The following is a 288,358-nucleotide window of genomic DNA, read 5'->3' as shown; positions in this document are numbered from 1 at the left end:
GTGAAATTAAAACTGTAGTGATAGAACCTATCCCTGTTGAGGGATTTTTTTATTTAATATATTTGAGAAGTTTGCTTTTCTTGTCAAGCTCTGTATCGTGGTAAACCTGTGACGAAAAAACAGGTCTTAGCAGTGAAAGGTGTAGGAAATTTAACGCTCTACAAAAGATCAAAGTGCTGTTGTTGCCAGATGTTACTATTGTAGGATACAAGGAAAACTCAATACAGAGAAAAAACTGAAGAAATTTTCAAAATTTCGATGTTTTTTGGCTCTCCAAGTTAGAACAGAATTATCGACGTCGAAAACTTGGATTCTACACTACAGATCACCTAAGCAGATCACACTTAAAATTAATGAAGTTCTGAATCTTTATAGGATGCAAAGTACCTACAGCCGTGATTAAGAATCAAATAGGACACATTTTAGTTCTATTGGACCATTAACAATAAAAATAAAAATTAAATCTATTCTCCCACTATTTGACGTTTTAACGATGCGAGGTTTCACATTCGCAGTCCTGTCGAAAGTCTTTGACGCACTTTGAAAATTGCCTTGATGTGCCAGCACTACCTGCTGGAGTCATCTACTGTGGTGACATCCTTCAAAAGATGCGTCTGAGAGACGTCCACTACCAATTAATTCAGTATTGTGAAGCTTTATCAACATACTCCACATCCAAGTCTGATGACGAATTTGCCAATCGGAAACGTCTAACGGCTATAATGGAGTAAGGTGGCTGAAAATGAATGAATGTGTGTGTGTGTGTGTGTGTGTATGGGTCTGTGTGATTCTTGGGGTTTCCTTGACGGATAGAATATTCCATCGCTTTTAAGGTATGTGCATCCTTAACAGCAAAATTTATTCTTTCGATATTTCTGTTAGGAACTTTTACAGCGATCTTTATGCTTTCTTATACGGTAAATTTCTCTCTTTCTCCTACCACACAGGCCATGAAGGCCCAAAGGTACCGACTGGCCGCCGTGTCATCCTCAGCCCACAGGCGTCACTGGATGCGGAATGGAGCGGCACGTGGTCAGCTTACCGCTCACCCGGCCGTATGTCAGTTTACGAGACCGGAGCCGCTACTTTTCAATCAAGTAGCTCCTCAGTTTGCCTGACAAGGGCTGAGTGCACCCCGCTTGCCAACAGCGCTCGGCAGACCGGATGGTCACTGATCCAAGTGGTAGCCCAGACCGACCCCGGTGATCTGACGGGAACCGGTGTTAACCGCTGCGGTAAGGCCGTTGGCATGCTAAACTTCTGGGCAGCCTATAAAGAGGCACGCTTGGATACTGGGAACACAGTCCCCACATTGGTTTGACGACTGCTATAAAGGTTCGCAACTGAAATATAGGAAGAAGAAACGTTGCTGTCAAGGATGCATGCCGGAAAGTCCACATATATTACAAAAATGGATGGATATATATGTTCAAAAAAGTGTCGAATGCTTTGAGAGGTGGTAGTATTCATCGAAACAAGTAATATAAGTCCAGTAAAAATGGGTCCGGAAATGCATGTCCGCAGCTCGTGGTCGTGCGGTAGCGTTCTCGCTTCCCGCGTCCGAGTTCCCGGGTTCGATTCCTGGCGGGGTCAGGGATTTTCTCTGCCTCGTGATGACTGGGTGTTGTGTGATGTCCTTAGGTTAGTTAGGCTTAAGTAGTTCTAAGTTCTAGGGGACTGATGACCATTGATGTTAAGTCCCATAGTGCTCAGAGGCGAACATAAGAAAATGCATACTTTCTGCTATAAACACGTGTTTACAGGAAGCAATCAACGTGGGGCCTATTCATGACAATGTACCCCTCTGGCTTCTGGCGAAGGAATGACGCGCGCTTTGAAGTATACCCAGTTTTTGTTACACTTGCTGGCACATATTGAAGACGCGACCCCGTTCTGTCCGCACGTCGTTGATTGGCGTGGTGTAGACCAGTTCCGTCAAGTGTCTACATAACCAAATGTCTAGAGGATTAAGGTCAGGTGACCGAGCAGATCAAGGTGTGTCCCGCCTGTTCCCGACCAATCCAGCGGTCCTGAAATGTCTGCGGCAGTTCACGCACATTGTGACGAAAGTGTGCTGGTGCGCCATCTTGCGTGAATCACATTCGTATTCGTTGCTGCAATGACACAGCTCCCAGCAAGTTAGGCAATTCATTAATGAGAAAGTCTAGATAATGCATAACAGCTAACCTTTGTGGTAGCACATATGGCCCTATTAATCTATCGCCAAGTACGCCTAACTGCACGTTGACTGAGAATCGGTGTTGATACCCTCTTTCCTGAATTGCTTGAGGATTTACATCTACCCTACATTCTGGTTTTGGAAATTCACAACACCATCTCTTGTGAACCCTGCCTCATCGGTAAATAAAATCTTGAATGTGAACAGTGGATCTGCGCACACTTCTGCAACAGCCGTTGACAGAACCGCCGTCTGCCATGATGATTCCGTGGCCTTAGGCCTGTAGATTACGTTTGTACAGCAATTGTTTGTGAAGTGCCTTCCAGATAAGGGAGTTAGACAAGTCTTCTGCCGCTGCTAATAGTCGCACACTGGTCCCAGGGGTTTCTTCGTCGAACATAGCACGTGCTCGTCCATGCCAGGCGTGCGGACTGTTCGGGACCTTCCACTGCCAGTCTTCACGTGCACAAGGGTATGTGTGTCCCTCAGAAGCTGTAACAGTCCACCGAGCAGTTTGTCAGAGGGCACTCTTCGCTCTGGCTACTCAGAATGTCATATCCGCAATTTCACTGGTCGAGTAGAAGGCTTCCGTTACTAAAATGTAGTGGAAGAGAGAAAATGTAGATGTTCTACATCGTTTGTACATAGAAACAGCGCAATAGCAGGAAACACATAAGTGAATCCACTGTTGGAAGAAAGTAAAACACCATGATACGTACCCACGATTGACAGAACTTGCAATAAGGCACACAAACACGACCTAAAGTAGCGTAGCCTACATGACACGAACCACCTCACTGACTGCAGACCACCTAATGCTAGTTAGAGTACTGTGAGTAAGACACGATAACACCCTGCCGACACATTTGACGGAGCGTAACCACTGTGCTGATACCCGCAACCAAGCATTGTGCAGCTGTTCCTATAAACAAGTGTTCATCTCGCAACGTATGCATTTTCGAACCCATGTCTGTTGGACTGATTTTCTTTACCTCTCCAAGTAGTCGACACTTCTTTTTTAACACCCCGTGTATGTATGTATGTTCCTCATTTCCTCCTAAACCACTGCAGTGATTTCACCCTAACTTGTTACAAATATCACTTACTGTCTGTAAATTATGGCTGTAAAAACCACCGGCCTATTAAACGGATGAGGGTGGGGCTTAAAAATCAGTGTAGTCCATGAATTGCGAATACCTGTACTTTAGACATCTATTATTTGAGAATGAGAACACTTAGAGACGTACGAAAAACTTCGCACATTATTGCAAAATTTTATGAAACATTTTTGAGATGAGACCCCACAAAATGATGACAGGGAAAAAGTTTGCCTCTTAGTATCTTTTCGCTCTTCATGCAGTAAAACTACCGCATGAAGCATGACGTTTTAATTTATTGCCTCTTTACTATGAACTGTATTCGGGACACATTTTGCAGACAGTGTTCACATATACCACTGGACGTACCAAAAACTGTATCACTCTACGACACATAGTTCAGGAGATATAACGTCATAAACATTGAGATGCTTGAAAACTGCTGCATTATGCATGACTTTTAATTTATTATTTCTTTTCTACTAACACTATTCAGAACAGATTTCGCACACAATAGCCACACATACCACTTTATATACTTGTGAAATTAAAACATTATGTAGCGCACTGTTAACGAGAAATGACATAATGAATATTGAGCTGTGTGGAAATGAAACTGCAGAGCGAAATTCGCTACAGATACAGGTTTGATGATGATGTTTGGTTTGTAGGACGCTCAACTGCGTGGTCATCAGCACCCGTACCAAGAACAAATTTTTACACAGTTCTGTCTAGCCACTGTCACAAATAATGATGATGAAATGATGAGCACAACACAAACACCCAGTCCCCGGGCAGAGAGAAATCCCCAACTCGGCCGGGAATCGAACCCGTGACCCGTGATCCAGAAACAGCAACACTAGCCACTTTTTTTCCCCCAGCCACTAGACCTCGAGCTGCGGACACTGATACAGATGAAACAAGTGTACAAATACGTGTGAAATATGTTCAGTACATGTGGAATATATTTGAAATATGCGTACACAGGAAAAGCGATGAATAAAATGCTCATTTAAACCCATAAAACTATCTCGCCTAATTTGGTACACATACTAGTTACGATCTGTAAAGAAATGCTGTGGGCGTGAGAACTACCAGTCTTCTATTGGAGTGACTGTGATAACTTGGAAAGAGAAGGGGGAGAAGCAGATGAACAGGAAGAGAGATGGGATGAAGGAGATGGACACAGATAGGGTGATGGGGAGATAACCGAGAGAGGAGGAGGGGGAAATGGGAAGAGGGGTGGGAGAGGAAGAGATGGACAGATAAAGGAAAGAGAAAGACACGGAAAAAGACATAGGGAGAAGAAGAGAATCAGACAGGTAGGAGAAGAAGATAAACAGGTGGAGGGAGGAAAGGGAAATGCACAGAGAAAAAGAAGAGGAGTAGATGGACAAGATAGGAGAGGGAGAAATGGTCAAAGAATGGATAGAGGAAGAGGTGAAGAGGGAAAGGGGGGAGGGGGAGGAGAGAAAGAGAGATGGACTAACAGAATTTTGAAATAAGTATATACCTGGGCAATGGTAGGTACTCAGCTCGTGATAGAATAAAGGTATTTTTGGTTATTGACTTATAGAACGCACATGATTTTGAAGCAACGTCGTTATCTGACAAAATAGTGTGCTTCGAAATCCGTTTCGGTGTAGTGGTGAATCACGGTTTTAAACCTAAACTTCAATAACAGGAAAGTTCCTTGCGGTCTATCTCTCCCAATAGTAAAGTGTTACAGGGCAGCTACGAGGGGTCAAGGGATTCGATAAGCGGCAGAGTGGCTGCGTGACCGTGACCCCGCAGCCTATCCTCGGGGTAAAAGCAGTGGCGCGCGTACAAAGCGTGAGTCAGTCAGTGCAGGCATGCCGGCCGCGGCGTCGTTGCTGTACTTGCTGGCGATCTCGGCCGCGTCGCTGCTGCTGGCCCTCTTGCAGGGCGGCGAGCGCCTCCAGCTAGTGGTGCCGACGCGTCAGGGCCTCGTCAGGGGTTCCACCGAGACGACGAGGGGCGGCAGGCAGTACCTGGCCTTCTACAATCTGCCGTTCGCCAAGCCGCCCGTGGGGAAACTCCGCTTCAGGGTTAGTGAACCGCAGCTTAGACCAGGGAAACGTCTTATCCCTTCTGCCAATACCATTGTAAGAAAGAACGACGCAGGCTTTACGAATGGGGCGGAAGTCGGTAGATGTGATGAACATATGCTAACAAACAAATGATTACACTTCAGATTCAAGGGAAAGGGTCTCACGGATCGAGGAAGTCAACAATGCGTTGGTCCACCTGTGACCCTTATGCAAGCAGTTATTCGGCTTGAAACTTTCTGGCAGATTGAAACTGTGTACCCGACCGAGACTCGAACTCGGGACCTTTGCCTTTCGCGGGCAACTGCTCTACCATCTGAGCTACCCAAGCACGACTCACGCTCCGTCCTTACAGCTGTACTTCCGTCAGTACCTCGTCACCTACCTTCCAAACTTCACAGATGCTCTCCTGCGAACCTTGCAGAACTAGCACTCCTGAAAGAAAGGATACTGCATAGACATGGCTTAGCCACAGCCTGGGGGATGTTTCCAGAATTAGATTTTTCACTCTGCAGCGGAGTGTGCGCTGATATGAAACTTTCTGGCAGATTAAAACTGTGTGCCCGACCGAGACTCGAACTCGGGACCTTTGCCTTTCGCGGGCAACTGCTCTACCATCTGAGCTACCGAAGCACGACTCACGCCCGGTCCACAGTTTTAATCTGCCAGGAAGTTTCATATCAGCGCACACTCCGCTGCGGAGTGAAAATCTCATTCCCAGTTATTCGGCTTGACACTGATTGATATCTTCCTAGGGATAACGTGCCAAATCCTGTCCAACTGGCGCGTTATATCGTCAAAATCCCGTGTTGGTTGTTGGGCTTTGCCCATAACAGTACAGATGTCCTCAGTGTAGGAGAGATCCGTCGACCTTGCTTGTCAAGGTAGGGTTTGACAAGGGCGAAGGCAAGCCGCAGAAACTCTCACAGTACGCGGTCGGGCATTATCTTCCTGAAATCTAAGCATATAATGGCTTGCCGTCAAGAGCAACAAAACGGTGCTTAGAATATTGTCAACGTACCACCGTCCTGTAAGGTTCCCACGGATGACAAACTGAAGGGTCCCGGTACTAGATGGAATGGCACCCTAGACTACCATTCCTGGTTGTTGGGCTGTACGGCAGTGACAGTCATCCTGGTATCCCACCACTGTCTGGGAAATCACCAGACAAGTCTTCGAAGTGCAACCTCATTGACTGCAGTAGAATTGTCTTAAGTAGGAGTTCCGCTTCGAACTTAGTCTGAATTACCATAAAAGACCTACCTGGAGACGGCCTGGACAGTGGTGGGACACCAAACTGACTGTCCCGCTCCATACGGCCCAAGGAAAGAGTGATTATTTGGGTTACCATTTCTTTCATAGCAAGAGCCCTTTGGATGTCATCTGCTGCACCCTTACAGTAGAGCGGTACGTGAGCGGTACGTGACGATATTGTATTCCCAGTTTTGTTATCCTTCATTGCAAGCCATCCTCTGCTTACGTTTCAATAAGATAAGGCCCGCCCTCACACGGCTAGAGTTTCTACTGCTTGTCTTCGTGCTTGCCAAAACCGTGCCTTGTCCAGCGAGGTCGCAGTTGAGAACGTTTGGGGCATTATGAGCAGGGATCGAGATTTTGAGTACCTAACATGCCAACTGGATAGAATTTGAACGGTATCGCTCAGGAGGACATCCAGCAACAAGCCGGGTAGCTGCTTACATTAGGGCCAGAGATGAAGCAGTGCGTTATTCAAAATTCAAATGGCTCTGAGCGCTATGGAACTTAACATCTATGGTCATCAGTCCCCTAGAACTTAGAACTACTTAAACCTAACTAACCTAAGGACAGCACACAAGACCCAGTCATCACGAGGCAGAGAAAAGCGTTATTCACTTGCTCAGTTTGTGAAGCTGTTTCTCTTGAATAAACCATCCAATTTTTCTGAAATTTTAATTATGTTTTTGTGTTTGCATTTTCAGCACGTCTACCGATTTCCGCACCATTCGTATAATTTCCTCGTAGTGTGTAGCTTCCTTTATCGTTGAGTGTGCTAACTTGGAACGATTTGTTCACAATGTGAAGAAATTGCCTCACTGCGCTGTTGAGATATACCAGCAGTAAGTATCAGTGTTTTCTCCAGGGAATACAGGACTTGCGACCTCCGTTACACACATAAATTAGACACACTGAGAGCGGGACTTGACTTCACGATTGGAATTTAAATATTGTCTTTGGCTTGAAAGTAGACTAACTACCCAGCGGCCATAAGACTTCCTAGCAGTGGTTGTTAATGGCAGCATAAAATGAGTGTAAGCAGATGGACGCAGTTTGACTCATAAAAGAAAACGACACTGAATGTTATAATTGTAGATAAAAAAGTTTATTTCTCTGAAAAAAATAGAGCATTTTGCGGCGTAAAACTGTTTAGCTATAAACGAAAGCTGGCAGGTAATGCACAGAGTGTGTCAGTATCTCATTACATGGAGAATTAAGTTCATTTCCTACGCCTATTATTCCCTTCGTAACGATGCCTGATCAAAGCTTCATTCACAACCTAAAGTATAAGGAGTGATCAATAAGTTTCCGTTAGAAGGCCGTACAGTCCAGAATCGGTATGCCGATCAGGCAGAATGGCCGTGAGCGTTGAGGCAGTCGTCCCAACGACGCACCACGTTGAAGATACCCGTTTGGTAAAATACTGTGTTCTTCTGCGTGGAGAACTCCTTAACTGCCTCCTGCACATCCTGTCCTGCACACACGTCCGGAAGACACGAATGCCACACTAATCCCTTACCTATGTGTCGGCGATTGTATTCGAGTATTGGACTCGTGCTATGTTGCATGTGTGTGTGCACATCGCAGTATGGCCCTCAAAAGGAAATTTTTTGGCTTCCCCTTACAGTTCACAAAAACACGCGACTGTCATAATCATCTGCCTCGCAAACTTGCGACTGCGTGGCTGTAAACCGTCCACATAGTTGTGAAACCCAATTTGTGCGTGTAGAAAAATCGGTGTCGCAACAAACTGTGAGGCTGTTCCGCCTTTAAGCAACAGTACTGGATTAAATATGTACAACTGACTGAATTAACGATTTAGAAATTGTCGGTCTAGTAGTGAGATTTAACACTTTCGGTGTATTTTTCCATCGTAGTGTACTATTTTATTTTCGGTCGATATACGCGTCTGTAACCGTTGTATGGAACCAGGCATAGCATGCTTTGTAGTGAACATTATCTTCTACAAGTCTAAATTCCAGTGCCATCTGTTTATCAACTTTTGAACTTTGAAGGCATGTACAAAGTGTCGGCTGTGAAATACTGTGGCTGCGATTACTTAGCCTTTATAATTGTATAATTTGTTTCCCAAATAATCAATAGTTCTGGCACTTTTTCCTGTTGATGAAGGTTTCCATAATTTCAAAACCAGTTGCAATCGTAAGTTAGCGGAACTACAGTTGCCAAGGCAACTTCAAAAAATCGTGAACGATAATGAACAAAGTGTCCTTAGCGATCCTTATCTTTGGTTTCCTGCAACAATCCTCGTTTTACATGTATGCTGGTTCTAAGTGCTTGGTCTTGTCTTCTCTTGTCTTGTTGTTAATTAGTTGGAATTATTCCAATAATAATGAGGAGTTAAAAAAAGCCCACTGTGTAAGAGATAGTAGAAATTCAGGAAAACAGTGACAGTCGATATCTGCTACTGAAGAACTTGAAGGTGATATTTTTTTCTTCAGTGACCGACAGCAATAATAAACTTTCGCAGACAATAGAGGATCTAGAGGAGGAAGATGTAGCCGAAGCTAATCATGATGTTGAGTCTGCTTCTGATATACTATCTAACAAGCACATTTTCGAAAAACATGTTTCTGACTCAAGTCTTGGATAGAGTGCCTCTGTAGAGAAAATGTACTGCAGATAGTAGATTATGGCACGAAAACGGACTATAAACTAGAGAGGCAGACCATCGGGTGAAGCTAGCGCAGTACATGTGACAGCAAAGGGCAGAAATGGACTGAAGCCGGTAGACGATATCAGATATGATTCTGTGGACCATTTACGATATTATGATCGGCAGGAATCGGTATCTAATTGTAAAAACTCAGGCTGCAAAGCTGAAACTCATATGCAACGTACCAAACGCAAGCTCCATGTTTGAACAGGTGGAGGGCACAACTGCTTTCTACAATTCTACACAAAATAAATATTACTTCAAAATCATCCCACTTTTTAAAGCTTTCTCTAATAAATTTTCATAACTATTTTACGAGCGTGTTATTTAAGTGTTCCATTACTTTAAAAACAAACGTCACAATAATTTTAGAGATGCAAAGCAAAGAAAAATTTCTGAAAAGTATGAAAAATTATACCGCTACGTCACAGTGTCCACCGCAGTGGACAGCCCATAACTTGGATATTACGATTTTGCTTTCTGCTACATGAAAACGTTTCTAAAAAAAGTTTTCTTGAATACAAAATTACGAAATTTTCATCCCAGGAAATGAACAGAATGACAGAAAGGGATAATTTGGGGCGTTCACAATTATTTTATGCAAAAATACTGATCTCGATTCTTGTGATTCTGAATTTATTCCAAAATTTTTATGCGTAAAATGTGAAAAAGAAATGCCTTGAAATTGTTTGATGCACATTTCAACCCTCAATAAAGAACGAAGATAAATAATTAACGCCTGACCAAGTTAATTAATTTGGGATGGGGTATGCTAAACATTGTCTTCCTTTCCTAAAAAAATTATCGTAGTTCGTTTAAGCATTGATAACAGTGATTGTATGGATTGAATGAGAAGCTGAAGCTATCCATACGGCTGTGACTGTACTGTCGAACATGGAAAGACTAAACCGTAAACGATGTTCAGTCCCGAAGCTCCCATTGATCCAACGTGCTGGTGCTGCAGGCTACTCTTGTCATACTAGTCAATGTAATGCGAGCAGACCGCTGGTGCGTGATCGGTTGCCATCAAAAGCGCACCGAGCAGTGCGCTGCTGTGAACTCGAACATAGGACAATGCCAGCCACCACTGCTGTGGAGAGCTGCCTTCCAAATCTGCCACTTCGGACCTGCAAAGTAAGTTCCAAAGTTGAGTTATCAAGAGCCGGAAGCCGAGAGTCGATCACAAGTGACCAAGAGCTAACCGACAAGTCCCTCATTTCTAGAAGCTAGAAAATGCCTCTCTGCATGTTTTTCCAAGAGAATTTCGCCACCAAACCTTAAAAAGTTACGTTTTCTGTGCCAGTGGCGTCCTGTTTGCCTTTTCTAAAATGCACCAAATCAGGATTCCTAAAAATTGTAGGTTCCACGTGGCCGACATACTGTCACCAAGTAATGAAGTTATTTTTTTTTCTGTTCCCTCGCATAGAGAAAATCATACGAACTGGTAGAATATATCACTGATGTTATTAGACATATTTCATATCCTGTCATATTAACTGACAAGTATGTCATTACTATAAAAGGGCGTAAGTAGACTTTTATTACTGCTACTATATGTATTACCATTTTTTAGAAATCTATATACTCATAGTTGTTTGCTCCTCTGTATCAGATGCCACTGAGGATGGGTTACAAACCCGAAAACCAGTTTTAGCAAATAAAATAATTATAGTGCAGCTGATGGTGTGTAGAATATGTCCTTCAACAAATTTCCGTAAGCTGCAGAGCACGAAGCATAACATCGTCTCCAAACCCTCCAAAAAGTACTCGACAAATTTACTTCAAATTTTTATACATTTTTTAACAAACGTTTGGACTCATTGAATAGTACAGAATCTGAATTTGAAATGAGAATAAACGAGATTAAATGTCAGAGAGGGTGGGGAAGAGAAGATTGGCGAAGAGAGGGGAGGAAGTGATCGATAGACGGAGGGGGAAGGAGGAGCATATGGAGAAAGAGAGGTGGAGGAGGAGGCGGAAAGAGGCAGGGGGAGAAGGAGATTCTAGCCTATATCCATTCTCCACGCATAATTCAAACACGTGCTTCCTATTTTCTTTCTTTTCCTCTTAACCAGACAGCCACGCCGACGCTAGCAGGGAACAGGTAAGCTTCAATAAAGCATCTCGTCTTTTCTCAAATATGATATTTTCTGACCAGAGCACAGATAATGTAGCGATAATAGTTGTTTTGTGCTAATCTGGTATACAATCACTGCTATAAAGTTATCACTTTCATTAATGTATTTGCCTAACTTAGTTATGTACGTCTGAAGAATTTTTCCGCCGTTGTACTGCGCGCACTTCTTTATTTTATATTACTGTCATGATTTCGGCCTTAAGTGGTTATCACATACAACAGAGTTGCGTATAATTAGACTTTGTTAATGGAAGTCATCGTCAGGAACTATTAACCTGGGTGTACTGGCTTGTAGATAAGTACAAAATCGCAAAATTTGTGGCGGACAGTTAGCAAACATTTTTTCCAATCATAGAACAATTGAGCCACAGAATGAACATCATGTGCAGTGAACACGGTTTGAAAATATACTATATCCCGTTCACTGCACGTAAAATGACTGTACTGATGTTTTCCGTGGCTCAACTGTTCTATGGTTGAAAAACATGTTTTTCATCTGTCTGCCATACATTTTGTGATTTTGTGCTTATTTACAGGCTGCGACACACAGTTCAGTAGATTCTGACGACGACATAACTTGACAAAGTCTAATTATACTCGACATTGTTGCACTTAAGGCCGAAATATTGATGGCACTATAAAATATATACGTTTGTACATTCGAACGGTGGAAATACCTTTCAAACACTATAAACATGACAATGGCACAAAAATATGGGAATATTGGTTATGTATATTTCGTCGTATTGCCGATACGACCAACATTTTATGTATTGTTGCACCAAATACATGCTACGTGGTTTATATTGCTAAAATAATATTACTTCCTCAGGATAAATTTCTATGGTTGACATCAACCAAGAAACATTCATTAAATATGTGATTCTTCAGTTTCTCACGGCGTATTTCTTGCTCGAACAGTCCAAGGATGTACTGCCAGTTCATAGTGTCCAACGGGCACTATATTTCGGCGATCAGACATGTCGCCATCGTCAGCTGCGCTGATGGTTACATGTCTGATCGCCGAAATACTGTGCCCGTTGGACACTACGGACCGACTCATTAAATAGTACATAATTTGGGACGTTAAACCTGCCACTAAGTTAATTTATTTTGTGACAGGAATACCTAGAAACTACCTGTCACTCCATAGTCCCAATATTTACATTTCGATATTATCAAATGGCTAACACTGTTTAACTGCTCAAATACTCCGTACATTTGGAGAAACTACTGCAGAAATGTGACGTACTTTAATATGCGCTCAAGGTGTTTCTTATGTAATTCCTCAGTTCGTTTCGTTTTGTTACAGAGCCCTCAACCTCCTGACTCTTGGCTGAACATCCGCGATGCCACCGTCCCGGGCCCAGTATGCCCGCAGAATAAAGTGCTGGGGCCTGACGAGAGAGAGGACTGCCTATACCTAAATGTCTTCACGCCAGAGGTATGCTCGTACTTTATTGTTTAGTTCATCCTGTGTAGGGTTGTAACGACATTTAGACGTTGTACCTATCTATTGACGATAATATTGTAGTCTGAGTTATTAGCTTCGTGAAAGGTTCGTATCGTGTCTCTTATAAAAATTTATCAACAATGGGACGCATACGATGCCGCCACGAGATGAGATATCAGCAACATTGGGAAGAGGTGTAACGTCCTCAGTAACCCACAGAACTACTTCTGTTATCGTTTACTTTCAAGTCATATTAGGGAAAGTGCTCTCAAGACATATTTAACGATTCAGAATACAATATTAATTAATGTTAGAGTTATAAAAGCTCCCATACTTCGAATTTACGTGATGTTAGAAGTGGTACTGTAATGTAATAAAATAAAATATGAGCCGTAACTTATACAGAAAAGAAACACACATTAGTGCAATGGCTCAGCATAAAAGAGAAATAACTAATGTATGAATATTATTAACAGTGTAATACGTTGTTTAATTTAGCCCGCCGTGTATAAGCACTCAGTAAACTAGCTCAGTTCTCAGGGTAGTTACGTAATCGTCGATAGATCGTGGCTTCGTCTCGATTTCCCAATATAAGATAACAAGAGTAGCATCTACAAATGAAATCCTGTAATGGAACTGGAATCTTTTGACCAGACCTTTTCTACCTGGAATGTTATCTCGTGATATAAAGAAAATCTGTAAATAAAATTGTTAAATTATTAGTAGCTGCCTCCAGTCTCGTGGGATCTGAAATAAAGTTAATTGTTCCAACCGACGGCACGTCTCGAAGATGAGCTGAAAGAAAATGTTAAAGATTTTTCTAAGATGGCGCCTAACAACGAATATTCTTTTTTAAGGCCCATATCTACTTAAGGCAATAAAGGTATCAGATTTACAATAGATTGACCACATGCACAAATTTTTTTGACAAAATAACCATTATATTTTTAGGGTTTTCAGTACAACTTACATTATCAGCTGGTACAGCAAGATGAGCTTTACACAAGAACGTCCTCTTAGGTCCGAATCCAAGCAGATAAGATAAACGAATGACAAAGGAAAGATATTTCATGCATAGAAGCGCAAGAGTCCATGGAATAACATGTCCATTGTAGTTCTATCTCTTCTTCTTTGGCGTACTTGTCGATTATTTATAAAATCTGTCATAATATTTAGTTTACTTTTTTTTAACCCAATTCCACCCAGGAGAAACAGTACAGTACGAGGGAATCACTCAGCAGAAGAGTATGCTGCGGTGTGGAAGTGGTTTGCAATCAACTTTATTATCCAATCTGAAGAATTACCAACAAAACTGGCTTATAAACAAGAAAGAAATCTGGTGTGGATAAACGAAATAAAAATAAAATACTCCTAAAGGCTTATACAAGGGACGGACAAAAATAACGAAACACCAAAACCACAAGATATTACCATGCCTAGTACGGGATATGCCAACCGTTCGTATTCAAATCAGCTTCCAGTCTTCACGTAATGGATAAATGGAGGTGTCGTATGGTTTTCATGGGAATCTCATACCATTCGTCGACCAAAATAGCGGCAAGTTCAGGTAACGATGTAGGAAGTGAATAGCAATGATGCACTCTTCTATCCAATGCAGACCGCAATAGTTCAATACTACTGAGACCTGATAATTTTAGTGACCAGGGGACATGTGACAGTTCATCCTAGCTCTTATAAAACAAGTCATGGACTATGCGAGTTGTGTGAACAGCGGTCGTGTAGTCTTGAACCGAAGCGTTACCATTGGTGCACAAATATTCTACCATAGGATCGATTTGATCAGCTAGAACGGTCACTTAATGCTCGGCAGTAATGTGAAATTGCTTTCTAACCACGAGGCCTATTGAATACCACGCTATGGCTGCTCAAATCATCACCGAACCCCGCTGTATTTCACTCTTGGGACGAAAACTCTGCCAGAAATTGGAAACAGTTTGAAACTAGACTCATCCGATCAAATGATATTCTTCCATTGCTCCATATTTCACGTTTTATGGCTTCGACAACCCGTTTTCCTGTTATGGGCATCTGCATCACTGGCGTGTGGTTTTGGAAATCCAGGTCCCCCTGTAATTCCTACCTTATGGAGCTCCCTTTTTTGGTATTGGTAGGGTTCACGAATGCGACATTCACTTCTGGAGTGACTTTTACAGCTATCTCTTATTTTCTGTCACAGTCCTGTCCAATGACCATCCTTTACCATCACATAGTTTCTTCCGCGTTAGGACTTAAGGGATTATTTTTATCCCCTTTCCCTGAATGCGGTAACAATCTTCGATGCGCTACCACTCGAAACACGAAACACTTCTGCTACTTTGGTTACAGCACCACCCGCAAACGACCACTAACACTTTGCCCACATTCGAATTCAGTTAGTTTCGATACAATGCCACACAGAACACTGTTATGACCACGAATGACACTTGCACATGTGTCATTCATGATCAAATACAACAGAGTAGGGAAAAGTTGGGAAAGAGTACGCACTTAGCATTTAACCGCTCAGACCCAGTAGATAAGTTTAAAACAAACTTTTCTTATAATAAATTATTGCTGGCTTCATTGGGAACAACGTATAACGGTTGCAGCTGCCTAGCTTTTAACATAAACCTCAGATGTCTACATATGTAAGACATTGCTCGTTCGTACTCTTAGCCGCATAGTCTTGTGATGGTGCACGACATGTATTCAAAAAGTATGCACTAAAATAAATCACAAGAAAATTCAACATGTCCTTCATAACCTGTGCTTTCTTCGTAGCACTATTGGGAGCAATTATCACATTAATCCAGCGTTCAGTGATAGGCTGCTTGTAGACTTCACCACACCCTGGACAGTTTAAAACATGGGAGCGCTCCTTGGATTTGGATCTGGTTGTTCCTGAAGATGATTGCACGGATAAGTCCAGATTAGCCATAGAGATTCTGCGTTGTTGATACCGGTATTTTGTCTCTTCTTGGTTTTGCCTGATTTAGGTTGTTTGTTTAAGAATGCATTTTGTCAGATTTTCTTCTTTGTTATGTGTCGATCATATTTTGGCAGTGGATAAATACTCGACAGGCCTACGGCTGTTCGTATATCAGCTCTCTGAACTTAGTTTGTGTTACGCTCTTGGTTTTTTCCTGCTGACTGCACAGACAAATCATGTGTCACTGAGAAGCAGCACTTGTCCGTGGCCTCCTGTTATACTCCTCTGCCATCTTGAGTAGTTGGAAATTCAACTCTCTCAGTTATTTCTGATGGAGCAAAATCTTCTGATGCGAAGACATCCGGATTAAACCTGAACATTCCGTTTCACAAGGAGGATTTCTCAGCTGTTTAGATTGCGGCTACTCTAGAACATGAAGCTCGAGCAAAGCACTCACTTATGTCTGCCCAATGGGCCTTCCTGGATTAATAACCGTTAGAACCGAAGACGGTGGAGCGGGGAAGGGGGGAAGAGTTAGAGTAGGCACGTAATCTTTTCCGCTGTCTTACAGTGTACTCTTAACCGATTGGCCACACAGTTCAAGAAAATATCACAAATGGCAGTTTCTGCTTGGTTCCGCAGTTTTGCTGTGGTTTGTTGCTTAAAGAACGGTGATTCATTTGGCAAGTAGTTTAATTTCCTAGCGGACACCTAGACAGCGCTTACTGTTTGGATGTACAAGTAAAAGATTACTTAATCTAAAACAAAAGCTTATATTTAGCTGCTACAGCCCGTAAACCTGGAGGAGCTCTTCAAGATTACACGTGATGGCGTCAATATAGAACCAACAACTAAATGCAGTTTTCCGGTTTCGGTCAGCGTTGCCAACGAAGAGAAGATGCCACTGCGAACTCTAACCTGACGTGTACTCTTACTCTACCTTACCCTAACCTGCAGGCTTGGCCAGCAGCTGCAGTTTTGTTCAAGTACACATTTCTCGCGTTGTTACCATATTTGCGCCCGGTACCTGTAAACAGGGCATGTGTCCAGTAACACGGAACGATAATAAAATAGTAGTAACGTAGGTTCAAAGGCCTATGCGCAAGATGTACTATAAAGAAACAATAATAGAATAAAAATATAGTGTGCACCAAGGATAAATTTCAGGGAAAGAATTGTTTAAAAGAAACTAATGGAAGTAGCGTGTTTAGTAACCTCAGTGGGACTATACCACGAATGTACTACATTAAATGTATTAAGGTCCATAATGTACAACATGGAATGGCAGATAGCACATTCAGAAAATTCAGTTCAACTTCAGTAGCACAGAGCATCGTTCCTCTTAGGGAATCGAGTAAACGGCACACAGTAGAAAGCGCAGGTACTGCCTGTGCCCTCGAACAAGAGCAGTGTTAGGAGTCAGATGGAACGGCACGCTTTCTACGGTACTGCTCGGTGCAGTCGGCGCCATTATCTCTGATGTTGTGCTCCCAGGTGGACGGCCACTGTGCTGCCCCTTCTCTGGCTCGTTCACCGGCTAAGCCACAAGCAGCTAAGCGTTCTCCCCTTGCCGCCGCCTAGAAAAGACCCTCTCGTTACGCTGTTCCCGGCCAGAGGCAGAAGGTCGCTCCGTGTCTGCATACTTGAATCACCAGAAGGCATACAGCATGAAACTTTCTGGGAGATTAAAACTGTGTGCCGAACCGGGACTCGAACCCGAGTTCGACTCTCAGTCCGACACACAGTTTTAATCTGTCAGGAAGTTTCATATCAGCGCACAATCCGCTGCAGAGTGAAAATCTCATTCTGGACGCATACAGCAATCAGCCATTATTTATACAGGTCGATTTATTCCAGGACACGGAAATGCCAAGGGGCGGAGAAGTGTGCGGTCCGTCACTGGAGGCCAGGCACTGGCGCGGGGACCGAGCTTGTTCGGTATCGACGGGGCTGCAGCAAGGTGTTCCGTGTTCAGAACGGAGGAAGGGCATCCACTGATCCGCGTGAGGCCACCGCGGAGGTGAAAGCGAACAGCTACGGAAGGAAGCTCGACAGTGGCGCCTGGAGTGGGGGCGGTTAGCGTGGAGGCGGCAGCACAGTGGCGTTGCCGACCGTCGACACCGAGTGTCGCCTGCCGTTAATGTGCGGCGTAGTTTTGCTGGAGCAGCAGACGGCGTTCGCCTCCACGTGTTTAGAGCAGTGGTCGTTAAACTGCAGCCGGTGGGCCGCATGCACCCCGAATCATGTGTTCGCGCTGCCCAAGGGTCTCAGCCGTATTTTATAAAATTTGCTTCTCGCAACTGACCGCAAAAACTTCAACTAACATTAACAGCTTCTTAACACTTTGCCGTCCGCACGTCTCGTACAAATTTATTCGCTTGGCGCCGGCAGCGCTAGTTCGATTTACTTGGCTTGTCGCCGGCCGCTTGTCACCTTTCCGTTGATGACAGGCTTCAAACACATTGACTTTTGCGCGTTTTTATGTTCCTGAAATCCTCTATTTTGCCGTATCGTTCCAAAACCTCGTATTTTCTTTTCAAGTAACTTGTCTGCAAGTTCTACACTGTTATTATAATGATCCATGCAGAGGTGATGCCACTTTCCATCACAAGGTGTCAATACCTCCATCACTGTTTTCGCTGGAGGCTGTCCAGCGCCGGAATATTTCTGAATGAGGAAAGTATCCCGTACTCGAACCACACAGCATCCGAATGAATCTGCAGAATTTCATAATTTTCGACGAATTGTAAACTTCAAAATTTAACCGTCCACGCCACAGTACCATTCCTTCATCAGTTGAGATATTTTGACTTAGATTCAACCCTTTCTTTAAACTTTTTGGAAAAATAATCACTTACGAATTGCACTTTGAGAAGCTGGTCGCCATTATCCGGTTTCTTGTTGCTGTAGGAAAAATGTAAAAATGATAATATTTGTCTGAATCTGTTTCGGGACATCGTTTTGCGAAATATCGGTGTGTCTATCAACGGATTCGTTGACTAAAACCATCGATCCACGCTTTTCTTATAATTCCCATAAGGATAAAAAGCCCAAACCATTTTTTACGTTCGGGTCCCGTAACGTCGGTAAATTTGGCATTTTCAGTTTCCTTCTATCGCAATTTTGCCTGTAGTACTTGTTGGTTTCGTTGCTAATATATTCAATTAGATCGCTCCCAATATATAATTCTACGATATCCTCGACGCTCTGTGTATCTTTAGGAAATATATTTTGACCCGGGGATCCATCAAATTTATTACTGGTCCTCGGTAAATCAAAGTATGACCACTGTGCACTGTCTTCTTTGTCTGATTCAGCCGAATCAGTTGGCAACCGTAGCGTTCGCCGAATTCTTCTTGGTAGTATTTCACTATCTTCCTACGTTTCTGCTTCACTTTCATTTTTTTTTATATTCAGTGTCTTCTTCCCAATCGGCCAAATCGTCCGAATCGTCACACAAGACTTCCGCGCATTCATTGTAAATAATCCTACTGTCTCATTCGTCCGCAATGATGAAAGGGCACAAGTACTTATAAAAGCAAAAAACTTGTTGACGTGTGTAACTTCTGTTACCTAAACAAAATACCAACAGAATGCAGAAGATACTAAAGTGCTGTCGCCGGCCACTGCGCTTTACTATGCTCTCGACACCACCGTGGTATCGCCGGCCACTGAACGGTACTATGCACACGAACCCACTGTGGTGTCGCCGGCCGTTGACCGCTATTTCACGCGCGACACCACTGTGGTGTCGCCGGACGGCATAGTGTTAACAGCGTATTTTTCTTGCTCGGTAATAAATAAATATGCTTACGGAGATACAAATATTTTAAAATGAGCTTACTATTAATCGACGTTGGTGAATTTGGTCGTGATTTAATTGAAGTTTGCCGCTTACCTCAGGCAAGAGTGGTGATTAGCACGCCGGGTTTGGAGTTACTAGCAGTGAGAAGGGGCATAACACATTTCTTGTCTTCCAATGACCACAACTTCCGTGCATTCTCAACTAGTACCAGTCAACAGCTATACCATAGATGTCAAACGGAAGTAACGTGGATTCGTGAATACTCATTAGACACGATCATCTTAAAATGTGGCACATGATTACATGTTCGTAGCAAGTAGTATGAAAACAGATGAAAGCTGTTGAAATAAAATGGAATGAGTGGAAGAAAAATGACATCCAAAATTGTTAGCAAACATTTAAGATCGTGTCCCGTATTACCGTTATTAATTAACATAACATACTAATTTATGTAGAGTTCCAATTAATTGTTAGATCGTTAGGGGAAAGCGTGGTAAAACCGCCAGGGTGGGAAAAGTGGCTATTGTATACTTTTTTATCCTGAACAGCGCTACTGCCTGTCAAGAAGTGGTCACACTAGTTCTAATATACATCGCTAACGTTGTCAATGAGAATGACAGAAGAAACTTTCTCTGTCACTTTTTAGTAAAAACTTTTTTTGATTTTGAATCGTGTGATACAAAGTAAGTCATTTAGACACACATCAAAAAAGGTTTTTCATCACCTCGGTTCCGAGAGTTCCGGAACCTGTGTAGGAAATTGGAACAAAGATCAACGTAAACATCTTTTCCGCCCTTTTTATTGCTCATGAAAACCACACATTGCATGTTGTACCACCATACAGCGAGACATTCAGAGGTGGTGGTCCAGACTGCTGTACACACCGGTACCTCTAATACCCAGTAACACGTCTTCTTGCATTGATGCATGCCTGTATTCGTCGTGGCATACTATCCACAAGTTCATCAAGCCACTGTTCGTCTTGATAGTCCAACTCTTCAACGGCGATTTGGCGTTGATCACTCAGAGTGGTTGGTGGGTCACGTCGTCCATAAACAGCCCTTTTCAATCTGTCCCAGGCATGTTCGACAGAATTCATGTCTGGAGAACATGCTGGCCACTCTAGTCGATTTATTTATTTTATTTTGCGTTCGATATGCCAAATGTCTTACAGTACTATACACATTCAGCATGGGAAACTTAATTACCATGCAAATGTAACAAAACATTATTCATTTTAAATGTAGTTGTACGTATTACAGCATTTATAAACCTACAGGGCGTACATGTTGTAATCTATCAAAATATTTACACTTAAGCAGAAACACTTAAATTACAAAGCCAAGAAATGGCGCAGTCTGTGAGTCTATGCAGATTCTCTAGTGAACCGTCTCGAAGACCATGAATTTCACGCTCGATTATGTGCTGCATCGTCTGTATTTTGCCGCAGTCACAATGAGGATCGTCCACGTAGCCCCACTTGACCATCAGCTCGTTGCACCGTCCAACAGCAGTTCTCATTCTGTTTAGTGCCACCCAGGTTCTTCGAAGGATGTTGAGGCCAGGAACATGATCAGCCGGGTTCTTAAGGAGGTGTCCATTTTTAACATTTGCTTGTTGTCGTAGGTGTTTCCATTCTGCTATGGTGTCCCGATTGTTCGAGGGGTGGTTCCAGAAGGGATTTCTTGATTTTGATCGTGTCGGACCATGCAGATCAGCGAGTATTGGGAGTGTGATGTAAGCAACATTTTTTTTGCATTTCTCTTTGGATTACGTGTTGTCTACGGAGTGAGGGAGTTTCAGTGTTTGCCAGCACAGAGAGCCATGGTGTTGGGATAGGTCTCACTGTTCGAGTCATTGTTCGCAAGGTGTCATTTAGGCGAACATCTACATTACTGACGCGCGTACTGTTGGCCCATAAAGGTGCACAGTATTCTGGAACGCTGTAGACTAGAGCCAAGCAGGAAGTGCGAAGTGTCGTAGCATTACTTCCCCAGGTAGAAGCTGCGAGTTTCTGGATGGTATTGACTCTGCCTCTGAGTTTTTGGCTGACATCCTCGCTTATGTTCTTTGAATGTTAGGCTGCGGTCCAGTTTAATACCCAGGTATTTTTGGCGTTCTGTCATGTCTTATATTCTGGCCTGCTATATTCAAGGGCAGCTTCCTGTCTGCTTGCTTGTTTTTCAGATGCGTAACTGTGCTTAGTGTTTTTGATGCATTATGGTTCAGTTGCCAGGCCCTGTAGTAATTATAAAGCTGCACCAAGTCAGAATTTAGGCCTGATTCCAATTGTTCGAATGACTCTCTATGCAAAGCAGTAGCCAGATCATCGGCATATGCGAACTTCCGTGATTTTAAGTCCAGAATATCGGAGATATGCCCCTCTAGTCGAGCGATTTCGTTATCCTGAACGAAGTCATTCACAAGATGTGCACGATGGGGGCGTGAATTGTCCACGAAGACGAATACCTCGCCAATATGCTGCCAATATGGTTGCACTATCGGTCGGAGGATGGCGTTCACGCATCGTACAGCCGTTACAGCGCCTCCCATGACTACCAGCGGCGTACGTCGGCCCCACATAATGCCATCCCAAAACATCAGGGAACTTCCACCTAGCTGCACTCGCTGGACAGTATGTCTAAGGCGTTCAGCATGACCGGGTTGTCTTCAAACACGTTTCCCACGATTGTCTGGTTGAAGGCATATGCGACACTCATCGGTGAAGAGAACGTGATGACAATCCTGAGCAGTCCATTCGGCATGTTGTTGGGCCCATCTGTACCGTACTGCATGGAGTCGTGGTTGCAAAGATGGACCTCGCCCTGGACGTCGTGCAGTCTATTAGGCACAGTTTGCGTCGTAAAACGACGTGCTATGGCTGCACGAAAAGTATTCTTCAACATGGTGACATTGGCTCACAGTGTTCCTCCGAGCCATAATCCGTAGGTAGCGGTCATCCACTGCAGTAGTAGCCGTAGGGTGGCCTGAGCAAGGCATGTCATAGACAGTTCCTGTCTCTCTGCATCTCTTCCATGTCCGAACAACATCGCTTTGGTTCACTCCGAGACGCCTGGACACTTCCCTTGATGAGAGACATTCCTGGCACAAAGTAACAATGCGGACGCGATCGAACCGCAGTAGTGACCGTCTAGGCATTGTTGAATGAACTACAGACAACACGAGCCGTCTACGTCCTTCCTTCTGGAATGACTTGAACTGATCGGCTGTCGGACCCCCTCCGTCTAGTAGGCGCTGCACATGCGTGGTTGCTTACATCTTTGGGCGGGTTTAGTGTCATCTCTGAACAGTCAAAGGGACTGTGTCTGTGATACAATATTCACAGTCACCGTCTGTCTGCAGGAGTTCTGGGAACTGGGTTGACGCAAAATTTCTTTTGAAGTGTGATCATTCTTGTTATTTTACTAGTATATACCTAAATTGTATATCAATGTTTAAATGACATTTTTGGCCTACAAATGTATTTCTTTGATATCTCCTTCAGTTTGTTAGTAGCTTCGATGCATCACTAATGCCGACCTGGCTTCCAATCGGAAGAACTGACCAGACTCTTCCTCGCGGATAGTGGTTCAAACGGCTCTGAGCACTATGGGACTTAACATCTTAGGTCATCAGTGCCCTAGCCTTAGAACTATTTAATCCTAACTAACCTAAGGACATCACACACATCCATGCCCGAGGCAGGATTCGAACCTGCGACCGTAGCAGTCCCGCGGTTCCGGACTGCAGCGCCTAGAACCGCGGATAGTGGCCAAGGTGTTTAACCAAATAAGAGTTATCTACTTCCAAAAAACACGCATAATACAACAGATAACATTGACTTCTAAAAGTTTTCTATATTCACCATTTTATCTCTTTGGGACAATTTTGAATTAAGTATCTCATATTACTTAAAACCGTCTCTGTTCTGGTCTAATACAAACGTCCGATTGAAACGGTCTGCTGTAGCGGCTTGGTAATTTTCCAGATACTAAGACATGAAGATGCCTAGAACATATGCCCAGAAATAAAAAAGAAAGAGAAAACAAATACGGAGTCGTGCTGCAATGGCACTGGCCACGTTATCCACTTTGACATGGAATATTGGTCACTATGTAACCGTTCAAAAATAAATAAATAACTAAATAAAATCTAGTTCGTGTGTATAGTTCCATTTATCATTTAAAATATTTGATTTGATACCTTGTAAAACTTAGAATTAAAATATGTAAGTGGTAACTTTCTAACCATGGTGTCGTGAAATTCCCTTTGAGTGACCACTTCACCCCCCACCCCCCAACCACCTCCCTACGCTCATGTGGCCCGAGATGTCTTCCGACAACGCAAATATTTGCTCTAGAGCTAAAAAGTTTGACGACCTTTTGTCTAGAGGATACGGCAGCTGGGAGCCAGCAAGCAATTGCGAAAGAGAGATTTCCTTTGCAACGAATCGAATGCCATGCATAAAACTGATCCTCGAGACAAGTGTACCTACTGCAGCGCCTTGGCGTTTTATTCTGAGTATCATCTGTTTAGCATGGTTATTTTCGTGTACATCTAAGGGCCAAAACTGTATGTGCTGTGAACAACTGTCGGTTGTGTAGTCTGTCATCTGAATGGTGAAGGCGAGGTTATGAGGGACTACCCGTTTTGAGAAAAAATCGAAATATAGTAACAAAATGTAGGAACAGGCAATGATAACAACGCTTATTAATAACCAAAGCACAGTTCACGGCGGTAGTTCTTGTTACAGGTCGCGTTGTAAATTACTTACACTCCTGAGAACTGAAAGAATAGGAAAATATCACGCAAACGTTTCAGAACATACGCATTTATTTGCTGGAGGAAATATAAACGTGCAAACACATGCAACATCATGTCTACAACACAGTAAAAAGCTGCTTCTTCTTTCCCCTTTCTGTCTTCCTTCCTTGCTCAGTACTAAATAACATCGAAAATTATTTTTCTCGTCATATAATTCTGACATTTCCACTGTTGAAATAATTTTCATTAAAACACGTGTATTTATTTACGTTTTTGTTTATGCATAGTGTAGCTTTTTCTCTGTAAAACGTAAATACGTTTCTACTTCCTCATATTTTTTTCTCTCCTGTAAGAGAACACTATTAGGAAGTATTACCAGGACTTTGGATAAGATTTCAGCGACTCATAAAAAGAAAGCAAACAACGGAATAAAGATTAAGAAGACGCGACAGCATAATATCCATTTCTGTAATAGGAATGAGCTCCCCCAGAATAGGTTAAAATCCGGTGTCATCAGACGCCGTTGTACTCCCCTGTTTCTACGCATGCTCAGGCGCACCTTAACATGGAAATTTAGAAGACAATCGCACCATCCATAGATTATTGACTTTATAGACACTCTTACATCATGACGGGTTCGAATTTACACGCAGGCACAAAAGGCACCGGAACTTCGAGAAGTCGATATTGACCAGAAAGTCGCTCGTATGAAACAGGTTTAAGAGTTACTTGTGTCATTCTGTTGTATAGACCCTTGGGTCCGTGTTAAATTAGAGTATTGTCAAGATTATGAACTGATGAAACGGTGTGGCCACTAATTGGCCTGTAATTTGAGGAGCAGTGTCTTCTGTAAGTCAGTTATATCTCGATGTAAAATTTAAGGCCGTGTGAGACCTGAACACTGTAAAGCAGTGATTTATCTGGGCAACAGTATTTTGGTGATACGCTTTCAGTGGTTCAAGTTGTCTGTTTACGTGCCTTGTTAATTGATTTACGTTTTTTTATTCTTTCGCTGTAGGGCCTGCTTCGTGTCCGTGCTGTCGCTTGGTATTTGCTTAGGTGTGGGTCGCAATGGAGTGTCCTCGTGCGAACTTGTTGACAAGTGCAAGTTGTTTCAAGTAACGTCCACTGGCCGTTTCGTAAAGTATCTATATTGGATGAGATATGTTTATTAGGTTAAGATTTTCTGATTATGTATTCATTTGTGCATCCCTAAAGCTTTTCTTTATACTGTGGGCTGATAGCTTATTTTCATGAAATTTTATGTTGTAAAATTGGGTGTACAGTCAGTTGGATAGTTAAGTTTAAACTAACGGTTCATTTTGTGCTATGTATGCGCTCAGATATTTGCGTGGTTCATACTGTTTGTAAAATTAAATTACAGTTGGTTGAGAGTCCACGCTCGCGCAACCCTCAGCCAAACTTCAGTCCCACAGAAACCCCGCGTCACAATTTTCATGTCAAAACTACATACTCCCCTAAAAGTAGTACGCGAACTGAAGATTGGTGAAAATACGAAACGAATCTTGGCATAAATGAAGCTACATAAAAAGTCACCGCTTGCTATGTTTCCTAAATCCTAGAACACTATAGAGGGAAATCGTTACATCGCTACTAAACCATCGTAAATTTTACTGCTCCAAATTTTATTCAAAGAAAGTCTTCATTTACATCTTATGCACTAGTTAATTACGGTTATTTTATTTACAAGTATATGTTATATGCGAAATAAATACGATACGTTCTGTTTTATCCCCTATAATATTAATGTCACTGCTCAAAACTTTATTAGAAAACAATTCATAATTTGTGTTATGCGTTAACTCCAGGAGTATAAGGTGTACAACTTTGCTTCCGCCGTTTGCCGATAGGTGGCGACAACGGTAAGTAGCGGTCGAAAGAAACAGATCGCAGACGTCAGACAGTTAGCTTGGACCTCGGTCAACATTACCTCATTCAAACATTAGTCGATTTGTGTCTGCATCATAAAGTTGTTTTTGATTCAAAATGTCAGTTTACGAGCCTAATTCTCATCATTTGCGGGAGGCATTACTGCTTTGTTTCAATACGAAGAAAACAGCAGCTGAGTCTCATCGAATGCTCTCAAGTACGTATGGTAAGGGCGCTATTAGTGAAAGAACGTGTTGTGAGTGGTTTCAACGATTCAAGAACGGTGATTTTAACGTCGTAGACCGGCATAGTGGTAGAAGAGATAATGTTTTCGAAGACGCAGAATTGGAGACATTGCTGAGCGAAGACTCGCGCGATACTCAAGATGGATTGGCACGATTAGTGGGAATGACACAGCAAGCCATTTCAAAACTTCTCAAGGCTATGGACATGATTCAGAAGGACGGAACTTGGGTTCCGTGTGAGCTGAAACCAAGAGACATTGAACGCCGTTTTTGTGTTTGTGAACAGTTGCTTAAGAGGCAAAAACGGAAGGGATTTCTGCATCACATTGTGACCGGGTACGAAAAATGGTTTCATTACGGTAACCGTAAACCCAAAAAATCATGGGGATATCCCGGTCATGCTTCCACGTCGACAGCCAAACCGAATATTCACGGCTCCAAGATCATGCTCTGCATCTGGTGGCACCAGCTCCGCGTCGTGTACTATGAGGTGTTAAAACCAAGTGAAACAATCACAGGTGGTCGTTATCGAACTCAATTAATGGGTTTGAGCAGACCATTGAAAGACAAACGGCCGCAATACAGTGAGAAGGCACGAAAAAGTGATTTTGCAGCACGACAACGCTCGACCCCACGTTGCTAAAGGAGTCAAAACGTACTTGGAAACGTTAAAATGGGATGTCCTACCCACCCGACGTATTCTCCAGACATTTCTCCCTCTGACTATCACCTGTTTAGATCAATGTCGCATGACCTGGCTGACCAACACTTCCGATCTCATGAAGAAGTCACAAATTGGATCGATTCGTGGATCACTTCAAAAGATGAACAATTTTTTCGATGCGTGATTCATACACTGCCCGAAATATGGGAGAAAGTAGTGGCTAGCGATGGAAAATACTTTGAATGATACATGTGTAACCAATTTGTTTCATTAAAGCCTCAAATGTTGGCGAAAAAACGGCGGAAGCGAAGTTGTACACCTTGTAATATACATACAAAACGAGAGTCTTCGGCTGTAGACACTACTATTACAATCCAAGCAAGACCTATATCGGTGTTCTGCTCACATTACTCTTCAGAAGTGGTTACAAAATGTCGTCGTCATTCTTCGTTTAATCGAAGGACAAAATTAGCATTCTTTCCTCCCTTGGCATTTTTGTTGTCTTCAGTTAATTCTCCATCTTCTGTGTCTTTATCAGCTTCTTCAAGGAAATCATCTTATATCTTGGTATATCAGCACCATCCATATTGCGCTAATTTTAGTAGCAGAAGACGAGATTAGCACTGGAGAGGGCCAATATGATTAAACTAACATTCATCTAATCGTGACTGCTTGGTAGTTCACCTAAGATGCCACACTAATTTGAATTCTAACGAATATGCCTACTATTAGAAAACAAGCACACCATTACAAAACATTCCTAATATTTACGACAAAAATATCAATGTCAGCAAACCGTGTAGTGTAACGACGCAAGTTTTGTATAAATGATTTTCTTTTGACATATGACCATGTGCAGACTTCGTCACCTAAGTCAGTTACAACACACTTCAAAAATTATTTAAATTCTTTTTAAATTGTCTCTGAATGGTTCTTGAACGAAACTGTAAAACATCATCATTTGAGTCGTATGCGCAGAATTTCGTCACTCAGTCCAATTTGTTTGTGCAAACCTTTTCAATTTAGATGTCGTTTTGTTTCTTCTCAGAAATTATATTAATGCAAGTTATCTGATTCAGAAAATATTAGAACCACACTGAATAAACTTTCCAGATTCAAACTCGCGATGAACGTTGTCAAAATTAATAATCAATTCATTCACATAATTCTTCATAAATAAATTCTCGGAACACGTATTTGAGCTTTAGCAGTATCCACTAGTTTATTATCTTCCTACATATAGACGTGAACCTGAGCCTTGACAAGATAGGACCGAACATTTACAACATGATTAAACTTTCTATGACATCGTTGTTGTAGAAAATTACAAAATCTAGTTTATTATCTTCCTACATATAGACGTGAACCTGAGCCTTGACAAGATAGGACCGAACATTTACAACATGATTAAACTTTCTATGACATCGTTGTTGTGGAAAATTACAAAATCTTATTTTTTCAGTTTTTAGAAGCACGACGCAACAACTCGGTTTCAGGATCTTCCGTTGCTCTCTGGCTGTCGACCCGCGACGTATAGTGGCCAGCAATTTTCTCTCTGGCCCCGGCAGTGAAGATGCTGTCTCCGTTCGTTGCGCCGCCCTCTCAGTACATGAAACATAAAAAAATAAGTACAAAACTTTAGATAATTCACAACAATTACAAAGATTACAAAAATACATAAACAAAACACTAAATTAAATTTATATTCACCTGCAAACTGGGCTGACAATGGTAGATGGGTGACGCTTCAATTTCGCGTCCCACTACAACCGCTGGAATCAGACAATAAATAATCCAGTCTTTCTTAACAACGATGTTCATTGTTAAGGTACTCAAGAGTATGTGTCGCTAATGAGTCCAGAATGGCGGGAACCGCAAAGAGATATCAACTGCAATCGTAAATTTTACGGAGGTTTAGTAAAATAGGGTTAAGTAATTGAGCTTTCACCTTATGCTCAATGGCAATGGAGAAGCCGTTTACTAAAAATTGTTCTTCGGCACCGCCAGTAAACAAACACTGACGAAAAAGGAACGGGACCAACTGTACAAATTTCTTTAGTTAGTTGTGTTCGGCTTCAATTTAGGACAAAAAATTTTATATTCATCCTTTCCATTGCCTAAAAGAATTCTGACTGTCGTTCTCCATGAGACTGGGATCCAGTTCCACCTTACGTGCTTGCGATGGAGCACAAGTTGACGTCTGCAATAAACTGTCCGTGAACTGCTAGGGAGAGACCAATTGCTTGCGATGGAGCACAAGTTGACGTCTGCAGTAAACTGTTCGTGAACTGCTAGGGTGAGACCAATTTTGATATTTAAGGTCATAAATACAGTTCACAGTACAAACAAACAAAGCACTAATACGCCTAGACAAATTATAGCACTTCATAAATAATGCGAGCACCCTCATTCCTTTTGAGTCTACCAATTATACCGCTGAGTTTGTGATAAGAAGATAGCTGTTAACGTAACTTTTCTGTCCCTCTATCTTCTCATTTTTGCTCCTTTCTTCTTTCTCTTATTTTCTTTTAAATGGAAAGCTAGTCATCTCTTTCTGATTACGGAGATGTTGCGTAGCTTCTGCCAGCTGATTTGTACTTTAACGCCATCCGTTACAAAAATATAATATCAAAAGTAACCATTAGAGTCCGATGGTGAAAATTCTGTAGAGAATGTGCGTGCGACTGAGTGAAATATTCAACAAATTTTTTTGACTTATTAATTTTCATGTTTTCTCATTTCAGCCAGTTGCCTCTTAAGGTGAATGCCACGTTGTGCATTTTCGTAAGAATTTCATATTTGCTGGTATTGTGAAACTACATTCTGGATAGTTAATTCAGAACTGTTTGTAACGCATACAGGTGTAATTTAAATGTTTTTCAGTTAAAACCTGCTGTCCCTCTTCCGGTAATGTTTTTCATTCATGGAGGCGGTTGGATAGGAGGCACTGCAAAAGGGTACGAGGCGGGCTATCTCCTTGATCACGACATCGTTCTCGTCACCATCAACTACCGTATCGGTGTTCTAGGTAAGCAAATGTGTTCAAAGTGATCTGATTTGAAATTAACCAGATAATATGAAAACGCTGCATTGTACACGGAACACGATTACAAATACAAGTAGACAATTTTCATGCTATTAATCTGCTTGCTGTGAAAGGGTTCCCAATTACACTGTTGTTCAAAATTTAATCTCCAAAGAAGGAAACCAACATATTTTTCTGATTAATTCTCATTTGCTTTGCTTTCTTCAGTTGTTATGTGAAAGACCACCACTGGTTTGACTGTTGTTTCGTCTGCGTGTCTTCCCTCGTATCATGATGTCCCGGTGCCCCTAGCAATTTCTGACAAAAACTTAACGCTGCCACGTTGCTCACAACTGGAGAACCGCCGAACACGTGAAACAGAGCTCATGACAACAAACACTGCAAACTAAGACTTTCGGAGGGATGACAGGTTTCCAAATAATACAACACGCTGTTTGGCAGGAGCGCTGTCTGGAGCAGCAGTTATGGTTGTGGTTTGTTGATTCCCTATTCGTGTTTCGTAAGAAAGTACCCTTAAAAATGATGGGTGGAGGCGTTGCAGCCGTTCAAGTGGAACACTTTATTTAAGACTATAAATTTATTGAGTAAAGTAATCCCTATAGTAATCTCTGTTAGAATAGTGTTTTGATTTCTAGTTCCTTGTAAATGTGTTGAGTATATGAGTATATGGTTGTGCTATATTGTATATGAAGCACCTCTGACTTCAGTATGCGCTACGGGACGAGGAAATGGGGTTATGTGTGTGGTTTCAATGTTTAAGGTTGTGCTTGGTGTTTTGTGTGTGTCTGGTATCGGTCTCTAAAGTGGCGCGTAGCGGTTGTTTTGGGCGTTTGGGAGAAGCCTCTGGTGGTTCTTGTCCTAAACTTAGAATGAGGATGTGGGGCGCTATTTGTATTGTTTCGTAAAATTTTGTGGATTTGTCCTCAATAAATGAGTAGATTGTGGGATGCCCTAAAAGATCTCTCATATATGTGTCGGGGACGTACCTACCAGCGCCTGAGAAGATACGGAAAACTTTGCTTTGCAGACACTTCAGTCTTGTTATTATAGTGTCTTGTGCCATAGACCACACTTCTGAGCAATACTGTATGACCTGACGTACGTACTGGCGCCAGAGGAGTAGTCTGCACTCTACGGTTAGTAAGTCACCTTTCACGAGTGGATACAACCTACAGAAAAGTGTGAAGCATTTGTTTGCTGCAGTAGTGAGATGCTTGTTCCGTGTTAGGCGTCGATCTATCTCAAGGCCCAGTTATGTTACAGAATTTCTCCAAATCAATTCCCTGCCGTCATTGATGGTCAGGGAGCTTGATTTTGGGGGTGAAGTAGATCGCCTGGCACTTTGTGAGGTTGATCCTGATGTTCCATCAATTACACAACTGCGTAATCTTGTCCAGGTGTTGCTGCAGGTTGCGATGTATTTGGAGGAGACTGCCTTTACTTTTTCAGACGGTGGTGTCATGGGCATAGAGAGCAATCTCTTCACCGATTTGCTTAGGAATGTCATTTGTGTATGTGGTATAAAGGACCGGACCTAAAACCGAACCTTTCTGGATGCCTGATGCAATTTTCCGTGTCTAGCGGCACTTGTCTCCGTTCCTTACGAAAAACTGTCGCCCTGTAAGGAAGGAGTGAACGATCTATATTATGTGACCTGGGCACTCAATTTGATCTACTTTGTAAACTAGGCCATCGCGCCCGACACTATCAAGTGCCTTCTCTATGCCCAGGAACACTGTTCGTGTTGTTCCTCTCCTTGCCCTGGCCAGGCAAGCAGAGGGATTGCTGGAAAATGGAATGCTCGGTGCGCAATCCAAACAGTTCCAGAACAATGATATTGTTTTCAGTCAGAAACTGACAAAGGGGTAAAAGGATGATTAACTCTAGGGTTTTTGTGAGGCCAGTTGGGAGGAAAGTGTGTCTGTTGACTTCGGGAAGGAGTAAATTCTTGTTAGGTTTGGGTAGGGTGATGATCTTCGCAGCTTTCCTCGCTGTGAGAATGTATGCTAGCTACAGGCAGGCGCTATAAACGCTTGCGAGGAATGCTATGGCCGGACGAGTTTAAAGAAACTGACCAAAGAACATTAATTTTACTCCATTTACACCTGGTCAGTGATCATTCATGGAAGCTTGATAAACAATTTTTATTTTTTTACAGGTTTCCTAAGCACGGACGATGAAGTTTGTCCGGGTAATTACGGTCTCAAGGACCAAGTGGCAGCGTTGAAGTGGGTTCAGCAGAACATCGAGGCGTTCGGCGGTGACCCTGGCAACGTGACGATCTTCGGCCAGAGTGCGGGAGGAGCTAGTGTGAACTACCATATGTTGTCCCCTCTTTCTAAAGGTACGTTCTGATAGCTAAACACACATATTTAGACTAGGGACATATTTCTAATATACAGGGTGATCCATTGATCGTGACTGGGCCAAATATCTCAAGAAATAAACATCAAACGAAAAAACTACAAAGAACGAAACTTGTCTAGCTTGAAGGGGGAAACCAGATAGCGCTATGGTTGGTCCGCTAGATGACGCTGCCAGAGGTCAAAAGGATATCAACTGCGTTTTTTTAAATAGGAACTCCCATTTTGTATTACATATTCGTGTAGTACGTAAAGATATATTAATGTTTTATTTTGACCACTTTTTTCGCTTTGTGGTAGATGGTGCTGTAATAGTCACAAACACATGGCTCACAATTTTAGACGAACAGCTGGTAACAGGTAGGTTTTTTTAAATTAAAATACAGAACGTAGGTACGTTTGAACATTTTATTTCGGTTGTTCCAATGTGATACATATACCTTTGTGAACTTACCATTTCTGAGCGTGATTACCTATAAATACCACATTAATGCAATAAATGCTCAAAATAATGTCCATCAACCTCAATGCATTTGACAATACGTGTAACAACATTCCTCTCAACAGCGAGTAGTTCGCCTTCTGTAATGATCGCACATGCATTGACAATGCGCTGACGCATGTTGTCAGGCGTTGTCGGTGGATCACGATAGCAAATATCCTTAAACGTTCCCCACAGAAAGAAACTCGGGGATGTCAGATCCGATGAACGTGCGGGCCATGGTATGGTGCTTCGACGACCAATCCACTTGTCATGAAATATGCTATTCAATATCGCTTCAACCGCACGTGAGATATGTGCCAGACATCCATCATGTTGGAAGTACATCGCCATTCTGTCATGCAGTGAAACATCTTGTAGTAACATCGGTAGAACATTACGTAAGAAATCAGCATACATTGCACCATTTAGACTGCCATCGATAAAATGGGGGCCAATTATCCTTCCTCCCATAATGTCGCACCATACATTAGCCCGGCAACGTCGCTGATGTTCCACTTGTCGCATCCATTGTGGATTTTCCGTTGCCCAATAGTGCATATTATGCCGGTTTACGTTACCGCTGTTGGTGAATGACGCTTCGTCGCTAAATAGAACGCGTGCAAAAAATCTGTCATCGTCCCGTAATCTGTCTTGTGCCCAGTGGCAGAACTGTACACGACGTTCAAAGTCGTCGCCACGCAATTCCTGGTGCACAGAAATATGGTACGGGTGCAATCGATGTTGATGTAGCATTCTCAACACCGACGTTTTTGAGATTCCCGATTCTCGCGCAATTTGTCTGCTACTGATTGCGGATTAGCCGCGACTGCAGCTAAAACACCTAGTTAGGTATCACCATTTGTTGCAGGTCGTGGTTGACGTTTCACATGTGGCTGAACACTTCCTGCCGGCGGGAGTGGCCTAGTGGTTCTAGGCGCTTCAGTCTGGAACCGCGCGACCGTTACGGTCGCAGGTTCGAATCCTGCCTCGGATATGGATGTGTGTGATGTTCTTAGGTTAGTTAAGTTTAATTAGTTCTAAGTTCTAGGGGACTGATGACCACAGATTTTAAGTCCCATAGTCCTCAGAGCCATTTGAACTATTTGAACCTATGGCAGCGCCATCTAGCGGGCCATCTGATTTCCCCCTTCAGGCTAGACGAGTTCCGTTCTTTGTAGTGTTTTCGTTTGATTCTTATTTCGTGAGATATTTTGCCCGGTCTCTATCAATGGATCACCCTGTATAATTTAGCTATTGTTGTGATTGCTCGAGAGGAATAAAATAATTAGAATGCTTAAAATTTACGCTTTGGTTAACAAAATTGGTTAAACAGGGTCAGTTATATGAAGCAAGAGACAAATGTTTAAAAAATAGCTTTATTTGTATGTAGGATGATGACCTCCTCAGTTTTCCTCTCTGTATGTGGGACAGATGAAGCGATAAGATGTATGCAATTTCTCCGTATACTTTCTATTTGATAGCGTTGCTAGAACCGGAGGCATTAATTGTTCTCTTTTTTTACATTTTTAAATGCAACTCCGTTGATAATACTAAATGAACTTAATATATTCTTTATCTTCTCATACATTACAAATAAAAGGTAAATCTCTAATAAATCTCATCGAACATAAATGGTGAGAACGTGAGCTGTTTACAGCTTCTCCTCTGTTATGAAAGTGACTAATGTACAGCTGGAACCAAAGAAGCTTCCAGTACAAGACTCCCATGTAATTATACTGTCCATAAAAACTCTAATGATATGGTTACTGCATAGAAGATAGAAATTAAAATGTAGCATCAGTTCTGCATGTGCCAAAAGTTTAATCCCTCTATAGCGTACAACACTGAGATTGGCTTCCAGCAGTACGCCGTTCGCTTCTTCTGCCAGCCTTCCTCATCAGTTCCGCGCATGTAGTGCATCCCACGTCATTCACAAATTGCTACAAGTATAACATCCTTGGTTGTTCCTGGCGATTCCTCCCATTAATAGCTCCTTCTGCTATTGTTCCCGTGACGTTAGTGCGCCTTGATAAGTGACCTGCTAGTTTGTGTCTTCTTCTTTGGATGTGCCTCCACAGAGATCTGGTTTCTTATACTCTTCTCAGCATCTCTTCGTTGGTAGTTCTGTCACTCCAGCTGATCTTCGTCATCCTTCTGCAGCACCAAATCTCCAGGGCCTCTAGACGCCTTCCCTCTTGCCTTCCTCCTGTCCAAATTTAACTCCCGTGTAAGACCACACTCCAAACAAATGCTATCATGATTCGTTTCCGTATTTCCAGACTGGTTGTCTTTCTCTTGAGTAAGTTCTTTCTGACATTAATTTCAGTTTCGGTCTGCTGTATCTGCTTACTATTTATTCCCGACTTCTACCATCCTCTGTGATCCTGCTTGACAAATACGAGAATTCCCCTATAATTTCTAGCTCCTCTCTTCCTCTCTTTTAATTCTTATTCTTAAAGCTTCGTACTCTTCTTCAGCATTGCATACCACCACTTTAGTCTTTCGCTTGTTTGTTCTCATACCATGCTGATTACATTGAATGCTTTCCATTGTGCTGAAGACCTTCTGTTGATCTTTTTTTTGTCTCTGTGACCACAGAAATATCATCTGCGTAGAGCAGCACGTCTGTCTTCTGCCACAATTTGTTTAGCTACCATTGCTGTACGAGAAACGATGTAGTTATCTGAAACACTCTGGAATCACTGGCAACTCTTCATATTGTGCGAAGCATAATATAACTCAGTAGCCATTAGCCATCACTTTTAATTGTTACTGGAATTACAGCTCGTTTCTGAAATGACTGTTGTATTATTGAAACAGCACAGTAAGGTGTACGTAAATCAAAACATAGTTAAACAACTCAGGCAAGCGGCAGTATTAACTGCAAACACAGTACAGGTATAATGGCGTTGAAACGGTTGATCTTAAAGACGCTAGGTCTCTACAGTCTCCTTTGCCATGAGACAGTAAATTCATTGATACGGAAATAGCTGTCAGAAGATGAGTATAAGCAAAGTATGAAATACAGATTATACATAAAAACCTAAAGTATTTGTCATATTACACAGTAAACAAAACAGAAGAATACGTTGCGTTAAGAACTGAGAATTGCAGTGGATAATCTGATTATAGCAAACAACATATTGTAGACTAGACTTACCCCTAATGACTAAATTCCTTATGCAGTGCTATGGCATGCCATCTTTGAGACGGCTCACAAATTTCTGAGGATAGGAACCAGTAACCCTGTAATAACAGTGCTGTTCATCAGAATTTTCCTCGGCGTATGTTGTCTAGCTGCATGTCCGCTTCCTACGAAGTCTCAAATGTTGTCAGTACGATTCGGGTATAGAAATATCATTGGAGAAGTTGTATGTAGTTCTTCTTTTCTTAAAGGACTTCTTCGAAAACTATTGTCTCAAAACACATCAACGTTAACATCTTATAGCGTGGAACCTAATCCGATTGCACCTCTGTAAAGTACGCTATTTTGTTGACTCTCAAAATAACCAAATGTAATATACTGCGTACAAATAGGCGGAAAGATCCGTTATCGTATGATCACGCGATTGCTGAACGGTCACTGAGAGCACTGCGCACGCTGGGATGAAAACTATAACGATTCCATAAAATTAACCGTAGGGAAGCCAGGTGAGAGTCTAAGGTTTGTTGGTCCTTAGGAAATGTAATCCATCCACAATGGAGCCAGCTTACAGAACCCTCGTTCGACCGATACTTACTATTGCTCGTCAGTCTGGGGCCCGTACCAGAAAGAATTGATGGAAAAAGTAAAGAATATTCACAGAAGCGCATGGCGTTTCGTCACAGGTCCGTTTACGAAGAGGGAAAAACATCACGGATATGCTCATCCAACCCCACTGGCAGGCGTTGTGCTTCAAAGTGTAGTTTGCTGTTAAAATTAGGTAAGCATTCTGTATTAAAATACTCAGCCTATGTATTGGCTTCTCCTACGTACGTCTCGTGAAAAAATTCGAACTCGCTCGGAGGAGTATCAACAATCGTTTTCCCTATGACTGGGAACAGGAGTGTGAGGAAGTGACCGTGTATGACGCCAACAGAGCTCAGAAGCCTTTCGGCTTGTACAGAGTGGTCAGAAACAGTCTGAAATGCTTGTAGGGACGTTGCAGGATATGTTATGCTGAGAAAAGGTTGTTAAGAAAAAAATACCTTACGTCGCCCCGTTTCCGAGTTAGTTATCATTGAAGTTAGCCAATCCGGCTGTTGCACGCGAACATTTAAGAGACCCACTAGACACAACAATTAGTTCAAGCTGTTCTCATAGCATACATGATAGCGCACGAGACTGTTCACCCTTTGCCTCGGGTTCGAGCCTTACTGCCGTCTCAGATTCAGTTTTTGTATGGCTTTCATGTTTGATCTTAGGAAATCAAACGGAGTACACGTCTGTCTGGTCTCTGGCGGGCCGCATGAATTTGCGCTCGCAACTGACTGATTGGTTAACTCCACTGCTAATTAACTCGGAAACGACGCAACGTATCGATTTTTTTCTTAAAAATTATTTCTCTGCACAACCTACCCTGCACCACCCTTACAAGATTTTTCGTACTGTTTCTCACCACCATATACAGTGAATCACGTAAGTATACCATCACTTCAGGTGACGGCAAACATGAAGACATGCGCGGGAAAAGGAGCTAACCCTCAAATATAAAAGCTTAGAGATGAGTGTTTCCATCTGTTGCTGAACAAGGGAACTATCAAATTTGATATTGGTCTCATCAATAAATATCACATTAGGATATTTAGGAATGAGACCAACGTCAATTTTGATAGTTGCCGTACCCAGCAACAGATGGCAACACTTATTTCTAAGCATTTACATTAGAGGGTCAGCCCGTTTTTCAGCGCATGTCTTCTTATAAACTGAATGTCCTGAGTATCCATTCCCAATATAATCAGAAACTCGAACTTCAAATGTGGAACAATGTTGTCTAGCAAACATGGTTCAAATGGCTCTAAGCACTATGGGACTTAACATCTGAGGTCATCAGTCCCCTAGACTTAGAACTACTTAAACCTAACTAACCTAAGGACATCAAACAAATCCATGCCCTAGGCAGGATTCGAACCTGTGACCGTAGCAGCAGCGTGGTTCCTGACTGAAGCACCTAGTACCACTCGGCCACAGCGGCCGGCTGTTTTCTAGCATACTTCGACGTTTTCCTTTGAGCACTTCAGAAAATTTGTGGAGCTATACAATTTTACAAAATTCTTAAGCTCTATACATATCTATAAACAGAATACAGATTTTTGTATTATACAATGAGGAAAATACTACGATATTCGTCTCAACTGCTTCTACAGGTTTCTCATTCAGGATTTTTTTATCACCAAGAGCACACACATCGATCAGTATTTGAAAATACAGCATGCGACATTTCGTATAGTACTGTGGTTAAGGTGAAACCACCTATCTTAATTTTAAGGCCGTTCTAACGCTATTTCTTGAGACATTGACAGCGTGTTCACAGAATATTGTGTTACAATCTCAGATGTGTTACAGTGTTGAGTTACAGTTAAGTTAGTGTATGGAATGTAAGGCATTATTTCTTTTATCGCGAAAGATAAAAATTAAATACGGTATTGACAACTGATGAAGTAATAAAATTCGGATTAATTACCCGCTAGGCAAGAAAATTACAGGGAAAACTAAATTGAGTTGTTGGAGCAAAAAAAATTACTTGCAACAATATGTCAAACATTGCTTCCCTTCCCAGAAAACATAACTCTGATACACTCTTAAATCCTGTCTAGTAACTGAAAGCGAGACATGGATTTCACAGCGTTTGCAACGAAATTGTTAGAAACTAATAAAATGGTTAATATTATTTATTTAGACTGTTTCTTAATCTTGGTAAGCAATATCTAATCACTATGACTTGTCGTGTCTGCTGAACTACTGTCCATTTAGGAATTTTTTCAGCATACGCCTTGGTCATTTACAAAATGATGAATGCTGTGTTTACGTTCCAGGTCTGTTCCAGAAGGCTATTTCCGAGAGTGGTGTAGCATCGGCAACTTGGGCGGTCAGAAGACCGGGTTTGGACAAGGCTCGCAAAGTGGCAGCCCTGCTTGGATGCCCTACAGAACCAAACACCGCGTTGGTCGAATGCCTGCGGGGCGTCGATGCGTTCAACCTCACCGCTACACTGTTGCACTTCATTGTCAGTACTTGCAGATTTTTATCAATCTGAGCATGAGAGCACAAGCTCCAAAAACAAAGTGGAATTCTTAGAAGTAGTACTGGACATAAGGTGAAATTATATGTTTCTTTTAAATGCACTACATTAGTCATTAAATCGTGAAGGAAGGACATGTTACGCATCTCATGCCACGGAACGTAGCACTAAACTGCACCCAGCTGCTGATGCAAACAGTTTGCTCTTGCATATTGAGACCCAACTTCAGAACATTTTGCAAGCATACTGTATATTTGTCAGAAGTTAGGCAAGCAGGTTGTCTGTGTTGGCATGGGATATGCTGCGGTCGTAAAGTTGAACTTATTTATCTCATATAAGTATCTATCATTGGTAAGAAAATACCACCAAGTTTCATGAAAAGGGAGCATTAAAGAAATCTTTTAAGCTGAGAAAAATTAGTGGGAGAGTAAATGTTGCTGTTACGTAAGCTGAGGCAACTAAAGACTCTGAACAAAGAAACAAGTTAGTCACTCCCAGAATACATCATGAAAAAAAAAGTAATATCGCCTCTGTTCTTGATAACAGCCTGTATTCGGCAAAGAAGTGACTCCACAAGTTTCTTCGGGTATTCCTTACCCAGCACAAGCCACTCATTGATGACTAAGGTACCAAATCGTGGAAATTATTTACATCTGAATAGCAGCGGGCGATTTTTCGGGAAAAGTGAGGTGTGATAAGGTGCCTAACTGTGCGACAAACTAGCAGCACACACTGAGGTGACAAAAGCCATTGGATACTTGGTAATATCGTGACGGATCTCCTTGTACCCTGCAGAGTGCAGCAGCACGACGTTCCATGGACTAAATAAGTCGTCGGAAGTCCCCTGCAGAAATATTGTGTCATGCTGCCTCTATAGCCGTCTATACTTGCGAATTTGTTGCCGGTTCCGGATTTTGTTCACTAGCTGAGCTCTCCAGTATGTCCAACGACGTTCGATGGGATTTCTTTCTAGCGATCTGGCTGGCCAGATCATTCGCCTAAACTGTCCAGAATATTCTTCAAAAAATGTTCAAATGTGTGTGAATTCCTAAGGAGCCAAACAGATTAGGTCATCGGTCCCTAGACTTAGACTCTACTTAAACTAACTGAAAGAAACCTATGCTAAGAACAACACACACACCCATGCCCGAACTCGAACTTCCTGCGGGAGCGGCCGCGCACTCCATGACATGACGCCTCAAACCGCACGGCTACTCTGCGCGGTAAATATTCTTCAGGCCAATCGCGAACAGCTGTGCCCCCAGAGACATGGTGCATTGTTAACTATAAAAATTCCATAATTGTTCTGGAATGGCTGCAAATGGCCTCAAAGTAACCGAAAATAACCAATTCCAGTCAATGAACCGTTCGGTTGGTCCAGAGAAGCCAGTGACTTCCATGTAAACACAGCCTCCACCATTACGGAGCTAAAGGTAGCTTGATCAGTGCTTTGTTGACAACTTGGGCCCATGGCTTCGTGGTGTCTCCACCACACTCGAAACCAGCCGTCAGCTCTTACCAACTGAAATCGAGACTCACCTGTCCAGACCACGGTTTGCTAATCTCCTAGGGTCCAACTGATAAGGTCACGACCACAGGACAGGCGTTACAGGCAATATCGTATTGTTAGCAAAGGCACCCGAGTAGGCCATCTACTACCATAAGCCATTAACGCCAAATTTCGCCGCTCTCTCCTAACAGAAGCGTTGATTTCTGCGGTTATGTCACGCTGTGTTGCTTGACTGTTAAAACTGACGACTGTAAACAAACGCCGCTGCTTTCGGTCGTTAAGTGAAGACCGTCGACCATTGTTTCTCCGTGCTGAGAGGTAACGCCTGAAATTTGGTATTCTCGGCGCACCCTTTGACACTGTGAACCACAGGATACTAAATTCCCTAACAACTACCGGGAAGAAATGACCCACGCGTCTTTTCCAACTTCCACTCCGCACTCAAAGTCTTTTAATTTATGTTGTACGGCTATAATCACGTCGGACCCTTTTCACTTTTATCACCTGAGTAAAAATGACACCTCCGCCAACGCAGTGCACTTGTGTACACGATACTGTCGCCAACTGTATACAAGCCTACCACTGTCCCATGAATTGTCACCTCAGTGTGTGCGTGCAGCCTGTTAACACGGCTATTGTCTTCTGGTAAATCTGGGGTGTCCACAGCACGCTAACCATCAAGATATATCAGAAAAGAGCAATTCCTGCTCACCAATAATAATGGAATAAACGTACTCGCCATTTTCGCGGTAACATGCATGAATGGGTCCAAGTTAGTCTAGGACAAACAGTCCCGAAGTACAATAACATATGGTTACAATTAAAGTACAGCTACTCACGGAGGTCAGTGTAGGCTGTAATTACCGTACGGCAGCAAAATTTGCTAGATATGTTAATGCGCTAATGTGGAACCGACTTACACTGTGAAAAAATTAGTTCCAATTCTGGCTATCGGATGCAAATCTGGCGCTGTATGTAATGGATCCTGAACGGAATATGAGCACAAAACGTCAAACGACTAAGATAGGCATAATGTTGATTTTCACTGTCAAGCGCTACTTACACAATTTGTTCACTATGAGCCCCAGAGACGTCGACAAGATGCTGCATCCGTAAAATGATGTGATTAACAGGTGCTCGCAGTATTTCCTGCGGAATCTGACCAACGTGTTTCTGTATGCTGGCCTTTAGATCAGATATAGACCGAACGTGTCCCTGGTGAACGCGTTCTTTTAAACAGACTAAGAACCAAGCAGGCCACCCATCAGGAAAACCTCTGGAGATAACACATTCGTGGAAAGTTACATCAAGCAGTAGATCTTTCTCTGGGCGAGCAACGTGAGGCATTTCCCCATCTTGCTTGAAAACATTGGTTTCCACACAGTTGCGCTGTTCCAAAGCAGCAATCACATGCTGTACATGGAGGTCTCGATGACAGGCAGGCGCCACGGTGCACTCGACAGGCCCTCTGGGTGTATTATATGCTGTACCGAGAATAAAGTGCTTGTGAATCCACACCATATAGTCAATGCGAGTGCAATGACTCTTCATGCACAACACGATTTTCAGCAGCACTCCAGATTCGGCAGTTGTTTGTATTCGCTGCATCCGGTACTGCAAAGTGTGCCTCATCACTCCACAAAATACTGCTCATCCACTTGTCGTCGACTTAGATCCGTGCCAGAAAGCAAGAGCAAATTCGTAACACTGCTGCGGATCACGAGGTCTCAGTTGCTGCACCGTGTAGATCCTGTACGGGTGCCAGTGTAGTATATACCGCAAAACTGTCCATACTCTTGAGCATGGGATGGAAAATTCTCGTGACACTGCACGTGCACTAACACTACACGAGGTATATGCTGCGTGGCCAGTTACATCAACAGCAAACTCGTCAACAACTTCCACCAGGATAGGACGCCTCCCTCCTCTAGGTGCCACACCAAGCTTACAAATGTCTTCGAGTTTCATTACATCTTCTTTAAATCATTTAATGACTTCGGGCCTCCCCTCATATCTTTCAGTCGGTGACACTCTCGCAATGCAGTATTGTAATTGCTGCCGTTCATATAAAACAGTTTCACTAACAGCACACGGTCTCTCTTCTCAACAGCCATCCTGCTCAGTCACATTACGGCTTGTCAAATAGCGTGGACGTCATACCGTCGTACAGCGCCAGATTTACACCTGGTGGTCACAATTGGAACTAATTCCCTTTTCAGCGTAGATCTTTTCTACATTAACGCATTAGTACGTCTACCAAGGGTTAAGCGCATTATTGGCCCTTCGGTGTACTCGACGCCTTATTTGAAACAAGACAAAATCGTCACTTGACGATCAACAGTATACGCCTCCAGTCAGCTGTTACCTCGTTTGTGCGTTGTTTGGCCCATTGACGAGGTGCAGCGTTACGCACCGCAGTGGGTAATGGCCTGTTGCGCGGTACACAATCATACAGGGCGAGATTCTCTACAGCTCCCGAAGTTAACATTCTACCATAATTCACAGGAAGATATGAATTCGTCGATGGATTCTATGGATATCTGCGTATCGACCTTTTTATCTGCTCTTAAAATAGTAACGTCTAACTGAAACATTTATGAAGTTCAATAAATTGTGGACCAGATCAGGTAATTTAGCCGAAACTTCGAACGATATAAATTTTAAACTGCATTTATTGCATTTAGCATGAATTTGAGCAACCACTGTATACCAGGAAGCTCCGTCTAGATAAAAGCAGGCGCGCAGTAAAATACCAACGAGAAGGTACGCTGAATAATGTTCACTGACTAAAATTGCACCACTAACTTACGGAAATTTCGTTCAAGGTCCATAGCCCATTTCCTGTGATCAAACTAACTTTGTTGTTCATAAGACCTATTCACTCTTCAACATAACTATCGATTTTTATCAAGACCCATGCGAGACTAACTCCGAAAGGTTTATAAAACTCGAAGAACTCTTAGAGTATTGACAACAGTACTGAACGCTACTTCATCACCGTCCAAACTTACGTACGACACTGACCGCTTCTGCTGATCCCACCAAGCAATTCGGCTGCCTTTATAAGACTCACTGCACTCAACCTTAGAAGGTACGTGACTACGCGCCGTTCCACCTCCCTGCTTTCTAACGTCTGAAATCTGCTTCAGCACGCTTACACTATTTGTTAAAATGGAGTGTCTTCACAAGTTTACAGGCAGTGCTGCACAGGCGCTATCAAGACAAAAAAAAAAAAAGAAAAAAACCGTCTAGTTGTTTAATTCTATGTTAATTGGTATTTGATATCGACTGTTTTCATAGTAGCGTATAATATAAAAGATACATGAAAGCTAAATCACTTTAATACACGTATGTATAGTGTCTTTGACATAGGAAATAATGTCCTTTTTGTGTTAGTGTTAAAATGGTGATATCTCCCACTATCCTCTCGTGATTTGTGTATCTATATTTAATCTTACTATCTATAACATTTTCTCAATAAATGGGCTTTATTCGTCCATTTAAACAGTACCGCAACACTGTTGTGCTTCTAGCTAGACGTACTTTCAGGTGTCAATATGTATCGTACTGCTACGTGATTATCAACTAACGAATGGCTTAATTTTTGTTGTTGCGATCTTCATATCGAAGACTGGTTTGATATCGCACTCCATGTTACTCTATTCTGTGTAAGCCTTTTTATCTCCGAATAACTAATGTGAACTACATCCTTGTGAACCTGCTTATTATATTCATTTCTTGGTCTCCCTCCTTGGACAATGTCCATTTCGTTCAACAGCTCTTCCATACCATTTGTTTTCTCTGACAGAATTACAGTTTCGTCTAAAATCTTTAGAGTCTTTATTTCTTCTCCCTGATCATTATTTTTTTATCCGATTTTTTCTTGGGTTTCCTTCATTGCTTGCCCAAGGTACAGGTTGAACAACATCAAGGATAGGCTTTAATCCTGTCTCACACCATTCGCTTTCAAGCCTCTCGCCTGTTATAGCCGCCGTCTGGTTTCTGCACAAGTTGTAAATAACCTTTCGCTCCGTATATTTTACCCCGTTACATCTATAATTGAAAATACTCTATTTCGCTCAAAATTGCCAAAATTTTCTCTAAATCTAAAAATGCTATAAACGTAGGTCTGCCTTTCCTTAACGTAAGGTAAGTCTTAGGGTAAGTATTGTCTCACGTGTTTCTACATTTTTCCGGAATCCAAACTGATCTTCCTCGAGGTCTGCTTCTACCAGTTTCTCCATTCTTCTGTAAAGTATTAGTGTCAGTGTTTTGCAATCGTTACTTAAGGTGATAGGTAGTATTCACACCTGTCAGCACCTACTTTCTTTGGAATTGGAATTATTATGATCGTCTTGAAGGCTGAGGGTATTTCACCTGTCTCTTACATCTTGCACAATAGGTGGAATGGTTTTGTCGCGACTTTGTCTTCCAAGGATATCAGTAGTTCTGATGCAATGTCTTCCATTCCAGGGCACTTCTTTCGACATAGGTCGGTCAGTGAATTGTCAAATTCTTCTCGCGGTATCGTATGCCTCATCTTCATTTACAACCTCTTAACTTTCTGTATTATTCTTTTCAAGCTTATTTCTCTAGTATATCCCCTCTATATAATCCTTCCACGTCTTAGCCTTCCGTTGTTTGATAAGTACCGTCAGCCTCTGTAGCTGAGTGGTCAGCCTGTTGAATGTCATGCGAGGGGGCCGCGTTCGATTCCCCGCTGCGATCGAGAGTTTCCCCGCTCGGGAGTTCGCCGAAGTGGCGTCAGATAGAAGCTCCTTCCAGGTCATCCGCGCTTCCTTCTTTCCGCTGGGGTCCACTGCCACACTTTTTTGTCAATCAGCTATCGTCCATCCTTTCCAAAAGTTCATGCGATTTTACACATTTCGTCTTTAAGGTATTTGTTATTGATTTATCGACAGCCACTGCCTCTTTTACGTTGGTATTTGGTACAGAGTCTAGCTTGAAGATGACGCAACTTCGACTCCAAAAGTCCATCTCCAGTGTAAGCATTTTTGCTGAGGTTTGTTTATTCCCCACGTTTCTGCTCCGTATGTAGCAATGTTTTTAACAACTGATCGTTATATGGCCTGTTTCGTTCTTTTTCTTATTTGTTCACTCCAAACCCCTAAGTTCAGTTGTCGTATGGATCTCATGCCCTGTCCTATGTTATTATATATACCGTCTTCACCTTTTCCGTTTGATGGCATGATAACTCTCAGGTAGTAAAAATGCTTACTTCCACTGATCTTACTGGCTCCAACCTCCAGAGTTTATACGTAATTGTCAGCTTTCATATACCGTTTTTCTCGTACTTATTGTGAGGCCCCATCTTTCATATTCTTTTAATTTCCAAAGCATCCTGATATCCTGTTCCGATGATCCGGTGGTCAGCGAAAGAAGATTGTACAAGATTTCATCTCCCACAGGGACTCTCATGCCTCCACATCTGTTCCTGAAGGCTTTGAGTGCGTCCTCCACACGGATTTTAAATATCGTCTGTGCGACAGTACAACCTTGCCATAACCATTTTGTAACAGAAAACTCCAGTGGCACTGAATTTCCTACTTCGATGGCACTCACACAGTCCGTATTGAACCTGTTAAGTGCTTTGATGTAAACAGTTGACTCGGAACTGTTCTTCATACTTGTCCATAGATTGTTTTGAGGTACCGTAACATGGGCCTTCTGCAAATTCACAAAGACTAAATGTATCTGTATCACTCTGGCAGTTATCTTCTACATTACATTCCGTAATGTGAATATTCCGTCAATACATGAGCACCCTAGTCTAAAACCGTTCAGTTCTTCAGATACTATAGCCTCCATCTCTGTGCTTCCTTATAAGGTTCTCTCGTATAATCACGCAACTGAAGGCATTACATCCCCCGGTAATTTCCACAGTCCTGCCTACTCTCTTTCTTATAAATTGAAGTGATACTAAATTTTTTTCCATTGACTGGGTATGGTATCCCCTTCGAAACACTTACTGTACAATTGGACCAAGTTTTTCACATACAACCATTGGAAGTGCTTTTATTAATTTTATATTCATGTCAACCATATCTGATGATTTCCCATTTTTCTATATCGCAGAGCTTTGCAAATTTCTTGTGAGGTTATCTTTCGTGCACACATACGGATGTACGTCTTCTTACGTCAAATTTTACATTTATTTTACAAAATCCTTTATCTTATTCGTGGGCAGGGCTTGGTAACACTTCACTCACTTTTTCATCATTATTAGAATAATCCCAGCACTGTCTATGTCTTCAGCTCTCACCATCCTCAGTTTCTTCCACGCTCTGTTTGCTCTGGTATCACCTAAGTTTCCTTCTGTCCCCTTAATACTTTCTGCCACGCCTTTTTTTATCTTTAGTAATGGCCTTTTGCCCTTCTTTCGATTTAGCTCCATATATTTTATGGCTTTCATCAAGCGGAGCGCTCAGTCACTTATTATAAGCCTTCTCTTTCATTTACACCAGTTTCGCTTCTTTCTCATTCCACCATGTATTCCTCCTGTCTTCTCCCCCAGAGCTTCGACGACCGCCTCGTATATCCATGCTTTAACAAACTGATACACATTCCTTACAGTATCATCCTTGATATCTGAAACTTTGGCTGACAGACTAAGTTGACAGAGGAAGCGAGTCGAATCCTTCTGCAAACTTAACAGACGACTTAACACTTGCCCGCTCTTCACGTACTATTTCTTTCCATCTAAAGGGAAATAGATCCCTAAAATTAGTAATTAATGGTCTGACCCACGTTCGGGGCGCCGCAAAACTCTCACGTCCTTAATAAACAACCTTGTTTTTTGCCCTTTTATCAGTCTGTTATTGATTTTGACTTACGAGTCGGTTGTTGCCACGTATATCATCGATGTATTATCTTGTGACGAAACCATCCATTATCTTAAGCATTTTGCTGAAATAAGTCTATCAGCCTATCACCACGGCATTTAAAACATTTTTCCCATGTTGACCAACAATGGGATTCTCATCTCAGGATGTGCATTCAAGTTAACAAAAACGGTGCACAAGTTCGTAGCGTTTTTGTTTTTCACGGTTGTGCTCCGGTCGCTATGGATTTATGTATAAATTATCAGTTTTGTCCGTAGTTCACTGTTGCAATTTGAGTTTACGTATTGAAATTTTGTCATTCGGAGAGAGTGTGCAGCTGTGGAATCTAGAAAATGGAGTGCTAAGTAGAGAAATTAGAACGTTTCCGACAGATTCTTCTGTTTGAGTTCAGTATAGGGATAAAAGCTGCGGGGAAAGCCAGAAACATTAGCGCCGTGTACAAGGATAATGGCGTTGGACAGAGCACGGAAAGAAAATGTTTTTCTATTTAATGGAGGACTCTCCGCGTTCAGGAAAACCTTTGGGGTTTGAGAAAGATCGTTTGAACACATTAATTCCAATTATCCACTCCTGTGTACTCGAAAACTGGCAGGTGTGATAAACTCTGATCGTGCTACATCTGCATGCAACGAGGAAGGTTCAAAATTCGGCTCTCCGGGTGCCACACGCTCTACTACAAAATCACAAAAATCAGCGGGCGGTTATATGTGCGTCTCTGCTTGCTCGTCCTCAATTGTCTCGCGAACAACACCGATCTTTCCTATTGTGTATCGTTACTGGTGACGATAAATGGTGTATTTGTGCTAACATAAGAAAAAAAGAAAGAAATGGTCGAGCCCAAACAAAGCAGCAACTTCCCGTACAAACACAAGAGTGCATCCCTAAAAGCTAATGTTTTACGTCCGGTGGAAGAGCGAAAGGGTGATGCACTATAAATTGCTCCACCGAAGCGTAACCATCAATGGTGACATTTATTGTCAGTGACTGAAAGGTCTTCCAGACGCAATCCAAGAACAACGATTGAGTGAAATGATATTACCCCATGATAATGCCCACTCGCATTCTGCTAAACTGACAAGAAACACTATACTGGATTTGAGTTGGGAATTATATATCTGCATTTACATGCATACTCTGCAAATCACATTTAAGTGCCTGGCAGAGATTTCATCGAACCACCTTCACAATAATTATCTATTTTTCCAGTCTCGTACAGCGTGCGGAAAGAACGAACACCTATATCTTTCCGTACGAGCTCTGATATCCCTTATTTTATCGAGGTGATCGTCTCTCCCTATGTAGGGCGGTGTCAAAAAAATACTTTCGCATTCGGAGGAGAAAGTTGGTGATTCGAATTTTGTGAGAACTTTTTTTAAATGATGTCCAGCCCAAATCCTGTATCATTTCAGTGACACACTCTCCATATTTCGAGGTAATACAAAACGTGCTGCCCTTCTTTGTACTTTTTCGATGTACTCCGTCAGTCCTATCTGGTAAGTATCCCACACCGCGCAGCAGTATTCTAAAAGAGGACTGACAAGCGTAGTGCAGCCAGTTTCCTTAGCAGATCTGTTACATTTTCTAAGTGTCCTCACAATAAAACACTGTCTCTGGTTAGCCTACCCCACAACATTTTCTATATGTTGCTTCCAATTTAAGTTGTTCGTAATTGTGATTGCTAGGTATTTAGCTGAATTTCCGGCCTTTAGATTTGATTGATTTATCGTGTGGCCCAGTTTAACGAATTCCTTTTAGCACCCATGTGGATGAACTCACACTTGCCGTTGTTTAGGGTCAACTGCCGATTTTCTCACTATTCAGATATCTTCTCCAAATCATTTTTCAGTTTGTTTTGATCTTATGATGACTTTATTAGTCGATAAATAACAGCATCATCTGTAAACAACCGAAGACTGCTGCTCAGATTGTCTCCCAAATCGTTAATATAGATAAGGAACAGCAAAGGGCCTGTAACACTACCTTGGGAACGCCAGAAATCGCTTCTGTTTTACTCGATGACTTTCTGTCAGTTACTACGAACTGTGACCTCTATGACAGGAAATCACAAATCCAGTCACATAACTGAGACGATATTCCATAAACAAGGAATTTCACTACAATCCGCTTGTGTGGTACAGTGTCAAAAGCATTCCAGAAATCCAGGAACACGGAATCGATCTGAAATTCCTTGTCAATAGTAGGCGAATAAAGAGTTAGTTGCGTTTCACAAGAACGATGTTTTCTAAACCCATGTTGACTGCGTTTCAATAGCCCGTTTTCGTGTAGGTGATTCACAGTGTTCGAGCACAATATATGTTCCAGAATCCTGCTGCATATCGAGGTTAATGATATGGGCCTGTAATTAAGTGGATTACTTCTACTACTTTTCTTGAATATTGGTGTGATCTGTGGAGCTTTCCAGTCTTTGGATACGGATCTTTGCTCTAGTGAACCGTTGTATATGATTGTTAAGTACGGAGCTAACGCATCAGCATACGCTAAAAGGAACCTAATTGGTAAACAGTCTGGATCAGAAGACTTGCTTTTATTAAGTGATTTAAGTTGCTTCACTACTCTGAGGATATTTACTTCTACGTTACTCATGTTGGCAGCTGTTCTTGATTCGAATTCTGGAATATTTACTTCGTCTTCTTTTGTGAACGCATTCCTCACCAACATCATTCACACGATGTTGTGCCATCAGATTTTCACTTTTTCCGTTCTCTGTACAACAAGTTTCAAGGAATTTCCTTTCCGGATGAAAATGCTGTCCGAACATGACTCGACGAGTTCTTCACCTCAAAACCATGGCCGGCCGAAGTGGCCGAGCGGTTAAAGGCGCTACAGTCTGAAACCGCACGACCGCGACGGTCGCAGATTCGAATCCTGCCTCGGGCATGGATGTGTGTGATGTCCTTAGGTTAGTTAGGTTTAAGTCGTTCTAAGTTCTAGGGGACTTATGACCACAGCAGTTGAGTCCCATAGTGCTCAGAGCCATTCAAAACCATGTAATTTCAACCGTCTAGAATCTACAAGTTACCCCAGCGTTGGCAGACGCCGATGGTGAAAGAGAATATATTACTGATGGCTAAAGTCCCTGTTAGTTGTCTCTGTTGTGTTTATTAAACTTATGGAAATACGTTACGAACTTATGCACCAACCCAAGAAAATTTCTTTTCGACCACTTACCATCTCTAGCGATCCCGTCAATTCCCCACAAAAAATTTTCCTTTTCCTCCATCTTGACGACGTCGTCTGGCACATACACTACCGTGGTAAAGACATGCGGTGGGGCGGGATCGGTCGTCTGCGTTTCTGTTAACGCTATCATTCAGTCCACCTACCTCGACAGGGTTCTTGCTGATGTCTCTTCACTCTGTATTAGCAGATACGTGCTAGACAGTGTAAAGCAGCGTTGATGAAACCACCACCCAATACCTACCACACAGAGGCTGCGTGAGTCTAGCTGAAAGTCAGTTCCTGAAAGCTCATGATTAAAAAAATCGGGCGTTCGGGATCCTCAGTCTACTTGCAGAAAAGCGTTTAAAATTAGATGAACTCTGCTTTTTATTCATATTGAAACACATGAAATGGCTATAAACTCCGTATTTAACACGGTAAAACGTTATCATTCTGTGTTCACTGTCTGTATAACAAATATTCACTCGAAAAGCAGCCAGAATTTTAGTAAGTCCGACCTGACTAATTTTCACTTTCTGTCAGTCACAGACCCTCAACTACTCGCGAGTTAGACATTCAGTCGTTTCAGAGGTCTTCTTGGTAAGAGGTGCTAGCGAAAATATTCCGTACAGAGCACGAAACACGCCACGCGGAGTTGTTACTACGGCCAGAAAGTTCCTACGCTCATATCTCTCAAACTATTTAACTTAGAAACACCACATTTTCATTAAAATGTTCATAACTCCAGTCGCCTCAGTCACGATATGTTCGAACCGAAGTTAGCTCACTATTTCCTCATCCTACAGAGTATTTTTAAGGAGCGATCTCACATTGTGTTATGCGTAGACAGGCTAGCAAGCGAATCTTCTCGAGGTACTCCCTGTATGCCCACTCCTCTTTCCGCGCGGTAACAGCTTAATTCTGATAGGCTGTTGATCTAAACGACCAATCAGAACGTTCCTTCCAGATCATTCTCACGGCAAATCTTGCCTTACCCAGTCACTCATTTGATGGTAATTAATGTCAGCAAAACTTCAAATTCTTGTATTTTGTTTAATCAAAAGAAACGAAGTGCGAAATTCAAACTGATAAATGAGCTTGTTCCACCTCTAACTCCCATTCTGGCTGCTTTTATACAATAGCAAGCACACACCGACATAAGTCACTTGAATCATGGTTACAACGCAACTTTCCCGCGGTTCGTTTGTACAAGCTTTTACGAAAAAATTAAATATTAAATTTGTGACCCATGTACACTCAATCATTCTCACGCACTCACACGCAAAATATAATCAAATACCGATTTTTGGATTACATAATGAACAGTGACTAAAGTTTTAAAAAAACTGCCTCGAGTCATGAATCGGAAGTTCTTCCGTTACCACACATTCCGCACTTTGTTTTAAACAAGTGTGGCGTTATCTTCCGTTAATGCTTTCGTTTATAGTCCCCATTTCGCCTATATAACTCTGCCACAAGTCATTTCAAAATCTCCCATAATGTGGAGGTAAGTATGTGCCTCCACTTTGCTTCGGAAAATAGTTTTCATATTGTTTTGACTGAAAAAAGAGGTCTGTACATACTTTTCCGTAGAATAGTGCTGATGCGGTCAGTAATTCCAGAAACGAACGGTAACCCAACACAGCATAGTTGATACTTCGTTCAAATTTCCTGTCAGTGGACAAATTATCATAGCTGTTCGCCTTTAATGTCTTCTTTAAGAACTCCAACTCAATTACAATCTGTTAACTGTCACTGGTACGGAAGGCACGTGAAGGCACTGTTTGCTTTTGGTTTGGGTGGTTGTGCCATATGAGTACCTATTCAAATTACCAGGCTGCCTATATATTCTGTGCCCCAGAGTGTTGTCCCATCTTTCTACCCAATGGCGATGGTCAGCAGATGGCAGCAACAGGAATTTTATACAACAATTCTAACTCTTCAACTTAGGTGCGGGGAAAATCCCTCTCTGTCCAATGACGGTGGTCCGCCGATAGTAAACACAGAAATTTACCCACTTCTTCAGCATAAGTGCTTCAAAGCTCCCTTTTGTAAGACAACGAGACACTGCTCTTTGAGAGTGTTCAGCTAACCGTGAACAATACAAGATGTTTAAGAAGATCCCGATGTAAGGCCGAAACGAGGATCGTGTAAAAGAAACATGACCCAGAAGAGTTTACCTTCGATTACAACGGCGATGAAAGCCTGTAGACTCACATAAGAAATATAATCCTTCACTTCTCCAGATGACTTTATAATTCTATCAGTAGTGACAACGGACTTCGAGGAGCAGCTGAGCCGAATGTATTGCATTTTGAAAACAGGTGTTAAGATAAACATCAATGAAAGTAAATCAAGTAGTTGAATTAAATCAGGCAGTACTGTGGGAATTAGATTATAGAAGAGGTACTGAAACTAGCAGACGAGCTTTGCTGTTTGGGAAGGCAAATAGCTGAAGATAACCGAAGTAGAGAGGGTATAAGATACCAATGGAAGGTATTTGTCTGGCGTGTGACTTTGGCTGGGCGTGAAACGTCAACAACAAATAGGTCAGCAACGAAGAAAATGAAATCTTTAAAATCCACATCTACATGACTACTCTGCAATTCACATTTAAGTGCTTGGCAGAGGGTTCATCGAACCACAATCATACTATCTCTCTACCTTTCCACTCCCGAACAGAGCGCGGGAAAAACGAACACCTAAACCTTTCTGTTCGAGCTCTGATTTCTCTTATTTTATTTTGATGATCATTCCTACTTATGTAGGTTGGGCTCAACAAAATGTTTTCGCATTCGGAAGAGAAAATTGGTGACTGAAATTTCGTAAATAGATCTCGCCGCGACGAAAAACGTCTTTGCTTTAATGACTTCCATCCCAACTCGCGTATGATATCTGCGACACTCTCTCCCCTATTACGTGATAATACAAAACGAGCTGCCCTTTTTGATGTGTCGACAGAAATACCGACACAGTGTGATTTGAGGGGACCGTAATACACGCTATAAACACACGAAGGATGGCGTGAGGTCTGAAACAGGATACGTAATGAATGCTATAAAGAAAAGTACGTAGCTTTTGGAATACTTAACTTTAATCCATCCTTGTTGTATACATCGTTCTAGAACGGCTAGTGCTCCCGTCCGGGATAACGCTCTGCTGGCACTGTGAAAATAATGTAAGTCCCCGCGCTGACGCACTGCGCATGCGCAGGCGCTCAGTCGCGCTACGGCTGCTGCACAGGCAACTGCATTGAACGCCGCCACGATGCCGAGGTACCGTCGACGCATAAGGAATACTGTGTACAAGACTATTGAAAACATCGAATTTGCTATGTAAGGCTAATGGCGCCTTGCTAGGTCGTAGCCATGGACTTAGCTGAAGGCTATTCTAACTATCTGCTCGGCAAAGGAGCGAGGCTTCGTCAGTGTAGTCGCTAGCAAAGTCGTCCGTACAACTGGGGCGAGTGCTAGTCCGTATCTCGAGACATGCCTTGTGGTGGCGCTCGGTCTGCGATCACTGACAGTGGCGACACGCGGGTCCGACATGTACTAATGGACCGCAGCCGATTTAAAGCTACCACCTAGCAAGTGTGGTGTCTGGCGGTGACACCACACTTTTTTGCACCCTTTCGATGTCCTCCGGCAATCCCACCTGGTAAGGATCCCACACCTCGCAGCAATATTCTAACAGAGAACGAACGAGTGTAGTGTAAGCTGTCTCTTTAATGGACTTGTTGCATCTTCTAAGTGTCCTGCCAATGAAAACCTTTGGCTCGCTTTCCCCACAATATTATCTATGTGGCCTTTCCAATTGAAGTTGTTTGTGATTTTAACACCCAGGATAGTTAGTTCAATTGACAGCCTTGAGAACTGTACTATTTATCAAGTAATCGAATTCCAACGGATTTCTTTTGGAACTCATGTGGATCACCTCACACTTTTCGTTATTTAGCGTCAACTGCCACCTGCCACACCATATAGCAATCTTTTCTAAATCGCTTTGCAACTGATACTGGTCTTCGGAAGACCTTACTAGACGGTAAATTACAGCATCACCTGCGAACAACCTAAGAGAGCTGCTCAGATTGTCACCTAGGTCATTTATATAGATCAGGAACATCAGAGGTCCCAGGACGCTTCCCTGGGGAACACCTGATATCACTTCAGTTTTACTCGATGATTTGCCGTCTATTACAATGAACTGCGACCTTCCTGACAGGAAATCACGAATCCAGTCGCACAACTGAGACGATACCCCATAGGCCCGCAACTTGATTAGAACTCGCTTGTGAGGTCAAAAGCTTTCTGGAAATCCAGAAATACGGAATCAACCTGAGATCCCCTGTCAATAGCGGCCATTACTTCGTGTGAATAAAGAGCTAGCTGCGTTGCACAAGAACGATGTTTTCTGAAACCATGCTGATTACGTATCAATAGATCGTTCCCTTCGAAGTGATTCATAATGTTTGAATACAGTACATGCTCCAAAACCCTACTGCAAATCTACGTCAATGATATAGGTCTGTAGTTCGATGGATTGCTCCTACTACCCTTCTTAAACACTGGTGCGACCTGCGCAATTTTCTACTCTGTAGGTACAGATCTATCGGTGAGCGAGCGTTTGTATATGATTGCTAAGTAGGGACCTATTGTATCAGCGTAATCTGAAAGGAACCTAATCGGTATACAATCTGGACCTGAAGACTTGCCCGTATCAAGCGATTTGAGTTGCTTCGCAACCCCTAAGGTATCTACTTCTAAGAAACTCATGCTAGCAGCTGTTCTTGTTTCAAATTCTGGAATATTCCATTCGTCTTCCCTGGTGAAGGAATTTCGGTAAACTGCGTTCAATAACTCCGCTTTAGCGGCACAGTCGTCGGTGACAGTACCATCGGCACTGCACAGCGAAGGTATTGACTGCGTCTTGCCGCTTGTGTACTTTACATAGGACCAGAATTTCTTCGGATTTTCTACCAAATTTCGAGACAATGTTTCGTTGTGGAACCTATTAAAGGCATCTGGCATTGAAGTCCGTGCCAAATTTCGCGCGTCTGTATATTTTAGCCTATCTTCGGGATTTCGCGTTCTTCTGAACTTCGCATGCTTTTTCCGTTGCCTCTGCAACAGCGTTCGGACTTGTTTTGTGTACCATGGGGGATCAGTTCCATCTCTTACCAATTTATGAGGTATGAATCTCTCAATTGCTGTTGCTACTATGTCTTTGAATTTCAGCCACATCTCGTCTACATTTGCAAAGTTAGTTCGGAAGGAACGGAGATTATCTCTGAGGAAGGCTTCTAGTGACACTTTATCCGCTTTTTTAAATAAAATTATTTTGTGCTTGTTTCTGGTAGATTTGGAAGAAACGGTATTGAGCCTAGCTACAACGACCTTGTGATCACTAATCCCTGTATCGGTCATGATGCTCTCGATTGGCTCTGGATTGTTTGTGGCTAAGAGGTCAAGTGTGTTTTCACAACCATTTACAATTCGCGTGGGTTCGTGCACTAACTGCTCGAAATAATTTTCGTTGAAAGCATTTAGGACAATGTCGGAAGATGTTTTCTGCCTACCACCGGTTTTGAAGAAGTATTTTTGCCAACATATCGAGGGAAGGTTGAAGTCCCCACGAACTATGATCGTATGAGTGGGGTATTTATTTGTTACGAGACTCAAATTTTCTCTGAACTGTTCAGCAACTGTATCATCGGAGTCTGGGGGTCGGTAGAAGGAGCCAATTATTAACTCAGTTCGGCTGTTAAGTATAACTTCCACCCATACCAATTCGCACTGAGTATCGACTTCGACTTCACTACAAGAGAAACTACTTCTGACAGACACAAACACTCCACCACCAATTCTGCCTAATCTATCTTTTCTGAACACCGTCTGAGACTTCGTAAAAACTTCTGCACAACTTATTTCAGGCTTTAGCCAGCTTTCTGTACCTATAACGATTTCATCTTCTGTGCTTTCTATTAGCGCTTGTAGCTCAGGGACTTTCCCAGCACAACTACAACAATTTACGACTACAGTTCCGACTGTTCCTTGATCCAAGCACGTCCCTTATTTGCCATGTACACTTTGAGATTGCAGCCCACTCCGTACTTTCCCGAGGCCTTCTAACCTAAAAAACCGCCCAGTCCACGCCACACAGCCTCCGCTACCCGTGTAGCCGCCAGCTGAGTGTAGTGAACTCCTGACCTATTCGGCGGAACCCGAGACCCCACCACCCTATGGCGCAAGTTAAGGAATCTGCAGCCAACACGGTCGCAAAACAGTCTGAGCCTCTGATTCAGACCCTCCACCCGGCTCTGCACCACAGGTCGGCAGTCGGTTCTGTCAACGATGCTGCAGATGGTGAGCTCTGCCTTCATCTCGTAAGCAAGACCGGCAGCCTTCACCAAATCAGATAGCCGCTGGAATCCAGACAGAATCTCCTCAGATCCAAAGCGACACACGTCATTAGTGCCGACATGTGCCACCACCTGCAGCTGGCTGCACCCTGTGCTCTTCATGGCATCCGGAAGGACCCTTTCCACATCAGGAATGACTCCACCCGGAATGCACACGGAGTGCACACTGATTTCTTCCCCTCCTTAGCCGCCATATCCTTAAGGGGCCCTATTACGCGCCTAACATTGGAGCCCCCAACTACCAATAAGCCCACCCTCTGCGATTGCCCGGACCTTGAAGGCTGAGAATGATAATCATAAACAGGGCAGGCAGCTGCATCTGGCCCAGCCAGAGACAGTGCCTGAAACCTGTTGGTCAGATGCACCGGGGAGGCTTTCTGATCAGTCTCCGGGGACGTCTTTCGCTGCCTGCCACGCGTAGGAACGACCTCTCAATCAACCACATGCGAGAGCTCAGCCCCACTGCGGGCAGCAACCGGGGCAACCACAGCGGCAGACCGATCTGGGGACAGACGGGACGAGGTTGACATCCCCGTGATACCCAAGTCCGGCTCCCCATTGTGGTGCCCATTGGCAACAGCCTCAAGCTGCGCGACCGAAGTTAGCGCCGCTTGCAGCTGTGAGCGAAGCGATGCCAGCTCAGCCCTCATCCGAACACAGCAATCACAGTCCCTGTCCATTCTAATCGATGTTGAACAACAGTTACTGAAACACGAGTCCGTGCCTACATAACGCAAGGGAAACGCGCAAAGAATGTATGAACTAACCTGTATAAATGCCTACATAACGCAAGGGAAACACGCAAAGAATGTATGAACTAACCTGTATAAATGCCTAACGACTGCGCTACAATCTGCCTGAATTTACGATTACAGTAACTAAAACTCGAAATTACACCTCCTACACGAAACTCACACGCAATTTAAGTTAGAATCTACGAAGTAAACACTAAAGCGCGATGCTACAACTCTCAAATACTATAATACGCCCGAAATTTATGAATTAAACATTGTAAGTACCCAAAAACACGCAAAGAAATTAAGAATTAAACTATGTAACAAGTAAGTAAGCTAAGAGTATACGACTTGCTGCTGGCAGCTGCTTATCCAAAGGCGGCAGGGAGCACACTGTGGAGCATGTGGTGCTACAGAGGAATGCTGAAGACTATGTAAGTTGATCGAATATCTAATGTGATGATACTGAATCGTACCGGGTAAAAAATAAATTTCTGACAAAACTTCGTAAAACAAAGTATAGGTAGACATGACTTATTCAGAAGTACCATGAAATCTTCAACTTGGCAGTGGAAACTGAGGAAAAATCGTAAAGGGAGACCAAGGCTAGGATTTAGCAATCAGGTTCAAATAGATTTTGGTTGCAGCAGTTATGCTGGGATGAAGGGGCTTGCACAGAATTCCCTAGCGTGTAGAACTGCGTCAAATCACTCTTGGGACTGAAGACATAAACATCAACAACATCCACTTATAGAGTGTGTTACTCTAAAAAAAATTCACTATAAACTAATCTTCAATACAATAGCATTCCTGGGTGATGTATAATGTGTCACTTCCCATTTACGTCTACTCGCTATGACACTCAGACAAAAGTGTTTTGAAATTACTGTTTATTCATATTAAAAGAGATGTAGCATTTGGACTGGAAAGTTCTTCAAAATTGTTTTTCATTTTCATCCGTCTTTATTTCACAAACTCATCATGAAGAAATTTTTACATCTTCATAACATATGAATCTGTATCATACATTATACCAGGAACTTGTCAATACGCTCAAAATCAAGCTATGTCACGTTATGGATGAAGTTGTAAGCTGCTAAATAAATTTGGGAAGATATAATAGCTAAATTTTTTGACGAATTCCTCTCCTGTCCTAACCTCCTCATCTCAGAGTAGTACTTGCAACCTACGTCCTCAATTATTTGCTTGACTTATTCCAATCTCTGTCTTCCTCTACAGTTTTTGCCCTCCACAGTTTTTGCCCTCCACAGCTCCCTCTAGTACCATGAAAGTCATTCCCTCATGTCTTAGCGGATGTCCTATCATCCTGTCCCTTCTCCTTATTAGTATTTTCCATATATTCCTCTCCTCTCTCATTCTGCGCAGAACCTCCTCATTCCTTACCTTACCGGTCCACCAAATTTTCAACATTCGTCTATAGCGCCACATCTCAAATTCTCCGATTCTCTCCTGTTCCGTTTTTCCCACAGTCCATGTTTCACTACCATACAATGCTGTACTCTTAGAAATTTCTTCCTCAATAGACTTCTCTTGGCCAGGAATGCCCTTTTTGCCATTGCTAGTCTGCTTTTGATGTCCTCCTTGCTCCGTCCGTCATTGGTTATTTTACTGCGTAGGTAGCAGAATTTCTTAACTTCATCTACTTCGTGGTCATCAATCCTTATGTAAGTTTCTCGCTACTCTCATTTCTACTACTTCTCATTACCTTCACTCTTTGATTGATTTACTCTCAATCCATACTCTGTACTCATTGGACTGTTCATTCCGTTCAGCAGAGCATGTAATTCTTCTTCCCTTTCACTCAAGATAACAATGTCATCAGCGAATCGTGTTATTGATAACTTTTCACCTTGAATTTTAATCCCACTCCCGAACTTTTCTTTTATTTCCATCATTGCTTCCTCGATGTACAGCCTGAACAGTAGGGGCGAAAGGTTACATCCTTGTCTTACACCCTTTTTAATAAGAGCACTTCGTTTTCGGTTGTCCACTCTTTTTACTCACTCTTGCATGTTGTACATATTGTGTATGACCCGTCTCTCCCTATAGCTTACCCCAACGTTTTTCAGAATTTCGAACATATTACACCATTTTACATCGTCGAATGCTTTTTCCAGGTCGACAAATCCTATGGCCGTGTCTTGACTTTTTTTAGTCTTGCTTCAATTATTAACCGCAACCTCATAATTGCCTCTCTCGTGCCTCTATCTTTCCTAAAGCCAAACTGATTGTCATTTAGCACATCCTCAATTTTCTTTTCCATTCTTCTGCATATTATTCTTGTAAGTAACTAGGATTGTGCGATAATTCTCGCACTTGTCAGCTCATTCCGTCTTCGAAATTTTGTGAATGATGCTTTTTCGAATGTTAGCTGGAGTACCGCCAGATTCATACATAGTACACACCAAACTGTCGTTTCGTTACAACTTCCTCCAATGATTATAGAAATTCTGATGGAATGTTATCTATCCCTTCTGCCCTATTTTATCTTGAAACCTCCAAAGCTCTTTTAAATTCTGATTCTAATATTGGATCCCCTGTTGTTGTTGTTGTTGTTGTTGTTGTGGACTTCAGTCCTGAGACTGGTTTGATGCAGCTTTCCATGCTACTTTAACCTGTGCAAGCTTTTCCATCTCCCAGTACCTACTGCAGCCTACATCCTTCTGAAACTGCTTACTGTATTCATCTCTTGGTCTCCCTCTACGATTTTTACCCTCCACGCTGCCCTCCAATACTAAATTGGTGATCCCTTGATGCCTCAGAACATGTCCTACCAACCGATCCCTTCTTCTAGTCAAGTTCTGCCACAAACTCCTGTTCTCCCCAATCCTATTCAGTACTTCCTCATTAGTTATGTGATCTGCCCACCCAATCTTCAGCATTCTTCTGTAGCACCACATTTCGAAAGCTTCTATTCTCTTCTTGTCCATACTATTTATCGTCCATGTTTCACTTCCATGCATGGTTACACTCCATACAAATACTTTAAGTAACGACTTCCAGACACTTAAATCTATACTCGATGTTAAAAAAAATTATCTTCTTCAGAAATGCTTTCCTTGCCATTGCCAGTCTACATTTTATATCCTCTCTACTTCGACCATCATTAGTTGTTTTGTTCCCCAAATAGCCAAATTCCTTTACTACTTTAAGTGTCTCATTTCCTAATCTAATTCCTCAGCATCAACCGACTTAATTCGACTACATTCCATTATTTTCGTTTTGCTTTTGTTGATGTTCATCTCATATCCTCCATTCAAGAAACTGTCCATTCCGTTCAACTGCTCTTCCAAGTCCTTTGCTAGACCGGCTTTCATGTGAAAATCTCATTCTGGAAACATCCCCCAGGCTGTGACTAAGCCATGTCTCCGCAGTATCCTTTCTTTCAGGAGTGCTAGTTCTGCAAGAGCTTCTGTAAAGTTTGGATGGTAGGACACGAGATACTGGCAGTAGTAAAGCTGTGAGTACGGGGCCTGAGTCGTGCTTCGGTAGCTCAGATGGTAGAGCACTTGCCCGCGAAAGGCAAAGGTCCAGAGTTCGAGTCTCGGTCGGGCACACAGTTTTAATCTGCCAGGAAGTTTCATATCAGCGCACACTCCGCTGCAGAGTGTAAATCTCATTCTGGAGATATCATTTTGTTCTATATCGTTCGTTGAATTTGTTCGTGGCGGACGTCCGATGACACCTGTTCAGGTTGTTCGTTGATCCGTTTAGACCAGTTTACTCAATTTTTTATTACAGAGGGTAACTAAATCGTCTGACCGAACACGCTGAGCAGCCGTGCTGGCACCCTCGACCTCTGGTGTTGGTATCATCACAAATCAAATTCCAGCGTTTGGAGTGGTGCCGTGATCTGGAAGCATGGGCTGCTGTATAATGTCGTCACATTCTGTTCTGCAATGAATAATCGCGGTTCTGCACTACCCTGGATAACCATCGTCGCGAGTATTGTGAGAACCTGGGGAGAGGTTCCATTCTTCCTATGTTTTGGGCAGGCCGGAGGTGCTAGTCGTGGCGTCATAGTGTGAGGATCCATCAGATACGACTTCATTTCACGGCAGGTAGTTATTGTACTTTCGACGGCCTAACTGTTTGTCACTTAAATTCATCCCCCTTCTGTGTTACTGCTCATGTGACAGTGTCGTTTTGAAGTTATTGGACAGGACAATGCTCGTCCACACCTGGCGCGTGTCTGTAGGAATTGTCTGCTTGATGTTGAGGCACTCCTGTGACTTGCAAGATCCTCAGATCTATCCCTGATGAAGCATTGTAGGACCTGCTCGAACGTCAACTCCATCCCAGGGCCCATATCAAGGGCATCGAGGCCCAGTTGCACTTCCTGGCCAGCTTGCCTCAGGGGAGGACACAGCGGCCTTAGGACACCCTCCGCAACCGAATTATAGGTGTATTCAGGCCGGAGGAGTTCCAACGCCGTACTCAGAAGTGAGCCCCCACCTCCAAGTTAGTTGTGCATTTAACTCAACCCGTGAAGTCTCGTTTCGTTTCCTCTTCCTCTTCTGGGTGCTTAACTTCTTTGTCAGGCGGTATAACTGTAAAGAAAGCAACAGAAGGAAACAGATACTTATGTCTTGGTGCTGAATTGACTCTGAAGCAAAATGAACAGTACTGCTTTGAAGGTTCTAATATTAAGACGCTTCCAGTCTAATAACTACAAAAAAGGTAACACCTTTTCAAGCGCTCGTAACAAAGTGAGACACTGCATTTTTATTCCTATTTTGATATTTTATTTTGCCGTATGCATGACTATTTTTACCTGTTTATCGGCTTATTAACTGGTTTTTCCTCTTCCAGGAGTGGTTCTTCTGCCCTATGTCTCCATTCCATCCAGTGATAGAAAAACATCATAAAGATGCATTTCTGTCAGAAAACATATTGGACCTAAACCCTCATTCTTTTATTCCATGGGTTGTTGGTGTGACTAAAGAGGAAGGAGCCTTATTTACTGGAGGTAATCTTTCGTTCTGTTGTTATATTCATGTGTACTTACATTTACACTTGGTTTGTAAAATTTTTGAGGTCATAATATAGATGAAAGTAAGAAGACCAAAAACATTTCACTAAAATTATAAAAGGATTTTGAAAATAGGATGAACAGAGTTCATAATAGTTTAGATTAACTTTAGGTCAAAAATAATTTAGAGATGATATGTATTCTCAAATAACAATGAACCACTGAAATAAGAATGCTATATTTCTATATGATTTAGCACTCAGTCATTGCTGGTCAGGTATGAAGGGAGGAGCAATTCCTTATTAAAATTATAAGGGAAACTAATACATATGATCTGATATGCTTTGACTGAGACGTGAACAGTATTCTGAAATTTGTGTTACAGACGTAGAAATTGACTTTACTAGTATTTCTGAACAAGTCTTTGAAGGGTGTTACATGTAGTAAAATGAATATAATTTTCTGTTAATATTCAGTTACTGAAGCCCATCTGAAAGTCTCAAAACAGTTTATCTGTAGTTAGATGTATTTAGATTCTTCTATGCATGTGTACTTAAAATTATTGGGAAACTGTGGCATCAAACATATCACACTATCATTTTCTACACTCTCTTTCTTCCTTTTACTAAGTGATTTTGCAATGGTGCACTTGTCTTTGTAAGTCTACCTGACAATTCAACATACACATGACAAAGTTTACCTTGATTGGCGACTCCATGGCGTGTTGCGTGCACCACAACCAAATAGTGATAGCATTGGAAGGAAAATCAGCACTGGCCGTATTTTGTTGTTTTATTGTCAGAAAAATCGATTTTCGGTCACTTAGTGACCATCCTCAGTGCTGTAATATACAATTAAAATTGGTAGGCACTGGTATCAAGCTATAACCACAAGCTTAGAGCGATCACAGTTTAGCTTGTTACCAGTGCCTACCAATTTTAATTGTATATTACAGCACTGAGGATGGTCACTAAGTGACCGAAAATCGATTTTTCTGACAATAAAACAACAAAATACGGCCAATGCTGATTTTCCTTCCAAAGTTTACCTTTTAGTGATTCGATTAATTGAATCGTTTTCCTCCTTTCTTTGCTTTATAGTTGCACGATACATAACAGTTTGAGGAGATCAGCCTTTAAACGATTACCACTATTTCTTGTAACAATGAAACTAGATATATCTTGTCAACTACTAACAAGAAATGTTTATTAAATTTTTTGCGCGAATATGGTCGCTCATTATACGTATAATAGCCAAAGCGGATATTTTAGTTAGTTACTTGCTCATAGAACAAATTTGTGATAAGTGTTATGGTATGGAATGTCACAATGGAACAAACAAACTTCAATAATATATATATATATATATATATATATATCGTTAATTCCCCATTAAGGAGAGTGTTAAAACACAATCAATGTTCACAATGACAATATGGTACATAAATTGGGACATGTCAAATTCAAGGCACTTTTTTCTGTCTCTTTCTATTCTCTTCCCAAAAACCTCTCATAAATTCACTGTGTTTCTTCTTCCTCTCTTCTGTCCACTTCTTTCCTGATTTCTTCTCTTTTGATGTTTCTTCGAATTTCTGTTTGTTGATTTTTTCTCAGTATTTTCCTCTGTTGAATATTTCTTCTGTGGAGATGTTTAGATTTTTGAGGTCTTCCATGGTTTCCTTTACCCAGTTAGTTTTCACCTTATTCGTCACCACTATGTTAAAAATCTTCTTGGTCAGCCTATTTTCATTCACCTTATGAATGTGCCCATAGAATTTTGCCCTTCTTTTTCTGATATTGTCTGTAATTGTCTCTGCCTTTTTGTACAATTCCTTTGTTGGTCTCTTTATCCAGATCCCCTGTCTCTGAACTGGCCCATAGATCTTTCTCAGAATTTTCCTCTCTTGCTTTTCCATTTCCTTGATTTTAGTTCTTCCTCTGACTACTGTTGTTTCTGAGGCATACAAGGGCTCAGGTAAGACTACTGTTTTGTAATGTCTTAATCTGGCATTGACGGAAATATTTCTTTTATTGTAATGGTTCCATATAAGTCTGTACGCCTTTTGTAGCTTTGTAACCCTTTCTTCATTGGCTGTTGAATTCAGTCCTGTTTTCTGTATAATCTCTCCCAGGTACTTTCTACTTGTGTTATCTTTCCGTACTTTGTTATCAATGGGCTTCTGTCCGTATATTTTGTGTCCACGTACTGGGTTTTTTCATATGATATTTGTAGTCCTGTTCTGGCTGCGATTTCATGCAATATCTCTAGGGCTCTTTTCTATCATTTGTAATGATGGCTATATCGTCGGCAAAGGCCAGACATCTTATGTTGTTGGTTCTATTTTTCTCTCTCCCCATCTTTACCCCATTGACTCTTTGTCCCACGTCCTGATTATTTTCTCTAAAACAGCGTTAAATAAAATGGGTGACAGTCCATCTCCCTGTCTCACTCCTGTCTTGATTTCGAAAGATTCTGAAATCTCGCCCATGAACTTAACTTTTGACTTTGTGTTTGTTAATGATTCCTGAATTAGTTATCTGGTCTTATTGTCTACCTTCATTTCTTCTAGTATATTAAAAAGTGTTTCTCTGTCTACGGAATCGTAAGCCTTCTTGAAATAAATAAATGTTACTGTGGTGTTTCTGGACTTTCTCGTTGTTAATAATGTTCTCAGACACCAGATCTGCTCACTGCATGATCTTCCCTTCCTGAACCCTCCTTGGTATTCTCCGATCTGTGGATCTATCTGCGGTTCTAGGCGATTTAACAGAGCTTTTGATAGAATTTTGTATGCCACCGGCAGTAACGAAATTCCTCTATAGTTATTTTAGGGTCTGTTTTGTCTCCTTTCTTGTGGAGGGGGTGTATTAGGGCTGACTTCCATTCTTCTGGTATCTTTTCAGTTTCCCAGATGTTTTTGACTATACTATGAATTTTGGGTGTAATGTTTTCATGGTCTAATTTCCAGATTTCTGCAATCAGTCTATCTTCACCTGGTGCTCTGTTATTTTTCAATGATTTTATTATTTTCACGATTTCTTCATATGTTGGGGGTTCGGAGTCCCGGTTGGGTTCTGGTTTTGTAAACTGTAATCTCTGTTTTGGTTTATCACAGTTAAGTAACGTGTCAAAGTATCTGGCTAACATTTCACAGTTTTTCTTCGGATTTGTCTCCAGTGTTCCATCTTGTCTTTTGAAGCATAAGCTTGGTGGCTGATATCCTGTCATATTTTCTCGGAATACTCTATAAAAATTTTGTGTGTTGTTTCTGGTGAAGTCTTCTTCCATCGCCTTCAACCTGCTGTTTTCGTAACCTCTTTTTTCTCTTCGGATTATTTTTGAAGTGTTTTTCTGTATCCTGTTGAAGTCCTCCCATTTTTCTTGTGTTTTATGGCTGTTAAATTTTTTCCAAGCTTGTATTCTGTCTTCTATGGCCCTGTCGCATGTCATGTTCCACCATCGGTGTTTCCTTTTTCTCGGCGGCTGCCCCAATTTTTTCAGTTCTTTTATTTTTTTCTGACAGTTGTGTCCAGTTGTTGCTATTGATTTTCGTAATTTCTTCCATTATTTCTTTCTTGTTTCTTTGTAGGTACTCTGGATCTGTTCTGAAAGGTCTGTCGGTTCTCTTGATTTGTCTATTGGGTATAAATTTTACTTTAATTTTGAGAAGGTGATGATCAGATTCGAAAACTCCTTTCCTTGTTCCTACGTTCATTATTTCTCTGGCTTTTTTTGTGGATATTGCTACGTGGTCTATCTGAAATTCTCCTAGAGCATGGTTGGCGGACTTCCAAGTTACAAGTTTTCTGTGTGGTTTCTGGAATTGCGTTGACATGATTTTCGGATCAAAATTTCTGCAGAAGTTTATCAAGTTCTCTCCATTTTTGTTTGTTCTCATGTGGGCCGTGTGTTTCCCTGTCGTGTCTCGGAATTTTCTTTCCTTGCCTAACTGGGCATTGAAGTCTCCTAGTAACACTTTTATGTGATTCTTGGGAATTTTGCTGGTAGATTCTTCCAGATCTTCCCAGAATTCCTCTATCATCTCCGGGTTCTTCTTGTTATAATTGATTGTGGGGGCATGTCCATTGATTAGTGTATAGGCTTTGTTTTCAGCTCTTATCGTGAGTGTCGACATTTTTCCTGATTTTGAGGTGAACTCTATTACGGAGTCCAGTATCGATTTATGTACTACAAAACCAGTTCAGAAGAGTTTGAGATTTCTTCCTGGGATGGTTATGGCTAGTTTACCCTTATATATTATGTAATTTTCAGAATCAAAGTGGTTCTCATCTGCAAATCGTGTTTCCTGTATTGCCATAACTTTGATGTTGTATTTATCCATAGCGTTTGTTAATTGTTTCAGTTTACCTGGCCTCAGTAGCGTGTTGGTGTTGAGTGTTTCCATGTAAAATGCTTTCTTCATCTTGAGGGTTTTTGAGAGGCTCCGATTCTTCTCTTCATGACATGCCTGATCCCCTGGAAACCGATGATCAGGTCTATTACCCAGTCTTACTGACTGGGGCCCAGGGTAGTGGATTCTTTCCCGTTGTTCTGTCATGATTATTGGTTTGTGTTGAGGTATTGGTGGTGAAATCACGAAGGATCTCACATAATTTCGACTGGAGTTTTGAGTTCCAGAAGATTAACTTACAGCCGAGCTCACAGAGCCAACTGACGCTGACCAGAGTACCAGTGGCTGCCACGCAGACGTGTCTGGATTTTGGGGCTTCGCATGTAACCCTATGCAGGGGCCCTCACAGAGTGCTACCATCCGGAGCCAGATGGACCCAGGGTTTTTTTTTTTTTTACGAGGTGTTACTCCTCCCCCTCCTCCTTCCTCATATATATATATATATATATATATATATATATATATTTATATATATATATATATATATATATATGGTCCATTGATCGTGACCGGGCCAAATATCTCAAGAAATGAGCGACAAACGAAAAAGCTACAAAGAACGAATCTCGTCTAACTAACGGCGCTATGGTTGGCCCGCTAGATGGCGATGCCATAGGTCAAACGGATATCAACTGTGTTTTTTTAAATAGCAAACCCCATTTTTATTACATATTCATGTAGTACGTAAAGAATTATGAATGTTTTAGTTGGACCCTTTTTTTCCCTTTGTGACAGATGCCGCTGTAATAGTCACAAACGTACAAGTACGTGGTATCACGTAACATTCCGCCAGTGCGGACGGTATTTGCTTCGTGATACATTACCTGTGTTAAAATGGACCGTCTACCAATTGCGGAAAAGGTCGATATCGTGCTGATGTATGGCTATTGTGATCAAAACGCCCAACGGGCGTGTGCTATGTATGCTGCTCGGTATCCTGGACGACATCATCCAAGTGTCCGGACCGTTCGCCGGATATTTACGTTATTTAAGGAAACAGGAAGTGTTCAGCCACTTGTGAAACGTCAACGACGACCTGCAACAAATGATGATGCCCAAGTAGGTGTTTCAGCTGCTGTCGCAGCTAATCTACACGTCAATAGCACACAAATTGCGCGAGAATCGGGAATCTCAAAAACGTCGGTGTTGAGAATGCTGCATCAACATCGATTGCAACCGTACCATATTTCTATGCACCAGGAATTGCATGCCGACGACTTCCAACGTCATGCACAGTTCTCTCACTGGGCACAAGATAAATTACGGGACGATGACAAACTTTTTGCACGCGTTCTATTTAGCTACGAAGCGTCATTCACCAACAGCGGTAACTTAAACCAGCATAATATGCATTATTGGGCAACGGAAAATCCACAATAGTTGCGACAAGTGGAACATCAGCGCCCTTTGCGGGTTAGTTTATGGTGCAGCATTATGGGAGGAAGGATAATTGGCCCCCATTTTATCGATGGCAATCTAAATGGTACAATGTATGCTGATTTCCTACGTAATGTTCTACCGATGTTACTACAAGATGTTTCACTGCATGACGGAATGGCGATGTACTTCCAACACGATGGATGTCCGTCACATAGCTCACGTGCGGTTGAAGCGGTACTGAGTAGCATATGTCATGGCACATTGATTGGTCGTCGAAGCACCATACCATGACCCGCACGTTCACCGGATCTGACGTCCCCGAATTTCTTTCTGTGGGGAACGTTTAAGGATATTTGTTATCGTGATCCACCGACAACGCCTGACAACATGCGTCAGAGCATTGTCAATGCATGTGCGATCATTACAGAAGGCGAAGTACTCGCTGTTGAGAAGAAAGTTGTTACACGTATTGTCAAATGCATTGAGATTGATGGACATTATTTTGAGCATTTATTGCATTAATGTGGTATTTACAGGTAATCACGCTCTAACAGCATGCGTTCTCAGAAATGATAAGTTCACAAAGGTACATGTATCACATTGGAGCAACCGAAACAAAATGTTCAAACGTACCTACGTTCTGTATTTTAATTTAAAAAATCTACCTGTTACCAATTGTTCGTCCTAAAATTGTGAGCCATATGTTTGTGACTATTACAGCGCCGTCTATCACAAAGCGAAAAAAGTGGTCAAATAAAACATTCACTTTTCTTTACGTATTACAAGAATATGTAATACAAAATGAGGGTTCCTATTTTTAAAAAAACGCAGTTGATATCTGTTTGACCCATGGCAGCGCCATGTAGTGGGCCAACCATAGCGCCATCTGGCTTCCCCCTTCAAGCTAGACAAGTTTCGTCCTTAGTAGTTTTTTCGTTTGACGCTTATTTCGTGAGATATTTGACCCGGTCACGATCAATGGACCACCCTGTATACACTGAAGCGCCAAAGAAACTGGTATAATGATGCGTACTCAAATACAGAGATACGTAAACAGGCAGAATACGAGCTGCAGTCGCAAAGCCTATATAAGACAACAAGTGTCTGGCGCTGTTGTTAGATTGGTTACTGCTGCTACATTGGCGGCTTATCAATATTTAAGTGGGTTTGAACGTGGTGCTATAGTCGGCGCACGAGCGATGGGACGAACGTCTCCGAGGTAGCGATGAAGTGGCGATGTTCCCATACGAATATTTTACGAGCGTACCGTGAACATCAGGAATCCGCAAAACATCAAATCTCCGACACTACTGCGGCCGGAAAAAGATCCTGCAAGAACGGGACCAACGACGACTAAAGAGAATCGGTCAACGTGACAAAAGTGCAACACTTCCGCAAATTGCTGCTGATTTCAATTCTGGGCCTTCAGCAAGTGTCAACGGGCAAACCATTCGACGAAACATCATCGCTATGGGCTTTCGGAGCCGAAGGCCCATTCTTGTACTCTTGATGACTGCACGACACAAAGCTTTAAGTCTTGCCTGGGCCCGTCGACACTCACATTGGACTGTTGATGACTGGAAACACGTTGCCTGGTCGGACAAGTCTCGTTTCAAACTGTATCGAGAGGATGGACGTGCACGGGTATGGAGACACCCTCATGAACTCATGGATACCGCATTTCAGCAGGCGACTCTTCAAGCTGGTGGAGGGGCTATAATGGTGTAGGGAGAGGGCAGTTGGAGTGATATGTGACCCCTGATACGTCTAGATACGACTCTGACAGGTGACACGTATGAAAGCATTCTGTCTGATGACCTGCATCCATTCATATCCATTGTGAATTCCGACGGACTTGGGCAATTCCAGACTTCAGACATTAGTCGAGTCCATGCCACGTCGTGTTGCGGCACTCCTGCGTTGTCGCGAAGGACCTGCAAAAAATTTTCAAATTTGTGTGAATTCCTAACGGGGAAAACCGCTGAGGTCATCGCTCCCTATACGTACATACTACTTAAACTAGCTTATGCTAAGAACAACACACACACCCATGCCTGAGGGAGGACTCGAATCTCCGGCAGCAGGGGCGGCATAATCTGTCATATGGCGCCTCAAACTGCGGGGCCACTCCGCGCGGCGAGGGTCGTACACGATTTTAGGCAGGTGCACCTGTTTCTTTGACTCTTTTGTGTATATATACAGGGTGAGTCACTAACTACTGCCACCTAGGATAAATCCGAAATATGACAGTAGCTGAAAAGTTTGTGGGACAAATGTTGCATGGGACAACGGGGGCCATATATGACGTTGGTTTTTTGTTGCTTGGTTGGGTTGCTTCAGAAATACGACGATCAACTGCTTTTTTTATTTATTTTTTAGTGGGATGTTACAGTTTAGTACTTATTTTCTGATCAGCTATCGAGACGAATCAAATGATGTGTAACTGTAAGGTCTTTGAAGGTCAACGAAGGTCACGAATGTGGCACGAACGTCCATTTACAGAAGGTGTTCGAATTGATGACCGTTGGCATCAATGCAGTTCTGCAATCTTCTAATCATGGATTGAGTGGTATTCCTTATCACATCGAAGCACTTATCGAAGCATAGGCTCTGACAATTCTCTCTTGCATATCTTCATGTGTATTTGGGACATTTTTATATACTATGCCTTTTACGAATCCCTACAAGAAAAACTCCAGAGGCGTCAAAACTCGCGAACGAGCCGGCCACGACCCATCTCTTCCGCCTCCAATCCAACTATTTGGAAATTGTGTCTGAAACTCATCTCTAGCCATCAGCGAAAAATGCGCCGGACACCCATCGTGTTGATACCACATTCTGTTCTTTGTTCCTAAAGGTATTTCTTCCAATAACAGATCTAATCTTTCTTGCAGGAATGTGGTGTACTTCCGACCATTAAGATTTACTTCCGTGAAATAGGAGCCTAAAATCCTGTCCGCCAGAATCCCACACCATATATTCACCGGCCACGGTTTTTGGTGTACATCTTGCCGGAGCCAACATGGATTTTCAGTTGCCCACAATGCATGTTATGCAAATTAACATTTCCATGGTTCATGAACGTAGCCTCGTCAATAAATAAAATCAAATTAATATAAGTGTCATCCCTCTGAACCTGAAGTTGAGCCCATCGGCAGAATTCAGTGCGACGCATACAACCCGTTCCAGTTAATTCTTCGTGGAGATTGATCCGGTAAGGATGATATCTCTGGCGATGCAGGACACGAACAGCACTACTCTGGCTCATGCCAGATTCCCTTGCGGCTTGACGCGAACTAACACAAAGATCTCGAACCACAGTGGAAAAGAGTACCAATTTTCATTCCCTTGTTAGTAACCTTCCTTTGCCGGATATGTTTGCGATGCGTTAACGATCCAGGTGTTCTCAATTTATCATACACACATTTCAATGTACTACGTGTATGGACACTATGATGAGGATGTCTTTCAGCATATACGTCTCTAGCTCTCACTGAATTTCGTTGGCATTCTCGGTAAATGAGAAGCATATCGACTTGTTCTTCGAAGGAATGCACCATTCACATTCGCTTAATTCGACGATACTAATCTTACTATTTCTGTTAGTGTTGTATCGCGAAACCGTCGAATGGTGTTTACATGTCAATGGCGCGTTAGATGGATACCCCATATTCGGCGATTATTTACTATTTGCCCGATATACGAAAGAGAATTGTCAGAATATATGCTTCTATAAGTGCCGATGTGATTGAGAATACCAATCAATCCATGATAAGAAGATTGCAGCACTGCATTGATACCAGTGGTCATCATTGCGAGCACCTTCTGTAAATGGACTTTCATGCCACCTTTTTGATCTTCATTGACCTTCAAAGACCTTACTGTTACACATTATTGGACTCGTCTTGATAGCCGCTATCAGAAAATATGCACCAAACTATACCATCCCATTTAAAAAACAAAGTTGACCTTCACATTTCTGACGTGACCCCACATAGCAACAAAAAACCAACGTCATATTATGGCCCCCGTTGTCCCATGCAACATTTGTCCCACAAACTTTTCAGCTACTGTCATACTTTCGGATTTATTCTAGGTAGCAATAGTTCGTGACTCACCCTGTATATATAAAATACACACACACACATTGTATATGTATATTGCCAGCGTGTTGACACACATGTTATATATAGCTCCATGTCAGCCTTTGACTATTTCTCTTCGAGAATTCCCTTATAGTATAAAATGAGTTGTCATTTGAAAACACTTCTCCTGCCTGCCAAACATTCTATTTCCATTAGTAGATTGTGAAACGTTTTGATATTTGCATATTAACCCCTTTCCCTACCGAAGTTAGATTCATTAAAGGGCAACATAGATCATTTCTCCTTTTAGTGCTGTAACAGTAAGCAGATTCAGAGGGATGTAGCTTTCAGTAGTTACTCGGAGATAAAGATGTTTGCGCAGGATAGAGTAGCATAAAGAGCTGCTTCAAACAAATCTGTGGACTGAAGAAAACAACAATAACACAACTGTTTCCAATTTCTTGGTAGAAAAGCATGTAAAAGAAAATTGTGAGTGTTTGTCTAGTTGTTTTACACTTTCATTGAATTTGTCTGAATTGTGGACTTTGTTTCAGTTATGCCCTACCAGACGGGCTTTAAATGTCTGCATTGTAAATGAACTCAAATCTCTAAATATTTCCAATTTTCTTCTTTGGAACGTGTAATCGACTTGATTCCTTTCAGTGGGACCATCTGGGCATCACGATTACTAATTTTTCTCAAATTTTGCTGCTCAGCTGTAGAACATTCTACAAACGTATTTTATGTGATTCTTCTATTGTTTTAAACCTGAGAAATCGGTCAAAACACTTATACTGAATTTGTTGTACAAAATGAAACCGATGTCTACTTTAAGTACTGAGCTCAGCTCAGCATCAAATTTGGAGAAAGAAATCACGTATTTTGAACCGCAGGATCTGTAGAGGATTGTAACTAATCGGTTCGTGCACGAGAATGCACGGTACCAATCTTTACCGAAAAGCAGCGCAAAAATGAGGATTTTCTGGATCTCATAACCCGGTCCTATTCATCAGAGATAAGAGATCAAATGTTTTCGGTAGCCCTTTGCCTAGTGACCGTGAGTACTCGTATGCCTGTCAGAAGAACGGGCATATTGTAGCAACCCTGCAGCACAGCGTCAAAATTTAAGAACTACACTCTTCCTCCAGCCTCGGAAAATAAAGCAAATCGGTTGAATTTTTGCGTTAGTTGCGGGCTAGGGTAGGTCGTAGAGGGTTTATAGAAGAACCAGTTGTTCATGTGCGGTTCGTGAAAATAAAAAAAAAATGTAACATTTTACAGAACATAGTTCTTATTATAGGAAACAGCGATCTATATTTATTATAAATAAACTGGAAGCAGTCTTGATCGCATAAATTTTTTAATGTGATTATCGACCTAGGCAAAGATGATAGCAGGGACGGCACTCTAGTAACCATGGTTTCCTACTCATCTTATTAGAACCAAAGATGATAGCAAGGACGCCACTCTAGTAACCATGGCTATCTTCTTGTCTTACTACGGCCGAAGAGGCTCTCTGTGGAGAAAGCGTCCTGGTCGCTCTAAAGTTGCCAGGGAGACCCAGCGAAGGTCGATAGTACATGATATGGGTAAGTGACGTGCGCATGTGTTACTGTTACCACTAAAATTTAAATTAAAAGACATCTCGTCAAAATAACTTCAAAAAAATGTTACGTCTGAAATGCGATATCAGTAGTGGAATATCATGTACTGTCGACCTTCGTTGGGTCTCCCTGGCATCCTTAAAGGTACCAGGACGCTTTCCCCACAGATACCCTCTTTGACCCTAGTAAGACCATAAGGTAGCCATGGTTACTAGAGTGGCGTCCTTGCTATCATCTTTGGCGCTAATAAGATGAGAGTGGCGTCCTTGCTCTCATCTTTGGTTTCGTCGATAACAATACATGATAGTGATAGAGGGCCGCACAGTTTAGGTCGCAGTTATTACCTGTTTACACTCTATTTTATAAGCTGTAAGATTTTAACTTTTTTTATAAGTTCGATAGGTGCTAATAATGACGTAATAGTAACTACCACGTTACTTTCTTAATTGGCAGAAATGTAACTTACGCGATTGGCTATCCATGACGTTAAGCAGAATAAGGCGGGTGGGGCTTCAAGTATTTAATTAGCGGCTGGCGTCCTTCACGTTGCAGTACACCACCATCCACAAGCAAGAGGGTTGCCATGCGCCATTGCCTCCGGCAGACAATTATGCTATATCAGCGTTATTTACTGCTTTATCAATATAAGATTTCGTCCTTTATGTGTTCATAAAGATTCCTGTTTATTGTAGGTCTGAAGATGATCTTATAATAAGATTGAAACCGGTCATCACATTAAAAAATTTATGCGATCAAAACTGCTTCCAGTTCATTTATAAAAAAAGTAAAGAAAAACGAAAAACGATGATTTTTGGTATAAAACGTGCCATTTCTGTGGATGGCCAAGTTTATAATTTCTCCTGACGGCAGATAGTCGAAATTCTTCCAGTATGTTTTTAAACTGATATTCTTGAGATCGTCGGAACTTTTGTTATCGGTACCGTTATCCGTCATCGAGATCCAGAGGTTCAAATTTACCGTACTTATGCACGTCAAATAAGCACGTAATATCCAGTCTGACGTAGTGCGCACTTGGCAATGATTATAGAGTGCTCGTAGAGGCTCCGAGTTCACCAAACTATGTTTTTAGTCATCAGTAAAGTGACGCGCTGTCTCTATACAACGGGCACTTCAAGTCTACACAGATATGTACAGAGGTGCTCCAGTGACAAAAAAATGTGGTAAAAACGGTCTCAAAATGGCTGAAAAGAATTGAAGCGACTGCAAAAAATTGTGTAAAACTAGAAAGACTGCCTAGTCAGTAAAATATTTTGCAATAACATTTTCTTTTTTAAAATACAACTCATAAGCGTTGCATTTTGGATGAATTGCGATCGATGAGCAAAGTATCCGGCAAAAATATAAAGCGAACTATTTTGTGTTAAACTTACATTATGCTTACTTATTTGTGGCTTGTATGTCCCAAAGTACATATGTAATAAGTATGTAAGTCTACATAAATATACCGTTTCAGATAACTAAACCTTTAATGACCTACAAAATTCGTTTCATGTAAGCAACACACACTGGTGTAGCTGGAAAAAGGAGGACACTAGCGGAAAAATGATTCTGTGGGAGCAAAAAAAAACAGCGAATATGTTCCTCTTTAAAACGTTCCGGCAGCAAAGTGGGGAACCAGATACCTTAGGCATTCCACCTTCCTTACCAAAAATTTTCTCATGCGAACATATCCGAGCTTTTTGTGCTGAAAGAGCATAGAAGAGGGTCAGTGACGGCGGAAGAGAGGTAAGACAGTGCCAATAGGGGAGAAAGAGAGAATACAGTGATGCCGGGAGACACAAAGTGGCAGTTAAGAGAAAGGGAGATGGATAAAGACAACAGCAATAGGAGCCAAAGAGAAGATAGTGATAGTCAGTGAGAGACAATGGCAGTTACAGAGAGAGCTGTATGGGATGTAATTGGAAGCAAAAGAGAGGAAACTAAAAAGAGAGATAAGTGGATAGCACACATATTTAATATAATCCATTATGGAGTCGAGGTAGCAGTTGTCGTTATACTGGTTATCACTGTTAGCATTCAACCGCGATTCTTATACATATATTTTAACAACGCGTTTCAAGAGACAATGCTCTCATCATCAGGTTGTAAAGTCTATGTCATGAAATTAAACGGACTAAAAAGACAAAATACCATCACAAATAGTTGGGAAATCCATAGAGTAAAACAGAATTAGAAGTATATTGGACTGTGGGTCCTCGTCTCACATTCAAGTTGTTGACACAAGTCGATGGCCGTCCCATAGCTACCGAATATGCTGTCGCACTGTGCCGGCTCAGAAGCTGTTGTAACCGGCCGGAGTGGCCGTGCGGTTCTAGGCGCTAAAGTCTGGAGCCGAGCGACCGCTGCGGTCGCAGGTTCGAATCCTGCCTTGGACATGGATGTATGTGATGTCCTTAGGTTAGTTAGGTTTAATTAGTTCTAAGTTCTAGGCGACTGATAACCTCAGAAGTTAAGTCGCATAGTTCTCAGAGCCATTTGAACCGTTTTTTGGGAGCTGTTGTGGACCGAGAACGAAGTGCACAGAATAAAGAAGGGCGTAAGACAGGAATGTAGTCTGTCGCCCCTGCCGTTGATTCTATGCGTCGAAAAAGCAATGACGAAAATAAAAGGAAGGATCAAGAGTGGGAATAAAATTCAAGGTGAAAAGATGTCAGTGATGAGATTCGCTGAAGACATTGCTCCCCCACAATGAAAGTGAAGAAGACTTACAAGATCTGTTAAATGGATGAACATTATTATGGGCATGAATATGGATTGAGAGTAAATAGAAGAAAGGCGAGAGGAATGAGAAGTAGCAGAAATGAGAACGACGACAAACGTAACATCATAATTGCTGATCACGAAATAGATGAAATTAAGAGATTATGATACCTAAAATAAGCCACGACGAGCAGAGCAAGGGGGACATAAAAAGCAGACTAGTTCTGGCAAAGAAAGGGCTTTCTGCCCAAAAGAAACCTACTAGCGTGAAACATACGTATTGATTTCCGGCAGAAATTTTTGAGAATGTACGTTTGGAGCGCGGCATTGCAAAGCAGTGAGACATGGACTCTGGAAAACCGGTCCAGAAGAGAATAGAAGCAATTGAGATGTAGGGCTACAGAAGAAAATTGAAAACTAGGTGGACTGATAAGATAATGAATAAGTTCTGCGCAGAATCGGCGAGGAAGGGAACATATGGAAAATGCTGACAAAAGAAAGGGCAGGATGGGATGGCGTCTGTTAAGATATCAGGGAATAACCTCTGCGGTACTAGAGAAAGCTGTAGAGGGTACAAACTGTAGAGGAAGAAAGCAAATAATTGAGGACGTAGATTATAAGCGCTAGTCCGAGGGAAAAAAACAGAAACTGTAAGCACTATACCAACTAACAGTCAAAGGAAAGGAAAACACGTGAGGCTCTAGTGCTCGATTCAGCCTTGGTCACGTAGAGCATCGTTTGGAACAGGTCTTCACTAGTTGCGGAACGGTGAAGATATGGCTGGCTTCCAGCATTGCTTGGGAGCCTTAGATACATAGAAACATTCTGTTGCTGGGTGACAATCATGGGCGAGGTGTAGGCTAACAGTTGCAGAAGACGATATCTAAGGAGTAGCAACTCATTGGCATTTTAAGCCGAGTGCAGTGCTTTGTGTAAGGTGGCGGAAGACTGAGAGGCATCATGTAGAAACTTTATTAGAAACGCTCGTTAGTGCTAGTGGGAGTGGCTGGGATGGTAGAGGCTGGGCTGTTGATACAGGCTGTAACGCGGAGAAGATTGCAGTTCAGACATTAGATTTCACAGTATACAGCTTCTGTGGCGTCGCCATCACACGGAGCAGGACAGAGCTGTGAGGTGAGTCAGTATGTGTTTAAGGAGAATACGAATGACTGCTGACAAGGGTCACTTTTCAATGGCACCACTTCAGAGAATCCGTAAGCCGGTGTGCGCTATACTTGGATTACACGTTATATGAACACGACTGGTAAGAGATTGATTGGTTAAGTTTTTAATTGATCGTACAGTGGAGTATTGGTGGGCGAGACAATTTTTGGAATGGAGTGAGTTAAGAGATCTCCCTTAGCGAAAAAGATTCTGTCGCTGACTGAAATTAGTTCAGTAAATGGGAAACAGTGATTAGAAGGCAGAATTCTTATTTCAGTTTAATATGAAGTGAGTCAGAGTTAAACAAGATGAACTGCTGACACGTACAAAACTGTGGTTTAGAGAATCACTTAACTACAGAAGAAATACTAAGGATCTTTTAATTGGGGGGGGGGGGGAGGAGGGCATATTTTTTATCCGATTTCTATGCAGTGAGTTCTTCGTAGTTTACTAAATGTAACTTTTCATTAAAAAAAACAGAGAGAGAGAGAAAGAAAGAAAACGTACGTTTCATATAAAAGATATTAGGATTAAGAATAAATAGTTACAGCTTATGTTGGAATGTTTGAACTATTAAGAAAGAAATTAACAGCAAGGAAATGCTCCTGTAGGAGCACAAAAAAGGAATGACACTGACAGAAATGTGCGGAACCTGGTTATTCACCCCTCATACAACCTACCTCATACAAAAGTTTGGCATGCGAACGTATTCGCGGTGTTTTAACAAAGAAAATTGTAAACCCTTTTACGCAGTCTCTCTTAAGCTTTTATACTCAGCATCTCCCTCTCACTGCCTTTGTCCAAAGAATGTCTCTCTCTCGCTGTCTCCCTTTTCTCCTTTCAGTTAATCTCCCACTGCCATTGTCTCCTTTCTCACTAACATCCTCTCCTTTTGCCTTTCTTGGCCACCGCTACTGTCTCCACCACACATCGGCAGCTCAAAAATTCTGGGGGTCTAACTTATTTTCGCCGATATCCATACGCTTAAATTTTCGGATCAAATTGCGCCCCCTCTCTACATACGTGCTAAAGTTTTCCACTCAGAGAGGGTACAGGACCCCTGTCCCCCTCCTACCAAGCATATGTGTGCTAGTTATCACTGTTAGCATTCAACCGCGTTTCTTCTACATATTTTTTAACAACGCGTTTCAAGAGACAATGCTCTCATCATCAGGTTGTAAAGTCTGTCATGAAATTAAATGGACTAAAAAGACAAAATACCATCACAAATAGTTGACGACAAGTTCGTCACCTGGCCACATGGTATGGATAAACTCCTTGACTTCCTTACACATCTAAACTCCATACACCCCAACATCAAATTCACTGTGGAGACTGAAACGGAGGGTAAATTACCTTTCCTTGACGTCTTGGTCAAGAGAAGGGCTGACGGCACCCTAGGTCATGGGGTGTATCAGAAGACAACGCACACTGATCTGTATTTGCACGCAGACAGCTGCCACCACCCTTCACAGAGGAATGGAGTACTTAATTCTCTAGTACATAGGGCGCGTACTATCCCTGACGCAGAGAGTCTACCCCAGGAATTGGAACATCTGAGAACTGTATTTCGAAAGAATGGGTACTCAGAGTGGCAGACTCAACGTGCTCTCCGCCCAAACACTACAGCATAACCTGTGGAGATGGATGAAATCACGAGGGAGGAGGTAGGCACTGCGTTTATTTCATATACAGGCGCACTCTCGGGGAAAATCGCCCGCATTTTGAAGAAACACCAGGTCGGAACCGTGTTTTGTCCTCCGAATAAAACTCGTGCACTGGTGGGGAGCGCCAAAGATGACCTCGGTTTGAGGAAGGCTGGCGTGTACCAGATTCCGTGTCAATGTGGCAAGTCGTATATTGGTCAGACGATGCGTACCGTCAAGGATCGATGCCGTGCACACCAGAGGCACACTCGACTGATGTATCCGAGCAAGTCGGCGGTCGCTGAACATTGTTTGTCGGAAAATCACGTTATGGAGTATGAACGCACGAGGAATCTGGTACAGACGTCGAGATACTGGGACAGTGTTGTTAGAGAGGCCATCGAAATTCGCACCAATGACGACCTCATAAACCGTGACTGTGACTATAATCTTAGCAAGGATTGGGAACCAGCGATTGGGTTAATCAAGAGTAAATCGAGCAAACGTATAGTTGTGACGACCACGGCGGACAGAACCATCACTCTGACGTCATCTCAGACGCCGTTGCAATTTGTTCCACCGCGCGACCGTGGCGCGGGGCGCGGACAGCGGAGGGAGAGCGCCGCGGGCGGAGGGTATTTAAATCGGCCGCCGCCGCGACTGAACCTAGTTCCCTCTGAGCTCAGTCCGTCAGTTCACCTGCTGATGGCGACATGTATGATCATGGAAATATTGTGCCCGTTGGACACTGTAGACCGGCAGTATACCCATGGATATTTGGTTCTTTTACTTAATTATCCCCAGCTATATTGCAATAACTATAAAGTGTACAAGGATCTGTTTCTTCAGCTAACTAAAAAATAAGCATTAACTAACGAAATACGAATGTTTCGTAGCTTATTTCCTCGTTTTGGTCAACGATAAAAGTCATATTATACTCAATATTGTGCATACGTAAATAAATTAATATTTACATCTTTGACCCCCGCCCCCATGAACAATGGGCCTTACCATTGGTGGGATGGCTTGGTTGTCTCAGCGGTCTAGATAGCCGCACCGTAGTGCAACATCTTCTGAGGTGTACCTGTTGATATGCCAGACAAACATGTGGTTCATGAACAGGGGCAGCAACCTTTTCAGAAGTTGCAGTGGCAGCAGTCTGAGTGACTGACTGAGACGGCATTGCAACATCAGCCAAAACGACCTTGCTTTGTTGGTAATGCGAACAGCTGAAAGCAAGAGGAATCTACAACCATATTTTTTCACGAGGGTATGCAGCTCTACCGTATGGTTAAATGTTGATGGCATCCTCTTTGATAAGATATTCTGCAGGTAAAATGGTCCACATTTTGGAGCATGCCATCATCAGGATAAACAAATCTGTAGTTACATGTAACGGAGCGTGGAATGTTAGCACACTCAATCGTACAAGTAGGTTAGAAAATTTAAAAAGGGAAATAAATAGGCTGAACTGGGATATAGCGAGAATTAGTGAAGTTCGGTGGTAGCATTAACGTGACGTCAGGTCAGGTTTGATAAGGGTTGTAAATACAAAATCAAATAGGGTAACGCAGGAGTAGGTTCAATAACGAATAAGAAAATGGGAATGTGAGTAAGCTATGAACAGAATAGGAATGCATTATCGCAGCCAAGATATGCACGAAGTCCACACCCACCACAGTAGTACAAGTTTATATGCTCACAAGCTCTGTAGAAGATGAAGAGATTGAAGAAATGTATGATGCGATAAAAGAAATTATATAGATAGGTAAGGGAGACGAAAATTTAATTGTGATGGGGGACTGGAATTCGAAAGTAAAGAAAAAGGAACAGAAGGACAAATAGTAGGTGAATATGGACTCGGAAAGAAATCAAAGAGGAAGCTGCCTAGTAGAATTTTGCACAGAGCATAATTTAATCATAGCTAACACGTGGAAAGAATGAAGGAAGTTTTATACCTGGAGGAGGCCTGGAGACATCGGAAAATTTCAGACTAATTACATAATGGTAAGACAGAGATTTCGGAACCAAATTTTAAATTGTAAGACATTTCCAATGGCAGACATGAACTCTGACCACAATTTATTGGTTATGAACTGTAATTTAAAGCTGAAGAAATTGCAAGAAGGTAGAAAACTAAGGAGATGGGAAATGGATAAGTTGAAAGAACCAGAGGTAGCGCTAGTTTCAGAGAGAGTAACGACTGACTGGAACAGAGGAAAGACATAAGAAAGAAATACAATAGAAGACGAATGGGTAGCTTTAAGAGGTGAAACATTGAAGGCAGCAGAATATCAAATAGGTAAAACGACAATACCTAGCAGAAATCCTTGGATAACACAAGATATATTGAATTTAATTGCTGAAAGGAGATCATATAAAAATGCAACAAAAGAAGCTGGCGGAAGGGTATACAAACTTCTATCAACTGAGAGTGACAGGAACGGCAACATGGTTAAGCAGGAATGACTAGAGGACAAATGTAAGGATATAGAAGCATATATCACAAGGAGAAAGGCAGACACTGCCTACAGGAAAATTAAAGAGACCTTTGGAGGAAAGAGGAGCAGCTACGTAAATATCAAGAGCTCAGATGGAAAACCAGTCTTAAGCAAAGAAGGGTAAGCTGATGGGAGGGAGGAGTACATACGTGGTCGATGCAAGGGAGACGAATTCGCAGGCAATATTACAGAAATGGAAGAGGATATAGATGAAGAGGAGATGGGAGATATGATACTGGGAGGAGAATCTGACATCACTAAAAGACTTAAGTCGAAGTAAGGCCCTGGGAGTAGACGACATTGCTTCAGACCTACTGATAGCCTTGGGAGAGCAAGCCATGACAAAACCTTTCCATCTGGTGCGCAATATAGGTGAAATATCTTCAGACTTCAAGAAAATGCAGTAATTCCAACAGTAAAGAAAGCAGGGAGTGACAGCGTGGAATATTACCGAACTCTCTGTCTAAGAAGTCACGGTTGCAAAATACTTACACGAATTCTTTACAGTAGAATGGAAAACCTGGTACAAGTCGATCTCTGGGAACATCATTTTGTGTTCTGGAGAAAAATGGGCACACGCGAGGCAGTACTGACCCTACGAGTTATTTCAGAAGATAGGTTAAGGAAAGGCAAACCTGCGTTTATATCATTTGTTGGCTTACATAAAGCTTTTGACATTGTCAATGGGAATGCTGTCTTTGATATTCTGAGAGTAGCAGGGGTAAAGTAAAGGAAGTAAAAAGCTATTTAAACTTGTACAGAAACCAGAACGCAGTTGTAAGAGTCTAGGAGCATGAAAGGGAAGCATTGGTTGGGAGGGGAGTGAAACAAGCTAATCGCTTGTCCCCAATATTATTCAATCTGTACATTGAGCAAGCAATAAGAAACACCAAAGAAGAATTTGGAGTAGGAACTTAAGTTCAGGAACGATTAATAAAAGCTTTGAGGTTTGCTGATGACGTTATTAATCTGCCAGAGATATCAAAAAGAACTTAGAAGAGCAGTTAAACGGGATGGACAGTGTCTTGAAAGGATACAAGATGAACATCGACAAAAGCAAAACAGGGATAATGGAATGTAGTGGAAGTAAATAAGGTGATGCTGAAGGAATTAGATTAGTAAACGAGACACTTAAAGCAGTAGACGAGTTTTGGTATTTGGATACTAAAATAACTGACCATGGGCGAAGTAGAGAGGATATGAATTGTAGACCGGCAATGGAAAGAAAAGTATTTCTGTAAAAAATAGATTTGGTAAATGGAATATAGACTTACGTGTTAAGAAGTCTTTTCTGAAAGCTCATCGAGCTCGAGGCGCAGGCGTCGGCTCGTAGTGGCGTTGGGGCAACTGTGGTGAGACCTATGCCTACTTCGGTGGCCTTGGAATCACATGGAACCCCTGATGTCGCTGCGTCTTCCGGCAGTGAGCATCTTACCGGTCAGCCATCACTCCAGGGTGAATGGCGGACAGTGGTGGGCTCGCGCGTGCCTGGCCGAAAGGCGAAGGTGGGATCTGGCCGCGTGGCAGCTGCCTTACCCCTTTCCAACAGGTACGGGGTGCTTCCTAGTGGTGATGACATCGTTTCCGAGCCACCACAGGGTGCCTCGCCTGTTGGGCCAGTGGCCGATTCTCCGGCAAGGTCCCGACAGTCACAGAGGGCGGGCCTATTAGTTATAGGGAGCTCCAACGTTAGGCGGGTTATGGAGCCCCTCAGGAAAATAGCGGGTAGGTCGGGGAAGAATGCCAGTGTGCACTCGGTGTGCTTGCCGGGGGGTCTCGTCCGTAATGTGGAGGAGGCCCTTCCGGCAGCTATTGAACGCACTGGGTGTGACCGGCTGCAGATAGTAGCACATGTCGGAACGAATGACGCCTGCCGCTTGGGTTCTGAGGCCATCCTTGGTTCCTTCCGGCGGCTGGCTGATTTGGTGAAGACAACCAGCATCGCACGCGGAGTGCAAGCTGAGCTTAATATCTGCAGCATAGTGCCCAGAGTCGATCGCGGTCCTCTGGTTTGGAGCCGTGTGGAGGGTCTAAATCAGAGGCTCAGACGACTCTGCGACTATAATGGTTGCAAATTCATCGACCTCCGTTATTGGGTGGAGAACTGTAGGGCCCCCCTAGACAGGTCAGGCTTGCACTACACACCGGAAGCAGCTACTAGGGTAGCAGAGTACGTGTGGCGTGCACACGGGGGTTTTTTAGGTTAGAGGGACCCCCCCCTTGGGCGAAACGATAAAATACCTGACGGCTTACCAGAGAGGACATTATCATCGTTGATAAAGAATGTCCGTCCTCAGAGAGCAAAAACAGGAAAAGTTAACGTAATATTGGTAAACTGCAGGAGTATCCAGGGCAAGGTTCCTGAATTAGTATCTCTTATTGAAGGAAATAGTGCGCATATAGTATTAGGAACGGAAAGTTGGTTAAAACCGGAAGTGAACAGTAACGAAATCCTAGACACAGAATGGAATATATACCGCAAGGATAGGATAAACGCCAATGGTGGAGGAGTATTTATAGCAGTAAAGAATTCAATAATATCCAGTGAAGTTATTAGCGAATGCGAATGTGAAATAATCTGGGTTAAGTTAAGTATCAAAGGTGGGTCAGATATGATAGTCGGATGCTTCTATAGACCACCTGCATCAGCAACCGTAGTAGTTGAGCGCCTCAGAGAGAACCTGCAGAACGTCGTGAAGAAGTTTCGTGATCATACTATTGTAATAGGGGGAGACTTTAATCTACCAGGTATAGAATGGGATAGTCACACAATCAGAACTGGAGCCAGGGACAGAGACTCTTGTGACATTATCCTGACTGCCTTGTCCGAGAATTACTTCGAGCAGATAGTTAGAGAACCAACTCGTGAAGCTAACGTTTTAGACCTCATAGCAACAAATAGACCGGAACTTTTCGACTCCGTGAATGTAGAAGAGGGTATCAGTGATCATAAGTCAGTGGTTGCATCAATGACTACAAGTGTAATAAGAAATGCCAAGAAAGGAAGGAAAATATATTTGCTTAACAAGAGTGATAGGGCACAAATCGCAGAATATCTGAGTGACCACCATCAAACGTTCATTTCTGAGGAAGAGGATGTGGAACAAAAATGGAAAAAATTCAGAAACATCGTCCAGTACGCCTTAGATAAGTTCGTACCGACTAAGGTCCAAAGCGAGGGGAAAGATCCACCGTGGTATAACAATCATGTACGAAAGGTACTACGGAAACAAAGAAAGCTTCATCATAGGTTTAAGAGTAGTCGAATCATAGCTGATAAGGAAAAGCTGAACGAAGCGAAAAAGAGCGTAAAGAGAGCAATGAGAGAAGCATTCAACGAATTCGAACATAAAACATTGGCAAACAATCTAAACAAGAACCCTAAAAAGTTTTGGTCATATGTAAAATCGGTAAGCGGATCTAAATCCCCTATTCAGTCACTCGTTGACCACGATGGAACCGAAACAGAGGACGACCGAAGAAAGGCAGAAATACTGAATTCAGTGTTTCGAAACTGTTTCACTGCGGAAAATCGTAACACGGTCCCTGACTTCAGCCGTCGCACGGACGCCAAAATGGAAAATATTGAAATAAACGATATCGGAATTGAAAAACAACTGCTATCACTTAGTAGCGGAAAAGCATCCGGACCAGACGAGATACCCTTAAGATTCTACAGTGATTATGCTAAAGAACTTGCCCCCTTTCTATCAGCAATTTATCGTAGATCGCTGGAAGAACGTAAAGTACCTAGCGACTGGAAGAAAGCGCAGGTCGTTCCCATTTTCAAGAAGGGTCATAAATCAGATGCGAATAATTATAGGCCTATTTCGCTTACGTCAATCTGTTGTAGAATAATGGAACATGTTTTGTGTTCTCGTATTATGACGTTCTTAGATAATACAAATCTCCTTCATCATAACCAACATGGATTCCGCAAACAGAGATCATGTGAAACTCAGCTCGCCCTATTTGCCCAAGAAATTCACAGTGCCGTAGACACTGGCGAGCAGATTGATGCCGTATTCCTGGACTTCAGGAAGGCATTTGATACGGTTCCGCACTTACGTTTAGTGAAAAAAATACGAGCTTACGGAATATCGGACCAGGTTTGTGATTGGATTCAGGATTTCCTAGAAGAAAGAACACAACATGTCATTCTTAACGGTTCAAAATCTGCAGATGTAGAGGTAATTTCGGGAGTACCGCAGGGAAGCGTGATAGGACCTTTATTGTTTACAATATACATAAATGACTTAGTTGACAACATCGGTAGCTCCGTGAGGCTATTTGCAGATGACACGGTTGTCTACAAGAAAGTAGCAACATCAGAAGACTCGTACGTACTCCAGGAGGACCTGCAGAGGATTAATGCATGGTGCGACAGCTGGCAGCTTTCCCTAAACGTAGATAAATGTAATATAATGCGCATACATAGGGGCAGAAATCCATTCCAGTACGATTATGCCATAGGTGGTAAATCATTGGAAGCGGTAACGACCGTAAAATACTTAGGAGTTACTATCCGGAGCGATCTGAAGTGGAATGATCACATAAAACAAATAGTGGGAAAAGCAGGCGCCAGGTTGAGATTCATAGGAAGAATTCTAAGAAAATGTGACTCATCGACGAAAGAAGTAGCTTACAAAACGCTTGTTCGTCCGATTCTTGAGTATTGCTCATCAGTATGGGACCCTTACCAGGTTGGATTAATAGAAGAGATAGACATGATCCAGCGAAAAGCAGCGCGATTCGTCATGGGGACATTTAGTCAGCGCGAGAGCGTTACGGAGATGCTGAACAAGCTCCAGTGGCGGACACTTCAAGAAAGGCGTTACGCAATACGGAGAGGTTTATTATCGAAATTACGAGAGAGCACATTCCGGGAAGAGATGGGCAACATATTACTACCGCCCACATATATCTCGCGTAATGATCACAACGAAAAGATCCGAGAAATTAGAGCAAATACGGAGACTTACAAGCAGTCGTTCTTTCCACGCACAATTCGTGAATGGAACAGGGAAGGGGGGATCAGATAGTGGTACAATAAGTACCCTCCGCCACACACCGTAAGGTGGCTCGCGGAGTATAGATGTAGATGTAGATGTAGATGTAGTGAAGCCATGTATGGAAGTGAAGCATAGATGATACATTCTAGACAAAAAGAGAATAGAAGTTTTTAACACGTTGTGCTTTAGAAGAATGCTGAAGTCTAGATGGGTAAATTACATAACAAAAGAGGAGGTACTGTACAGAATTGGGGAGACAAGAAATTTGTGGCAGAAACTGACTAAAGGAAGGGATCGGATAATAGGACACATTCTAAGACATCAAGGGATCAGAAGTTTAGTATTGGAGGGAAATGTGGAAGGTAAAAATCGTAGAGGGAGACGAATAGAACAAGCCGATTTAGGAGGTTTTTAGTTGCAATATTGTCAGCTGAAGAAGCTTTCACAGGCTAGAGTAGCAAAGACAGCTGCATCAAACTAGTTTTGGGACTGTAGACCACAAAAATAACGACACATCCTAGAGTTTATTTCGCACCACTATCCTGCATACCAATGGAATACGATTCGTGTACTGTGACACGAAGAAATGCCTTTCCGTTCTATATACATACTTTGTGCAAGCTATACCGTAGCTTTCGTAACTGATTAGCCATTCAGCATCGCTCAGTAATAGGGAAGTTTCTAATGTGGATTTTAGATTATGTAACAACCAGGCCTTCGTGAACAATGAAGACTTACGGATACCGAGTTCTAGTATTGTTCATAAGATAATTGATTACGACAGCTTACAAACTGATCTATGAATTGTTTGGGCACTCTCATTTCACTGAACAGAAAGAGAGATACCTCTGTCGTCCATATTTAAATAATCAGGAAGCCTAAAATGCTCTTGCTGCTGAGGTTAGCAATGCGGTTTCATGGTGCCGGAGGGAAGATAAAAATCTGTAGTCAAATTCTCAATTTTTTCCTCAATCCTGAACAAAAATGTGCATTTGCACATGCAAAAATTCTTAGTGGATACTAAATTTTGTGTAAGTTTGCATCGTCTCCAGTCTTCATTGACACTGAACGTGCATGATAATTACAGATTCAAACATAAGGAGGTCAGTAAAAGACTTTTAAAAAAGTATTTTAGAAAAATTTCTATATACTTGTAGAATCTGTTTAGCCCAGTAAGATAGTGCTCGCCAGAAAAATAATTACAGGCCAGCTTTATTTACAATACAGGCAATCATTAACACTGTTGTGATCAATGTAAGATACTGCTGTGTGCTGCTTATTTATGAGTGGTTTACATACGCTGGTAGTCTATCATTTGCAACACACAGTTGAGACGTTGAAGAAATGGTTTGAAAATGTGGTAGCTGCATTGTTTCTTACGATAGCTCAGTTTGTCGCTACTTGTACTTCTTAAATTGCCATACAGTCTATTTTATCGGTGTTACAGTCTTGTGACCTAAAATTAAATTTGTCCACACATTAAACAGAAATTCGAGTATGATTACGTAACGTAAGTAACAAAATTTTTCTGATGTATTACTTCAACGTACTGCACAGTTTTCCTTTTCTTTGTAGTTGTTAATGCATCTTTTCTCAAAGTAATTGTTCATACTGTCTGATTCATGATTTCAGCTTTTGTCGCAAATAAAACGTTGTTGCAAGAACTAGACGAGAAGAGTGACAAATTATTCCCCCTGTGTCTAGCATATCAGACGTCAGCACGGGCTAAGCTCATAACTCAGAAGATACGCAACTTCTATTTCTCGTCCGGTAAACTGACTATGAATGGAGTTGCTGACGTAAGTATTGGTTAAGCACATATAGTACGTGAAAGATTAGAAGTTTTCTATAAATACTTATGAGCATGGTAAATACAATTTCTTCAGCGTACCGAGATTATTTATGTAATAAATTAATATGGATAAATGGCTATGTAAAGGCACGTCTTGTAATTCTGATTAATTTCACTGAAAGTATTCTGTATCTTCAATTTCACGTAGCGTTTAATTATTTCCTTATGTTCCATTGCATAAGAAGACTGGTCGACCGTTATGTCCTATTTATTTTTATGGTTCCATCGTGCGCTCCAGTAAAGATCATACACGATGTCAGTTACAATTACCCGTCTGCGATGGGAAATATTCTAGTCTTGAATGTGTTTGACAACCTTATAATAGAGAACTTTTTTCTCCGGCATTGAGTATGAGTATATTTGTTATCTGTCTTCAGATGTGCACCGATGGTTTCTTTTCATGGAAAACGGACAACGCTGTTAGGAAGTACAAAGACAAAGGTTTTGTGTATTACTACCGTTTTTCGTACAGAGGGAAGTACAGCATGTCGCAGTTATTCGGCGGCGGCGACAAGAATTTAGGTAAGAGCTTTCTGGCATGAAATACCTATCCTCAATCTCTTATATATATTGTCCAATCAAAAGCATATAGCAGAAATTCAGGCAAGTAATTCAACTATCTGTGTTCATTGTTAATGTTATTTATGTGTTACACAACTTATTAAACAGTAACTCTTATCATTATTAAGCATACTGAGGAACCTGCAGTATTAAATTTCACGGCAACACTAACTTTTCGTCATTGGGCTCCACTGTTCTTTGTAGCTAGTAGCTTTTGGATAGGTAACCATCGATTCAGTTAATTCTAATTACACAGGGCTTTCCTTACAGAATGGCGATAGGTCAAAGATTTTCACTGACTATCCTTTACAATACTAATATGCAAAAGTATGATTTGGCAGTATCATATGAAATTCTATAAACAGCATGTACAAATATTTGTAGTAAATGTACCACGTTTCACACGCCACAAAGAAAGTGCAACCGATAATACCACACTCTACAGTTACCGAAGATATGCCTGTAAAAATTAAATGTCTTCGCAGTTGCGAACATGGACAACCACCAGCTGTATAATGGAATGACAACAGTGGAAAATTTTTGTCGGACCGGGAATAGATCCCAGATTTCCTGCTTTTCGTAAGTAGTCCGCTTACCAATTTCTTTTTGGAAATTTGGAAATTTGCGGTAAGGTCTTATGGGACCAGACTGGTGAGGTCATCGGTCCCTAAGCCTACACAGTACTTAATCTAACTTAAACTAACTTACGCTATGGACAACACACACACCCATGCCCGAGGGAGGACTCGGACCTCCGACTGGGGAGCAGCACGGACCGTGAGAAGTCGCTCCAGACCGCGTGGCTACCCCGCACGGCAATTTCGTTTTCGTTTACTTTTTTTTACATTGAACATCGTTTATTTACTTATTTTCCTTTACTTTCATTTCTTATTTTTATTTGTTTTCTTATTTTTGTCATTAATACCACCGAGAATATCAGGAAACCGACGTCACGCGAGAAGGAGGGCGCAACAAAACTTCAGACCAATTGAGACTATCAACGTATAGTTTTTCTAAGAAGAACATTCCGATGACCAGTGAATATATCGGTTCTAAGTGTGGAAGAGGCGGCGATCAGCTCTTCATGACAGAAACACCCCTTCTGTGGGTTGGGTTAAGAAAGACACTGCAAAGGAAATTAGAGTAAAATTGCCTGTATTTTGGATTGCCGACAACTGCACAAACAAGTAGTGCACTGTGTGTCCGTAAATTCACTTCTCTGAGTTCGTCTTCGCTTGCGGGAAGTGTCCCGCGGCCATAAACAGGAGCTGTTGAGAAGGAATCTGATGAGGAGTACGGGTAACTAGGGACTGCATCTGTCGCACCAATAACCAGACACCTTTCGCCGATCTGCTCACCAGGCGGTGCTCGCCTGTGTCCATAACAACACAGTCGACACAGTACGGGGTGACTGCGAGGTAAACCCTGAGAAGCCACGGCCGGTATACTTGCTTCCTATAGACAGTAAGGTACCATGCAGACTGGACGTCAGTGTCAACATAAAGAGCGTACGCCGATCGACAAACGGCACGCCAGTCGACGTTGGGAAGCTTCCCCTAAACCACATTCGATGACCTGTGCTACTGAAGGAAACCAGAGGTCATCTTCGTGGATGTCAACTGCGCTGGCAGCTCAGTTCAAGGAAAAAGTGACGGAAGTAAAAGAAGGGCGGTGGGACTTCCGAAAGATAGATAGGTGCTGAGAGAGAGTGTGGTGCAAGGGTCTCCAGCAATAGGCTGGTAAGGAACATAGCACTACGGTGTCGCAAAGGGCTACAGTTCTGTCAGGCACATTATACAGACCTAAACCGCCCATGCACAGCAGGACGGTAAGGGTCTCGTACCTTATATCGAACAGCAAGCTGTGGCAATGAACCCAATGCCGCTAGCATGTGGCGCGCCATGGATGGCGGAGTAGGAAATGTCTGTGCCATGTGGGGAATACGTGACGCCAGATATACATTTACGTATTTTGTGCGTTGCAGAAGATCGACAGCACGCAGTTGAGAAAATAGATGTCGGCAGTTGAGGGCAATTGTCCGCCGCAGATCACTTGCGAAATCGAGTCCTAAGCATCGGAGAGTACCAACTACGCGCAAAGGAGCAGCGGTGTCCACAGGAAGCCCCACCTATAGAAAAGGCGCTCGATTTTCGGACGTTTAAGCAACTACCAGAAGCTTCGCCGTAAGTGGTAACCCATTCCAGTGACTCTCTGACCTCAGCACTGCTCCGAAGAACGACGACGAGATCGTCTGCGTAAGCAGTGCAGCTGAAAACATGGTCACCGAGAGACATACCAGAGAGGCGTTGACGGAAGCAGCATAGCAACCGTTCCACGGTGAATGCATACAATAGTGGAGAGAGCGAGCAGCCTTCACGCTCTCATCCAAGGATCGAGATGCGAGGAGTAAGATGCGCATTGTAGAGCACACGAGACGTGGCTCCATGAACGAGATGCATTACGACGTCGACGGTAGTATCGGAGTAGCCTATACTGCGGACCACCCCTTCCAGGAAGTCGTGATCGACTCGATCGAACGCCTGACTGACGTCAAGAGCTGCAGAAGTCAAGGCGTACGACGAGCATGAGCAAGAAAGATTATGTCCCTATAGTGGCAGAGGATATTGCGGATGATATTGGCACGTCCCATAGAAGTCTGATCGGGGGAAATCACGTACCGAGCTGTCCTTTTAAGCCGCCCAGCCAACAGCGGGATGAAGATCTTTGTATCGGTGTTGAGTATTGTCAAGGGGCGGTAATCGCATATCCGTGAGGTATCCCGAGGCTTGTGGATGGGACTGGGAAAACATTCGAGGAAACCGTTTGCAATCGGCACGAACGGTGGCATCAGGTCCTGACAAATTACCGTCCACACTGGCGCCAGAAGAGGACGAAATGTCCGATAAAATTCCAGTGGGAGGCCGTCAGGGCGAGGCTACCTGTTCGGAGAACCCGCATGGATATCGTCATGGGTTTCGTCCTACGTGACGTTAGCAGTCAGATCCATCGTCGCATCCACGGGAACTGAGCCAAAGGAGATCCTGAGGCCGCCGTAATATTGGTAGGGCTGTGCCGTTGTTCAGAGTACAGCGTAACATAATGTGTATGGAGGGCAGATCCGATATTGGGTGTCAAAACGCTGCCCATTGTCAGTCTTAAGAGTATTAATGAAGTTCTTCCGGCGGTTGCGTCGTTCCACTATGTCGTGATACATAAATGGATATTCTTGCACTAACCCATCGTGTGTGCGCGCCCTGACCACAGCTCCTTCAAGGTGGCGGCGAGAGAGGGATGTGAGCTGTGCGTTGCCACGATTCACCATCGCCTGGCGCTCTAGCGAATACGGCATCATAGTACATTCCCGGAGAATGGTGAAACAGAATTCCTGGGTCCATCGCCGCGACGCCGCAACCTCCCTTCCGCAACCAATGAAGGCCTTGCGGAAGGCAGGCTTTGCACAGAGCACCCACCATGACAGGGCAGACGGGCAGGCGTCACGGCGTCGACGACGAGCTGCCACGTGGTCTCGATGAGCTGCAGGCAGTCGGATGAAGTAAGGTGGATAGCGTTCAGATTCCGCGGTCCACGGCCTCGTCACAACCTCTGGCTGCAGAGACTCACGGCGCAGATTTATGCATCATGGTCAGAGACTTTAGCAACCTGCTCCCCACTGACAATATCTTAAGATATGTAAACGCAATCGAGTCGGCTGGAAGAATGGCTAGTGAAATGCGTAAACCCCGGACGATTGCCTTGAAGCTTGAATCCTCTAGGCTGAGGTGCTGGAGAATTGTCGCTAGCGCCGCGCACAGAGAGTGACGTGGTAGGTGGTCTTTGGGTGCCTGGATGCAGTTGAAATCTGCCTCCCATAAGCAATGCATCCTGCCGATCCAGGAAGAGATGAGTGACTGTCTCTGAGTAGCAGGAGGAACGTTCATGGTGGCGACCCGAACCAGATGGTGCATAAAAATTTACGATTCTGACGCAAGTAAATATGACAGCCACACCTCTGGCATCGAGGAGATAGGCAACTGCATCAGCGAGGATAGGGCCACGTAAAGGGATCGTCACCCCACTGCCAGTAGGGGAAGCATCAGAGACATGTCCTGTAAAACCATGGGGAGCGCGGGAAGTTGGAACATACATCTCCTGAAGGAGAGCTACGTCAACGTCCGCGACGTCAGCATATCATGGAGTAAATCCAGTGGCGTACGTGACTGAGACTGACATTGACCATGGCTATGGGAAAAGTCTGGAAAGCCGACATCGTCACGAGGACAGGTGATTCAAACACAGGGGAAGCCCAGGGAACTCGCTGTTAGGCCCCTATGGAAAGGCACATCACTTTGATGGGGAAGGAGATGACCCCAGCAATGGGGGGGGGGGGGGAGGGGGCATCCATTGTTCTGTAAACCCCCAGAATGTCCATCCCCATCCTCAGCATCGACGTCGGCTGCCCAGGAGACAGACATGTCACTGGGCCGGATCAGTGGAACATTATCAGAGGTGCGCCCACAGCTAGCGTCAGACGCAGAAAGGGAGGCAAAGCCATGAGACGCTGGATGATGGAGGAGGAGAAGGACGTCGCGTTGTCAGATGTGAGGGCTTCAGAGGACAGCGCACCATCAGTAGCAGGGTCCTCATCCTATGCAGACTTCCGATGAGCGTAGTCATCACAAGGGGTACAACATAGTCTCTTCCGTTTCCTCGACGACCGTTCCCTGGTAACATGCTGTTCCGTGTCGAATGGGGGGCAGCTATTGTCCGACATGTGGTCAGATGGCAGAAAGGCGGAGGTAGCTCCATGATCAACAATCATGGGGCCGGGACAGACGTATCTACTGACGGTCGTCGTTCAGGGTTGTAGGAGAGACAGGTGAAACGTCCATCGCGTCGTCGAGAGGGGGGCGTAGCAGGCAGCACCGCCGCAGACGTATAAGACGGAGGTAACACAGCGGGCGCCGCAGGAAGAGCGACGTCCCCGATCGGCGTCTGACCCAGTCTACGTCGGAGACATTTAGAACAGACGTGGCCTTCCTGGCCACACCTGAACAGTTGCGCGCCTGGCCATCGTACATGACGACAGCCCTGCAGCCTGCAATGACAAAGTAGGAAGGCACGTGTTTCCGTTGTTCAATTTTTATCTGGCGGACACCACTGAGGACACAGTAAGTTTCGATGTCTTCCACGTTTCTGCCACGTGACTGACGACGTTGCCGTAAGATTTAAAAGCGGCCACCACGACGTCCGACCTGACTTCAAACGGGAGTTAGAAAGACCGCAATGTTCGGAAGCGACTACCAGCATGATCAACCACGACAAAGTTAGGAAACTAATGCGAAACCAAAGAGAGCTTCACTGCAAGTTTAAACGCAGCCGAAACCTCTCAGACAAACAGAAGCTAAACGATGTCAAAGTTAGCGTAAGGAGGGCTATGCGTGAAGCGTTCAGCGAATTCGAAAGTAAAATTCTATGTACCGACTTGACAGAAAATCCTAGGAAGTTCTAGTCTTACGTTAAATCAGTAAGTGGCTCGAAACAGCATATCTAGACACTCCGGGATGATGATGGCATTGAAATAGCGGATGACAGGGGTAAAGCTGAAATACTGTCCGCCCCCGGTAGCTGAATGGTCAGCGCGACAGACTGTCAATCCTAAGGGCCCGGGTTCGATTCCCGGCTGGGTAGGAGATTTTCTCCGCTCAGGGACTGGGCGTTGTGTTGTTCTAATCATCATCATTTCGTCCCCATCGACTCGCAAGTCGCCGAAGTGGCGTCAAATCGAAAGACTTGCACCAGACGAGCGGTCTACCCGACGGGAGCTGAAATACTAAACACCTTTTTCCAAAGCTGTTTCACAAAGGAAGACCGCACTGCAGTTCCTTCTCTAAATCCTCACACAAAACGGAAAAATGGCTGACATCGAAATAAGAGTCCAAGGAACAGAAAATCAACTGGAATCACTCAACAGAGGAAAGTTCACTGGTCCTAACGGGATACCAGTTCGATTCTACACAGAGTACGCGAAAGAACTTGCCACCCATCTAACAGCCGTGTACCGCAAGTCTCTAGAGGAACCGAAGGTTCCAAATGATTGGAAAAGAACACAGGTAGTCCCAGTCTTCAAGAATGAGCAGATGCACAAAACTATAGAGCTATATCTCTAACGTCGATCTGTTGTAGAATTTTAGAACATGTTTTTTGCTCGCGTATCATCTCGTTTCTGGAAATCCAGAATCTACTCTGTAGGAATCGACATGGATTCCGGAAACAGCGATCGTGTGAGACCCAACTCGCTTTATTTGTTCATGAGACCCAGAAAATATTAGATACAGGCTCCCAGGTAGATGCTATTTTTCTTGACTTCCGGAAGGCGTTCGATACAGTTCCGCACTGTCGCCTGATAAACAAAGTAAGAGCCTACGGAATATGTGACCAGCTGTGTGGCTGGATTGAAGAGTTTTTAGCAAACAGAACACAGCATGTTGTTCTGAATGGAGAGACGTCTACAGACGTTAAAGTAACGTCTAGCGTGCCACAGGGGAGTGTTATGGGACCATTGCTTTTCACAATATATATACATGACCTAGTAGATAGTGTCGGAAGTTCCATGCGGCTTTTCGCGGATGATGCTGTAGTATACAGAGAAGTTGCAGCATTAGAAAATTGTAGCGAAATGCAGTAAGATCTGCAGCGGATAGGCACTTGGTGCAGGGAGTGGCAACTGACCCTTAACATAGACAAATGTAGCGTATTGCGAATACATAGAAAGAAGGATCCTTTATTGTATGATTATATGATATCGGAACGAACACTGGTAGCAGTTACTTCTCTAAAATATCTTGGAATATGCATGCGGAACGATTTGAAGTGGAATGATCATATAAAATTAATTGTTGGTTAGGCGGATACCAGGTTGAGACTCATTGGGAGAGTCATTAGAAAATGTAGTCCTTCAACAAAGGAGGTGGCTTACAAAACACTCGTTCGACCTATATTTGAGTATTGCTCATCAGTGTGGGATCCGTACCAGATCGGGTTGACAGAGAGATAGAGAAGATCCAAAGAAGAGCGGCACGTTTCGTCACAGGGTTATTTCGTAATCGTGATAGCGTTACGGAGATGTTTAGCAAACTCCAGTGGCAGACTCTGCAAGAGAGGCGCTCTGCATCGCGGTGTAGCTTGCTGTCCAGGTTTCGAGAAGGTGCGTTTCTGGATGAGGTATTGAATATATTGCTTCCCCCTACTTATACCTCCCGAGGAGATCACGAATGTAAAATTAGAGAGATTGGAGAGCGCACGGAGGCTTTCCGGCAGTCGTTCGTCCCGCGAACCATACGCGACTGGAACAGGAAAGGGAGGTAATGACAGCGGCACGTAAAGTGCCCTCCGCCACACACCGTTGGGTGGCTTGCGGAGTATAAATGTAGATGTAGATGTAGATAGTGTCAATATGTCCGTCAGAGTATCGGAACTTCAGATCGTTAGCGTGTCGCCGCACAACATCGGCGCACAGCTCGTCATTTACCAGCCTTATGTACACAGGAGCACTGAGGATCGAAAAAAGTATTCCGAGAACATCTTGCAGCGGGAGAGGCATTTCATCCAGTACAAAGCGTTCAACTTCATATGTCTTCGGTTGTTCGTTATCTATTGGAAAAGCAAATTTAATTTTGGCTTTGCGGGAAGAAAACGCCATGATGGTCAATGACGTCGGACTCTGCGACAGGCCACTACGCAGTAGTAAACAAACGCACGCTCGCTTGCATGAAGCGTAACAGGCGAGACGCAAACCAGGCGTGCGGGCTTCACCACAGCCAGAGGCCGACTGCCTTACCATTTGGCTATATGGGAATGATTCAAGGTTATACCCTAACTTCCATAGGTGGACAACCTGTACTGGTACATCCATTATGTATATTCCCCTATTGGGGTAGATATTTTACTTGAAAGTCGCTTGCCCGGTGTCGGCGGATAAATAAAGTATTGCAGTGCCTGTTTATTCCAAATCAGGAGGCTATGAGCCTTCGGACATGCGAACTCCACACGCATTCCCTCAAACTGTTTTCCTCTTATAGGGGCTTACGTTTGATACTACACGTCCCAGTCTCTATAATGAGACCACCACCTACGTTCGATATCAACGTGCAATATGCACTCATGGACAGCAGGTGCAAGTACTAGCAGTAAATCGTATACGTAATGCCGAAACTGGGCGATTTGTCTGATGTCTAAAAGAGCATGATCATTAAGTTTCTGGCCAATGGTGGAATTATCTCCGAAAAGGATGAATTTTAAACCGTTCACATGACGCCGTAGCTGAAGTATATCGAACATGACAAAATAGACTTATCCAAAAACACGGAACGACAGCGGTGAGTGACGCTACAGATATGTGAACGGGGGAACAGATGTACTTCTGTTGAGCAACTGACGACCCAGATGAACCAAGGGGCTACCAATAGCGAACCCTCAAGAACCGATCAGCGTACGTTGCTAAAAATGGACCTACGCAGCATGCACCTGGTTCACTGACCCGTGGTGAGTGCTATTCATCAGTGGCGAAGGCTGAAATTTGCGCACCAGTAGCACAACTTAACGTCCACTAAGTGAGGGCAGGTGGTCTTTTCCGATGACAGATAGCTCTTGCATGTACGGGGTGAAACGCCTGAAAGCAACAATCGTCGGAAGGGTAAAGGTCGGAGGAGGGAGCGTTATGGTCGGGGTAATGTTTTCGTGATCTCGTCATTCTGAAAGGTACAATGGATCAACAAAAGTACGCACCTGTCCCTGGGTGCCAATTCTGCCCCTACATGCCGTTTGTTTCTCCTAGGCAGAATGGTACCTACAGCTCTCAGTGTACGTGCGTGATTCGAATAAGACCAAGATGAGTCTATGGTACCCCCCTGGTCACCAAACTCCATGGATTTAAACCCAGTCGAGAGTCTGTGGGACCACCTCGAGCGGACTTCTCGTGCCATGATTCTCAACAAGAGACCCTCCGCTTCCCTGTTGGTACCTCCAAGAACTGACTCTCTTCGCCGGTCTGAGTGGCCTAGCGGTTCTAGGCGCTACAGTCTGGAATCTTGCGACCGCTACGGTCGCAGGTTCTAATCCTCACTTATTTATTTATTTATTTATGTTACTCTCTTCCTGCATGTCTCGCAGCGGTCCGCGCTGCAAAAGGTGGTATCTCAGGCTTTCGGCGGGTGATCGCATTAATGTGATTGGTCACTATAGCAGATTTCTTGTAACGAGGAGTGCCTTATTTGTCTGTGTTATTCTACGTCTTGTTTACTAATTGATTTGTCCATCATGTGTTATTCTGTTTCCCAGTTAGCATAATTCAATCATTTAGACCAAAATGGGACCCGCGCAATTTTGATGCAACGTTTGTCGGTAATCTCATTTCTCCTGCTCCTCAGTACATCAGTCTTTCTTTAGTTTATTTGCCTAACCCTAACGTTCGTACGACTCCCAGTACCGTTGTATCAGTTTCTGCTGTTTTTTTTCCTATTATCTGCAGTGTATTTCATAATTCCTAATAAATGCTTCTAAGGGTTGTAGGGGTGACTTAGTAGATAAAGAACAGAATGGAGAGAGTGAGCTCTTGCCTGTGTGATCTGACCTGTGTGTCATTCCGTTTCAAGTAGTCATCGGTTTTTCCTCCAAGTAACGGAGGACGTCCACCTCGAAGTCGAGAATGTAACGTTTTTAGCATGTAGGCGAGTTATTCGTATATGTAAGGCTGGCACTGAGAGTCTGTGTTGACCCAGGTCCGAGGGCGCGTCGTGTTCGGTACCAGCCAGCCAGGTGCAGAGAAAAGTAACGCCGCCAGGAATGGATAAATCCCAAAGCTGGGAATTTGGTCGGCTGTAGCTCGCACAGCTTTTCAGCAAGAGACAATGCTCCAAGAAATTGCGGAGTGTCAGACAAGCTGAAAGATGACTTCTTACAGCCCTTACAGATTCGACAATAACTCACAGTCAAATATTAGTGTCAATCTGAATGCATCAAGGATCTCACAAAAATTAGGTGCATCTAATGACACAACAACATTTTCAATATCTTTAAGGCTACACAAGGCAATATTTCACAGCGGACAAAGATTTTCACGCTGAACATCTGAATTGAAAATTTTTAACGCTACATGCGATTTCAAAATTCGATATCTCAGATGATAGTATTTCACTGCAGCAGTCACCCTTAAAAGCTACGTATCTGCATTTTTGTTTATTGCACGATGTCTTTTACATCTTTTCCATTATGCAGATATTCGTAAGAACATTGTATACGTCACAACTGCATAGTAAATGAATACAGCATGAATACCTCATATACTGCAATACTCGTCTATTTACTTAATGAACAGTTCACTGTTTTTCCAGTAACTTTATTCAAATGTTGATTGCAAGTCTATAAAAAGCTGTGCTAATTTAAAGGTGGCCAATCGCATGCATTAGCGAAGGCCACAATTGAAAAGAGAACCAAAAGACTTTTCTGTCAAGAATGGATAAATAATTGTTTAAGCATAATTTAACAGCAGTACATTCTTATTTAACGTGAGTTAGTCTAATACTAGTCAATTTCTTTAGAAACAAACCTTTATTGGTAATTATTGTGAATGATCTGAGTCTGACTGGATATTTATAAACTTTCAGTTTTCAAATATTTTTATGATATATTAGTTTAGTCCAAGAAGACATAGGATTGAATCAAATCACGTCTCTCTGGATTAAGTAAGATGTATTTTTGGTGTTGACGGCCTTCAGTCAATTTAAAAGCAGACAGTAGAGGAACACCGTGGGAGTCAAGTCGAGACTGGAACTTTTCGAGTGAAGAGCTCAAGGAAACCGTTCTGGCACTTTGTGTCGACTGCTGGTAGAAGGCAGTTCTGCCTAAGGTAGCGGGAGTGATTCAGTCCTATACGTGATTGATTTAGGGCAGTGAACGGCCGCTCCAACACCCTAAATTTTGAAAGGACTCTAACTCATGAGAGATCTGAAAGTGCTCCAGAGTACGAATCTGATGTTTTCCGGTGGTATTTTGGAACTGAGGGTAGACAGAGTATCAGTTACTAACCTTTGTGTCACGTGTCATAACTGGTAAATTATCATGTTAAACCCTTAACTGTTTAGAGCTGGTGATTATTTTGTGTATTGTGATAACGAAATGGACTTCGTTTTCTCGTATCTTCAACGATCATTTAGTTTGGGGATTTGGCTGCTATTCTTGTAATGCTCTCAACGTAACTTTACGGCATTTGATAAGGGTATTTTCTGTCAGTATCTTAACTGGGTATCGTAGGAACGCTTCCCGTTTGTTCGAGACTTAATTCTCTGTCACTGACATCAATTACAGGCGTCAGAATAGAACCCTCATTATTAAGTTATTCTTTTATTTCGTATTTCTATATATTTTATTAACTCGAAATTCTAGCCAGTACGATGACTACTTGACTGCAGGGTCAAAACTACAGGTAATTATCTGAAGTGAATTAGTTGCGGGTCATGAAAGGAGACGTGCGTGGCTCGACCCTATGAGTACATCGAGCTATTCTTTTTAAACAAAACCGTGCGTAGCCCGAGTACCTAAAAGTGCGAATAACCAAAGGTAAAGGAAATTTGTGGTAAGTTCTACGGGACCAAACTACTGAGGTCATCGGTCCCTAAGCCTACACACTATTTACTCTACCGAGCGAGGTGGCGCAGTGGTTAGCACACTGGACTCGCATTCGGGAGGACGACGGTTCAATCCCGTCTCCGGCCATTCTGATTTAGGTTTTCCGTGATTTCCCTAAATCGTTTCAGGTAAATGCCGGGATGGTTCCTTTGAAAGGGCACGGCCGATTTCCTTCCCAATCCTTCCCTAACCCGAGCTTGCGCTCCGTCTCTAATGACCTCGTTGTCGACGGGACGTTAAACGCTAACCACCACCACCACTTACTCTAACTCAAACTAACTTACGGTAGGGACAACACACACACCCATGTGCAAGGGAGGACTCTAGCCTCCGACGGGGGCAGCCGCGCGAACCTTGACAAGGCCCCCCCAGACCGCACGGCCAAGGTAAAGATGCAACTGGTTTGCTCGTATGGGATGCCATTTTGGAAGAACAAATACACTCAGCAGTAACCATCAGGTACTGTCGAAAGGAGTACCCTCTTTGTCTGTGTTAGTCTGCTTCTTTCATCACGTGTGCCGCGGTGGTAGCCTCGCGGTCTGGGGCTTCTTGTCACGGTCCATGCGGCTTCCACCGTCCTTAGGTTCGAGTCCTCCCTTGGGTATGGGTGTGTGTGTTGTCCAAAGTGTAAGTTAGATTAAGTTAGATTAAGTAGTGTGTAGGCTTAGGGACCGATGACCTCAGTAGTTTGCCCCCATAAGACCTTACCACAAATTTCCAAAATTTCATCGCATGTTATTCTGTTTCCCTAGCAGCATAATTCAGTCATTCGGACAACCATGAGACGCACATAATTTAATGTAACGTTTATCGCTGATCTCAATTCTCCTGTTCCTCAATGCTTCCGTCTTTCTTTGGTTTATTTGCCCAATCTTAGTGTTCTTAGTATTCCTGCCACCGTTGTATCATTTTCTGCTGTGTCTGCTATTATCTATAGTGTGTTTCATAATTCCCAATAATAGCTCGCACGGGATGTAGCAGATAAACAACGAATTGGAGACAACGAGCTCTGACCTGTTCGCTCTACAGCCGTGGGCAGTGTTTCGAGCAGTTGTCGTCGGGTTCTGCTCTGCGTGACGAAAGAAGTCTGGGTCAAAGTCGAGAGTGTACCGAGTTCGTAGAGCACCACAGTCTAGCCTCCTAGTTGCGAACGAGACACTTTCTAGCAGCCGTTTTCGTAGTTGGATGAAAATGATATGTGATGTCATAATTGCAATAGGAACTGATTAGGAAGCCTTCCTCTCACTCTGTGTTCGTATTGCGTAGCGAGAGATTTATAAGTGAACCGATCTTCAAACTTATTTCATATTCAAGCGGTAGATTTCTGGACAAGCGTTCCCAGTCAGAACGTTATCTTCTATGTCCCCCCTATCAGCACCTAGAAGAATGTAACAAGAATTGTGAAACACACTGTATGTTAATCTAAACAGAAATCTGTATCTCCTTTGCACATCACTTACCAATGGCGCTGCCGTAGTGGTAAAACAGGTTCCCGTCGGATCACCGAAGTTAAGCCCTTTGAGGCTGGGATGGCACCTGGATGGGTGACCATTCGGTCTGCCGAGCGCTGTCGGCAATAGGGACGCACTCAGCCCTGGTGAGGCGCACTAAGGGGCAACTTGACTGAGGAGTAGCGGCTCCGGTCTCGTAAACTCACATATGGCAGGGAGAGCGCAGTGCTGACCACATGGTACTCCATTTCTGCATCCGGTGACGCCTGTGGGTCAAGATGACAAGGCGGCCGATCGGTAACGTTGGGCCTTCATAGCCTGTCCGGGCGGAATTATTTTAGTTGAATTTCTGCATCACATAACTCATTCCTTATTTGCTGTTATAGAATGTGGAAACTGAACCAATGCTTTTACAATAAACTGAGCTATTACATCTGCCATCTTTGATTTTCTAGCTTTCTTATAAGCTTCAAGCCTCTTACACCCGCAGAGTGTTACCGTTTCGTTGGTTTCTAAATCTTCTTCTCGTGACCATCCCCTCCTTGGGAGTCAACTTCTGGACATCGGAATAAGCATCTAACTCAGAATTTCTTCCCAAGGAGATATGGCCACGACAGTTTCAATTGCAGGCAATGCTTCTTTGTACACATTCTGCGTCTTAATGCAGTAGTTTCCTTTGGTTTTTGCGCTCTCATTCCATCGGTCATATTTGGTTCTTATCACTGAAAAGGCCGTTTCCCACCCCAAGGGCGAGAGGATGCCCTGAGGCTCCATTTCTCCGCCCTCTTTAACAACGGATTTTGCAAAAATGAAAAGTTTCCAAACTGCATGTTCGCTACCACCATTGCTGATGATATTTTCCCATATCTAATTAGTGTCTGGTATCGAATACAGGACCTAGATCATTTTGATTTGTCGTTTCACACACTACGCCTCTATTTTCTGCCGTAAAAGCCTGACAATAATCGCGTTCCACAACTGCGAGCCCATTAAAAAGAAAATAGTGCTACTATGGACACAAAATATTTGTGATTGTGTCACGTTATTTTTCTATACGTTCTTGATAGAATCAGCAATTACAAGTTTCTTATCTGAGATCTCTGGCGGCAAAGCTTGAACAGGTTTCATTATTCATTGTTACATACCTATTTCTTTCATTAACGACTGTGCCATAACAGTCGCCGGCATTATTCCCGTGGCTTTTGTTTTAGCGTCTTAAGATATCCAATTTTGTCGCAATAACGGCAACTTTAGTCCTTTGTTGTAAGAATTATCTTCAAACACTGAGTAAAAATATCCGTGTGCACAAATATATTCCGGCTCTTGTTTGTGTATCCTGATGTCCGTTTCTATTCACTCTGTTACACCATCGTTACGCAATATTACGAGCGGTATTCAATAAGTAATGCAAAACTTTTTTTTTTCTGAGAGGAGTTTGGTTTCATTCAGGATCCCGTCGGAGCCAACATGTTGCTGGTTCAGTAACCTCTTCCATTTTTGTCCGTAAGATTCGCCGTTTGACGCTACTTCCACATTTCGTTTTTTATATCTATAATAGAAAACTCATACATTGTAAAAAGGAAGACGGTGTAAAGCTTATAGCATACTATATTTCAGGTGCCGCACATGGAGACGAACTCTTATACTTATTTTCAAAGAACCCCTACATTTCAACATCTGGAGAGCTGCCAGCAAAGGATACTCAAGTCGTGAAGACGATGACTAAACTCTGGACAGACTTCGCTAGAACAGGGTACGTATGCAGTCATCTGAAGAGGAAAGAAAGAAAAAGAGAACCTGTAACTGATAGACAATACTATCTCGATAATTAAACAGTTCTGCCAAATATAATAGGAATCTGACCCACGAAAATGAAAAACATACGTTACGATTTAATGCCCCCAATACACAGAGAGTGGGCGTCAGTAAAAACACTGCATTTGTTAAGACGTTGAAATTAGGTACACTGGAGCACATAAACTGTACAGTCATGACTCGATAGATTAAGAAACGCTTCTCAAATTTTGGCACTGACAAACACTAGTTTCTTTCTCTTTCCTTCAACGATTAGTTTGCGCAAGAACGAACGACAAGAGACATCATCTCTTTTTAATTCACGTTTGCATTGTCATCAGCCATAACAATACTCCGAGCCATGTTATATCTTATATTTTGTGGACCTGTGTCACTTTTGTCCTCGTTATTCAATAACATTTCAAACTCAGTGCTGGAATTTTCTTATGAGATCTTCTTAGAATTTGACATTTTGTGGGCAGACGAAACACGTGGCGAAGCTACGCATACTGCCCTTCCCATTGCCACAAAAGAAAGAGAATAATATAAAATTAATTCACAAAATCCGATTGCCTATTCAAGATACTGGTGAGATAGCTGATACTGAACACGGACCTTTCAGTTGAGTAATTAAAAAGTTTCTCGTTTAAAAAATTCAATTTGAGTATCAAAGTTAATTTTTCCCAACGAACAGACGACACCGACCAAGACACAAGGGAATTAAAAGCATTAGCTGGCGGAGGAAATTCATGTATACCAGTGGGGCAAGTCGAAAATTCGTGCCAGACCAGGAATCGAACCTGGGTCTTCTGCTAATGTTGCAGACGTGCTGACTGCTTCGCCATTCGGACACAGTGGTCACAACAACTGCACGGACAAGCCTAGCATGCCTCCCATCGCACTCAAATTCTCAACTTGTACCACTAATTTCTGACCCACTGCCCCTGTTCATTAGCCTCATTACTCAAGGCAACTCGCCGATTCCTACTTGGTGTGCATCTGCACTGAAGGGATCATTGGCCGTCATCGCCTTATATATATGTGGTGTCTGTTCTTTCGGACATATCCGAAAGAAAAGATACCGCATATACACAAAACAAAAGTGATGTCACGCCTGCACGCCTACAAGAATGACTATCGAGGGGAGGGAGCTAAACGTTACTGCTGTGATATGTTTCATTAATATTAAAATCGCTCAAGATGGCTGGTTTTCTTAAAAATTGGAGCAACAACGTTCAAATATGAACAGACGGCACGCGATCGTCCTGGTATATCTGTTCGTCGCGCGCTACGGAGAATTGTAGCCCAAACTGGCCCGGTAACACAACCGTCGAACGGCCGAGTCGCCACTCCCAGTTCTGAACATACGAACTGTTAGCGCAGCCCCCAACCCCCACCCCTAACCCTCCACCTGTTGTCACATACGCTATGAATCTTGCTGTACAACGTTTTAAGGTGATCATTCTACTGTGGTAGTGGGAAAGCAAACGTGGAATGTGAAGACAGGAATGGTTACGTATAAAGATAGTTCACCTGATACACATAAAAGTATGTTCCCCGTCTTCCTACGCTAAGCCACTGGTAACAAACCACCGAAGGCATCTGTCTATCCGTCTAGGTTGATCTAATACATAACTCAGAGTATTTATCACTTGCATACGATATTTTTGGGAAATAATACGGATTTACAAGTGCTTCGGTCAAGGATGCAACATATAACCATTTCCCAATCAAAAGAGTAGTTATTCTAAGGAGACGATGTGAAGCATTACGTGATTATCATTGTATGGTGGAAAAATCCATTGTTCAAGAAGTTTCAGGATGGATGGAAACTGATTTGCAAGATCACAGACTGATGCTTGTCATAGAGTGAGGAATAAATATGCAAGAATGGAGATGGATGTGTTGGAATCAGTCAAACATACGACTGATACTCCAGCGCTGAGATGGTATGGACGCGTCCGACGGATGGAAGAACAAAATTGGCCGCAGTGTTTGCTTAACTGGTCTCTGCCAGGGAGAAGGGGCCGACGCAGACCGAGGGCAGCGTGGAGGGTTCAAAAATGGTTCAAATGGCTCTGAGCACTATGGGACTTAACTACTGTGGTCATCAGTCCCTTAGAACTTAGAACTACTTAAATGTAACTAACCTAAGGACATCACACACATCCATGCCCGAGGCAGGATTCGAACCTGCGACCGTAGCGGTCACGCGGTTCCAGACTGTAGCGCCTATAACCGCACGGCCACTCCGGCTGGCAGCGTGGATGGGAACCACAGCCAAAGCCATGGGGAAGAGAAGGTTGGCAATTTGTGGCATCTGAGAACAGGCAACTGCTGATAGTGGGAACGCCTACTAAAGTAAGTGGAAATATCTTCCTGGACCAATCCTATCCAATGTTGGGGAGTCTAAAATGTCACGGGGTGTAGGACTTCTTTCTCCGACGGTTACTGGCAGCTAGGTGCCTGAGTTGTCTGCAAGTTGCTGTTAGTCTATGTACTAATTGTTCAGGTCGGTATTCCCGTATGCGTCTTTGGAATCTTGAGGGAAATCGATAGAACTGTTATTAGTAAGTGAGAGATGAGATCTCCGCCGTTGTGTGCTTACGGAACGTCCGATGAGGAATGTGTTTTTTCTTGAACACTTCACTGCAGAATCGACGTATTTTGTTACAATAATGAGCTACAGTAAGTTTACGTACTCAGATTTTACCATAGTTATTTAGGAGTCTTAAGGCGAAGCCACACACTATTAATATAGGGGTGTACCAACAGTTTATTTGTTTAAATATTGTCTTTTGTATTTTCATCTGCCTGCCAAAGGTTACGTCGTCCACAAATGAGCTCTAGTATTAAAAGCGGGATGGCTGGGGAGTAGGAAGAGTTAATTTCTTATTGCCACAAAGAGAAAGAGGGGAGGGTAGAGCAGCGCTTGGCACTTAAACTGTTAGCAACGCTTATCTGCAGAGCGGTCAACTGACTTCCGTTAGCGAACGCCGGCGGTTTACGACGGGTTTGGCGTTATTAACGTGGACTGTATGTCACTCCCTGAATGCTTGATTTAGTAGCAGTGTCTTTTCTGACAGGAATCTGGTCGGTAGTGTCAGAAATGTTTACACAAACGTTGTTTAAATATTGGAAATTTTCCTACAATTGCTTGGAAAGGATAGGGCACGGGCGTCGTGTTAGTTGTTCGATTTATTTCGGCTTCGGCCACGTGGTTATGTGCATATTTGTAGCACTGTGCGTTTCTCAAACGTAGGAATTATACATCCAACTGGTGTCAAATAACTGTTTGGCACAGTTTACCTAGGTTTCGACGCCTACTAACGGTGTCACCAGAATGAAATTTTGAGAAATCGTAATGTACATTGCGAGAAAGTAATGGCAGAATTTAGAGCAGCTGTGGTCAAGTCAAAAATAAAATACGTTCAAGCCTTGTCACGTATGCCTAGCTAGGAACAACATCTGAGTGTGCTAATCGTTGTAAACATCGTATATATGGGCGTTTTGGTTGAAAGTCTTGGGAATCGGTAAAGCTGCAGAGCACATGGAGTTTTCCTACGACGTCACACCAGTGTTTTACATCATACGTTTTATTGTAAGGGGCGCTAAAAAAGTTTCCCTTTGAGGGCGTTACTGCAACGCGTATGCAAAGTCGCGTGCCTCCAATGTGGGTATTTAAGCACTGACAAGTAGGGAAGGGATTAGTGTGGGAATCTTGCCTTTCCAACGTGAGTGCGGCAAAAGTGGAAAAGTGAACCACGGCGACATTATGATCAAATGCGTCCAAAAGGGACCAACGTAACATTTTTCTACTCTTGGTTGGCCAAGGACAAACATCGGTAGGCATCCATCTCCATTGGCGAATGAATAATGTCTATCAGTTGCAGAATGTAGCACCAAGTTCCGTTGTGGTCTTCATGACAATAGAGGTCCCCACATCGCAAATGTCGTTGCGCGTAAGTGAGCGAACTCTCGACAACACCCTATAATCCTGATCGCTCCCTGTGCGATTATCATGCCTTCCGTTGCTTAAAGGAGGCCTTGAGTGGTTGATGATTCCTGTCAGACGAGGATATGCGGCAGGCAGTTACGAACTTCTTAACACAGCAAGTCACAGCAAGATAGTAATTTAGCCTCACACTGCATAGTCACATTGTCTTACACCATAAATTACATTAATATTTGCAACTGTTTAGCATAATACGCCTTGACGTCATTAATTTAGGTATTCGCTGCATTGTCAAAGCGCACCACATCATATATTACGTTAATGTATGCAGCCATTTAACATAATCTGCCGTGACGTAATTAATAAATAACGTCAGAGTGTCATATCTCGTAATACGTGCCACCATTATGCCGAGAGCATCATGACGTTGATGTGACATGATGTCGATGTGACGCAACACGACATCGATTCACGTGACGTCGAGACTAGTAGGACGAAGCTCAGGCAATTGCTATGATAATAAATTTAATTTTTGGATTCCAAACAAATCTGATCCTCTCCCTATGATGTGCAGCACAAAACTGCCATCGATCAATCAACTGCTCTAGTTAATGGATGTGGAGGGGGAGCGGTATTTTCTACCTTAATGGTCAAGAAAGGATGATGACGATAATGATGATGTTTGGTTTTATAGGGCGCTCAACTGCGCGGTCATCAGCGCCCGTACAAAGCCCAACTTTTACACAGTCCAATCTAGTCACGAATGATGATGATGATGATGATGATGGAATGATGAGGACAACACAAACACTGAATCCCCGGGCAGATTAAATCCTCCAACCAGGCGGGGAATCGAAGCCAGGGACCCGTTATCCAGAGGCAGCAACGCTGTCAATGGAGGAAGGAGTGAGGGAGGGCCGCGTGTGTAGGATGGTGCCCCCAGGATGACCTTGCACAATTTCTTGGCTGGACAGTGCATAATTTTGTGTAAAGGAAATTTCTTGAAAAAACTCTTCTGCGACCCATCCTAGAATATTTCTAGTACTGAAGTGTGTGGGACTCACACCAAACAGAACTAGCAGAGGATATTGAATACATACAACGAAAGGCAGCATAATATTGTTTGATCCATGGCAGAGCATCACGGAAATGCTGGGAGAACATGATCTGGCAAACCCAAGAAGGTAGTAGCTAAATATCCAGCGAAACCCTACTTGCCATATTTGAAGAACCAATATCAAGTCGGAAATCGAAAAGTATACTCAATCCTCCTAAGTCTCGCTCCCGTAGCGCTCATAAACATGTAAACAATCATTCTTCCCGCGCTACAAACCTAAATGAGAAGGGATAAACCTTAATATTTAGTGCAATGGTTAGCCGGCCAGAGTGGCCGAGCGGTTCTGGGCGCTACAGCCTGGAACCGCGCGACCGCTACGGTCGCAGGTTCGAATCCTGCCTCGGGCATGGATGTTTGTGATGTCATTAGGTTAGTTAGGTCTAAGTAATTCTTAGTTCTAGAGGACTGATGACCTCAGAAGTTAAGTCCCATAGTGCTCAGAGCCATTTGAACCTTTTCTTTCTTTCTTTTTTTTTGCAATGGTTTTCACCCTCTGCCATTCATTTCGCAGTATCTTTCAGAAATATGTGTATATAGATGCTGGTGCGTACTTACGGCAAAGTACGATTCGTCTGAAAAACCATGAGCCGATGCATTCTGCATGTCAACAGCACACCTTTCATGAGGGTATCTACACTCCTGGAAATGGAAAAAAGAACACATTGACACCGGTGTGTCAGACCCACCATACTTGCTCCGGACACTGCGAGAGGGCTGTACAAGCAATGATCACACGCACGGCACAGCGGACACACCAGGAACCGCGGTCTGGCCGTCGATTGGCGCTAGCTGCGCAGCATTTGTGCACCGCCGCCGTCAGTGTCAGCCAGTTTGCCGTGGCATACGGAGCTCCATCGCAGTCTTTAACACTGGTAGCATGCCGCGACAGCGTGGACGTGAACCGTATGTGCAGTTGACGGACTTTGAGCGAGGGCATATAGTGGGCATGCGGGAGGCCGGGTGGACGTACCGCCGAATTGCTCAACACGTGGGGCGTGAGGTCTCCACAGTACATCGAGGTTGTCGCCAGTGGCCGGCGGAAGGTGCACGTGCCCGTCGACCTGGGACCGGACCGCAGCGACGCACGGATGCACGCCAAGACCGTAGGATCCTACGCAGTGCCGTAGGGGACCGCACCGCCACTTCCCAGCAAATTAGGGACACTGTTGCTCCTGGGGTATCGGCGAGGACCATTCGCAACCGTCTCCATGACGCTGGGCTACGGTCCCGCACACCGTTAGGCCGTCTTCCGCTCACGCCCCAACATCGTGCAGCCCGCCTCCAGTGGTGTCGCGACAGGCGTGAATGGAGGGACGAATGGAGACGTGTCGTCTTCAGCGATGAGAGTCGCTTCTGCCTTGGTGCCAATGATGGTCGTATGCGTGTTTGGCGCCGTGCAGGTGAGCGCCACAATCAGGACTGCATACGACCGAGGCACACAGGGCCAACACCCAGCAGCATGGTGTGGGGAGCGATCTCCTACACTGGCCGTACACCACTGGTGATCGTCGAGGGGACACTGAATAGTGCACGGTACATCCAAACCGTCATCGAACCCATCGTTCTACCATTCCTAGACCGGCAAGGGAACTTGCTGTTCCAACAGGACAATGCACGTCCGCATGTATCCCGTGCCACCCAACGTGCTCTAGAAGGTGTAAGTCAACTACCCTGGCCAGCAAGATCTCCGGATCTGTCCCCCATTGAGCATGTTTGGGACTGGATGAAGCGTTGTCTCACGCGGTCTGCACGTCCAACACGAACGCTGGTCCAACTGAGGCGCCAGGTGGAAATGGCATGGCAAGCCGTTCCACAGGACTACATCCAGCATCTCTACGATCGTCTCCATGGGAGAATAGCAGCCTGCATTGCTGCGAAAGGTAGATATACACTGTACTAGTGCCGACATTGTGCATGCTCTGTTGCCTGTGTCTATGTGCCTGTGGTTCTGTCAGTGTGATCATGTGATGTATCTGACCCCAGGAATGTGTCAATAAAGTTTCCCCTTCCTGGGACAATGAATTCACGGTGTTCTTATTTCAATTTCCAGGAGTGTATGTTGATTTACCCGTTGATACGTCTGTCATCATCTCACCGAACGTATGAAGGTGGTATTCCAATGCCTCGCGTATGTCGCACCAGTCGCCACATCGGAATCACACCTTTACAGGACGTATTACCCTACGGTCATTTGTTCTGCTACAGCACGTCACGCTTCCCAGTCCCATGTGCATCTGTATCTTCAACAACATATTGCACCCATCCATCACTCCCTAAATGTGTCAGAATGTCTTGAGGAACACCCCACATACGTGTAGGTTCATGTGTGGTCACAGTTCATTTGACCAAATCTCTGCTGAGCAAACTTTGGCCCACACCTAGCGAGAAGTGCACGCCTTGGACCTGTCTTCGACGAATCTCTGTAAGGGATTGACTGCTTTCGAGCAATTACGGATCCGCCTAACTTTCGGTGACTCGTGTAGTTCAAACCTCGAGCGATCGGTGCCGTCATCTACCGAGAGCTGAAGTCCTCCAAAATTCCAGGTAGATTTCTCTGATTCTGTTTTTGATGAACTCTTAAAAGTACAGAATTGATAACAACTATTACTTTAAAGTGTCATCGTTTCTAAGTGAGCTTATTCCGCTTATTTATCCTTTCTTAATAATGTAGTAATATGAACATCTTTGATAGAATCTATATCTCATCGTCAATTTCATTTCTCCTTCTTTAATATCACGCACAACAGCGATCTTACCTCCACTTTATGTCATTTATAAATCGTTTAAGGTTTTCTGTGACATAATTTATGTTTGAATATTTCGGTTAAGAAATCCTCCTCCAATCACTTTCATTTATAATTTACTGCACAATGCATTTCGTAGCGAGCGGCTTCGTCATGCGTATTTTAGTGGAATTTCTAGTGCCGATTTGTTCGAGGCAGCCACACAGTCTCTATATGCACCTAGTGCTGTATAGTTAGAATACGATTCTGATAAATCAAATGAAATCATATTAAGCACGGTGTGCACATGTACACTGATCAGGCAGCATATTATGACCACTAACCTACAGTCCACAGAAAACCATCCAGGCGTCATCTGACGAGGAAAGACAGCTACTCAGACACACGCACGGTGGATGTGGTGTCAGTAAGCATGCTGTCCTTGTGTAGAATGGGGAAGGCGCGCAATGTATCGTAGTTTGACCGAGGGTAGATTATGATGGCCCGGAGGCTCGGCACGAGCATTTCGGTAACTGCAAAACTTGCTGGGTGTTCGAGGAGTACTGTGGCGAGTGTCTTCAACACGTGATGAAACGACGTCCAGACGTCCTGAGGTGGGGCGACCACCCCTCGATGCAAATGTCGGACGTCGTAGGCTGGGCAGGCTGGTAAAGCAGGACGGAAGGCGAACTCTGCGGAACTAACATCAGACTTTGATGCTGGGCTGAGTGCAAGTGCGTCTGAACACAAAGTGCACAGAACACTTCTATCAGCGAGCCTCCGCATACGATGACCCATGCATATGTCAGTGTTAACACCACCACTTCCGGAACTACGACTGAAATGGGCATGTCATCATCGGCAGTGGACTTTGGCGCAGTGGCAGAGCGTTGCAAGGTCTCACAAATCTCGATACGTTCTCCATCATCCCGAAGGCAGGGCGCGAATCCGTCGTCTTCCAGGGAAACAGCTTCTTGGGACTTGCGCTGCGGGACGTAGACAAGCTGGCGGCGGCTCAACTATGCTCTGGGGAACATTCGTGTGGGCTTCCTTGGGTCCAGCGAAGATCTTGTAAGCCACCATGACGGCCAAGAAGTATCGTACTCTGGTTGCGGACTACATACACCCCTTCACGACGATAATGTTTTCCGGCGGCAGTGACATTTTTCAGGAAGACAATGCGTCATGTCACATAGCCAGGAGTGTGATGGATTAGTGCGAGGAACACAGTGGCGAGTTCCAGTTGATGTGCTGACGTCCTCCAACTCGTCAGATCTGGACCCGATCGAACACATCTGAGATGTAATTCAACATGTTGTCAGAGCTCATCGCTCCTCTCCCCGCAATTCGTGGGAATTTGGTGGCTTGTGCGCGCAGATGTCGTACCAACACCCTCCAGCGACCTACCAAGACCTCACTGCTTACATGCCGCGATGCTTCGCCGCTGTTATCATTGCCGAAGGTGGACATACAGGCTATTGGGTAGGTGGTCACAACGTCCTGGCTGATCAGTGTATACTTTGTGTCTAGATGGAGCAAATCGGTACCAGAATGAACATGTAATGGTTCTGAGCACTATGGGACTTAACTGCTGAGGTCATCAGTCCCCTAGAACCTAGAACTACTTAAACCTAACTAACCTAAGGACATCACCCACATCCATGCCCGAGGCAGGATTTGAACCTGCGACCGTAGCGTTCGCTCGGCTCCAGACTGTGGCGCCTAGAACCGCTCGGCCACTCCGACCGGCAATGAACATGTAACCTACACTAAAATACACATGATAAGGAACCCGCAGGCTTCCAGTGTATTATGCAGTAGAGAATGTATTCAGCTGTGTGAAGGAGGTTTTGCTAATCCAAATATTTTGCGAACAATAGACACGAGACAACCGCCAACACTGAATGAATTGAAAAAATAAAGTATCTTGTTTCTATGCACACTGTATTAGAAATTCAGTAATTTCCTCGCTGCATTATTTTATATTTTGCAGAAATCCAACACCGAATGACGCGCCGCTGGATTGGCCAAGAGTAACGTCAGACGATGAGCTGGAGTTTCTGGACATTGGTGAGAAGTTGGAAGTAAAGAAGGGGCTCTCACAGAAGCGGATCGACTTTTGGAACTCACTTCCTTTCTGAGAAAGACGGCATGGAACACCTGTGATGAAACTGTGATTGTAACAAACCGCTGATAATTTATGATTTTTTCTTCGAAAGAGAAATAAATTTTAGATCAAAGGACAGGAAAATCAAAATTGTGACAGAAACTACATACCAGTCTCGGAAAGTAAAATCAAACCTTTATTTTTAGTGTTCCGCCTGCGATCTGCTTTTTGGTTGCATTTTAACCATCAGTTGTTTTTGTCCCATCAGTCATCTACCGGTTTCGGTTATCAACCATCCTCCAGAATGTAGGTTACAACAGATTACTTAAAAGGATCCCATATTCCTTTGAAGCTGAACAATATTGAAATTATCCAGTGAAATTGTACAAACACCTGAAATAATTTGTCCTAGGTGTTTCTACAATTTCACTGAATAATTTCGATATTGTTCAGCTTCAAAGAAAGAGGGAATATTGGATGCTTTTACCTACTCTGTTGTACCCTATATCATGGATGATGGTTAATAATCGAAACCGGTAGATGAGTAATGGGACAAATAAACAGCTGATGGTTAAAATGGATTTTATAAAATACTTTACCGCTGTTGAGCCTCACCTTAGGGAAACATTTTCATTTGTTGCTTGTTGACTAGCTAAAACGCGTGTTTTCTGACCCTCAGATTTCGTGGATACTACACTTAGCTTATAACTTCAACGATGTTCCTTTGGTTGGATGAGTATGTCCTCTGAATTTTATGCTTTGTATGGCCATTGCTTACAATAAATGCTGACCTCTGAATATTGTATGTATTTTTAGATTTCACTTCAAAGAAACAGTCGATAGCTCTACTAAAGTATTAAAATGTCAAAATCTTTCACATTCGTATTGCAGGGATATAATCTGTCACACGAACGCTCTAACAACTACACAAGCAATACTCGTGCCACGTACAGAGCTTCTAGGTCTAACTACCGGTATCATCTGAGGCCAGTCCTTTAATTCCGTATCTCATTTCTGTAGTATGACATTGTGGGCGAGAGACCCACAGAGACTGGCGCCCCGGTAGCTAAGAACAATAGAACTTTATTACGAAGAAAATACAGAATAACTTTAGCAACTAAAACAGTTTCCGCGTAAAAGGAACATACAGATCGTTCTGAGCTCATCAGGGCCTTTCGTAAACACGGCAACAGTTCTTGAATGTAAAAACAGAGTACGTATCGGTCACTATTGAGACACACTGTCACAGGCTTTGGTACCGGCACTGGCGATAACTCTGCTTTCACAGGCAAGTACTCCGCTCTGGTGAGTAGACTCGCTGCACTTGCGATGTGGAGACGACGATTTCGGGAACAGAATTCACATTCACTGACGAGCTGCTGGCAGTGTCCTACAAAGGCTGCCCGGCGCAGGAATATAGGGAAGTTGTCTTATGTCACGTGGCTCATGCATGAGAGCTAGCGCTGGCTGTATTCAGTAGATGTGGGGCCCTCACACATTGCATTCTCTGTCGCAGGCAAGATGAGACACGAACTCACAGACCTCTGTTGTAAGACGTGTAGTTTTAACGTAAGCCACAGACCTCTAGCCTACAGACGAGATGACACTGTAGCAATTAGAAGGCGCATGCAGGAATCTGGAGCCGATTCCACAGGAAGGAGGCAATGTTGGAGGACGGCGAGTGGGCTGCGGCGCACGGGCCAGCAGCATGCGGGCCTGTGGTGTGAAATTTGCTTGCGTGGAAGGTGCCAGTAATGCTGGTAACCGAGGAGGCGCCAAGGACGGTGGCAAGAGAACTGATGGCGCTGGAACAGACTGTGACAAGCGCCCAGTGCGGAAGCTACAAGACGTGTCTTGTAGTGTTGACGTAGGCTTGCTGGGAAGAAGGTAGCAGAGCTCCACCAGCCAGTGGGAGACAGGTGTTTGACGAACAGCGGCTGCCAGGAGTTGAGGAAACCGATGGAGCCAGCCAGCCAATAGTGGTGTGAGAGGGCGAGGTAGCAGCTGGTACCAGATACGACAGTGCAAGCGTGTTACCCCAGGAGGCCAGGGACAGCTCATCGCCAGGAACAGGTGGTGCCCAAGAAGGAAGGGTAGCCATGGATCCTGGAATTTGGCAGAATACAGAAACAGCATTAGCTGGGGCGGTGGAAGGCAGCTGCCCTGCAGACTGGTGGAGGGGGAAAATAAGGAAGAGCAAGAGAGATACAGGGACATTGTTAACAATGACAACCGAATGCATCAAAACAAGGGGGTCTGGGACTTGTGGCGAAACTTCCGACACCAGAGGCTGCAAGAGATGACTATGATAAAAGGTATACGGGGGTGGCGACCAGGTTGAGGTGGTATGGGGTAAGACCAAAGAATGAAGAAAGCTCGCTTTGAGGGCATCTGTCGGAGAAGGAGGCGTTAACTTGAGACCCATACAGAGCAGGAAGGCACCTGTGACGGGAAAGAGGACAGCTGAAGCTTGTGTGAAGCACAGACTGGTGGAAAAATGTGTGTCATGTTAGGAGGTGATGTGCCAGAATCGGTGGAAGCGGAAAAAAGATGAGTGATAGCACCAGCGGCTGGATATGGGGAGTCCGCAGAGTGGGAATGCCCGAGGGCACCTGAAACTCAAGAGAGCCAGTGACTGGGCTAGCGGCAGAGGAGCTGGCTACACTAGAGAAGTAGGGTCAGCCAGGAGAGACGCCGGCAGCGAAGAAGTGCTGGGGACGGCAGCAAAGGCACCGGCGGCGCAGCAGGAATCAGCGCTGGAGCCAGTGTCACCCCAGTAGGAGGTGCCAGCTGCGAAGGAGCTGGTTTGGCAGGCGCTGGCTGCGGGACTGCCGTAGCTGGTGGCGCTCTAGAGGGAGGCGCCTTAGCGTAGGGTGCCCACACGTCCTGTACTTTATGGAGTTGTTCTTTACTTTGTTCAAGTGTCCAGTTCTCCCGACGAAATACACACGGGACGTAAATTGTCCCATTATTCACTAACCGTCCCGTATATTTTGGAATGTCTGGCTAGGTGGTTCCTTGGTAGAGTGCCTAACTACAAATCCAAAGTTACTGTGCCCTATCCCAGTCAACCTCAAGATGTTTATCTGTCATTGATCAATTTTTTCATCTCTGGCAGCTTGATGTCTGATGTGTCAGCACAGACTATTCTAATTCGTTTCAATCTCTCCGTTTTCAATACTGCTCTACCAAAAATAGTGAAAACATTTTATTTTATCCCACATTCCAAAACATCTTTTCATATTTTTAGCACCACAATAAGCTCCGAAATACGACCCATTTGCAATTTAAATATGCTTCTGCACTCCATGTACGCCAGACACGATCGTTTCACCGTGTGTTTATACATGCTAGCGCTACAGTAGCGAAGTTGCAGAAGAGTGCTGGGAGTTTCGTGCTCATTGTCTTAATCCTTGTACATGAAGCGCAGATTATCAGAAATGCTTTCTTTGTGCACTTCATATTGCTCCAGATCGTCGTGTTAGAAGTGCTTTTTTACAGAGTCACAACTTACTTTATTTGATACGATGTATTGCAAACTCTTCACAGAAATGCCAAAAAGAATGTATGTATTTAGTGATAGAATTAAAGCTGTGTTTACATTAGAACAGCAAAGCGAGAAATTATTTTTCAGCTGCGTCTAAGCTCATTTCCAGTCGGCCACGGAGGTCGAACTGATGTTGTATAATGCATTAATATGAAGAAAGTAAAGTTTGTCTTTTCAAGTAAACTGCGTCAGAAACTATGACGTCTTTTGCTACAAAACGTGACAACAGTGTCATTATAAAGCGTATTGCTGCAGAAGAAGGTTTGCTAATCTTCCAGCCAATGAAACATAACCTTTCATTCAGATCAATGGGGTGCGCTACTGTGATCACCAGGAAGATGTGTGACAAGAAATTTACCTGCTCCAGAACAAAGCGTAAATCTGTGATAATAAATGTGTTGGCTCCATATGCAATGCATCAAATGTGTGATGAGCGGAAAGATGCCTAGTACATTTCAGTTATGGTGCACACCTTTAACCACAGAAGTATAAAATTGATGCAAGTGATTCTTAGGGCATTCAAGTGTAGGTGATTTAACTTCCAGAATATGACATGTGTAACGGCTGATGTTATAACAAATCTTATCATGGAGGTTCTTAATTTCATCTGAGGGATAAAACTGTTCTTTCCGTAGTGAAAAGTGCAATACAATCCTTGGAAGCACGGGAAGAATGGGACAGAACAACGTTTTCGCAAGACTTGAAGCTTAGCCGAAAAACAAACTCATGGTGTATGTGTGCAACGCACGTAGTGCATAATGCGGTACAAACAAGGGCTGTTATCTTTCCAGTACACATAGAAGCATTGTGAACAAAATTCTTCCATATTTCGACACATGCACCATTCGTGCTGAAGAACTGAAAGAGTTTTGCGAGTTTCGTGAAGTACGATATAAACAAGTGTTTCGTAGTGTTAAAAACAGATGGGTTTTCTTGGAACTGGCTTTTAACAGACCTATTGATATTTACGACTTATTAAAATCTTAAAGTCTTATCTTTAAATCGTTCTTTAGGGGTCCTCAATTTGTACTTTCGCTCTGTTTCCTTCAGAGCCACTTGAAAATGCTTTCACCAACAATAAAAACTATTGAGGCAGCAAATGAAGTTCTGTACGAGTTAGAAGTTAGAAATATTGATGAGAAAAGTGAAACTGGGGAAGGAGAAAAACTTTCGAAGTATGAAAATTCAGTCTTTGTTTAGTGCATTCCAAAAGATGGCTTACTGAAAGATTCAGGTTCCTTGGATGCATCAAGTTTAGTTTACGAGATACAAATTAACCACATTAAAAAATGAGGTAACCCATTTCATGTGCCAAAACCTTTTAACACGCCTCAGCACGAATTCTTCTTCTATGGAAGTTGTTCCAGCAAAGTCTTAAATCTTTAACAGAGTTTGAAAAATGTTCTTAAAGAAATATGTAAAGATGAATTTTTTGAGGAAACAAACTACTTTAAAAATGTATGTGAGGTGGAAAACCATAAATTAAGAACTATTAAATTTGTTGGTGAAAAATGGACATTTATTTCTAACTTCCTTGCATCTCAAGACATCTGCTGAAAACATTTGCAGCTCATTACTGTGATTGTGCTAGTTCTACCTGGCACTACTGTTGCTGCAGAAAAAATGTTGTCCATCTGAAATGTATTATGGGCTGATGAAATGAAGAAGTTTAATGTTAAGAACATAATTATAACTAAGACTCATTTTCAGGATACTTCATAAGTTGACTTTTACAAACTTCTACTCGAAAATATCGAACTCCTGGGTGACATACTCTTCCGCAAAATATAACAAAAAAATGTTTCAGAAATTACTCATGGAGAATCCTTCAAGCCAACAGCGAATTGCAAATAAATAGTCTATGTAAGTAATAAGCGTTGTCCACCCTTGTTAAAGACGTCCTTATAATGTAGTTGCACAGAGTGGTCCATTGATTGTGACCGCGCCAAGTATCTGACGAAATAAGCATCAAACGAAAAAACTTCAAAGAACGAAACTCGTCTAGCTTGAAGGGGGAAACCAGACGGCGCTATGGTTGGCCCGCTAGATGGCGCTGCCACAGGTCAAACGGATATCAACTGGTTTTTTTTCAATAGGAACCCCAGTTTTTTGTTACATATTCGTGTAGTACGTAAAGAAATATGAATGTTGTAGTTGGAACACTTTCTTTCGCTTGGTAATACATGGCGCTGTAATAGTCACAAACGTATAAGTACGTGGCACCACCTAATATTCCGCCACTGAGGACAGTATTTACTTTGTGATACATTACCCGTGAGAAAATGGACCTTTCACCAATTGCGGAAAAGGTCGATATCGTGTTGCCGTATGGCTATTGTGATCAAAATGCCCAACGGGCGTGTGCTATGTATGCTGCTCGGTACCCTGGACGACATTATCCAAGTGTCCGGACCGTTCGCCGGATCGTTACGTTATTTAAGAAAACAGGAAGTGTTCAGTCACGTATGAAACGTCAACCACGACCTGCAACAAATGATGATGTCCAAGTAGGTGTTTTAGCTGCTGGCTAATCTGCTCATCCGTAGCAGACAAATTGCCCGAGAATCGGGAATCTCTCAAACGTCGGTGTTGAGAATGCTACATCAACATCGGTTGCACCCGTACCATATTTCTATGCACTAGAAATTGCATGGCGACGACTTTGAACGTCGTGCATAGTTCTGCCATTGGGCACAAGAGAAAATACGGGACGATGACAACTTTTTTGCACGCGTTCTATTTAGCGACGAAGCGTTGATCACCAACAGCGGTAACGTAAACCGGCATAATATGCACTATAGGGCAACGGAAATTCCACGATGGCTGCGAGAAGTGGAACATCAGTGACCTTGGCGGGTTAATGTATGGTGCGGCATTATGGGAGGAAGGATAATTGGCCCCCATTTTATCGATGGCAATCTAAATGGAGCAATGTAGGCTGATTTCCTGCGTAATGTTCTACGGATGTTACTACAAGATGTTTCATACATGACAGAATGGCGATGTACTTCCAACAAGATGGTACTGAATGGCATATTTCATGACAGGTGGATTGGTCGTCAAAGTACCATACCATGGCCCGCACGTTCACCGGATCTGACGTCCCCGGATTTCTTTCTGTGGGGAAAGTTGAAGGATATTTGCTATCGTGACCCACCGACAACGCCTGACATCATGCGTTAGCGCAATGTCAATGCTTGTGCGAGCATTACGGAAGGTGAACTACTCGCTGTTGAGAGGAATGTCGTTACACGTATTGCCAAATGCATTGAGGTTGGCGGACGTCATTTTGATCATTTATTGCAATAGTGTGGTATTTACAGGTAATCACGCAGTAACAGCATGCGTTCTCAGAAATGGTAAGTTCACAAAGGTACACGTATCAAATTGGAACAACCGGCATAAAATGTTCAAACGTAGTTACGTTCTGTATTTTAATTCACAAAACCTACCTGTTAGCTAACGTTCGTCTAAAATTGTGAGCCATATGTTTGTGAATATTACAGCGCCATCTATCACAAAGCGAAAAAGTGGTCCAACTAAAACATTCATAATTCTTTACGTACTACACGAATATGTAATAAAAAATGGGGATTCTTATTTATAAAAACGCAGTTGATATCCGTTTGACCTTTGGCAGCGCTATCTAGAGGGCCAACCATAGCGCTATCTGGTTTCCCCCTTCAAGCCAGACAAGTTTCGTTCTTGGTAGTTTTTTCGTTTGACGCTTATTTCGGGAGATATTTGGCCCGAACCCGATCAATGGAGCACCCTATATATTACGTTTGCTTGTGACAATAATAAAACAGTAAAATATTTGGGCAATTAGTAATGCAAGGTAATTTGCTTTTTAAATGTGAGTTTTAACAAAAAGATACAATGATCTCTGGAGCTGCAGCTTAAAAATCCTATTTTAATACAAATCTACTACGTGGAAGTAGTATTAACGCTAGTTTCCACAAAATCTCATTTCATTTCATCTTCTATTTGGTGTCCCATATTTTGATTTTCTATGGGTCGCGCCAGAGTGGATGAGCCCAAAACTGATGGCGGGTGTTGGAATGTTCACTCAGAGTACACTGTTGGTCACTGACGAGAAACACTGCCTTAGACGTAGTTTGTATACGCCGTACAGTCGGAATGTCTGGTTTCATGGCGAGCGCACTCTGACGAGTAGACTGGCAGCACTTCCGAAGTAGACCAGAGACGTCGACGTCGCGAGTGGATTTCGTACTGACTGGCGAGCTGCTGGCAATGTTGCATAAGGGCAGCCAGGCGGAAGAATATCGGTAGGTCGCCTGGTGTCACATGCCTCGCGGACACCGCCGGCCGCATCTCGTGGTGTGGCATGTGGCTCGATCGTAAGGCACCAGCTACGAACCACAATTCCGTGCTTGCTCGGATGTCAGTCAAATTGTACGTCATAATGACATTGTACGAACACAACTATTATTTAATATTCAGTTTAGGCTACAAGAACTTTTCTCTATGACTCAGTGATTCACAATTTGAAGGACAACTACTCACACTGCAGGTATCAACTGTTGACTCAATCTCATTGACATTACGGTAATAGTGCAAGAAACAAAAAAACTAAATTTATTGTATCCCAAGAATATGACTTTTTAGGATATCAATAGATGTCATCTGATTTCAGGAATTTGAATCTAGATTTACATTCTGTCCAAGCAACATTTGCGAAAGTTTGTCGATGTTTCTTATCTTGATTTTTTTGCTTAATTCACCTTAATTAAAATATCGCATTTTGTTAGAAACTGCGTGTAAGAAGTGCAACATATTTGCCATCTGCTGTGATTGGCGTAACCCATTAGTTCACTGTCTCTTTCTAGATACTGTCTAAAACCAAACGTCGGAATAGCTCCATAACATAGATCTGGAGAATTATCTCAAGAGAGTTCTCCTCCGAAAAACATTATATTAAACTGATAGTTAAATACGGTTCTGACTTTCAGTACTTGTCAGCAATGGTAGTAATAATTTATATAAAGAAAGTAAATGTTAAAACTTGAATCATGTGTTGATAACAGATCGAGTAAACATATCTAAAAGAGTCCCGTAGAAGAAGGTGTAATTAGATGAAAGACGAACACTAACTTCACTTAACGAAGGCTTATTCAGCTCTTGCACGTACAAGAGCAAATTGCCTCCTGCCATAACACATACGGTATACATACAGATACAGACCATTCCAGTACAATGATTCTTGACATTTGTGGACACTGCTACAATGTACTCGAACCGAATACAGAAATTAAAATCTTACAGTTCAGGCGAGTTTCGAACTTACGATCCTCCATGCAACAGTCTAGTTTTATAACCATTACACCTCGCTGACTGTGCTTCTAAGCTTCTTCTGTGATATTGCTCCCTGCTTAAGAGATCAGCGTCTCGGTGTTACGTCGTCCTAGTTCGGGAACGAGTAATCGGTCCTGCATAGTTCGACTCCCGATGACTGATGTTCACCCTGGTGGTTATCTTCTTAGAACTTCCTTTGCCGCTAAGCTCTTCGTCACTTTTCCGCTTGTTGCCTGCCACTGTAGCTTCGAATTTACCCTTGGTTGCAGCATCCTTATAGGGCTTCATTCGAAGGACGTGGACCGTATCTCTGATCTTTCTTCGTCTTATGTCGGGATCTAAATCTTCAACTTCATAAGTAATATCAGACAAATGTCTTACAACCTTATAAGGTCTAAAGTAGCACCTGAGGAGCTTCTCAGATAGACCAACCTTCCAAACAGGAGTGAAGACCCAGACGAGGTCACCAGGCTGGTAGACAACAGGGCGGTCATACCTTCGGCGATCGTTTTCTTGAGACTGCAGCTTGCGGAGCAGAGCTAAATGCCGAGCTTCCTCAGCTCTGGTTAACACCTGGCCGATGTAGTCGTCGTCCACGTCATCAGGATGTAACGGAAACACGGAGTCCATCGTTGTAGTCGCCTCACGCCCATGCACCAGGAAAAATGGCGTAAATCCTGTGGTGTCTTGTTTGGCGGTGTTGTAGGCAAATGTCACGAAAAGCGCTCTGCTCAACATTGACGAACATTGATAGCACGTCGGTCAAGGTCTTATTAAGGCGTTCAGTAAGCCTGTTAGTTTGCGGATGGTAGGCAGTCGTCATGTGATGAGTTATGTTGCACGGACGGTTTATCTCTGTCACAAGATTCGATTGAAAAACTTTCCCTCGATTCGTCATTAACGACCTTGGCGGACCGTGTTTTAATACAATGTCTTCCACAATGAATTAAGCTACCTCGAATGTTTCGGCTGTTTTCACGACTTTCGTAATGGGATAGCGTGTGAGATAATCAGTACAAACAATAATCCATCTATTGCCACCAGCAGACGTTGGAAATCGTCCTAGGAGGTCAATCCCAACACGCTGGAAAGGCGTTTCGGCTGGTGGGATTGGTATGAGTCGGCCAGGTGGTTTCTGAGGAACTGCCTTTCTCCTTTGGCACTCTCGACAGTGCGACACATAGTGACGGACACTCCTACATAAGCCTGGCCAGAAAAATCTCTTGCGGATCCTATCGTATATCTTAATAAATCCTAAATTTCCGGCCTCGGGTGTGTCATGGAATTTCTGTAGAACATCTTAACGCATGTGTTTAAGAATCACTGGTAGCCACCTCTTTCCAAAAGGATCAAAGTTTTTCTTGCAAATTAATCCATTAAACTACCTTCAATTGTTCTTTCACATCCTCTGACCGATTTAAGGCAAGCATAATTTGAGATATCTTGGCGTCCTTCTTCTGCTCAGCACAGAGATCCTCGAGTGCAACGAGACAGTCACTATCTTCATTAAGGTCCTAATGGTGTTTCTTGAGAGACAGTCGGCATCTTGGCGTTTTCTTCCACTTTTGTACACTATGGTAGTGTCATGCTCTTGAAGACGTAGTGCCCACCTGGCGAGTCGTGCTGTTGGATCCATAAGACCTGTCAAGCAACGAAGTGAATGATGGTCTATAACAACTGTGAATGGTCTTCCATAGAGATACTGTCGAAATTTGCACGTGGCCCAGATCACAGCAAGACATTCTCTTTCTGTGGTTGAATAGTTTCTCTCGGCTTTTCTAAGTGTCCTAGAAGTATAGCCTGTAACCTTCTCTATTCCACCCGAAATTTGCACCAGAACAGCACCGATCCCATATCCACTGGCATCTGTGTGTTGTTCTGCAGGTGCTTTCTCATCATACAGACCAAGTACAGGGTCAGTCGTCAGAGCTTTTCGCAGCACATCGAAAGAATCTTGTTGAGCACCACTACAGATAAATTTAGCATCGGCTTCTAACAACTGTTGGAGTGGCCTGGGTTTGATACAAAAGTCTTTGATAAAACGATGGTAATAAGAACATAATCCCAGGAAGCTTCTCACACCTCTAATACTTTTAGCAACAAGAAATTCCGTTATCGATATCATATTTTCTGGGTCTGGCCACACATCTTCGTCAGACACAAGGTGTCCAAGTATTTTGATTTCTTTTGCTCCAAAGAGACACGCTCTTGGATTTCGTTTCAGTCCGCCTTGTTGGAGACACTTAAGAACGGCCCTCAGTCTTTTTACGTGTTCATCAAATGTCTTTGAGAACATTATAATGTCATGTAAATAACAAAGACACATCGTCCACTTCAGGTGACAGAAGATTATCCATCATCCGCTCAAAGGTTGCTGGTGCATTACACAAACGAAACGGCATTACCTTAAACCCAAACAGGCCCTCAGTGGTGATGAATACAGTTTTCTCACGATCAGCCTCATCTACTTCGATCTGCCAGTATCCCGAGTACATTTCCATGGTTGAGATAAACTTAGCCCCCTTCAGGCAATCTAGTGTATCGTCAGTTCGTGGAAGGGGGGAAACGTCCGTTTTACTTATCTTATGAAGCGTCCTGTAATCAACACAAAAGCGCCAACTGCCATCCCTCTTCCTTATGAGGAGCACTGGTGACGACCATGGGCTCTGCGAAGGCTGAATGATGTCATTCTTCATCATTTTCTCATTTCCCCTACCTCGTCGCCAATTATTTGAAGTTCCGTTGCTGACACACGGTATGCTCTCTGGCTTATTGGTTGATGGTCTCCCGTGCTAATTCGGTGCTCCACCTTCGATTTGTCTAATTTGCTCTACACCTGTGGATTGAAGTATTCAGATAACTCTTGGAGAATGGCAAGAAGCTCTTGTAGTTCCTTAGTGAGATCTGGTGATAGTCGAACTAGAGGATTTTATCTCATAGTGGTAGCGCTAATTTCGACCACAGACTCGGCATGGAAGGTTTCTATGACGCTCAGCTGTTCGGCAATTAACGGCTCAGCCTTTGCTACGCATATGTGTCTTAGAAGGGTCTGCGGTTCTCGGCGACAGTTAACTATCCACAATTCACCGAATCCATTCTTAAACGAGACGACAGAGACTGGGATGACCAAGTTATTCTTCAGTGGTATGCTTCTCTTACATTCCACTACAAGATCCATGGGTTGATGCATGGCATGGCACATGGCAGTTACCTTTCTAGCGCTGAGCGCAGGAATGATCACTTCATCCAGCACGCATAGTGTCCACACACTCGGATGCACATTTTCCTGTCCACAGTATCTCGTCTAGCGTAATCTTCGAGCGACCACAATCTAGAATTGCCTGAGAGGCTTTCAAAAAGTCCCACCCGAGAATGACCTCATGACTACACTCTTGTACGGCGATGAATCCTAGGGGCTGTGTATGGCCACTTATACCCACACGAATAGTGCGTCTTCCTATAGGTATTACATATTTCCCAGTAGCCACCCTCAGCGGTGATGTTTTGTTGTCGACGAATACGGCTTTCTGCAACTGGCGACGGTACTTCTCCGAAATGACTGAATATGATGCTCCAGAGTCCACAAGAGCTTGGGCTGGTCGGCCACCCATGAGGATATCGACGTAGTTTCCTATCATTTTACTAGTGATGGACGGCGGAGGATTTTTCTCTTCGGCGGCCTCACATCCGAGGAAGGTACCACCATTTAGTTTTCCAGATTCTGGCGGCTAGGTGATCAGCTGGAGCTTCTAAATGGCGATGTATCCCTTGATCGGCGTGTTGTGGAGCGTCCTATCCAGCAGCTACCTTGCGGCGATGGTGACCTACGTCGTCCTGCACCCACACCTTCTTGTTCATCTTCGTCATCGTGGAGTTGGCGTCGGTTAAGACAGGTCTGCTGTCTTCTGGCGCGGGCGTCATCAAATATCCCCCGTCTTTCTCGACAATAGCGATCCACATGTCCCGGTTATCCTGCGTCCTCCAGACGTCAATCTTCCTTGGTGCCCAAACAGGTTCCTCATGCGGCATTATAGGAACGTAACTTCGCCTGGGTCTCGACTTTTTCACAGTTTTAAAGAAAAATCAAAGACCAGAGATTAGGTTCAATGTCTTTTCCACTTTCTCTCTTATGACCTCTTGGAGCGTCTCGGATTTTTGCTCGCCGCGCAATCCAAGTGCCTTCTGAACTTCTCCTCTCACTATCTGACGAGGAACACTTGTGAAAACTGTTCCTTCCTGCATCACAGATATCGATACCACTTTTGGAAGCCGTTCTAACTTCTTGCGTGTAGTTCTTTTTTTAAGCATTGTCTCGATATACTGGCACCATTTTATGAAGTCGTCTCCTGTCAAAACCTCCTTCAGGAGTAGGGCTTGATACATGTCCTCAGCAACACCCTTCATGAGCTGTGCAACCTTATCTTCCCCCTTCATTCTAGGATCCGCTATTTTACACAGTTCCGAGACGTCTTGAATGCAGGATGCTGTATTTTCTCCTGGACAATGTGCCCTGCACGTTAATTTAGCTTCAGCGTTGCACTTCTGTCGTTGTGTGTCGCCGAAATACTTGCGCAGTTCCGCCTGTAATACTTCCCAGCTTGTGAACTTCTCCTCGTTGTTCTCATACAATTGCTTGGCAGTGCACTCCAAGTAGAAAAATACATTAGCCAAATATATGGTGTCATCCCATTTGCTAAACTTAGCTATACATTCATATAGGTTCAGCTACTTGTTTGGATTTTAGCCAGAGACCCCGGAAGGATGTCTCATGTGGTGGCACGCAGTTGCTGTCATTGTAACGTCCTCCTCTTCTTCTGTCTCCGATAGATTGCGATCTGTTGAATATGGCTCGAACTCGGGTTTCTCGCCACGTAAACGGCGGCTCTGTCGTGACCTGATGGGAGATACTGTTGAGCTGTGCTGGCCCCAGCTTATGCGTTGGTTTAAACCTTGACTGTTACTTTGTGATTGGCTTCCCGTGGTTACTGCGGTTATGCCGCGGTTCTTACTCTTTCCACGTGTGTTAGCACTTTGTATTATCTTTGGTCTGGTGCTGATAGTTTCCGGCTAGCCGGTGTGTGACAGTCGGTCGGTTGGTGTGGATCAGCTAGGATATCTCCGCGTGGCGCAGTGGGCCGGGCGCGCTGGTGATCTCTACGCAGTGTCGGAGTGTGTGGGAGCTGTTCTGATTCCTACGAGGTTCGTGGCTCGCCGACTCAGGACATCAAAGTTGAGTGGCGATTTAATTACCGAAGCTAGTCTGTTCACATTGTGCCGTTGGTTTTCATGATTGGCTCTTTGGGGTATTCCCGTGAACAACAGAGAGTGTTCGAGTTAGCGAAAGGTTGGCCACCATACGGTGGAGTTAAGCTGCATTTTGGTTATTTCAAGCCCAAGTGCACCAGCGGATTTTTCTGCCTTGTGGCCGTTAGCGTTCCGGTTACCTGCCCTGGCTGTTGACGTAAAGTTCAGGCAGTGTCCTTTCCTCACCGTGTTCTCGCTGTCCAACATGTGTGTGTAGTTTTGACAGCTTATGCATACTTGGTTGTGGGCGGCTACGCCTTTACGTTTATCTCTGGAGTTCCTTGTGTACAGGTCGGGTGGGAAGCAATTCGTCTTGTCGGAGGATCCATTGACTGACTCTTGGTTGGTTTGCTGGTGGATCGGATATAGTTGGGCCGACTACCTGTCTCCTCTAAGCGAATGTTAATATTTCAAGTGCAGACCGACCCCCGGAAACTTCTGAGCACCCCTGTCGGTACTGCCACTCTTATTGGTGTTTGACTGTGTATTTTAATGGCTCATTGCCGATGGTTTGAATTTGTATGCCTTTAGTTGGGTTTCAAATAATGGGCCTTCAGTCGCTTTAAAATTGAAAATTCCTTACTTGCTAAGTCTTAGATTTTTTGGGACATCAGCCTCCTATTTTTAAAAGTATTTAAGGATGGAGCTTTGGGCCTTCTGCCTCTGAAAATTTATTGTAGTTGTGTTTTACATCACGGGCCTTCGGCCGTTTTAAATATTCAAGCGGTTGTAATCCATAAGATTGTGTGACATATCCAGTCGACAGTTAAGCTCGGAAATTTGAGCTGTAATGTTTGGGCAACTAAGTAAAGTTATATGTGTTCGATTGCAACTGACAGCCCGTTATTTTGGCCCCTTTCCACAATTTCCAACTACCTGTTCTGGCCTGCGGATTTAACCAGGCGTTTCAACTGTGTCGTTGATAATGTGCGCTATCACGAGTTCCAGTACCCAGCGTCTCCATCAGAATAATGTCACGCAGAAGAAGGTGTAATTAGATGAATGACGAATGCTAACTTCACTTAACAAAGGTTTATTCAGCACTTCCACATAGAAGAGCGCTGAGCGAATTGCATCTGGCCAGAACATATACGGTATATATGCAGTTACAGAACATTCCAGTATAATGATTTTTGACATTTGTGGATACTTCTAGAATGTACTTGAATTTTACAGTTCAGGTGAGTTTGGAATTCACGACCCTCTATGTAACAGCTTAGTATCATAACCACTACACCACACTGAGTGTGCTACGCAATTTCTTCTGCGAAAATATTGCTAAAAAAGAGACAAGAAATATCACGCAATTTTATGTTGTAGTCAAACTGGTTAGTTACACACACCTGAATGAAAACACCAATAAAACATTTTCAAACGATAAATCTTGTTTTATGGATGAAAAGTAAAAAAAAAAAAAAAAATGCTTAATGTCTGATGATGGACGTGTAAGTCAAAAACCAGCTAACTAAATAAATTAATACTTTAGAATATCCACATTTACTTATAATATAAAGGTATTCTACGAAGCAGCGATGGAAAAATTATTACACTGAAAGAATCAGAGTTTAAAAAAATGAAAACCTTTTCCTCTGCGCGATATATGTAGAAGTTTACGTATAACTGAGGACTATCACACAGCATCCAGTCCCAATATAACTGATCAAGTATAGTTCAGAATTCCTAAACATTAAATACAGCCTGTTTATACGAACCATAGCTTTTGAGGAAACTAATGAACCACACGAAAATGGTTAGAATAGTGGACTCAGAAAATTTTCCTTTGCGTGCAGTCAAGTAACACATTTCTTTATGAAGGGCAACTAGTGAAAGCTCTCTACAAATTCCAAAGTTGGCGAATACCGGACTCATGAATTTCCTTTGCATTCAACCAAAGGGCACATTTCTCTATGAAGGGCAACTAATGTATTATATACTAAATTATTAATCAAATATGAAGTTGAAGAGTGCATGTGGATTCTAGTATAATGTTTAATTTGTTGATAGCAATCCAAGAGTATAGGTAGAGAGTGAAAGCTCTCTAAAAGGTCCAAAGCTGTCCATCTTCTTAATGTCCTTTTTTGACTGCTGAACCAGTAACAACACTGTCGTATACCGTAACTGCGAGATTCTATGTAATTGATGCAGTGGGGCTCCAGCAAATTGATACGAGCTATTGTGAATAGGTATCTTTCGTACCCTTATCAGTCAAATACTGAAGGTAAAAAAATACATTGGGCCGATGGGTATTATGTTAGCGTCAGATAGGTAAATCAATAATGAGGCGAGAACTGCGCCGTCAGTAAATAAATGACATTGAAGTCTTACTACATTCTGCCTAGAAATTTGATGATTCCTAGATCCATAGATGTTATGTATCCTGTTGTATGAATCCATCGACAGTATTTGTTAGATACAGAAGACTGATCAAGTATTTATCTTCAGTCAGAGCGTATGTTCAGATTAATCACATTACTAAGGTACTGCTGTACTACACTTTGTTTTACGAACACTGTAGCATATAACATTAAATTAAAACGAATTACCGTGACGTGCACAACCAAAAATACTTTATATCTCAATATATGTTAAACAAATATGTCTTAGTAACAAAGAGCAAAATATTTTTTCGAATTATGTAAAAGTTGTAGCACTATTTCTTAGAACTGCTGGATAATGAAAATTATAGAACGGTTAGACTCTTAACAACTTTTTATCTCAATTTAATGTGATTTGTAAAGGAATCTAGAAATATAGAAAAAGAATTTCATTAATGTCAATGATCTACGGTAACTCCCTGTGCCACTAAAATCAGCCTATAAGGTAATATAAGACATTCTGAGAAAAAGATCGTTTGCCCTATTCATTTCGCCTTATTTAGGCGTCTTCAGGTTGATCTTAATTTGGTATTTCTTAGAAGGATCCTTTAGACAATGTAGCCAAAGGGAATCATAGAATACATGAGGCCAACATGGCCTTCGTTAAACTCAGTAAAAACTTTTCTAGATGGTTGCGAGTGACTCCAAGACTTGCATAACGATTTCCCGTTCACGGGAGCGAGTAACAGAATAAGATGGGGCTCAGGCCAAATTAGGATCTACCTGAAGATGCCTAAATAAGGCGAGACGCGCAGTTGAAAAATAAAAAAACAAATTGTAACCAAGACTGTTTTATGCACTACTGTTAAGCACTGGTTTGCTGTATGCCAGATATGGATTGAAAGAATTTCATTTTCCCTTATCTATGAATGTCTTGCCCTGGCATCTATTAAAATGCTTAACTACTTGCCTTGTTACTTTACCACTTCATGTTCTAGAGATTTATGAGTTACCACTTTTTAAATACCTGTAGTTCTACCCAATCCCTCTCCCAGCACTTCCACTGGCAGAGACACAATCGTCGAATAGCTCACCTTGCTTTTCACCCAACACATGGTCCACAAAATATGATTATATTTTACCACCGAATAACAAACTTATTGCAGGTCTAGCAATAATTTCTGTAATTATGTGAAGATTAGCCCGCCCGGTTAGCCATTCGTCTACCGCACTGCTTTCCGTCAAGAAGGCGTGCTGGTCCCCAGCACCAATCCGCCCGGAGGATTAGTGTCGAGGTCCGGTGTGCCAGTCTGTGGGTGGTTTTTAAGAAGGTTTTCCTCGGCGAATGCTGGCTGGTTCCCCTTATTCCGCCTCAGTTACACTATGTCGGCAATTGCTGGGCAAACAGTGTCTCCACTAAGCTTACACCATAATTACCACGCAAACATTTGGGGCTACACTCGTCTGGCGTGAGACGTTCCAGGGGATGGGGAGAGGGGGGGGCCGCTCCACTGGGGGCCGAACCGCACAATAACCCTGGGTTCGGTGTTGGGCTGCAGTGGGGTGAGTGGACTGCTGCAGCCCGCTGTAGGGTTGTGAACCACTGAGGGCTACGGCGGGGACGAAGCCTCTCCGTCGTTTCTAGGTCCCCAGTCCCATACAATACAATGTGGAGACTAAACAAAACTCCGGTGACTTTCAGATATACACTGAGGTCATGCGATAGCGATATGCGCTTACGTACATGACGGTAGATCACGTAAACAAGGTATAAAATGCCAGTGCCTTCTAGAAGCTGTCATTTGTACTCAAGTGATTCATGTGAAACGGTGTCCGGCATGATGATGGCTGCACGATGGGAATGACACGGGATGGTAGTGAAACTAAACGCATGGGACATTCCATTGCGCCAATCGTTAGGGAATTGACTATTTCGTGATCTACATTTTCGAGAGTGTGTCAAGAGCACCAGATTTCTGGCATTACTGCTCACCACAAAGAACGCAGTGGCCGATGGCCTTCACTAAATGACCGCGAGCAGCGGCGTTTGCATAGAGTTGCCAGACAAGCAACACTGCGCGAAATAACCGCGAAAATCAACAAGGGACGTAAGGCGAGCAAATCAATTAGGAGCGTGAGGTCAGTCGTTTGACGGCGCGTTTCGGGGCGGGCCCGCCCGTTGCCGGCGCGCCGTAGGGCACGGAAGCTCGCACTGGGGCGTATCGCTTTCCAGTCGGGTGTGCCGCGGCAGTCCTCACAGGGGAAGTGAAGCGTCTCTCATAGCCTCTCCTTCCCAAGTGGCTCTTTCCGCCTTCCCGTGGTGTCAGATGTTAAGCTTGGCATTCTGCCTTGCGACAAAAGGGAGAGCTGCGACCCAACCCGATGCGAAAGCGAAGGGTGCGTGGCACAGGGGGAGCTGTGTCAAGGGACCGAACACCAGTCCCTTTCTGTTCGCAGGGCACAGACCAGCAGGTGCTCTGCATGCCGGCGACCTCGTTTGTCGGCGTGGGATCACGGCGCGAGTCGGCAAGGGTGCTTCGCCGCGCCCCTGGGTAACCGGGGTGTGTTCTGCCAAACCCAGGAGGTGGGCCCAGACCGCCGAACGACTGGGGGACCGACCCACCACCTGAGTAGGAGTGGGTCCTTGGCCTTCAGGTGAAAGCTCGGGCAAGTAGACGGCGAAGGGCGAGGGGTGCATCCGCCTCTCCGGAGTGCGGGGTGCAGTTGCCGAGGAGCGTCGTGTGAAATCGTCGACGACGAGGCCATCGATGGGGACCAGTGCGCTGGCGACGGCGCGCTGAACCCGGCAGCTCAGGAGTGCCCTTGACCTAGGGGCGAGGTCGGTGGGCGAGCTGCAGAAGTCCCCCCCCCCCCCCCCCCCCCCATGCCAGAGGAGCCGGTCCGGGGCAAGAGACGGGCTCCCACCCCTTTTTTATCACTCGTTAATCATGGAGACACCAGAAACGAGTGATTCTAGTGCGCCATCGCGAGCTTCTGTGATGCCTGTACCCGCTCCACAGGACGAGTCAGGACAGGCAAACGAGGAAAACGTCCTGCAAAGACATACGAGAATTAATTTGCTCCTTGAGCAAAACATCAAAAATGGTAAAATTAGCCAAGCGGCATTGACAACGATAAAAAATGAGCTGGCGGCATGGGCCATAGCCAACGCCAAGCTCGAAGGCCGCGTTGAAGAACTAGAGAAAGAAAATGAAAGATTACGTAAACAACCGACTAAGACCTGGGCGGGAGTGGTCGCACAAGCGCCACCAAAGTCACAAACAACCAGAGACACAATTGCCAAAGTATCAAAGAGAACAGACACAACGGTGTTCCTAAGGACCCTACCCGGTCAGGACACCAGCGTGAAAAAAATACAGGAACTGCTCACCACCACAATCAACCCAATAAAAGACAAAATCAAAATAAACAGGATCAAACCAAGTAAGAATTCCGTAATTGTAGAAGTGGCCTCTGAAGAGGACAAAACTAAATTACTGAACAATGTTAAACTAAACTCGGTGGTCAAATGCGAACCATCGAGGAAAAGAAACCCGTTGGTCATCCTATACGATGTACCAACAACTATGACCAATGAAGAGATACACGAAACCATAAAAGCACAGAATTTTGAAGGCATGACAGAAGAAGAATTCAAAGAAAACTTTAAACTGAAATTTAAAACAGGGCCTCGGGACCGTGACGTGGTTCACCACGTCGCCGAGGTCTCCTCCCAGATGTGGAAAAGAATAACTACAATGGGCAAACTCTACATTGGCTTCCACGCCATAAACGCACGCGATTATCTTGTGGTACCGCGTTGCCACAACTGCGGAGATCTCGACCACGTTCTCAGGCACTGTACCAGGGCGTCGGTCTGCTCGAAATGTGGTGAGGATGGACACGTCCGCAAAGATTGTAGGGCTGCAACAGTCTGTATCCCATGCAAAAGAAGGGGCAAAAAACCTTGCGGCGCCACTGGGCGAAGCTGCCCCACCTACAGACTCCTAGAGCAACGTCTAATCTCAAGGATAGACTATGGCTGATCAAGTCAAAGCGAACAGGATGCCCAAAAGAAAATCCCCGAGCAAAAGGAGGAGGGATGCCAAGAGGGCAAGTGCATTTAAGATGTTTTTGAGGTCGCTCACTGACGCCTCAGTTATCACTAAGGATATGAGTACCCAAACGGAGTCCACCACAACCGATAGAGGAACTCAGACTGATCCTCTTAAAGTCAAGTCTCCCTCCTCCCAAAGCCAGGGGATAACGCCGACCAAAGAACAACGGCTATGGCATCCTGCAACTCAGACGGCGGCAATCCCAGCAGAAGAAAGTAGGAACATCAACCAACCACTCCAGGAAAATAAAATAACTAGCTCCTGTGAACCAAATATGAAAGATCCTGTTGTGAGATTGCCACCCATTGACCCAGTCAGAGTCTACCCAAACCTGGAGTTTACCATGCAGTTAGCAAGATTAGAGCAGCCGACTACCCTGACTACTGCCTTGAGACACGTGGTCCGGGTGGGACATGAATATGGTAGGAAAGTCACCTTCTCGGTAATGGAGGCTGTAGACACAATCCAACTTAAGTCAGTGAATCTCCCCACCGACTTCGGACCCCTGCGAGACTTACTCAAGAAGGTCTTTGAAAGACGAGGCGAAAAGTTTGACTTGAACGACATATATGAACAAGCAGTATTAGCAAATGGACGTATCACATTTGACTGGAACAAGACCTGGCCACATGACAGAATCCATACATACTTTCCGTAAAAACTAATGACAAAAATTACCATCGGACAACTTAACGCCCACAACAGCAGACTTGTGATGCAGGAGCTACGCAAGGAAGTGGAGGAGAGGAGACTGGATCTGATCTGCCTGCAAGAGCCGTACTCCCTAAATGGAAAATTAGTTTTTACAGCCGCGACATGGCAAGTTATAAGCAGAGGAGAAGACCCGAGATCGGCTATAATCATCACTAACAAAATCTTAAGAGCCATAGTTCTGACACAATTCACAACAAGCCACTGCAACGTCGTGGAGCTGCAATCTCCATCTGGTAACATCATCCTAATCAATATGTACTTCCAGTATGGTGATGATATCGAAGAACACCTTACACACCTTACCACAGTTATCACGGCGTTGCGGGGGCGAAAAGTAATTATAACTGCCGACATAAATGCTAAATCCCCCCTATGGTACAGTGGCACAAGAGACCCTAACGGTGAGAAGGCAGAAGAGGCCATCATGGCCATGCAGCTAGTGGTGGTAAATAAGCCTGGAAACCCTCTGACATATGTGGCGGGAGGTGGCCAAGGCACAAACATCGATGTGACCTTGGCTACGCCTAACGCGGCGCACCTAATACAACAGTGGGAAGTGGTAGAAAACGCCGCTACTAGTGACCACAACCTCATTACTTTCAGTGTGGGAGATAGGGAGAGCTGCTGGACCATGGGGTGGGAGGTGCAATACAATTACAAAAGAGCCGACTGGGAGAAGCTAGCTAGGGAGTGCGACATTCCTGCACTACCAGAAGGTGACGGACACTTGGACTATGACATAGACAACAGAGCTGAGGAACTGATGACGACAATAACTCGAGCGGTAAAGGCTGCTGTACCTACTAGGAGGAAGGCCATAGCGGCCTCTCCGTCACCATGGTCAGCTGAACTGGAGGAGATGCGCCAGTCTGTCAGAAGGCTCAGGACGCACTACCAGCGCAGTGTCGTCTGGCTAGAGAAACAAAGACGGCTGCAACTATACCGGGAAGCGAAAGAAAATTTCCAAAGACGCCTACGTGAGGTCAGATCCGAAAGCTGGGAACACTTTGTTCTAAATCAACTCGCTCTAGACCCTTGGGGAGTTCCCTACAAGCTTGTCCGGGAAAAAATCCGCTCTCCGATGGAGCTCTCAACCGTCAGGCGTGGGGATGGGATGACGGAGTCTTGGCAGGAAACTGCTGAGGTCCTTCTCCAGTCCCTGCTGCCTGATGACACAGCGGATGGAGAAACTGACGAACAACAGCAGCTGCGGGAGAGCTATAACAGCAACGAATATGGAAACAACACGGCAGTCTACCCCTTCTCTGAAGAGGAGGTAGCTGCCCATATAAAATCCCTGAAGATAGGGAAAGCTCCCGGGCCAGATGGCATTGTGGCGGAGGTGGTGCAGTTTCTGGCTCCCCAGATAGTCGCCCCTCTAACTCATCTCTATAATGAATGTCTCAGGCAACAAAAGTTCCCTCGAATCTGGAAGAGGGCAAATGTAGTGATAATTAAGAAAGGAGCTGACAAGGACCCAGCAGAAACAAAGTCCTACCGTCCAATCTGCCTGCTTGATCTGCTTGGGAAGGTTCTGGAGAGACTGCTGGCTGACAGACTGGCTGCGCACCGAGTGCTGTGCGGGATGAGTAGCAGACAATTCGGCTTCAGGCCTGGGCGATCAGCATCTGATGCAATCGCCCTGGCGGCTGAGATCTGTGGCTCTACCACATACAAGTACGTTGTTGGCATCATGGTGGACATAAGTGGCGCCTTCGACAACCTATGGTGGCCTTCGCTCTTCTCCTGTTTACGGGAGAAGGAGTGTCCAGGGCTGCTATATGGGTGTCTGAGGAGCTATTGTGAGGATCGGGAGGTCTGGCTATCATCCCCTAGCACAAGGGTAACAAAAATAATCACCAAGGGATGTCCCAGGGCTCCGTACTAGGTCCCCTGTTTTGGGACATCCACATGGAACCTCTATTAGACACACTACAGCAAAGTGATGACGTGCTAGAGGTGATAGCCTACGCCGATGACCTCCTCTTACTGGTTGGCGGCCGAAGCCGAGAAGACATAGAACCTAAAATAGAACGTGCAATAGGAACACTACAACTTTGGTGCCGAAAAACTAAGATGACAATTTCACCAACAAAGTCAACATATCTCCTTCTTAAGGGACAGCTAGTCAGGAATCCAACAGTTAGGATAGAGGGCTCATCCGTTCTCAGACGACGTGAGACTCGATACCTGGGCATCATCATTGATGAGAGGTGGTCATTCGGCAGACACATTGAAACCGTAACACAAAGAGCCTTACAAGTACTCAACAACCTCATCTCCATTGGGCATAAACGTTTCCACCTCCCACCACATCTTATCAAACTATATCATAACAGCATACTCACCTCCATAGTGGGTTACGGTTCTGGAGTCTGGGCACACAGGCTCACGAGGGTGGTGCCCGCCATGACAGTGAGAAGAATACAAAGAAACATGATTATGAGATCAACGGGGGCTTACAGGACCACACCGGGAGGGGCCCTATTAGTCATAATGGGACTCTGCCCCTTAGATATCAAAATCCGAGAGCAGGCTGCCTGGTACTGGGCAAAAAAGGGGAACGTGGATAAGATAGAAGAAATTCTAGGGAGTAGGACTGAAAACAAAGTTGAGATCAGGTTAAGAGGGGATCAGCTGTGGCAACAGTCATGGGAAAACGAAGAAACAGGGCGAAGAACATTCAACTTCTTACCAGACGTCAGGGAAAGATTGGAAATGAAATATTTCGAACCAACTAGGGGACTGATTCACCTTCTCACCGGCCATGGACCCTATCCGACATACTTATGTCGATTTGGAAGAAAGGCGACACCCGCGTGTGACTGTGGTGTTCCGGAGGGTACTCCTGACCATGTAGTCTACGAGTGCCCCCTTTTCAATGATGTGGCCTCTGTGTTACGCGACCAACTACCCCACAACGACACATTCAGACTGTTAAGACAACGCGACACTTTTCAGACTATCAACGAACTGGCAAACGCGGTATCACAGAAAGTCTTAAGGGACTATCTGCGAGAACCGAACTAGCTCCATACTAAGACACCTTAATACCGATGAAGACTAGTACCCTATTCCCAAGCCGCCCGAGCGCGGAAAGGCCGACTCCTTCAGTCGAGAATCCGCCGCGCTCGGGATCAGGGGGAGTGGGGTGCACTTATAAACTGAATTAGACAACGCACCCAAACTTGACCCTAGGATAAGTTTTGTTGGAGAACCTAGTTTATAGACTTTAATTATAGGAACCTGCAGCGACTAACACCATGGCCTGCCCAGTGTCAGGGGCACGCTCATTGGGGTTAGCCCAATGAGCAAGGCCTTACAGTAGGTTTATATTCCAGCTGACACATTTGTAACGCTGCAGGCTATAGTGACTAGTCCATAGTTAGTAGTTAATAGGATACCACTTAGTACTTAGAACATATAACTATGCCCATTGTAGTTTTCATATAGTGCACAACCAACTAGTTACTAAGTTGTATGTAGAATAGCTGCAAAAAGATGAATAAATGTATATGTATAACGGCCCACTAATCACATAAGGTAGTGGGCTACATTGTATGATTAATATGTATTTGGAAATAAAGAATTTAAAAAAAAAAAAAAAAAAATCAATTAGGACAGTGCAGCGAAACGTAGCGTTGAAGTGCTCACTTTCCCGTGAAAGGCGAAGGTCCCGAGTTCGAGTGTCGATCTGGCACACAGTTTTAATCTGCGAGGAAGTTTTATATCAGCGCACATTCCGCTGCAGAGTGAAACTCTGATTCTATTTACTTCATGTCTTGGTGAGAGACCTGAAGAAAACCGCAAGTGGTTCAGGTGTTCCTGAAATTTCCTCAGTGTACAATAAAAAATGAATGTTCTGCAAATGAGAGGAATCAATGTTAGAACCTTGAAGGAAGCAGAGTCACTGCAAAGATGAGAGATAAAGATATACATACACAACACGGTCAGATAAAAGTGAAACTACTGATTAGCACTGGGGAAAGGAAAAATATTTCTAGCAAATCGAGTACTTTAAGTTTCCTTACGCTACGACATTATCTGCCATACGGCAGCAATTTCGCTATCTGATTATCCTTGTCATACAAGTTTTGAGGTAAGACTAATAGGTATCATGAAGCTGAAAGTTTCTGAAAAGGCATAGCAATCATGTAGCACTCTGCGGCAAAAGCATTTTAAGTGTGTAGGTATGCCTTCGTTATTATTAGCGTAAATCATGTACAAACATTGGGCACTGTTTTTTCTAAACTTCCGAATTTAAAGTAGTAATTAATATCTATGATCCGGCGCGACCAATACTCGTTAGCCCAGTTCGAATATAAAACAATGACTGACGCTTTTACAATAGAATGCTGATTATCCTTTACAAAATCGCTGCTGGCCGTGGAAGTTGCCTCATAGTATTCCTTGCCCATTCTTCACGGCCTCCGTCGCACCCCATCATTTTTGTGGGTACTCAGTACCCCAGAATGCAGTGCTGGATGATGCCTCATATAATATTTGCTAGCCAGTAATATGAAACTTGGTTTTTGCCACACGGAAAACTAAAAGGAACGTCACTGGTGCTTCCCCTTTCACCATCACTCAGTAAGAAGTACGTTCTTTTTTTAAACACACCCCCTTTCATAACTTCAGCGTGCTGATATAGTGGGACAGCAACTCATTTTAGATCGTGATGCAAAAAGGGACAGCCAGAGTTGCAACTAAAATTAATGTTTCTATGGTCGGTGGTCGGTTTCGGGCTACAACCATTCTGAAACCAACCTATGTACACAATTTAAAATTACACTATATCCACATATGTTTACATTAAATACGAGTCCAATGCAAACTGGACAGCATGTCACTACCAGTACATACCAATGTTGGACAAGTACAATGCCCATCCAAAATAGCAGTAAATAAAGTGGTTACTCCCCTTTGCCACCTATGCTGCCCTCCTCCCCCACCCATGTTGGGTGCTTCCCACCGCTTTCGAATCCTTTCATCCTCTCTGTCTCATCCACTTCATTCCCGTAATGCTTTTCTTTTGCCAATTCTCCTTTACCTCCTTCCCCCCCCCCCCCCCCCCCCCCACACACACACTTCCCGTGCTCCTTTGCTGGTAATTGTTTTGATTGCACAAATGATATTGTTTATAAAACTACAGTTTATTTTATGTTATCATTAATGTGTGTGATGCTGATGTTGTATTTCTCTTTATGCACGACGTAGACTCGTCCATTTTTATTTCAAAAAATGTAGAAACTGGTTAGGCTTGCGGACGTCTTTTAACAGCATGTCTTTAAATTTTTTTAAACATTTGCTTGCTGTTTATGTCCATGTTTGGCGTCTTTGCAACAACTGTGCCACGAAATAGTAACGCTGTAGTGGCTGCAAGGTAGTTTTTTTTTTTATTGTCATTTCATTCCCCTGCCCCACATGGGCGGGAGAGGGCTGGGCAGCAGCACAATCCGCCACTCTGCAGCCGAGTGACATGACAGTTAATAAAAGAAAAACTATGTGTAAAAGGCGATAAAAAGGGGCACATAAAAACAGAATAAATGGAGACAATAGGGTTCATTGTGAGACAGTTAAAAAAGTTAAAAAACGCATTTGGCGATTCGTGAAGCACATAAAATACACTGAAGTCACACACACAGGTTTAAAGTCGGTCTCAGTATTAATACACTCCAGAACAAAGACACTTTGAAACCACTGTAAGAGACGAAGCACACACGACGAAGAATAAAAACTGCTGGGAGGGACCTGCCGAGGGAGAGGCCTGAGAGGAGGGAAAAAGAGGGGAGAGAAAGGGCCAGCGGGGAAGGGGGTGGGATGAAAAGAATAGGGGGGTTACAAGGTAGCAATGCTTTATAATTTTATGATGATGTACTGACACTTCCATGCCTTACGGCACGTAGACCTTACCCTTCCTGTAGCTGTAAGTCAGACCATAGTATTACATTGTATTCAATTTGTGTAGATAAGCAATCTTACAGAACACATGCACGTGCCACACATGTTATGTATTCGTTTCGTACACTGCTTGTTTTTAACGATTCTAAATTGCTATCGAAACAACCTTTTCCAAAATAAAGGAATCATGGCCCAAAGTGGGCGCGACCTCTCCTAGGTTTGCTAGTAGCTTCCAACTTCTTCAGTGTCGTTCACTAACGAGCATTAGGTGCGACCAAGCACATATGTACCAACATTGGACATTTTGGATGGACATTTTAGTTGGCAAACATTGATTTGTATTGGTTGCGATATGCTATCCATTTTGCTTTTTGCTTTGCACTCTTATTTAGTGTAAGTATGTAGGTGAATGTAATGTAATTTGGATTTTTGTATGCAGGTTCGTTTGTGAATGGGCGTAGTGCGTAACCGGTCACCGACTAAATAAACATCCATTTTAGTTGCGGCTCTGGTTGTTTTTTTTTTCTTTGAATTGTCTACCCTCTTCCTTTTTAAACTGAACTGTTATGCTTGTTTACATATAGCTTTTTTCCTATCCTCTCTTTGACTTCAAATCACCTGTCATAAATCATACGTACTGCAACTAAGACAAGGGCCTTTTTTAAGAGTGCACCGTCTACAACAATAGATGTACGCTTTATGGGACACGGCAATCGACTGCCGCATCTACGCTCAAAAGCACGAGCCGAGTGGCTGGGGAGTGTCCCAATTCCCTGGAGGTGAGTGGGTCACCCTGATAGCGCCCAATGCCTGCCTAAGGCAATGGTAGAGAGATACCAGAAAATCGCTGACCCTGTTCATAGTCCGGAAAATCAGCAATCAGAATAGGCAACACGTGGCGAGATAAGCTGAATCGTAGTCAAGATTAGCAAGAGGCAGCAAGATCGTCTCAAGCGAGCCGTCCGTAGCACCGTCCACCGATAGCAAAAACGCCATGACATACAAACTGGAAAACTGGGTGAAGAGCTCACGACTTAGTGGTCTGCAACACACTGAATGGACAGTTATAGATGTCGCTCGGTAGCTGAGGGTGAAATCCAATGGCTTCTCGAGTTGCAGGCCTCCATCTTAACGACTGCTCATAAAATGTTAGCAGTAAAGCAGAGCGACTAAACATGGTTTTCCTAAATTCCTTCACAAAAAAGAAGTAAATGCTCCAGAATTCGAATCAAGAACAACTACCAACTTCAGTAACCTAGACGTGAATATTCCAGGTGTAGCGTAGCAGTTTAAAACAAGAAAGACAAGGCTTACGGTCCAGATTGTATGCCAGTCAGGTGTGTTGATACAATTTCTTCACACTTAGGATTCGTGTACAGACGCCCGCTCGTAGAAAGATCAGTATCGAAAGAGTACAAAGTTGCAAAAGTCACATGAATACCTTGGGAAGGAAACAGGAGTAATCCGCTGAAATACGACCCATATCACGAATGTCGATTTTCAGTACGGTTGTGGAACATATACTATACTCGAAAGTTACGAATCACCTAGAAGAAAATGACAATGACAAATCCAACACAGATTCAGAAAATACCATTCTTGTGAAACACAACTAGATCTATATTCTCACGAAGTAATGAGTGACATCAAATTGATTCCGTCTTTTTAAATTTCCAGACGGCTTTTCACACAATTACTCACAAGCGACTTTGAATTAAATTATGTGCACATGGAATATTGTCTCAGTTTTGTGACTGGATTCGTGATTTCCTACCAGACAGGCCACAGTTCGTAATAACTGACGCAAAGTCAGCGAGTATAACGGAAGTAGTATCTGGCGTTCCCCAGTGGAGTGTTATAAGCCCTCTATTGTTCCTTATGCACATAAACCATTTACCATCACTTAAAATAATTAGATGATCAAACCTAATTGCAAAATACTTTAAACACAATATCTGTATGGTACAAAGAGTGCCAATAGACTCTAAAACATGAAAAATGTGAAGTCATGCACATGAGAACTAAAGGAAATCCGCTAACTTTCAGTTACACAATAAATTACACAAACCTAAAGGCTGTAAACTCAAATAAATACTCAGGGATTACGATTATGGATAATTTAAAGTGGAACCATCACATAGATAATGTGTGGGGAATTCAAACCAAAGACTGTGATTTATTGGTAGAACACCTAGAAAAAAAACGTCTGCTAAAGAGACTGCTTACACCACGCTTGTCCTCCCTCTTATGGAGGACCCATATCAGACAGTATTGATGGAGAATATCGAAAAAGTTCAAACAAGTGCAGCTCGTTTTGTATTATCGTGAAGTAACGGAGAGAGTGCCACGGATATGATACACAAATTACGGTGGCAATCGTTAAAACAAAGGTGCTTTTCACTGCGGCAGGACCATCTCATGAATTTTCAATCGCCAACTTTCTCCTCAGAGTGTGAAAATATTTTGTTGGCGCCTATATACATAGGGGCAAATGTTCATCATAATACACTCCTGGAAATTGAAATAAGAACACCTTGAATTCACTGTCCCAGGAAGGGGAAACTTTATTGACACATTCCTGGGGTCAGATACATCACATGATCACACTGACAGAACCACAGGCACATAGACACATTTGGAATTGCCAAGCCAGAACCCGGATCTAAATCCAACTGAACACCTCTGAGATCAATCAAATCATCAAACTGACGTGTTCGGTGTAGAAGGTACTCAGACAAGGATCAATTTGCTACTGCCTTATTAGACGAATGGTCAAAACTTTCACTTGACCTACGGATTGAATGCAAAGTAGACGTACAGCTGATTTATCTTTCATATTCCAGAATGGTTTCGTTTTTATCTTACATATTTGGACATACAAATTAATTTTGAGCCAGAAGAACCATTAATTCTGCTTTTGATGTAAGATAACTTTGTTTAAACTAAATGTAGTTTTGTAATAATCTGATTTTCAATTATTCACTGACAGGTTAGTCTATCACATTCTTGTAATTCTGGAACTGTTACTAATGCTTTCTACAAATTAGTTTGAACACTACTGTAAATGACTGGAAACGAGTAAAGACTACTCCCTTTTCCATACAGATATACCAACTATCAAAATGGCCACTACACTGTTCGCATAGGCCGTATGGCCTACATTCTTTTCTTCTGTTTTTTTGTAATGGAATTTTTATGTTGTTCACCAACTGATACAAATTTTAAGCGTTTCATGCTAGTTAATGGCATAGAAGCATTGTACTCCTGACCAAAAAGCATATGAGGTAGATGAACTCCAAGCATTTTGTTAATCATGTATTTTTTGCATTCTTATGCAGATATTTCAATGAAACTTTAATATCCTAACACATATTTCTTTGCATCTATCCGAATAATGATATACCAGTTTTCATAGATTTTACTTTCATTTATTTTAATGTGACGAAATATTTACTTAAAAATTTTCGTCCCCTAGTTAACCCTCTTAGGGGCTGAATTCTCAAAACCATTATGACACTTCCTTTCCATTACTAACAGATAAGGGAAATACCAAGTTTAATCGATGTACCTTGTAATCTCCCCCGGTCTTCCTTCTGCCATCTATTGTCCACATTAAATAATGCCCAGTCTAAATAATTAACAGAGTCTCTTATGAGGATTTGTCAGGAGCGCAGATTACAATAAACTTTTAAGTGTACTTAGCTTGTCATGCTGAGATGACTCCAGTTCTTCTTGTCTAGGGATCCGATCCCTGAAGCTGAAAATCTAACGTCAGGTCCTCATGGTTAGTTTGAACTGAATAAATTTGAAGACTGTTGTTGCATAATTTTTTTACGTAAATATATTTTCGACTGATTTCCTCACATTTTAGTGTATCATACAGTATTTTGATTTTTCACATTAACGAATCCGAAATTACATTATTCCCACCTATTATGCTCAAATACGTCAGATCATATCAGTGGCAAGCTTACGACTCTAATGCTCTGCGGGAATAACAATATTTCAAAGGCTTTACAATATTTCTTGACAAATGGATTCCTACTAGTTTTCGTTGCATTATTAATTTTGATTATTATTTCATAAATGAATCCAGAAATAAGCATAGTAAACAGTACAGGATTGCGCAATTAATAACATAAATTTTGCGTGTGCAAATAATTAGTAATTTCAAATGTTTCTTAGAAGAACAGTTTTAACAGCTCATTCAGAACCTGTACTTATCGATTATAACATCGAAACTAAAATACTTTATAAAGTAATTCCTTTTTATAAATTTCAGCTTGAAATGCACTATATAAAATTATATGAAATTTTTCAGAAAAGGAACTGAGACAATATTGATCTATTCAAAATTCGAAAAATAATACTGGTATCGACAACTACTCCTGAGGAAAAGTAATACTAGAGGAGGATGTCCCGTACAACCTTCAAAAATGGTTCAGTAGTACTGTAATAATGATTTATTTACCAAAAAAATTTCACTCACTATTTTACACCCTTAGCCGTTGAATTTCTAAAAATGCTGAAAGTATTTTGTTATTTCTAGCTGAGAAACCAAATATGTTTTCGTATTATAGCTTCCAAATTGTCGAAATAGCGTCATATTTTCAAAAGACCTTTCGTCCATTATTTCACCGTCTTAGGAATGAAATTTCGAACAATCTCTTCTTGTATAAGATCCACAAGCTCTCCAAATTTCAAGTTTCTATTCTTATGTGTTTATGGAGAGTGAGGATGAATCATTGAATCAGCCTTGTCCTATTTCATCCACTTAGTGACTAAATTTCCAAAAACAGTAAAACAGGTATTTTTTCATTTCTAACCGACAAGCCAAGAACCAATTTCCAAATATGCAGCTTTAAAAATACTTTCGCGATGGAATATTTTCGTAGAATGAGTCACCCCTACTTCCCCCCCCCATACGGGTAGGATTAACGAAAACAATTGTATGATAATTTTTTTATTTTTAACATAGAAGGCAAATACAAATTTCCATAGTTTTAGCTTCAAAAGGCTAATGAAATATTTCCATAAAAATTTTTATCCCCTATTTCACCCCCATAATGACTGAATTTTCAAAACAGTGAAACGTGTATTTTTTTATTTCGAACTGAGAAGCCAAATTCAGTTTTCATAGATTTAGCTTTAAAAGTGCTTTCATAGCAAAATATATTCATAGAACATCTCATTCCCTATTTCACCCTCTTAGGGGTTGAATTTCCAAAGACACTGAAACATGTATTCTTAAAATTATTTGTAAGATAAAAATCAAATACCAATGTTAACAGACGTAGCTTTAAAAATATTTCAATTGTTCTTTATTAATGACATAGTTTTAAAAAAAATTGACCCACTGTTTTATCCACATAGGGGTTGAATTTCCAAAACTGCTGAAACACGTATGTCCTTCATCCCATTCGAGAAAGCAGATTACGAGTTTTGGTAGGTCACGCTTCAAAATTGTATTAATAGCAAAATGTTTTCAAAAAATTCTTCATCCCCTACTTCATTGCCTTAGGATTGGAATATCAAAAAATCCCTTCTTAAACAACGCCTAGATTATAAGACCAACACAACCTGCAAATTTCAAGTTTAAATTCTTAGTGGTTTGTCCTGGTAGATGATGAGTCGATGAGTGTGCCATTGCCTTTTACACAACGATGACCCAAAACACTGTGACCACCAGCTTAATAGTTTGTTTGTCCTTCTGTCGAACGAAGTACATCACTGATTCTTCGTATCAGTGATCCTACAGTTTGTTGGTAGGTTTGTGGAGGTATGAGACGTTAATTGTCTACGAAGAGGTCATGTAATACCCGTCACTAATGGGTTGCAAATTTTCGTACGCGGTGATGGCTCCGGATAGCGACCCAGATGGGTTCCATAGAACTTACACCAGGCGAATTTGGCAGTCAAGACATCAACGGAGTTAACCATAATGCTCCTCAGACCACTTCAGCACGGTTCCGGCTCCAATACACGCAAAAGATACTGCTGAACGAAGACATCGCCGTCGGAGTAGACATCAAGCATGAAGGGATGCAGATGGTTCACAGCTGTCAGCGTGTCTTCGATTACTACCACAGGTCCCATGCAAGCACAGAAGAATGTCTCCCATAGCTTAATACTGCTCCCACCAGCCCGCGCTCGTGGCGAGTTGCACGTTTCGAGCCACCGTTCACCTCGATGTCGGCCTTTCTAGAAACGACCTTCGCCCTAGCGTAGCAACAGTGTGATTCACCCGAAGAGCCGACTCGTCTCCATTGACCGACTGTCGAATCTCGATGGTCCCGGGATCACTTCAGTCGTAATTGTCGATATCATTGGGTCAACATGTGAACACATAGTGGTGGTCTGCTGCGGATCTCCTTGTTCAACAATGTACGATGAACGATGTGCTCCGGAACACTTGTGAGTGCACCAGCACTGTTCTGTTTCAGCAGAGATGCCACGGATCACCATCTGTCCTACTTTGTAGAGTGGAGAAGCCTCCGAATACCACGTTCTGTGAAGAGTCGTTGACGTCCAACCTTTTAGCGTCTAGTGGTAGTTTCACTGTCCTACTTATTTCCGTACATGCTCTGCGTAATAATAATCTGCCCTTTGTCACAGTCGCTTATCTCAATGGATTTCCCCATTTGCTGCCCACATCTTCATTAGGGTGATACCCCATCCGCGTACGCGTCACATGCCCGCAACACCCCCCAGGTGGCATCCAACCTTGTGGCGGGTAGTGCTCATAATTTTGGCTTATCAGTGTATATAGAGATAAAGCTGACGGTTTTCTGATTGCAGGATTATAGGGCATATTTAAGTCAAAAAATTGTGAAGTTCCTAGAGGAAAATGATCATCTGTCGAAGAATCAGCATGGTTCATAAAAAAAAATACAACTCGTGTGAAACACAGTCTCTTTCGTCATACACGCCATATTGTAAACAGTGTACATAGGGGACTAGTAGATTCCGACCTGCTAGACTTCCGTGAAGGGTTCGACACTGTACCATAGTGTCAACGACTTACACGGAAACGACCATTCGGAGTATCCTCGCAAATGTGTGACTGGCTCAAGAAACGAACCCAGTACGTTATACTGGGCAGCCATTGTTCCACAGATTGGAAAGTAACATTGGTTGTGCGCCAAGGAAAATTAACACGATCTTTGATGGTTTTAATATACAGGGTGGCCCATGTACATGAGTTTGACTAATTGTAGTATTTGTGATTCTGGACAAAGAGTTTCGATATGGAACACTGTGTAGCCTGACAGTGGTGAGAGACAACGTCTGAAATTTTGTATTCTTGACACACTCTTCACATTGTGAACTACACAGTAACTACCTAATACGACTCGTTGTGACAGGAGGCACGCGGAAAAGTGATATTGAATTCCTAACGATTTCCACTGGAATGTGCCATGCTTCTTCTCGAAGTTCTATGCTGCGTTCAGAGCCTGTTAATTCCCGTCGTGCGGCCATGATTACGTCGGAAACCTTGTCACATGAGTCACCTGAGTATAAATGACAGCTTCGCCGATGCACTGCCCTTTTATAACTTGTGTACGCGATACTAATGGTGTCTGTATATGCGCATACTACTATCCCTTGATTTTTGCGACCTCCGTGTGTTCGTAAACCTACAAAGCCTTACGAACACTCGGATGATTTTATGCACATTTTTTAAAAGAGTAAACTATAGATGACAGTTCTGATTTTTCTTAAAAGACAATTGATTGCTAAAATTTGGCTCCCTGCATCACTCATTCGCTCGCCTCGTGTCACAAAGGGTTGTATAAGTTCGTTACTTTCTAGTTTCTGTACTTCTTAGATTAATAACATAATCTTGAGAGAGATGACGTTTTGTATTTAATATTATCATAATTTCTTGTCTTAACATTGGTTTTAAATCACTTTTTAAATTTTTTGTGGCGGAGAGCAACGAGTTAAGCCGAACGATACTCAAACGGTGATGCCATTGATCGGCCGCAATTACAGCAGCGTTAAATGAATATTGCATAACAGACTGTGCATTTATTCTAAATTTATCATTCGAAGTCCTATACCTTGTAAAGAACATTGCATTGCAAAGGCCATACTGGCATTAAGATGCTAATTCACAGCCTTGCATCAACCTGTTAGCGTCGAATCAGCGGTTACTCATTACGCCTATTTTTTCCTTAGCTCAAGTTATTAAAGTAATTCCTCTTTCCTTTCTTGCTATTAAAGAAGTAATTAACCTTCAATCTATGGTTTGAAGTGAAAGAGGAATCGCAAGCTCAAGAAATATCTCAGTACGCTGCTAATCTGGTAGTTAATTTTGTTGTATTGTGCGTTGGAGGCGAGAACGTGTGGTCAGTGATGTAATGGTAACTGTACTAATAGAGAGAATTGAGAAGGAAGGGATGTAAGACAGGGCTGTAGCGAATCCCGATGTTATTCAAACTGAAGAAGTGATAAAGCAAAGAAAGAAGATATGTTCGGAAAGGGAACCAATTAAATCCTTAAGGTTTGCTGATGACTTTGTAACTTTGTCAGAGACTGCAAAGGACCTCAGAGATTAGTGGGAAAGAATGGATAGTGTCTTGAAAACATCCTATAAGATAAATATCAATAAAAGTCCATCTGTGAGTAAGTGACATAAACACTGATACGAACCAGAGAAATTTAAATGTAAAGCAGCATTGGTGTACTTTTAAAACTGATAATTATTCTTTGATTTTAGTGAAGTAACAGTGAGTGATCAGGAATTTTCTGTGTTTTAGATCACAAAGGGTTGTTCTAGACTTTTCTAAAATAATGAGATATTTGTTTGCGAGCTTATGGACATGAAAACTATTTTGTTCGGAGAATGTAAAAAGAAATAATATTGAGAATTCACCAAAGGTTTCGAGATACTGCAAGAGAAATTTTATTTACTGTAATTTGGCATTATAGTGTAGGTTATTTCAAACACTTCTGTTCCTTTTTCATTATTCAGACTGCAGTCTGGTACCATTTTAGAGAATTCAAATACAGCTCTCAAGAAAGGAAAATAATTACAAGGGAGTTTATCTGTTGACGGAAATATTTACAAAATAGACCACTTTGCGCAGAGAAGGGGACCAATTATGTCCTCACTTTTTTGAAAAGGTCATGTAGGTTCGCGCCTATTCACCAAGTAAGTAAAACAAAAACCCACACTGCTGAAGTGGCGATTTGTCAGTGGTAATTGTGGCCTTCCAGCGTATGACGCGGAAGATGCGAACAACATTTTTCAGAACATTAAATATGTATACTTTCTCCAATCCGTGACCTACACCTGTCACACTACAAAGCTTCCACTAAAGTTTTAATAGGAAACGAGTGTATCTCGTCGCTTACAGTCAGTTCCAGAAGAATGTGTATGCCGTTATTTGTGTGAAGTAAAAGGCACTACTATAGATATATGTTCACATGAAAATACATGTCATTACTAATTGAACAATTACCTAATAGTCAATCCAATCATGGCCATTATCGATTATAGCTTGGCACCTTTTTGGCATGCCTTTCATTAGATTTTCTGCGTGTTCTCTCGGTAACGATCTTCGTATCGTCCTGATCTTATATGACTGCTGCTTCAGAGTATATATTGACTTTCGTTTAAGCTTCATCTTAATATACGACCAAACATTGCGATCGGATTTGCACCCAAAAAACTGCAGGCCAGTTTATCGTGGACAAACCATTGTCTCCATGTAGCACAGAAACTGTTTCGACGTTTCGGTTCATTATCCTCTTGTAGCACCCAGTTTGCCTCGTTCGAAACAGAGACTCTCAGCGAAACTCCTAAGCCGTATTTAATAAATAGAGCACTTTTTTCAGCGTTTAAATTTGCTTCCAATAAGTGCAGATAGCCAAAGGTGCAAACGACAAAATAAAATAATCAATTCTCACACTGTTTATCTGCACACTGTGCAAAAGCTCATTCAGTACACATTTGGACCCACCGCCAGAGATGTCGCTGTAGGCCTTACGTCTAACTTTATAGCTCACATTTTCTGCTCATTACCTAACCAACGGGAAACATGTCTTATTTACTTTTGTATACGTGTTTGGTCCGTCCCGGTGCCCTGGAGATCCATTTTCGAATATTTAACAAATATTATCATCTGTTTGCTTAAAGCACAAAGTCCGATACACAAGGTTCTTTGATCCTTAAAAAGCTTGTGCGTGACTCTAGACCCAGTGAGGCTAATTCTCAGAAAATAAAGCACCAAGATTTGATCCTACGACCTGTCGGTTTGCAGACACCCGCTTTACCGCTCGGCCACCATGCGGCCTTCGTTTGGCTCATAAAATAATTTGTAATTATAACCAACATAGCAAAAATAATGTAATGTGAACTAAAGACGAAGTCGGAGAAGCATTTGGAGTATTATTGTTTTTAGGGCTGTCGAACACAATGAATGACAGTAAAATAAGTACTGTTCATCAGTAGATTTAGAGGAGTCAGTTAGCGAGTATTAAAAACGTGTAACATACACGAGCGTATCTTTTAACTTGGAAGTTTAAATTATTTACACCGCCGAGGGACGATAGGCCTTAGTATTTCACATGAATTTCAAGTTGATACCTCTACCCGCTCTTAAGATAAATCAGTCTTTTCAGTCACAGACAGACAGGTAGGCAGAAGGCAGGCAACCAGATAACAAAGTGATTCTATAATGGTCCCTAAAAACACATATCAATGTCAATGACGTTAATTATAATTATACACATAAAAAAAAAGTTTCGCATCACTCCAGTTCCCAGAACTGCTGAGGAAAAACGTTGACTTTGGTATTGTATCACAGACACAGCCTCTTTGACTGTTCAGAGATGTCACTAAACCCGCCCAAAGATGTAAACAACCACGCATCAGCAGCGCATATTAGACGGAGGAGGTCCCAAAGCCAATCAGTACCATTCGTTGCACCAGGAAGGAGGTACACGGCTCGTGTAGTCTGTAGTTCAGCCATGCCTAGACGGTCTACTCCGCGGTTCGATCGCGTCCGCATTGTTACTTTGTGCCAGAAAGGGCTCTCAACAAGCGAAGTGTCCAGGCCTCTCGGAGTGAACCAAAGTGATGTTGTTCGGACATTGAGCAGATACAGAGAGACAGGGACTGTAAATTACATGCCTCGCTCAGGCCGCCCAAGGGCTACTACTGCAGTGGATGATCGCTAACTGTGGATTATGGCTCAGAGGAACCCTGACAGCAACGCCACCATGTTGAATAATGCTTTTCGTGCAGCCACAGGACGTCGTGTTACGACTCAAACTGTGTGCAAGAGGCTGCATGGTGTGCAACCTCGCTCCCGACCTCCATGGCGAGGTCCATATTTGCAACCACGACGCCACGCAGCGCGGTACGGATGGATCCAACGATATGCCGGATGGTCTGGTCAGGATTGGCTTCACGGTCTCTTCACCGATGAGTCTCGTATAGGCCTTCAACCAGACAATAATCGGAGACGTGTTTGGAGGCAACCCGGTCAGGCTGAACTCCTTAGACACACTGTCCAGCGAATGCAGCAAGATGGACGTTCCCTGATGTTTTGAGGTGCCGTTATGTGGGGACGACGTACACTGCTGGTGGTCTCGGAAGGCGCCGTAACGGCTGTACGATACTTGAATACCATCCTCCGACCGATAGTGCAACCATATTGGCAGCATGTTGGCGAGGCATTCGTCTTCATGGACGACAATTCGCGACGCCATCGTGCACAACCTCTGAATGACTTCCTTCAGGATAACAAAATCGCTCGACTAGAGAGGCCAGTGTGTTCTCCAGACATGAACCCCATCGAATACGCCTGGGATAGACTGAAAAGGGCTGTTTATGGACGACGTGACCCACCAACAACTCTGAAGGATCTACGCCGAACCGCTGTTGAGGAGTGGGACAATCTAGACCAACAGTGCCTTGATGAACTTGTGGATAATATGCCATGACGAATTAATGAGAGAGATATGCTACTGCGTATTACAAGTACCGATTTGTACAGCAATCTGGACCACCAACCCTGAAGGTCTCGCTATATGGTTCTACAACATGCTATGTGTGGTTTTCATGAGGAATAAAAACAGGGGAATTGATGTTTATGTTGGTCTCTATTCCAATTTTCCGTACAGGTTTCGAAACTCTCGCAATCGAGGAGAGGCAAAACTTTTTTGATATGTTTATTATGTTTATTTTCGTTTCAAACGGACATCGGAACGCGTAGACAATTGTAGCACTTTCCAGTACCATTTTCATAATAGTGAACAACAATTCTTTTCTAATTCTCAGTTGCATGAGATTCTTTTAACTGAATCTTAATGTCTGTGTTGTGATGGTGGTTTTACTCTGCATGCTCTGGTTTTCATGCAATTCAGATTTTCGATTTGCGCTTAGATTAATTACTTACACGAATATACGATGGCAGATTTTTGCTAGAGTATAGGACGAGATCTCTATAAAGTACTCTGCAACTGGAAGAGCTTGAAACAAATTTGGGTCTCTCTCCAAACATGTAGCTGAAGTGTCAGCCTCTAGATTGCAAAAAAATGTGTACTGAGTGATATTGCAATAGTGCTACCGAAAGCGAGAAGAGGGTTTCCTCTGCTATTGTACAGCGTATAATAAGTTTGTTGACTGGCTTAATGTCTCAGGTATTCTCCAGGAACTAGGGGTTACGTTGTACAGTGTAGATGATGAGTTAATTTGAACATAGTTATTTGTTTATTTACATGTCAAATTTCCTAGGACCAAATTGAGGGACAAAGCTCCAAGGTCATGGAACATTTCAGTACATGAAATTACAACATAAAAGTAATAACAGATAAAAATGAAATTTTTCTGAACCCGAAAAAAGGCAATCCCTATGTTTAAGTAAACGCAATCAACAATACAACAAGAATCAGCTTAATTTCTCAAGGAACTCCTCGATAGAATAGAAGAAGTGACCCATGAGGAAAATCTTTAGTTTCGATTTGAAAGCGCGTGGATTACTGCTAAGATTTTTGAATTCGAGTGGTAGCTTATTGAAAATCGATGCAGCAGTATACTTAAGGAAGTCCGATCCAAATGCAGGTTTGATTTCTGCCGAGTATTAACTGAGTGAAAGCTGCTTCTTCATGGGAATAAGCTAATACTGTTAACAAGAAAGGACTGTAAGTAATATATATATTGAGGGGCCAATGTCAAAATACCCAGACACGTGAACAGGGGGCGACAAGAGGTTCGTCAACTTAGATCACTTGTTGCCCGAACCGTCAGTTTCTGAGCCAAAAATATCCTTTTAGTATGGGAAGAATGGCTCAAATGGCTCTGAGCACTACGGGACTTAACATCTGAGGTCATCAGTCCCCTAGAACTTAGAACTACTTAAACCTAACTAACCTAAGGATACCACACACATCCATGCCCGAGGCAGGATTCGAACCTGCGACCGTAGCAATAGAATTGGAAGAGTTACCCCAAAATATAATACCATATGACATAAGCGAATGAAAATAAGAGAAATAGTCGCAATCTGAAGTTTGTCCTATTACATAATGGAAATGTCTATGGACCTGTTCCATTTGGTTACACTGTGTATTTACGAGAGGAGAATAATGACTTGAAAACTGTGATTAAGGAACAAAAATACCTGGAGCACAACTGGACTATATGCGTTCACCTTAAAATAGTTAATTTGCAGCTAGGTCAACATACTGGATTTACAAAGTATCCCTACTATCGTTGCATGTGGAACTACCGTGCAGGAGATAGGTACCGGAACCAGAAGTAGTAGCCCTTACGTTACACTCGGCAAAACGGTATGCCAATCGTCAATCGAGAAACATTACTTTTCCTTCACTCCGTATCCGACTGGGTTCGATCGACATCCTCTCCTTCAAAGGATTGTTGTTGTATTCAGATTGGCGTTGTATTCACCTGTTCCAGTCGGCCAATATCTGATTATCTTTTTTTTCTCTTTTTAATGTGTTTTCTGTAAGTCTGTCAACATGATCCTTCCATTTCATTCTATTCTCTTCTATCTTGCCAACACCTGAAAAAAAAATTGAATCTGATCTTGTTTCATTCCTTATTTTGTCCATTTTGTTACAGCCTCTTACATATCTCTTGATCTTTCCTCTGCTGCTTGTATAAGCTATTTTTTCATTTATTGTTACTGTCCTTGATTCGGGACCATATACAAAAGTAGGTAAAGCCATAACTTTATACAATTTCATTTGTACTTTTTTCTTATTTTTCTTCCCAAAGTTCTTCCAATTGTTCCTCAGATAGCTTGATAATTATTAACCTTGTTCTGAATGTCTTTGTCATAGTTAAAACTAATGTCACATCCTAGATAATCGGTGTGGGGTACTTGTTCTAAAATTTTATCTTTTATTATTGCTCTCCATCTGACTCGATTCTTTCTTTTACTTTTGGTTTGATGAAACAGGTAGGGACTGTAAATGGTTCCAGCATCTGGTCAGTGTTCTTCTAGCTTTCTCCTGTGAGAAGGTAAGTGCAGGAGTGTTTAACCGACCCCAGTTTCAGGCACTTGTACGTGATAATGTATTTATCACAAAGAAGAACGTGAAGGGAAGGGCTACATGGGTGTCATTCGCAGTGATAATGGAAAACTTCCCTGGCAATAAAAAAACTGTTAACTATGAAAGTCTCATGATGCCAGATTTCTACGTCTTCGGACGTAATTTGAGTGTCAAACTTCATTTGCTATACAGTCATCCTCATAAATTCCCTGACAACTTAGGAGTTGCTGTTGACGCATAAGACGAATGGTTCCATTAGGACCCCAACAAAGCGGAAGCGCGCTGTCAATGGACGTGGGATAAACATATGACAGCAGACTGTGGCTAGAGTATTAAAGGGGAGTGTCGTAGGACCGTTGCTATTCACAGTATGTATAGATGACCTGGTGGATAACATCGTAATTTCATTGAGGCTATTTGCGGATGATGCTGTAGTATATCGAGAGGTTATAACAATGGAAAATTGTACTGAAATGCAGGAGGATCTGCAACGAATTGACGCATGGTGCAGGGAATGGTAATTGAATCTCAATGTAGACAAGTGTAATGTGCTGCGAATGCATAGAGAGAAAGATCCTTCATCATTTAGCTACAATATAGCAGGTCAGCAAATGGAAGCATTTAATTCCATAAATTATCTGGGAGTAGGCATTAGGAGTGATTTAAAATGGAATGACCATATAAAATAAATCGCGGTAAAGCAAATGCCAGACTAGATCCTAAGGAAATGCAGTCCGAAAACAAAGGAAGTAGGTTACAGTACACCTGTTCGCCCACTGGTTGAATACTGCTCACCGGTGTGGGACCCGTACCAGATAAGGTTGATAGAAGAGATAGAGAAGATCCAACGGAGAGCAGCGCGCTTCGTTACAGGGTCATTTAGTAATCGCGAAAGCGTTACGGAGATGATAGATAAACTCCAGTGGAAGACTCTGCGAGGGAGACACTCAGTAGCTAGGTACGAGCTTTTGTTGAAGTTTCGACAACATGCCTTCACCGAGGAGTCGGGCAGTATGTTGGTCCCTCCTACGTATATATCGCGAAGAGACCGTGAGGATAAAATCAGAGAGACCAGAGCCCGCACAGAGGCATACCGACAGTCTCTCTTTCCACAAGCAGTACGGGACTGGAATAGTTGGGAGAACCGATAGAGGTACTCAAGGTACCCTCCGCCACACACCGTCAGGTGGCTTGCGGAGTAGGGATTTAGATGTAGAAACGAGCTCTCCCTGAAGTAGTCCACAAAGGGAAGAGCTTGAAACGAAAATTTCTGCCTCAATGGAATGTTTTAGTTAGTAGGCGCTATAGTCTGGAAACACGCGACCGCTACGGTGGCAGATTGGAATCCTGCCTCGGGCATGGATGTGTGTGATGTCCTTAGGTTAGTTAGGTTTAAGTAGTTCTAAGTTCTAGGGGACTTGTGACCTCAGAAGTTAAGTCCCATCGTGCTCAGTGCCATTTTTGTAGTTAGTAGTAAATCACTTTCCTCTAACTGTAACCTTACTGATGATGGTATTTGTTTCAATTTGTACCTCTGAATTGATTTAGACTTTGTTTCTATATCTAATTTGTGTTACCCATGTAAGTTCGAGAGACTTAAATCAAATTTTTATCCAACTGCTTTACGATCTGATGACAGAAAGTTGAAATACTGTCACTTTTCTAATGCATAAAAGAGGGGAGCCCTCAAAATAAAACGACCTCCGATCTGCAACCAGCGGCCTTAGAACAGGTAAGAAAAACTGCTGATTGCAATGCAACAAAAATGTTGTCGACCGGTGTAATCTGTAGTAATGGGGGTAATTCGTTCGACGTATTCTCCTGAAGAAAATGTGCGTAGTGTGTTTTCAGGCAAGGCTTTCCCAATGTTATTACGATAGCACACATTTCTCTAACAGAAAAATCCTCTTGGCCATCTCCACGTGGCTGTCGTCCCCGTCAGTGATACATTCGCAGTATCTGTGTCAGCTGACGACTGTGTGCCAGCTTGCAACCAAAAACGGAAAAACTCCAGTTTTATATGATTACGATAAAATAAAGCAACGCTCCCCAGCTGGGGTGGGTCAGAGTGCACGACAGCTGTCAGCGTGGCCGTGGCGACCCTGGTCGCGCTGCACGGCAGTGGCGAGAAGCAGTCGCGCGCGTGCAGACCTCACCTCGCGCCAGTCCAGCCATGCCGGCGGCGTCGCCCACCCTCTTCTTCTTCGCGGCTTCGGCGGCATCACTGATGCTGGCGTTCCTGTCGGGTGACGACCCCGTAGGGCCTGTGGTACGGACGCAGCAGGGACTCGTGCGAGGGGCATTCGACACCTCACATGGCGGCCGCAAGTTCCTGGGCTTCCAAAACCTGCCCTACGCCAAGCCGCCCGTGGGACAGCTGCGCTTCAGAGTGAGTGAGGCGTGCCACAGTACACAGTATACTGTGAAACCAATTACGGTTCTTCTTGATTACATCTATAGCTGCATGACAAGTCTCGGTTGACATTTAACTGTTTGTTAGAGGGTCCATGGAACAGATGTCAGAACATTTCTCGACCGTTCTACTCTCAAGTAACACGTGGGGAAATCAATACCTCAGTATTTCCGTTCGAGCTCCGATTTCTGTTATTTTATAATGCTGGTGATCTCTCCCTTTGTAACTGACAATCGACAGAATATTTTCACATTTGGAGGAAGAGTTGGTTATTGAAATTTCCTGACAGTATTTCAGAGCGACGAAAAGAGTCTTTACACTGAGGTGACAAACGTCATGACATAGCGATATGCACACACACAGATGGAATTAGTATCGCGTACACAAGGTACAAAAGGCTGGTGCACTGGCGGAGCTGTCATTTGCACTCAAGTGATTCATATGAGAATTTGTCTGACTTGATTATGGCCATACGATGAGAATCAACAGACTTTGAACGCGCAACAGTAGTTGGAGCTGGACGTATGGTACATTCCATTTAGGAAACCGTTAGGGAATTCAATATTCCGTGACCCACAGTTTCAAGAGCGTAGCAGGAATTCAAAAACTGCAGGCGTTACATCACCACGGACAACGCAGTGACCGACGGCCATCACTTAACGACCGAGAACAGGGACGTTTGCGTAGTTTCCAGTGCTAATAGACGAACAACACTGACTGAAGTAGCCGCACAAATTAGTGTAGAACGTGCGTCAAACGTATCCGTAAGAACAGTGCAGCGTAATTTGGTGTCAATGGGCTATTTCGACGCATGAAGCGAGTGCCTTTACAAACAGCACGACATCGCCTGCAGCTCCTCTCCTGCACTCGTGGCCATATCGGTTGGAGCCTAGACGACTGAAAAACAGTGGCCTTGTCGGCAAGGCACTGCGCAAGCTGCTGGTGGCTCCATTGTGGGGTGGGGCTGTGTTTACATGGAATGAACTGAATCCTCTTGCCCAACTGAACCGATCACTCAGTGGAAATCGTTATGTTAGGCTAATTGGAGACCATTTGCAGCCTTTCATGCACTTCATGTTACCAATCAACAATGGAATTTTTATGGATGACAATGTGCCCAGTCATCCACCACAATCGTTCGCGACTGGTTTGAAGAACATTCTGGACAGTTCGAGAGAATGATTTGGCCACCCATATCACGCGTGGTGAATCCCATCGAATATTCATGGGACACAATCGAGAGGTCACTTCCTGCACAAAATCCTGCACCAGCAACACTTTCGCCGGCCACTGTAGCCGAGCGATTCTAGGAGCTTCAGTTCGGAACCGCGCTGCTGCTAGCGTCGCAGGTTCGAAGCCTGCCTCGGGCATGGATGTGTGAGATGTGCTTAGGTTAGTTAGGTTTAAGTAGTTATAAGTCTAGAGAACTGATGGAAATGAGCGTTTGGGGTCATTGGCCGGGAGGCCCCTTACGGGGCAGGTCCGGCCGCCTTGGTGTAGGTCTTACTACATTCGACGCCACATTGGGCGACCTGTGCGCCGGATGGGGATGAAATGATGATGAAGACGACACAACACCCAGTCTCTGAGTGAAGAAAATCCCCAACCCAGCCGGGAATCGAGACGGGACCCCTTAGGACGGCAGTCAGTCACGGTGACCATTCAGCTATCGGGGTGGACAGGGCACTGATGACCGCAGATGTTAAACCCTAATGTGCTTAGAGCCACTTGAACCCACAACACTTTCGCAGTTATGGACGACTATTGAGGCAATATGGCTCAGTTTGTCTGCAGGGGCTTCCAACCACTTGTTGAGCCCCTGACACGTCGAAATGCTGCACTTCGCCGGGAAAAAGGAGATCCGACACGATATTAGATGGTATGTCATGACTTTTGTCACCTCAGTGTATTTTAATTATTGCCACCTTATGTCTCCTACATTCCGCGATAGTAAAAAACGAGCTCCCCTACTTTGGACTTTCTTCGACGTACTCCGTGAATACCATTTGATAACGGCATTTTGGCGGTTTCACCTGTTAGTAATGCACCAGAATTTCACATCTGCAATGTATTCCTGAAATTTCATTCATGTACCTTAATTATTTTTTGGCGTTGCTACTTCTTTCCGTTAGTGTATGTTAACTACGCCGGCTAGAGTTTTTTTTTCCCATTGCAGCGCTTCAGCCCAGAAATCGTTACAAGTTGGGGTGCTCACTCATAGCTGTTAAGCAATGGTGACTTCATTCGTTCTGGTTTTCCTATCCAGACAGCTTTTCTGGAAGCTGGTGATCCTGAAATATATCTCAACTTCAGCTTTCAAAGACCGCTGCTGAAGTGTTTTGCAGTGTTGGTGTACTGAATTAGGACTCTTGCTCTCTGATTTCATTTCCTTGCTCTACAGTGACAGGTCACCTCTCCCCGTATGAGGTCGTTTTGCTGCATCGCCGCTACGCAGTTAATTACTCTAGCCTAGGTCGTGCTGCATTATTACGTTGTCAGCGACATACGGCAATAGCAGTATACACATGTTTATTGGCCGGTACACACCTCATGTATGGTTCCACTGAAAACCGTGCAAGAGTAACATAGTGACGTTACGCTGAGCTGTTTCATCAGCTACGGCAACCACTTCGCACTACTGTTTGTTTTGAGGACTATCGAATTGCTCTTTTTGTGTGTTGTACGTATATGCGATTCAATATAACAGGCATTTTACTGTTATGTATTTATATTCACAGAAGCAAACGTTACTGGGGTGTCATAATTACATCAGCGGAAAAATGCTCCAGTCCGAGCGAATATGTTCTCTTTTAAAACCCTGTGGCAGAAAAGTGGAGAACCAGCTACCTCAATCTTCATTCCGCCTTCCTTTTGGCATGTGAGCATATTCGCGCTCTTTTTACACCGAACATTCTAAATCCTTTTACCTAGTTTCTCTTTGTAGCTACACGTTCATATGCAGCAATGCGCAGCATCTCCCTCTCATCTCCGCCGTTTCCCTTTTCTCCCAAGGTTTATAGTACATCATAATGCCATCGTCTCTTCTATCACTTACACTGTGTCCTTCTTTTGTTTCTTTCCCACTGCCACTGTCTCAACCATACGTCGGTAGCTTCAAAATTCTGGGGGTGCAATCTACGTTCCCCTCTATATATACACGTGCTTAAAATTTCAGTCGCAATTACGCTCTCCTCTATATTTGGGTATTAAATTTCGCCAGTCTGAGAGAGTCCAGACCTCCAAAGATGTTGTATTGTCTCCACTCATCTGTATTTCTCATTTCCTCTGTGTCCTTTCGTTTTCGCTCTCACTGACACCGTCTGCTCTCTCTTCCATCGTCATTTTGATTCTGGTGCTCTCTATCAGTGCAAGAAGGCGCGAAAATGTTCGCATGCCAAAATTTTTGGTAAGGAAGGCGGAATGAGGATTGAGGCAGTTTGTTCCCCACTTTTTGTCAGACTTTTCTTTTACTTAATAAACTTTTACTGTCAGACTCTTGGAACATATTTGCATTTTTTGTGCTGCGACAGGAGCATTTTTCCGCTAGAACCCTTCTTTTCCCTGTTACAACAGGTTGTGGAAACGGCTAAAAACCAGTTTTTGCGTTTTCCTGCGTAACTACGGTAACTTTGAATCTCTGGATATCAATAACGGATAGTGATATCGAAAAAAGTTTCGAATTTCCTCGAGAATGTAATGATTTTTGCGAGGTTTTTCTCAGGAACCGCTCATGAACAAAGGGTGCTTTCATAAGACGCCTATGGCACAGCTTAGACCACATCAAGTGCAAAAGAATCAACCGATTTGCTCAATTTTTAGGGGCTGGAGAAAGTGTGTAATGTTTTAATTTGATCCTGCACAGTAGAATAGCTACAGTGCGCCTGTTCCGCTGATAGGTACACGAATGATCGCTAGGTCAAGGGCTATCCAAAAGACTTGACCCGTTATGTCTGTTGTTAACAGAACCTCAGATATGGCCCCGTGAAAAATCGAATTTCCATGCGCGGCTTTTTCGAACATATTAGTACCGTACAGTGACCGATTGTTACTTGACGAACTGCAGAAGACTGCGAGTACCTTATATCGAAACGCTGCAAAAAATATCTCTGAACGACCTCCCAAAATATGGGAGGGGAAATCGGACTTCGTCTGCGTAACGTTAAGTCACGTACGTAATATGCAACTAGCTGGTGAGACTCAGAATAAGGGCCAGGCGCAGTACTCACATTAGCTAAATCAGCTTGAAGTGGCGCAGGTATCTGGTGTCAGTGTACGCACCTTACAGCAACTGCAGAAGAGTTACTGACATGAAGTCACACACTGAATATAATTCGGTATTCGTTGATGGTTCCACAGAATAATGGTGGTAATAAATAGGATCTCAGGATATCAGTTGAATCATATAGCTCAATTGTTTGTTATATATCTTCCCTTGACGTTTTTACTCTCTATGGATTCCCTCTACTGTCTTGGAAATTAGTCCCTGTTTTCTTAACGCATGTCCCATCAACCCGTAACTTCTACATTTCCTCGCTTATTCTGTGGAGAAACTCCTCATTTCTTCTATTATCAGTACACATCTATTCTTTTTACCGGTTTTCGCATTGGCCACTACTCACTGCGAAATAATGTTCTGCTCCAGATGTATATTCTCAGAAATTTCCTCAAATTTAGGGCTGCAGAAACTTGTTTGTAGCTGTAGTTCCATGAGTAGGACTAAAAAAATAATGTGTTCATTAATTGTCAACACCAGTCATATACACATATTATGTAAACTGACATATTGCGCATCATTTCAATAAAATAGTCGTTTAGATGATCTATGGAACATGTAACTTACTAATAACTAACAAGTAATCTTTTAGCAGGGATTGACCTCCTAGCCTGTGCTAGTCTGCTTCTTATATCCTCTTTATTTCGCCGGGCATATTTTATGTTACTCCCAATGCGGCATAATTCCTTTACTTACACTGCACTCACCAGCCTGGTCATCAAGTTACTGCAGGAGGATCGAAGCTGGATTGCTGGAATTGCTGCAGTCTCATTCTGGGTTAAGTTAAGTTAAGTATCAAAGGTGGGTCAGATATGATAGTCGGATGCTTCTATAGACCACCTGCATCAGCAACCGTAGTAGTTGAGCGCCTCAGAGAGAACCTGCAGAACGTCGTGAAGAAGTTTCGTGATCATACTATTGTAATAGGGGGAGACTTCAATCTACCAGGTATAGAATGGGATAGTCACACAATCAGAACTGGAGCCAGGGACAGAGACTCTTGTGACATTATCCTGACTGCCTTGTCCGAGAATTACTTCGAGCAGATAGTTAGAGAACCAACTCGTGAAGCTAACGTTTTAGACCTCATAGCAACAAATAGACCGGAACTTTTCGACTCCGTGAATGTAGAAGAGGGTATCAGTGATCATAAGTCAGTGGTTGCATCAATGACTACAAGTGTTATAAGAAATGCCAAGAAAGGAAGGAAAATATATTTGCTTAACAAGAGTGATAGGGCACAAATCGCAGAATATCTGAGTGACCACCATCAAACGTTCATTTCTGAGGAAGAGGATGTGGAACAAAAATGGAAAAAATTCAGAAACATCGTCCAGTACGCCTTAGATAAGTTCGTACCGACTAAGGTCCAAAGCGAGGGGAAAGATCCACCGTGGTATAACAATCATGTACGAAAGGTACTACGGAAACAAAGAAAGCTTCATCATAGGTTTAAGAGTAGTCGAATCATAGCTGATAAGGAAAAGCTGAACGAAGCGAAAAAGAGCGTAAAGAGAGCAATGAGAGAATCATTCAACGAATTCGAACATAAAACATTGGCAAACAATCTAAACAAGAACCCTAAAAAGTTTTGGTCATATGTAAAATCGGTAAGCGGATCTAAATCCCCTATTCAGTCACTCGTTGACCACGATGGCACCGAAACAGAGGACGACCGAAGAAAGGCAGAAATACTTAATTCAGTGTTCCGAAACTGTTTCACTGCGGAAAATCGTAACACGGTCCCTGACTTCAGCCGTCGCACGGACGCCAAAATGGAAAATATTGAAATAAACGATATCGGAATTGAAAAACAACTGCTATCACTTAGTAGCGGAAAAGCATCAGGACCAGACGAGATACCCTTAAGATTCTACAGTGATTATGCTAAAGAACTTGCCCCCTTTCTATCAGCAATTTATCGTAGATCGCTGGAAGAACGTAAGCGCAGGTCGTTCCCATTTTCAAGAAGGGTCATAAATCAGATGCGAATAATTATAGGCCTATTTCGCTTACGTCAATCTGTTGTAGAGTAATGGAACATGTTTTGTGTTCTCGTATTATGACGTTCTTAGATAATACAAATCTCCTTCATCATAACCAACATGGATTCCGCAAACAGAGATCATGTGAAACTCAGCTCGCCCTATTTGCCCAAGAAATTCACAGTGCCGTAGACACTGGCGAGCAGATTGATGCCGTATTCCTGGACTTCAGGAAGGCATTTGATACGGTTCCGCACTTACGTTTAGTGAAAAAAATACGAGCTTACGGAATATCGGACCAGGTTTGTGATTGGATTCAGGATTTCCTAGAAGAAAGAACACAACATGTCACTCTTAACGGTTCAAAATCTGCAGATGTAGAGGTAATTTCGGGAGTACCGCAGGGAAGCGTGATAGGACCTTTATTGTTTACAATATACATAAATGACTTAGTTGACAACATCGGTAGCTCCGTGAGGCTATTTGCAGATGACACGGTTGTCTACAAGAAAGTAGCAACATCAGAAGACTCGTACGTACTCCAGGAGGACCTGCAGAGGATTAATGCATGGTGCGACAGCTGGCAGCTTTCCCTAAACGTAGATGCGCATAACCAACATGGATTCCGCAAACAGAGATCATGTGAAACTCAGCTCGCCCTATTTGCCCAAGAAATTCACAGTGCCGTAGACACTGGCGAGCAGATTGATGCCGTATTCCTGGACTTCAGGAAGGCATTTGATACGGTTCCGCACTTACGTTTAGTGAAAAAAATACGAGCTTACGGAATATCGGACCAGGTTTGTGATTGGATTCAGGATTTCCTAGAAGAAAGAACACAACATGTCACTCTTAACGGTTCAAAATCTGCAGATGTAGAGGTAATTTCGGGAGTACCGCAGGGAAGCGTGATAGGACCTTTATTGTTTACAATATACATAAATGACTTAGTTGACAACATCGGTAGCTCCGTGAGGCTATTTGCAGATGACACGGTTGTCTACAAGAAAGTAGCAACATCAGAAGACTCGTACGTACTCCAGGAGGACCTGCAGAGGATTAATGCATGGTGCGACAGCTGGCAGCTTTCCCTAAACGTAGATAAATGTAATATAATGCGCATACATAGGGGCAGAAATCCATTCCAGTACGATTATGCCATAGGTGGTAAATCATTGGAAGCGGTAACGACCGTAAAATACTTAGGAGTTACTATCCGGAGCGATCTGAAGTGGAATGATCACATAAAACAAATAGTGGGAAAAGCAGGCGCCAGGTTGAGATTCATAGGAAGAATTCTAAGAAAATGTGACTCATCGACGAAAGAAGTAGCTTACAAAACGCTTGTTCGTCCGATTCTTGAGTATTGCTCATCAGTATGGGACCCTTACCAGGTTGGATTAATAGAAGAGATAGACATGATTCAGCGAAAAGCAGCGCGATTCGTCATGGGGACATTTAGTCAGCGCGAGAGCGTTACGGAGATGCTGAACAAGCTCTAGTGGCGTACACTTCAAGAAAGGCGTTACGCAATACGGAGAGGTTTATTATCGAAATTACGAGAGAGCACATTCCGGGAAGAGATGGGCAACATATTACTACCGCCCACATATATCTCGCGTAATGATCACAACGAAAAGATCCGAGAAATTAGAGCAAATACGGAGACTTACAAGCAGTCGTTCTTCCCACGCACAATTCGTGAATGGAACAGGGAAGGGGGGATCAGATAGTGGTACAATAAGTACCCTCCGCCACACACCGTAAGGTGGCTCGCGGAGTATAGATGTAGATGTAGGTGTAAATGTTCTGTTGCAGTTCTTGAAGACTTTGAGGGTTTTTGCGATACACCTTAGACTTCAGGGCCCTCCACATTGACGCACCAGGTGGCCTGGGTGTCCAGCTAGGGTCGCGACCAGACTAATGCCTGCTAACAATTCTGTCAGGCGTGAAGATTGTGTAAATGCATTCCAAGGTTCGGCTGGCAGTATGGGCAGTTGCTCCATCCTCTTGGAAATAACTTTAGGTACCTTCCTCCTCGGTTAATGCTGCTACAAATGGTTTCAAAATGTTGTCAATGCAACGCACCGAAGTCAGTGTCCTGTGAAAGAAGATGGGACCAACAATGTGGCGTGCAGACACTGCACATCAAACCCAAACCTTCCGGCCATACAGTGGTGTTTCGTGGAAGTTATGCGGATTCTTTGCTGTGAGTTGACGTAACGCACGTGAAACCAGGCGATATCAGACATAAAGAACAGATCCATTTCCAAGCAATTCATTATTATCTCATTGAAGAGCTGCTCACAAAAATGGAGACGCTGAGAAAAATATGCTGGCTTTAATGGATGAACAAGACACTAGACACTCGGGAAGGATGCATGTGCGGGTCCAGGAGGAGTTTTCGTCCGCCTGGTCGACGAGAAATGCCGGTCTTCGTGACAGGCGTCGGTTTGATTTCGTAGGGCTCTGAAGCATTTTCTGGTGAAGTGCAGCCACATTTTCTGGTGTACGGGCAGACTTCGGAATGTTTTTTGACTCTCTGACGCCATTTTCGGACTATGCGTTGCATGGCACTCTTTGGTGGCACTTTGACAGCAATCAACTGACCACAACGTTTCTACGTTTTTATTCTCAGGTAACGTTCCACAACGAGCACCCGCTGCTCCATTGGGGGTCCATCGCCCCTTTTCACTGCTTTAATCACAGCCCGCACTTCGCTCTGAACTGGTGTGAATCACGTGACGCGTGTATACACAGTGTGCGCGTCACGGTGTGTGGTTATATGCATACACTCACTTTCAGTCGTATCCACCCGTAAGGGTAACTTTTATCTGCCCAACCATGCATTACGTATGTCCGTTTATGGAACTGGAGCACTGGAAATGGTTTATCGTATAATAACCTTTTAATTTAGGCAGAGAATTAGAAGATCACGGCACAATTAAATTCCCGGCCGGCTGCTCATACGCTCCTTTCACACTAGAGGGCGCACGTACTTGTGAGTATAGCGAGCTCAGTGCCACGGCAGCGGCGTGGAGTCAGAGCGGTTGGAAGTCTGACGACCAGATTTTACTCATCTACCTGGATGAGCCGTTGTGGGTAGTGCAGGCGAGACTTCTGGATCGGTGCCAGTTCTGGCTTGGTTCCGCCGACAGAGCTTGTTGATGTTTCCAGCCTGGTTGGCACAGGGGTTGCCCTGTGAAAGCGGCCGCTTGCAGATAGTGGACGTCGTGGCCGCGGTTGTGGTTGGAGAGCGGAGACACTTGGAATCAGCCAGCGAAAGCGGACGCTTCTAGCTAGTTGGAGCTTGGGAACACCCGCCTGGAGACGAAGCTGGAGGAGTGGCGGAGCATCGAGGCAGCTACGTGGACTGACGGCCGAGGTTGGGTGCTGCTTGTTTCAAACATGGGGCATTGTTCCTGATGGAGCAGCGGAGAGTGTGTGGCTACACCCATCCAGAGGAAAATGACGCAGCTGCGAGTAGGCTTGATTTACAGCAGTGGCCGTGAAACATTTTTGCTCAAGAGCCGGTACTGACTTCGTGCGGCTGCACCACAGGCCGCATATGTACCAGTCTCATTATTAATTGGCAATCTACGTAAATTAGTATGCTTTGAGCCCCAATACAATAGCGACAGAGTGCGATAAGTTAGCGCCCGGCCCCAAGTACTGATCGTTAAAATTCGACACCATTCAGAATATTTGGTACTGATTGTTCTCCGGGCTTACAGTCAACTTCAGCGTGCCTAGAGTTGTAACCTGTAATTGGCTGAAGAGCTGTTGTATTGTTTGTAACACTGCAACAGCCTGACGAACCGTTGTGTTGTTTAGATGAGTGAATGGTTCACTGATTATTAACAGTAACTGTCCGCTCATGGTCTAGAGGTAGCATATTTGACTAGTAATCAAAACAATCTCGGTCCCGGGTTCGAACACTCCCCTGCTTAAAATGTCAATGTATCTAAGCAGCAATGGCAGCCATAGACTTCTTGCATAAGAAGTGACCCACATTCTGCCAACGGCCTTGTCAAACGCGGCGGAGAAGCGGTCAGAGGTTCGGGGCACGCACTTGCATTTGCAGTGCGAAAGAGCCCATAAAAGGCGGAAGAATCAGGAACGATGAACGGCATGAGGATGCATTAGGCAATGGAAATCACTGCAAGGTTGTTGTTGTTGTTGTTGTTGTGGTCTTCACTTCAGAGACTGGTTTGATGCAGCTCTCCATGCTACTCTATTCCGTGCAAGCTTCTTCATCTCCCAGTACCTATTGCAACCTACATCCTTCTGAATCTGCTTAGTGTATTCATCTCTAGGTCTCCCTCTACGATTTTTACCATCCACGCTGCCCTCCAATACTAAATTGGTGATCCCTTGATGCCGCAGAACAGTCCCACCAACCGATCCCTTCTTCTCGTCAAGTTGTGCCACAAACTCCTCTTCTCCCCAATTCTATTCAATACCTTCTCATTAGTTATGTGATCTACCCACCTAATCTTCAGCATTCTTCTGTAGCACCACATTTCGAAAGCTTCTATTCTCTTCTTGTCCAAACTATCTATCGTCCATGTTTCACTTCCATACATGGCTACACTCCATACAAATACTTTCAGAAACAATTTCCTGACACTTAAACCTATACTTGATGTTAACAGATTTCTCTTCTTCAGAAACGCTTTCGTTGCCGTTGCCAGTCTGCATTTTATATCATCTCTACTTCGACTATCATCAGTTATTTTGCTCCCCAAATAATAAAACTCCTTTACTACTTTAAGTGTCTCATTTACTAATCTAATTCCCTCAGCATCACCTGACTTAATTCGACTACATTCCATTATCATTGTTTTGCTTCTGTTGATGTTCATCTTATATCCTGCTTTCAAGACACTGTCCATTCCGTTCAACTACTCTTCCAAGTCCTTAGCTGTCTCTGACATAATTACAATGTCATCGGCGAACCTCAAAGTTTTTATTTCTTCTCTATGGATTTTAATTCCTACTACGAATTTATCTTTTGTTTCCATTACTGCTTGCTGTCTCACTCCCTTCCCAACCACTGCTTCCCTTTCATGTCCCTCGACTCTTATAGCTGCCAGACTCTTATAACAGCCATCTGGTTTCGGTACAAATTGTAAATAGCCTTCCGCTCCCTGTATTTTACCCCTGCAACCTTCAGAATTTGAAAGGTAGTATTCCTGTCAACATTGTCAAAGGCTTTCTCTAAGTCTACAAATGCTAGAAACGTAGGTTTGCCTTTCCTTAGTCTATTTTCTAAGATAAGTTGTGGGGTCAGTATTGCCTCACGTGATCCAATATTTCTACGGAATCCAAACAGATCTTCCCCAAGATCGGCTTCTACCAGTTTTTCCATTCGTCTGTGAAGAATTCGTGTTAGTATTTTGCAGCCGTGGCTTAATAAACTGATTGTTCGGTACTTTTCACATCTGTCAACACCTGCTTTCTTTGGGATTGGAATTATTACATTCTTCTTGAAGTCTGAGGGTATTTCGCCTGTCTCATACATCTTGCTCAGCAGGTGGTAGAGTTTTGTCAGGACTGGCTCTCCCAAAGCCGTCAGTAGTTCTAATGGAATGTTGTCTACTCCCGGGGCCTTGTTTCGCCTCAGCTCTTTCAGTGCTCTGTCAAACTCTTCACGCACTATCACATCTCCCATTTCATCTTCATCTACATCCTCTTCCATTTTCATAATATTGTCCTCAAGTACATCGCCCTTGTACAGACCCTCCATATACTCCTTCCACCTTTCTGCTTTCCCCTCTTTGGTTAAGACTGGGTTTCCATCTGAGCTCTTGATATTTATACAAGTGTTCTCTTTTCTCCTAAGGTCTCTTTAATTTTCCTGTAGGCAGTATCTATCTTACCCCTAGTGAGATAAGCCTCTACATCCTTACATTTGTCCTCTAGCCATCCCTGCTTAGCCAATTTGCACTTCCTGTCGATCTCATTTTTGAGACGTTTGTATTCCTTTTTGCCTGCTGCATTTACTGCATTTTTATATTTTCTCCTGTCATCAATTACATTCAATATTTCTTCTGTTACCCAAGGATTTCTACTAGCCCTCGACTTTTTACCTACTTTAACCTCTGCTGCCTTCACTATTTCATCCCTCAAAGTACCCATTCTTCTTCTACTGTATTTCTTTCCCCCATTCCTGTCAATTGTTCCCTTATGCTCTCCCTGAAACTCTGTACAATCTCTGGTTTAGTCAGTTTATCCAGGTCCCATCTCCTTAAATTCCCAACTTTTTGCAGTTTCTTCAGTTTTAATCTACAGTTCATAACCACTAGATTTTGGTCAGAGTCCACATCCGCCCCTGGAAATGTCTTACAATTTAAAATCTGATTCCTAAGTCTTTGTCTTACCATTATATAATCTATCTGACACCTTCTAGTGTCTCCAGGCTTCTTCCATGTATACAACCTTCTTTCATGATTCTTGAACCAAGTGTTAGCTATGATTAAGTTATGCTCTGTGTAAAATTCTACCAGGCGGCTTCCTCTTTCATTTCTTCCCCCCTATCCATATTCACCTACTACGTTTCCTTCTCTCCCTTTTCCTGCTATCGAAATCTAGTCACCCATGACTATTAAATTTTCGTCTCCCTTCACTATCTGAATAATCTCTTTTATCTCATCATACATTTCATCAACTTCTTCGTCATCTGCAGAGCTAGTTGGCATATAGACTTGTACTACTGTAGTAGGCGTGGGCTTCGTGTCTATCTTGCCCACAATAATTCGCTCACTATGCTGTTTGTAGAAGCTTACCCGCACTCCTACTTTTTTTATTCATTATTAAACCTACTCCTGTATTACCCCTATTTGATTTTGTATTTATAATCTTGTATTCACCTGACCAAAAGTCTTGTTCCTCCTGCCACCGAACTTCACTATTTCGCACTATCTATCTATCTATCCATTTCCCTTTTTAAATTTTCTAACCTACCTGCTCGATTAAGGGATCTGACATTACACGCTCCGATCCGTAGAACGCCAGTTTTCTTTCTCCTGATAACGACGTCCTCTTGAGTATTCCCCGCCCGGAGATCCGAATGGGGGACTATTTTACCTCCGGAATATTTTACCCAAGAGGACGCCATCATCATTTAACCATACAGCAAAGCTGCATGCACTCCGGAAAAATTAGGGCTGTAGTTTCCCCTTGCTTTCAGCCGTTCGCAGTACCACCACAGCAAGGCTGTTTTGGTTAGTGTTACAAGGCCAGACCAGTCAATCATCCAGACCGTTGCCCCTGAAACTACTCTTCAGGAACCACACGTTTGTCTGGCCTCTAAACAGATAACCCTCCTTTGTGGTTGCACCTACGGTACGGCTATCTGTATCGCTGAAGCACGCAAGCCTCCCCACCAACGGCAAGGTCCATGGTTCATGGGGGGAGGATCACTGCATTAAAGACACGTAATGTGTATCCATAGGACATGTGGCCTGTAACTGAAAAAGTATTATGATCATCTCTCCACTGGCAAAAATATTCCGTACATATTCCCATTCGGACTTCCGGGAGCGAACTTAGAAGGAGGAGGTGACCATGAGAAATAAATGACGACCGAGCGGGGTGGCGCAGTGGTTAGACACTGGACTCGCATTCGGGAGGACGACGGTTCAATCCCGCGTCCGGCCATCCTGATTTAGGTTTTCCGTGATTTCCCTAAATCACTCCAGGCAAATGCCAGGACGGTTCCTCTGAAAGGGCACGGCCGACTTCCTTCCCCATCCTTCCCTAATCCGATGAGACCGATGACCACGCTGTCTGGTCTCCTTCCCCAAAACAACCAACCAACCAACCAAATAAATAACGTTCTACGAGTATGGGGAATGTTAGAAGTACGTGGAACGCGTAGGGAAGCTAGAAATTCTGAAAAGGGAAATGCTAAGGCTCAGTCTACATTAGTTCTGGGCAGTGAAGTGAAATGGAAAGAAGACAAGGATATCTGGGCAGAAGAGTGTCGGGTAATTACAATAGCAACAGAAAATGATATAACGAGAGTAGGATTCGTTATGTATAGGAAGGTAGGACAGAGAATGGGTTACTGTGAAAAGTTCAGTGATAGGGTTGTTCTCATCAGAATCGACAGCAAGTCAACACGGATAACGATAGTTGAGACACACATGTCGATGTCGCAAGCAGAAGATGAAGAGGCAGAGAACGAGTATAAGGATATTGATCGAGTAATTCAGTAAAGGGAGATGAAAACCTGATAGTCGCCGGGGGGGGGACTGGAATTTGGATGTAGGGGAAGGAGTGGAAGAAATAGTTACGGGATAATATGGGCATGGTAGTAACATGGAGAAAGGTTGATTAAGTTCTGCAATAAATTTCAGCTAGTAATGGCGAGTATGTCGTTCAAGAATAACGAGAGGAGGAGATATAGCTGAAAAAGGCCGGGGAAACGGGAAGAATTCAGTTAGATCACATCATGGTCAGGCAGAGATTCTAAAATCAGATACTGGATTGTAAGCCGTTGAAAGGTGGCTACACTGTGCCACTGCGCCAGAGATTGCGCCAAAGAGTACTATTAAGCCGCCTCCTCAGTGCTTAGAGAGAGTTCGTAGCAGTCAGTGCTAGTAGAGAGTTCATGGCAGTCAGTGCTAGTAGAGAACTCGTAGAGGACAGTATGTGTTCAGAGTTCGTGCCGAGATGTGCTAGTGGGCACTGCTTGTCGTGAAGTCGGAGTGAGATGTGGTAGTAAAGAGTGTTGTTCCATGTTTTATGCAGTTATTTGATGGGAGAGATAGCAGATGTTATTGTAATGAGTGCATTTCGTCAATATATATGAAGGTAAAAACTACAATGTTCTTTTATTAATTGTGTATCTGAAATAATGCGTCACTACAGGTTCAGTCAACAAAGCATCTGGCTTGTGTTCTTGTATTAGAGTGAATTCTGGTTTTCTTGCGTAATTATAGTTTTCTAATTTTCTTTTGTCACGTCAGTATAAATGTTAATAAAAAAATTCTTGTGTTATTGAAGAAGAACCGTGCCAGATGCGTACGTTGAGTCACACTCCCACATACAGAACAGTTACTTTTCTGCTTATTGGTTTCGTAGATTTTATAGTTGCTGGGGACTTAATTAATTAACTGTGTTCACGAAAATTTTCGTACATTGTTTGTTGCAGTCAGATAGCGTAATAATACTAGTCAGGGCCAACCGATTAAGAGACACAGCGTAATCAGACTTACAGCTACCAAAAACTAAAAAAACTAAAAATATTTTCAATCATATATTTAATTAAGCCCCCATGCACGTGGCGACCGCTGCTTCGGATCGTCCCTTGGATTCTTCTGATTGTGAAAATTGTAGACTGTAGTATTGTTGTAGTAATTTGTAGTTAGTAATTGTAGTCTATTTTGTATGTGTAGATTTGGTAATTGTCATTCTTCTAATGGTATTTTTTTTTCTCAGAATTAAATTTGTTGTCTTCTCAACGGGTTTGGCAATTTAGTGCAATTATTTCAATTGTTCGATTGATCGTGTTTGAGGGAGTCATTGCATTTGAATGGTATTGTTGAGATAAAGAGTCATTGTGTGTGATTTTAGTACAGTGACGAATCTTTTGTATATTTTGTAAATGATTACGCGATCAATGAAAAAGGCAAAAATGATGAATAGTGAGGACGAAATTGTTGTCATGGCGAACTCGCCAACAGAGGAAAACAGTATGATGGATAATGAAGTGGAAAACAATGTAATAAGTCGGGAAGACAGTCCGGAACCATTTCAAAATTTTTCTCAATCGGAAAATTCACAGAATCTGAGATTAACGACAGAAGATTCTGAAATAGTATCGAACACAGATAGCCTTACAGCTGTGACGAAGGAAGTTAGTTTTGCGGGAGATGTTAGGGGCGAAAAGAATTCTGAACAATTTAATATGGAGCAGTTGATGGGTGCAATATTAAATCTGGGATCACAAATGGAAACAATTAAAACTGAGATGGGAACAATTAAAACACAGATGGGAACAATGGAAACACGGTTTGGATCTGAATTAAAAACAGAGATGGGAACTTTACGGGCTGAATTAAAAACTGATATGGGAACTTTGGAAACACGGATAGATTCACGAATAGGGACATGTTTCAAAAATATGAAAGATGAATTAAAGAAAGAAATCAGGGAAGAAGTACAACCGATTCTGAATTCTCACAATAATAGATTAATTGCAGTAGAAATCAGACAAAGGGAACAGGATAGAGAACAGGAAGAAAGAGATCGCGTGATAGTACAGAATTTTTCAGAGTTAAATTTACAACGTGCAAAGGATAAGGAAGAAATATTTGAAAGAATCGAGGAATCCGTACCAAATGACAGAATAAATAACTTAACGCAACAGTGTGAACAGTTAACTACTAAATGTGACAACACCGAAACCCGAGTCGCGACATTTACAGAAGACGTAAATAAACAGAAAGAACAATTAAGTGACTCATCGGAAAGAGTTGAGATGATCTCAGATAAATTGACAAGTGTTAGTTTAGCATAAGGGTGTGAAGAAAGTAATTTGTTTCATTTACGAGAAGCAACAAGAGAGCGCCAGGCGCGTGAACTTTACAATAATCGACATTCGGACTGGGACAGACGCGGTAGGTCTTTGTCGCCACGAGGCGAAAACTTTGATTATAAACACTTTTTGACTGTCCGGAAATTTAAGATCTTCCGCAATTCTAAGAATGACATACATCCATGTGCATGGCTAGATCAATTTATGTACGCACTTCCACCAAATTGGCCACTAAGTCACAAACTAGAATTCATGTGTGGATATTTAGAAAACGAACCGGCGACGCGGATGCGCGCACTCATTAGAGATTGCAATAATTTAAATGATTTTTATCATGCATTTCTATCGGCATATTGGTCCGAAAACACACAAGACAGAGTCAAACATAGTCTGATTATGCAGCGTAATTTTAAACAGTCTGAGTTCCGCACGCCGGCAGAGTACTTTGAAGACATGATTCGAAAGAATCAGTTCCTGTCCAACCCTTATAGCCCGACTGAATTAATTCGCATTTGTTTAACTAAGTTGCCACAATCCATAAGACAAATTGCTTTAGCTGGAAGATGTAAGGACGACATCGAGACTTTTAAGACTTTGTTGCAAGAACTTGAGTATGACAACGACGACGGGACTTCTTGTAACTTTTTCAGTAACAGTATTTATAATAGACTTTCAGAGAAAAGAGATAGTGATCGGAACGGGCGTTATATGGGTAATTTTGAGAATGACAGACGTAACAGACACGACAATAGATACCAGCCCTATGACAATAACAGACGTTCTAACAGAAATTACACAGACAACTATAACAACGGTAATTCGTATCGGAATGATCAATCATACGGAAACAGTAATCGGTATTATCAAGACAGAAATTATTCAAACAGTAATAGAAATTCTTACTACAGAAACAATCAGGGTAGTAGATACAACAATAATTCCAGAAGTGACAGTCGAAATTACACAAGGAGTAGTTATGCAGACAGACAGGAAAACAGAAATTTTAGTAACAGACACAGCCAAGAATTTGCATCTGACAGACAGGAGGGACCTAATTGGCATCCTCCACGTGACAGAACTTCTGAGAGACAAGTGCAAATCGTTGAAATTGATCCGCGAAATGACGCGAATAATCAAAGACGTGACGCAAACAATCGACAATGACTTGTAGCTTCGGCTTCTGGCAGCAATATAGACGGCTCAGAAAGTAATGACACTACGACTTTACACTACGTACGCCTGGAAGACATGAGAGACATTTTATTAGACGAAAAGGAAAATAATGTAGACGCATTTTTACATCCTGTTATTGAAATATGTGTGGGTAAGAATAAGTTCACTGCAGTTTTAGATTCTGGGAGCCCATTGAATGTCATTAGTGAATCAGTTTTTCGTATATGTGTAAGAACTATTGCCTGTCCTGTGTTACCTATTTCTAAAACTACAATTCGAGGTGCTATTTCTGGAAAAAGTGTGGAAGTCAAACAACAGACCAACTTAAATTTCATTTGTCAAGGATACGAATTTTCTGCTAATTTTATTATTGTTCCATTACTCAGTACACAAATTATATTAGGTATGGAGTTTCTTAACGCACATAAGGCAATTTTGAACTTTAAAGAAGGAAGTGTAAATTTGACTGTTGCCGGAATGCCGAAATGTTTAAAATTTTTCGAGTGTTTAACAAGATCTGAGTCAGATACAAAATGTTTAAGGTTTCTTACTTCTGATGTTTTCGTTGAGCATTATGACGACAATGTGTTTATTCATGATAATGACAATAGATACAGAGACGCGATGGATGATATAATTAATAGCGAAGAATTAATTAATGAAAAGGTTAAGAAAGCTGAAGTGCCAGATGACGTTGCAAGAGAAGAGCTGCACCACATTTTGACTTCACATGCTACAGTGTTTAGTCATCACACAGGAACTATACAAGGCTTACAATATTTATTTAAAGTAAAAGAACACACACCATTTCGCGGGAAAACGTACGCTATTCCTTTGGCTTACAGAGACAAGGTTAAGAATGAACTTCAGTACATGTTAGATCAGGGCATTATTGAGCCTGCAGTCAGTCCTTATACTAGCCCATTACACGTTGTTCTTAAAAAGGATGGATCAATTCGTCTGGTTCTGGATTCCAGACAGATAAATAATATCATCATTCCTGAAACTGACCGCCCACAAAATTTAGATGAACTTCTTCAACATTTTCATGGAATTAAAGTTTTATCCACGATTGATATGCGCGCAAGTTTTTGGCAAATAGAACTCCACCCTGACTGTAGAAAATATACTGCCTTTTTAGCCTTTGGTAACTGTTACCAATTTCGGAAATTACCGTTTGGACTTACTGTATCTTCAGCAGCATTCATTCGTAGCTTAAATGAAATTTTACCTGTTTGTCTTCGTGACAATATTACTTCTTATGTTGACGACATTCTTATCGCTAAACGTTCTTGGAGTGAGCACAACAAAATTTTGGATTCATTATTACGTATTTTTGCACGAGTTGGCATGACAGTGAACTTGGAAAAATCTGAATTTGGTCGTTCTCAGGTGAAATTTCTCGGCCACATTATTTCTACAGAAGGTATTCTTCCTGATCCAGAAAAATTAGATGCTATTCGTAATTATGCTGTTCCTACTACAAAACGTGATGTTCGTAGTTTCCTTGGTGTCTGTAATTTTCTTCGACGCTTTGTTAAATTGGACGATTTGGCCACACCTCGTTTATGTGAACTATCCGGAAAGAAATCTAATTGGTGTTGGGATGAGGAAGCTCAGTCAGAATTTGAACAGCTTCGTGATGCTTTAGTTGCTGCTCCACTTCTTTCACATCCGGATTTATCTAAAGAATTTTGTTTGGCGACGGACTCATCATACAAAGGCCTAGGTGCACATTTATTTCAAGAAATAGAAGAAAACGGCGTTGTAGTCCAGAAAACTATTGCATTTGGAAGTCGTGTTCTTTCTAAATCAGAAAAGAATTATTCGATTACGGAACTTGAAGCTTTGGCTGTTGTTTGGGCTTTTACAAAATTTCGCACATTTTTGTTTGGCAGACATACTAAGGTTTACACCGATCATCGAGCTCTGGAATTTCTTATGTCAACAAAATTAACTCACGGCAGATTGTCACGATGGGCGTTGTACCTACAGGAATTTGACTTTAGTATTGTTTACATACAGGGTTCTTCAAATATTGTTGCCGATGCTTTATCACGTGCACCTATGGGTTTGAAACAAAGTGCTGAAGAGGACTGCAAGGAAAACAATTATTGTTTGATGTATATTCAAGGTGTTGCGTTTGAGAACTTTATTTCGTATTCGCTCCAGGATATCGCTAAGGAGCAAAATAAGGATCCAATCTGGAAGGACATCAAGGAGAAGTGGAGGAGAAAGGAAAGCGTGGCGATTAGACAGCATTATCTAGTTCGCAATGACATTCTTTTTAAACGAAAATCCGTCGACAACTCTGTTTGGTTAGTTTGTATTCCTGATGAGTGGGTCAATAAATTGATTTGGTATACGCATTTCAGTTATGCACACTTTGGTCCCAAAAAATGCTTTCATAAATTACGAGAAAATTGCTACTTCAGTAATATGGAAAAACGTATTCGATCTGTTCTTGCCAAATGCAAATTATGTCAAATGGCTAAGCCTCCAACGATTTCTCACAGAGCACCGTTGTTTCCCATCATTCCAGCGAAATTAAAGGAGATGGCTGCAGTCGATTTGTTTGGTCCAGTGGTTCGTTCTACTAATGGTTTTGCGTACATTTTCGTAGCAGTGGAATTGACATCAAAATATGTGTGTTTTACACCTTTACGCAAAGCAACAGCTCGTTCAGTATCTAATGCTTTCATCAAACATTTTCTTAAAGAAGTTGGTCATGTTGATAAGGTTATATCAGATAATGGATCACAGTTTCGTTCTAAAATTTGGCTTCGTACTCTACAGCGTCGTAAAATTAAACCAATTTTCATTTCACTTTTTCACCCTCAATCTAACGCTTCAGAGAGATGGATGAAGGAAATCAATAAATTGTGCCGTCTTTATTGTCATCAGAATCACAGAACTTGGGATCAGTATCTTCATATTTTTCAAAACATTCTGAATGAACTTCCTAATGATTCAACTTCTTTACCGCCTATAATGATACTAAAAAACAAAGCACCGACAAATCGCATATCTGAAATCGTTCCTTTTCCGCCTTCACGGAAACTGCGGCGTTCTGAAGTTGTCAACCTGGCTCTACGAAATATTGCGTCTGCGGCTGCAAGAAGAGAGAAATCAGCAAAACGTCCTGGTCGTTTAAAAATCTTGTCAGTTGGTCAAAAGGTATTAATTAAGTCTCACCGTTTGTCTCATAAAGGAAAAGGCTTGTGTCGCAAATTTTTTCTGCTTTATAACGGTCCATATAGAATTCGTAAAATTATTCATGATAACACTGTCGAAGTAGAAACTCTTAAATCTCGACGCTCTAAGGGAATACATCATATATCTAACGTAAAATTTTTTGTGGAATGACATACTTTGGAGAACCAACAGCTACATGTAAACATGCGGAGAGTACAAGGATACCGCGCTGTGTTTTGGCGGCGGCACATACTCAAAGCAACAGTCAAGTCTGCGCGCCGCACAAGGCAGTCGTTGACCGCAAACAATAGCTTCCTACGTCACGTGCCTACAGCTGATCGAGCGCTCAGTGCGAATGCACTGACAGCCGTAAACAAATACACAGTTTAATTTCTCCGACTAAATTCAGTATAAAGCTATAGTGACTTGATGAATTGTGTTATTAACATTCAGTACTTTGCAGGATACGGTTGTATAAAGTATTTAAGAACTTCAGGTAAATTCTGTGCGTGTCCGACGTTAAGACGACCTGCTATCGAGAAATTTTCAGGAAGAATGTAATTTCGAAGAAGAAACTAATAAACTAAAAAAAGGTAACTGTTAATTGAGTTTATTTTTCAGGTAACATATTTCCACTTAGGTACGTACTTTAGACGTAATTTGCTGCTCGCGATTACGTGGTTCATACTTTGTGCTAATTTCGTGTTCTATGAATTTACGTGTGAAGCGACGTGCTTGCGTACGTTAACTGATTTTGACAATGATTATTAATGAACTGGGTTGTGACTTGTATATATTATGCATCGCTTGGCTGCACTGCTATTTCACTGATGTCATATTTTTTAATTATGGGCCTGCTGTGCTTATTTATTTAAATTATAATTGTCATCTGATTAATTATGCTGACTGTGGTTATGTATGTAGGTTATACTTTGTGATTTATCTGCTTGCGCCTTCATGTTTACTTATTAAGATGACATATGAACATTTATTTGCTTATGCTGATATGTTGCTAATGACCTGTTTATTACGTAAGATATATGTTTACTGCTATGCGTATGGATTACATATTTACACATTTCTGTTTTGTTGCCATAACTGCTCTTTAATTTGGTGTATAGAAATGCTGATATACTGTGTATAAACATAGAGTTTAGGTCACACTATTGGATTATTTATAGATTGTTCGCTTGGCAGAGCCTCGTTGTAGGAATTGTGCTGCATCCACTTGTTGACATTCTGTTCTCTACTGGTATATTTACTCGCTATTGCAAGTTTTGCTTACGCTCAGTGCCTTATATTTTAAGATAAGAAAATGAACTGCTATAATACGACGAACGACATTAGTACAAGAAAGTCATAGAAGTCACATGAGCTGAGGTTTTATGGAAGCTGTATAAATTTATGCTAATAGGAAGGAAGCTAACGACATGACATACCATTACTAGGTTTAGACCATTAACAGTTATTACACTGCATTTTTCGTGAGCAATTGAAATAGGAAGTGACACTTGACACAAAAAATACTCCACATGTTTGCTTCTGCTATGATTCTTGAAGTGGTGTACACACTGTGAAATATTATGATCATTCACACTCCGTAATCGTACTTAATTACTGAGAGTTATTCGAACTAAGTCTGAGAGGTCAGGTATGCATTTCTTTTATTTAATGATGGACAAGGAACCAAAATGTATCTTATAATTTATAATGAGTAGAAAATTTGGGTCAGATGGATTACACAGAGGTTGTGTGTGGACACTGTGTCTTCGGATTGTGTGGGATGCTGAATTGAAGTTGCATTAGGATTTTGTCTGTACTTGTTCGAGGAGACTGACTAGAGGAAAGAGTTGTTATGGAAGTGAAATGATATTAGTGCTGAGGTTTATATTTATCGACGTATTATTGAGGTATTGAGAGTATGTGAAGTAGATGATTATTGGAGTTTTTGTGGACAAGAGGTAAGATAAATGATATTGATGATAAGAGTTATATGTATCGACGTATTGAAGAAGTATTAGTGACGTATTGAGATTATGTGATGCTGATGATTATTGGAGTTTTGGTGTATAAGAGGTAAAGTAAGTGAGGAGCATATTTTTTTTTGTTGGTCTTATGGAACAAGGAGGATGAAGATAGCAGACTAGAACACTAAAATAGAAGGAAGATAGTCTATACACACACTTTGTTAAATAACTAAGCAGTATATACTTTTTTTTGGAGAGAGGAAGTAATTGCATATCTTGGCTCACTGACAGTTGTTCAACAACAGTACATTTTGATCTGGCTTGGCAAACATTGGTCTCGACATGATGACTATGACGTTGACTTAACTATTATTGACTATTATACATTGCTGCCAGTACTACTTGATACACATGATGAACATCAGATTTAGACAGAATTTCATTTACACAATTAACACTATTCAATTACACAGTAGTATTTAATGTGAATAAAAGATGAGTGAGTGTGTTTTGTGTGTTTTCCTTTCCTAATCCTACCCACCTATCTCCTAAATATTATTTTATTTGTTTGTAGTGGCTTGCACTGACACCCATAAATATTATAGGTTTACTGGTATTTGTGTATTGTAATAGTTAATAGGACAATTATCTGATATCATTTGTGTGTTTGTTATGATTTGTATGTTACTGTAAAAGCATTTGTATGTGCATTCAAACTATTGTTCATGCCTGAACTGTCTGATTAGTGAAGATAAATATTCTGAACTGTTACCTGCACTTTTCAACATGATGTGTGACATTTGGTCGTGTTTAATTTCTGCTGATGAACTGTGTGATCAGTGATTGTAAAAAAAAATTATGGACTGTTACCTGTACCTTTTCTACATGATTGGTGCCACTAGGACATGTTTAATTTGTGATCATAAACTCTGATGAACAGTGTGATCAGTGCTAGTGAATTTTATGGAACTGCTTCTGCTGAGAGATGTGACTTTTTGCTGTTTGCACCTACTCAATATTGCTGGGTGCCACTGATGGACTGCTTCTACTGAAAAGATGTCCCCTGTTGCTGTGTGCACCTGATCAACATTGCTGATGCCACTGATGGACTGCTTCTACTGAAAGGATGTCCCCTGTTGCTGTGTGCACCTGATCAACATTGCTGATGCCACTAATGGACTGCTTCTACTGAAATGGTGTCACTTGTCGGTGTTTGCACCTACTCAACATTACTGGGTGCAACTGATTGACTGCTTCTACTGAAATGAAGTCACTTGTTGCTGTCTGCACCTACTCAACATTGCTGGGTGCCTCTGATGGACTGCTTCTACTGAACTAATGTGACTTGTTGCTGTGTGTACCTCTTGAACTTTACTGGGTGCCACAGATGGAACTGCTTCTACTGAAATAATGTCACTTGTTGCTGTCTGCACCTGCTCAACATTGCTGGGTGCAACTGATGGACTACTCCTACTGAAATGATATCACTTGTTGGTGTCTGCACCTGCTCTCAACATTGCTGGGTGCAACTGATGGACTGCTTCTACTGAAATGGTGTCACTTGTTGGTGTCTGCACCTGCTCTCAACATTGCTGGGTGCAACTGATGGACTGCTTTTACTGAAATGATGTCACTTGTTGGTGTCTGCACCTGCTCTCAACATTGCTGGGTGCAACTGATGGACTGCTTCTACTGAAATGATGTCACTTGTTGGTGTCTGCACCTGCTTAACATTGCTGGGTACCTCTGATGGATTGCTTCTACTGAACTAATGTGACTTGTTGCTGGGTGTACCTGCTAAACTTTACTGGGTGCAACTGATGGACTGCTTTTACTGAAAAGATGTTACCTGTTAGTATCTTTTTTTTGTACAAACTAATCATTGAAAGCATTTTATGTGAACATTTGTATAAACTGATTTTTTGTATATTGTGTAAACTATTATGTAAAGTCACATGTATGAAAAGAAGTTGTATTGCTTACTGTATTTCATATATTAGGTTAGTGAAAAGGTCAGTGCAAAGCCAAAATTTTTAACTAATTATGTGATATTTAGGTATTAATATTATCTTTTATTTTTGTCTGTATTTTTGTGGACGAATTTGGTGGTATTTTCACCACCAATGCTGGCAAAAATACCATCAAATTCTGGCCTGTGGAGGAGGGGCATATGAAAGGTGGCTACACTGTGCCACTGCGCCAGAGATTGCGCCAAAGAGTACTATTAAGCCGCCTCCTCAGTGCTTAGAGAGAGTTCGTAGCAGTCAGTGCTAGTAGAGAGTTCATGGCAGTCAGTGCTAGTAGAGAGCTCGTAGAGGACAGTATGTGTTAAGAGTTCGTGCCGAGATGTGCTAGTGGGCACTGCTTGTCGTGAAGTCGGAGTGAGATGTGGTAGTAAAGAGTGTTGTTCCATGTTTTATGCAGTTATTTGATGGGAGAGATAGCAGATGTTATTGTAATGAGTGCATTTCGTCAATATATATGAAGGTAAAAACTACAATGTTCTTTTATTAATTGTGTATCTGAAATAATGCGTCACTACAGGTTCAGTCAACAAAGCATCTGGCTTGTGTTCTTGTATTAGAGTGAATTCTGGTTTTCTTGCGTAATTATAGTTTTCTAATTTTCTTTTGTCACGTCAGTATAAATGTTAATAAAAAAATTCTTGTGTTATTGAAGAAGAACCGTGCCAGATGCGTACGTTGAGTCACACTCCCACATACAGAACAGTTACTTTTCTGCTTATTGGTTTCGTAGATTTTATAGTTGCTGGGGACTTAATTAATTAACTGTGTTCACGAAAATTTTCGTACATTGTTTGTTGCAGTCAGATAGCGTAATAATACTAGTCAGGGCCAACCGATTAAGAGACACAGCGTAATCGGACATACAGCTACCAAAAACAAAAAACTAAAAACATTTTCAATTAATATTTAATTAAGCCCCCATGCAGCGTACCCAAAAGCACATATAGTCTCAGATCAGAATTTAATAGTGAGGAAGAGAAGTCTGACGTTCGAGAGCCTAGACAGGGAGAAACAATGTGCAGTGAAGTGGGATACGGAGATACTAAGAAATGAAGAGATGTGCTTGGATTTCTCTGAGACTGTAGGTATTGTGATAATGAACAACTCAGTACGCAGTTCAGTTGAAGAGGAATGGACGTCTCTAAAGAGGTCAGTCACAGAAGTTGGAACGAAAAATATAAGTACAAGGAAGGTAACTTACGAGGAATCCATGGGTAACAAAGCAAATACTCCACCTGATCGACGAAAGAAGGAAGTACAAAAATGCTGAGGGAAATTTAGGAATACAGAGATACAAGTCACTTGGGAATGAAATAAATACGAAATGCCGGGAAGCTAAGGTGAAATGACTGCATGAAAAATGCGAAGAAATCGGAAAAGAAATGATCGTAGGAACGACTGACTCAGCATATAGGAAGCCAAGACAACCTGCGGTTAAAGCAAGAGCGGTAATATTGCTACGGGAATTCCTTTGTTAAATGCAGAGGACAGACCGGATAGGTGAAAGAGTTTGCTGAAGGTCTGTATGAGAGGAAGGGATTGTCGGTTGAGGAATGGACGGAAGGGATTGTCGGTTGAGGTACGGACGACTTAAGGTCAGATAAAGCGGGAGGGATAGATAACATCCCTTCAAAATATCTGAAATCAATCGGGGAAGTAACGATAATACGACTATTCGTGTTGGTGTGTGGAATGTATGAGACTGTGGAATGTATGAGTATCGGAAAAACATCATCAACACAATTCCGAAGATAGCAAGTGCCGGTAAGTATGAGAATTAGACAAGAATAACATACAGAAGAATGGCAAAGAAGACTGAGGATCTGTTAGACGACGATCAGTTAGGCTTTAGGAAAGATAAAGGCACCAGGGAGGCAATTCTGACGTCGCGGTTGATAATATATGCAAGATTGAAGAAAATTTAACATATGTTCCTGGGATTCACCTATCTGGAAAAATAGTTCGACACCGCCAAACGGTGCAATATATTTGAAATTCTAAGAAAAGTTGGGGGTAAGCTGTAGGGAAGAATCAAGAGGAAGCAATAAGAGTGGTACACCAAGAACGAAGTTCTCGAATTAGAATGGGTATAAGAGAGAGATGTGGTCTTTCGCTCCTGCTGTTCAATCTACACACCGAAGAAGCAATGACGGAAATAAAAGATGGATTCAAGTACAAGATTTAAAAATTTAAATTGAAAGGATATCAATGATAAGATACGCTGATGACACTGCTATGCTCAATGAAACTAAAGAAGTATTACAGGATCTATTGAATGGAATGAACAGTCTAATAGGAACAGAATATGGACTGCGAGTAAATCAAGAAAGACGAAAGTAATGAGAAGTAGCAAAAATGAGAATAGCAACAAACTAAACATCAGAACTGGGATCACGAAATAGACGATGTCAAGGACTTTTGCTACCTAGGCAGCAAAGTAACCCATATCGGACGAAACAAGGACGACATAAAAAGCAGACTAGCACTAACAAAAAGGGCATTCCTGATCAAGAAAATTCTAGTAGCATCAAATATAGACCTCAATTTTTGAGGAAGAAATTTCTGGGAATGAACGTTTAGAGCACAGCATTGTACGGTAGTGAAACATGGACTATGGGAAACCGGAACAGAAGAGAACTGAAGTATTTGAGATTGGTACTACAGAAGAATGTTGAAAATTAGGTATATTGTTAACGTATGTAATGAGGAGGTTCTCCGCAGAATCGGCGAGGAAAGGAATATATGGAGAACACTGGCAAGAAGAAGGGACAGATTCATAGGACACCTGTTAAGACCAGCGAACAACGTCCATGGCACTGGAGGGAGCAGAAGAGGTTGAAAACTATGTAAGTAGACGTACAGCAAATGAATGAGGACGTACGTTTCAACTGCCATTCTGAGATGAAAAGTTTACCACAGGTGAGGAATTCGTGGCGGGACACGTTAAACCAGTCAGAAGACTGATGACACAAAAAATACAGTAACTTTACTTTTTTTTAATTCATTGTTCTATTAATTGCATTCTGTCACAACAGCGTCAATTTAATTTCATTTTACTTGCTACAAACAGGTACTGCATTTGAAGTGCCCATTTGTATATACTGCAGACACGAACCCCGTCACTTCAGTTTGAAGTTTATGCCGCAGCAGCTGATCGGTATGATCTCCCTCGCCCGTGTGTTGTCACTGCTGGAAGATAAACAGTCTCACATTCCCTATCCCCGCAGTTTCAGCACTACTTACCATTCTGAAACGGCAGAATCTTCCAACGGCGATTAAAGTGTAGCATATCATAAAATATTACTGTCTCTGTAAGCATTTTTATTTGTTACTAACTTATTATTATTACAAGATTAATCAATACAAAGATTACTTAATAACAACATCTTATTGTATTCCTGTTATCCTCCGTCAAGTCTCTTTATCCAGCGCATCTTACTTGTTGATGCTGAGATGTCCATACTCCTTTTATGTGGTCTGTCCAAGAACGTCGTGGTCTTCCGCCCTTCCTACTGCCGTGTGGTTTCCATTCATAAACCTTCTTTGGCCGCCGATGATCTGGCATTCTCATCGCATGTACGTACCATTTTAATGATTTTATTTCAATTCTATCTATCACTGTATCATTTGCCTTCATTCTAGCCCTTACTTCATCTTTTTTTTTTATTCTTGATATTCTGGCACTCCTACGCAAATAATCCATTTCCACAGCTAGAAGTCTTCTTTTGAGATCCACATTTAAGATCCACAGTTCTCATCCATAGCATAGCACTGATTCAACCATATCTGACCTACTCTTTTCTTACTGCTGTTGGAAATATTCTTACCCCACCAAAAATAATTCATACACCCTAATACTTTTCTGCTTTTCTGTATTCTATATTTTACTTCTATATGGCCAAAACCATTTTTAACAATATGTGTCCAAGATAGTTAAATTTCTCTTCCTGTCTCATAACGGCTTTGTTATTGATATGTACTTCAAATTTAGCATCACTATTCACCACCAGGTGCTCTGTTTTTGTTAGACTCATTTGTAGTCCCCATCTGTTGTAGTCCTGATATTATCGTCGTATGATGAACTAAAGGTCATAATCGTATTATAATAGCTTGATCGTCAGTGAAAGTTAATGAAAATACCTCTACATCGTTGGCAGTGATTCCCATTCCTCTGCAGCTGTTCTTCCAATTTCGGAAAGCAACTCCTACATATAAACTGAAGAAGATGGGTGACATACTGCAACCTTTTCGCCAACCTTTAGTGACATTTAATAGGTTCTGATAACTTTGAACCTCGTTTAATCTGTAGCACATTATCACTGTACATTTCAATAGTATTTTATAAGAGGTGATCATCCATACCAATATCTTTCATAGCTTCCCACAGCTTAGATCTAGGGACTGTATCGTAAGCTTTTGCTAAATCTACGAAGTAAATGGTAACTCCTTTCCTAATGCTATAAACTTCTCCATTATTTGTTGTAAAATAAATAGCTTACCTGTACATGATCTGTTCTGCCTAAACCCGCTGTGGTCTTCCCCAATATGGTGGACAACATATTGTCTTATTTTTTCAAACATTATCTTGCCAAACAAGTGGCTCATTGTACAGTTGACACTAATGCCTCTGTAGTGGTTTGTGTCTTTTCTATTCCCTTTCTTGAAAATAGAAACCATATATGACTTTTTCCATTATGAGGGAATTTCTAGCCTCTTACAACAGTTGTTCACCAGGCAGGTTATTTTTTTCTTCAGACATCTTCCTTCAGCCTTCAATAATTCAACAGCAATGTTTCCTGGACCAGGTGACCAGCTATTCTTCATTTTAATTAATGCGCAGTTCACTTCCTCTATTGTAATGTTTATATTTTGATCAGTTACTTCCGTCCTCTCTTTATTCCTTTGGGTGTAATGTGGCCTACCGTCAATTAAAAGGTCTGCATAATGCTTTTTCCATTCCTTTAAGGGAATTAGGTTGTCTACTACCATGTTTACTTGTGTTTCTTCATACTGGTAACTGTCCTCCACACTTTGTTATTTCTGGTTCACTTTTCTTCCAGCACAGCCTACGAGATACAATGTTGCCTTGACTATTTGAATAGAAAAATCAGTTACAGCTGATCCTTTTCATACATGAATTTTGTAAGGGAAATCGGGCCAAGTAATGTAGTTCTGTAATTTAGTTATTTATTTTTGTTACAGAGCCCTCAGCCTCCAGACCCTTGGGTGGATATCCGTGATGCCACAGCTCCAGGGCCTGTATGTCCACAGAATAACCAGTTGGGACCTAACCAAAGGGAAGACTGCCTGTACCTGAACATCTTCACTCCAGAGGTACGTTTACTCTATCCTGTGCGCTAATGCAATGTAATGTAAATGGAATATCTGTCTGTGCGTCGTGTTGTAATAGTTAACTGGAAATGTTATACAGGATGTTAAATAAAAGAGATGGTAGTATGGGCGAAAACAAAAAGAAAATGTCCAGTAAACATGGACTCTAAAACGTATACCTTAAGAGCTATGAGCACATTTTTTATCTTTGCTTCTGAAGAACACATCTCTTCTACTGCAAGCTTCTTTCTATTACAAATTACCTACAGAAAGCAGAAAACAAATGAAGACAAATGCCTCTTATTATTTATTTGGCCTCCGGCAGCTAACGACCATTTAGCCAGCTAAAAGATAAATAAGAGACATTTAGTACAAACCCTAAATGTATGACGTAACAGTAATACAAATAAGAGCTACGTTAATAATTAACAATGTTGCAGTGACGCAAATATTATTTAAGATAATTAATGACATATCAGTAATATAAATAGAGCTAGGTTAACAATTAACAATGTTGTAGTGAAACAAATATGATTTAAGATACACGTATCTATTTAACAAAGTAGTTGAACATGTAGTATATCGGTTATATACGAAAAAATAGGATCACTAGAAATACAATTATTCATGTGTTAAAATGAAATAATGATGCATATAAAATATATACTGCTGTATTAATAATTCTCTCCATCTACCTGATCTCCCTCCCTCTCTTCCACCCCTTTCCCTCCTATCACTCTTCCTATAAGCCTGTTTCCCTCCCCCCTCTCTCTCTCTCTCTCTCTCTCTCTCTCTCTCTCTCTCCCTCTCTCTCTCTCTCTCTCTCTCTCACTCACACACACACACACACACACACACACACACACACACACACGCGCGCGCGCGCGCGCGCGCGCGCTCGCGCACATGCGCACAGACACAGCCCACAATTAATGTGTACAATTCCCGATAAGCCCGTTTTGTGCCGATGTCCTGGGTTAAATTCCAAATCTCTTACCAGCGCGTGGTTGACTGATGGCAGAACGCATGGCACCACCGATGGTGATCTTCCATTGGATGCATCGGATGCAAACATTTATGTTGACACTCAACTTGCTATCCAAAAGAAGTAGACTACCCTGTGTCATCGAGTTCTATCCTCTGCATTCAGTTCACGCATTACAACACCTTACTATACATACTGTCATCACAATGTCCTACATGATGTGGATACACGTCTGGGTTTTTACACCATGTTGAAAGAAAATAACCAGAGAAATCCATCATCACAACCCTGCCCAGGAAGGCAGCCCAAAATCTAGTCAATTTGGATATGGATCTAATTTATTAAATAAAATAGAGATTTGCTTTTTATAAATATACAAATTTGAACAAATGTATGTGAGAATAAGTGAAACATTTACTGAAGACATTTAGCACTAACGAAGTGTCCTGCAATGTCTGTAACAGTTATAGCTGCTTACTGATTTTCAGCTGAAACCTGCGGAGCTGTTCCCAGTGATGTTTTGGATTCATGGTGGTGGCTGGGTTTCAGGAACTGGTGTAGGGTATAAAGCAGGCTATCTCATCGACAGCAATGTGGTGCTCGTCACCATAAACTATCGCCTCGGGCCTCTAGGTAAGTAAACTGAATCTGCAGTGATGTAAAGCCTCAGTAACTAGGGAAACTGGAGGTTTCAAACGCAAAAGTGGTTGCCTACTCTATCGGCAACACTCCATGATGGTAAAACAACTATCCCCTGGTAATTTACATATTTCACTCGATACCATAACAGATTAACAATGGCCTATTACTTGTTACTATCCTCGTCCTCCAATTTTTTTTTTGCTTCTTCGGCTGACGGCCTTTACAAACTCTTTAAACAGAAGAAGTTTCGAGTTAAGCCTTTACCCTTCTACTATGTCGCGTCCAGAAAAGAAGGACTGAAGGCTCTTTGAACCAATTGTTACCCATCTGTTTTTTCCATTTCTAGTTTTCTATTTTCACTGACGTTAAACGTGATAATCAGAGCTGATTTTATGCAGAACCGCACTGTAAATCAGAAATTAACTAGGAAGAAGAAACTGATCTCTGTTAGCATAAAATACTTATAACTGTGGACAGTGAAACGAAATAAGGCATTCAACAACATAACTACGAATGCTGCGGAGCACCAGTATATGTACATTGTAATATTCTACGAACACAAAAGCTGGCGCATGCTGATGCTGATTCGCTGCAGACGATTAAAATCCAAAGTTTCAATAGAAATTAAGTGGACATCATTTCACAATCGCTGGCATCTAGGGCTTGTGCAGCCTGTGGTGCTATTGCGTGCACGTAATTTTCTTTACGGACCCGTCCATGGTGTCGAAACACAAAATGAAGACAAGAAAATAGAGTGACATTTTAATAGCTTCGGTAAACAATGAATGAGACAGCAGTTTTCTGAGGCAAAATCACATTAAAGTTCAAAAACTGTAAACACATGTTTTGTCTTTGGCTTCTTTTTTCAAACATTAAAAACCCCAATGTAGAATCATATCCGTAAAAGTACACTAAGCAATGATTTCTATGAGAGTACGTTGAGAAAATATTACCGTGACACATGCACATACACAGACATACAGAAAACACAGCAAACGCACTGCAAATGTGAAATATGTGGGTAGAGGAGACTAGATGCAATCGAGTACTGTGCTATACTATACCTCCAGATCAGAAAAAAATAGTGCATTTGCGCTAAGTGTTGCTAGCTCGTAATACAATTACAAGTAATTTTAGAACGCGGGACGAGTCGTCACCTCATTGTCGCACGGATAGAAGTGACGTAAAATCGATAAAGTTATGAAAAAGATGGAAAATACGTATAAATTGAGAGAAAATACACCGAAATGCGGGGAAGCTGAGGATGTACTTGCCTGTTTTCTCGTTGGTGCGGAAGAATTCTTGTACTTGTGAACGAGTATGCGACAGCAAGAGGAACAAGAGAAAACGTTGATGTGGAAGCATCGTAAACCAGGGAAAACTTTAATTTTTTCGTCGAGGCACCATTCTACCGTATGTCTACTGAGGTAATAGTGATACACATGAGTTGACTGCTGTCTTTGATGCTTTCCAGGAAAAACAGAGAAACATCTGCCTCTAAACTAACTTGAATATGCGCTAAAGGCTGACAGAGAGTGGATGGAGTGGTCATTTGAGATGGAGTTGTGACGAGGTACGATTTAATGGTAGACTGATGATGCGTTCTAGAGAGAAAGAGAGAGAGGGAGATGTTGCTGCAGGTCATTTGACACTTTTTTCCCAATATTCTGTCAGGATGCAACAGTTGTGTTCGACTCGTGTAAAACCGCGTGTTCTGTGTGGGTCTTAGAGCAGTGGATTCATCGTTAACAGCAAACTTCTCGGTCATCAGAGGACTTCCATCTCATGTGTGATGAAGCGTGACACATTCCTCTAAACTAACGAAGATTTATGTGATGTACTCCATTCCCCTGTCGCATCTTGGGTATAAAATCGAGACTTCAGTTTCGTAACTAAGATGATTCTAAGTTAGCGATAGATGTTTGTGAGGCACTGCAGTCCCCGTGTATACATTTGCTCGACAGATGTCCTGTTTACTGTGTTAGTGTCGGAATAACGTGTAATTTCACATGTCAAACTCCGCTGCTATGCCTTTATCTGTGTCTTTGTAAGAGGTAGTCTCCATTACTAACGATCATTTTATATAGGACTGATGTGGGCATAGCATAATTTCTGAACCTTGATCGGGTGTGAACAGTGGGCGCTACACATCTCTGGAAAGCTATATTGTGCACGTATCACACAGAATCGATATTTTTAAGGAAGTAGTTTTTTTTTCATTTTAGGGCTTGTTATCATAGTTTATAGCAGAGAAATCTGCAAGAAGGATGTATGTCATGCGCTGGAAATATACTTCTTACATTGGAATATTAACAGCGTTACAATCCATACGACTAATATGTCGGAAACTGGAGCGATCTAACATTATAGCCTGTTTCAAGAGCGGAACCTTGTAGCCTTAGGAGTGCGTGTGTTTATGTTCTCTCTTACCAATACCTTCCAGGTACTGATCCCAGACTCTAGAACAATACGTTAGAGTTGATAGCATGGTTGATTTACATAAAAATACTTCAAAGTCCAACATGCACAAAAACCAGCCATTTATTGTTGTTTTTAACCGTCTGCTATTACATCACAAAACTTTCACATCTGTTACTATACATCGATAAGGGGTGCTAATCTCCTCGACATGGGTGGATCTGGAGAAAGCTTGTGTAATTGGAAGGGTGAGGACTCAGCTAACTCCATTCATTCAGGAGACGTTGAATGTAGTGGTCTACTTCTGGTTAGCTGCAGATTAAATCGGTAACAGTGCTGCAGGCCGGGCTGGTCAAAGACAATGCGACGGGTTCTTTCATTCTCTAATTTTATCCCATGACTGCGAGAATGCTCTGTGACTCGCAGGCGCATAGAAATAGATCGTACATTATGCACTATGCTCGAGGTGCTAGAAAGCACTGCCTAGTATACTTTGATGATGTATGTGTTCGAGAATTAACAATGAATGGATGTACTGCACAGTCATCTATCTACATTCGCAATGATACCCGCAAAGTAGGGAAGGGGTGGTTTAGCGATGATACGGAATTTGGGAAACATGCTGTCGCATCGTTGGTCGGTGTTAAAATTACTGTAAAATTGCTAAAATTGTTCGCACTATCAACTGTGATGCTTATTATTTCAGTACATCGACGGTGTCTTTTCCATCCCATCTGTCCACTGGTACCCTGTTGGTTACCACATAATGATTGACTGACATCGCTTGTTTGAAATGGAAAAAGAATTTTAGTGGAGGGGTAACACCTTCTGGGGATGACTAGCACCGAAACAGTGATCATGTACTTGACTGCAGTATGAGGACTCAGTAGAAATGGAATGCAGAGCCATCAGCTATTTCGTCACTGTGAGAGATGAATTTAAATGTAGAGGTCGTCAATCACCTTCGGGCAGCAGTTTGGATACTGTCCACAACGCCACCTAACTTTTCCAGTTTCCTAATGTTGTAACTGTCTTTTATTTAAAACCGTCCATTGTGTAAGGTGTGTTATGGTAGCAGCAGTAACATGACTTATACCGTGCAACGTCTAGTTTTTGTGTGAAGCAATGGATCAGAAGGTGTTAATGTCAGTTTAGAACCTGACACAGACTTCGAAGTCGTGTTGGAAAAAATAAAATGTATGGCAGTGTAGATAGCGTCTTACAGCAGAAAAAAAAAAATTTTTTCAAACAACGACACAGGGCCACAGGGAGGGTCTCTTGCGGCTTACAGTATAGTTCATGGGATAAGGTCATCCTCCTACAATACAGGCGATGCAACTTTACACTGGTCCAAGTACTGGATTAATACCTGTTTATTTAATAGGATTGTCACATGTGCTCGATGTCTGCAGATGGTATTTGTTTTCGATATATGAGAGGAAAGATGTGCTAAAAATCTTATCGAGTCCTTTATTGGATAAAGTTAGTGGAGCTTTTATGGTTCGTAATTTTTCTCTCTTGGATGGTACGGAATAACGATGTTAGCATGTTGGGGTGATAGACTTGAGTGGGCCCTGAGGGATGCAGATCTGCTTTGGACTGCAGTACCTGTATGTAGTTTGGGGACACACCACAATGCAGTAGCAAAATCCTCGTCCTTCTCCCAGTTCCCGTACTGTCTTTTGTACTACCTTGTGCTGCAGGTGCAGACTTTGTTTGGCACTGACCTTACACATCGTACAATGTTGGCGGAGCTATGACAACATCGAATGGTCAATACACAGTCCTGTCACAGTAATTCAGCATAGCCTGTTTCTACATGGGCTGCAGAAGGTGGTAGATACATCTCTCTCCGGCTTCTGCTGAGTTCCGACTTAAATTGGAACGATCACATGCGCAAAGCTGCATAAATGGCGGCAGTTGCAAGTGGCATAGGGACTATCTAAAATTTTACTGTAGCTGATAGGTTACAAAAAGGTGACTCGTTTAGAGGTATGAGAGTGCCAGATATATGAATCACTAGTGGCTGTAATCATTAAAGGTCTTCTCCATAGGATCCAGTGCAGGTGTGTGGAATGGAAAGACTTGACTCCAAATCCCAGACAGAATTTCCACTGGAGAGCGTAACACTAGAGATCTGATAAGCTAGTGCACGTTTCTTACAGCCTCAATGAGCACACCATCCACTGGTTGTGATCCTTTTCATCGAACCTTCACCTGTAATCCAGTGGATATATCACAGAACCTCTGACAGGGCATCGAGACAAAATGTGTTACAAATCCTGGAGAAATGTCAAGCGGAGGCACGAGGGAGCTGCAAATACTGGTATCATACCACGTTCCTTAACTGAATCACTTTCTAAATTAGGTGATTTTATCACGAGGCTGCACGGTCGGCAATGTGTAACCGCACTGTTGGTCTGATAATATACACTCCAGCGATCACAGTTTATATTCATTGTCGCAGTATTTGTCTGGAAAAACCACATCATTTGGAGGTAATGCCATACCTCGATTTATAAAGCCAATATGGCTTTTAACAAGGATTCTTTTGTGTACCTATAGAACCAAGACCTCTTGTGACAGTAACATTCAGTAGTTGTTGCAATCGTGTTTGCCGACCGGGATGGCCGAGCGGTTCTAGGCGCTACAGTCTGGAACCGCGAGACCGCTATGGTCGCAGGTTCGAATCCTGCCTCGGGCATGGATGTGTGTGATGTCCTTAGGTTAGTTAGGTTTAAGTAGTTCTAAGTTCTAGGGGACTGATGACCTTAGAAGCTAAGTCCCATAGTGCTCAGAGCCATTTTACAATCGTGTTTTTTAACATCAGGCGGTTTATAAGACGATTATGCCTCTCTTTGTAAGATGCAGTGGTACCACTCCCAGGAAAAGTTATGAGACACGTCCACCCATCGCCGATTTTCGGTCAATATAATTTCGTAACGCTGGCAATCAGTTATTGGCGACGTATTATACTCAGTAGTAGGGGGTGCGTGCTAGGTTCACCTTGAGCATCAAGCTTATAAAGAGTGTGTGTGTGTGTGTGTGTGTGTATGTGTGTGTGTGTGTGTGTGTGTTCCGTCATATGCAAAGGAAATGACTATGTCCAGTCGTAAGGAAGGTATGGATTTGACGTGGAATACTGTAATAGCAAAGGGGAAACTATGTCAAGTCATAAGAATGGTACAGATATTTCTATTTCCAGAGTCACTGCCGTCAGCAGGGCGCATTTCCGATACTTCGCTCTTTGTTGAATGTCGTCTAATTGAGTCTGCAATCTTAATAATTAATTGTAGTATAGCGATCAAATATGTATGTGGCCACTTTCCTAGGACGATTCTGTCTATGGGCGCATCCTGCCTTAATAACGAGCATCAAAACGGATACAGGGATTAGTGAACACAGGGTTGTAGCGAAATTGAATATTATAACCCCCAAATCCTCCAAAAACAAACGAAAAATATACCTGTTCAAAAAAGGAGATAAAAATTCACTTGACGCCTTCCTGAGAGGCAATCTCCACTCATTCCAAATTAATGATATAAGTGTAGATCAGATTTGACTTGAATTCAGAGAAACAGTATCGGCAGCAATTGGGAAATTTATACCAAATAAATTAACAAACGACGGAGTTAATCCTCCTTGATACACAAAACGAGTCTGAACACTGTTGCAGAAACAACGAAACAAACATGCCAAATTTAAACAGAAGCATAATCCCCAAGATTGACGATATTTTACAGAAGCTCGAAATTTAGCGCGAACTTCATTGCGAGATGTTTATAACAGTTTCCACACCAAAACTTCCTCTCGAAAGCTGGCAGAAAATCCAAAGAGATTCTGTTCGTATGTGAAGTATGTTAGTGACAAGAAACAATTAATCCCTTCTTTGCACAATAGCAGTGGAATCTAAGACAGTGCTGCCAAAGCAGAGTTACTAAACACAGCCTTCTGAAATGCCTTCACAAAATAAGACGAAGGAAATATTTACGAATTCGAATCAAGAACAGTTGCCAACATGAGTAACGTGAAAGTAAATATCCTATGAGTAGTGAAGCAACTTGCTTTTATAAAGCAAGTCTTCTGGTCCAGACTGTATGCCAGTTAGGTTCCTTTAACAGTACCGGGGTATGCTGATGCATTTGTTCCTTACTTGAGAATCATATAGAACCGTCCGCTCGACGGAAGATCCGTACCCAAAGACTGGAAAGTTGCACAGGCCACACCAATATTCAAGAAAGGCAGTAGGAGTAATCCACTTAATTAAAGGCCCATATCATTATCATCGATATGCAGCAGGATTCTGGAACATATATTGTGTTCGAACATTATGAATTACCTCGAAGAGAACAGTCTATTGACACACAGTCAACATGGGTTTAGAAAACACCGTTCTTGTGAAACACAACTAGCTCTTTATTCGCATCAAGTGTTGAGTGCTATTGAAAAGGGATTTCAGGTCGATTCCGTATTTCTGGATTTCCGGAAGGCTTTCGACACTGTACAACACAAGCAGCTTGTAGTGAAATTGCGTGCTTATGGAATATTGTTTCAGTCATGTGACTAAATTAGTGACTTCCTGTCAGAGAGGTCACATTTCGTAGTTTTCACGGAAAGTCATCTAGTAACACACAAGTGATTTCTCGCGTTCCCCAAGGTTCTGAGCAGCCGTCTTTGGTTGTTTGCAGATGCTGCTGTCGTTTATCGACTAATAAAGTCATCAGAAGATCAAAACAAACTGCAGAACGATTTAGAAAAGATATCTGATTCGTGCGAAAATTGGCAGTTGACCCTAAATAACAGTCAAATATAAAGGCCGTAAATTCAGCTACATACCCAGGAATTACAATTACAAACAACTTAAACTGGAAGGAACACATAGCAAATATTGTGGGGAAGGCTAACCAAAGACTGCGTTTTATTGGCAAGACACTTAGAAAATGTAACAGATCTACTAAGGAGACTGCCTACACTATGCTTGTCCGTCCGATTTAGATTGCTGCTGTACGATGTGGGATCCTTACCAGGCAGGACTGATGGAGTACATAGAAAAAGTTCAAAGAAGGGCAGCACGTTTTGTATTAATGCGAAATATGGGAGAGATTGTCGCAGAAATGATACAGGATTTGGGCTGGACATCATTAAGAGAAAGGCGGTTTTCGATGCGAGGGAATCTTCTCACGAAAATCACTAACTACCTCCTCTGATTTCGAATATATTTTGTTGACACTAACTTACATACGGAGAAACGATCACCATGATAAAATAAAGGAAATCAGAGCTCTTACGGAAGGCTATAGGGTTCGTTCTTTCCGCGCGCTATACGAGACTGGAATAATAGAGAATTGTGAAGGTGCTTCGATGAACCCTGTGTCAGGCACTTAAATGTGATTTGCAGAGTATCCATGTAGATGTAGATGTAGATGCATGGCGGAGACCTGCGGCTGGAATGATTCACGTTTCCCGCTTACAGCAGGAGCCGTCCGAAAGGAGAGGCCTGTTGGGATGCAGGAATGTAGCTGACTTAACCGTGTCGTCCTCTAGACGGTCGAATAGCGAACTAATACTTAGTATGTGTAGGATAGCTTTCATCAGCGCGTGCAAATTTGAGAAGATTCAATGCGGACGTATGTTTCTACAGGACCATTGTACCCTCCCATATAAATTGTCTGGTTGACTGCTTCTGCACATTTCGCGGATTTATTTAGTTGAGGGAATATCGATTGTGGTGTGCGCATCTAGCAGGTGAAAGACGGGTGGAAGACAAGTTCGCTGGTTCTCTAAACATCAAAGCGGGCCGGTGTGGCCGAGCGGTTCTATGCGCTTCAGTCTGGAATCGCTCGACCGCTACGGTTGCTGGTTCGAATCCTGCCTCGGGCATGAATGTGTGTGATGTTCTTAGGTTAGTTAGGTTCAAGTAGTTCTAAGTTCTAGGGGATTAATGACCTCAGATGTTAAGTCTCTTAGTGCTCAGAGCCATTTGAACCATTTTTAAACATCAGAAACACCTTTGTTCACTTTGTAAATTATAAGGATGATTTGGAATCTGTTACATCACCAACATCGGTATTCGCAAGTGGAAATATCAGTTTCCTCTATTTTTTCGAGGTTTCACTTAAAGATCTCCGCAGATGAGTTTCTAGTTACTCAGGTGTTCACAGCACGCTCCATCTCGCTAAATTCGAGGTTCTAGAGAAATAATTTCGAGTCTATATCTGTAGATCGAGAAAGTAATGATGTAAATAAAAGAAAGGTTCAGGAGTGGAATTAAAATTGAAGGTCAAAGAATATCAATGACACTATTCGCTGATGACATTGCTATCCTGATTGACAGAGAAGAAGAATTACATGATCTGCTGAATGGAATGAACAGTCTAATGAGTACGAGGTATGGATTGGGAGTACATCGAAGAAAGGCAAAGGTAATGAGAAGTAGTAGAAATGGGAACAGCGAGAAACTCAATATCAGGATCTATGGTCACAAAGTAGATGAAACATCCAGCAAATAATAGAGGACGTAGACTGCAAGTGCTACTCTGAGATGAAGAGGTTAGCACAGGAGAGGAATTCATGGCGGGCCGCATCAAACCAGTCAAAAGACTGATAACCCAAAAAAAGTCTTCTGAATTATACTGTGTGAGCGATACTGCTATGCAAGCGATATTGCTGTCTGCCTGATATCGAGAAGTACCACGTAAATGGTATAATATTCTGGTAAAACATGTGAAAATACATGTGTTCTTGTAGTCCTAGAGTCTGGAGATGTATGTAGAAAGGAAGCAAGCAGGTTGGGGCCAGAAACAGTTGCGCCTTTGTGGCGAGGGGAAAGATCCCAACTTTGTACAACAGTTTGGAGAGTGAATTCAGTCCTTTGAGGGACCTCTAGTCATGCATCGGAATTGGATGACTTGTGATCCTCGGCTGTGGTGAATGACTGTCCGACATCGCGGGAAATACCTAATGCTGCGAGGAGTATATACGGTGCATGTGCTTATGCTGTCTCTCTTCGCGGAATATGTACGAGTGTCTGACGGTCGATAGCTATATGTATGGTGCAAAAGGAGCGATTTTGTATGGCGCAGGAAACGAATTACGTGTTTACTGCATCGATATGGTACGTAGAGATCAGTTTCACTCTGAAATATTCAAGCTTCCGTACTCAGTGTCTGAGCAATGTAATTGAGCAAGTGTCTTTCCGTATATGACGATCTATAGATCGTTTTTGCTGGTTGTAACTGTCAGTGCAGTATGGCGGTCTGTACAAAATAGTTTGCCACTGAAAGTCTCGTCTGCAGATGGAAAAAGGCGGGCAGTGCTTCCACACCGGCACCATCAGTAATTTGACGGGTGAATTCAGTAAGAGCCGATCAGAATGCTCCAGTCATTGGCAAGACATCCTTTGTGCTGGGACGTAGGAGCCTCTACATAGTGGTGAGAACGTTTGTGTTTCGCAGATGTCTGTTGAAGGCAGGACTTAACGATTTGCAGGAAGGGTAACACGTTATGGACGGGGTGCCACGTTAGGACCATCAGGAGGAATGCATTCGGCGTTGTTCTGGACTATTTTCGTAAACAGGTTCTGTTGGGACAAAAATTTCCATGGAGACAAGCTGAGACGTCACGAAAGCTCCTACAAAAGTGACTGTTAACTATTTCTATGGCACATCACGATTTCCAAGAGATAGACCTGTCTCTTATTTACATAGCCATGTGACGTCAGTATAACACTGAGAACCTTTTAGCTGCACCTGCGATAGTGAGTCACTACACGAGCATTTCACGGCGATGCGTCAGCCATGATGGACAGGTAAACACATGCATGGCTAGACGCATCTCACATGTCTTGTGGTGTTATGGTTCCAAATATGTTCCATTATACTGTTTAGTTGGTGGTCATAACTTTTTCACTTTATTTCAGAGACAGTCCAAAATAGACAAGAGGACAGGACAAATAAAATCTGCAATCGACAGGGAATATGGTTCAAATGGCTCTGAGCACTATGGGACTCAACTGCAGTGGTCATCAGTCCCCTAGAACTTAGAACAACTTAAACCTAACTAACCTAAGAGCATCACACACATCCATGCCCGAGGCAGGATTCGAACCTGCGACCGTAGCGGTCGCGCGGTTCCAGACTGTAGGGCCAAGAACCGCTCGGCCACCCCGGCCGGCCGATAGGGAATATCTCAAGGCTTCTAAAACACTGGGTGCCTATAATTAACCTGCAGAGATCCAGTATGACAGCGAAACTTGGTAGATATGCTAATGCGTTAAGGCAGAACTGATTTACACTGGAAAAAAAAGTTCCAATTTTGGTCACCAAGTGCACATTTGTAGCTGTAAATCATCTCGTTGAAGTCTCCTGTGCTCGACTTGTGCGAATTATGTACGTGACAGTTAAAATAAAATCAACATTGCGCTTTCGTCACTTACTTCAACTTATCTGCCCACACCCCGTTCCTAATCCATTATATGTGGAAACAATTCTATACGTCTTTCCTGCATTCACAGAGTCGGATTTGCGCATGGTGGCCAATACTGCAACTAATTTTTTTCCAGTGTAAATCGTCAAATGGCGTCTGGGTGCACAGGATAAATTACATGGAATGACTGAACCGCAGATCAGGTAAACATCATTCATCATTTTTAAAACATTTACTATGAAACATTAGAGTCCAAACATCCAATTATTTTTCACAATAGGAAAATTTTCTGTATATAACCATCGCCTATTGCAGCTTGATAAATTTAAAATAGATTGAATAAAAAAAATTCTTTTACAATTTGCACTCCTGGATATGGAAAAAAGAACACATTGACACCGGTGTGTCAGACCCACCATACTTGCTCCGGACACTGCGAGAGGGCTGTACAAGCAATGATCACACGCACGGCACAGCGGACACACCAGGAACCGCGGTGTTGGCCGTCGAATGGCGCTAGCTGCGCAACATTTGTGCACCGCCCCCGTCAGTGTCAGCCAGTTTGCCGTGGCATACGGAGCTCCATCGCAGTCTTTAACACTGGTAGCATGCCGCGACAGCGTGGACGTGAACCGTATGTGCAGTTGACGGACTTTGAGCGAGGGCGTATAGTGGGCATGCGGGAGGCCGGGTGGACGTACCGCCGAATTGCTCAACACGTGGGGCGTGAGGTCTCCACAGTACATCGATGTTGTCGCCAGTGGTCGGCGGAAGGTGCACGTGCCCGTCGACCTGGGACCGGACCGCAGCGACGCACGGATGCACGCCAAGACCGTAGGATCCTACGCAGTGCCGTAGGGGACCGCACCGCCACTTCCCAGCAAATTAGGGACACTGTTGCTCCTGGGGTATCGGCGAGGACCATTCGCAACCGTCTCCATGAAGCTGGGCTACGGTCCCGCACACCGTTAGGCCGTCTTCCGCTCACGCCCCAACATCGTGCAGCCCGCCTCCAGTGGTATCGCGACAGGCGTGAATGGAGGGACGAATGGAGACGTGTCGTCTTCAGCGATGAGAGTCGCTTCTGCCTTGGTGCCAATGATGGTCGTATGCGTGTTTGGCGCCGTGCAGGTGAGCGCCACAATCAGGACTGCATACGACCGAGGCACACAGGGCCAACACCCGGCATCATGGTGTGGGGAGAGATCTCCTACACTGGCCGTACACCACTGGTGATCGTCGAGGGGACACTGAATAGTGCACGGTACATCCAAACCGTCATCGAACCCATCGTTCTACCATTCCTAGACCGGCAAGGGAACTTGCTGTTCCAACAGGACAATGCACGTCCGCATGTATCCCGTGCCACCCAACGTGCTCTAGAAGGTGTAAGTCAACTACCCTGGACAGCAAGATCTCCGGATCTGTCCCCCATTGAGCATGTTTGGGACTGGATGAAGCGTCGTCTCACGCGGTCTGCACGTCCAACACGAACGCTGGTCCAACTGAGGCGCCAGGTGGAAATGGCATGGCAAGCCGTTCCACAGGACTACATCCCGCATCTCTACGATCGTCTCCATGGGAGAATAGCAGCCTGCATTGCTGCGAAAGGTGGATATACACTGTACTAGTGCCGACATTGTGCATGCTCTGTTGCCAGTGTCTATGTGCCTGTGGGTCTGTCAGTGTGATCATGTGATGTATCTGACCCCAGGAATGTGTCAATAAAGTTTCCCCTTCCTGGGACAATGAATTCACGGTGTTCTTATTTCAATTTCCAGGAGTGTAGAAACAAGCTCAGAGGGCACTTAAATAAAACTTGAACAAGAAATAACTGAATTTACTCTAACTTTGACTTTAAACGTTAAGAAAAAGGAGGAAAAAACCAATGAATGCAAACATGAGGCGTAATTATTCTGATGAAGAGAACTAGCTGGCCTTGTTGAATCTCATACGACAATTAAAATCTACAAAGAGGGTCCCAACTAATATGAAACCAAGAAAATTATGGGTAATAAGGACAATTACTTATAAATGCAGCCCACCATTAACATACTGTCTCTACATCTAAAAAAAGCGATAAATAGAGAGAGAGAAAAGAGCAACTTTCATTAAACAAAATTGGCCAGTGTCAGGTAGCAAAATCTTTAAAAAAATGTAGCAAATTAGGAAAGGGTAAATCACGGCTCTTCACAAACTTCAACCTGGGTAGCACCAGATAATAAAATTTAAGGAAATGTAACAACCTGGGCAACGGCCGTCTACGGTCATGAAAACATTAATGCAATAGAGTGAAACTCTTCAACTTACATTAATAAGGGAAATAGATCAAAAGTATTACAATTATTGCGACAGATGCCGGTGACAAGGTTATATAACTTTATTCTCTGCAGCTTGGGAAGTGCAGTAGACGGCAGGTTTGGCGAAGAAAACGTCGGAAGCCGATGCACGCAGGTGGCTGGTCCACAATCGAACTAAGGGGGCCAACAGGCTCGGTGCCCTCTGCGTTTGTCACAACAGCCGTGAGACTGGAACACACTGAGGGAACGTCTAAGTTGCGGCACCACGAGCTCCTTTCACAAAAAAAAAAAATTAAAAAAAAGTGTTCAAATGGCTCTGAGCACTATGGGACTTAATATCTATGGTCATCAGTCCCCTAGAACTTAGAACTACATAAACCTAATTAACCTAAGGACATCACACAACACCCAGTCATCACGAGGCAGAGAAAATCCCTGACCCCGCCGGGAATCGAACCTGGGAACCCGGGCGTGGGAAGCGAGAGCGCTACCCCTTTCACAATCTCCCGTAATCGGGTGTTGAGTCATGAAAGAATTCCCGAAGCAGGCACTACTTCCGGAAAGGTCGACAGTTCCCGAAGAAGGAGTTACTAATCATTTTTTACCCTGTCAGATTTACTGCTGAGCATACTGATCAACAACACAATTACTAGAACCACATCTCGGGCATTGCAGCCCTCTGATTGTGCCCGGCACCGGGCGGGAAGATACCGTGACAGTAAACAAACCCAAACATCGCCAATACAGCCTTGTGCTGACTTAGACCGTCTAACTTGCTTAAGCAGCTCCAAGCTTCACTTGGACGACGGACAACACGGTAATTCCATCATGCCAAGTCCATAGCACCTAACGAATGATAGTATCCAAAATACAAGACAATCCGTATGTTAGTTCATACAGGCTGAATCCTCAGGTGACAGGAAAATGACTTGAACGCACAAATGAAATTAATTTTGATGCTCGAGGAACACCCAGGGCCAAGATCACTTACAATAATGAGCACTCAGGACAATCGTTGGAGAACCACCGTGTCGACAGGCCTCGTACCAAATGCTAACGGCCAACGTGACCAAACCCGCCCCCTATACAGCGCACCACTCCCAGTGGACCAGAGCACGAGTTGATACCGCAAACCACACTGCCGCTGACCACAACCCCCCGGGCGCACGCGGTAGTACTGCTGCACCCCCGTCGTTGGAAAGCGCTCTCTGCAACGTGAAATTGTTAGTCCTCTGGTGCGCGCGGTCGGAGATCTGTAAGAAGGAAGACGCCGCGGCTCAAATCGCTTCCGCATTAACGCATTGGGATATCTACCAAGTTTCGCTGCCATGCGACAATTACAGCCAACACTGAACTTCTGAAAGTAGCTGCATTTCAATTAGAGCCAACCGGCACATTGCTAATGGCCACTCTTTGCGATGTGACAAACTTCAGTAAAACAATCTAGCTTTTGTCACACTCAACAGGGTATTTGACGGTCGACGTAAGCGATTCCATCCACTGCTGTCACTTGACAATGGAGACACGAATTAACTATCTTTTCTTGTTATCCATTAAAGAATGGCACCTACTTAGGTAACATGAAGGCCGCTGAAAAGCCATAGTATCAAATATACCCTATCGATGCTGCTGAAGAACATGATCTACATCCACATCCATACTCTGCAAGCCACCTGACGGTATGTGACGGAGGGTACCTTGAGTACCTCTATCGGTTCTCCCTTCTATTCCAGTCTCGTATTGTTCTTGGAAAGAAAGATTGTCGGTATGCCTCTGTGTGGGCTCTAACCTCTCTCGTTTTATCCTCGCGGTCTCTTCGCGAGATATACGTAGAAGGGAGCAATATACTGCTTGACTCTTCGGTGAACGTATGTTCTCGAAACTTCAACAAAAGCCCGTACCGAGCTACTGAGCGCCCCTCCTGCAGAGTCTCCCACTGGAGTGTATCTATCATCTGCGTAACGCTTTCGCGATTACTAAATGATTCTGTAACGAAGCGCGCTGCTCTCCGTTGGATCTTCTTTATCTCTTCTATCAACCCTATCTGGTACGGATCCCACACCGGTGAGTAGTATTCAAGCAGTGGGCGAACAAGTGTACTGTAACCTACTTCCTTTGTTTTCGGACTGCATTTCCTTAGGATTCTTCCAATGAATCTCAGTCTGGCATCTGCTTTACCGACGATTAATTTTATATGGTCATTCCATTTTAAATCACTCCTAATTACTACTCCCAGGTAATTTATGGAATTACCTGCTTCCAGTTGCTGACCTGCTATATTGTAGCTAAATGATGCACATTTAATTCTAGCCCCTTCATGTGGCTAAGTGAAGCCTTTTCTGTTTATACAAAGAGATAGTCGCTGCCTCCATAACTCTTCGAGACAACATGAACTCTTCCTATGATTAAGCGTAATACCCTTGGTAACGCAGTGTTTGTGAGTTGCCCAATTAGCGTTGGTTTCATTTCCTCTAGATTTGGTACGTATGAAACCTTCGAAGTGGATAATCGTTGACCCTTTTTTGCAGGTTTCTTGAGCACGGATGACGAAAACTGTCCAGGAAATTTTGGCCTCAAGGATCAAGTGGCAGCCTTGAAGTGGGTGAAAGAGAATATAGAGGCATTTGGTGGTAATCCTAACGATGTGACGATCTTCGGTAATAGTGCAGGAGCCGCTAGTGTGCACTATCATATGTTATCTACTGCATCGAAAGGCAAGTTCAAGAAGTATGAGTTACTTTTTAAAAATAGAGACATTGTTAACTTTCAAAGCGGGTAATCAGCAGTTGTAACAAATTTTCTGAATTTAATGATATTCATTCAGCAAACATTTATTTTAAAAACTTAATCAGTCTATAAACTAAAGGTTTTCTGTACAGATGAGTAATAGTGCATTGTGAAATCCAGATATGATAAACGTAAGTACCATGAAGTTAACGTTGAAAAGTGAATACAGTGATTCACAGACTGTAATTTTCGAAACGTTCAGGGAATAACTCCTAGTCTCTTTTTCTGATGTTTCGTTTACTGGTTTGAGAAGGCTTGTATGTTGCCTCTTAGGGGCAGCTACCTACTTGTGTCTATCATAATGCCCTCATTGATAAGTTTAGACATTATTTTTCTGTTCTTTAGGTAATTATCACATAGATTGAATTCTACAAATACGAAAAATTGGCTCGCTGTGTACTTCATTGACATTATGACTCACTTCATTGAAAGGAGTATACATTTGACATTTGCTATGATGAAATCTCTCGACTCGTTTTTAAAATAATAAAACCAAAGTCTTCTGTGTAGTTTCTAATTTAGGGCAGTTTTCCAAACGTCAGGGAAATCTTTTAATTTTGTTGTTACGCTGTCCTCAGTTGCATGTTCATAACTTTCAGATATGTTCGTCTAGGAACAACTGAATAACACCATGTTAAAATGCGACGATCATTTTGCCTTTATTTTTGAAAGACATCAACAGAGGTATATAATGAGTACGTCTTCTTGCTTTATGTGTTATCCGCTGTACTTTCCGATTAAACACGTTCACTTCCTGACTTTGTGTAACGTAATAATGCTACAAATTTTTACTTACAAGGTTTGCAAATAATGCTCTGTAAGTGTACTTTTTTGCTGGTTTTAAAGTTACTTTCTTTATTTCACTCTTTCGAAATTTCACTAGCGTAGCACTGAGACTACGAACATACATTTTCTTCGTGCTCTATTTTGAATGTTGTTGCCAAATATTGAATGTCGTTCCTCATGTTCGAACGTGTCTTTGTGATATATATATATATATATATATATATATATATATATATATATATATATATATATATATATATATCGCCACTCTTACCAAGATTAGGGAAACGAATGTGGCTGAAACGGTTAAAAACGTCATATAATAAGGAGAAGTAAGCCCCGCAGAGTGACATGCTCACCCAACCTCACTCGCGATGTGTACACCACAAGCACACATGGGAGGACCCTCTCGCCACAGCACGAAACCACGCGTCAGAAGGCTGTGTAAAGCTCGCGCAGGACACGGTGGCCTATGGCAGTGACCAGTTTTCGTCCAAAGCGCTAGGCAAGATCATTCGTTTCTTGAGGAGGGGAGGCCCATAAGTGTTTTCCATTCCATCTTTTGGCCGGTCAGTGACGACAAAATCGAGGCGAGCACAGTGCAATCTTTCTCAAACTATTTTACAGAAACTATTTTGTAAACAAAAATAATTTTTGCTTTAACTATAGCTTTATATGTCAAGCTTATGATGATGTGCCCATTATTTCTTTAAGGATACAGGGTGCTTTTCTGGCTCAATATTATGTAAAAATCAACACCTATTTCTTTCAGGCACTGTTTATAATGTATATGTTTTACAGATTTTTGTTGATATCAGGTAATGTAGCACACTTTATAAACAAATTAGAAATATTTTGAATATTTTTGGACCTGCTTAGGGTTATTAAAAATATTACAAAGAAACTGATGCATTTTTTTCCAAAATGATTTCTCAAATTGAGGTATCATTTAATCATACACTCCTGGAAATTGAAATAAGAACACCGTGAATTCATTGTCCCAGGAAGGGGAAACTTTATTGACACATTCCTGGGGTCAGATACATCACATGATCACACTGACAGAACCACAGGCACATAGACACAGGCAACAGAGCATGCACAATGTCGGCACTAGTACAGTGTATATCCACCTTTCGCAGCAATGCAGGCTGCTATTCTCCCATGGAGACGATCGTAGAGATGCTGGATGTAGTCCTGTGGAACGGCTTGCCATGCCATTTCCACCTGGCGCCTCAGTTGGACCAGCGTTCGTGCTGGACGTGCAGACCGCGTGAGACGACGCTTCATCCAGTCCCAAACATGCTCAATGGGGGACAGATCCGGAGATCTTGCTGGCCAGGGTAGTTGACTTACACCTTCTAGAGCACGTTGGGTGGCACGGGATACATGCGGACGTGCATTGTCCTGTTGGAACAGCAAGTTCCCTTGCCGGTCTAGGAATGGTAGAACGATGGGTTCGATGACGGTTTGGATGTACCGTGCACTATTCAGTGTCCCCTCGACGATCACCAGTGGTGTACGGCCAGTGTAGGAGATCGCTCCCCACACCATGATGCCGGGTGTTGGCCCTGTGTGCCTCGGTCGTATGCAGTCCTGATTGTGGCGCTCACCTGCACGGCGCCAAACACGCATACGACCATCATTGGCACCAAGGCAGAAGCGACTCTCATCGCTGAAGACGACACGTCTCCATTCGTCCCTCCATTCACGCCTGTCGCGACACCACTGGAGGCGGGCTGCACGATGTTGGGGCGTGAGCGGAAGATGGCCTAACGGTGTGCGGGACCGTAGCCCAGCTTCATGGAGACGGTTGCGAATGGTCCTCGCCGATACCCCAGGAGCAACAGTGTCCCTAATTTACTGGGAAGTGGCGGTGCGGTCCCCTACGGCACTGCGTAGGATCCTACGGTCTTGGCGTGCATCCGTGCGTCGCTGCGGTCCGGTCCCAGGTCGACGGGCACGTGCACCTTCCGCCGACCACTGGCGACAACATCGATGTACTGTGGAGACCTCACGCCCCACGTGTTGAGCAATTCGGCGGTACGTCCACCCGGCCTCCCGCATGCCCACTATACGCCCTCGCTCAAAGTCCGTCAACTGCACATACGGTTCACGTCCACGCTGTCGCGGCATGCTACCAGTGTTAAAGACTGCTATGGAGCTCCGTATGCCACGGCAAACTGGCTGACACTGACGGCGGCGGTGTACAAATGCTGCGCAGCTAGCGCCATTCGACGGCCAACACCGCGGTTCCTGGTGTGTCCGCTGTGCCGTGCGTGTGATCATTGCTTGTACAGCCCTCTCGCAGTGTCCGGAGCAAGTATGGTGGGTCTGACACACCGGTGTCAATGTGTTCTTTTTTCCATTTCCAGGAGTGTATGTTATACATTTGAAGGAGACCAAATTTTTACCAGATGTGCATGACATGATGGTTGAGGTACTAGACTTATTTAATTCCACCTATTATGTACATTACAACGATAAAAAATATCACATCTTACATTTTAATTTTTATAATTTTTTCCTGATAATAATTTTTTTTTCTATAATTTAGTTGATTCTGCAATAAAGCTGAGGTTTGCTGTATAAGTATTGACTACTGCAAGCTACGGAAAAAAATTACAGCAATGCTTTAGAAACTTAAGGAAATATTTGTACCCGAATTCTGAAAAATACAGCTTGCGGGAAATTGCGAATCAAGATCTGACTCCAATTAAACTGCGCCTCAGAACATTCCTGGAGCATAGTCTTCACCCTGCATCATTTCTTCATCTTCAGGCTTCCTCTTGGAATTTCTTCTAGCAATTCTTGCTTCTTTGGTAACTTGAAGAGCGAATCTTTCAGCTTCATGCACCCGTTGTCTGTCACACGCAAGCAACTGATCTTTCATGTTAGAGCCACATTTTATGCCTAAATTTCTGAGGACTTCCAACCTTCCTATCACTCCATCACTTAAACATATCACTGCATCTAGTACATCAACTTTTAATGTATTTAGTCTTACAAAAACATTCTTGGGTGATCTTTGCCATATGCAATAGTTGAAACTTTCATTTGTATTCTGATTGCACCCATGAAGACATTTACTAAGCAAAACAGGGTCACTCAGGTCTCTAAAAATTGGTTTTATTTCATACATAACAGGCTTAGGAAATGAATGCTTATAATGGTATATTTCACCATTTTCTTTTCATTTTTGGTAACCACACCAAGAATCTGCTCCTTTAGGGCAAAGTCCGTGAACAGGGTGGTCATTCGTGGACAACTTATGAAAGTGGGTGACCCATACAGCTTTTCTCATTGCTGTAACATCATTCATATGTGCAGTTCGTCTAACGACCAGCCCGTAATAATTCTGAAGTAGGTCTATTTCAGTTTCTGTCAATCTGCCTCGGCCAGACACAGATTTTCTATCAGATAGCAACTTTCCTTTCATTTCTCTTCGTAGCTTCCACAATCTACCACCCATCCTCTTTTTCACATGTCCACAACACTAAAGTTTTGTTACCAAGGTATCACCATAAACATTGAACTCATTAATTTTATTGAAAGCTTTAGAGTCCCCATCACCTAGGTACTTCGTATATCTAACGTTATAAACGGGCAACAACTTCTGAAATATTTTCAGAGCTCTATCACACTCCATACCTCCGCTGTAACCATCACAATTCTTAGAACACTGATGTTCAATATGTCCTTCAGAGTTACCGTGGCAGGTGTGGCAGTGCTTAGATAAGCACCCAACATCAACAACTTTTCCATTCTCCAGAGAAGTAGCACTTACAACACCATTCAAGGAACGGTGTCCTCGACGTTGCCATGTCCCATCAAGTGCAACAGCAATGCCCCTGGATCCACTAACATTTACAGTTTCTTCTATTGCGCGTTTCATAGATGCATTAGACACAATCGTCAAGGCACCTAAAAGTATTTTTTTGTACTTGCTGAACCTGTTGTTGTTGTGGTCTTCAGTCCTGAGACTGGTTTGATGCAGCTCTCCATGCTACTCCATCCTGTGCAAGCTTCTTCATCTCCCAGTACCTACTGCAACCTACATCCTTCTGAATCTGCTTAGTGTATTCATCCCTTGGTCTCCCTCTACGATTTTTACCCTCCACGCTGCCCTCCAATACTAAATTGGTGATCCCTTGATGCCTCAGAACATGTCCTACCAACCGATCCCTTCTTCTGGTCAAGTTGTGCCACAAACTTCTCTTCTCCCCAATCCTATTCAATACTTCCTCATTAGTTATGTGATCTACCCCTCTAATCTTCAGCATTCTTCTGTAGCACCACATTTCGAAAGCTTCTATTCTCTTCTTGTCCAAACTATTTATCGTCCATGTTTCACTTCCATACATGGCTACACTCCATACGAATACTTTCAGAAATGACTTCCTGACACTTAAATCAATACTGGATGTTAACAAATTTCTCTTCTTCAGAAACGCTTTCCTTGCCATTGCCAGCCTACATTTTATATCCTCTCTACTTCGACCATCATCAGTTATTTTGCTCCCCAAATAGCAAAACTCCTTTACTACTTTAAGTGCCTCATTTCCTAATCTAATTCCCTCAGCATCACCCGACTTAATTAGACTACATTCCATTATCCTTGTTTTGCTTTTGTTGATGTTCATCTTATATCCTCCTTTCAAGACACTGTCCATTCCATTCAACTGCTCTTCCAAGTCCTTTGCTGTCTCTGACAGAATTACAATGTCATCGGCGAACCTCAAAGTTTTTATTTCTTCTCCATGAATTTTAATACCTACTCCGAATTTTTCTTTTGTTTCCTTTACTGCTTGCTCAATATACAGATTGAACAACATCGGGGAGAGGCTACAACCCTGTCTTACTCCCTTCCCAACCACTGCTTCCCTTTCATGTCCCTCGACTCTTATAACTGCCATCTGGTTTCTGTACAAATTGTAAATAGCCTTTCGCTCCCTGTATTTTACCCCTGCCACCTTTAGAATTTGAAAGAGAGTATTCCAGTCAACATTGTCAAAAGCTTTCTCTAAGTCTACAAATGCTAGAAACGTAGGTTTGCCTTTCCTTAATCTTTCTTCTAAGATAAGTCGTAAGGTCAGTATTGCCTCACGTGTTCCAGTGTTTCTACGGAATCCAAACTGATCTTCCCCCAGGTTGCCTTCTACTAGTTTTTCCATTCGTCTGTAAAGAATTCGTGTTAGTATTTTGCAGCTGTGACTTATTAAGCTGATAGTTCGGTAATTTTCACATCTGTCAACACCTGCTTTCTTTGGGATTGGAATTATTATATTCTTCTTGAAGTCTGAGGGTATTTCGCCTGTTTCATACATCTTACTCACCAGATGGTAGAGTTTTGTCAGGACTGGCTCTCCCACGGCCGTCAGTAGTTCCAATGGAATATTGTCTACTCCAGGGGCCTTGTTTCGACTCAGGTCTTTCAGTGCTCTGTCAAACTCTTCACGCAGTATCATATCTCCCATTTCATCTTCATCTACATCCTCTTCCATTTCCATAATATTGTCCTCAAGTACATCGCCCTTGTATAGACCCTCTATATACTCCTTCCACCTTTCTGCTTTCCCTTCTTTGCTTAGAATTGGGTTTCCATCTGAGCTCTTGATATTCATACAAGGCGTTCTCTTATCTCCAAAGGTCTCTTTAATTTTCCTGTAGGCGGTATCTATCTTACCCCTAGTGAGATAGGCCTCTACATCCTTACATTTGTCCTCTAGCCATCCCTGCTTAGCCATTTTGCACTTCCTGTCGATCTCATTTTTGAGACGTTTGTTGTTTGCTGTAGGTTTGCTGAACCTACTGGGAGTATTAGGAAGGTCCATCAAACCACAAAACGTTTGAGCAGCCTTTTTCCTTTTCCTATTGCACCCATTGCACGCCCTAACTTCAAATTCACATCGTATGAATTATGCAGAATGTTTGAGGTTATTTTTGAAGTAGATTTATTGCATGATCTACACAGTACAACTAATTTTGACGCTAAACCCTTCCTGCTACTTTGCTGTTCAGTTATTTCCAGACAGCCTACACCACCACATTATTTACATTTCGCCACTTCCTTTCTCAAAGAAGATAAGATGCCCACAACAACAACAACAAATCCTCTACAAAAAGCGTCATTGTTAACAAAAAAATTTGAAGCAGTAGGAGGCGTGCCATGTAGGAGTTTCTTCCCGTAAGAACTGATACATAGATTACTTTCAACAGTGTGGCTTGATTTTTTGTGAACTGGTTACCACGTAATTTCCTTTTATTGAATTTTTTGATGCGTGGCATAGTCCGTATTTATTGCACACTTAGGGATATACACTTCCACAAATATATGTAGCACTTGGCCAACAAACATTCAGTAATACATGAACAAACTGCTTTAGCGAAACAAAAGTAAATACTAGGAAAGATAATCATTTACAGACACTGGAAACCTGCACTGTTACCAACATATACAACGTATCATACGCATAATCGCTGGAAACAGAAAGATCACAGCTCTTTTCGAAATAATAATGGTTTCTGTGACAGAAATAAAGAGGGCGTGGTGGCATACATGACCGTAACTTTAAAATTTGGCATAAATAGGTCATTTTTCATTTGGAACCCTATAATATATATACATAAATGTAATCAGGAAAGACTATATAATTTAATAGATTCATAAAAAATTCTGTTTTTCCACTATTAAGTACCCTGTATCCTTAATGGTCGTAGTTATTGTGATATTTATGTGAAAATGAGATACTGCGTGAAATTCGGAAAAGTTTGAAATGAAAAACAGAAGTCGCTATGATTTTGCGTTTTGTGCATATTACATAATAAGTTGTTGCTTATGAAATTTACGTAAGATATTGAATTTTTCTGTAGACGTTAGTAGAGGTATCTATCTTTCACCAATCTCGAGAAAATTCATCCAATGTAGTACAGTCATTTGTGATAGCGCAGCGCTAGCGATAAAGCCATAGTGAAATATCCAAAACATTCCTCATATTTCATAAATGTTTTCAGATATCGAAATGGGATTTTGGCAAATGATAGCAAGCAAAGAGGAGAGTATTTTAACATACCGTTATTATGTAAAACTTTATTATCTATCGTGTTAGTCGAATAACTACAGATTTTTCGGTGAAAGAATGTAATTTTTAAGGGTCATCGATAGCTGGTGGATCGAGAAATGCTATGGGCTTTGGAACAACATATTTGAAGACATCACTAGTTTTTTTGTACAGAGGATGTAATTTTTCATAAGCTACTGACTTTTTTCCTCAGTTCCTCAATTAACAAATCACTGTTTTAGAATTCCTTCCCCAAGTTTGTGAAGTGAGACAGTGTAAACTCCGTTGTGTTTTGGTAAAGGAAGCAAATTTTTACAATACTACGAGACATTTGTAGGTTTTAGTTAAAACCCGCCACTCATGACGCTTCTCTAACAGTTACAATTGGTCAACAAGCCAGGCGAAAATAGATCGCTGCATTTTCGGCGGTATTCTTTTAGATACTGACGAAAGCAGAGGTGACAGTAGATCTTTCCTAATGGTCACCATTAAAGTGTGAGAGTGGAAGACCCCACTTAATATTTACGAAAATTGTGACCGTAGGCCGCATTTTAGAACGGCACTTTCCCCTACAGCCCTGAGAGCGAACCTCACACCACTGCCGCTCTCCCCACGCTTCGCCAGCCGACTGCGCATCTAGCGGCCACGGCATTTTGTGCGCACTGTAGTATGCGATGACAAGTGAGAAAGACCTCATTCCGACCGCGTAAACGAAAGGAAGTACGCCTTGGCCGAGTTTTTGCTTTACAAGAAGCGGCTTATTATCGGTTACTGCCAACAACTCTTCTTCCCATGTATACATGTCTCTGTTCATCAAAAGTGATGTGATAGCATGTGGGTGGATAGTGCACTGAACTATCGGATTATCGTGATATGTCTCCCCGTAACATCCATGTGCCCTGCTACCCAGCAGAAAAATGCCTCCTTTCCCTATCTTTGTAACTGAAGGAGCACGACCTGGATCTTCTGGACTACTTTATCCGCTAGGTACAAATACTGTAGACACATCTCATCTGCTCCGGTGCCCTCAGAATCGGTTACAATTATACAGCAAACACATTAAACTCTTGAGGCAGTGGCGTCTTGAGGAAACGATCAGTGAAAAAAGCAGAGCAACCAACTGAGTCCCCTCTGTTTACACGCGCTGTGAACACAGCTTTATGAGTATAGTGGTGACGTGTCAGGGCTGGCGGAAAACGTTTCGTTTGCCGTCCGCAACGCGGCCTTAGATATTTTTAAGTAGCCCAGCAGCAATTTCGTGTGAACATTAGACAAATGTTCATTTCAGTGTAACGACTTTTTGCATGCCGTTCCTACTGAAATCCTTGTGGCGAGTGGAACATCGAAACACTCCACTTTTAAGGCGGGCTAAACTGTCTTTGACTCCTCCGGCTGGCGTTTAATAGAGACAGAGTATGCAAAACTATGAATAAGATTTTGATTATTAATTGTGCTGTGTACCGAGGAAAGGAAACGATTTTGCTGGATTGTCAGTATCTATTGCACGTTGTGCAAAGGAAATTTGCCAATATCGGTTATTTCGTGAGATATTGTCTACGTGACCCCAGTAGTTAGGTTCTCGCTACCTCACAGTATCAAAGTAGAGTATATATTCAGCTAAGGTTTACACAATTGGAATGCAGACTATAGGTAACTCGTTTACGACTATTTTAAGGATACCTCCACAGTAAGTATACTTGCCCTTGTTGTGTGATGGACAATAGATATTAGGACCCAGGCGAATAGACTGACCTAAATACGGAAATCAAACAACGAATTTAACCAGCCACCCCACAACAACTGAGGAACTCTGGTGGCCTTCCCATCTGTCACAGACAGAAGTAATTACAAATACGAACTATGGTCTGCCAAATAAAATACATCAAAGACAAAAAAGTACATCAACAAACAAACAAATCATTAAAATTTTTCTATGGTTTGTTCAAGAGCAAGAGCTACGCATACTGAGCAAGCCAATAACGCACTGGCCCTTCTCTGAACCCTATGCAAGCAGTTATTCGGCTTAGCATTGAGTCATAGACTTGTTAAATGTCCTTCTAAAGGATATCGAATCATATCCTGTCCAAACGGCGAGTAATATCGTCAAAATACCGAGATTGTTTGAAGGTCCTGACCATGATGCTCCAAACATTCTCATTGGAGGAGGGATCCGGCGACGTTACTGGCCAGGGTATGGTTTGGTAAGCACGAAGACAAGCAGTAGAAATTCTCGCGCTGTGCTGGTGGAGATTATCCTGCTGAAATATAAGGCCATGATTGCCTGCATGACGGGCAACAAACCGGGTCGCAGAATATAGTCAAAGTAACGCTGTACTATAACGGACCCGAGAGTATCAACAAAAGGGGTGCTTCTATGAAACGAAATGACACCTGGTTGGGATCCCACTGCTGTACAGGGCGTCTCCAGACTAGAATCTCATTCACTTCAAACCGCCTTCAGTGTTGAGTCACGCTTCGAAAGAGCCGCGATGTCTGGAGACGCCCTGGACAGTGGTGGGATATCAACCTGACTCTCCCGCACTATACATTCCTACAAGCAGGAGTGATGGTCTGGGATGCTATTTCTTTCCATAGCAGGACCCCTTCGGTTAACATCCGCGGCACCCTTGCAACACAGCGAGATGTCGACCATATTCTACGCGCCGTTTTGTTGCCCCTCATGACACGCCATCATGGGCTTACATTTCAGCAAGACGATTACAGCCCCCACACGGGAAGAGTTTCTACTGTTTATCTTCGTGCTTGCCAAAGCCTAACTTCACCAGCAACGTCACCGAATCTTTCCCCTATTGGAGCATTATGCACAGAGCCCTCCAACCAGCTCGGGAATTTAACGATTTAACACCCAGTTGTACAGGATTTGGCACGATATCGCTCATGAGGGCATCGAACTTCGTGAATCAGTACCAAGCAGAATAAGTGTTTTCGTAATGGCCAGAGGTGGACGAACGAGTATTGACTTGCTCAGTTTGTGAAGCTCTTTCTCTTGAATAAATCATTCAATTTTTATGAAATACTAGCCATTTGTTTGTGTACGTGTATGCATCTACCGATTTGCGTCACATTCGGATAATTCTTTCGCGGGATCGTCGGCTGTTCTTTTTTCTTTCTTTTTTTTTTGCTTTAGAATCTATTATTCAGGTGGCTTAAATAAACGAATGTTATTAGCGTGCTACATCTTTATCCTTCATGTCTACATATTCATTTCCAAACAGTCAGCATGCGACTAACACATTTCTCCCTACGAAAGATCAGTTTGTTGATACTGTCACTGTAGAATGTCTGTCTTTAGTGGTGGATCCACAACCTCACTTCTGCTTGCACTGCTTCATCACTATCATAGTGAGCTCCTCGAAGGCATTCTTTAAGTTTCGGGAATAGATGAATATTGGATGGAGCCAAGTCGGAACTGTATGGAGGCTGATAGATAACATTGGATTTTAAGCGTCAGATTGTTGCAGATGTGCAGAGCTAGAGTGTGATCTGACTTTGCATGCAGAGGGATAGGGAGCTCCGCCGTAGATGAATTCTTTGGAATTCGAAATTCGACTGTTGCACGCTGTTTCTCACGCACCGACATAGTTACGTCACACCCCGCTGATTACACCTTACATTTTGAAGCCCTCTAGCGGCTTCAGATATGTAGGAATTTCGAATACGGATGCAGAATATTAATAATGTTTGTCTAATTTTTTTAAAAGAACTTTTAAAATTTTCACATTAAAAATCGGAGGCATTACTTTTCGGCACGTCCTTGTGGATGTTGTTGTTGTTGTGGTCTTCAGTCCTGAGACTGGTTTGATGCAGCTCTCCATGCTACTCTATCCTGTGCAAGCTTCATCTCCCAGTACCTACTGCAACCTACATCCTTCTTAATCTGCTTAGTGTATTCATTTACCCCCCACGCTACCCTCCAATACAAAATTGGTGATCCCTTATGCCTCAGAACATGTCCTACCAACCGATCCCTTCTTCTAGTCACGTTGTGCCACAAACTTCTCTTCTCCCCAGTCCTATTCAATACCTCCTCATTAGTTATGTGATCTACCCATCTAATCTACAGCATTCTTCTGTAGCACTACATTTCGAAACATTCTATTCTCTTCTTGTCCAAACTATTTATCGTCCATGTTTCACTTCCATACGTGGATACACTCCACACAAATACTTTCAGAAACGACTTCCTAACACTTAAATCTATACTCTATGTTAACAAATTTCTCTTCTTCAGAAACGCTTTCCTTCCCATATCCGTCTACATTTTATATCCTCTCTACTTCGACCATCATCAGTTATTTTTCTGCCCAAATAGCAAAACTCATTTACTACTTTAAGCGTCTCATTTCGTAATCTAATTCCCGCAGCATCATCCGATTTAATTCGACAACATTCTATTATACGCGTTTTGCTTTTGTTGATGTTCATCTTATATCCTGCTTTCAAGACACTATCCATTCCGTTCAACTGCTCTTCCAAGGCCTGACAGAATTACAATGTCATCGGCGAACCTCAAAGTTTTTATTTTTTTCTCCATCGATTTTAATACCTACTCCGAATTTTTCTTTTTTTCCTTCACTGTTTTCCCTGTATACAGACTGAATAAGATCGGGGAGAGGCTACAACCCTGTCTTACTCCCTTCCCAACCACCGCTTCCCTTTCATGTCCCTCGAATCTTATAACTGCCATCTGGTTTCTGTACGAATTGTAAATAGCCTTTCGCGCCCTGTATTTTACCCCTGCCACCTTCAGAAATTGAAAGAGAGAATTCCAGTCAACATTGTCAAAAGCTTTCTCTAGGCCTACAAATGCTACAAAGGTAGGTTTGCCTTTCCTTAATCTAGCTTCTAAAATAAGTCGTAGGGTCAGTATTGCCTCACGTGTTCCAAGATTTCTACAGAATCCAAACTGATCTTCCCCAAGGTCGGCTTCTACCAGCTATTCCATTCATCTGTAAAGAATTCGTGTCAGTATTTTGCAGCTGTGACTTATTAAACTAATAGTTCGGTAATTTTCACATCTGTCAACACCTGCTTTCTTTGGGATTGGAATTATTATATTCTTCTTGAAGTCTTAGGGTATTACGCCTGTCTCATAAATTTTGCTCACCGGATGGTAAAGTTTCGTCAGGAATGGCTCTCCCAAGGCTGTCAGTAGTTCTAATGGAATGTTGTCTACTCCTAGGGCCTTGTTTCGACTCAGGTCTTTCAGTGCTACGTCAAACTCTTCACGTACTATCATATCTCCCATTTCATCTTCATCTACATCCTCTTCCATTTCCATAATATTGTCCTCAAGTACATAGCTCTTGTATAGACCCTCTATATACTCCTTCCACCTCTCTGCTTTCCCTTCTTTGCTTAACACTGGGTTTCCATTTGAGCTCTTCATATTCATACAAGTGTTTCTCTTTTCTCTAAGGGTCTCTTTAATTTTCCTGTAGGCAGTATCTATCTTACCCCTAGTGAGATAAGCTTCTACATCCTTACATTTGTCCTCTAGCCATCCCTGCTTAGCCATTTTGCACTTCCTGTCGATCTCATTTTTGAGACGTTTGTATTCCTTTTTACCTGCTTCATTTACTGCATTTTTATATTTTCTCCTTTCATCAATTAAATTCAATATTTCTTCTGTTACCCAAGGATTCCTACTGGCCCTCGTCATTTTACCTACTTGATCCTCTACTGCCTTCACTCTTCCATCTCTCAAAGCTACCCATTCATATTCTACTGTATTTGTTTCCCCCATTCCTGTCAATTGTTCCCTTATGCTCTCCCTGAAACTCTGTACAACCTCTGGTTTAGTCAGTTTATTCAGCTCCCATCTCCTTAAATTCCCACCTTTTTGCAGTTTCTTTAGTTTCAATCTACAGTTCATAAACGATAGATTGTGGTCAGAGTTCACATCTGCCCCTGGAAATGTCATACAATTTAAAACTGGTTCCCAAATCTCTGTCTTACCATTATATAATCTATCTGAAACCTGTCAGTAGCTCCAGGCTTCTTCCATGTGTACATCCTCGTGGATAGTAACAGTAATAACAACAAAGAAACTGGATAGTAATTAACGTTTGTGCTACATTCTGGCAGTAAGGAATATATGTCTCCATTCAACAATCTCATTTCAATACAGCTAAACCGGAAATTATTGCGCCTCAAGAACTTCGGCGAGTTCGTAAGTTTTAATTATCTTTGCTGCTCACAGAAGCCCAAATGAAACTGTTCACCAACAGAGCCAAACACAATGAAGCAAACGATGATCTACGAGTTTTAACTTGTGAGAAAGTGGGAACGTAATATTAGACAGCGCTGAATTAGGATTTAAAACTGGTTATACAGGGTGAGTCACCTAACGTTACCGCTGGATATATTTCGTAAACCACATCAAATACTGACGAATCGATTCCACAGACCGAACGTGAGGAGAGGGGCTAGTGTAATTGGTTAATACAAACCATAAAAAAATGCACGGAAGTATGTTTTTAACACAAACCTACGTTTTTTTAAATGGAACCCCGTTAGTTTTGTTAGCACATCTGAACATATAAACAAATACGTAATCAGTGCCGTTTGTTGCATTGTAAAATGTTAATTACATCCGGAGATATTGTAACCTAAAGTTGACGCTTGAGTACCACTCCTCCGCTGTTCGATCGTGTGTATCGGAGAGCATCGAATTACGTAGGGATCCAAAGGGAACGGTGATGGACCTTAGGTACAGAAGAGACTGGAACAGTACATTACGTCCACATGCTAACACCTTTTTATTGGTCTTTTTCACTGACGCACATGTACATTACCATGAGGGGTGAGGTACACGTACACACGTGGGTTCCGTTTTCAATTACGGAGTGGAATAGAGTGTGTCCCGACATGTCAGGCCAATAGATGTTCAATGTGGTGGCCATCATTTGCTGCACACAATTGCAATCTCTGGCGTAATGAATGTCGTACACGCCGCAGACCATCTGGTGTGATGTCGCCGCAGGCTGCCACAATACGTTGCTTCATATCCTCTGGGGTTGTAGGCACATCACGGTACACATTCTCCTTTAACGTACCCCACAGAAAGAAGTCCAGAGGTGTAAGATCAGGAGAACGGGCTGGCTAATTTATGCGTCCTCCACGTCCTATGAAACGCCCGTCGAACGTGTACCTCACCCCTCAAGGTAATGTACATGTGCGTCAGTGAAAAAGACCAATAAAAAGGTGTTAGCGTGTGGACGTAATGTGCTGTTCCAGTCTCTTCTGTACCTAAGGTCCATCACCGTGCTGGTGCTGAGGTCATAATTCATTTCGTGAATGGGTAGAGAACAGCTGTTGCAATGAAGTAATTAAATTTTAACAATCCTAGTTCAAGATAAATGTTTTAATCAACTGTGACAATAACAGGGGCAAGTAGTTTCATTTATGTGAAAAACAAAAACCTTTGCACTCTTCTGAAAAGAATCATTTTGCATGAATATTTAACACAGCGGCCGTATCTTTGGCAGAAGTGTACCACATAACAGTTTTTAATATTTGCAGTTTGTAGAAATCATTTCTTTAGCGGTCCGTCACTATTTATAAACACTTAACATGTGAATGTATAGCAAACCACCTAATTTTATTTAGAGGGCCTATTAAGCTTTGTTGAGTAACTTTTTCTTCCACTGTTCGTTCCCCTCCCGTTCCCGCCCTCCACCTTTCTTACCACCGTTTTTCATGCACTTGCCCAAAAAATGTCTTCACAATTAAAAATGCAGTCAGTCTCCTATTTATACTCCAGGTCTCTTCAACAAGGCTATCTCAGAGAGCGGCGTTGCACTGGCAACTTGGGCGCGTCCAGAGCCCGGTCTAGATAACGCCCGCAAGATTGCTGTCCTGGTGGGATGCCCATCAGAACCCAGTGCCGCGCTCGTCGAATGCCTCAGGGGCGTCGACGAACCCACACTCACTGCAGCCGCATTAAATTTAACTGTAAGTGAACCTGACGTTTTATTTTTTTCGTCTTTTTAGTAAGAAATGAAGTGGTAGTACACATACAAATCAGTACTAATGAAAATGTATCTATAATCTGACTGCAATTCAAAATTCACATCTAATGGATACTGATTGACGCAGAACAACCTCAAAACTGGTACCGCGTCACTAGATCCAACTGCTGAGCCATTTTCACCTGAAGCCAGAACATTCTCAGACGTTGCAACTATCAATATTCAGCAGTTTTACTATGTTCCGTTGGCGACACACATGGGTGCCTATGCTGTCCTCGCAAGTTCTGTAGCATGCATCCCGTTTACACCTGTCAGTAGGATCATTTTCCTGTTGAAAGACTTCGCCGTATACAATACATTAACTAGCGTAATATGAGGAACAGCATTCAGTAGGATGCTAGTAGCGGCCTCAAATGCTGATGATGACCCCCATTACCATGACACGAATAGTAACAACAGTTCAAGGGATTATTATATCTTTTGAATACATATTTAGTAGTTGTTGCAAAGATGCTAATCTCTACAGATATGCAGAGGCCCTACCAATATTACGAAATATCGGATGTAACTTGAAGTCCAAACTCATCAACTTCAAAGTTTTTTTCTTTTGTACTGAAATATTATTAAGGTTATACATAATTTCTAATAAACTATATCTAAAAACGGCTGATATATCTTGATATAAACGACTCAGATATTTTGATCCAGGTAACCGCAGTTGAATTGCATCGTTTGTGCGGCTGACACTAAACCTTACGTAAGATTCGTTTTGTGAATCCGGAGCGCTGTTCACTGTAATAATATTTGTTTAACAAAAAACACAATGACTACTTACACAGTGTAAACTTAGAACTGCTAAGAACAAGTATATTTCAACCATTTGATTGAAGTTCAGAGGCGTCAATTACCGGTGAATGTTCACATTGCGTAAAACATAATTGACGACTTACTATCTACAAATGGTTAGGTCAAAGAGTCTACGTTCATTAGTGCAAGATACGGAGTGCAGATATGTTTCCTTGAAGTACGGGCGCCTTCAATAAGTAATGCAACGCATTGTTTTGTCTGAAACAGATTTATTTTATTCAGGATTTCAGTACACCATATTATTCTATAACCTCTTGGCTCCCAAACCCTATGTTTCAACATAATTTCCGTTCAATGCGATGGCCTTACGTCACCTTACTGAGAGGCCGGTATGCCCGCATGTTACGTCTCTAATGGTCGATGTTGTACCAACGTCTTGCTTCATCAGTGACCTCCCCACTATCCTAGTATTGCTTCCCGTGGAGTGCGTCCTTTATTGGGTCAAACCGATGTAAGGCCGAAGTTGCGAGATCCGGGCTGTAGGCTGTAGGGGAGATCGGACAGGACAGCGCGAACTTGTGGCGATAGACGCCTCGCCCTACGACTCACCGTGATTTTGTTCGCTGCCATGTCTACGTAGACGTTTTCAAAGCGCCAATGAAGTTACGCCACGCTCTGATTTTCCGCCAGAATAAACTCTATGCTTGCGGTTACAGACGCCATTTTGAGTTTACGTATAGAGTTGGAACTTCTTGGAAACTATAGGGGCTGAAGAGGGAAAATTCCAAGTTGCCTCACAACCAAATCCACATTTTTTCACCCGAAGATGTCTGAGATTAAAAATGTGTTCCATTACTTATTGAATAACCCTCGTAGTAATACAGAGGGTGATTCAGGAGCCACTTTCTTTCTTTTTTGTTCTTTTTTAGTCTTCATTCTTCTGACTGGCTTGATGTGGCCCGCCACGAATTCCCGCCACGAATTCCTCTCCTGTGCCAACCTCTTCATCTCAGAACAGCACTTGCAACCTATGTCCTCAAATATTTCCTGGATGTATTCCAATCTCAATCTTCCTCCGCAGTTTTTGCCCTCTACAGTTCCCTCTAGTACCATGGAGGTCATTCCCTGACGTCTTAATAGATGTTCTATCCTTCTTCTTGTCAGTGCTTTCCACATATTCCTTTCCTCTTCCATTTTGCGCGGAACCACCTCATTCCTTATCAGTCCAACTCATTTTCAACATTCATCTGTAGCACCACATCTCAAATGCTTCGATTCTCTTCCGTTCCAGTTATCCAGTCCATGTTTCACTACTACACAATACTGTGCTCCAAACGTACATTCTCAGAAATTTCTTTCTCAAATTAAGGCTAATCTTTGGTACTATTAGACTTCTCCTGGCCAGGAACGCCCTTTATGCCAGTGCCAGTCTCGTTTTGATGTCCGCATTGCTCCTTACATCATTGGTTACTTTGGTGCCCAGGTAGCAGAATTCCTTCATCTATTTCGTGACCATCAAACCTGATGTTCAATTTCACGCTCTTCTCATTTCTGCTACTCGTCATTTCTTTCATCTTTCTTCGATTTACTCTCAATAATTATTCTGTACTCATTAGACTGTTCATTCCATTCGGCAGATCATGTAATTCTTCTTCACTTTCACTCAGAATACCGATGTCATCAGCGAATCGCATCATTGGTATCCTCTCACCGTGAATTTTAATTCCACTCCTGAACCTTTCTTTTACTTCTACAACTGCTTCTTCTATGTACAGATTGCACAGTGGGGGCGAAAGACTACATCCCTGTCTTACACCATTTTTAATCCGAACAGCTCGTTCTTGGCAATCGGCGCGCATTATTCCCTCTTGTAGGTATTGTATATTACCTGTCTCTCCCTACAACTTACCCCTATTTTTCTCAGATTTCGAACATATTGCACCATTTTACGTTGTCGTACGTTTTTTCCAAGTCAACAAATCCTATGACCGTGTCTTGATTTTTCTCTAGTCTTGCCACCATTATTAACCTAAACGTCAGCTGACCGCGGTGGCCGAGCAGTTCTAGGCGCTCAGTCCGGAACCGCGCGACTGCTACGGTCGCAGATTCGATTCCTGCCTCGAGCATGGATGTGGTGATGCCCTTAGGTTAGTTAGGTTTAAGTAGTTCTAAGTTCTAGGGGACTGATGACCAAATATGTTAAGTCCCATACTGCTCAGAGCCATTAACCAAAACGTCAGAATTGCCTCTCTGGTGCCTCCTCTCTGGTGTCTTACCTCTCCTAAAGCCAAACTGATCATTATTTAACCCATCCCCAATTTTCTTTTCCGTTCTTCTGTATATTATTCTTGTAAGTAACTTTGATGCATGGGATGTCAAGTTAGTTGTGCTATAATTCTCTCACTTGTCAGCTTTAGCAGTCTTCGGAATTGTGTGGATGATATTTTTCCGAAAGTCCGATGGTATGTAGCTAGACTCATACATTCTACATACCGACGTGAATAGTCGTTTTGTTACCACTTCACCCAATTATTTTAGAAATTCTAATGGAATGTTATCTATCCATTCTGCCTTATTTGATATTAAGTCATCGCAAGCTCTCTTAAAATTCTGATTATAATACTGAATTCCTTATCTCTTCTAAATCGACTCCTGATTCTTTTTCTATCACATCAGACAAATCTTGCCTCTCATACAGAGCTTCAGTATACTCTTTACACCTATTCGCTCTCCCTTTGCATTTAACAGTGGAATTCCTATTGCAACGTTAATGTTATTATCCTTACATTTTGTTTCACCGAAGGTTGATTTATCTTTCCTATGTGCTGAGTCACTCCTTCCGACAATCATTTCTTTTTCGATTTCCTCACATTTTTCATGCAGCCATTTCGTTTTAGCTTCCATGCACTTCCTGTTTATTTCATTCCTCAGCGAGTTTTATTTGTTTATTCCTGAATATCCCTGAAAATTGTATTAGTGTCCTCTTTCATCTTCTGTTACCCATGGTTTCTTCGAAGTTACCTTCTTTGTACCTATGTTTTTCTTTGCAACTTCCGTGAGTGCCCTTTTTAGAGACGTCTATCCCTTTTCAACTGCACTGCCTACTGAGCTATTCCTTATTGCTCTATCTTTAGCCCTTGAGAACTTGAAGAGTACCTCGTCATTCCTTAGTATCCCATTTCTTTGCGTATTGAGTCTTCGTGGTTCTTAAACTTCAGCCTGCTCTTCATCATTACCACTATATGATCTGAGTCTACATCTGCTCTTGGGTAGGTAGGCCTTACAATCCAGTATCTGATTTCGGAATCTCTGTCTGACCATGATGTGATCTAACTGAAATCTTTCCCTATCATCCGGCCTTTTCGCAGTATACCTCCTGCTCTTGTGATTCTTGAACTGCTGTCCTTACCGCTGTTTTACGCGTTGGAATGCCACGCACGGGGGCCCGGGTTCGATTCCCGGGTGGGGTGAGATATTTTCTCCCCTCAGGGACTGGGTGTTGTGCTGTCCTCATCATCATTTCATCCTCATTGTCGACACGTACGTCGCCCACTGTGGCGTCGCACTCAATAAGATTTGCACTTGGCTGCCGAACTTCCCGCCTGGGAACTCCCAGCCACTGGCACCATATGATCTTTTTTTTTCTTACCGCTGTTTTATGCAATCCGCAGTGCTATATCTAGCCTTCAAAAACCACATGCGATATTTTCATATTCTCTGGCTCGCTAAGAGCAAATATTTACTCCTACAGAAGAAATGAATGGGACAATTTTTGTAGAAAATTTAATGTAGTTAAATTTTATACTGGGACACGTTTTCCATAGAGGCCTCCGGTTTTCGGGTTATTCAAGACAAACTTACAAAAGAGATCTTAAAACGCATCTCCACACCCACATTCATCCCTCACCACTCAGGATTTGTAGTCTGTTTTTCGTGGCACTCCCTCCTACCATTGTACAAAAATTTCCGGCTTCACGAACTGTTCCCTATAAACGACATTTTTTGGTGTCCCTGTGTCGTGTCATTACGCCACCAGCATAGTCGACTGTTTCCTTAACATTATTATTTTAAATGTGCTCTTGAAGGTAATGAAAGAAAGCCGACTTTTGTAAACGTTACGCTAAAACTAATTACACCAGCGATTCAATCCAGACTCATCCCTTACAATCACTGTAGTTTCCTAGTCAGAACGCCTTTCGACCGCAAAACATAATTGTTTATTTCATGCTGTTTAAAACTCACTAAACTGTTAGGTGTAATTTACGCTAACGTCACGTCTACTATCTGTAAGTGCTCGACTAATACGATGGCCTAATAAGGCCAGTTAATGAAGACAAAAAAGTCGAATATCGGGAATAGTTAGTGCAGTCGCAAATATTTGTACAATGATAGGAGGGAGTGCTACGAACAACATATTACAAATCTTAACAGTGAAGGCTGGATATGAGGGGTGGAGTGCGTTTTTATGTTACTTTCGTAGGTTTTTCTCGGATAACTCGAAAATTATGGTATTTAGGGCAGACGTGCCCCGGTATAAATTTTAACTATATTAAAATCCGTACAAAAAAGGCGCTGTTCATTTATTCTGTAAAGCTAATAGCCTGCATGTAGCGAGTGAGAGATATGAATATCTCGCACTTAGTTTGTGAATACCATATCATTTAGGGCTGCATAAAACGACAGCGGTAGGAGCTACCGAATCGCCCTGTGTGTTCAACAGCTTCAAAGCATGTGAGATGATCTCGGCGCAATATCAGAATGCCTATTTTTCGTTAATATATTACAAATCGATCACCTGTTTGGATGCAGATGCAGAACATAGAGCTTCTCACTTTCTGTCAGTTGCTCTGTGAAACATCTAAGACACAATTCTAAGTTCCTTTGAAGTACCGATTAGGTCAACAATACATTACTCGTGATTCAACGGTATATTGCAATAGTTTTAAGGTTCACTAATTTATGATTTAAATAATAAAGCACTGCACCAGTTACATGTTTTCGTGTGTAATACGACGCGTTTGTGTGATGTTTGTGTGGGTGTGTTGTTCTGCCTCTCTTGTACTGCTGCAGTTCTTACATATGTCTTGTGATGCTTTATTGCTAATGTTAGTAAATAGTATTATTCGTCTGTTTACTTACTGGTACTATGCCTCCTATAGTGTACAAAAATCCTCACACATGACTCACAGTGTTTATGTGAAAACAAAATATGTTACAAAGATATTACAAACGTATGTCTTCCCAAAGAGCCTGGATAAGTTTGAGATGCCCAAGATTTCGTGGAAAACATTATTTCCATCAAGCTATCGCTTATAACCAACATCCTAAAATTGCTGACAACTTAAACGCTATCAGTTATAATGCATATTCGATTTTATGTTATTTTATTGTACACTGCACGAAAAGTTGTTTGATTCAGTGTTTTACAAGGTTATGTTGCCTACAGCCCAGAAGAATTTTACTCTAGCTGCCAGTGTCTACGAAAATATATTCCATCACCACCCCCCGCCCCCCTTATTAGAAGGGCTTTTTTACGTCTATGTTTGCGTGTCCTTAAATTGTTGGTTAATTTAGTCTATAAACCTTGCTATTTTTAAATATTGGCACCTGCGCTTGTGACTTCCTAGCTGATGACTCAGTTTCTTTGTGCCTTTGTGACTCTTCTTCTTCTTCTTGCTTTATGGCTTCTGTAGGACTATGGGTAGCCCCTTCATCGGTTGCAGTTTACTCTTCTCTTCCCAGAAAATATTCAACCTTTCTCTTCTTCTTTTCCGCTTTTCTTCGGAGATCTTCAGTATCCTCTTCTCTTGTCTGCTCCACTGGTGACTATTCTTTCCTGTATCCTTTCCCATCGTCGATCCCTGGCATACTGGTCGGCGATGTGTCTTTGCTTCTCGGCTTTTCGTTTTCTTCCACCTTGATCTACAATCTCCACCAAGTCTTCCAGAGTTCAATAACCAACTTGGGTCCTGTCCTTCCACTTGTCCTCCCTGTTGTTTCCCACACTCTGTCATTCTATCCATATTCATGTCCGGCAAACCTTACCCTTTATAACCTGGTTTCTCCTGATGTTATCTCCATGTCCAGGTACTGTCATCCCTAGGTTTCGCAACTATCTCTCATCACCTCTTATAGAGCTTAGTATTTTGTTCAGTATTTTTCTCTCTTCTTTCTCTAGTTGTTCTGCTCAATTTCTTCCTGTTATCTTCTCAGCGGCATATAATACTACATTCCTCACGTTGTCTTGTAGTTTCCGATCTTTCCGTCTGTGGATGTATTTTTTATTGTATATATTCTGGTCATACAGAAGGCCGACCTCGTCTTCCTTATCCTCTGTGTTATTGCCTCCACGCTCCCATTCGTTCCTGCCATGTTCCTCCGGTGTATTAAAACTTACCCACCTTCTGCATGGTACCTTCCGGTGTTTTACAGTCACCAAACGTAATCAAAGTCTTTGTCGTAGGCGATCCTCAGTCCCATACTTCTGGCTATCTCGCTTAGGTTGTCAAGTTGCGTCTTTGCGTTTTCTCCTGCACTTACTATCCCTATGTTGTCCGCAAAGGATAGACAATCCAGTTGGGTCTGTGTCCTTTTATTCCCAGGATGTGTCTTTGGTAGTGCCATTTCTTGTTTATTGCTCTCCACTGCCTGATCACTTCGCCCAGTGCTATGGTGAACACAATCGGTGACAGTCGATCTCGCTGTTTGACACGTGCCTTAATCTCAAACTTTTCTCCTAGTGCTCCTCTGAATGTCACCCTTGCCTTTATGTCTGTCAAAATTTCCAACAGTAGTTATTAAGTAGTGCCGTCTAGTCCATGTTCTTCAGGAACCTTCTAAGAGTTTGTCTCTCAATGGAGTCATATGCTCTCATGAAGTCCACGAAAGTTAGTACTGTCTTTTTGTTCTTTAATGCATTACGTTCTACATATCGCCTTCCCTTCCTTAATCCCGCTTGATAGTCTCTAACTGCATTCCTATCTACTTTTCTAGTCTATTGAAGAGGAGTTTTGACAGCAGCTTTTAGCCGATCCCCAGTAGCGATATTCCGCTGTAATTGTTTTCATCCCTGTTGTCCTCCTTCTTATGTTTTGGTACTATGACTCCGTTCTTCCATTCTTCTGGTAACGTCTTTATTCTCCAAATCTGACAGTTAACGTTGGTCATGTTGCCCATCGCCTTGTCGCCTCTCCACTTATCATCTCGGCTGATACCCAATCTTCTACAGCTGCCTTATTATTCTTTAGATCAATTATGGCCTGTTCGACCTCATCTCTAGTGGGAAGGTGTGACACTCTTCTTTGTCTACCCCAATTACAGCTCGTACTTCAGAAGGTAGCGCAAGTACTCTGCAAGTATCTTCTTCTTCGCACTAAAGGCTAGTTCGTCTTTCTGATCAGTTATAAACTGTTCTCTGACCTTCTGTCCAGTCAAACTCTCTATGAATTTCCCGAAGAAGACTCAACAGTTTGTTTTTCTGTAGTTCTTCTCAACCTCGTCCACTTCCTACTTCATCCTTTGTCTTCTGATCCATCTTATAGTTCTGACCGCTTCCTTCCTTTTTCCTTGAAACCCTTTTTTCCGAGTCCAGCTCCGGTCTCCCTAGTTTTCTTTGCTGTTCTCTACCGCTTCCTCACAGTACTTATTCAACCACAGGTGCTTTATTCTGATTTTTCTTTACTAATATGTCAGCCTGTTTCCCCATGTTCTGGTGCACAGCATCCCATTCATTATATATTTCAGTTCCTTTCTTGTATTTGCATCGTTTGCATCCTTTTTCTGTTTATCCACATGTTTCCGGCTGCTCTTTTCAGTTGGAGCTGTCTACCCCTGTTTGGAATCCACTAACACTGGACTTCTGTAAGATAGTGATCGGATTCGATTCTTGTGTTCCTCTTGACCTTGGTGTTCATGATCTCTTTAGTATTCGTCCGCTCTATGCTTACTCACAGGAGTCTATGATCACCTGATAATATAAAGTTGGTTTAGGTCCGTCACATCTTCCACAATTTCTTAATTGTTTGATGAAATGTTGTCAATTTCATTTTTAGTTCTGTTTCGTTCTTGCTACGTTAATTATCTGTTTTATTTCTGTGAATGGCTTTGGAGGTGAACATGTAGTTCTGCTTTGACAGTTGTTCTGATGTGTGACCAGCCATTTGTGGTGTCGTATCCGAAGCATTCCACTGAACAATCGTTCTTCAGTTTTTATATTACTGTCACGTGAAAATCTTCCATTATTACCTTCTACTGGGATTGACTTTATCAGCTTCTGTAGCTCTTCTTTGAGATCTTCCACTTCATGGTCAGAATGTAAACGCGTTGTTGCATACACTAAAATGATTTCTATGTAATATATTTTGCTTATTTTAAAAACAAATATTGTTATTCTGTCATATTCCTTCGATATTGGTAACATTAAAATCTACATCTAATTTTTCCCTCTTGTTCTACATGTTTGTAATAAAGAAAGTCTTGATTTCGTCCCAGTTTTGAGATATATTATTATGTATTTATTGAGACGTCGAAACTTTTTAAAATTTCTGGGTAAACGCAGTATTCTGGAAGTTAATATAGTTAATTTGATTGATTTATAAGTAAACAGTGCTGTCCTGAACGCCAGTACAGCATTCGCATTTTTTAATGAAAGGCTGGGACTATACTAGAGAACTTTCTCTACTACGAGATATTACTTAGTTTTACAACCTATGAATATATTTCGTAATCACTACATTCTTGATCCATGTAAGTAGGAATCCAGCTTCTTCAGTAGATTTTCTATCCGCCATCTTTCTCCTGCAAGAAAACTCACCAAATTCTATCGAGACATCTCTGTTACACTGTTAAAAATTAAGAAGCCCATGTGTTAAAGACGCCTAACTACAGTCTATCAAGTCTTGCATTTCAACTGTTTGGATTCCGTTACTGTCTTCCGTTTTTTTCAGATACAGCTCGCTGATACATATTTAATATTTGAGTGACAGCTAATGGCAATTAGTTATTTTGTTTCTTGTCAGCAAAAAGTGTTCCCTGACATGCTATTCAGTCTGAAATGAAACGTGAAAACTGCAGCTTGGAAGACTCAGTCAGCAGTAAAAATATCAGTATGATTTTTTCAGCGGACTGACACTTTTTGTTAAGAACGCAAAGGTCTGTATGACGATTATGACTACGATGCTCTATACATGGTACTTTATTGTATTGTTTCGTCTGTTTCAGGAATGGTTCTTCTGCCCTATGGCGCAATTACGCCCAGTAGTTGAGAAAAAAAGTGAAGATTCTTTCCTGTCCGACAACCCGTTGAACTTAAAGCCTCACTCTGCTGTTCCATGGCTTGTAGGAGTTAATTCAGAAGAAGGAGCCGTATTTACAGGAGGTAAAAGACCATTGCATCTCCTCTGTAGACGTTGATACAGCCGTGATTCGATTGCTTCAGTGTTTGAGAAAAGAAACCGAATATGTCAATGTGTTGGACCAACTTCTCACAACAGTGACAGTACATGCAAAAGCTCCTATCTTCCTTAGAATAGATATAAATTATAAAAACGGAAGTATTCAGAGCTGCCAAAACATTATGACCACTTCCTTAATAGCTCTCTTGTCCCTCTTTGGAATGAAATACATCACTGGTTCTGAGAACCAAGGTTCGGTCACGTGTACTCATTTGAATACGCTGTGACGGCGCCCGATAATGAGCGAGATGGATTCCACAGGATTCACATCAGGCGAATTTGGTCGCCATCACTATAAAGGTAGTCAAACCACTGTAGCACGGTTCTGGCACGAGACACGGACAATTACAGTGCTGAAAGGGGACGTCTGTGTCGGGTAAGACATCATGCGTGAAGGGATGCAGATGGCTCGCAGCTGTCAGTGTGTCTTCGACTACTACCTCAGGTCCCATGCAAGCGCAGAATAATGTCTCCTATAGAATAACACTGTTCCCATAAGCTTGCGTCCGTGATGCGCTGCAAGTTTCGAGCCGCCGTTCACCCCCATGACGGCGTTTATGGAGACGACCAGCGACCTAATGCAGCAAAAATGTGATTCACCCGAAGAGCCGGCACGTTTCCATTGGTTCACGGTCGACTCCCTCTACTCCCATTCCCACTGCAATCATAATTGACGATGTCATTGGGTCAACGTGTGAACACATCAGGGTGGTCTGCTGCGGAGCTCTATGTTCAGTAATGTACGATGAAAGCTGTGCTCCGAAACACTTGCGTGCGCACCAGCATTGTGCTCTTTCGTCAGAGATGCCACAGATCACCTTCTATCCCACCTTACAGAGCAGAGAATCCTCCGAACCCCACGTTCTCTGAATGGGCGTCCACCCATTTAGCGCCTAGTGGTAGTTTCACTGTCCTGCCTCTTTCTGTAGATGCTCACGACAGTAGGGCGTGAACATTCGACCAGCTTCGCCGTTTTCGAGATACTCGTTCACAGGTTCTGCGTAATGAAAATCTGCCCTTTGTCTAAGTCGCTTATCTCAATGGATTTCTCCACTTGCAGTCCATATCTTCGCCAGGGTGATCCCCCGTCCGTGTCTGCTCAGTTTATATACTTTCGTTGCAGCGTCATGTGCCCACTGCGCTACCTGGCGGCATCCAACATTGCGTTGGGCAGTGGTCATAATGTTTTGGCTCACCAATGTATGTGTGTGTGTGTGTGTGTGTGTGTGTGTGTGTGTACAGCATATCACCTCCTAAGTCACTGGACTGCTTTCCACCGAACTTAGTATACGTATCATCTACCGTCAGGAAGAATCACTGTGGGGTAAGAACCACACACGAATCAAAGGGGTGCGGGTGAAAAGGGATTGTAGCCCAGGACGCGAGAACACCCATCCTTCAGTCACCCATTATTCGAGAGCACTTAGAGACTTGCAGCAAACTTTACACACAGGATCAAACCTTTAAGAAAGTTCTTCTCGCTGATGACCGCCACATAATGATGAAAGAAAAAAGTTTGCCTCTTACAACATCGTCGCTGTTCATACAGTAAATATGCCACATCAAGCATGGAGTCTTACTACATTACTTCTGTAATATTAACCGTATTCTTGACACTTTTTGCGGGCAGTATTCACATATACCATTGAATGTATCAGAAAAATTACATCATTGTAGGGCGCTTAGTTCACGAGTACGAGATACGACGTTAGAAACTAAATGCGTGAAAAACTATAGCATCATGCAAGACGTTCACATTCATTACTTCGTTGCCACTACCTCTATTCACAACACTTGTTACAGACACTGCCCATATTTGCCGCTGAATGTACCTACAAAAGATATATCATTTTACGACACATAGTTCAGGTGATATGACGTCAAATACTGACATGAGAGAAGAAAAAACTGCGGCATTATGCATGACGTTTTACTTTATTGCTTCTTTACTAGTAACTCCATTCAGAGCACATTTCGTAGACAATAGGCGCATATACCACTGGATGTACCTGCAAGACAATATTATTGTACAGTACATAAGCTAAATTAAGAGAAATTTGAAGAAGAAACCACCTGTGTGAATATCAAGAGTTCAGATGGAAAACCAGTCCTAGGCAAAGAAGGCAAAGCAGAGAGGTGGAAGGAGTATATAGAGGGTCTATATAAGGGAGATGCATAAGGACAAATTACGGTAATCGAAGAAGACGTAGAGGAAGATGAGAAGGAAAATATGATACTGCATGAAGACTTAGACAGAGCACTGAAAGATCTAAGTCGAAACAACGCCCCGGGGGTAGACAACGATCCGTTAGAGGTACTGGCCACATTGGGGGAGCCAGTCATGACAAAACTCTTCCATCTGGCGAGCAAGATGTACGAGATAGTCGAAATACCCTCAGGCTTCAAGAAGAATATAATAATTCCAGTTCCAAAGAAAGCACATGGCCGGAGAAATGCAGGAACATGTGAGGCAATATTGACCCGACGACTTCTGGCAGAAGATAGGTTAAGGAAAGGCAAACCTACATTTTTAGCATTTGTAGGCTTAGAGAAAGCTTTGGACAATGTAGGCTGGATTACTCTCTTTCAAACTCTTAAGGTGGTGGGATATAATACAAGGAGCAAAAGGCTATTTACAATTTGTACAGAAACCAGAGGGCAGTTATAAGAGTCGAGGGACACGGAAGGGAAGTAGTGGCTGAGAAGGGAGTGAAACAGGGTTGTAGACTATCCCCGATGTTATTCAATCTGTATATTGAGTAAGCAGTAAAGGAAACAAAAGAAAAATTTGGAGTAGGAATTTAAGTCCAGGAAGAAGAAATAAAAACTGTGAGGTCTGCCGATGACATTGCAATTTTGGCAGAGGCAGCAAAGGACTTGGTAGAGCAACTCGAAGGAATGGACAGTATCTTGAAAGGAGAGTATAAGATGAACATCAACAGAAGCAAAACGAGGATAATGGAATGTAGTCGACTTAAATCAGGTGAGGCTGAGGGAATTAGACTAGGATATGAGATATTTAAAGCATTAAATGAATTTTGATATTTGGGAAGCAAAAGAACTGATGATTGTCGAAGTAGGGAGGATATAAAATGCAACCTGGCAATGTCAAGAAAAGGGTTTCTGAAGACGAGAAATTTGTTAACGTCGAATATAGATTGAAGTGTAAGGAAGTCCTTTCTTGAAGTGTTTGTATGGAGCGTAGCCATGCACAGGAGCCGGCCGCGGGTCCGTGCGGTTCTAGGCGCTTCAGTCCGGAACCGCGAGACTGCTACGGTCGCAGGTTCGAATCCTGCCTCGGGCATGGATGTGTGTGATGTCCTTAGGTTAGTTAGGTTTAAGTAGTTCTACGTTCTAGGGGACTGATGACCTCAGATGTTCAGTCCCATAGTGCTCAGAGACATTTGAACCAGCCATGCATGGGAGTGAAACATGCACGATAAATAGTTTAGACAAGAAGAGAATAGCAGCTTTTGAAATGTGGTGTTACAGAAGAATTCTGAAGATTACAGGGGTCGATCACTTAACAAACGAGGAGATACTGAATAGGAGAGAAGATAAATTTATGGTACAAGCTGACCAAAAAAGGGATCGTTTGGTAGGACACATTCTGAGACATCAAGGGATCACCAATTTAGTACCGGAAGGAAGCCTGTAGGGTAGAACTCTTAGAGGGAGGCCACGAGATAAATACAGTAAGCAGATTCAGAGGGATGTAGGCTGCAGTAGTTCCACGGAGGTGAAGAGGCTTGCACAGGATAGAGCAGCATGGAGACCTGCATCAAACCAGTATTCGGATTGAAGACCACAACCACAACAACGTAGCATAACACACACCAAAAAAAGTTTTGAATCACCTCGGTCCCGAGAGTTCCGGAACCTGTACAGCGTAGTGGAATAGAAATCAACGTAAATATCATTTCTGCCCTTGTTATTGCATCGCATGTTGCATCACCATACAGCGAGACCTTCAGAGGTTGTCGTCCAGATTGCTGTACACACCGGTACCTCTAACACCCAGCTGCACATCCTCTTGCATTGATGCGTGCGTGTATTCGTTGTGGCATACTATCCAAAGTTCATCAAGACACTGTTGATCAGATGGTCCCACTCCTCAACGGCGATTCAGCGTGGAACCCTCTGAGTGGTTGGTGGGTCACGTCGTCCATAAACAGCCCTTTTCAATCTATCCCAGGCAAGTTCAATAGGATTCATGTCTAGAGAACATTCTGGCCACTCTAGTCGAGTGATGTCGTTGTCCTGAAGGAAGTCATTCATTCACAAGATGTGCACGATTGGGGCGAGAACTGTCTTCCATGGAGACGACTGCCTCGCCAATATGCTGCCGATATGGTTGCACTATCGGTTGTAGGATAGCATTCACATATCGTACAGCCGTTACGGCTTCCATGATCACAAGCGGCTTAAGTTGGCCCCACATAATGCCAACTAAAAACAGTAGGGAACCTCTAGCTTGCTGCACTCGCATTACAGTGTGTCTAAGGCGTTCAGTCTGACCAGACTGCCTCCAAACACGTCTCCGACTATTGTCTGGTTGAAGGCATATGCATCGGTGAACAGAACGTGATGCCAATCCTGAGCGGTCCATTCGGCATGTTGTTTGGTCCATCTGTACAGCGCTGCATGGTGTTGTGGTTGCAAAGATGGACTTCGTCAGGGACGTCGGGAGTGAAGTTGCGCATGATGCAGCCTATTCCGCACAGTTTAACTCGTAACACGACATCCTGTGTCTGCACGAAAAGCATTATTCAACATGGTGACGATGCTGTCAGGGTTCCTCCGAGCCGTAATCCATAGGTAGCGATCATCCACTGCAGTAGTAGTACTTGGGCGGCCTGAGTGAGGCATGTCATCGACAGTTCCTGTCTCTCTGTATCTCCTTCATGCTCGAGCAACATCGCTTTGGTTCACTCCGAAATGCCTAAACACTTCCCTTGCTGAGAGCCCTTCCTGGCATAAACAATGCGGACGCGATCGAACCGCGGTATTGACCGTCTAGGCATGGTTGAACTACAGACAACAGAAACTGTGTAGCTCTTTCTGGCGGAATGACTGGAACTGATCGGCTGTCGGATCCCCTCCGTCTAATAGGCGCTGCTGATGCATGGTTGTTTACATCTTTGGGCGGGTTTAGTGACGTCTCTGAACAGTCAAAGGGACTGTGTCTGTGATACAATATCCACTGTCAACGTCTATATTTAGGAGTTCTGGGAACTGGGGTGATGCAAAACTTTTTTGATGTGTGTAGTTCACAATCATTAAGCGAAGTGAAAATGAAAATGCAAGGAAAATTTCGCTAACACAGAATTGAAGTATGTGTACAAATACGCGTAAAATATGTTTACCAAGCGCGGTGTCGCATTGGTTAGCTCACTGGACTCGCATTTCTTTGGATGTCGATTTAACCCGCGTCCAGCCATCCTGATTTAAGTCTTTCGTGGTTTTTCTAAATCGCTTTAGACAACTGGCGGGATGGTTCCTTTGAAAGGACACAGCCGACTTCCTTCCATAAATCGATGGGACTGATCACCTCGCTGTTTGGTCTCCTCCACTGAATCAACCAGCCAACCAAAATATGTTAAGATATATTAATATGTGTGAAATATATATTTAAATGTGCATATGCAACCAAAGCCACAGGTAAAAAGCTCATACTAAGCCCCTGGAACTATTTGAAAGAAACTGGTGCACATATGAGTTTGGAAGGAAATACTGTAGGGGTAAGAAACCCTATCCTACTATTGGAGTGTGTTCAAAAAAAAATTGTTCAAACGGCTCTGAGCACTATGGGACTTAACTGCTGTGGTCATAAGTCCCCTAGAACTTAGAACTACTTAAACCTAACTAACCTAGGGACATCACACACATCCATGCCCGAGGCAGGATTCGAACCTGCGACCGTAGCGGTCGTGCGGTTCCAGACTGTAGCGCCTGTAACCGCTCGGCCACTCCGGCCGGCTTGGAGTGTGTGTCATGATGTGGAAAGAGAAGGGTGGACAAGGAGATGACAGACAGCGAATGAGAAGGAGGACACAGGCGCAGATAGGAGAAGTACGATATGGTCAGTCATAGGGGAGGAGGGACTGGACGGAGGATGGGGAAAGGAGGAGATGGGCAGAGAAAGGGAGGAGGAGAAGATGGACAGATGAGTGGTGGAGTTGGTCAGAGAGAGGGCTGGTTGAGAGGGGAAAGAAGGAGCTCGGCTAATATAACTCTGGAATAAATACTTACTCAGGCAACGTGAGGTACTCAGCTAGTGATAAATAAAAAAGAAGTATGCCACCGAAACCACTTACGCACTATGTAGTTATATTTATGGAGTCTTTCCAAGTGATTTTGCAGCCAAACAATCGTTTACATGAGAACCCTTGTGTTTGAATTTGGCTCAAGATTTAAATCTGTAAAGTATAATTTAAATCATCGCTAATTCCAAACCAGCACGGAGAGCGAAGAATTGCTTGCCAGCCAGAGTATTTGTTACGTGAAATTGTAGAACCAGCTATGACTGAGTATCTAGACTAGTATCTGCCAAACTTCGTAGACATAAAATGTATTCCAGATTATATTCTTCCACAAACTAATAAATAAAATATTTCTTGATCACTCTCCTCGTCCTCTATGGCGTAGCAGTAACAAATCCAGTTTCAGTGGACCATAGTCATTCGTAAACATGAAGCGTCCTGTATTGCTATTAATAGATTAAAAACCGCAACTCAGTTAGGATTTAAAAATGGAATCACGTAACGTGATTTAGCTGAAATATTCTTAGCATCGAAGATTGTTTTTTGTCACTCGAGCAAATAAACTGACATAAAATTGTTATTTAATGACGTGCCATTTTAGGAATGGATTTTATATTCAACTATTAACCTACTATTACGAGAAACTAGTGCAGTTTGTTGTTTTTTAACCAAGTATCTAAATTAGAATATTCTTTCAACCAGATGCTGTTATTATTAGCTGTCAAGCAAACACAGACTTGTTTCTAAATACATGCAACTAAAACTATTTCAGATTGCTTTTTTATTGTTTTGATTTAGATGGCCTGGGGGTAAGGCGTTCTAAGTTTCAAATAGCACTCAAGGATAAATAAACTGTCTAAAAATCAAATCATCTACCGTTATCACCGTGTATTTTAAAATGCGAGCCGTTTGTTCTAAGCATATACGGAGAGAAATATCACGTGGATAAGCTTTTTGTAAGTAAAGCGCAGGTTCAAAATAATTGTAATGTGAATTTTAACAAAGTTGTACAAGAACGACTATAGCTCAATTCCAAACATATGTTACTTGTATGAAATCAGAAAGTTAACTGTAAGGGGGAAGGCTTATCTGTTGTTATCTATTTCAGTAGTAAAAGGAAAACACTGCTTTTCTAGTTCTAAGAGGCCACCTTACTACAGTGAAATTAATTATGAAACATCATCTCTCTCAGTTCAGCATAAAAAATCATTTTGTTACCCTGCGTTCTAGAGGATAATGCGATTACTGTTATCACAGGAAGTTGTTATAATCACCTCCAGTTTTTTGGTTAAATGGTCGCAGAGTGCGGACATGACCAGTCAGAGGTAAACAATATTTTACAACGTAAAATAACAGTATACAACGTAAGAAGCAAAAAAGTGTAACACAAAACCATCAATAATTCTCGTATATGAAGGTGGTATCTGTTCTTTCGGACATGTCCGAAATAACAGATAGCATCGGTGACCGTGCAGCTCGTTATAATTAAATCAATTCAATGAAATGAATATCTTTAGCTGCATAGAGGCGTTGATATACGTCAACGGGGACACTTGGAAATGTGTGCCCCGACCGGGACTAGAAACCAGGGATCTCCTGCTCATATGTCAGATGCTATGTGTCCTCGGTGGCTCAGATGGATGTAGCGTCTGCCATGTAAGCAGGACATCCCTTGTTCGAGTCCCGGTCGGGGCACACATTTTCAAGTGTTCCCGTTGACGTATATCAACGCTTGTATGCAGCTAAGGGTATTCATTTCATTTTATTAATTTGATTGTTAATTCATTCTAACGAGCTGCACGGTCACCTATGGCATCTGTTCCTTCGGACATTTCCAAAAGAACAGGTACCACCTTCATATATATAGTTATGGCTGACCGGCCATTTGACCATCTTCTGTGCGGATTCACACACATTCCCCGGTACTCTTACGGGAATCGGTAAAGCCTCGAGTAATGAGTGTAATGAGCAGGGGTACTACGAATATAGTGTGGGGCAATAAGTTGGAAATGTGGGTCTCACGGGAAGCGAGCCAGAGATAAGCCCCTGCAGTCGCACTACCCTCTGTGTCCTCTGTGGCTCAGATGGATATAGTGTCTGCCATATAAGTAGGAGATCCTGGGTTCGAGTCCCCCTCGGCGGACACATTTTCAATGGTCCCCGTTGATGTATATCAGCGTCTGTATGGAGCTAAGGTTTTCATTTCATTGTATTGATTTAATTGTAAATAATTGTTGTTAATGATTGTTGGCTTGTCCATCTCGTTGTTGTTTAAGAGTATCTTTAATCAGATGCGTTTCGCTTTGGTTTGTAAAGTATCATCAGCAGGCATTCAGGAAATTGGTATACATAATATGTATTTACATTTTGTATTTATTGATTAATAATAGTACTTATTCCTAAAATTGGAGCACAATGCATTTAGGATGTTTTTGCCTCTTCTTTACATGTTCAGAAATCCCCTGCTTTTCCTTTCGTTGTTAGCTTAGATTGAAATACAAAGAGAAACGCGGTAGTCACTGACTTTTCACAACGTTTCAGCCATGGAAATGAACATATAATTCAGAAAAATAGGCTGTTATGAAACGTATCTTACCAGGATTCCATCGGAGAAGACAGTATTCGTTATGTAAAGTCAGCATTAAAGCTACATTTAACACGAATAACATGTTAAAAATGTGTGTGACACGATGTTTCACAAAAGATCAAGAAATGTTGTCGTTCGCGGATCTATAAAATAGCATGTACTGACTGCCGAAAATTCATATCTGGCAGACAGATGCATGTTTACAAAATAATTTAATGAACACCTGTAAACGTAGAATAAAATTGAGCTTGGAACATATTTGTACGCCGATAAATGGAAAATGATATGCACAGTGTTATCAAAATTTTACCGCTGAAAACTTCCACTGTAACTAGAAAAGACCGCGATGAAGATGTTAAGGAGCAAAATGATTTGTTTCATGCCGCTTGTTACAAAATTTACGATGACACTCCATATAAAGTTGTGTAATCATTTTCGCGCACAGAACGTTCCTGAGATGCGTGATGCGTAATATCTGTAGAGCCTGAGGCAGAAAAACCGTGTAGTTAGCTTGCCCGGTTAATAAACACTGCAGGCCGTGCTCGTTGCATGACATGCTCTGCTTCTGGACAACGCGGTCTCGTATCGCATCTGAACATTTTTTTTCTTTTTTTACGGTTACTACACATTGTTTGTGATATTTTAATATTATGTTTCATAATTCCTTTATATTTTATTATTACTGGTGCTTATAGTATAATATAACATTATGAACACAAAAACAGTTTTATGTACAATGCAGTAGCATAACAGTAAACTGTAACATTATTTTAAATCACAAGACCATCTTGTTGTTAAACTCATCTGTCCAGCTATGAGGAATGACTCGTATTACGATCTGGAACGAAATCAATTTTGCTGTGACTTTTCCATAAATAGGTCTATACTAACGAGCTGTACACAGTAACAACAAAATTTGTACGTGTACCTTTTCAATGCATCTTTTTAAACTTTTTTGTTAAATCCTATTTATTTTTGAGTCCCCAGATCTGACGATGCTTCTGTGGGAGTCGAAAGTCGTAATAATAAAAATTGCTGCTTAAGGATATTTATTTTTTGTTGTTGTAAGAAAGTGATTTACGTTCCCATTGTGGTCATCTTAATGCGACTACAGTAAAAATTCGTTGTTCCACATTTTCGGAACTTCAGTGTGTGTCTGCCACATATGCAACAGAACAACTGAAGATGACTGTATATAGCAGGGATGTCCAAAATACGGCCCGCGGGTTGCATCCGGCCCGTGAAGGGGTTTAATAAATTACAGGGATGCGACCAGGAGCGCCCGCCTGAAGTTGACTGTGACTTCCTGGCTATGTTTACCGTGTTGTTATTTCAAGTTTTCTTCCTTCGAATGCTTGTGAAAATATGTCTAGAAACTAAAAGTAAAAGGTAGATAGCGAGCGTCGTATCTTCAGTACAGAGTGGACTACGAAATATTTCATTAGACTGAAAGCCAACAAACCAGTGTGTGTTGTCTGTTATAAAGGAACAGAGAATAGCTATGGAATGTAGGTTGCTGAAGTGCTCTAAATTTGAATGAACTGAATGAAAAACTTCAAGGGGAGGACAATATTATTCGTGACCTTTACACAAGTTACATTTTTCTGAGAGAAACTGATATTTTCTTAACTCAACGTCAAACAAAGAAAATCTTCTCACACTTCGCCAACTGTCGGTCGTTGGAGCGTACACATGGTTCAAATTTTCCACTTTTGTTTGCAATGGAATTGCCTTATCTGAAGAAAGAATTCTCTTCCCGCTTCTCAGATATAGATGCGCATTCTAAGGAAGTCCAAAAATTCCGGACCTCCTTTTCTTGTGAAGTGGAAGATGATCAGGCGGAAAACACTAATCCGCAGGCTGATGACAACATGAACGACAAGTTTAAAGTAGAAAGCCTTGTTTGGTTTTGAGAGTTTTTTCCATAAGAACTACCTCAAGATCAAAGACTGTGCACTATCTCTATTTCGCACCACCTACAGATGTCAACAGATATTTTCTTTGACGAAATTTATGCAATTTAAATACAGAAGTACAGGTCATATTACTCATAGAACAGAGTAAGTCAGAGTCATAGTCTGAAAAAATTATGCATTCAGAATACAAATTTCATATCTCTCACAAATAGGACTAAACGGTAATAAGTCATACGTGATGTTTTCACTGAATCTTGCGTTCGTGTCAAATAACAATTAATTTCGTTACAATTCTCTAATTTCTGAGAAAATTTGTTAACCGGCCCCAATGAGATTCAAAACTTGATACGTCTCTCTCATGGTCTAATAATATGGACACCCCAGATATATGCAGTAGGGATCACCAGGCATAATCTAAGCTCTTAGTACAACAAGCAGCAGCTATTTTGTTATATACGCAATTCGTATGAGCTCTAACGTATGTTTACAGCTTTCGTTGAATATCATACGATGTTAGAAGACCTGGACCGCAACAGCGACAAGCTTTTCCCCGTCTGCTTTGCTTATCAGACGTCACCACGAGCTAAACTGATAACTGAGAGGATTCGGGACTTCTATTTCTCATCCAACCCCCTTACAGTCAGCGGATCCACTGATGTAAGTATGCAAAAAAGTAAGTTATTTTGAATGCAAACTTTCTCTCAATACAATTACTAACATAAGTTAGGAAAAAAAATTGTTTAAAAATTTCGAAGATCGATCAGACACTAAGGGGCAAAGTGCTCACAGTTTTTCAATAAATAGTAAAATTGAAAGTAGTGTTGATAAATGGTAACATATATTGGATTGTAAGTGCATTCGTGCCTTCATTCGTCTTTCGGCTGCAGTCTTGATTTAGCAACTTGTAATGAAATGGAACACCCACATTATCATGCAGAACATTATGACCTCCGACCGTTATACACCCGTCCTGGCGATAGCAGCGTCACCTGGCGAGGAATGACTGCTACTCAAGACACACGCACAGTTCATGCAGTATTAATCCGTGTGTAGAATTGGGAAGGCGCGTGATCTATCTGAGTTTGACCGAGGACAGATTGTAATGGCCCGGAGGCTCGGCACGAGCTCTTCGGGAAGTGCACGACTTATTGGGTATTTGAGGAGTGCTGTGGAGAGTGTCTCCAACACGTAGCGGAACCAAGGTGAAACCACGTCCAGACGTCGTGGGGTTGGGCGGCCACCCATCATTCCAGGTGTCGGACATCGTATGCTGGGCATACTGGTAAAACAGGACAGGCGGGGAACTGTGGCGGAACTAAAATAATACTTTAATGCTGGGCAGAGTATAAGAATGTAGGAACACGACGGGCCTCCGCAGCCGATGACCCATGCAACACAACGTCGGAAACAATGACTGAAATGGGCACGTGACCATCGGCACTGGAAGTTGGCGCTATGCCATTTTTCATCGTGCCGATGGGAGCGCGCGAAGTCGTCATCTTCCCGGGGAATAGCTCTTGTCATCTGTACTGCGGAGGCTGCATTCTGCTCTGGAGAACATTCAGCTGGGCATCGATGGGTTCAGTGGAGCTTGTGCAAGGCACCATGACGGCCAAGGAGAATCATTCACTGTTTGCAGAGCACGTACACCCCTCCATGACGATTGTTTTTAAACAGGATTATGCGCCATGTCCCAAGGCATGGAACATGACGGAGTGGTTCGAGAAACAAAGTAGCGAGTTCCAGTTGAAGTGCTTTCCCCGCCCCCTACCAACTCGCCAGATCTGAATCCGATAGAACAAACCTGGTTATTGAATGGGTCGTCAGGACTTATCGCCCCCTCTCCGGAATTTACGGGAACTAGGTGAGTTGTATATGCAGATATGGTTCCAATATCCTCAAGCGATCTACGATGACCTCATTGCTTCCACGCCACGATGCGTCGCCGCTGTTATCCGTGCCACATGTGGACATACCGGCTGTAAGTTCGGCGGTCATAATGTTCTGGCTGATCAGTGTATCTACAGAGATTACAAGTTTAATGTGAGATCTTATGGCTGTGCTCAAAATGAGTCCTGGTGAAAAAGTGGAGAGTAGCAAGCAGCAGATACATGCCGAAAAGTGATTTGGAGAGGCTTTGATTAATGCAGTTACTGTGCCGTGGTGTATTGGGAAGCCTAAGTGGTATTTATTGGGATATAGTTAAAAAATGGTTCAAATGGCTCTGAGCACTATGGGACTTAACATCTGTGGTCATCAGTCCCCTAGAACTTAGAACTAATTAAACCTAACCAACCTAAGGACATCACACACATCCATGCCCGAGGCAGGATTCGAAACTGCGACCGCAGCGGCCACGCGGTTCCAGACTGAAGCGCCTTTAACCGCACGGCCACACCGGCCAGCTATTGGGATATAGGTTTTAAGATACACGGTACAGTCATATTAATTTTATCACCTGTCAGAAGTCTCATTAACCAAGCTTTGCAGCATGGAAGAAAATCACTGAGGTTTTGGAAGGTACTGACAAGGATATTGAGCCGTGCCGACTCCCGTGCCGTGCACAGCGCGCTATGTTCAAATGGCTCTGAGCACTATGGGACTTGACTTCTGAGATCATCAGTCCCCCAGAACTTAGAGCTATTTAAACCTAACTTACTAAGGACATCACACACATCCATGCCAGAGGCAGGATTCGAACCTGCGACCGTAGCAGTCACGCGGTGCCAGACTGAAGCGCCTAGAACCGCTCGGCCACACCTGCCGGCTGTCACTAACAGCCCAATCGAGCTAGACCATGGGAGTCCGATAGCTAGAAACTCATTGTTCTTCCACCAACGTACTTACATTGTGAGCTTTTATGACATATTGCATTGTCCCACTGGTAGATGCCATCTCACCAAGGAAAAACAAGCTGCATGTTTCTGGTCGTCATGTTCCCCAGTACAGATGCATTGTGCCTTCCGAGCGACGATATCACCCAGGGAATTCCACGGAAACATACCCCATATCATAACGCTCCCTCCCCCGGTCTGGACCCTTACGACTATTGTCGCAGGCCACTTGTCAAATGGAACGTAACACGTAATTCATTTGAAAAGGCCACCTTTCCAAACATTGGTCGTCCAATTGCGGTACTGGTGTGCAAATCTCAGCCTTCGTAGCCTATGAACAGCAGTCGACAGGGGTGCATGAATCTGGCGCCTGCTGTGAAAGTCCACACGCAGCAACTTTCGCTGAACAGTCGTTGAGAAGACGTTGGTAGCCCCTTGGTTCATCTCGGTAGTCAGTTGCTCAACAGCTGCACGCCTGTGCACCCATACACGTCTCCTCAGCCGTTGTTGACCCCTGTTATCTATGACCTGTGGTGCACCACAATAATTCGGCACTGGTTTTGGATAGCGCCAATCTGTCATGCACGGTATGTCTTAACCACGGTGGCACGCGATCTGTTTACAGACTTAACAGTTTTGGAATTACTTCCACCCCGCCACGAAAGTCAATGACCCGCCGTATATTCACCATGTCAGAAGAATACTTTGCTCTTAAAAACTTTTCCAGGATAAATAAACAATCGTAAGAGACTGGTAGCGTCCTCACCAAGACAAAATGAATCACAAACTGATATTCATACAGGTATTGACGGAAAATGCAAAATCGTAAACTTTTGTGGCCATTGAATTGAATGTGACGCTGTAGTGCAATTTCACCGCGCCATTGACAAGGATGACAAGGATCGTAAACAGTGGACATGTCGACACCAGGGCAAAAAGTGTTGGCGAATTTCATTCCGTGTATTCAGTTGGAGAGTAACTATGCCTCGCAGAAAGGAGTTTGAACAACGTACGCAAGTGTAAGCATTTGAGAGACGAAATATAGTTGAGCTCAAACAAGCCGGCTGGGATAATCGGTGAATCGCTTAACATTTGGATAGGAGAGATGCCACTATTTGACAATGTTGGCAGGAATGGCTGAATTAAGGCCGGACACAGAGTCAAAAAGGAAGCGGTCGGCCTAGGGAGATAACAGAACGTGAGGACCGAGCAGTAATGAGAGAGGCACCTGGATTCATCATTATCATCGATCCGACGTGCAAGTGGTACTTCAGTCACCATAAAGATCATTAATAAGCGGCTCGAAGAAAAGGGACTGACTTCACGGCACCCCCTGCGCCGACTTCTGTTCACCCAGGAGCCTGTTTGCAGTGATGTCGGGCATATTCGGTCTGGAATCCCATTGAATGAAGTAGATTTGTCTTCAGTGATGACTCTCGCTTCGAAATGAGCCCAAATGACCATCGAAGACGTGTCTGGAGACGTTCCTGATTTTTTTTTTTTTTTCATCAATCTACTGACTGGTTTGATGCGGCCTGCCACGAATTCCTTTCCTGTGCTAACCTCTTCATCTCAGAGTAGCACTTGCAACCTACGTCCTCAATTATTTGCTTGACGTATTCCAATCTCTGTCTTCCTCTACAGTTTTTGACCTCTAACGCTCCCTCTAGTACCACGGAAGTCATTCCCTCATGTCTTAGCAGATGTCCTATCATCCTGTCCCTTCTCCTTATCAGTGTTCTCCACATATTCCTTTCCTCTCCGATTCTGCGTAGAACCTCCACATTCCTTACCTTATCAGTCCACCTAATTTTCAACATTCGTCTATAGCACCACATCTCAAATGCTTCGATTCTCTTCTGTTCCGGTTTTCCCACAATCCATGTTTCACTACAATACAATGCTGTACTCCAGACGTACATCCTCAGACATTTCATCCTCAAATTAAGGCCGGTATTTGATATTAGTACACTTCTCTTGGCCAGAAATGCCTTTTTTGCCATAGCGAGTCTGCTTTTGATGTCCTCTTTGCTCCGTCTGTCATTGGTTATTTTACTGCCTAGGTAGCAGAATTCCTTAACTTCATTGACTTCGTGACCATCAATCCTGATGTTAAGTTTCTCACTGTTCTCGTTTCTACAACTTCTCATTACCTTCGTCTTTCTCCGATTTACTCTCAAACCATACTGTGTACTCATTAGACTGTTCATTCCGTTCAGCAGATCATGTAACTCTTCTTTAACTTTCACTCATGATCGCAATGTCATCAGCGAATCATATCATTGATATCCTTTCACCTTGTATTTTAATTCCACTCCTGAACCTTTCTTATATTTCCATCATTGCTTCCTCGATGTACAGATTGAAGAGTAGGGGCGAAAGGCTACAGCCTTGTCTTACACCCTTCTTAATACGAGCACTTCGTTCTTGATCGTCCACTCTTATTATTCCCTCTTGGTTGTTATACATATTGTATATGACCCGTCTCTCCCTATAGCTTACCCCTACTTTTTTCAGAATCTCGAATAGCTTGCACCATTTTATATTGTCGAATGCTTTTTCCAGGGGGACAAATCCTATGAAAGTGTCTTGATTTTTCTTTAGCCTGCTTCCATTATTAGCCGTAACGTCAGAATTGCCTCTCTCGTCCCTTTACTTTTCCTAAAGCCAAACTGATCGTCACCTAGCGCATTCTCAATTTTCTTTTCCATTCTTCTGTATATTATTCTTGTAAGCAGCTTCGATGCATGAGCTGTTAAGCTGATTGTGCGGTAATTCTCGCACTTGTCAGCTCTTGCCGTCTTCGGAATTGTGTGGATGATGCTTTTCCGAAAGTCAGATGGTATATCGCCAGACTCATATATTCTACACACCAACGTGAATAGTCGTTTTGTTGCCACTTCCCCCAATGATTTTAGAAATTCTGATGGAATATTATCTATCCCTTCTGCCTTATTTGACCGTAAGTCCTCCAAGGCTCTTTTAAATTCCGATTCTAATACTGGATCTCCTATCTCTTCTAAATCGACTCCTGTTTCTTCTTCTATCACATCAGACAAATCTTCACCCTCATAGAGGCTTTCAATGTATTCTTTCCACCTATCTGCTCTCTCCTCTGCATTTAACAGTGGAATTCCCGTTGCACTCTTAATCTTACCACCGTTGCTTTTAATGTCACCAAAGGTTGTTTTGACTTTCCTGTATGCTGAGTCTGTCCTTCCGACAATCATATCTTTTTCGATGTCTTCACATTTTTGCTGCAGCCATTTCGTCTTAGCTTCCCTGCACTTCCTATTTATTTCATTCCTCAGCGACTTGTATTTCTGTATTCCTGATTTTCCCGGAACATGTTTGTACTTCCTCCTTTCATCAATCAACTGAAGTATTTCTTCTGTTACCCATGGTTTCTTCGCAGCTACCTTCTTTGTACCTATGTTTTCCTTCCCAACTTCTGTGATGGCCCTTTTTAGAAATGTCCATTCCTCTTCAACTGTACTGCCTTCTGCGCTATTCCTTATTGCTGTATCTATAGCGTTAGAGAACTTCAAACGTATCTCGTCATTCCTTAGTACTTCCGTATACCACTTCTTTGCGTACTGATTCTTCCTGACTAATGTCTTGAACTTCAGCCTACTCTTCATCACTACTATATTGTGATCTATCTCTGCTCCTGGGTACGCCTTACAATCCAGTATCTGATTTCGGAATCTCTGTCTGACCATGATGTAATCTAATTGAAATCTTCCCGTATCTCCCGGCCTTTTCCAAGTATACCTCCTCCTCTTGTGATTCTTGAACAGGGTATTCGCTATTACTAGCTGAAACTTGTTACAGAACTCAATTAGTCTTTCTCCTCTTTCATTCCTTGTCCCAAGCCCATATTCTCCTATAACCTTTTCTTCTACTCCTTCCCCTACAACTGCATTCCAGTCGCCCATGACTATTAGATTTTCGTCCCCCTTTATATACTGCATTATCCTTTCAATATCCTCATACACTTTATCTATCTGTTCATCTTCAGCTTGCGACGTCGGCGTGTATACCTGAACTATCGTTGTCGGTGTTGGTCTGCTGCCGATTCTGATTAGAACAACCCGGTCACTAAACTGTTCACAGTAACACACCCTCTGCCCTACCTTCCTACTCATAACGAATCCTACACCTGTTATACCATTTTCTGCTGCTGTTGATATTACCCGATACTCATCTGACCAGAAATCCTTGTCTTCCTTCCACTTCACTTCACTGACCCCTACTGTATCTAGACTGAGCCTTTGCATTTCCCTTTTTAGATTTTCTAGTTTCCCTACCACGTTCAAGCTTCTGACATTCCACGCCCCGACTCGTAGAACGTTATCCTTTCGTAGATTATTCAATCTTTTTCTCATGGTAACCTCCCCCTTGGCAGTCCCCTTCCGGAGATCCGAATGGGGGACTACTCCGGAATCTTTTGCCAATGGAGAGATCATCATGACACTTCTTCAAATACAGGCCACATGTCCTGTGGATACACGTTACGTGTCTTTAATGCAGTGGTTTCCATTGCCTTCTGCATCCTCATGTCGTTGATCATTGCTGATTCTTCCGCGTTTAGGGGCAATTTCCCACCCCTAGGACAAGAGAGTGCCCTGAACCTCTATCCGCCCTCTTTGACAAGGCCGTTGGCAGAATGAGGCTGACTTCTTATACCGGAAGTCTTCGGCCACCAATGCTGATTATTTATCATAATTTAGGCAGTGGCGGAGATCGAACCCGGGACTGAAGACGTTTTGATTATGAATCAAAGACGCTACCCCTAGACCACGTTCCTGATAGCGGTGGGATACCAACCTGACTGAAGACCGCCATAAACTCTACGACCCGACAGCCAGGTGTGGTGGTCTGGATACCAGTTCATTTCTTAGCGGGACGCCTTTGGTTGCTATCCTGGCACCATTACAGCACAGCGATACGTCGATTATATTCTACGCCCCGGCTTGTTCCCCTTCACGGCAAGCCATCCTCGCTTTACATTTCAGCAATGTGAAGCCAGCCCGCACACAACGAGAGTGTATACCGCTTGTCTTCGTATTTGCCAAAAACCTACCTCGGTCAGCAAGGTTGCTGGACCTCTCCCCAGTTGAGAAGTTTGCAGTATTATGGGTAGCTCTCCCCCCCGCCCCCTCCAGCCAACTCGGAATTTTGACGATATAACGAGCCAGGTGGACAGAATTGGGCTCGAAATCCCTCAGGAGGACAACCAACAACTCTGTCAGTCAATGCCAAGTCGAATAACTGCTTTCATAAGGGACAGAGGTGAACCAACGTGTTATTGATTTGGTAAATAATCTTGTAAAGCTCTTTCTCTCGAATAAATCATCCTATTTTTCTGGAATTTTAATCATTTGTTTGTATGTACATATACATCACATCTATTGATTTCCATCTTAATCTGATAAATCATTCTAGTGCGTCGTTTTTTTGTCTTACAGTGTAGTACTTATCGGAGACCGGACATCTTTCCCTGTCTGAAACGCCTTTGTTTGTTTAAGTTTCTGGAGCCTCAATTTGCAGTTAATTTCAGCCTCTGTACCACTTTTTACACTAAAAGCTGAATGAGACAGTAGATCATTTTTTGGTGCATCTACCTTCGGTCAGTCAGACATCTCCATCGATACAGTAAACAGGTACAGAACTACCGACACCAGAAGCGTCGTTTTAATGCAACAATCAATTTTTTCTAGCTGTGCTCATTCCACTGGTGGAGTGGTAAGTACGGTGAGAACTTCACGGGACTACAATTCTTACCATTTTACAGCAAACCTTATCGGCGTATCAAGACAAAATAACGTGTCACGAGAGGAGTGGTTTCATAGGACACTATCGTGCATGGAAATTTGTGTGTCTTGCCAAGTTCTCACAGTCATTCATGAGCAGAATTCCTCAATACAACTGTTTCATTATCAAAAACAGCTACTTCATTCAATAAATGATACTGTTTTCTTTTTTTTTTCAGATGATCAGTGATGGTATATTTACATGGAAAACAGACGAGTCCATTAGGAGGTACAACGATACACAAGCTATTTATTACTATCTCTTTTCGTACAGAGGAAAATATAGTATGTCAGATATATATGCAATTGGCGACGTAAATATAGGTAAGAGAATGACGGAGGATTTTCCGATGTTATACGCATGCCTAGAATCAGCGAAGCCCTTAACATTATCAAATACAAGGTGACAATTATTGAACTATATGAAACAAAATCGTCATAACTTCTGAACGGTTTGCTTTAGGACGTCCAAACTGCACGGATGGCCCGGGGGATATAGGATTTTTTAAGTATGCGCATGTATGGTTTGGTTTCATTTGAACAGGTTCGTCAATAAGCAAAATTGGCGCATTTTGGGGACTGAGAATCCGCATTTTCCGATCGAGAAGTCTCTTCACCATCGACAGATGACTGTGTGGTGTGAAATGTCCAGTCACGGAACAATCGGTGCGATATTCCTTGATGGCACGGTGACTAACGAGCGGTACGTGAAATTTTTGGATGATGATTTCATCCCCATTATCCAAAGTGACACTGATTTCGACAATATGTGGTTCATGCAAGACGGTGCTCGACCCCATCGAAGCAGGAGAGTGTTTGATGTCCTGGAGGAGCACTTTTGGGGCCGCATTGTGGCTCTGGGTACCCAAACGACACTGGCATAAGCCTCGATTGGCCACCGTGTTCTCCGGATCCGAATACGTTCGACTCCTTTTTGTGGGGATATGTTAAAGACGAGATGTACAGCAATAGCCTCAAAACCATTGCTGAGCTGAAAACAACCATTCAGGAGGTCATCGATGTTTCGACACTTTATCGGGTTATGTATAATTTCGCTATTCGTCTGCGCCACATCATCGCCAATGATGGCAGACATATTGGAGATGTCATAACTTAATTCTGAATATCTGTAGTGGCGTTTACATGTTGAATAAAGTGTGTGCACGCCGTATTTAGTAACTAATTTAAGTTCTTTTCTTATAGTTCAATAATTGTTACCCTGTATTTACAAAGGAAAAACATGTGAATAAACACACGCGATTTCTTTATCCTTAGTATGATGTAATTATACTACGTGATGTCTATAGCTATTACTGGCATAATGTAGTACGAAATAACCATTATCTTTATTTCACGATAAATACCAGTGCCTACGTAACATTTCTACAAAATTATTAGAAGTTTTCGAATGGCCACTATGGCATGTCACTTGATACTTTTGCGTCCTCTTCTCTAATAACTTTGCCAAGTTTTCATGATTTATAATCTGTCTTCTAAGCTTCCCAAGGCAAGAAATAGGACGGCGTTAGTTGGGGACTTCGCTCTGATAAACGTCCATGCCACCATATAAATTTTCCGTCCTTAGGATACGTACACATATTTTCGTTACGAAATTGACATCACAAAATCTTTTAGAGAAAAGAACGGAGGAATACTAGATACTTTATTTTTGCTGAGCTGCAAAAGAACAGAGACACACTTCCACAAAATCAGTTTTGGTGCGGCACAAGGAATTTTTTTGGTCAAATGGCAACGTGGAAATAAGAAATACAATCATATTATCTTAGTGAAAATATGGAGCAAACTTTAATCACAAATAGCAGACACAAGCCATTATGCCACAATATGGTAGAAACTCTCTTCAATTCTACATGTAACTCAAGCTTTTAATGCATCAGGAAGAAAACGTGGTAACCAGAGAAAATAATTCACAAGACTGTAACCTGTATACTCTTCCTCTTGTCGATGATGCTTTTATTGATCCGTTTTTCTTGGAACAAACAAGTTTGTTAAATATGAGGCAAAATAATGAATATAAGGAAAATCCGATATTTTCAAAAACGATAAAATATGGAGTACGACCTGGACATTGGAACATAGAGGACTACAGCCTGGATACGTTTTGAGTATTTGAGAATAACTAAGACATTAGGGGCATATGCCTGTCGTATGCCCAAACGACGTAACCAGGCAGAATAAATCTGCAATACATAAACTGAATTCTGCGTTTTGGTCCTCAAAAACGATAAAAGATGTCACACAATATCTACAGTAAAGTTGTTGAACATTTCAGAACACCTGAAACAAAGACGTGAGTTTTGAAGAAGATATATTGCAAAAGAATTCTCAGACTTAAAATCAAATTATGGAACGGAAGTAATAACATTTCTGGGATAAGATGATAAAGCTATAACAAGATAATAGCCATATGAGAATAAAGTGGAAAATCGTAGATACAACTGGAAAGTAACGTCTACCATAACACGAATATGTCGAGAAAGTGAGCTGAAGAATATGGCCTAAAAAGGCTGGGGAAATGTAATGTTTCTATGGGAAGGGCTCTATGAAGGGGATTGGCAAGATAAATGAGAAATGAAGTAGCTTCGACGGTTATCCATTGACTGATTGTATAGGTAAATGGAGACTTACTTGCTGAACAATTCGCAATTTCTGAAAATCTGGCAAGGGCATGCCTTATTAAGTGTTTGTGTAAGATGACTGCCGAATAGAGTTGTGTCTAATGATGCATGAAGCGTACATATACTAAGATTATAAATGCGAAGGTAACTGTCTGTTACATTAGTACGACTAAATGGCTGAATCTATTTCCATGATATCTAGGATAGAGATAGCGTTAACCCTGATAAAGAACACAGGCTACTTCAGAAACAAGAAAAGTCGATCACGTAGACTGTGGAACAGGGGCTGGGACACCTTTGTTTACATAAGTGAACATAAAGCATGTTAAATAAGTATTAAATGTGTTGCATAAAGTAAACTGTGGAATCTACAGCTACTTCGATAGCACGTTGCATAGATGTGCGCTACTGCTGATCACGCCTCTCCGCATGCAGTGCAAGACAGGGAGCCTGCCAATGCTGCATCGTCGTGTGTTGTGGCAGAGAGTGTTGGGGGGGGGGGGGGGGGGTTCGTGGGGGAGGGGCAGGGAACTGCGCTGTTTTGTTGTTGTTGTTGTTGTGGTCTTCAGTCCTGAGACTGGTTTGATGCAGCTCTCCATGCTACTCTATCCTGTGCAAGCTTCTTCATCTCCCAGTACCTACTGCAACCTACATCTTTCTGAATCTGCTTACTGTATTCATCTCTTTGTCTCCCTCTACGATTTTTACTAAATTGGTGATCCCTTCACGCCTCAGAACATGTCCTACCAACCGATCCCTTCTTCTAGTCAAGTTGTGCCACAAACTCCTCTTCTCCCCATTTCTATTCAATACCTCCTCATTAGTTATGTGATCTACCCATCTAATCTTCAGCATTCTTCTGCATCACCACATTTCGAAGGCTTCTATTCTCTTCTTGTCCAAACTATTTATCGTCCATGTTTCACTTCCATACATGGCTACACTCCATACAAATACTTACAGAAAACACTTCCTGACACTTAAATCTATACTCGATGTTAACAAATTTCTCTTATTCAGAAACGCTTTCCTTGCCATTGCCAGTCTACATTTTATATCCTCTCTACTTCTACCATCATCAGTTATTTTTCTCCTTTACTACTTTAAACGTCTCATTTCCTAACCTAATTGTTCCATTATCCCCTTTTTGCTTTTGTTGATAGTCATCTTATATCCTCCTTTCAAGACACTCTCCGTTCCGTTCAACTGCTCTTCCAGGTACTTTGCTGTCTCTGACAGAATTACAATGTCATCGGCGAACCTCAAAGTTTTTTATTTCTTCTCCGTGGATTTAAATACCTACTCCAATTTTTCCTTTTGTTTCCTTTACTGCTATTGAATAACATCGGGGAGAGGCTACAAACCTGTCTCACTCCCTTCCCAACCACTGCTTCCCTTACATGTCCCTCGACTCTTATAACTGCCATCTGGTTTCTGTACAAATTGTAAATAGCCTTCCGCTCCCTGTATTTTACCTCTCCCACCTTCAGAATTTGAAAGAGAGAATTCCAGTCAACGCTGTCAAAAGCTTTCTCTAAGTCTACAAATGCTAGGAACGGAGGTTTGCCTTTCCTTACTCTATCTTCTAAGATAAGTCGTAGGGTCAGTATTGCCTCACGAGTTCCAGTATTTCTACGGAATCCAAACTGATCTTCCCCCGAGGACGCCTTTTGCTAGTTTTTCCACTCGTCTGTAAAGAATTCGCGTTAGTTTTTTGCAGCCGTGACTTATTAAACTGACAGTTCGGTAATTTTCACATCTGTTAACACTTGGTTTCTTTGGGATTGGAATCATAATATTCTTCTTGAAGTCTGAGGGTATTTCGCCTGTCTCACACATCTTGCTCACCAAATGGTCGAGTTTTGTCAGGACTGGCTCTCCCAAAGCCGTCAGTAGTTCTAATGGAATGTTGTCTACTCCCGGGGCCTTGTTTCGCCTCAGCTCTTTCAGTGCTCTGTCAAACTCTTCACGCAGTATCATATCTCCCATTTCATCTTCATCTACATCCTCTTCCATTTCCATAATATTGTCCTCAAGTACATTGTCCTTGTATAGACCTTCTATATACTCCTTCCACCTTTCTGCTTTCCCTTCTCAGCTCTTGATATTCTTACAAGTGGTTCTCTTTTCTCCAAAGGTCTCTTAAAGTTTCCTATAGGCAGTGTCTCTATTACCCCTAGTGAGATAAGCCTCCACATCCTTACATTTGTCCTCTAGCCATCCCTGCATAGCAATTTTGCGCTTCCTGTCGATCTCATTTTTGAGACAGTTGTTATCGTTTTTGCCTGCTTCATTTTCTGAATTTTTATATTTTTTCCTTTCATCAATTAAATTCAATATTTCTTCTGCTATCCAAGGATATCTACTCGTCTTTTTACCTACTTGATCCTCTGTTCGCATCTCTATTTCATCCCTCAAAGCTACCCATTCTTCTTCTACTGTATTTCTTTCCCCCATTCCTGCCAATTGTTGCCTTACGCTCTCCCTAAAACTCTGTACAACCTCTGGTTTAGTCAGTTTATCCAGGTCCCATCTCCGTAAATTCCAACATTTTTGCAGTTTCTTCAGTTTTAATCTACAGTTCATAACCAATAATTTGTGGTCAGAGTCCACATCTGCCCCTGGAAATGTCTTACAGTTTATGACCTGGTTCCTAAATCTCTCTCTTACCATTACATAATCTATCTATACCTTCGAGTATCTCCAGGCTTCTTCCATGTATACAACCTTCTTTCATGGTTCTTGAACCAAGTGTTAGCTATAATTAAGCTATGCTCTGTGTAAAATTCTACCAGGCGGCTTCCTCTTTCATTTCTTATCTCCAGTCCATATTCACCTACTTGCTTCCTTCTCTTCCTTTTCTTATTATCGAATTCCAGTCTCCCTTCACTATCTTAATAATTTCTTTTATCTCATCATACTTTTCATCAATTTCCTATCTAGGTCAAAATGATGCGTTCACTATGCTGTTTGTAGTAGCTTACCCGCACTCCTATTTTTTTTATTCATTATTAAACCTCCTCCTGCATTACCCCTATTTGATTGTGTATTTATAACCCTGTTTTCAACTGACCATAAGTCTTGTTGCTCCTGCCATCGAACTTCACTAATTCCCATAATATCTAACTTTAACCTATCCATTTCCCTTTTTAATTTTCTAACCTACATCCCCAATTAAGGGATCTGGCATTCCACACTCCAATCCGTAGAACGCCAGTTTTCTTTCTCCTGATAACAGCATCCTCCTGAGTAGTCCCCGAATGGGGGACTATTTTACCTCCGGTATATTTTATCCAAGAGGACGCCATCATCATTTAACCATACAGTACAGCTGCATGCCCTCGGGAAAAATTACGGCTGTATTTTCCCCTTGCTTTCAGCAGTTCGCAGTACCAGCACAGCAAGGCCGTTTTGGTTAGTATTACAAGGCCAGATCAGTGAATGATCCAGACTGTTGCCCCTGCAACTACTGAAAAGGCTGCTGCCCCTCTTCAGGAACCACACGTTTGTCTGGCCTCCCAACAGATTCCCCTCCGTTGTGGTTACACTTACGGTACGTCTATCTGCATCGCTGAGGCACGCAAACCTCCCCACCAACAGCAACAAGGTCCATGGTTTGGGGGGGGGGGGGGGGCGGGGGGGGGCTGCGCATCACGAGCTATTTCCACCCAAAGGGACAGGTACGTGAGGGCAGCTAACGTTATTGCATGTACAACATCTAATTTAACCCTGCTCTGTGTCCGATGTCGCTAATGCACGCTGGAGCAGTGGCACTCGATGCTGTGGTAAGCCCATTCCTATCCTGTATTTGGTCGGCAGGGAAGGAAAGGTGGTGGCGCTAAGTCCCTGATCACCAGACCTTATGCCAGTGTGCCAGTTTAAATAGCAAACCACTCTGCAGTGTTTCACATCCGTCCGTCGGTTGGGGCCGTAAAAAATAAAACTAATAGCTTACTTAGTCACCATCAATCATCATAACAACACTACTGATGTGCGAACTCAGCCACAGGTAACAAATAGTGTTAAATAATTGCAGTATTTTCTAACAACAAGGCAATCAAGTATGCCTAATATTTGTGCATTATATATCTACACATTAACAAGCCATCAAGGATGTATATACCAGAACGAGAAGTATCTCAGATACAGTAAAGACAGGGGCGGAGCAGTGGCACAAAAGTTTGTCAACTGGACATTCCATGTCCTCTGTAAAAGTAGCTTCGTAATGAAACTGAGCAAAAGGGCTGCATTAAACCATGGAATGTCACTCAATTTTTTTTCTTTTCAATTCATGCTAACAGGGAACCACGCGCGTAACGCAGTCATCGTCAATTTTTCTTGGTTACCCTTCATAGTCACCCACGTGACCAATCATTGGCATTACCTGACTGACTGCTAACGACTCTTCAAAAACGAGGCGAAAGTAGTAGCATTGATCGCCCCTGTAAGACGTCCATTCTCTAACTGCTGCGTGACTAAATTCGCACTTCAATGAAATTCTTCAGGGTATCAGACCGCATCGTCATAATTTTAAAATGCGCCAACGTTTCGGCCAGCGTTGCAGCTAGCCTTCATCAGGGCCTTACGTTAACTGCTAAATGAACACACTTGGTTCCTTAAATAGCTGCACGAGAAAACCGTGTCGTTACTTGATTGGCTGTAAAAGGAGGAGGAGGAGGGGTGAAAGGTATGCTTTATTGGTGTTTCCTTTATTATCTGTCATTGGCTGAAATAGCTGTTTTCTATTGGTCTTTATATTAATCCACCCCATTGGAGGAGACGGACGAATAGCGAACAGGTGATGGCTGTGACGTCACACTGTTTCCATGCTGTCCAGAAGCCGGCTGCGGCGTGCCATTGCTTTGTGTGCTCGCGACCACTACTGCGGCTCTCCGCGTGTCTGCATGGGCCGCCACGGCTCTGCCGCCTCTCCGTAGCCCTGCTATTGCTGGCAGCCAAGACCTCGGAAGCTTGTACCCGTCCTCTCTATTCATGTTGGCGGGTCTTTTGGCTATTTCTATCGCCTCTCTAATCTTTCTTTTGAAAGTGAGAGGCTGTTTCGCCAGGACGCGGGCTTCTTGAAAAAATATTGGTTTCCCGCACTCGTCTCGGTGTTCCGCCACTGCTGACTTAGTGTGTTGTTTCAGGCGGATATATCTTTCATGTTCCGAGAGCCTTGTGCTAATCGGACGTCCCGTCTCACCTATGTAGACTAATCCACACGCACAACCAATTTCATACACGCCAGCTGTGTGTAGTTTGTCGACTGCATCCTTGGTAGAGCCGAGCATGTCTGATATTTTGTTTCTGCTTCGGAAAATTGGTTTGATGTCGGCTTTTCGTATAATTTTGCCAATACGTTCGGTGACCCCTTGTACATATGGTAACACAGCAATGCTCTGTGCCTCCATCTCCTCTTCCCTATTAGTCTTCTCCCTTGTCGACATGGTGCTGTGTATCATCTGCTTCCCATAGCCATTAGTTCTGAAGATGGACCTGAGGCGTTCAAGTTCTGTCTTCAGATGTTCTTCGTCGCTTATCCTGTACGCTCTCTTCGTTAGCGTGTGGAGGGCGGACTTCTTCTGCGTGGGGTGATGGTGGGAGGAGACGTGAAGGTACCTGTCCGTATTGGTTGGTTTCCGGTACACTTTGTGGCCAAGTTTACCATCAGGTTTTCGATAAACTTCCACGTCGAGAAAAGGCGGCACCCCATTCTTCTCTGTTTCCATTGTAAACTGAATTTTCCTATGCTGTTGGTTAAGGTGCTTGTGGAAGTTCTGTAACTCCTCTTCTCCGTGAGGCCAGATGACGAAAGTATCATCGACATAGCGAAGCCAACAATTTGGACGTAATGGTGCGGACTGGAGGGCTGTTTCCTCAAATGCCTCCATGAAAATTTCTGCTGCGATAGGCGATAGGGGTGAGCCCATAGCTACACCGTCAGTTTGTTCATAAAATTGACCTCTCCACTTGAAATAGGTGGTCGTCAGACAGTGGCGCACAAGCTCACATATATCAGGTGCCACGCTTTCTTCTAGGATGTTCACAGTATCTGACACTGGGACATTCGTGAATAGGGATTTGACGTCGAAACTAACCATCAAATCTTGGTCCGTAACACACATTTCCTTTAGGAGAGACACGAAGTGAGTGGAATCCTTAACGTAGGACTCGGTTTGATGCACTAGGTGTTGGAGCCTAGGTGCCAGTTCTTTCGCTAGGTAGTATGTCGGCGAATTTATACTGTTTACTATGGGCCTTAAGGGGAAGTCGGTTTTGTGTACCTTCGGTACACCATATATCCTTGGTGCCTGTGTCACTTGCGGGATGAATCTTCTGGCCTTGTCGAAGTTGATTCTAGAGTGCTTGAGCAGTGCCTGCGTCGTATTGATTACCTTGGCCGTCGGATCTCCCTGAAGTTTCTTGTAGATAGGTTCTGCGGTTTTCTCGTGCAGCTATTTAAGGAACCAAGTGTGTTCATTTAGCAGTTAACGTAAGGCCCTGATGAAGGCTAGCTGCAACGCTGGCCGAAACGTTGGCGCATTTTAAAATTATGACGATGCGGTCTGATACCCTGAAGAATTTTATTGAAGAAGACAACGGCCGCGGAAGCCTACGCTTACATAAATTCGCACTCTTTATATTCTTGCAAGTTTTATTATACGTCCTCAAGTCCGCTGATGTGTGTGTGTCACCAAACAAAAGTAGGAGTATATTACTGGTATCCTTAAATCTAGTTCCGTCTGTCACATGGTGAATGCTGTGCTGTATCTGACCAAGTAGAAAGTCCCGAATTAAAAAGGGCGTAAGACAGGGATGTAGTCTTTCATCCCATTGTTCAGTCTATACACCGAAGAAGCAATTATGGAAATAAAAGAAACCTCCAAGAATGTAATTAAAATTCAAGGTGAAAGGGTATTACTCGTAAGATTTGCTGATAACATTGGAATCCTCATCAAAGACGAAGAAGAATTACAGTATCTGCTGAATGAACTGGACAGTCTAAAGAGTGTATAATATGGACTGAGAGTTAACAGAAGAAAGAGGAAGGTACTGAGAAGTAGTAGACATGAGGACAGTGAGGAACTTGGCACCAAGACTGGTGATCATGAAGCAGATAAAATTAAGTAAATCTGCTGCCAAGGCAGCAGAATAACCGATGATGTCGGAGCAAGGAGAGCATAAAAAGCGGACTAGCGCAGGCATAAAGGGCATTTATGGCAACAGTAGAAATTTGTGAAGATGTACTTTTGGAGTACAGCATTGCATGACAGTGAAACATGGACTGTGAGAAAACCGGAACGGAAAAGATTCGAAACATTTGAGATGTGATGCTACAGAAGAATGTTAAAAATTAGGTGGACTTATAAGGTAAGAAATGAGGAGGGTCTCCGCATAATCGACGAGGAAAGGAATAAATGGAAAATACTGACAAGAAGAAGGGACAGGATGATAGTACATGTCATATTAGAGGGAGCTATAGAGGTTAAAACTGTAGAGGAAGACAGAAGTGGAATACATCCAGCAAATAAATGATGACAGAAGCAGCAAGTGTTATTCTGAGTTAAAAAGGTTGTTACATGGGAGGAATTCGTGTCGGGTCCCATCAAACCAGTCAGAAGAGTGATGATTAAAAAAAAAAATCAGTACATCAGTGAAGCTAATACCTCGTGCGTTATTCGTGCAAATCAAGAAGTTACAAGTTACAGAATAAAAGTAAGCTGAAGATTTCAGTTAACTAAAAATAGACAAAGAGGCCGTACTGATGAAGATATAAATATATTACGCTAGTTGAAGATGGCTGAAACCTCGGAAGATATTTTAGGAGGAATAAGGTTACATAGAAAGTGGCTGGTTGCTGTATTTCATCAATTAACCCATTCCGTTGTTTTTTAAACATCACTTCAAAATACAATAAAATGAATTCTTCTTGGAATGAATGTTTCACGTTGCAGTTGAGAGTGTACTGTTTAATCTACCTAGAGAATTAAAACAATGTACCGGACCGGGATTCGATGCTAACTAGCCAGAGCGAATAATGCTCTTACTGTGTGAACTATCCAGGCACGAACATCCCTAACACCCTCAGTTCTCTCCGTACCTCAGTCACAGTTTATAAACTTCACGGACGCTTTCCTACGTATCTTTCACGACAAGCAAACCAGGAAGAAATGGTAACATTAAGAAATGGATTAACTACAGACAAGGCATTGTTTATGAATTCCCATGTGATGAAATGGCATTTTACAACTACAGAAATATATAACAGTGCAAAAGCGCATCCAGCTGCTCAAGTGGTTCAATATTAAGACTATTTTCGATTAACGTGTAATGTGATATTGTATTATACTGAGTACATACGTTGTTGGTGCATGTTCGACGTAACAAAACAAAACAGGTCACAGATTTAATACCATATAGTGAGGGTAGAGTAACTGAAATCGACTGTAATAGTGTGTGGCACTGTAGCTGTTATCTTATTTTTATGAAAGAAAACTGGTTTTCCCTACATTGACCAACCCATACTACGTTCTACCAATAATAACATCCGTTTTATCTCATCTCTGACACTATTACATCAAACACAAAAATAAAATTGTATGTTATCTGTTAGATGAAATCACTTTTTAGTAGTGCACTGCGGCTGAGTAATGGCGCTGCTTTCTCTCCGATATCTAGATTTTTCAGTTTCGTCAGTCGACGTTGCTGCACTTCTTTGACCAGAGTCAACATAGTCACTGAGTACACAGAGAAGTGACACGGCTATTCAGGCAGCTCACAAATCTGGGAACGACTGATAACGATGTCTCTGTCAACAGGACATTACGATCTTTCCATTTTTTCTTTGTTATAAATAATGGCAGCTATGACAAATTATTCAATGCCTTAAGACCTGATACCACTGTTTAACAATGCTGCTACATGCCTGACGTAACAAACGTTTTCTCGTGTTTAGTTAGTCTACCAGAAGTGACGGCTGGATTGCGAACACCTACGCAGTTCGCTCCCTCAGTGTGGTTCAGTCTTGCAACATTCATGGCAAATCACAGCTCAAAACCGTTGGTCATATTTGCTGGAATTAGCTAATCAATAGACAGTGAGAGATTTTTCATCAGGTGAAAGTGAAATAATTTATTCGCGAGTGGCGAAATCCCACCAAATGCCAGTCCACGGGAATACTTAAGCTACTGCTTTGATCTCGTGTGTGTTTTGAGAATAGTTTCCATATGTGAAGTCGATAGAATGTCAAGATGATAGTGGATACAACGAAAGTCCCATTCTCCAAATGAGTATTAGGTTTGGTGAATCCTGTGGCCAGCAGTGTTGACAATAATCATGCAGCACCTAGATGGTTTTTGTAGACCTGATGGGGACGATTGTTAGATGATAATGAGTTGGCTTCATGAAATGTAAAGACACCAGAGAGGCTATCAGGAAAACCAGTGTAAGCTATAGGGGAAGACGGGAAATACAAATTATGTACAACAACCAAGTAAGAAAATTAAGGATCGAAGACTAAGTTCGAAGTGCTAGGATTATAAATGGTGTAAGAGAGGAAGTAGTCTTTCGCGCCTACTGTTCAAACGATACATTGAGAAGCACTGATGAAAATAAAAGAAAGGTTCAAGGGTGGGTTTAAAATACTGGATGCAATGATATCGGTGATAAGACTTGCTGATAACGTTGTCATCATCAGTAAAATTGAGGAAGATCTGCTGGCTCTCCAATTAAATAAACAGTGTAATGGGCACACACAATGGATTGGAACTAAAGAAAGAAAACTGAAAGTAATTAAGTATAGCAGAATTACACACACACACACACACACACACACACACACACTAAGCATTTTTCTCTCTTTTAAATTAAATATTCCCCCTCTTTGGACTTTTTTCTCGTCATTAGATGTTAATTCACAACCTTTTCTCGAAAAAGTATACATATTCAAGAGCTCGAACTTTTTTTGTCAGTAACTGTCACACGTGCATACAGTACGCATGTAACAGAGTAATTTCAGCTCTCACCTGCTGCTGCTTCTGAGAGATAGAGTCCACTGCAGAGAGTTACCTCTGCACATTTCAGCTGTCCTAATTAGATGCAGCCTATCTAAAAGACTCTGTTAAGACAGAGACACACTAACATTCTGTGCTATGTGAAGGAGAAACTATAAACGGAGTACGAAGAAAAAACAAGTGTTCAAACAGAAAAACTATGATACATATAAAATTTTTGATAAAAAATTGTTTTTCCATACTCTTTTATTTACGGTTGGTTGGTTTTGGGGAAGGAGACCAGACAGCGTGGTCATCGGTCTCATCGGATTGGGGAAGGATGGGGAAGGAAGTCGGCCGTGCCCTTTCAGAGGAACCATCCCGGCATTTGCCTGGAGTGATTTAGGGAAATCACGGAAAACCTAAATCAGGATGGCCGGACGCGGGATTGAACCGTCGTCCTCCCGAATGCGAGTCCAGTGTCTTACCACTGCGCCACCTCGCTCGGTTCTTTTATTTACGTACAATTTTGTTTCCTGTACTTACATTATTTACATTTTTATAGGTATTTAAGGTATTCACATTTAATTTTTCCATGTTGTTTACATTTCTTATAATCATATTTTTCAATCACTTACATAATTTACCGATATTTACTTTATTTTCAATCATCATTTTCCACGTGGTAAGCTCCAAGCCAGTATATTTACTTTGTTGGGGAAGATATGTTTGTTGTTCTGCACAGATAAAGAAATTTTATATTTTTCAGTGGTCGCATCAACTTCCTCACTGACTTTTAGAGTAGTCTTTAGAATTATAACTGATGCAAGAAGGATCAAGCAAGTTTTGTCTCTACATAGAAAGCGAACCTGCTGAAACCGCACCTCCACTCATTCACCTGGTGTGATTAAGTGAAATAGTAGAAATGTAAATCATTATGAGCACACATCGGTTTGAACCACCTTCTTTCCCTATGCAAGGAAACAGATACACGTTCATTAATGTATCTCCAACTCTGTTTCAACACTGGAAGCCATATTAACGCAGGGAAATTAAAAATCACAGTACCATTGCAAATGTCTAGTTACATAATTTTCGCACTGAAACGTAGCTACAAGCAAAACATTCGTATTAGTTCACAGAGTCCTCATATTTCAGTGGTCACACACATAAAATCTATACTACTAGTCTCTAAAATTAAATAAAAACTTATACGTTACTTATGAGGGAAAGCAGGGATCCGCTGTTCGAGAGTTACTGGCAGTATTTAGTGCATAATACCCATATGCATTATATGAAGAAATAACTTTCAATGTATGTTTTTACAGGTGTTTCCCATGGAGATGAAGCGTTTTACTTATTTTCAAACAATCCATACATGCCAATAACTGGAGACCTACCGGCAAAGGATATTGAAATGGCTAAGACGTTAACTAAACTATGGACAGACTTTGCAAAAACAGGGTGAGTTCATCAAAAATTCTACGGCACATTCGGTGACTTTAATTCTTGTTCTCTATAGTAACGTTAATGTCACATTTAACTCCTGCCCAGAATTTCACATGTTATTGAATTACATATTCCGTAAGTACCCAACGCAACGAAACGAAATACTAGTTGTACATTTATCCGAGTTCTTGGGAGGAACTACTTCCAGTTTTGTGCTGCAGTCTTTAATAAAGTTCTTTTATAATAAAATATTCAGGGCACTGTCTTCGAATACAGCAACCAAAATGTCGAATCACGATAAAAGAACTAATACAGCCTAAGAAAGTTGACACACAAACCAAAAAAGTGGAGCACTGTGAAGCCTTTAGTATAAAATTCTGTGTAATACAGTGGTAAGCAGAACTGAGAGACAAGGCCGGAGATACCACATAAATTCTATGGGTAATTGCATTAGGGGTGTAAATGCTTAATAAAAATAAAACAAAAGACGATTTCTTTGTACGAGAATGAAGGTATGAGATTCCGAAGAAAAGTTATTGACTACATATTAATGGACGCGAAATGAGTGGAAAAAAATCAGATTAAAACGAATTATGTTTGAAATCTGACCTTTCAGAGTGCGGCTTAACCAACATCATGCAGGTGAAAGAACTGAACCAGGGTTTTAAGTGCGTATGTTTCACCAATTAACAAACTTTATTACTACCTAAAAAAGAAACACTATACTAAGAGAAACAATTCCTGAGATCAGCAACAAATACATTAAACAGCAAGTTAAAAAGAAGGGAACAACAGTTTAGACAGCAGCAACAGTTGTAAAATGAAACAGGGCCTTTTACCAAATTACAATTCTTTATAGAAAATCCCATAGAACTGGAAACCTCTAATGTCAAATTACGACCAAACGTTATTGCCGGTGAAACTACAGACTATTTATTTTAACAAAGGGCACAGCTTGGAACAACAGTAATGGGCGCATATAGGTCAGATACAATTTTCCATAACCTGTGGCTGACTCACCATTTAAACAGCCATGAAACTGAGGAGCAACGTCCTGAATTTTAGAATTACAAAAAGGTAAAAAATGTGAAATGTTCTGACTAGGTACTGCCTCTATGTCTCCAGTACGAGGTTTAAGCCACGGGCACTGCGGCTAAGAAAAACACGCAACTGTGGCCAAACCAACTGCGACGTGCCCAAAACCAGTGCCGTCACAGCCCCCGACATTAAAAGAAATGGGAGGGGGCGGCTACATTACATAATGCGCTAAAACAAAAGAATGAGCAGTTTACAGTAGGAGTATGCAGTATTTTCTCCTACCAGTTGTGTCAAACATTCAGGTGTGTAACCTTCCATCACGATTACAGTTTCCCACAAAATATATACGAATAAAACACTTACCTTGTTAATTTGTGACGAAAGATTATTTCAGTACAGTAAAATGTCTTTGGAAATCAACTTTGCCCACCTGTCACGAAAAGCAAGATAACAATCACTTTGCACCTCGAATCGATTGCATCTAAATGCAGTCTTGTGATCATAGAAGAAAAACTTCATGGATTTCACGAGAATGTAGAAAAATGTTGGTGCGAATGGAAGCTGTAAGAAACACACTTAACTAATTATTGTGTACCTCGTAATAATCAATTCATCTGAAAATTCAGAAGAGAAGAAACTAAAAATTATGCCCATTAAGACAGAAACTAAAGTGCAGATTAGGGCACTGTGCAGATCTGCACTTTTTCATCTTCAGATCTATACAAATAATGTATACTAACCAGCGTATTCATTGCCTTCGTAATGTTTCGCTCTTCTTTAGTCTTCTAGTGATGAACTGCATCCACACCCATGAGTCTGATTGTTTCTTTGTATCCTTCCATCTACTATCTAAATGTTATTGTTTGGTGTTCAAAAAGCAAAATATTATGACTGCTCCCACGAGGTATTAAAACGAGGTCGCAAGAAGGCTAACGAATTATAATCAAAATACAGTGAGACACCAATTTGCCTGTCGTCATGGTGTTAAGTCGACAGAAATAGGTGGGTGTTATTGCCTGCACCACCGGCATCCCATTCTCGTCTTCTCATATTGAGATTTTCATATTATCCTGAACACAAGACGCTGAGATAAATGTGTATATTCTACGTGTCGAAACTTCCCACATTTCATTCATCCTGATCCATTCGTTACCCGCATCGGCAGCAATGAGTGATAGGAAAGCTGTTGTGAGGTGACGAATAACAATAAAAATGGTAGTAATAACAAATCAGTAATCAAGTATGTTTACTGCATTACAGACGATTAACAAAATAACCAAGAAAGGCTGAGTGTTTAATTGGCCCACTGCATAGGTGTTCTTACCACTTTGTTACTGAATTCTGTTCTGGTTGTTTGTAGAGAGAAAAGAAAGAGCCCTGTAGCAATACATATCGCTAGTACCACGAGATATTACCTATCAGCTATCCTTGCTTTACATCACGAGACGAACATGGCGTCACCGAGTTGATATTTGAAATACATTTCTGTTTACTCTCTCTGCCTCTGTCTCTCTTTTTATTTTTTGACTAAAGCCTCGAGAAGCGCGAATAATAAGCATGTAGGCATATAACCTGTTTACAGTTATTTTCATTGGGATACATAATGCAAAAATACAACTTTTAAGTGTATTATTGCGTAATTCCAGTTATTGACAGTCTATTCGTGAGCTTGCTCGCATACAGTGGGGTGAAACCTAATACAAATATTTCTTGCACCATGCGCAACGCACAAACGAAATCTCGCTGCAATGATGTCCGATATATTGCACGGAAAACATATCTGATTCATGTTGCTAAATACAGCTCTATCAGATATCAATTTGGATGCGTACCAAGTGTATAAAAGTATACCATGAAATACGCAGAAAGTCACATAGAGGTATTAGACTGAAACATAGCCATGACCAAGATTGTAACTGGGTTCGACAGCATCGTCGTCTACCACCGTGACGACTCAAACGGTTACAGTGCTCGGCCGGTTACTTATGTTTACTAGTATGAAAGCTACAGCATGAAAGCACAAAAATGTTAATAACCCGAAGATCATTAACTTTGGAACCCATAGAAATTAAAGCAGTCATCAGTCGGAAGAGTGGTTTGAACACCACAGTGCTTTAACAGCCACGGTCTTGTTGGACGTGGTATGCCGTTGCTTTCCTCCGACCTTTGAGTTGACCTACCTAGCCATTTAATAGGGGAACCTACAGTTTAACGTGGCTTTCGGACCACAGTGCAACTCGGCACTTATCACATCAACAAACTGCCAGAGGGGAAATAAGTGTAAAATCGCACATAAAAACCGTGGGTCTGACGAGGGATTGAACTTGAGACCTTCATATCCGTAGACTTGCTCTTTATCACTTTTCCACCACGCAGCTGCTGCTGTGGCCCGCATCTCGTGGTCGTGCGGTAGCGTTCTCGCTTCCCACGCCCGGGTTCCCGGGTTCGATTCCCGGCGGGGTCAGGGATTTTCTCTGCCTCGTGATGGCTGGGTGTTGTGTGCTGTCCTCAGGTTAGTTAGGTTTAAGTAGTTCTAAGTTCTAGGGGACTGATAACCATAGATGTTAAGTCCCATAGTGCTCAGAGCCATTTTTTTTTTTTGTGCCTGCGTTGGCACTTGCGTGTCCCTTAGGAGAACTTACATTTGGGATTACCCTCGTATACGTGTGTGTAAACGCCTTCCGATTCCCACTCAAGGAAGACAAGGATACTCAGTCTAGCTTCAATATTATAAATACGCCTCAGTTTGTGGATGAACTCAGGTTGATAATCATTTCGAATATTTAGTGGTGCTGTACCCACTGGTGTTAAACTCGTTTTCAACCAATGATTCCCACAGCTACAGGAACACTACTTGTCATACTTCTTAGACAAAATGCTTACGCAGTGCTATCAGACGAAATGATCAACTTGGCAAAAACTGTGGGAAGTTTGTTTTACAACCTTCGTACCTGGATAAAGAGCTTTTCCTATTTGAGATATCTGTGAACGTTGCTGCATAAGACGATTTAAGAAGAAACTAAATTCCTTCAGCTACGCCAATGTTTAAATAAATCGTCTTAACGGCACTAAATCGTGGTTTGTGAATCGTTTACCAGCCGTACTCTGCCGCATTTCGCTGGTTGGAAGGCAAAAAGCTTAGTGACAAATTTCACAGAAGGAAAAGGGGGACGAAATGTCTCCCACTAGAAGGTTATGTTGTTTTATTTAAATGATTACAAAATCAGGTAAAAAGAACAGTGAGGTGGTCAGTATAAGCACGTAACTGTTGTCAGTATGATGTTGCACCGCCCAGGGCCTGTAATGATAAAGGGCCCGTTTAGGTCAGGCATATTGTATACAGAAGTGGAAGAGAGAGCACCACTAATTTCTACAATCCGTATGCATTGCATACACACAGAAATTACTGTTACAGTGTACTTATGGGGCCCGATTAGGTGATTTGTATATCTACTGGTGAGAAAGAGCACTGGCAAACAGTCTGCGCTACATTAGGTTACTTAAACTGGTGTCACTCTGAGCTAGAATTTATGATCAGCGACTAAGTATAATGACAATGAGTCAAATGCGGGTTTTGCAACTGTGAAATACTTTCCTAGATTATAGAAGCGAAGGAAGGCAGCGCGTTTTTGTTTTCAAGCAACGTCTCCATCAATTACTTTAGTTCTGATGTAATCTACGAGTAATTGCTGATGTTTGATATTAACATGAAAAGGATTCCGCAGACAGGGAAAGAACCTGTTCTTGGGCAACTGCTTCTATAATCACCAAAAGGGCCGGCCGGTGTGGCCTAGCGGTTCAAGGCGCTTCAGTCTGGAACCGCGCTACCGCTACGGTTGCAGGTTCGAATCCTGCCTCGGGCATGGATGTGTGTGATGTCCTTAGGTTAGTTACATTTACGTAGCTCTAAGTTCTAGGGGACTGATGACCTCAGATTTTAAGTCCCATAGTGCTCAGACTCATTTGAACCATTTTTGACCAAAAGGCCTTCAATGATCTTCAAGCACATGTGTTCCAGCAGCGGTATGAAGAAAATGATAGTAATAATGGCGGTAATAATCGAATTATTCGGTAACTTCACACTTCACAGTGGATTTTCTCGAACTAAGAAATTTTCTGAATTGGTGAAAATTTCAAAATGGTTTCACATCGAGGCTATGATGCCTAGAAGAGTCTTTACATCCTGGTGACGTGAGAATAGCATAATATCCGCTTCAGAAGCTTTCTTCAGCTTGACCATTTAATAGACTTGCATTTTTTCCACCGTGACTAATTTTGTAAGCTAAGCACATCATCCATTACAGCACACTCCTGGGGCTGGGAAATGTGGCCACAATGGTCTGGTAGAACGAACTATTAAAAGTGCAATACGTGGGTTCAGGCATTTACTTTTAAGAGGCACAAACAGATTTACTTTACCTCTGGTAACCTCAAGAGAAGGATGTTATAATCCAGAATCCGCGTTAAACATCACGTTCCTTCATTCCCAACAGGACAGAGCCGGTTTACTTTGGGAAATGACATAGGCCGAGGTCATGGTAAACAGAAATTCTGTCGCCAGTAAACTTAATAACATTAGAAAATTTTATTTTATTTGATGAACCGATAGCCATTTAAAGGAACAGGGCTCTTATTTTACTTGTACTTGATTGAACTAGAGACGCTGAAAAATTTGGTGCTGCACTGTGATTCGAATTCGTATCTCCTCTTTCGAGGATCTGAATCTCTCAGAACAGTATAGTTCAATCATTTCGTTCTTTTTTCCAAGACTGCAATCTTCTCTAGGTCTCCTCCAAAGGTAAGTATGTGGGTCCGATTCCTGATCCTATACAAAAATATTCATAATTTCATTCCAAGCCCTATCACGTGCAAACCGGCCTGCTAGTAAAAATTACCGTCCATTTTTAATGTCTATTCATGTGTTGACAACAATTTCTGGTCAAACACGCACACATCTTACTGATGTTGAGTAAGCATTTGATACTTAAGCTATATTCGTGGACAATAAAGAAGAACGATAGGAGTGCGGTTCGATTGTCGCTCAGGCATAAAAATTTGTCTCCCTATTTTGGATTGAAACACCTAGCAGCTAGTAAGAGAACCGATACGTAACATTTGATTTTTTAGTTAACAATCCGATTACTTGTTGGGTTCGTATCTCCGTCACAGAGCTTCACATCATGTGCTTCATCTTTAAATGCATACACACTTTGTTACTTCTGAATGGAGATATACGAGTATTAGACATCTTTCGTGGTTAGTTAAACGGGATGAAAGGGTCTTGATAGGAGTAACGGTTTATTACAAAAACTGTCGTCTTTTATTTTCAAGTTTAGATTTGGTTACTGATATTGGCGAAAATTTCGGTAATTCATGACTCTTCACGGCTAGTCAGCAATTTGATATGATTGGATTAGATTAGATTAATACTTGTTCCATAGATCATGAATACGATATTTCGTAATGATGTGGAACGTGTCATTTTAATGAAAGATTTCTTTACATACCGGTATTCAATTTCTTTACAACAATGTTTTACCCTCTCTCTCATTCTTTTTTATTTCTCTCTCTCTCTCTCTCTCTCTCTCTCTCTCTCTCTCTCACACACACACACACACACACACACACACACACACACACACACATACACATACACATCCTTGTTTTATTTTTATTTGTTTGGTGTGCTCGACTATCGGCGAGGCACGAAAACGTCCGTGAATGAGTTTCTTAGTTTGCAGTACAGTTACGAAAGAAATACAAAAACAACTATGAGAGTTAATGATTTATGATGTTTAGTTTGCAGTGAGTTCTGAGTATTATTAGTAACTACGCTCCAGTCCCTAAACCTAGTTACAGAAATGCGAATCAGACGCATTACGTATTCCAGGCCGTAGCAGCCGCGTCTTTGAGACGCCAGCTATGGTCACTTTCCAGCCCGCTGTAGGATCACATCGGTTCGTCTTCTTCCTGCTGGTACTGTAACTGAGATTTGGCAACAAGACAAGGTATGTTTGGCAACTCTGTGTTCGACGAGTTACTTCCTGGTGTGCACGGAATTAAGCCTCAAAGTTCACTTGATTTTTCCTGTCATTTCTATTGAATAATCTCAGTTACACTCCTGGAAATTGAAATAAGAACACCGTGAATTCATTGTCCCAGGAAGGGGAAACTTTATTGACACATTCCTGGGGTCAGATACATCACATGATCACACTGACAGAACCACAGGCACATAGACACAGGCAACAGAGCATGCACAATGTCGGCACTAGTACAGTGTATATCCACCTTTTGCAGCAATGCAGGCTGCTATTCTCCCATGGAGACGATCGTAGAGATGCTGGATGTAGTCCTGTGGAACGGCTTGCCGTGCCATTTCCACCTGGCGCCTCAGTTGGACCAGCGTTCGTGCTGGACGTGCAGACCGCGTGAGACGACGCTTCATCCAGTCCCAAACATGCTCAATGGGGGACAGATCCGGAGATCTTGCTGGCCAGGGTAGTTGACTTACACCTTCTAGAGCACGTTGGGTGGCACGGGATACATGCGGACGTGCATTGTCCTGTTGGAACAGCAAGTTCCCTTGCCGGTCTAGGAATGGTAGAACGATGGGTTCGATGACGGTTTCGATGTACCGTGCACTATTCAGTGTCCCCTCGACGATCACCAGTGGTGTACGGCCAGTGTAGGAGATCGCTCCCCACACCATGATGCCGGGTGTTGGCCCTGTGTGCCTCGGTCGTATGCAGTCCTGATTGTGGCGCTCACCTGCACGGCGCCAAACACGCATACGACCATCATTGGCACCAAGGCAGAAGCGACTCTCATCGCTGAAGACGACACGTCTCCATTCGTCCCTCCATTCACGTCTGTCGCGACACCACTGGAGGCGGGCTGCACGATGTTGGGGCGTGAGCGGAAGACGGCCTAACGGTGTGCGGGACCGTAGCCCAGCTTCATGGAGACGGTTGCGAATGGTCCTCGCCGATACCCCAAGAGCAACAGTGTCCCTAATTTGCTGGGAAGTGGCGGTGCGGTCCCCTACGGCACTGCGTAGGATCCTACGGTCTTGGCGTGCATCCGTGCGTCGCTGCGGTCCGGTCCCAGGTCGACGGGCACGTGCACCTTCCGCCGACCACTGGCGACAACATCGATGTACTGCGGAGACCTCACGCCCGACGTGTTGAGCAATTCGGCGGTACGTCCACCCGGACTCCCGCATGCCCACTATACGCCCTCGCTCAAAGTCCGTCAACTGCACATACGGTTCACGTCCACGCTGTCCCGGCATGCTACCAGTGTTAAAGACTGCGATGGAGCTCCGTATGCCACGGCAAACTGGCTGACACTGACGGCGGCGGTGCACAAATGCTGCGCCATTCGACGGCCAACACCGCGGTTCCTGGTGTGTCCGCTGTGCCGTGCGTGTGATCATTGCTTGTACAGCCCTCTCGCAGTGTCCGGAGCAAGTATGGTGGGTCTGACACACCGGTGTCAATGTGTTCTTTTTTCCATTTCCAGGAGTGTAAAATAAGAAAACTCAGTCTTCGTTTCTTCACACGTGCTACTGGAGATTGGAACGGTAGAGAAGCAGCTTCAAAGTAGTTCGATTAACCCCATGCGAAGACTAAATAATGAAGATTAATTATCTGCCTCGGAGAATGATGGCTGGTTCCCCTTATTCCGCCTCAGGAGTGTATTATCGCTTGAGGTGTAACAAAAGATTGTAAATTTACGGTTTTCAGCCCAGGAAAGTCGATGCACGTGGAAATAGCAACTAATCTCGTCTTTTAAATAGCAATTTATGTGTTCTAGCCACTATTAGCCTCGTAAGAGGAACACCAAACACGTACCTCCTCGCTAGCTCTGTGGTGACGTGCTGACCTGTAATAAAGCGTGTGTTATCGTTCGCAGTTCCAGTCTCGCTGACTGTAACCTTTTTATCCCTTCTGTGAAAGAGCTACAAGCAGTCAAATCAAACATCGATAAGAAAATACTTTCCGCTCATAGCGCAATGGTGAAAATCTTACAATGCTGAACAACAGGTAACGCGTCTTTCCGCTGCTGACAAGCAAATTTTGGGTTTCTAGGAACACATATCTTTATTTATGAAATGCCACATTTGCATACCTCTTGAGTATGACACAGCATGCCAATTAAACACAGACCCAATCGAAATCTAATTAGTAGTATTTTACTAATTCGTGCCGATAGAGGCACGCTTGTGTACAGATACTCAGTTTTATTATAACAGACTTTCATCACAAGGATATTGTGGGTAGTTTTATTTCATTTCTTATAATACAGTGCAGAATTTTCGTAAGGTTTCTTTTAGTGTTGTTAAAACAATACTAAACATGAGAGAGATATTAATCATGTACGATATATGCGAATTCTCGGATGTTATCTATAACAGACTGACAATGCACATGCAGTTTATTGATTACATGCATGTATAAAACTTGTTCTGAGTTAAAGATGTCAAACAAGGTTTGAAGAAGAGTAAAATGCCACTACCAGACGACAGCTAATGTAGAAAATACTTTTCTGGCTATTTTGGCACGATGCGCTCTCCCCATACATAATACAAAAGCTTCAAGATGCATTTGCTGTCTGGCCGTCTATTAAACCAGAAAAGAACTAAATGTCGCAGAAGTTAGCCCTTTTTCCACATGTGGCTATTTTGGGATGAGAAATGAAGGGAATTATGTTGAAAGTTCCATTAAATTGATAACTTCAGCAGACAGCAGAATTGCGTTTTTAAAAATGTAGCAGCGAATGTACTAGAAGTCGCGAGTCTTATCTACGGAGCACGAGGCCTATCGTTACGCTATTAGCTGTCATGTAGCTACAGCACCTCCACAAGTCAACAACAGTTCCTCCAGATGTTCCGCATTCCACACTGCTGTGAGATAATACATATGGCTGGATCTGGATTTCTGCGAGCAAGACAGTTATAGCTCTTCTTTTGCACTGCCCGACGTTTTCAACAAACAGATAGCGCAATAGAGTAGCTCAGATGGAAAGGAACACTTCCTATTTATATTTCTGCATTCAACACTGTTGGCAGTTCTGTGTTGGTGGCAGTTAACGTGATTTTATTTCAGTGATTACAAAATAGAGTCCACTGTATGCACTGGGTAGCCGAGGCAGCTAGTTCATGGCGATTCGGTGAACCAAGTAAATTAATGTACTGAACATGCTGCAAACCTCTACAGGGAGCCTGTGTGTCAGAATTCTCATCGAGTGTGCCGCAACGGTGTTATGATAGAAATATGAGCCTCTGAGAAGAGGTTTTGGTGGTCTGTTGGATTGATGGTAGTTTCCTATGATGCTGGTCTGGGTTCGATTACAACTTCTGCCCATGATGTTTGATAAGGAGAGACAGATTCTATTCTCTTCTGGCTAGGCCAAGAGAAAAAGGTATAAAGGCATTGTTGTCTTAAAATCACATTAAATACGATATTCCTTCTCTAACAAGTAGACGTTAGGTTGAACCACAATAAAGTCAAGAGTGGCGAAATGTGGGAAGTCTATCACTAGTAACCTTTCTTATACTAGTTATTTATTTCCAGTGACGAAACAAACGCTATGTAGGGTCACAGGACACTTATTCCATCTTTTATTTGAGCTTCTGTTTGTCGATAAAATTGGTTCTGAACTTGGAATGCAACTCAGACCGCCCTTAACGCGGAATTTGATCCCTTCGTGACAATACAGTTCGACTACAATTTGTTGTTTGTTCAAAACGGCAGATTCCTCAACATCTCCACATATTGCGTGTGAATGGGTTCTAATCCTGGCCCGGCACTAAAGTTTCCATTATGTATTGTCAAGCTCTAGCATGAGGACACCTATCTGCTGGTGGATAATAATTTTGATTTTTGATGCATTTCAATTCGTTGTCAACACTGACGATATCTGACGTTTAGGCTCCCAGTGAGATACAGAACTATTTGAGAGATCACTGTAAGTTCAAGGATGTTATTCCGAGCTGCTGGTGGAGAAAAATTCGGTAGCCGATATCTCTTTGTGTGTAGTCAACAACGATATGTATGGGGTTCGATTCCCAGTCAGTTCTGAACTCTTCGTTATATTACTTCTAGTTCAAACATCCTCATATGTCGCTGCTGGTGTAACAAACCCATATTTAACGTTCGTTTTCTCTAGAATATAACAGCGATAGGTGCCGGGTTGGAGTCCTGGGAAGGAAAACAGTAATGTTTCGTCTCGTCATTTCAGTTAAAATATCTAGCTACTGCCGAGAAAATCCGATATGTCACAGTTGATTGTGCTTCGATAACAATCCGATTAGGTTCTGTGTTCGAATCCCTGTCCAACATAAAGCTTTACCTCACGGCTTTTCAAGTAAGCTACTTGTGAAGAAGCAATATTTAACATCTCTCGTATTTCATTAACAGGGTCAATAGATGCTGGGTAGGAATTCGCGTCCGTTAAAAATGTTTACGTTATGTAATTTAAAGTTGATATTTGCTAACTGATCGCCGGCCGAAGTGGCCGTGCGGTTAAAGGCGCTGCAGTCTGAAACCGCAAGACCGCTACGGTCGCAGGTTCGAATCCTGCCTCGGGCTTGGATGTTTGTGATGTCCTTAGGTTAGTTAGGTTTAACTAGTTCTACGTTCTAGGGGACTAATGACGTCAGCAGTTGAGTCCCATAGTGCTCAGAGCCATTTGAACCATTTTTGCTAACTGATCCTGTCTAAAATCGATGTATATCACTCTCTGTATGCTTAGTCAGGAATGACTTTTAGTTTCCGTCAGTCACGAAACCTTTGCTTAGTCTGCATGACCTGGGTTTGAATCCATATGCAGAACGAAGCGGCTCGTCGTGTCATTTGAAGTTCATACACATTCTCAGCTAGCTGCTTGCGAATAACTTTAATTTTTAATGTCATTTTGAGTTAAATAACAAGTATGGTATGCTACTTTGAAGAGGAAATCATGACTACGACGAACTTACTACGTGCATTACCTATCTGACGTAATAATGAGAGTGGTAGCATTTCAGGTATGTCATTCATTGTAATAAATGTGAGCTTACAAGCCTTAATCACACTCTTATCTGTGATAAGGTGTTCCCTGGTATTTCTAGTATCGTGGTATTACTTTACATCTTGAGTTATTTCGATACCGAGCAGTGTTTTCTAGTGGTGACTTCTTTTAATCATTTTCAATAGTCAAACGATTGTACCAACGAGCAATTAGAGAATCTGATAGACAGCTGCGTTATGTGGGTTGCATGCGAATCAGGCGAAATGCAATTCAGGTCGTTCGAATACTTTTGAGCATGACTGTACGTGCTATAGACAAAACTTCTAAAATTATCATTTAATTATTTCGCTTTTGATCTGCTCCCAACTTATTCATCTCTACTACTAATCATCGTGTCAGTAATGCTATATCTAAGAACAAAAATGGATTGGCTATTTACTTTGTTTCTTTCGTTCCTTTCATTATTTTATTTGAGACTTATTCTGCGTTAGTTTTACTTTTTTTTAACCAAATATTCAACCAATATGTCTTCAGGTTTGCTTTCTAGCCTCCTTCATACTATTCAAGTGGAAATTTAAATGGGGCGAAACGTTAGACAGCTCGTCCGATAATTCTGTCATTCATCCAGTTTTTCCTTCTATGTGATTCTGATGACGATACTTCTCTAAACTATTCTTCATTCACTGTGGCCGAGAAGTTCTAAGCACTTCAGTCCGGAACCGCGCGACCGCTACGGCCGCAGTTTCGAATCCTGCCTCGGGCATGGATGTGTGTGATGTCCTTAGGTTAGTTAGGTTTAAGTTCTAGGGGACTAAAGACCGCCCGCATCTCGTGGTCGTGCGGTAGCGTTCTCGCTTCCCACGCCCGGGTTCGATTCCCGGCGGGGTCGGGGATTTTCTCTGCCTCATGATGGCTGGGTGTTGTGTGCTGTCCTTAGGTTAGTTAGGTTTAAGTAGTTCTAGGGGACTGATGACCATAGATGTTAAGTCCCATAGTGCTCAGAGCCATTTGAACCATTTGTTTTGACTGATGACCTCAGATGTTAAGTCCCATTGTGCTCAGAGAGATTAGAACCATTTTAGCTATTCTTTATTTCAGGAAAGTGGCGTGTGCTTGGTCAGGTAGCTATCGGTGTTTTCGTCTGCCTAGACTTCTCCATTATCTTCGTTTGTAGTTCGTAACGTTTAGTCTTTCGTTCTTCATTCTTGTTATACGTTCTTTTGAAATTCAACTAATGTCTTCAATTTCATTTTTTAAGGCGATAATATCAATTTCGTTTCTACCGTTACTTATACTAATTTTGTGTACTCTCCAATGTCATGTTCGTGTTCTCAGAAACATAACTGTTCACGTGATCTGATGTTTTTCCGGCGTATACTCTGCTTCTAAGGTTCTCGGGTGACTGCCAGATCCGGTCGTCAAAGGTCCACGATATTTCGGCGAAAACCCATTTCGCCATCATCTAGCTGATGGAATAATGTGACTTCTGCGAACTGGCGGTGTAAGTTCAGACGTCACCGGCCACGTTCCGTGCTCAGACTCGTCAGGATGGGGGAGTGGGGGGGGGGGGGGGGGGGAAGGGCGGCGTACTGCTACGGTAATGGTAGTGGGACTGCTGTGGTGATGGAAGCGAGGATGGAGGGAAGTCGGTTGCCTCCGCCCGCATACTGCCGTCCACGTCGCATCTCGCGTCCGGATGTCGCGTTCGGCTTTGATCGAACTTAATACTGGTTCTCGTATAGCTTGCTCAGTTTGAAATCCATGTCTCTGTTGATTAAATTATCACTCGCACACGGATTTTAATCACTTCTTCGAAAATAGAGTCTCAAAATTTTTCGATGGTAGGCAGGACTTTCATTTGCTAGTTAAGTCATTTTGTGTCATTTTCAATGTAGTGTTCTGTTACTGCAAACTTGTTGGGCTACAATAAGGTGGTCTGGCACTCATGTTCTGTATGTCGATCTTCGATTGTGTGATCGTTTGTCCAACATAAGTTCTGTCGTCACATTCAAGAGGAGTTTCGTACATCCCTGGCGGGCGGAAAAGTGGTGTTATGTGATGCTTCCGCAGTAGTCTGCCAACTTTTAACGATATGCTAGCAAACGTTATGAAAGCGGTATCCTTTCCTTATTCTCTCGTATTTTTGGCATCCCTGTCATTCTCGGGGCTCTTGCGTCGCAGGGCCGTCCGAATCTGTCGACAGCCGTATCCTTCTAGAGGAAGAGGGATTACAGGTGCTGCGGCTCTGCCCTCTGACTTTGTTCGTCAGAAATGGAGTGTGCCCTGTGCACTTGAGTACTGATCCCGCAGTTCTTCTTCTAGGGATGGTGGCAGTTGGAGGCACGGTGGTATAAATCTGTATGCAATGGCTTGCGGATCCGTTGTGGACAAACGAGCTGTAGGGCACATGGCGATCTAAGACGTCAAAAAAAGGAAGTTTGCCTCTTTTTCTATTTCCATGGTAAACTGGATTTTCCATGGATGGAATTCAGATAAAGTGAACATAAAAAATTCGGAGGCATTACTTTTCTGCGCGCCCTCCTACATTCAACTGCGATTCAAATCAAATTATTATAGTAAATTAATTAATACCGGCATGCATTGCAATGGCTCTATCAAATGTTTTGTTATTTATTGGAAGTAGATACACATAAACAAAGCACTTCGTATGCAGAAAATAAATAAAAGAATAATTTTTTCATCACTGCATTATACATGTATTTGAATAAGTTTACTCAAGTGCTTTGGGGTACACAACATTTTTGATCTTACCGTCTTCTGCAAAATAAGAACAACAATAATAACAAGTTTTCGGCTCCCCAATCGTGAGCACGCAACATATAACTGACCTCGTAAAAATCAGAAATTTTCCATATTTAATACACACACTTGAAGCAACTGACTGCGCTTTGCTGCTAGTCATCTGAGAATACGAGGCAAACTGGGAACGGTAGTCGTTTGAAATGAAGTTTCATGTCGGAGAGAATGAAAAGAATGCATGGAATTGGCACATTATCTCTGTTTGACTTACCACTCAGAATTGTCGCCCAAGTAACATTCGGCATAAGTTCTTTGACGACGAGTCTGGTTCGACTGCACAATCAAAATGGATCAAAGTTGCGCAGAAAAAATTATTGGTGCCCCGATTTCGAGTGACGATATATGCTGTGTGGGACACTGGGAAGATCCAAGGAATTCAAAAACCCAGTTGGACAGTTTCAAATAGCGTCCGTATTCACGACGCAGTGAAACGATTCGTGGGAAACAGACTCAACCGCTATTTGTTCAAGGATGACAGAGTTGATCGCATTGACGTCAATGTTTCTTGCTGCCAAAATTGTACGTTCGTAAACCAGTGAGGTTTTTTTGTTATCTCGAGAAGTTCATCATCGTCTTCTCGCAGTCGGTTTCAACAGAAAACCGATACTTCGTTGCTGGAAAAGTTATATAGCTACACACCGTCGATGGTCTATGCTGATTATTTTGCAGAAAACCGCGCGCTAATAGAGCCGTTACTTTAAGGGATCATACGTTGCGAACAGATAGACACACATCGCTGTTAACAGTACCTGACATGCTGCAATTACAGATACGGAAATTCGATACTGAATTAATCGTGCTAGAGCATCCTCTGTCAAATTAAGATCTTGAGTATTTGACAGTCATGACTCACGCAACTAAAACCTTGCATAAGATTCAGTTGTTTTATACACTCCTGGAAATGGAAAAAAGAACACATTGACACCGGTGTGTCAGACCCACCATACTTGCTCCGGACATTGCGAGAGGGCTGTACAAGCAATGATCACACGCACGGCACAGCGGACACACCAGGAACCGCGGTGTTGGCCGTCGAATGGCGCTAGCTGCGCAGCATTTGTGCACCGCCGCCGTCAGTGTCAGCCTGTTTGCCGTGTCATACGGCGCTCCATCGCAGTCTTTAACACTGGTAGCCTGCCGCAACAGCGTGGACGTGAACCGTATGTGCAGTTGACGGACTTTGAGCGAGGGCGTATAGTGGGCATGCGGGAGGCCGGGTGGACGTACCGCCGAATTGCTCAACACGTGGGGCGTGAGGTCTCCACAGTACATCGATGTTGTCGCCAGTGGTCGGCGGAAGGTGCACGTGCCCGTCGACCTGGGACCGGACCGCAGCGACGCACGGATGCACGCCAAGACGTAGGATCCCACGCAGTGCCGTAGGGGACCGCTCCGCCACTTCCCAGCAAATTAGGGACACTGTTGCTCCTGGGGTATCGGCGAGGACCATTCGCAACCGTCTCCATGAAGCTGGGCTACGGTCCCGCACACCGTTAGGCCGTCTTCCGCTCACGCCCCAACATCGTGCAGCCCGCCTCCAGTGGTGTCGCGACAGGCGTGAATGGAGGGACGAATGGAGACGTGTCGTCTTCAGCGATGAGAGTCGCTTCTGCCTTGGTGCCAATGATGGTCGTATGCGTGTTTGGCGCCGTGCAGGTGAGCGCCACAATCAGGACTGCATACGACCGAGGCACACAGGGCCAACACCCGGCATCATGGTGTGGGGAGCGATCTCCTACACTGGCCGTACATCACTGGTGATCGTCGAGAGGACACTGAATAGTGCACGGTACATCCAAACCGTCATCGAACCCATCGTTCTACCATTCCTAGACCAGCAAGGGAACTTGCTGTTCCAACAGGACAATGCACGTCCGCATGTATCCCGTGCCACCCAACGTGCTCTAGAAGGTGTAAGTCAACTACCCTGGCCAGCAAGATCTCCGGATCTGTCCCCCATTGAGCATGTTTGGGACTGGATGAAGCGTCGTCTCTCGCGGTCTGCACGTCCAGCACGAACGCTGGTCCAACTGAGGCGCCAGGTGGAAATGGCATGGCAAGCCGTTCCACAGGACTACATCCAGCATCTCTACGATCGTCTCCATGGGAGAATAGCAGCCTGCATTGCTGCGAAAGGTGGATATACACTGTACTAGTGCCGACATTGTTCATGCTCTGTTGCCTGTGTCTATGTGCCTGTGGTTCTGTCAGTGTGATCATGTGATGTATCTGACCCCAGGAATGTGTCAATAAAGTTTCCCATTCCTGGGACAATGAATTCACGGTGTTCTTATTTCAATTTCCAGGAGTGTAAGTCTGAATCTTGAACATGTTGTAGGCGACATCTTAAAGAGCCTTCACAATATCACCAGCGATGCATGAAAGGGTTCCGCATATAATATGCCAAAACAGAGGAACAAATGAAGAGTTATCATGCTAAAGGGGCTAAGTAACAAAATGTACTTCCTACGTTATTCAGAATAAACTATATTCAAAGAATGTGAACGTAAATATGCACTATCTCCACTTTAACACTTGCTCATTGACTTTAGCAAAGCAAGTAATCGCTTGGCATGAGCCAAAAACACCAAGGAAACATTGATTTTTCTTAATAAATTTTCACTAAAATGCTAGACGCGCTAAGTCCATCAAACACCTTTTTTCAATGTTTCTATCTCTAGTAATAATTTTACTGTTCAGTCCTGACACAATTCACTGTATGACTGTGCGCCTCAGGTAGGCATTTCCATCATAATTTTGAGGCCTCTTATCCTCTCTGAATATAATGATCTGCACACTGACATTACTCAATATGATAGCTTTGAAATCTTCTCTTCGTCAGCATTTGTCCCATCCCCCTAATTCAACAAATACCTTTTTTGTCTAAATTACCATGTATATCTGAATTAATCCATGAGGCAGAACTTTGTATTTACCTTAACTGTGTTAATCATCATATCAGCTACTTGCTGAAAGTCCATAAAACTATTCATATGAACAAATTTAAACGCTTGCTTATGGCGAACTGTTTCTATGGCGTTCATTAAAATATCGGGAACAAAATGCATCCCCCACCTTTCTTTTTCAACAACTAGCCTCTTGTTGTCACTTTTCTATGTTAATTCCCTTTACTGAATTATTCATATTGTTTTCACTGTCCATTTTATCGCCAATGAAGACACACAAGAGACAGGCTGCAAAACGACAGGAGCTAACGGAAGTGCATGTCCTGTACAACCGACCAGTGTCACACGTTCTGCACTTAACCCATTTAGTATGAACAACACAGAGAAGTTACCTATCACGACGTCTACCTAGCCCTGTCACATACCACCTTTCTTTCTTTTTTTTTTTTTTTTTTTTTTTTTTTTTTTTTTTTTTTTTTGGTCATCAGTCTACTGACTGGTTTGATGCGGCCCGCCACGAATTGCTTTCCTGTGCTAACCTCTTCATCTCAGAGTAGCACTTGCAACCTACGCCCTCAATTATTTGCGTGACGTATTCCAATCTCTGTCTTCCTCTACAGTTTTTGCCATCTACAGCTCCCTCTAGTACCATGGAAGTCATTCCCTCATGTCTTAGCAGATGTCCTATCATCCTGTCCCTTCTCCTTATCAGTGTTTTCCACATATTCTTTTCCTCTCCGATTCTGCGTAGAACCTCCTCATTCCTTACCTTATCAGTCCACCTAATTTTCAACATTCGTCTATAGCACCACATCTAAAATGCTTCGATTCTCTTCTGTTCCGGTTCTGTTTGATATTAGTAGACTTCTCTTGGCCAGAAATGCCTTTTTTGCCATAGCGAGTCTGCTTTTGATGTCCTCCTTGCTCCGTCCGTCATTGGTTATTTTACTGCCTAGGTATCAGAATTCCTCAACTTCATTGACTTCGTGACCATCAATCTTGATGTTAAGTTTCTCGCTGTTCTCATTTCTACTACTTCTCATTACCTTCGTCTTTCTCCGATTTACTCTCAAACCATACTGTATACTCATTAGACTGTTCATTCCGTTCAGCAGATCATTTAATTCTTCTTCACTTTCAATCAGGATAGCAATGTCATCAGCGAATCGTATCATTGATATCCTTTCACTTTGTATTTTATTCCACTCCTCAACCTTTCTTTTATTTCCATCATTGCTTCCTCGATGTACAGATTGAAGAGTAGGGGCGAAAGGCTACAGCCTTGTCTTACACCCTTCTTAATACGAGCACTTCGTTCTTGATCGTTCACTCTTATTATTCCCTCTTGGTTGTTGTACATGTTGTATATGACCCGTCTCTCCCTATAGCTTACCCCTACTTTTTTCAGAATCTCGAACAGCTTGCACCATTTTATATTGTCGAACGCTTTTTCCAGGTCGACAAATCCTATGAAGGTGTCTTGATTTTTCTTTACCCTTGCTTCCATTATTAGCCGTAACGTCAGAATTGCCTCTCTTTACTTTTCCTACAGCCAAACTGATCGTCACCTAGCGCATTCTCAATTATCTTTTCCATTCTTCTGTATATTATTCTTGTAAGCAGCTTCGATGCATGCGCTGTTAAGCTGATTGTGCGATAATTCTCGCACTTGTCAGCTCTTGCCGTCTTCGGAATTGTGTGGTTGATGCTTTTCCGAAAGTCAGATGGTATGTCGCCAGACTCATATATTCTACACACCAACGTGAATAGTCGTTTTGTTGCCACTTCCCCCAATGATTTTAGAAATTCTGATGGAATGTTATCTATCCCTTCTGCCTTATTTGACCGTAAGTCCTCCAAAGCTCTTTTAAATTCCGATTCTAATACTGGATCCCCTATTTCTTCTAAATCGACTCATGTTCCTTCTTCTATCACATCAGACAAATCTTCACCCTCATAGAGGCTTTCAAGGTATTCTTTCCACCTATCTGCTCTCTCCTCTGCATTTAACAGTGGAATTCCCGTTGCACTCTTAATGTTACCACTGTTGCTTTTAACGTCACCAAAGGTTGTTTTGACTTTCTTGTATGCTGAGTCTGTCCTTCCGACAATCATATCTTTTTCGATGTCTTCACATTTTTCCTGCAGCCATTTCGTCTTAGCTTCCCTGCACTTCCTATTTATTTCATTCATAAGCGACATGTATTTCTGTATTCCTGATTTTCCCGGAACATGTTTGTACTCCCTCCTTTCATCAATCAACTGAAGTATTTCTTCTGTTACCCGTGGTTTCTTCGCAGCTACCGTCTTCTTCTGTGATGGTCCTTCTTAGAGATGTCCATACCACCTAACACGTAGAAAACACAATTGCTGCAAAACCGCAGCTTAGTCTCTTTAGCATTATAGCCCTTCAAGTGTCAGTATCCTTGAACGGGGACATACAGCCAGTACAGAAGCTATGGTTTTAAGACATCAATGACAATAGGTAGGGCATCTAGTCAGTACGCCTAATAATCGCATTTCCAAACAAATTTTTACTCTAATTTAACAATAGACAAACACTGTGTTGGAGATCACTGAAAACGAGTTACGGACCTAATTAAGGCTAACAATAAGATATGTTAACAGTTGGGAGACCTCAGCCCTTGACCGTTCATCCTAGAGATCACTAGTCCATCACGAGACACTTCCTTTTGTAGAAAACAACAGACACACAGCGACTGATAAGAAGCGGCGTGGAAAAGAAAAGGAACCACCGGGAGTAAATCTTCATATGGGACTACCTGTCATCACTGCAGCAAACTATGTGCTTCTCACATTAGACTATAGAGTTATCTCCGGACTCAAATGACTGGAAGACAAAGCTACTCTTCTACGAGTATTTTCTGTAATGATGATTACTTCTGCTACTAGGACTACTGCGACTCCTCAGCAAACTTTAGAAATAGCATAGTTACTCTTCTACTTATATTTGTGTTATGAAATGTCCATTTATCTTAAAATATTAATGGTGATAAATACTTCCTTGCACTCATTTTTTCTCTATGTTGCCTTTCTTCATTTTCCATCTTGCCGCAGTTCAGTTGTTTTTTATAAATGCTATGTAAGACCTGACTGCCCCGGTTCACTGCTTCTTAAAGCATGCTATCCTGAAACCAGAAAATTTGTCAGTCGACTGTTACAAACGATTTTCCACCCATTTGTACTACGAGTGGTTGATGCAGTGCATAACTATTGTTGTTGTTTGTATTACACTTCTTCCAACTATGTGGTCATTAAGAATGGAACAGCTAACAGCTTTTGCTTGCGAGGTACGTAGTAATAACTTTAGCGAAGGATCATATGTTTAATAATATTTTCTTTTGTTTTGGAACCATCTAACTGTGACTGCCTTCTCTGAAAACGTGCTGTTGTGGATATTGCTCTCACCCATTTGCCTTGCGTTTCGCTGTGATATATTACTCTGATATAAATTAACCGACTATTATTTTATTTGTTGCTAAGTGCGTTTAGTTACGTATGGCAATATTTACTGCACTTTTTGTGACATAGTTCCTAAGTAAGTTGTTCTGCACTTTGCAGGAATCCAACCCCGGATGACGACCCATTGCACTGGCCGCAAGTAACGTTTGGGAGAGAGCTGCAGTACCTACGTATAGGTGAAAAGTTGGAAGTGAAGAAGGGACTCTTCCAGAAGAGAATCGACTTTTGGAAATCACTACCTTTCTGATTACGACACGACGTCCGTGCAGGAGCGTCTATGAATACAGTAGATTCAAGGTTCTCCTTACAAGATGTTACAAGAACTTTTAATAAAATTGAAATTCATACACCTGCCGGAAATTGCAGGTTGAACAATTATGATGAAAAAATTAATTCACCATGTTTTGTGCTTTGGCTTTATTAAGTTTAATACTACATTTTTGCTGAAGCCTGTCCGATATGTCAGAGACAATTGTGGACTCAATGCCCTTCAAAAGATTCTCAAAAGAAAAATAGTTCTGTATGAATTTTTTTTTATTTGACATTAACTG

General features: G+C 42.6%; 2 protein-coding genes across 2 annotated transcripts; both read left to right on the top strand.

The window, feature by feature from the left end:
• The first annotated feature begins 5,119 nt into the window (after positions 1-5,119).
• On the top strand, positions 5,120-115,534 carry LOC124605569 (venom carboxylesterase-6-like). Its single transcript, XM_047137344.1, has 10 exons — positions 5,120-5,345; positions 12,723-12,854; positions 30,044-30,188; positions 32,365-32,550; positions 39,069-39,259; positions 62,813-62,969; positions 89,129-89,295; positions 89,726-89,870; positions 104,660-104,795; positions 114,625-115,534. The coding sequence occupies exons 1-10, from the start codon at positions 5,130-5,132 to the stop codon at positions 114,770-114,772; spliced, it is 1,623 nt and encodes a 540-aa protein (XP_046993300.1). The 5' UTR covers positions 5,120-5,129; the 3' UTR covers positions 114,773-115,534.
• A 43,121-nt stretch (positions 115,535-158,655) lies between these two features.
• LOC124606315 (juvenile hormone esterase-like) lies at positions 158,656-288,054 on the top strand. Its single transcript, XM_047138298.1, has 10 exons — positions 158,656-158,871; positions 189,264-189,395; positions 190,866-191,010; positions 206,690-206,875; positions 222,582-222,772; positions 232,816-232,972; positions 244,305-244,471; positions 252,644-252,788; positions 266,424-266,559; positions 287,907-288,054. Exons 1-10 carry the CDS (start codon positions 158,656-158,658, stop codon positions 288,052-288,054), a joined length of 1,623 nt encoding a protein of 540 aa, XP_046994254.1.
• Positions 288,055-288,358: the final 304 nt, after the last annotated feature.

Source organism: Schistocerca americana, chromosome 3 (genome assembly GCF_021461395.2).
Source record: "Schistocerca americana isolate TAMUIC-IGC-003095 chromosome 3, iqSchAmer2.1, whole genome shotgun sequence".
NCBI classification, from domain to species: domain Eukaryota; kingdom Metazoa; phylum Arthropoda; class Insecta; order Orthoptera; family Acrididae; genus Schistocerca; species Schistocerca americana.
Note: the sequence above shows the minus strand (reverse complement) of the source record. Positions and strands in the feature narration are given on the sequence as shown.

What these genes read in the sequence shown, in the direction of transcription:
- LOC124605569 (XM_047137344.1), top strand. Translation starts at nt 5,130, where the DNA reads ATGCCGGCCGCGGCGTCGTTGCTGTACTTGCTGGCGATCTCGGCCGCG. An exon ending in AGGAGCCTTATTTACTGGAG is followed by an intron (nt 62,970 to 89,128) that starts GTAATCTTTCGT and finishes TCATGATTTCAG; the next exon opens with CTTTTGTCGCAAATAAAACG. An exon ending in ACAGACTTCGCTAGAACAGG is followed by an intron (nt 104,796 to 114,624) that starts GTACGTATGCAG and finishes TATATTTTGCAG; the next exon opens with AAATCCAACACCGAATGACG.
- LOC124606315 (XM_047138298.1), top strand. Translation starts at nt 158,656, where the DNA reads ATGCCGGCGGCGTCGCCCACCCTCTTCTTCTTCGCGGCTTCGGCGGCA. An exon ending in CAGCCGCATTAAATTTAACT is followed by an intron (nt 222,773 to 232,815) that starts GTAAGTGAACCT and finishes CGTCTGTTTCAG; the next exon opens with GAATGGTTCTTCTGCCCTAT. An exon ending in ACAGACTTTGCAAAAACAGG is followed by an intron (nt 266,560 to 287,906) that starts GTGAGTTCATCA and finishes TGCACTTTGCAG; the next exon opens with GAATCCAACCCCGGATGACG.